Source organism: Mustela lutreola, chromosome 2, assembly GCF_030435805.1.
Source record: "Mustela lutreola isolate mMusLut2 chromosome 2, mMusLut2.pri, whole genome shotgun sequence".
NCBI classification, from domain to species: Eukaryota; Metazoa; Chordata; class Mammalia; order Carnivora; family Mustelidae; genus Mustela; species Mustela lutreola.
Genome location: NC_081291.1, coordinates 216,416,671 through 216,686,128, shown reverse-complemented (window position 1 = coordinate 216,686,128; position 269,458 = coordinate 216,416,671). Strand labels below are relative to the sequence as shown.

At 45.1% G+C, this 269,458-nt stretch overlaps 4 protein-coding genes and 1 non-coding gene across 14 annotated transcripts; 1 reads left to right on the top strand and 4 right to left on the bottom strand.

Annotated features, from left to right (window-relative positions):
* Positions 1-53,931: 53,931 nt before the first annotated feature.
* On the bottom strand, positions 53,932-71,288 carry CHAF1B (chromatin assembly factor 1 subunit B). Of its 2 annotated transcripts, none has more exons than XM_059164696.1 (14): positions 71,203-71,288; positions 70,290-70,483; positions 69,688-69,820; positions 68,071-68,188; positions 67,338-67,441; positions 65,221-65,317; positions 63,828-63,912; positions 62,105-62,198; positions 60,120-60,189; positions 59,931-60,022; positions 57,887-58,052; positions 56,351-56,725; positions 55,457-55,551; positions 53,932-54,715 (listed from the first exon to the last, which is right to left on the bottom strand). In XM_059164696.1, the coding sequence occupies exons 2-14, from the start codon at positions 70,413-70,415 to the stop codon at positions 54,624-54,626; spliced, it is 1,647 nt and encodes a 548-aa protein (XP_059020679.1). In that variant the 5' UTR covers positions 70,416-70,483; positions 71,203-71,288; the 3' UTR covers positions 53,932-54,623. The 2 variants fall into 2 exon arrangements, with proteins under 2 accessions (XP_059020679.1, XP_059020680.1); XM_059164697.1 differs by having other exon boundaries at positions 57,887-58,049.
* Positions 71,289-79,608: 8,320 nt separating this feature from the next.
* On the bottom strand, positions 79,609-124,969 carry MORC3 (MORC family CW-type zinc finger 3). 2 transcript variants are annotated; one of them, XM_059164695.1, is made up of 17 exons: positions 124,735-124,969; positions 114,357-114,429; positions 111,800-111,932; positions 110,221-110,434; positions 109,321-109,469; positions 107,689-107,836; positions 105,103-105,231; positions 104,498-104,617; positions 101,603-101,700; positions 96,943-97,047; positions 94,997-95,119; positions 94,816-94,890; positions 93,677-93,722; positions 92,346-92,512; positions 87,786-88,674; positions 86,045-86,202; positions 79,609-82,787 (listed from the first exon to the last, which is right to left on the bottom strand). In XM_059164695.1, exons 1-17 carry the CDS (start codon positions 124,771-124,773, stop codon positions 82,634-82,636), a joined length of 2,820 nt encoding a protein of 939 aa, XP_059020678.1. In that variant the 5' UTR covers positions 124,774-124,969; the 3' UTR covers positions 79,609-82,633. The 2 variants fall into 2 exon arrangements, with proteins under 2 accessions (XP_059020678.1, XP_059020677.1); XM_059164694.1 differs by lacking the exon at positions 124,735-124,969 and adding an exon at positions 123,951-124,640.
* LOC131826137 (U6 spliceosomal RNA) lies at positions 94,599-94,707 on the top strand. The gene has a single exon (XR_009351432.1). It is a non-coding gene; the product is annotated as a U6 spliceosomal RNA (small nuclear RNA).
* A 12,532-nt stretch (positions 124,970-137,501) lies between the features above and the next one.
* On the bottom strand, positions 137,502-246,011 carry DOP1B (DOP1 leucine zipper like protein B). Of its 8 annotated transcripts, none has more exons than XM_059164686.1 (37): positions 245,843-246,010; positions 239,134-239,298; positions 210,237-210,418; positions 209,695-209,865; positions 204,114-204,303; positions 200,613-200,711; positions 200,164-200,287; positions 198,393-198,502; positions 198,017-198,131; positions 194,112-194,232; positions 192,239-192,358; positions 190,604-190,706; positions 189,319-189,510; positions 186,338-187,022; positions 184,246-184,517; positions 176,042-176,194; positions 175,261-175,361; positions 174,375-174,565; positions 169,991-171,620; positions 169,395-169,506; positions 168,372-168,560; positions 168,110-168,232; positions 166,067-166,201; positions 161,691-161,746; positions 160,189-160,293; positions 160,026-160,092; positions 158,063-158,207; positions 152,991-153,076; positions 152,642-152,751; positions 152,373-152,519; positions 151,389-151,450; positions 150,758-150,886; positions 144,420-144,556; positions 141,330-141,385; positions 140,947-141,108; positions 138,510-138,639; positions 137,502-137,998 (listed from the first exon to the last, which is right to left on the bottom strand). In XM_059164686.1, exons 2-37 carry the CDS (start codon positions 239,269-239,271, stop codon positions 137,747-137,749), a joined length of 6,900 nt encoding a protein of 2,299 aa, XP_059020669.1. In that variant the 5' UTR covers positions 239,272-239,298; positions 245,843-246,010; the 3' UTR covers positions 137,502-137,746. The 8 variants fall into 8 exon arrangements, 7 of the variants coding, with proteins under 7 accessions (XP_059020669.1, XP_059020671.1, XP_059020672.1 ...); XM_059164688.1 differs by having other exon boundaries at positions 152,991-153,073; XM_059164689.1 differs by having other exon boundaries at positions 169,991-171,617.
* A 5,766-nt stretch (positions 246,012-251,777) lies between these two features.
* Positions 251,778-260,504, bottom strand: CBR3 (carbonyl reductase 3). The gene is made up of 3 exons (XM_059164685.1): positions 259,946-260,504; positions 258,451-258,558; positions 251,778-252,261 (listed from the first exon to the last, which is right to left on the bottom strand). Exons 1-3 carry the CDS (start codon positions 260,232-260,234, stop codon positions 251,825-251,827), a joined length of 834 nt encoding a protein of 277 aa, XP_059020668.1. The 5' UTR covers positions 260,235-260,504; the 3' UTR covers positions 251,778-251,824.
* Positions 260,505-269,458: the final 8,954 nt, after the last annotated feature.

Genomic DNA, 269,458 nt, shown 5'->3' with positions numbered 1-269,458 from the left:
AGCCCAATTAGGAGCAGTGCTTGTGCCCAAGGGCTGCACGGGACCCCACTGTCTTTTTTACTGGGGACAGAGGCAGGATGGCAGCTGCCATCAGAGGGGTAATGAATATGTTGGCCTCTCCTTTAGCTGGAACAAACTGCTGAGAGAACCAGATGAGCTCTGACTGCTTTAAGAACACTGATGATGCTTTCTGGCTATGATCTAAATCTCACGATCAGAGAGCTGTACATGGACACACACACACACACACACACACACACACACACACACTGCTCGCCTATTAGCCTGGGGACCGTAGTCCTCTGCTACATCCATCCATTTCATAGCCTTGCCCATCACGGGCCCTGTGGTGTGGTGTGCCCTGCTCTTGCCTCTGTCCAGAAGCTCAAGTTCTGAACGTGGTAAGAACATACCCTGTCCTGCGGAAGGGGGGACCTCACACCTAGACATGGGGCAGCAATTACAGAAACCCCTGCGTTCTCAAGGGCTGTTGGAGAAAGACCACCAGGGCTCCAGCAGCCACTGTCTGCAAAGTAGAGAGCAACCCCCAGTCAGGACAAACATGGAGCCCGCGGGCAACTGGTGCGGCAACAGGACCAGTGGGGGAGGAAGGGGAGCCTCCCAGACAAGAGTCAAAGGGCCAGGCCGGCCGCAGCCTGGATCCCCTGAACCCAACAAGGCCAGAGGCGGGTTTATACTCTGCTGACTTCCTGCTTCCTCCTGACGGCGTCCTCCAGGCGCTCAGACCAGGACAATGAGACGGTAACAAGAAACCCAGCCACCATGTACTTCTCCTGCAGGCAGAGGCTCTCGGGAGTCATGTGTGTCCAATGAGAGACCCTCTGGCTCCTTGAGGCCTTACCAGTTAAGGCCTTACCTTAAACTACCCGTTGCTGAGTTCTTACAAGAGGAGAAGCTTCCTGACATGAAGTGGGGGTTAAAGGAGCAGCCCTATACCCCTTTTTGTTGACCTTATGACCCCAGACAACGCCTGTTTGGCAGGTGGGGCTGCAGTACGCGTCAGCCTTCATCTGACCACAGAGAAGCTGGGATCTGCATCCCGTCAGGCCGGGGAGTTAGACCAGAAAGTTCATCGTTCATGTAGGATGAAACAAGCAATTTTAACCTACTATTTAAATTATAGAAATAAATCAATCTGAACCAATAAAGAAGGGAACGAAAATCTTCTAAAAACAGAACGACATTCTGCCAGTCCTGCCGTGATGGTCACGGTCTAGAAGGTATCTGGTGAAGTTACGCTAGGTAATAGACTTATTATAAATGAAAGGAAAAAATAAAATGGCGCTTTTTTTTTTTTTTTCAAATTCTTTCTTTAATTCTGTCACTGCTGAAATAAAATGTGTCCCTATCTCCTACTCATGGGAAAGACCAATAACAATAGTGCTTACATTTTATTGGTCACTTACTATGTGCCAGGCATACTTTCTGATTACTAATTTGGTCCAATGAGAACCATGAGAACCCGATGAGATAAACGCTATTCCCTTCCCCCCGTCTAACAAGGGGGGAAATTAAAGCACAAAGAGATTAGTTACTTGCCCAGGGTCACAGAGCCTCTGAATAAAAGGCCCAGGATTCAAAGCCAGACAGGTAAGCAGGGAACAAATATGTTCCCTCAAATAGTGTCATGACCCACAGTCTAATTACTTTTATATCCAAACTATTTCCAAATAATTAAGACATTAGTCCATGACCATGTATGGTTCCATCCACATCATCTCTCCGTAGAGCTTCTGTTAACTGGGCTCTAGCCGGACTGGTGAAACATGGTGATGTCAGACCCAGAGGTCCAAATCTGGGGCCCCATAGAAAGCAGGAAGCAACACACAATAAGGGACACGGGGACGGCTCTGTCCTATGGCTGGCCAGCCCCAACAGGAAGTAGGTCCGAACAGGACCTCGATTCTCTCTCTCAAGTAACAGGGTGAAGAATGCAGTTCCCAGTTTCCTGCTTCACTCCCAGGACAAGTACCTCAGGCAACGCAGGCCCCTCTTTTGCCAAATTACCACCAGGGCCAACAAATAGATGCCTTTTTCCGTTTTTGCCCAAACCTTCAGGACTGGGTGTTCTTTTTTTTTTTTTTTTTTTTTTTTAAAGATTTTATTTATTTCACAGAGAGAGAGATCACAAGTAGGCAGAGAGACAGGCAGAGAGAGAGAGGAGGAAGCAGTCTCCCTGCAGAAAGCCCGATGCGGGGCTTGATCCAGGACCCTGGGATCATGACCTGAGCCAAAGGCAGAGGCTTTAACCCACTGAGCCACCCAGGCGCCCCAGGACTGGGTGTTCTTAACCAAGCTTGCTTTGATGACAATATGATCTCTTTTTGGAGGTACAACTCACAGCCCCAAATTTCAGAATAAAAAGGAAACGTAAGTCACCGTTGTTATGGATAAAAATTACGATGACTCTCATGGGATAAGAAATGCTACATTTCTTTGTTTCTCTAAATCAAACCAAGTTTGGCTCTGCTCCAGAGAGGTCTAAAGCCTGCCATGTTTTCCGGTTCCCTCCCCTGCATTTAGGATGTCTCTGGGCCCCAGCACTAAGGGAGGCCCTAGATGTGCAGGGGTGAAGGCCATTCTTTAGTCCTGGGGGATGCCTTGTTACCTACTGACAGCTGGCGCCGATGCCTTCACAGCCCAGGGCCTCTCCACGCCCCTCGTTGGCCACCGCCCCTCCATCACCGTCCATCACCACAGTCTTGCACGTCATGTCCCAGGGCCTCCCTGGCCGCGCGTGAGCAGACGCTGGAAACCTGAACCCTGTGAACCTCTGTCCAGCCCAGTCTCTGGGAAGCCAGTTGACAAGCTGGAGCCACGCCCCTCCCATACTTGAAGCTCCTGGGTGTCCCCCTCTTGGATAACACACTCTAATTGCTTTCATGAATTTTGCCTCTTGAAATCAAAAGCCTCTGACATCTCGCAGAGAACCCTGCTTTCATGTCACCCACTGTCACTCTAAATGGAAACAATCTGAGAACTCCCGCTTACTTATGATCTATACAACAATCACGTACTACTTTGTAGCGATAAACTGAAGACGGCCAGGATTTCGCCCTCAGTGCCTGGCCCCAAAGGCCCATACTTGGCCACAATGCTACCCTGCTTCTCCCTGCCTTGGTCCCTCCTTGCTTTCTCCCTGCCAGCCAGAGGGACAGGCATGAATGGCAACAATCCGGGCAGGAGATGTGGGTGTGGACCAGGTGGCAGGATGGAAGAGACCAGGGTGTGCCTGGAGGCAGAGCCCGTAGGATGTACTGAGGTCCTGCTTCTGGGTGTGGGGGAAAAAAAGGGGCTTCAAGGTTGATGGCAAGATTTGGGGCTGGATCAACTGGAAGAATGGGGTTACTATTTTCTGAAGTGAAGAAGATTCTGGAAAGAAAATGTTCTGGTCTGCTAAGGTAGATTAAATCCATTTTCCAGGGCTTTGATCTGAGCTGCCTCCAGTGCAGATGTGGAGTGGACTGAAGTCCGGGGAGAGGTCACGCTGGGGGCCCTCAGCCCAGGAAGGCCACGTAAGTCAGCAGCTGGAAAGGATCCCATTGGAAGTGAACCCGGTTGAGGAGTCAAAGAGGCCAGAGATGTTCAGGTTTGGATAACTCGAGCCAGCAGCCAGAGGGGCAGTGCCCAGTGAGCAAGAACTAAGAAGAGGATGTTCTCGAAACCAAGGAGAAGGGAGTGATCAGAAGCTTTAAATGAACTTGATCTTCACAGTCAGGTGGGATGGGGGCTCTACGACGGGCCTCATTTGCAGGGGAGGCACTGGACTTAGAAAAGTAAAGGGAGAGCTGAGGGCTGCCAGGCAGAGACAGCAAGCTACCCAAGTGGAAAGTGGACACCCTGAGGTTAGAACACTCTTGTTGCCAGTTCATAAGGTTGCAACAGCCCTCAGGGAAAATCTGAAGCTCACACATAAGCTTTAAGGCAGACCTACCATGGATTTTCCCCCGAGATAACGCATCAGGAGTCTTCTCGCCAGGTTCTGTCCTAGCTCCCAGGGCCTCCACGCCGCCTTAATACTTTTGAATATAAAGAAAAAAGGTAGCTACGTAAGATTCAAAAAGGAAACCAATGAAATTGAAATGTGTTGTCAAAATATTTATAAAGTAGGACATTACTAGCGACAGTCGTGCTCCTTTGTGAATGCACTACATGACAATACTCAGTAATAAATACTGCAAGGCCAAAACAATAATCAGCATAAATAGTATTTTAAGAAATTTTCAAAGCAAATTGTTCAGATGACGTAAAGACCCATCACATCGTTTAAAACCCCATCACTTGAAAAGACTTCGTGGAACCAGAAATTCAAATTTCCTTCTGCACATAAGTAATAGTTTTACTAAAATAAACCCTAGAAGGGGTGCGCGGTGGCTCAGTCTGAAGAGAATGCCACTCTTGATCCCCAGGTTGTGAGTTTGAGCCCCACATTGGCTGTAGAGATTACTAAAAAATAAAAAGTTTCAGAAAAATTGTTAAAAATTAATATAAACCCGGGACACCTGGGTGGCTCAGTGGGTTAAAGCCTCTGCCTTCGGCTCAGGTCATGATCCCAGGGTCCTGGGATCGAGTCCCACCATCGGGATCTCTGCTCAGCAGGGAGCCTGCTTCCTCTCCTCTCTCTGCCTGCCTCTCTGCCTACTTGTGATCTCTGTCAGTCAAATAAGTAAATAAAAATCTTTTAAAAAAATTAATATAAACCCTAAAAGCTCCCCGGGGACCTCAGAGGCCTTATGTCTGGGGGGTAAAGGGACACCGGAACAGCAGCCGAGACCTGAGCATGATTCCTGAAGAGAGCAGAAACCGGGCTCCACGTTTAACCACCCAGTTAGAGCCAGCTTGGTGGCCCAGGGGAGTGAATCCCAGTGACCCGCAGGTGGTATCCCCGTGTTGTAGACAGAGCAGGAGCTCCTCACGGTGGCCAGAGCAGTACCAGGCATAAGCACACAGGCGTGGGAGTTCCTGTGTCACTGGTGGCTGTTTGTAAGGTCCAGAGACAGGACAGAGAGAGAGAGAGAGAGAGAGAGAGACAAGTCCCTGGGAATGGCCTTGCTGAACCTTTGCTCACGCCAAGAGCAAAGGCAAACCCAGCGCCCATTTCTTCTGCCAGAAGCGTCAGTTTTAGACAAATGAAACTAGAATTAATGATGCTCAGTCGCTTAACAGTCACTGCGCGCCGGAGAGGGAGGGTCAAGCAGGAGATGCCGGGGAATGAGAGGTGAGTAAAGCAGGTGTAACTAAGACTTGGAAGACTCAAGCCTTCACGCGTCTCCTATAGAATCCTCACACCTTTCCCACCCAGGATGAGCCATGGGTGTGTGTGAGTGAGAGACAGAGACAGAGACAGAGACGGAGGAGGAGAGATCAAAATCGGAGGACCTGGATATTTGAAGCTATTTCTTGAATCAAAAAGCACAAAGCCAATTCCTGGGCAACCATCCAAATGAAAACACAGAAATTTCATTCTAGTAAATTATTTTAAAATACTACCAACTGGCTTTTGCAGGTGTGCGTGGCAGGGGAAAGAGCCAACAGCCCATTTCCTGCCTGGGAGAGGCCAACAGAGGTCACCCCATAAATCTGGGAGAGCCCAGCCCCCGGGGGTGATTCACCTGCGTCCTCCTCAAAGCTCCTCTCCAGCAAGTTCACCTCAGGAAAGCTCAGCGCTATGCACAGCATGCACCTCAATTCCTTTCTGCTGAGGCGCTCTCTCTGTAGAAGCTTGTCACCCTGCCTCCCTGCTGGGTAAATGATTGACTGACCCAAGCTTTCCGTCCCACCAGGGTAGCCTACCAGCTCCGGTCAGGAGCACCAGCTGCCTCCAGCTCTGGGGAGGTCTGGGATTTTTTTTTTTTTTTTAGTCATCCCAGGCATTTTTCCAAAATAAAGCATTTGCATAGATTTCCCATCCAGCCTAATAAATAGCAAAATAGCAGGATTTAACAGCCGGGAAAACGCGGGAGAGTTTTGGTCTGGTGGCTTCAACCGGTGTCTGGGGGAGCTGGTGTTTGCTTTGGGTTGCTATTCACCACGACCTTGGTCAACAAGAGCTGGAGGCCATGAGGGTCCAGGACAGTGACGAGCTTGTGTAACAAGGAGATCCGGGGCTATGTTCCGGAGTCCCTGAGCCTAGACCAAACCCAGTCCCCAGCCTCTCCCCAGACAACCTTCTTGGCTGGAGAGGCAGACTGTTTTTCCATTCACAGCTCCGTAGATACTTCTGTTACGAAATTCACCACCCCTCTTTGTAATGACTATCAGTTGGTCGGTGATGCCCAGATAACCGACTATCACACGACTTTGATTCTCTGAAATCAAATCCGGTTCTGATTCAAACCACAATGAGATATCACTACATGTACAGTAGAATGGCTAAAATGTAAACGATTGAACATATCAAGTGTTGACAGGGAGGGGAAGCAATGGCAACCTCTGTTCCCAGAATGGAGGAGGCAAATCAGTACCATTACTTCAGTCACGGGCAGGGGGTCCTCAGGTGTCTTCTGGGTGCTGTTAATGTCCCCTTTCTAGATCTGGGTGGTAGTTACTCAGTTATAGTCACTCTACGATCATTTATCTGGGTGGACAGTCCTAATTGGGATATGTTTATTCTGTTTTGTTTTGTTTTCTTTAAAACTCTCCCTGTGTTTGCCTCTGTCTGCCATGAGACTGTGAATCTCCCTGATCTAGGGAGCTTTATTCCCATGGCATTGCACAAGGTAGTTCTTCAACAAGTGACTTGCGGTTGAATTCACGGCTTTGTGCTTCCCCCAAAGCTACTGAATCCCTTTAGATATGCAGTTCTTCTTACATATTTTACATGTGACTTCGTTTATTTTAAAAATCTCTTTGCACAGAACTTCCCAGGGCCACATTGTGTGGAAAACAGGGCCCCCTAGCATCATGGGCCACTGAGTTGTTGGAAACTCCACTTGCCCAAAGCTGAAAAGGAGAAGAAAAAGTAGGGATGTATTTTGTACAGTGCCCCAGAGCCCAGCCCTTTTTCCAAGTGGAGGTTGAATCTCGTTTCACAGGGAGAGTCAATAATACACAGCAGAGAGACGCAGTCCCCTACTGGGCCCAAATGTGGTCAGGGTGATGGCTAAATCAGGGTCCTTGGTGAGCAGCACAGAAGTCCCAGTCTGGTGCTCTGAGCATTCGCACATCTTGTCTTCCATGCATGGAATTCTTTTCATGAAAGTAAAATCTTTTCATTTGTGTTTAAAGAAAAGACTTTAAGCTTCCCCCGTCTTATATCCAAACCTTCCAGCTCACTTGTCTAATCCCTGGTTCTGCTTCCTCTCTGCCTCTCTCCCTCTCAAGAGCCTTCCTCACACAAATTGGGGGTCTCAGACCCGCCAGACTGCTCCAGACTGCAGACTGCCTCCTTGACTGTATCTCTCTGTCCTGTTGTTGTTCCGTTCTTTGATGTCTGCCCTGACTTTTCTGTTTGGTCTACCAATTGTCGGGGGAGGAGTGTTGCAATCTCTCATTATAAATTGAGGTCTGCCTATTTCTCCTTGCAATTCTGTTTGCTTTTACTTCATGTGCTTTGAAGCTCTGTTATCAGATACATAAATTAGAATTATGTTCTTTTGATATAAGCATAACCATATCAATAATCACATTAAATATACATGGACTAATTGCCTCAGTTTTAAAAATAGAGATTGTCGAATTGGATAAAAAAGCTAGACCCAACTCTATGATGCCTGCATAGAAATCTACTTGAAAAATAAGGGCAGAATAAGCTAAAAGTGAAAGGATGGAAAAATATACAATGTTAACATTGATTTAAAGAAAAAAAGGTGGAGTGGTTATAATAATATCAGACAAAGTAGATTCCAGGGCAAAGAGTATTAAAAGGGATATAGAAGTTCATTTTGTAAAGATGAAGGGGTCGTAAAAATCCTGGACAGTTCTGGGGTCCTATTCACTCTTAGGCTTTCTTCTCACAGCATTGTCAGTTATCCTTTTAAATTGGGAACCTCCAATTCAAGACTGCAGACTAAGTTTATGCATTTAAAGGCCTATCCTCTTTGGATCCTATTAAAAGTTGAAAATAGAGCTACCCTACGACCCAGCAATTGCACTCCTGGGTATTTACCCTAAAGATACAAATGTAGTGATCCGAAGGGGCACGTGCACCCGAATGTTTATAGCAGCAATGTCCACAATAGCCCAACTATGGAAAGAGCCCAGATGTCCATTGACAGATGAATGGATAAAGAACATGTGAGATATATATGTGTGTGTGTGTGTGTGTGAAATAGAATATATTATATATATAATGGAATATTATGTGATATACATGTGGTGTATATATATAATAATGGAATATATAAATACACACACGCGCGCGCACACACACACACACAATGGAATACTATGAAGCCATCAAAAATGAAATTTTGCCATTTGCAATGACTTGGGTGGAACTAGAGGGTATTACACTAAGCGAAATAAGCCAATCAGAGAAAGAAAAATATCATATGATCTCTCTGATATGAGGAATTTGAGAGGTAGGGCAGAGGGTCGAGACGGGTAGCAAGGGAAAAAAAGAAAAAAGATGGGACTGGAGAGGGAGACAAAACATCAGAGACTCTTAATCCCAGGAAACAAACTGAGGGTTGCTGGAGGCAAGTGGGGTGATATAGGGTAGGGGTGGCTGGGTGATGGACATTGGGGAGGTTGTGTGCTATGGTAGTGCTATGAATTGTGTAAGACTGATAAATCACAGACCTGTACCCCTGAAGCAAATGATGCATTATATGTTAATAAAAAACAGTAAATAAGAGAATGGAAGAAGGACCGTTGGGTTTTCTTTAATTTTTTTTTTTTAATTCTTGAAAACAAAAAGCTGATGTGAAAATACAAACTTCAAACAGAGCAGTGAGAGGCAGGACAAGGAGGGCACCTGGAGGGTCTGCAGCTGGGGCGACAGAGCTGAGCTAGGGGAGCTCCTGGGGGAATCCAACAAGAAAGCTGAGCGGGAAAGGATTGAAAATGCAAATGCCAGGGGATTACTCCATTCACTGCTTCTCCTCACCCCCACCACACACACAAAGGATCTGTCTAAGAGCTAACGTGGCTGAACACATGTTCTGGCCACCGAGTCATGGAGCAAGGAGCACAGGTGTCGGCACGTCACCATGAAGCCCTCTACTTCCGGCACTGCGGAAGTCCTCCCCAAGTCCGGCTTCCTGCTTCCTGCTCCCTCTGGCACAAGGGAAGCCTTCCTTTTGACAAGTCCTGCTTGCACAAACCACACTCCCTGTTAGCTTCTGCATTGCCTCGTGCTTCCAGGAAGCATCAGACATTTGAGGAAAGCCTGCGGCATGAAAAAGACAGACACCAGAAGAAACCCGTAGTTCAGGGAAGAAAAGAGAATGTTTTAAAATCTCTATTCTGTTCTCTTATTACAGAAATTCAAGATCTTATTTCTTCCATACAAAGAGAATGCAATGAAAAAAAAAATAGAAAATGGAAAAGGCTCTTAAGTTAAAAATTTTAATAGAATAGTTAAAAGCTTTATATAAGGGGTGCCTCGGTGGGTCAGTGGGTTAAGCCTCTACCTTCGGCTCAGGTCCTGATCTCAGGGTCCTGGGATCGAGTCCTGCATTGGGCTCTCTGCTCAGCAGGGAGCCTGCTTCCCCCCATCTCTCTGTCTGCTTCTCTGCCTACTTGTGATCTCTCTCTCTGTGTCAAATAAATAATTAATTTTTTAAAAAAAAGCTTTATATAAAAAAGTACATTTAAAAAATTAAATAGATGAGGGGCGCCTGGGTGGCTCAGTGGGTTAAAGCCTCTGCTTTCGGCTCGGGTTATGATCCCAGGGTCCTGGGATCGAGCCCCACATCGGGCTCTCTGCTCAGCAGGGAGCCTGCTTCCACTTCTCTCTCTGCCTGCCTCTCTGCCTACTTGTGATCTCTGTCTGTCAAATAAATAAATAAAATATTTTTAAAAAAAATTAAATAGATGAATTGAAACATAAAGTAGAGAAAATATTTCAGAGCATAACAAAGATTACAATACAAATAATAAGGTGCCTGGCTGGCTCAGTTGGTAGAGCATGTGACTCTTGATCTTGGGGTTGAGGGTTCGAGCCCCACATTGGGTGTAGAGATTACTTTAAAAAATTATAATAATAAGGGACCACAGACTAGACGATGAAAGACATAGAGCATCCCTGTAGGAGATCACACATCTGACAAATAGGAGCTCTTAAAAACTATAAAAGAGATGTAGCAGGGAGCCTGCTTCCTCCTCTCGCTCTGCCTGCCTCTCTGACTACTTGTAATCTCTATCAAATAAATAAATAAAATCTTTAAAAAAAAAAACTATAAAAGAGATGGACACGTAGAAATTATCTGAAAAACTGAAAAAAATTTTTTCCCAGACCTGAGGGAAGACATGAATTTCCAAATTGAAGGGGCTTAACAAGTATTAAGTAGACTGAATAGAGACTTACACAAATAAGAAAGATACAGCCTCATGAAATTTCCGAACATAAAAAAAAAGATGTTTAAAAAACTTCCATAGTGGGATGCCTGGATGGCTCAGTTGGTTAAGTAGCTGCCTTCGGCTCAGGTCATAAACCTGGCGTCCTGGGATCAAGTCCCACATCAGGCTCCTTGCTCGGCAGGGAGCCTGCTTCTCCCTCTGCCTCTGCCTGCCATTCTGTCTGTCTGTGCTCGCTCTCTCCCCCTCTCTCTCTCTGACAAATAAATAAATAAAATCTTAAAAAAAAAAAAAAAACTTCCATAGAGGAAAAAAAACCCCAGATCATATTGAAAGAATAAGTGGTTCCTTCTCATCCGCGGCAGTTCCCACATCCCTGATAAACCCCATCTCAGCACAATGTCCACTCCCTCAGCCCTTCTCAGAGTGAGTAATTATCCCTTGCTACATGTTTTTTTCTGACTCCTCCGTTAGACTCCAGGTCTAAAAATCGGAGCAGGGATTTTGTCCACGTCAATCAGTGTTGGTTGTGAAAGACCTCACATAGCTCTGGGTTAAAAATAGGTCTGTGATTTAATGGGAGTTCCCTTTGAAGCAGAGAAGGCAAGAAGTATGAATTCCTCCTTGCAACCGTAGCAAAGCAGCTTTGACTCACACAACGGTGCGACTGACGTCTCCCCAAGTCCAAGTGCCTGAGAATGAAGGGCAAAGGGCACATAAAGGGGAAACCAGAACACCAAGACTGGTAAAGAACATTCTTTGGAGAGGCCTCAGCCCAGAAGATGTCTTTGAACTTTGGGTTAAATGCACTCCAAAATGAGCCTGGTTTGCTGGGGCATCAAGTCTGGAGTAGCGGAGGTTGGAGCACAGATGGGGAGGGCAGCAGCACGAGGAGGAAACTCTGGGAACCCCAGGAGCAGCAGCTGGACCCTCAGCCCGTCCTGTGTGTCCAGACTCCATCGTGCTTCTCAGGCATGATGAGGCTCTGTGAGGAGCAGACACTCTGGTCAGACCCCCTGCGGGAGCCCCGGGACCACAGGTCTTACTGCTGATCCTCCCTTCCATGTGGTGTTGTTCTGGGTCACCGGTCTCCAGAAATGGCTCTCCCTCGGTGGCAGCTGAGGCTCGAGTGGGAGCCCAAGAAATCAGCTTCCTTCGGGAGCTCTGGCCCTTCCACGCTGGCCAGGCCACGCTGGCAGAGCAGCCCTCCTCGGTTATGCTCTTATTCCATTTTGGCACCTCCTTTTCCCACTCCTGAAGTACCAAACTGCAAATCCAGAGCAGTGTGTGAGGGCCCAGGTCTTAAAGAATTAAGAAACCCTAACAACACGCAGCTCGGAGTCCAGATGTAGAAGCATTTCCAGTAGGTGAGACTGAAGAATTGAAAGCGTGTGGTAGGATGGATGGGCGTCTTAAAGGAAGTCCCATAAAATGACTTCAGCACATCTTGAAGAGTAGAGAATCCTAATTACAATGTAATGGTGGCCCAGAAACTCCACTCCTAAACATATACCCAGAATGACTGAAGACAGATACTCAGACACATGCTTGTACACGAATGTTTATAGCAGCACCTTCACGATAGACAAAAGGTGGAAACAATTCCAAATGCCCATCAACAGACGACTGCATAAACAAAATGTAGTCTATCCATACAATGGACTATTACTCAGCCAGAAAGAGGAATAAGGTTCTGAATACATGCTTTAAGGTGAATGAACATCAAAGAAAGCATGCTAAATGAAGAAAACCGACACAAAAGGTTACATATTGTAGGACTGCATTTATATGAAATTTCATAACATCTTCAGGATCTATCCATGTGGCATATGTCAGAACGTCATCCCTCTTTACGACCGAATAATATTCCCTCATATGGTTAGACTGCAAGTGCTGTGTGTTCCCTGCTGGGCCAGCCCAGTCAGATTGCTGGTTCCCAGGGACAAGGGTGAGGGAGAAGAACAGGGAGTGATGGCTTAACAAGTATCAGGTTTTCTTTGGAGGTGATCACAATGTTTTGAGACTACATAGGGATAGTAGTTGCACAAAATTGTGAATGTACTAAATGACACTGAATTGTACATTTTTAAATGGTTGACTTTATTTTACTGTGATTTTTAAAATGGCTGACTTTATGTTACATAAATTTTACCTCAATTTTTTTTTTTAAATGTTATAATAGAGGACTACCTAGGTGGCTCAGTTGGTTAGCATCTGCCTTCAGCTTAGGTCATGATCTGAGTGCCAGGATCAAGCCCTGCATTGGGCTCCACGCTCAGCAGGGAGTCTGCTTCTCCCTCTCCCTCTTTCCCCTCCCCTCTGTTTATGCTCTGTCATGGGCTTTCTCTCCCTGAAATAAATAAATAAAATCTTTAAAAGAAATTTAAAACATTTAAAAGAAATGTTATAGTAGATGGTTCTCCACGGCTGTTACTAGGAAGGAAAGGGGGATCTCACAGACTGAGGCTGAGCCCAGCAAGGAAAAAGGGACAGCGACAGCCCTGCTGCTCTGCTCTGACCACCCACAGACAGAAACCTCCATGTGTTGGCCCTCACTCAAGAGAGACCTAAAGAACAAAACATCTAACGATGGTTTCTCAGGGTTTGCAATGAAATACAAGCTATAACTCCCTCCTCTGTCTCCCCTACTAAACGTTCAGTAAAATCTGCAAAATCACAAATGCTTTTGGGCAACTGGGAATGTTTGGAGGGCAACTGAAGAAGTTCCTTGCCTGGGATGGCACAGCAGGGAACACACATGGTACATGTGAATTCTGGAGCAAAAAGACACAGGACAATTGATATTTGGGTTCCATGAGAAAGAAAACTCCATTTGGACTGAAATTATGAAGGCCCCAACCACTTCTCAACTTCAAAGACCACTGAGACATGACTTATCAAGAACGTACACAGGAACACCCAGGTTGTGAACACAATGAGTGCTTTCAGAGGAAAGAAAGGCAATTCTGAAAGAATCTCTCCCTCCCCAAGACATCCCCTCATGTGAAAGAGCTGAAGACATGTGTGGTCTGGGGAAGGACAGAAAAGCCCTCACTTAGAACAGTCTCCCTGCAGATTGGCAGGCACATAAGACTTAAAAGGCTCTCAACTAAGAGAATCACGTTCTCTCGAGCTCTGAGATTTCTGGCTGAGATCCAGGCTGCCAGGCATCGCTCCTACTCATCTTCTCACACCAGTGCAGAGGAACAAACCAAAATCTAAGGGTGACCCCACATGCACAAAACAAAATAAGACATCAACCCAGTTTCCCATGGATTCAACATATTTAGGAAAAGAGCTTCCAGAATCCATCTGCTCACAACCTTGGTCATCCTCCTAAACTCTCAAGCAAGTGAAGATCTGAACAGAGAGCATAAATTATTAACCTCCAAACTTTCAGAATAAATGCTAAGAGGACTTAAATAGTGCTCAGAAACACATGAAAGGAAAAATCCCACCTATATTATTTTTGAGCGATCAAGACAACAAACATTTCCAGCATCTCCAAAAGTGTAGCTGTGACCCTTAGCATCTCCATCTGTACCCCCATACCCAGGTAATTACTGTGTGGTTCCATTTATATAAAACTCAAGAAAATTCAAACAGTGATAAATATACTGTATCATTTCTTATCTTCATGCCTTTTATTTCTTCATCTTACTTTTTTGCAATGTCTGTAATCTTCAAAACAATATTCAATAGAAGTGTTCAAAATGCATATCCTTGACTTATTCCCAAACTTGGGGAAAACAACTCAGTCTTTCACCATTTGGTGTGTTGTTAGCTTAGCCAAATATATTTCAGAGATGTCTGTGTGAATGATATATTTCACGAATTCCCAACCGATTGAGAGCATGTATCTGTTGCTTTATTAGACAAATGATACCTTGGCTGGGTATGGAAAATTGGGTCAAATAGTCCTTCAAACAAAACCTTCAATGGACACTGTTCCATTTTATCCTTTCATTTGAAATTGCTAAGGAGAAATCTGAGGTTAGACTAATTTTTCTTTAGTAAACAACTTTATTTTTGTCATATTTCCTTCAACCTTATCTTTCAATAATTTCATTCAGAGTTCATAGCTCTTTATTATTTTTGTCCCTCAAAATAAAGGACTCTTTTGATGTACAAATTCAGGTCTTCCTTCCTTTCAGAAAATTCTGGTTTTTATTATATCTTCTAATTGTTTTTCTGTTTAATTAGTCTAATTTTTTTAGGTATACAAAATTAACCAAATATTGGATATTTGGGTTGTCTCTCTTCCATATTGACCATTGCTTTTCCTCAGATAGAAATGTGTGTTATCTTTTTTTCCATATGTGTTTTTTACAAATGTTACTTTGATGGCAGTTATGGTTTCACAGATGTGTGTGTTCATAAACTGATAAAATTGTATACTTTTTTTTTACTTTTTTAGTTTATAATTTGTATATGTCAATTTACTCTAATAATACCTCAGTAAAACTTTTAAAAATACATAAAGATATAATCTATTTTAGAGAGAAAAATAAATAACACAGAAGTAGGGAAGTCATAGGATTAAAAAAAGCATTGATCATTGAATCTGTTAAATATAAATTATACCCAAATAATGCAGAAATTCTAATAACAAGAACATAATTATTTCAATTCCTGGGGAAAAGGGGTCTATTTAATTATTTTTAATTGATAATAATATAAAGTACAAAACCTCCAAAACAAGAAAATAAAACTGGGGAAGAGAATCCAAGAAGACACTGGATCCCCTATATTTAAGATTTCACTGCCCATGATTCCAATTATCTCCAGTCAACCAGGGTCTGGAAGCAGATGATCCTCCTTCTGATGTATTGTCAGATTAACAGCAGCCTAAGGCAAGGTCACTTGTCTATGTCACTTACCTCATTTCATTTCATCAGGAGGCATTTTATCATCTTGCATCATCACAAGAGTAAGGATGAGTCCACAACAATTGCACTACTAGGTATTTATCCAAAGGATACAAATGTAGTGATTTGATCAGGCACATGCACCCCAGTGTTTATAGTAATGTCCACAATTCGCCAAAATATGGAAAGACCCCAAATGTCCATTGACAGATGAATGGATAAAGAAGAGGTGGTGTACGTACACACGCACACACACACACACACAGGAATATTACTCAGCCATCAAAAAGAATGAAATCTTGACATTTACAATGATGTGATTGGAACTAGAAGGTATTATGTTAAGTCAAATAAGTCAGTAAGAGAAAGACAAATACCATATGATTTCACTCAACTTAAGAAACAAAACAGATGAACATAGAGGAATTGAAGGAAAAATAAAATAAGATGAAAACAGAGAGGGAGGCAAGCCATAAGACATTCTTCACTATACGGAACAAACAGGGTTGCTGGAGGGGAGGTAGGTGGGGGGATGGGATAAGTGAGTGATGGACATTAAGGAGGGCATATGATGGAATGAGCACTAGGAGTTACATGCAACTGATGATTCACTAAACTCTACCCCTGAAACTAATAATACACTATATGCTTAAGATTCTCTCTCTCCCTCCTCCTCTGCCCCTTCCCCACCCACACACTCTCTCCCCCATCTTAAAAAAATTTTTTCAGATAAATGTAATCAATTATAGTATAATCAAGTGGATTTAATAAAAGATACAAAAAAAATCTCATACCTGATTAAAAAAATAAAATCTAGGGACGCCTGGGTGGCTCAGGTGGTTAAGCAACTGCCTTCGGCTCAGGTCATGATCCCAGCATCTTGGGATCGAGTCCCCACATCGGGCTCCTTGCTCCACAGGGAGCCTGCTTCTCCCTCTGCCTCTGCCTGCCATTCTGTCTGCCTGTGCTTGCTCTCTCGCCCTCTCTCTGATAAATAAATAAAATCTTAAAAAAAATAAAAATAAAATCTAACTATATACTAATATAATAAAACAAAGTGACTCGGAAAAGCTGAAAGTAAAATTACAAGTGAAACGATAGGGAAACTGATGAATAAATAATAGGCAAAATGAAGGGAAATAAAAGGAAGCAGGGTAAGTTGTATAATATTAATATCAGAGATATTTGAATTGAAAGAAACCTCATTAAGTGTCCCATAGAAGTCACTTCATCATGATGGGTTTTATAATCCACAGTGAAAAGATATCTCTCATGAACTGGGAAAAAATGGCAGAAACACATAAATCGTTAGATATTTTAATTCACTTCCTTCAGTCCCTATTAAGTAAAACAAACAAACAAACAACTATAGATGGTCTGAATAATAGTAGGAGCAAGGTTGATCTTGTACATACATATCTACTCTGTGTCCTGAAAAGAAAAATAAAATACAGTATAGAGTGTCTTTAAAAAAAGAAGAAGAAAAACAAGAAGCAGAAGAAGAATCATCATCAGAAGACAGGGGCACCTGGTGCTCAGTTGAATGAGTGTTTGTCTTTTGATTCTGCTCAGGTCAAGATCTCAGGGTGCTGAGATCCAGTCCTGTGTCAGGCTTCACACTCAGTGAGGAGTCTACTTGTCCTTCTGTCTTTTCCCAGACTTGCACACACACACACACACACACACACACACACACACATACAAATGCACACACACACTCTCTCTGTCAAATAAATATATAAAATCTTAAAAAAAAAAGACTCACACAATTTTACAATATATTAGATTACAAAGAAACCTCAACAAATTCCAAGAAGTGAAACAGAAACCACATTCTCAAGCCAATAAAACTAAAAATAATAAAGTTGAATAAAAAATATTAATACCCAGCCTATCAGAAATGTTTTTATAAAAAGTCTGTTTTCTCTTGTTTCGAAGAGGAAATCGAACTAGAACTACAGCATAACTAGGAAATTACAATAATAAGGATATTATATATCAAGTCCCATAGGAAAAGGTCAAAGCTAAAGGCAAAGTAATAATCATATCCTTAAACATGTCACACGAAAATTAATCAAGCTTTCTGGGAGGAAAAAAAAGAAACTAGAAAAATTAATACGAAACTTAAAGAAAACATAGGGGTCAAAAAAGCCAAGAGAACTGATCATACTTCAAAAAACAAAGTAGAAAAACCACAGAGTCGTTTGATTACTTAAAAAAAAAAAAAAAAAAAAGACAGGAATGGGAGAGCACAAATACGTAAAATCAAAACTCAGTAGGGAAGTAATTATAAACAATATTTCAGGTAACTCTATGCCAGTTAATTCTCTTCTAGGGAACTATATCTCAATAATACTGGTCTGAGGAAAAGATGGAAAAGCTACCTCAATAATTTGGGTAAAAATTGTAAAAAGCTACCAGTGAATTATTCCCCCCCAACAAAGGGCTCATACTCAAATGATTGGATGGCAATATTTTTTTTTTTTTAACTTGGACAGAACACATGCTTCCGAGGCTACGGAAGCCATTCAGAGGCCGGAGGAAGAAGGAAAACCTCCCAATTCTTGCAGGTGTTCGTTATTCATCTACAGTCTCTGTGGTGGAAACGACTCTCTGTGGTCCTCCGGATACCAGGACTAGGGCCCCTTGGCCGTTCAGATCCAATATCCAAAGTAGATGACAAATGGATGGATAGATAATAGATAGATGAAAAGCTTTCATGTAATCAGCAATAGCCATTAAGTATCAAGTTCGGGCAGGATCCAGTTAGGAACACAGAAACTGCCCCATTATTATAGGAGAGAGTAGTTCATATCAGGAATTGGCTGAACGGGCATTGGGCAACAGGATGTGGTAGGAAAAGGAAAGCCACTGGGTCCCCCCCCTTCTACCCAGAGCTTGTACGCTGTTGGGTTCCCTGGCAAGCGCGGATGGAGGCTGTGGATGGAGTTTGGGCTGTTTCTCAGCCGAAGGTAAGATACGGAGACTAGCTTGGAGCACTCAGGTGGGCCCAATGTAATCACAAGCGTCGTTAGAAGTGGGGGAGGAAGCCGGGGGGGAGAACTAGAGAGACAGCAGCATGAGAAAGACTCCGTCCACTGGTGCTGCTGCTTTGAAAAGGAACGAAGGACCATGAACTCAAGAAGGTGGGCGGCCCCTTGATCTGGAAAAGGAAAGTAAATGGATTCTCCCCAGAGCCTCCAGGAGAAACCCCGTCTACCAACACCTTGATTTTAGCCCAGGGAGACAGGCATTGGGCTTCTAACCTCCAGAACTGTAAGGTAACATCTTTGTGTTGTTTTAAGCCAGATGTTTCTGATAATTTGTTACAGCAGCCGTGGGAAATCGATAGGGGGACACTGGGTTAACACAGAGAAAGTAATTGCAGGAAGCCACTGTCCCCTGTAGGTCTGAAAGCTCAGAGGACAGGTCTGCAGAGCTGGGCTCAGACCTCTGGGGCTGGAGCCAGTGTTCTCGCCCCTCGGAGGGGCCTGCCGGGGCTGGCTCAGACAGTACAGTCCAGCACCAAGCACTCTGAGAGGTTGAGGGCCCTGCAAGGCAATGCCACCAGGAGAGCAAGCCAAGGAAGGTACAAGTGTGCACTCCTCCAGGCTCACAGTCTCCCTCTGCACCACGGCCAGCAGAAACTAATACACAGTCAGTTTTCAAAGCAGAAATGGAAGAGTGAGCATCCGTGCCTTGTTTCTGATCTTGAGGAGAAGCTTTCCATCTTTCTCCACTCAGTATATTAGTTGTTGGTTTGCCATATGTGGACTTTAGTTATGCTCCTTTATCCAAACTGCTGCGAGTTTTTATAATGAACAGATGTTCTATTTTGTCAAATGCTTTTCCTGCCTCTATTCAGATGATTGTGTGATTTTTATCTTGCATTTTATTAAAGTGATGTATATACATTTATTGATTTGCATCTGTTGAACCATCCTTATGGACTCTTGGTCAATGGTGTATAACCTTTTTCATGTGTTCTTGAATTCAGTTTGCTAATGTTTTTTTGAGCATTTTTACACCTGTGTTCATCAGGAATATTAGTCTAAAACTTTCTCCTGGTCCCCTTATTTGGCTTTGATAATGCTGGCCTCATAGCACAAGCTTAGAAGTATTTCCCCCTTAATTTTTTTGGAAGAGTTTGAGAAGGATTGACATTAATTCTCCTTTGAATGTTTGGTAGAATTAGCCAGCGAGGCCCTCTAGTCCTGGGGTTCCTGGGGTTTTCTGTGTTGAGAGGTTTTTGGTTACTGATTCAGTCTCTTTGCTCACCACAGTTCTCTTATTACAGCTACTCAATATAGCCCTAGAAGTCCTAGCTAGAATGATTCGGCAAGGCAAACAAATAAAAGTCATCCAAACTGAGAAGGAAGAAGTAAAACTCACTATAGTGGCAGATCATATGACTCTGTATGTAGAAAATCTCAAAGACTCAATCAAAAACTGTTGAAACTGAGCAATGATTTCAGTAAAGTTGCAGGATACAAAATACATACAGAAATCGGTTACATTTCTATATGCTTAGGGTGAATAATCTGAAAAAGAAATAAAAACTATTCAAATCACAATAGCATCAAAAACAAAATAAACTTAAACAAGGAAGTGAAAAATCTATATAAGAAAACTACAAGACTTTGCCAAAATAAACATAAACAAAGGGAAGGACCTCTCATCACAGACCAGAAGAATTAATATTATTAAAATGTTCATATTACCCAAAGCCCTATATAGATTCAATGCAATCCCCATCAAAATACCAATGGCAATCTTCACAAATAGAAGAAAACAATCCTAAATTTGTATGGAACCACAAAATACCCCAGAGGGCCAAAAAGCCGTCTTCAGGATAAAGAACAAAGCCGGAGGTTTCACACTTCCTGATTTAAAATTATACTACAAAGCTACAGTGAAGAGAGTGTGGTACTGGCACAAAAATTGACTCATAGACCAATAGAATAGAACCCAGAGAGCCCATTAAACCTTTACTTATACAGTCAATTAGTATTTGACAAAGGAGCCAAGAGCACCCAATGGGGAGAGTATAGTCTCGTCAACAAATGGTGTTAGGGGACGCCTGGTGGCTCAGTTGGTTAAGTGGCTGCCTTTGTCTCAGGTCATGATCCCAGAGTCCCGGGATCAAGTACCACACTGGGTTCCTTGCTCAGTGGGGAGTCTGCTTCTCCCTCTGCCTGCTGCTTCCTCTGCTTGTGTGCTCCCTCTCTCACACAAATAAAATCTTTTTTTAAAAATGGTGTTAGGAAAACTGGATGAATACAGGAAGAACAATAAAATTGGACCCAGGTCTTATACTACTCACAAAAATTAATTTGAAATGGATCGAAGACTGAAACATAGGACCTGATATAATAAAACTCCTAAAAGAAAATGAAGGAAGGAGTTTCTTGGCATTGGTCTTGGCAATGATTTTTTCAGAACTGACATTAAGCATAAAGAAGAGAAAAAATCAACAAATGGGATACATCAAACTTAAAAACTTCTGCACAGCAAAAGAAAAAAAATGGAACCTATAGAATGGGAGAATTTTTACAAGCTATATATTAGATAAGGGATTGATATCCAAAATCTATGAAGAATTCCTACAACCCAATAACAATTCACTTTAAAATGGGGAAAAGAACTAAATAGGCATTAAAAAAAAAAAAAAAGACCCCCAAATGGCCAAAAGGTACATGGAAAGATGTTCTGCATCATTAATCAAGGAAATGCAAATCAAAATCACAGCAAGATATTACCTCCTATCTAAAAGACAAGAAATAACAAGTGCAAGTAAGAATGTGAAGAAAAGAGAACTCTTGTGTTCTATTAGTAGAAATGTAAATTGATGCAACCCCTGTGGAAAACAGTATAGAAATTCCTCAAAAGATTAAAACTAGAGCTATCCTAAGATCCAGCAGTTTTACTTCTGGGTATTCAAAGAAAATAAAAACACTCACTCAAATATCTATGCACCAGCATGTTCATTGTAGCATTGTTTACAGTAGCCAAGATACGAAAACAACCTAAGTGTTATCAATGGATGAATGGACTTTTACAATGTACATACATACCATGGAATATTATTCAGCCGTGAGAAAGGAGGACATCCTACCATTTGCAACAACACGGACCGATCTTGAACACATTATATAAATGACCTAAGCCAGATAGAAAAAGATGAGTACTTATGATATATAACTTATATGTGGAATTTCTAAAAACTACACTTATAAAAACAGAATCAAATGGCGGTTACCCAGAGGGAAGGATACGACAAATATTGTTTAAAGGTATAAAGTTACAAGTAGAGGTAGAATAAGCCCTAGAGATATAATGCACAGTACAGCGAACATAGGCAACAATATTGCATTACAATCAACTAGGTTGCGAAGGGGCTAGAACTTAACCTACTTACTTAAAAAAACCCCAATATTTATGTAATGTGATAGAGGCGCTAAGTACCACTACAATAAGCAATCCTATAATAACATATAAATATATCCAAGAAAGAGTTTCCAGACTCCCAGCCCCATCATCACAAAGCTCTAGAAGCAACTTTGGAGTTAGGACACAGCTGTGAATAACCGGCAGAGAAACTTTGAAGTTATTATTGAAAACTTTCACGTCTAATGCCATCATAAAAATAGATGAAAAAATCGCAAGGAATGGATAACCTGTAGTACATCTATACAATGGAATTATTATTCAATGATAAAAAAGAAATGAGCTCTCAAGCCACAAAACATACAAAGAAAGCTTAAATATTGCTAAGTCAAAGAAGCCAGTCTGAAAAGTCTGCATACGGTATGATTCCAAGTGTACGGCATTCTGAAAAAGACAAAACCACACAGGTAGGAAAACCATCAGTGGCTGCCAGGAGCTGGTGCGGAGGGGCAGAGGGTTGAGTTGATGGAACACAGGGGAATTTTAGGGCAGTGAAACCACTCTGTATGACAGAGAATGTGCCACAGAGAGTGAACCCTAATGTAAACTATAGACTTTAGTTAATAATAATGTATCAATATTGTTCATCAGTTGTCACAAATGTACCTCACTAATGGAAGATATTGACAATAGGGGGATCTAGCCAGGGAGCAGAGGGGAAAGGCTGAAGGGGGCATACCAGAACTTTCTGTACTTTCTGCACAATTTTTCTGCTAATCTAAAATTGCTGGGGGAAAAAGACTATTAATTTTTTTTTAATCTCAAGGCATAAACAAGAAATATACAGGACCCATATGAAAATTTTTCAGCTTTCCTGAGAGAAATTAATGAAAAATTGAGTAAACAGAGAATTGCCTCATGTTTTGGGGGAAGGATGACTCAATATGGTAAGGATGTCCTTTTCCCTAAGATGACCTATAAATTTAACTCAATCTAATAAAAGCTTTATAATTTTTTTAGAAATTGAAAAAACATGTTTTTAAATTCACCTGTAAGAATTAATACTTGGGAATAGACAGGGGACTTCTGAAGAGAAACAAGGGGTTCATGGTGTACAAGATATTAAAAGTATCTTAACATAGAGCAGATACCTCTTGTTCTTGTCATCCAACACCCACTCACTTCTACCGTCTCTTCCGGTGACACCGTCCACTTTACCTTTATGCAACCAGGGTTCCCATCTCCACCCAAGTCCTTTGAGTGAAGTTGATTCCACCCCTGCATGGACTCCTGCCTTGCCAGGGATAAGCCCATGACCCCGTCAATGCCACCGGGGGCAACATGGCTTATGTTGCAGCGAGAGAGGGACATGGTGGACTAGGACCTGAGAGTCACGAGCCTGGTGTCACTGACCAGACTGAGAACAAAGTCCAGGGATAGAAAAAGGAAACATCTTGGAAACTGTAGCACTCCCTTGTCTTTTACAGTTACCGAAATCAACATATATCTGTGTCATGTAAACCAGTTTAATGGAAAATCCATCACTGGCAACAGAAACACATCCTAATATATAATGCTCTAATAGTAAAAACAGTATGGTACTGGCCCAGCAGTAGACAAATTCACAGATGGCTTCATGGGACAAGAGAGAACAGAAAAAGACCAATATATGGAAATATGTAATAAAAATGATTTCACATTAATTGGGGAAAGACAAATTACTTACTTGAGCAATGATACTGAATGAGCTGGCAAACATTTTATTTGGAAAATAAAGCTTGGCTTTCACTCTCACTTCTTTTTTCTTCCATATATTATTTTTTTATTATGTTCAGTTAGCCACTGTATAGTACACTAGCTTTTGATGTAGTGCTCAATGATTCATTAGTTGAATATAACACCCCGTGCTCATCACCCTCATTTCTGATACCAAAACAAATCTCATATAGATCAAAGATTTACTCTTTAAGAAAACAACAACAACAACAACAAAACATTGTAAAACCTAGAGGGAAATGAGTGAATCTTTTTAATAATCTTAGGGTGACAAAAGGCTTTCTAAGCAGAAAGGAAAACAAACAAACTTAGCTAACTTTGAATTCCGCGTTTATTATATAGTTAAGGGGAAAAAAAGCTTAAAAAAGTCAAGGAAAACCACAAACTGGAAAAAAAATATATATGTAAAGGAGCTCTGATAAATCAACAAGAAAAAAGAGAAAAGAAAAATGGGAAGCTATGAATACAAATGACTAATAAAAAAGAAATTAATGAAATTCAAATGAAAACAAGGTATTTTTCAACTACCAGCTTACCAAAGATTTAATTTGTGTTAAATTGGCATGCACAGGGGTGCCTCAGTGGGTTAAAGCCTCTGACTTCAGCTCAGGTCATGATCTCAGGGTCCTGGGATCGAGCCCCAAATCAGGCTCTCTGCTCAGCGGGGAGCCTGCTTCCCCCTCTCTCTCTGCCTGCCTCTCTGCCTACTTGTGATTTCTGTCTGTCAAATAAATAAATAAAATCTTTAAAAAAAATTGGCATGTAGACAGTATGACCGTTTAGCAGACATTTGACAATATGGACTGATTAAACATATGCATGCCTTTTGGCTCAATGGTTTCTAGGCCTTATCCAAAAGAAGCTGTCACTTGTGAGTAAGAACATAGCACAAGACATTCGCTGCAGTATGTTTTCATTAGCAAAACAGAAAAGGAAAAAGAGAATGACTCAAGAGGGAAATGGTTAAGTAAAGCATGCTAAATCCACCAGGCAGCTATTAAGTTTTTCTTAGGGTCCCACACGGCTCTACTTAGCCAAAACCGTTGGTCAGTTTTCTGTCTTCCTCTTACTGTCTCAGCAGCCATGTCCCACGCTGGATCACTCCCTCCGCCCAGAGCCCTCTTTCTCGGGCCTGTGGACACTAGATCACCTTGTCTCCTCCCACGGCTGCTTCCTCTAGCGCAGTCTCTTTGCTCTTCTTCCCTCCCAGACCCGGATCTGTCCTTGACTTTCTTCCCTTCCTAGTCAGGTGATTTCATCCAGCCCATGATTTGAACATTTCATTCATATGCTGCTTTCTCTCAAAGCTGTAACTCCATGGAGCTCTAGCTATGCACATTCCACTGCCTCAATTTCTCTACTCCGAAGTTTCCTAGGTGTCTCAAGCGACACGGTGAAAAGAGAAGTGTTGATTTCTCCCAGTTCTATGTTTCCCTCTTTCCTATAAATGATGTCCTCAGCCTCTCAGTCCCTCAGTCCTAGAACCTAAGTGCCATTCTTATTTCCATCTTCTTAAACAATCAGTAAGACACAGGGAAGGTGCTACTAGTTGTGGACCTGATATCCTTTCTACCATTCGTTCTTACTAACAGAGAATTCCAGTTTTGTTTGGGACTAGCAAATGGTCCCAGCATCTGTCACATCTAGATGTAGACCAATCAAATGTAAGTGGAAGTTTCTACAGCCTCCAGGAAGTCATTTTAGCAGCCTTTTATCAATGCCTCAAACACAGATGACAGATGTGATGCTGAAGGTGGGCAGCCACCTTGTCACCATGAGGCATCATACAAGAAGTGGCTGAGTTTTTGGTTTAAATCTTCTGTCCAACTATCTGCTATTCACTTTGATATATATAATGAGGTGTCTTTTTTAAACCCACATTTTGAAAAGTTTCCTTGATCAGTTGTCATTTGTCTAGAAGACCAATATTAGCTGTCATCATATTACTGCATTCCAGGTCTGGCTTCTGGCTCCCCCTAAATTGGAAATTAGCTGCAAGCAGACTTATAGATGTCCCCAAAGCTCAGTAAACCATGGGATCTTCTCCTGTTTCCTTCATCTTCCTGGATGCTGGTCTGCCGCAGAGTGATTTTTAAAAGGAAAAAAGAAAATTCATAAATCTAAGAGCTGTCCCAACTGTCCAACAGTTGACATCACCTCTGATCTTCAGGCTGGAAAATGGGGAGCCAATAACAGACATAGGCAGGAGAAACCTAGTTCAGAAATTCATAAATATGCGCGCCCAGGTGACTGGTGAAATCGGCTGCAGTGTTTCATGTTTCAGATGTCATTGCAAATGGAGTCCACTTGTAAAAACACTCTTTCCACTGAGCATTAGCACTGCCGGGGGGGGGGGGGGTCTCAGTTAATCCCTTGGACTTGTTACAAGGGAGTATGAGAAAGAACCTTTCAAATGGCATTTTATTGACTTTTAACATGCCGATTCTACCTTTTGGTTTTTTGCATTTCCATGGTCATTTCCTCTCTTTAACCTACTTTTTATCTCCAAGGTACATTTTTTTTTTCTAAATGGGCTAAATAAGTCTGCAAAAGGCCAAATCCATAGCAGGATATGGGGGACATGCTGGCAGCAGAGCGGGGGAAATGTACTTGCCAGGGAATTGATAAAGCAATCTCTTCTGAGGTGTGATTTTGAGTTTGGGAAACAGCTCAAGTTTGTCTGGCAAGAGGAGTAACATTCTGCAGGATGCTTTGATGCAGACACAGTCTCAGCAGGACAGCCTAGAAGGTGTTAGTGATACGCTGAGAGCTGCAGGCGGGGAGAGCCCGTGGCTGTATTTCACTCTCTATTACTGGGACTTGTCAGGCCCTTAAACCACCTGGCTAATTCTTGGAAATCTCTCTCTCCTGAACCAGGACTTTGGCTCCCATTTGATGTGGACTTCCAAAAGGGGCTACCCAGGGATACCATAAGCCAGCACAAGTTAAAACCACAGATGGCATCAATGTGATTTGTTCAACAGATGTCACCATCCTTGTGTTTAAGACACAAAGACAATAGCCCTGTTTTCTCCCAACCACAGGGCACAAATGCACAGTACTCTTCTAGCTGGAGTGTGGTGGGAGGGAAGTGGAAGGCCCACTGGCAGCAGAGTCCTGTCTCGTCTGCTTGGCAGTGTTTCGAGCTAGATGCTGGGAATGGTAGCCCCCGGCTCAGATGAGCATTAAGATGCCGGGGGTGGGGAAGGTGTTCAGTTCCTCCTTGTAAATGAGACTCCACCAGCAGGTCTGAAGTCCACATTCCATGGCTGGGAGCAAGGAGGGAAAAAAAACAGAAGAGGATGGGATGCCTGGGGGGCTCAGTGGGTTAAGCAGCTGCCTTCAGCTCAGGTCATGATCCCAGCGTCCTGGGATCGAGTCCCACATCGGGCTCCTTGCTCCGCAGGGAGCCTGCTTCTCCCTCTGACTCTGCCTTCCACTCTGTCTGCCTGTGCTCGCTCTCACTCGCTCTCTCTCTGACAAATAAATAAATAAAAATCTTAAAAAACAAAACAAAACAAAAAAACAGAAGAGGATGCAGTTCAGGGAACAGTTCCAGGGGCCCTTTAAGATGCCCTGCATTTCTGTCCGTGGGTGAAAGATTTTCAGGTACAGAATTACTGGGTCCAGACAGACCCACAGGTTGATCAGTGGAAGAACCAAACCTACAGCTGGGTCTGGGCCTTCCTGCATCCCCAAATCAGTGAGGTTTGGAAGGAAACCTGAGAAACCTCACTGTTTGGAATGCATGTAACTTTCACCTTAGGATGCATCAAATGGGAACTGTTTTAAATAAACTGGACAGGTGGTAGGGGGAACCAGTAGAGGTTGTAAGACCGTGCCCAAGCAGCACGGATGGGTGTGTAAGGGGGATAGAGAGATGCATGGCAGGTGAAGGGTGGGCAGGTAGGTTGGTGGTAACTGAGTGGAATAGGAGAGGTAGATGAATGGGGGGGGGAGCGGTGCTTATAGGCAGGTAGATGGTACCTAGGTGGATGGATGTTGGACAGGAGGCAGGCAGGTGAACGGTGGCAGGTAGATGAGGGAGAGGCTACTACTATAAGAGGCCATTTTCACAATTGCTATTAGAGAGAAATGACCAATGCTTAGCGATGATTTATAGCGATTCCAACAAACTCTCTGGCTCCAGAGCAGTGCCAGAGACAAGTGTGCCTTGTGGGTTTAATGTTTTCCAGCTTGTGGAGCTCACTCTTTGCAGAATGTGGATCTTCAGCCAAGTTTTACCCTTTCCTGGCTGCCATTTGTACAGTCACACACAGTGCTTGTCTTACCTTAATGGATAATTCACTCATTCAACAGCTATGTTTGGTAGCTAGCTTTTGTCAGGCACCATGCAACATGTCAGTTCTATTTTTTTTTTTAATAAAAGGGAAATGCTTACAGTCTAGGGAAAACAGACAAAAGCATGCAAGCAAATGAATTTATAATCATAAACTGACAAATGCTATGAAGACAATGAACATGGAGCGGTGAAGGAGAAGGGCAGAAAGTTCCCCGCCAGAAAGAGAGGTCAGCAGAGCTGACCTGAGGAGAGAATGAAGCTATAGCCTGAAGGCCAGCAAAGAGCCAGTCGGGAGATTTAAAAATGAAGAAGGAATACAGATGGCCAATAAGCACATGAAATGATGCTCACCACCATGAGTCATTAGGGAAATGCAAGTTGAGACCCCAGTGAGATACCTCTTCCTACCTACTGGAATGGCTAACTTTTTTTTTTTTTTTTCGAAAAACAAAACAAGTGTTGGTGATGATATGGAGAAATTGGAACCTTCGTATGTTGTTGGTGAGAATATAAGATAGTACAGGCTCTGAGAAAAAACAGCTTTGTATTTTCTCAAAAACTAAACACAGAATCACTATATGTAATCATTTCTTAGGGCTGCCATAACCAAGTACCACAGACTGAGGGCTTAGACAACAGACATTTATTGTCTTGTGGTTCTGGAGGCCAAAAGTCTAAGATTGCAGTGTTGGCAGGGTTAGTTCCTCCTGAGAGCTGTGAGGAAGAATTTGTTCCATTCTTCTCCCCACCTCTGGAGACCTAGGGCACTCCTTGGCTTATGGATGGCATTGCCCATGTCTTCTTTCTTCCTTCTGTGTACACATAATCTTCCTTCTGTGTACATCCTGTGACCAAATTACCCTCCCTACTTTTTAAAAATAAGGACATAGTCATGTTAGATTAGAACCCATATTAATGACCTCATTTTTACTTATTTCTATTAAAAAACCTATTTCCAAGTAAAATTCCATGTTGAGATACTGGGGGTTAAGACTTGGACATTATCTTTTCCAGAGAATACAATCCAACCCATTTTACAATTAAGACCCAGGAGTTGTGCTTTCAGGGATATACCCTCAAAGAATTGAAAACAAGGACTCAAACAGATACTGTACACCAGCCTTCATAGTAGCATTAGTCACAATATGCAAAAAGTGGAAACAACCCAAATGTTATCAATAAATGAATGGATAAACAAAACGTGGTGTGTCCAAACATCGCTATTCATGGTATAAAGCTCTAATACATGCTGTGATGTAGAAGAACTTCAAAACCGTTACACTCAGTGAACTAAGCCAGCCACAAAAGGACAGAAATTGTATGATTCCAGTTTTACAAAGTATCTGGAATAGGCAAATTCAGAGTGACAGAAAATAGAAGCCACCAGGAACAAAGGGAGGAGAAATAAGAATTTAATGCTTAATGGGTACAGGGTTTCTGTCAGGCGTGTTAAAAATCTGGAGATGGATAGTGGCGATGATTGTACAATACAACAAATATAATTAATGTCACTGGATTGCACAATTAAGTTATTTTTTGTTGGAGTTCTTAGGATTACCTATGAATAGTTTCATGTCATCTGCAAATAATGACAGTTTAACTTCTTTACCAATATTGGATACTTCTCATTTCTTTTTCTTGTCTGATTGCTGTGGCTAGGACTTCCAGTGCCATGTTGAATAAAAGTGCTAACAGTGGACTTTCTTGTCTTGTTCCTGACCTTAGATGGAAAGCTCTCAGTTTTTCACCATTGAGTATGATGTTAGCTGTGGACATTTCATATATGGCCTTTATCATGTTGAAGTATGTTCACTCTAACCCCACTTTGTTGACAGCTTTTCTCATGAATAGATATTGAATCTTGCCAAATGTCTTTTCTGCATTTAGTGAGATGGCCGTGTGATTTTTATTCCTCATTTTGTTGATGTGGTATATGATATTGATTGGTGAATATTGAACCATCCTTGCATGCTGGAAATAAATCCCACTTAATTGTGATGAATGATCTTTTTATTGTTGTATGCAGTTTGCTAACATTTTGTGGAGGATTTTTGCATCTATATTCATCAGGGATATTGGCCTGTAGTTCTCTTTTTCTTTGGTGTCCTTATCTGGTTTTGGTATCAGGGTAATGCTGGCCTCGTTGAAGGTATTTGGAAGCTTTCCTTACTCTTTCATATTTTGGAATGATTTAAGGAGAATAGATATTAACTCTTCTTTAAATTCCTGGTAGACTTTCCCTGTGAATTGATCTGGTCCTGGAGTTTGTTTGTTTGGTTTGGTTTGGTTTGGTTTTTCACAGTTTTTTGATCACTGATTGAATTTTGTAACTCATAATCAGTCTGTTCAAATTTTCTATTCTTTCCTGGTTCAGTTTTGGAAGATTATATGTTTCTAGGAGTTCGCTATTTCTTCTAGGTTGTCCAGTTTGTTGGCATGTAATTTTTCATAATATTTTCTTCTACTCATTTGTATTTCTGTGGTGTCAGTCGTTTACTCTCATTCTGATTTTATTTATTTGGCTTCTCTCTCTGTCTCTCTCTCTCAATGACTATGGCTAAGTGCTTGTCAATTTTGTTTACTTTTTCAAAGAGCCAGCTCTTGGTTTCATTGATTTTCTCTATTGAGAAAGACAGACACTTAGTCATCTGAGCCACCCAGTTACCCCTGATTTCAATCTTCTTAAATTTATTGAAGCTTGTTTTATGGCCTAATATATGATCTATTCTGGAGAATGTTCCATCTGCACTTGAAAAGAATATTTAGTCTTTTGGTTTTTGGATGGAATATTTCATATATATCTGTTATTTCTATCTGGTGCAATGTATCATTTAGAGACATTGTTTCTTTTCTTTTTTTAAAATTAACATATAATGTATTATTTTTTTCAGGGATACAGGTCTGTGATTCACCAGTTTTACACAATTCACAGCACTCACCATAGCACATACCCTATCCAATGTCCATCACTCAGCCACTCCACCCTCTGACCCCCTTCCCCTTTAGCAACCCTCAGTTTGTTTCCTGAGATTGAGTCTCTTATGGTTTATCTCCAGTCTGGTTTCACTTTGTTTCATTTTTCCCTCCCTTACCCTATGATCCTCCATCTTGTTTCTCAAATTCCTCATATCATTGAGATCATATGATAATTGTCTTTCTCTGATTGATTTATTCCACTTAGCATAATACTCTCTAGTTCCATCCATGTCATTACAAATGGCAAGATTTCGGGGATTTTTTTTGATGGCTGCATAGTAGTCCATTGTATATATACCACATCTTCTTTATCCACTCATCTGTTCATGGACATCTAGGCTCGTTCCATAGTTTGGCTATTGTGGACATTGCTGCTATAAATATTAGGGTGCACGTGCCCTTTCAGATCACTATGTTTTTATTTTTAGGGTAAATACCCAGTAGTGAAATTGCTTGATCATAGGGTAGCTCTATTTTCAACATTTTGAGGAACATCCATACTGTTTTCCAGAATGCCTGCACGAGCTTGCATTCCCAACACTATAGGAGGGTTCCCCTTTCTCTGCATCTTCACCAAAACCTGTTGTTTCCTGAATTTCCAGCCATTCTGACTGGTGTGAAGTGGTATGTCACTGTGGTTTTGATTTGTATTTCTCTGATGCCAAGTGATGTTGAGTACTTTTTAATGTGTCTGATGACCATCTGGATGTCTTCTTTGCAGAAATGTCTGTTCATGTCTTCTGCCCATTTCTTGATTGAATTATTTGTTCTTTGGGTATGGAGTTTGGTAAGTTCTTTATATATTTTGATTACTAGCCCTTTATCTGATATGTCATTTACAAATATCTTCCCCCATTCTGTCAGTTGTCTTGGTTTTGTTGACTGTTTCCTTTGCTGTGCAAAATCTTTTTATCTTGATGAAGTCCCAATAGTTCGTCTTTGCCCTTGCCTCCCTTGCCTTTGGCAATGTTTCTAGAAAGAAGTTACTGTGGCTGAGGCTGAAGAGGTTGCTGCCTCTGTTCTCCTAAAGGATTTCTTCTGTCTCACATTGAGGTCTTTCATCTATTTTGAGTCTGTGTTTGTGTGTGGTATAAGGAAACGGTCCAGTTTTGTTCCTCTGCATGTGGCTGTCCAATTTTCCAAACACAATTTGTTGAAGAGACTGTCTTTTTCCCATTGGACCTTCTTTCCTGCTTTGTTGAAGATAGATTAACCATAGAGTTGAAGGTCTATTTCTGGGCTCTCTATTCTGTTCCATTGATCTGTTTTTCTGTTTTTGTGCCAGTACCATACTGTCTTGATGATGGCAGCTTTGTAATAGAGCTTGAAGTCTGAAATTGTGATGCTGCCAACTTGGTTTTCTTTTTCAACATTCCTCTGGCTATTTGGGATCTTTTCTGGTTCCATATAAATTTTAAGATTATTTGTTCCATTTCTTTGAAAAAAATTAGGTGGTATTTTGATAGGGATAGAATTAAATGTGTAGATTGCTCTAGGTATCATAGACATTTACACAATATTTGTTCTTCCAATCCATGAGCATGAACATTTTTCCACTACTTTGTGTCTTCCTCAATTTCTTTCATGAGTACCCTATAGTTTTCTGAGTACAGATTTTTTACCTCTTTGGTTAGATTTATTCCTAGGTATCTTATGGTTTTTAGCACAATTGTAAATGTGATAGACTCCTTAATTTCTCTTTCTTCTGTCTTGTTGTTGGTGTATAGAAATGCAGCTGATTTCTGTGCATTGATTTTATATCCTGACACTTTACTGAATTCCTGTAGAGTTCTAGCAGTTTTGGAGTGGGGTCTCTTAGATTTTCCACATAAAGTATCAATCATCTGCAAAGAGTGAGAGTTTGACTTCTTTGCTGATTCAGATGCCTTTAATCTCTTTTTGTTGTCTGATTGCTGAGGCTAGGACTTTTAGTACTATGTTGAATAGCAGTGGTGATAGTGGACATCCCTGCCATATTCCTGACCTTAGGGGAAAAGCTGTCTATTTTTCCCCATTGAGAATGGTATTCGCTGTGTGTTTTTCATAGATGGTGTTGATGATATTGAGGTATGTACCCTCTATCCCTACACTGTGAAGAGTTTTGATCAAGAAGGGATGCTGTAGGGGCACCTGGGTGGCTCAGTAGGTTAAAGCCTCTACCTTTGGCTCAGGTCATGATCCCAGTGTCCTGGGATTGAGTCCCACATCGGGAATCTCTGCTCAGCAGGGGGCCTGCTTCCCCCTCCCACCGCCTGTCTCTCTGCCTACTTATGATCTCTGTCAAATAAACAAATTAAATTAAAAAAAAAAAAAAGAAGGGATGCTGTGGTTTGTCAAATGTTTTTTCAGCCTCTATCCTCTATTGAGAGTATCATATAGTTCTTGTCATTTCTTGTATTAATGTATTCTATCACATTGATCAATTTGCAGATGTTGAACCAACCTTGCAGCCCAGGAGTAAATCCCACTTGGTCGTGGTGAATAATCCTTTTAATGTACTGTAGGAACCTATTGGCTAGTATTTTTGGTACCAGTTGAGACATGATTTGTGACCCAGAATGTGATCTATTCTGGAGAATGTTCCATGTGCACTAGAGAAGAATGTGCATTCTATGTTGCTTTGGGATGAAATGTTCTGAATATATTTGTGATGTCCATCTGGTCCGGTGTGTCATTTAAAGCCATTATTTCTTTGTTGATCTTTTGCTTAGATGATCTGTCCATTTCAGTGAGGGGGTGTTAAAGTCCCTTACTATTATTGTATTATTGTCAGTGTGTTTCTTTGATTTTGTTATTAATTGGTTTATATATTTGACTGCTCCCATGTTAGGGACATAGATATTTAAAAATTTTTAGATCTTCTTGTTGGACAAACACTTTAAGTGTCATATATATCCTTCCTCATCTCTTATTATAGTCCTTGAGTTAAAATCTAATTTATCTTATATAAGGATTGCCACCCCACCTTTCTTTTGATGTCCATTAGCATGGTAAATTGTTTTCCACCCCCTCACTTTAAATCTGGAGGTGTCTTTGGGTCTAAAATGAGTTTCTTGATGACAGAATATCAATGGGTCTTCTTTTTTTATCCATTCTGATACCCTGCACCTTTTGATTGGAGCATTTAGCCCATTTACATTCAGGGTAACTATTCAAATATATAAATTTAGTGCCAATGTATTGCCTGTAAGGTGACTGTTACTGTACATTGTCTCTGTTCCTCTCTGGTCTGTTACTTTTAGAGAGGAACCCTCTCAATATTTCCTGTAGGGCTGGTTTGGTATTTGCAAATTCTTTTAGTTTTTGTTTGTCCAGGAAGTTTTTTATTTCTCCTTCTATTTTTAATGACAGCCTAGCTAGATATAGTATTCTTTGCTGCATATTTTTCTCATCTGGTGCTCTGAATATATCATTCCAGTCCGTTCTGGTCTGCCAGGTCTCTGTGGATAGGTCTGCTGCCAATCTAATATTTCTACCATTGTAGGCTACAGACCTCTTGTCCCAAGCTGCTTTCAGGATTTCTCTTTGTCAGTGAGACTTTTAAGTTTTACTATTAGACGTTGGGTTATGGACCTATTTTTATTGATTTTTTTTTAAAGATTTTATTTATTTGACAGGAAGAGAGGCAGGCAGAGAGAGAGAGGAGGAAGCAGGCTCCGCATGGAGCAGAGAGCCCGATGTGGGGCTCGATCCCAGGACACTGGGATCATGACCTGAGCTGAAGGCAGAGGCTTTAACCCACTGAGCCACCCAGGTGCCCCTTTTATTGATTTTGAGGTGGATTCTCTGTGCCTCCTGGATTTTGATACCTGTTTCCTTCCTGAAATTAGGGAAGTTCTCTGCTTTAATTTGCTCCAATATACTTTCCGCCCTTCTCTCTCTTCCATCTTTTCCTGAGATCCCAATTATTCTAATATTGTTTCATTTTTTGGTATCACTTATCTCTTGAATTCTCCACTCATGATCTAGTAGTTATTTATCTCTCCTTTTCTTAGATTCTTTATTCTCCATCATTTGGTCTTCTATATCACTAATTCTCTCTTCTGCCTCACTTATCCTAGCAGTAAGAGCCTCCATTTTTTATTGCACCTCATTAATACCTTTTTTGATTTCAACTTGGTTATATTTTAGTTCTTTCATTTCTCCAGAAAGGCATTTCTCCAGAAAGGGATTCTCCACTATATTTTTTTCCAGCCCAGCATCTTTACAATTGTCATTCTGAACTCTAGTTCTGACATCTTACTAATGTCTGTGTTGATTAGGTCCCCAAAAGTCATTACTGCCTCTTGTTTCTTTTTTGTGGTGAGTTTTTCCACCTTGTTATTTTGTCCAGAGAAGAAGAGATGAATGAGAGAACAAAATGCTAAAATGGTAACAATGATCCCAGAAAAATATACACTAATCAAATCAGAAGAGACCCAAAACCGGGGGGAGAGAAAAAATTTTTGATTAATCTGGTGAATAGAACAGAGCCATTCACTTGATTTTGGATATATTTTGGTCTGTTAGAAAAAGCTGCCTCCCAAAATTTTAAAGAAAGAAAAACGTGCGTGCATGTGTGTGTGTGTGTGTGTGTACGCACGCACACATGGGTAAACACAATGAAAGGATGTAATACAACTGTAAAAATAAAAATTTTAAATATTTTTAAAAAGGAATTGATAAGATAAGAAGTTGGTTTAAAAAAGGAAAAAAAGGAAAGTATGTGATCATGCTAGAAACTAGAACAAAGCCATATACTAGATTTAGGGTATATTTTGGTCTGCTATAACAAACTATACCCAAAAATTTTAAAGAAAGAAAAACTTATATGTATACCAAAAATAAGGTTAAATACAGCAAAAGGATAGAATGTGAGTATAAAAATGAAAAATTTAAAAGACTTTTAAAAAGGTATTGATAAGATAAAATAGTTAAAATAGGTTAAAGTAGGAAAGAGGAAAAATTTTAAAAGAAAAATGGAAAAAGAAAAAGAATAACAAAAAATTTTAAAATCTGACTTTGAAAGATTGAAGAATCATAGAGGGAAAGCCATGAATTCTATGTGCTTTATTCCCCCAGCACTGGTGTTTTTCAGTTCTCTTTGATCAGTAAACTTGGTCTCGGCTGGATATTCTTGCTGATCTTCTGGGAGAGGGGCCTGTTGCAGTGATTCTCAAGTGTCTTTGCCCAAGGTAGAATTGCACCACCCTTGCCAGGGACTAGGGTAAGCAATCTTTTTTTTTTTTTTTTTAAGATTTTATTTATTTATTTGACAGAGAGAGATCACAAGTAGGCAGAGAGGCAGGCAGAGAGAGAGAGAGGAGGAAGCAGGCTCCCTGCTGAGCAGAGAGCCCAACGCGGGACTCGATCCCAGGACCCTGAGATCATGACCTGAGCCGAAGGCAGAGGCTCAACCCACTGAGCCACCCAGGCTCCCTAGGGTAAGCAATCTGCTCCAGTTTGCTTTCAGTAGCTTTTGTAGAGCTCCCTGAATGCTCTCCATACAGATTTGGAGGATGACAATGAAATGGCAGTCTCCCAATCTCTGGCCAGAGGAGCTGAGAGCTCAGGAGCCCACTCCTCAATGTGCCTTCAGAGAAAAGCATTCAGTTCCTCCCATCTCCCTGGTCTCCAGCCTCACTCTGTGCTCACCCAGCCTGTGACCAGCATTTCTATCTCTGGTGCATAGCCCATTTGAAGTCTCCAAACCCCAGATTCCTGCAGCATGCTCCCATGCCCCTCTGCCACTTATGGGGTCCCTGTTCAAAGAATAGTGCCTTGACTGTGCCACAGATCAGTTTAAGGTAACCCTGAGATGAGTGCCCACTTCTTGACTTCATCTCTGCAGCTGGTTTCCCCACTCTAGCATCTTTTGTTTGTCTGGAAAACTTTTTATCTTACTTTCATATCTGAATGATAATCTTTCTGGGGAGAGTATTCTTCACTATAAGTTTCTTTCTTTCAACGTTTTGAATATATCATGCCACTCTCTTCTGATCTGCAAAGTTTCTGCTGAAAAATCAGCTCATGGTCTTCTAGTTCTCCCTTGCAGATAACTTTTTGTTTCTTTCTTGTAGTTCCTAATAGTCTCTCTTTATCTTTAAATTTGACATCTTAATTATTATGTGCTGTGGTGTGAGCCCCTTAGGTTCATCATTTTTTTTTTAAGATTTTTTTTTTTTTTTGACAGAGAGCGAGTGAGCACAAGCAAGAGGAGCAGCAAGGAGAGGGAGAAGGAGAGACAGGCTCCCTGCCAAGTGAAGTGTTGGATGTGGGGTTCGATCCCAGAATCCCGGGATCATGACCTGAGCTGAAGGCAGATGCCCAACAACTGAGCCACCCAGGCACCCCTCTCCTTAGGTTCATCTAATAAAATGAAAGCAGGAGGAAATAGAAAATTTTAACATGCCAATTACCAGCAGTAAAATTGAATCAGTCATCAAAAAACTACCAACAAAGAGGGGCACCTGACTGGCTCAGGTGGTAGAGCATGTGACCCTTGATCTCAGGGCCATGAGTTTGAGTCCCACATTGGGTGTAGAGAGGACTTAAAAAAACTCCCAACAAACAAAAGTTTTATTAGATTATATGCTTCTTGGAATTTATCCATTTCTTCTAAGTTGTTGAATTTATTGGCATATAGGTTTTCATAATATTCTTTTATAATTGTTTGTATTTCTGTGGTGTTGGTGATTACTTCTCTTTCATTAGTGATTTCGTTCATTTGGATCCTCTGTCTCTCTTTTGACAAGTCTGGCTAGAGGTTTATCAATATTGTTAATCTTTTCAAAGAACTATCTCCTGGTTTCATCCATCTGTTTTATTGTTTTTCAGTTTCTATATCACTTATTTGTGCTCTAATCTGTATTATTTCTTTCCTTTTGTGGAGTTTGGGTTTTGTTCTTTTTCTACCTCCTTTAGGTGTAAGGTTAGTTTGTTTAAGATTTTTCTTGCTTCTTGGGGCACCTGGGTGGCTCAGTGGGTTAAAGCCTCTGCCTTCAGCTCAGGTCATGATCCCAGGGTCCTAGGATCGAGCCCTGAATCGGGCTCTGTGCTAGGCGGGGAGCCTGCTTTCCCCTCTCTCTCTGCCTGCCTCTCTGCCTACTTGTGATCTCTGTCTGTCAAATAAATAAATAAAATCTTTAAAGAAAAAAAGGTTTTTCTTGTTTCTTGAGGCAGACCTGTATTGTTATAAATTTCTCTTAGAACCACTTTTGCTATATCCCAAAGATTTTAGATCATTGTGTTTTCATTTTCATTTTTTTCCATGTAACTTTTTATTTCTTTGATTTCTTGGTTGATTGAAAAATTTTCTCTCTCCTTTCTGAATTATAACCATGCTAAGTAGTGTATTCTTGGCTGTTAGGTTTTTTTTTTCCTTTCAGTACTTTGCAGGCCAGAAGAAAGTGCGATGAAATATTCAAAGTTTCCGCTGATAAAATCAGCAGATAGCCTTATAGGTTTTCCTTTGTACATAACATTTTGCTTCTCTCTTGCTGCTTTTACAATTCTCTCTTTATCTTTAAACTTTGACATCTTAATTATTATGTGCTGTGATGCAAAACTCTCAAGTTTTAATGTTTTGGAGGTTTTTGTTTTTATTGTTCAGCTTGGGTGCTTCCCATTACCCTGTCTTCCAGATTGCTGATTCATTCTTCTGCGTCCTCTAATCTACTGTTAATACGTTACAAGGAATTTTTTATTTTAATTATTGTATTCTTCAACTCTGGTGGTTATTTTTCATATTTTCTCTCTTCATTGAAATTCTCACTGAGTTCTACTCTTCCCTCCAGTCTGATGAGCATCTTCATTATCATTAGTTTGAATTCTTTAGCAAGAATATTGTTTTTCTCCATTTAATTTCGTTCTTTTTCTGAGGTTTTGTCTTGTACTTTCATTTTTAGCATATTCCTCTCCTCATTTTGTTTGACGTTCTGTGTTCATTCCTGTGAATTTGGTAGAATAGCTAGTTTTCCTGTCTATCCTTAAGGAATGGTCTTCTGTGTGGTCTTTCCCTGTGTAGACTGCATGTGCCTGGTGACTGGCTGGCTGGTTAGAGCTATGGCTTGCATGGGGGTCTGGCGCAAGCCATGCATGCCCGACCAGGGATGGCCCAGCTGAAATGGGCTTGGCCCAGGGTGGACCTGGGGCTCTTGGTGCAGCAGGCACCCTGGCAGAGCAGCTGAAGTTGAAGCCAAAGGGTTACAAGGCTCTCTTCATAGAAGGTGCTCTGGTGGGGTGGCTAAAGCTATGCACATGCCAGGGGATCCCAGGCATTCAGTGCAGGGTGCATCCTGCTGTGATGACAGAAGCCAAAACAGACATGAGCTGGGAGGTACTATAACACTCTGTGCCAAGGGTGCCCTAGCATGCTTTCTGGAGCCAAAGCAATATGGGCCTAGAGTGTTCTGGGGCGCTTTACACCTATGTCACCTTGGCAAAATGGCTGGAGCAATAGTGAGTGCTGACCTTGGCTGTCCCCACTGGGACCTTGGTGCAATGGTTAGGACTGATATGGGGTGGGGGCCCAGGGCTCACTGAGGCCTGGCTAGGGAACCCAGACTCTGCTCCCATCCATGCTATTAAGTTGGAGGGAAAACAAGCCATGGTGGCCACCAGTCCCTCTGATCCAGAGAAAGTTCCAGCAGCTCCCCTGCCATCTGGCAGAGTTCTAGGGCTGGTTCCTCTTTATTCTAGTTGCAGTTTTAAGCCATGGTTTGTTTGTTTGTTTCTGTGCCTGAGGGCAGATGAAGCTCTTGGAGCTCACTCTGTACTATCCCTCCCCCACTGCGGTCCACAGGCAGGGATGGGGTTTCCCTTCTTACCATATCTCTGTTCTCTACGTGGTCTATCTTTTGTCGTGCAGAAAGTGTTCAGTCAGCCCTCAGTTCTTTCTAGAGGAATTGCTGTATAAATCAGTATAGATTTGGTGTGTCCATGGAAGAGGTGAGGTCAGTATCTTCCTACAAGTCCATCTTGGATCAGAACTCCCCAGATGGGTCTTGTTTTTTCATCCATTCTGTTGTTATGCCTGAGTTTTCCCATCTGAGAGACCACCAAGGAGCCAAGCACCAATGCAATCACACGAGGGTTTATTTGACAAGCTTAAGCTTGGGCCCAAGTATACCCGGCACAGTGGGGTAGGGACTTGGACCCTGAGCTTAGTTAAGGCAGGGTATTTATGGGTTCCTGTTACTAAAGCAGAGTGGGGGTCTCTGGAACTAAAGCAGGGTGGGGCTTACTAACACAGGGTGGGGCTTCCTGCAACTAAAATAAAGTAGGGGAAAGTTCAGCCCTTGGGCACAGGGGTCTGAGATGGTTGTACTTATGCTAAGGCTAAACCTGAGGTGGGATGGCCTTAATTTTTCTTGGCCTCCACACTGTAATGCTGTGTCTTTTAATTGGAGCATTTAGATCATTTACATTTAAAGTAATTATTGCTAAGTCTTTACTTATTGTCATTTTGTTAATTGTTTTCTGGTTGTCTTAGTATGTTTTCTCTCTTCTTCTCTTGCTCTCTTTCCTTGTGATCTTTAGCATTATGCTTAGATTCTTTTCTTTCTCTTTTTTGTGTATTTATTATAGATTTTGGTTTGTGATTACCGTGAAGCTCTTATATAAAGTTTTAAGTATACAGTAGTCTATATTAAGTCATTGGTCACTTAAATTCAAACACATTCTAAAAACACTACATTTTTCTTCTCCCCGCAATGTTTTATGTATACAATGTCATATTTTATATCTTCCTATTTGTGGATCCCTTAACTAACACATAATTGACTTTATTTCTTTTGTTTTTTAACCTTCATACTAGCTTTATTTTTTTTTAAGATTTTATTTATTTATTTGACAGAGGGAGAGCACAAGTAGGCACAGTCGAAAGCAGAGGGAGAGGGAGAAGCAGGCTCCCTGCTGAGCAGGGAGCCTGATGTGGGACTCCAGCCCAGGACCCTAAGATCATGGCCTGAGCCAAAGGTAGCCGCCTAACCGACTGAGCCACCCAGGCACCCTTCATACTAGTTTTATAAGTGATTGACTTACTACCTTTACTATGGGTTTGCTTTTTATCTGAAATTTCTTCCTTTCATAATTCTTCTAGTCATGGCCTTTTCTATTCCACTTAAAGAAGTCCCGGGTGCCTGGGTGGCTCAGTGGGTTAAGCCACTGCCTTCGGCTCAGGTCATGATCTCAGGGTCCTGGGATCAAGTCCCACATCGGGCTCTCTGCTCGGCAGGGAGCCTGCTTCCTCCTCTCTCTCTGCCTGCCTCTCTGCCTGCTTGTGATCTCTCTCTGTCAAATAAATAAATAAAATCTTTAAAAAAAAAAAAAAAAAAACGAAGTCCCTTTAGGGGTGCCTGGGTGGCTCAGTGGGTTAAGTGTCTGACTCTTTTTTTTTTTTTTTTAAAGATTTTATTTATTTATTTGAGAGAGAGACAGTGAGAGAGAACATGAGCGAGGAGAAGGTCAGAGGGAGAAGCAGACTCCCCCATGGAGCTGGGAGCCTGATGCGGGACTCAATCCTGGGCCTCTGGGACCATGACCTGAGCCAAAGGCAGTTGCTTAACCAACTGAGCCACCCAGACGCCCATGCGTCTGACTCTTGATCTCAGCTCAGGTCTTGATCTCTTGGTCATGAGTTCAAGCCCTGCATGGGGCTCTACACTGGGCATGGAGCTTACTTTTTAAAAATCCCTTTAGGGGGTCCAGAAGGGAAGGAGAAAAAAAAAATTAAAATTAAAAATTAAAAAATTTTAAATCCCCTTAATATTTCATGTATGGCCAATTTAATGGTGATGAACTCCTTCCAGTTTTTGTTTGTCTGGAAAACTCTTTATTTCTCCTTCAATTCTGAATGATAACCTTGCTGGGTAGAGTATTTTTGGTTATTGGGTTTTTTTCCTTTCAGCACAAACTTTAGTGGCCAGAAAGGAGTAGCATAATTATATTTAAAGTTTTTGCTAAAAAATTAGCTTATATCCTTATGGGGCTTCCCTGATGGTAACTAGTTGTGTTTTTTTCTTGCTGCTTTTAAGATTCTGTCTTTACGTTTGTTCTTTGACATTTTAATTCTTATGTGTCTTGATATGGAGCTTTTTGGGTTCTTATTTGAGGCTATCTGTGTTTCCTGGACCTGGAGGTCTGTTTTCTTCCCCCAAATTAGGGAATTTTTTTAGCTTTTATTCCTTCAAATAAGTTTTTGCCACCCCACCCCACCCGCACTCCAGGATCCCTATAGTGTGAACGTTGGTGTATTTGATGAAGCCCCTAGAAGTGCCCTACGTTCATTGTTTAAATTTAAATTTTGTTTTCTTTTTGCTGTTCAGCTTGGGTGTTTCCTATGACCCTGTCTTCCAGATTGCTGATTCACTCTTGGGCATCCTCTAATCCACTGCTGATTCCTTGTGTACTTTCTCATTTCAGTTATTGTTCTTCAACTCCGATGGCCCTTTTTCATATTTCCATCCCGTTTTTGAGGTTCTCATTCAGTTCTTCCACTTTTCTCTCTCTTTTCTCAGTCTGGTGAGCATCGATAACCATGACGTTGAACTCTTCACCAGGTACGTTGCTTACCTCTATTTTTCTAAAAAGATTTTTATGTATTTGAGAGAGGGGGCATAAGCAGGTGTGGGAGAGGCAGAGGGAGAGGGAGAAGCAGCCTCCCCACTCAGCAGGGAGACCAAGGCAGGACTCAATCCCAGGATGCTGGAATCATGACCTGAGCTGAAGGCAGACACTTAACCAACTGAGCCACCCAGGCAACCCTGCTTACCCCTGTTTCATTTAGTTCATTTTCCGGAGTTTGTCTCACTTTGTTTGGAGAATATTCCTCTGTCTCCTCATTGTTGGACTTCCTGTGTTTGTTTCTATGAATTAGGTAAAATAACTACCTCTCCCTGTCTTAAAGGAATTGGTCTTATGTAGGAACGTCACCTGCGTAGACTGCATGTACCAGCTGGCTTTGCCTGGCTGGCTGAAGCGAGAGCAGACATAGCTGGGGGTCCTGGAGCACTCCACACTGCGGCCACTGTGGTGATATGGCTGAAACTGAAGCAGGTGCAGGCCAGTCCCAAGGTGTTCTGTATAGGGGGCCCCCTGCTGGGGTGGCTGGAGCTGAAGCAGGCACTGGTGGAAGGTGTTCCAGAGTGTACCATGTTGGGTCTGCATTGGTGGGATGGCTCAAGCTTGGGCAGGTATGGGTGGCGGCGGGGGGGGGGGGGGGTTGGAGGAGGAGCTAAAGCTGGTGTGGGCTAGGGGCCCGAGCCTCACTGAAGCAACAGGCCAGCTGGAGGGTGCAGATCCTGCTCCTGTCTGTGCTATGAATGTAGAGGAGTGATGTAAACAATGGCACTTGCAAGCACCTCTGACCCAGAGAGAGTTCTAGCAGCTGCCCCACTCAGTGGACGCCCTAGAGTTAGTGAGTTTCCTTTACTTATCTAGTTTCATCTCCCTTTAAGCTGCCCCTTCCTTCCCCCGCATCCCAGGGCACACAGATCTGTAGGTAGGTCCCTCAGGGCTATCCCTGCCCCCTGTACTTCTCAGCATCAGGGCTGGCATTCCCACTGTTACTGTTCTCTGTCTCTCCTGCTGCCATTCTCTGAGGTCCCTCTGTCCTCCGCTGAGCAGGAGTTCTTCAATCAGGTCTCAGTTTTTCTTCAGGAGGATTTGCTCTGTATATAGGTGTAGATTCAGTGTGTCCATGGGGGGAGGTGAGTTCAGGGTCTTCCTATGTCACCATCTTGGACACATCCCAAATCTTCGATTTTCTATCAATGGTTTCCAAATTTAAAAGCAAAACTGACATTCACTGAGTGCCTAGTATACAGAAAGCTCTGTGGTGTCTCATTTCATCCTCACAGAACTGAGGAGATAAGAGTTACCAGTCCTCTCAGCTTTCCCAAGAGAAACTGAGGCACAGTAGGCCACATCATTTGTCCAATGCCACGTCATCCAGCGGTGCGGCTAGGACTCCGGTCTACCTCTCTGGGCCCACAGCTGCCTTCTTTCTGGCAGTGGAAACCCAGATGATCCATCACAGCAACTGGTGGTAGGGGCCTTTGGCCAAACCAGGCAGCGGGCTGGGTGGTAAGTTCAGTCTCCCACCTGACACCCACTATGTTCAAGACCCTCCACAGAACATTCTGGGCTCCACAGAGCTCACCCCAGGTCCTCCACGTGACATTCCACCAGCTCTAAGTTCTGATGCAGATGTGTGAAGAAGGGCCAATCCTAACTCCTCCAGCATCACCGGAGCTGAGCCCTGGAGACAGACCAAAAGGAAATGCCCAGGGACACCAAAGTGTTTGGGAGTGTCTCAACCCAGGCTCTGTTTTCAATGATCTCATTTAGTTAAGTACAATATGACAACCCCACATTGCATCAGAAAATAAAACTGGTTGCACGGTTTCCCACCATACTGATGAGATAAGCACAAGAAAGCCACCAGAAGACCAAGGCAAATGCCAAGTGTGGACCCGGACACATGAGAGGCATGGAGGTGACTCTCACTCAGCCTGGTCTTGCATTTTGCACAGACCTCTAGCTGGCCAGCTCGTGTTTCTTCCATCTGCTTCATCAGCCAGGAAACTGGAGCTCCCGATTAAGCCAAGGTGCTGGCCTTGAAATAAGGATCGTGGGTGACTCCCAGCTGGAGCCCATACCAGACAGACCCGGTTTTGTCACTGGAGCCAGGCTACTCTCTGAAGCTGTCTTTACCTCCGCTGCAGCAGCAGCTTCCAACGCCCGGGCAGCAGGGTGGTTTGGCAACTTACAGCTTGGGAGGTCCTGCTGTGCAGGAAGTATGTGTAGCCTGGAAAAGAAGGCTCCAAATGGGCAGGTGGAAATTCTGAAATTCTGGGAAGAGGGAATGGGCTATACTCTGTGGCTCACAGAACATAACCAGAGCTGGGGCTGAGGCCATAGATGGGAGAGTGATCCAGCTTGGCTAAGTGGAAATGGGGCAGACTTCCCACAGAGCGGTGAGCTCCCCAGTGCTGGAAGCATTCAAGCTGAGGGTGAGTGAGATGAAGCAGCAATGCACGGTGTCCCTGCATGAGGCAGAGGGTGAATTACATAAGCAGAACTGGGGTTGATGGTAAAAAGCCTGGACCTGGGGCTCTATTTTCCCGGAAGCAAAATTTGGCATCTACCCTTCGGATAGGCTCCTACCCTTCCCAGGCCTCAGTCCCTCCTTCTGCAGGAAAGGGAAAGGGAAATTGGGCAGCTAGGAGCAAGCCTACCAGACTGGCTGCTTCCAGCTCTGAAACTCAAATCCCTGAGGCTCCCCAGCAATGGACTTCTAGAATTTCTATCCTCACTATCTATAGTAATTAGAGACGGAGTCACTGTAATCGCCCCCGCCACCACCAAATACTGTATTACTTCCAGGTATAAAACATAAGGATCTAATATAGGCACCTAGCATGGAATGATTACCACAATAAGTTTCATTAACATCCATCATCACACATAGTCGCAAATGCTTTTTTCTTGTGATGAGAACTTTTAAGAAGTGCTCTCTTAGTAACTTTGAAATAGACAATACAGTGCTGTGAACTATAGTCACAATGCCATAGATTACGATCCCAGGACTTGCCTATCTAAAACTAGAAATACCTTCCTTTCGAGCCTCTTGATTTACCTCCAACCTGTTCAAGTGGGCTTGCCCCTTTGCTCCCCCCGTGTCAGCGTTCTGGTCTAGGCCCACTTCCGATGCCTGCAGTAGTCTCCTGACTGCAGCTTCCTCCCCAATCCGTTCTCCATGTGGCATGCAGAGGGCTGGTCCTGGAACACGGGGGACAAGTCCCTGTAAAGCAGCCCCTCTGCACTACGAATGCATCTCAACTCCTTTCCACGGTCCCCTTCACATACGATCTACCCACTGGCCCACGAAGTGCCAGCCGCATGAGCGTCTGTCTGTCTGTCTACTCCTCAAGTGGGTCGGGGCTTCCCGCCTCAGAGCCCCTCCAGGGTCCCCCCCCCCCCCACCGCTGCAATGCACATCCCAACCTCCCTCGTATTTCAACTCTTGCCTCAGTAGCATCCCTCGCGTCAGCCTGGGTGAACACACTTGGGAAACAACGTCTTCCTTCCCTTTACTCCGATCCTGTTTCTCTCCACTGCTGCCCCGAGACCTCCTCCATGGGGCAGGAACCAAGGTCAAGCCAAGAAATCTTTCGTGCACTTTATACCTCGGCCTTACCCTCCTTTCTACTTTAGGTACCTCTCCTGGGCTGTCTGCATCGTCCCCATGCGTTAGACATGACCCTGGTCCACTGTCCTTACACAGCTGAGGCTCAGAAAAGCTAAGCTGGGAGCCGAGCCCGCCATACGGACTGGCTTGCCAGGGGGAGAGACTTTCATTCTTTTACTAGTGAAAGGGAAGCCAGTGTTGATGGATGAACCGCCCTTGACCTCCTGGAGTTTCTTCTTTGCCCAAATAACCCAGGTTCTGGCGATAGTATGTGGCCACGTTCTTTATGTAAAGACGGAATCCTGACAGCGTAGTCAGTGGCTCCAGGCATAAACTTGAGAGCCAAATGGCTACTCACCAGTTACTAGCTGTGCTTTCAAGCCCTGAGCAAGGGTCTTGCCCTCTCTGCCTGTTTCTGCACACCGCCTAGACCTAGTAGGAGAGTTTGGTGTTTGGCAGTTTTATTTTTAATTGTTTAAATTCAATTCAGTTAACATAGACTGTATTATTAGTTTCGGGGGTAGAATTTAGTGGTTCATCAGTTGCATACAACACCCAGTGCTCATTGTAACCCGTGCCCTCCCTAATGCCTAATACCCCGTAACCCCACCCCGCACCCACCTTCCCTCCACCAACCCGTGATTTGTTTCCTAGAGTTCAGCATCATACATGGTTTGCCTCCCTACTTTCATCTTATTTTTTATTTCTCCTTCCCTTCCCCTATGTTCATCTGTTTTGTTTCTTAAATTCTACAAAGAGTAAAATTATACGGTATTTGTCTTTCTCGGACTGACTTATTTTTCTTAGCATAATACTCTCATGTTCCATCTACATCAATGCGAATGGCAACATTTCATTCTTTTTGATGGCTGAGTAATATTCCATCACATATATACTACACCTCCTTGATCCATTCGTCTGTCCGTGGGCATCTGGGCTCTTTCCACAGTTTGGATATTGTGGACGTTGCTGCTATAAACACTGGGCTGCATGTGCCTCCTTTGAATCACTATGTTTGTATCTTAGTAGTATAATTGCTAAGTCGTAGAGTAGCTCTATTTTTAACTTGAGGTACTTCCATACTGTTTTCCAGAGTGGCTGCACCAGTTTGCATTCCCACGAACCATTTAAGAGGGTCTCCCCTTCTCCACATCCTCACCACATCTGTTGTTTCCTGAGTTGTTAATTTTCGCTGTTCCGACTGATGTGAGATGATACCTCATGGTAGTTTTGATTTATATTTCCCTGATGCCAAGTGATGGTGAACACTTCTTTTTTTCATGTGTCTGTTTACCATTTATATGTCTTCTTTGGAGAAATATCTGTTCGTGTCTTCTGCTTATTTCTTGACTGGATTTTTTTATTTTTTTATTTATAGATTTTTGGAGACTAGCCCTTTATCTAATATGTCATTTGCTAATATCTTTTCCCATTCCATAGGCTGCCTTTTAGTTTTGTTGACTGTGTTCTTTGATGTGCAAAAGCTTTTTTATCTTGATGAAGTCCCTGTAATTCATTTTTGCTTTTGTTTCTCTTGCCTTTGGAGATGTGTCTAGCAAGAAACTTCTAGCTGTCTTAAGTGCTTGTTGGCAAAGGCGCGCATGCGCGTGTGTGAGAGAGAGAGAGCATGTGCATACCTCGCTCAGCATCTTGTCATAGCTCTAGAAACAGTGTCACAGGTAGGAGCCTTGTTAGCCTGCAAGAAGTGAATGATTTTGTCATTTGAAGCTCCTACAGCTGGCACAGGCTCATTCACAGCTCGTATGGCTGGTCCAAGGTTGACTCCTCTGGCCATCAGCCACTTCAGCTTGGCTTGGCCTTCCTTAGCAGGTATCCCTAAAGCCCATGTCCTGGGGAGCAATGACTATAGCTCAAGAATGAGTTCATCTCCTTCGCCCCACAGCACCCAGGACCCAGGCTGTCCTTCAGGGCAGGTGCTCCTTTCTTGGTGATCAGTTTGAAGCCCTCCATCCCAGAAGGCGAACTCCCTCCTCAGTTTAGTGTGAGTTCTGTTGACAAGTACTTCCCATGGCAAAGTATCCAGTTATCAAGAAAGCTATTTGAGCTGTTAATTTTATAGCTTCTGGCATCTCGAAGGTCAACTAGGAGGGGCCCCAAAGCTTTGGTTTTGGATCCATACCCCTATCGGGTCTTGTTCACTGGTGAGGGGAATGGAAGAGTAATGGCTGATGTGTTTTGAGGCTCACTGTGCGGGGGACCCTGCACCATGCATCCCACCCATGGTCTCTCATTTAACCCACACTGCAAGTCCTTCAGACAGGGGCTGTCCTCTCATATTACAAATGAGAAGACAAGGCTCAGAAACGTTAAGCAACCAACCCTTGGCCACACAGCAAGTGGCAGAGCCAGGATTCAAGCCCGAGCTGGCTGCCCCTAGAACCCGGGACCTTGAAACGCTATGATTGAGAACCTGCATCCTGCTGGGTTCAGCCACAACACATGAGCTCACAGGTGACCGTGGTCGTTCCTGCTCACAGGAAAGCCCTTTGGTGCTGCTTTGGCAGTTCCCGAATTGCTCTCTTAGAGGTCCTCAGAGTACTGTGTGTTCTCATTCTATAGATTAGGATGTTCTGGTAGAGGGTGGGCTTCCTACGAAATGTCTAGTAGATCAGATTAGCCATGGATTAGGGATCCAGACTCACTGCTGTTCAGAGTGCAGTTGTTGGTCAGTTTGCCAGGACACCTGTGTTCTCAATTCCCAAGTTTGGCTTCAGGTGCTTGGGATGGTTAATTTTATGTGTCAATTTGTAAGGTGCTTTTGGATGAAATTAACACTGAAATCAGTAAACTTTCAGTGAACAGATTGCCCTCCATAATGGGGGTGGGCCTTGTCCAATCAGTTGACGACTTGAAAAGCACAAAAAGACCAGTCTCCCCAAGCACACAGGAATTCTGCAGCAAAGTGCCTCCCGGTCTCATCTGCACCATCAGTTCCCCTAGGTCTCTACCTGAGGGCCTTTGAAATGGAGCTGTAGCATCACCTTCCCCAGCTCTCCAAGCTCTCAGCCCACCCTGTGGATTTTGGACCTGCCAGCCTCCATCAAGCAGTGAACCAATTCTTGATAATTAATTAATATTTATATCTAATAGACATATTATATTTATATATATTTATACATAAGTATACTTATGTATTATATATATATTTATAAATTTATATATTCTATATATAGTGCTCTTGGTTTGGTGTCACTGGAGAAAGCTAAACAGTGGTCAAATACCTCTCCAGGAATCACAGAATCACAGAATTTCTCCCATGAGAAGGTGGAGCGCTCAGCTGAAGAGGAAGGTCTGTACCTCACTCAGTCCTTTCAACCACCAAATGAAGCAGACCCGTATTTTACAAATGGGGAGACTGAGGCCTAGGAAGGGATGCAGGATGCTCAGTCACAGAGCAACCTAGCATCTGCGGCAGAATTAAAACCCCACCCTTTCCACCTCCAAAGCCCTTCCCACCTCCCTGGTGACTCTCCCACCGCTACACCCCACTTCACACCATCCCCCCACAATCATCAGCTTCTTGGCCTAAGTTCCCCGCCACCATCAAGGACAACATCCTCCCTGGTTTTCCATGCACACCAGCATGTGACCCGAGGCCTCATATTAATATTACATGCTGGCCGTGATCTAAAACTGGAAGGGCCTTGAATGGCCTGCTGGTCCCCCCAACCCCCTGTTCTGATGCTAAGGTCCAGGAGCCATACAACCCTCCTATCACAGCACGGTGCTGCACAACCCTGTTCTGTTCTGTTCCCTGGTGCCTCACAGGCAAGAGGAGGATATCTACACACTCCAGGCTTCCCCTGCTCCTTGCTCTTGCCCTTGAACCTTCCCCACAGTAGACCACACAGCTGCGGCTCGGAGCTCCATCATCTGCCACCATACGGTCGCCCTGCAATGAATGGATCTCCTGTTGATAGACACTTAGAGGGTCTCCAGTCTTGTTTTCCATCTCAAAATACTGCAACCACTCTGTGTGCCTATGTCCTTGTATATTTATAAGGCACAGTGGATAATATGTTTGTTGCTAATGTATAGAAATGTCACCAAGACAATTTTTTTTTTGGCTTAAAAAATTTTGAAAAGAACCTTTTAAGGTTAGCTTCTTCAAACTCATTGTACCTTTGACTACATTTAACCTAAACACCTTTTAAATATTTAGCTATTTTTTAATGTGAAGTTCTCACAGAGGGCTCCTATTCAGGAGACGACGTGGATTTATAGAACTCTTTGGAACAACAAAATAGCACATAATTATACAGAAAGTAACCAAGATGGAAAAAAATAAAATAGATAATATATATACTACTTCCATAACAATGGGACTAAAAATCCTTCCATTAAGAGTACATTCCTTGGTAAATGTGACAGTGGAGTGAAGGCTAGCAATATCACCCCCCAGTGGCCTATTCGGGTACTCATTCATTGGGAACCCAAATTCCTGAAGCCCAGCTCAAAACCAGGCTGGGAGCCACTGTGGGTGGCTAGCTTGGGGGCGGCTTCAGTAACACAGCATCTGCTCGTTTCTTCAAGCTTCAGCCTCCTCTTGAGTAGCTGAACATGTCATTTCTTTATATGATCAATAAGTTCGAAGAATTTAACTGCCCTTCCCCGTGTGTCTTGCAGATCTCACAGCCCTCTGAGGGGGACTTCTCAGGCAGACTGGCTGTTGAATCTCTCAGACAGCTTTTAGGGGCACCTGGGTGGCTCAGTGGGTTAAGCCTCTGCCTTCGGCTTGGGTTATGATCTCAGGGTCCTGAGATCGAGCCCACATCGGGCTCTCTGCTCAGCAGGGAGCCTGCTTCCCCCCGCCTCTCTCTCTGCCTAGCTCTCTGCCTACTTGTGATCTCTGTCTGTGTTAGGTAAATAAATAAAATCTTCAAAAAAAAAAAAAATGTAGGGGTGCCTTGCTGGGTGTCTTCCCACCCATGGAAGCCAATTCCAGACAGAGCCTAGATTTGAGTGGGTTTTGTTTTGTCTGTAAAGCCCCACAGGTGACCTGGCACAGGGACAGGAAAGAGTGGTGCTCCTTGTCCTTGGCGGGTAGGTGGGGACAGGGACAGAAGAGGCACCTGTGCGGGAAAGAATGTCTAGGGGGACTGGTGACAGCACCGCCTTCTCCCAGGCACGCGTTTCTCCAGGGACCTGCCAGGGGCACTGACCCAGAGCGGGGAGACCCCAAGATGTTCCAAATTCTTGTTGTTACCCTCGGAATGCCTTTCCCAGCTAACGCGCAGTGACAGAAGGAGACATCAAGTCACCTGGGGCATTAAGAAACGAGGCCAGGTCCTGAACCCCACACAAGCGCTAAGCACCTGTTACCACAGCTTTGGACAGGGCAGTCTCTGAGCTAAAATGCAAGGGAATAAACCAGGATTACTGTGGGGACCCAAGTTAGAGTACTTTGTTCTGCGAGCTGCTCGTTTGTGCTGAGGAAGGCAAGACTTCGGGTGCAGAGGCCGAGCTGAAGGAAATGCCTTCTGCGGCCACCGCCTCTGACAACTCAGAGGTCGAAACCTTCCAGGATTTGCTTAAAGGCAGGACGTGGAAGACAAGGCTGTGTGAGGTATGCCTCTGGCTTTGAGCTGAAGGAAGAGACCAAGTTACGACTGAGGAAGCTTTCGTGGCCACTGGAATGTGGCAGGCGCCTTCCCGACCCCAGTGACGACGGGGCAGTGGTCCTCATGGACCAGAGCTGGGCCACCCGAGCCATGTCCCCATCACTCAGGAGCCTGCGTGCAGGGGAGCCCGAAGCACCCAGCCTGTCCCTGAGATGCGGTGATCTTGCTCCTGGGGGAGCTGGGACGCCTGAGCCGCTTGCTGCTCCCCCCTCAGAGGGGCCGGTCCTGCCGCACGTGGCAAGCGCCCGCACCAGCCCTCCCAACGCCTGCCTCTCCCTCTTCCCATAGTCCTAACACGGCTGACCTGTTTCATTGCTGGTCTCCTCCAGCCAGAACGTAAGCTCCAGGAGGAGGGTTCTCTCTTGTTCTCTAATGTGTGCTCTGGTACCCGGGTGTTGGATAAACATTTCTAGAATGATCGGACGGACGGAGACATGGAGCCTCACGTTACGTTCTTCACCCGCTCCCGCCCCAATCTGCTGAGCCACGCTCCTCTAGGACAAGCCACCCGGGGCTGAAACCAACGTCCAGGGCCACTCTGGCCAAGCCTGCTCCGAGGACTGGGACCACCACCCTGGAGGGGTTGGGGCCGCATGGCTGGGAGAGCCTTCGAGGGGACAGTGGGGACAGTGACCCCGGCAGCCCCCAGAGCTCGTGTGGGAGTGCAGGGACCTGTTCCTTCCACATGTGGGACACCATGAGACCCTGTTTACCCTGTTTGATTTCTCATCTCTGTTGTCCTGCCTTCTCTTCACCCTGGTCCCTGCCACAGTGGGCAAAGTGAAAGCTTGTAAGCCGTCAAGAAACTGCTTTTGGTGAAGTCGTCATCCGAGGCCTGCCTCCCTGAGATGTGTGCGCACAGCAGGTGGCAGGCCACGCGCTGAACCACAGTAGGGTGACAAGGGGAACTTGCCGGCTCTCAAGCCCCAGGTGCGAAGGCTCGGCCGGTGTCCTCTCCCCGCCAGAGCCGAGGGCTCGGGACCTACTTGCTCAAGTGGACGCTGACAGCTGTTTTGCTCAGAAGGGTCCTGAGCACCGTGAACCCGCAGGTGGGAGTGCTCCCGGCGAGGGACGAAAACGAGTAAGGGGACTGGATGGGACAACCGCTCTGCCCCTGGTGACAGCGCTTGTTCTCTCTTTGTCTCTTTGCCCTGGTGGACAGCCCGCTTGAGGTGGCTTCGGACACGAGGGTGTGGGCTGGGTCGCTGCTGTGGGCCACAAGGAACAGGCACCCCATTGGGTGGCACACCCCCTGCTGGGGAGCCGTGCTCATGGTGACATTGTGTGAAGGGACCCCGCCGGACCCTCCCCCCAGGCTCCTGTTGCAGAAGGGTCCCCAGTAAGTGCTCGGCTGAAAGCAGACTGTTTTGGCTCGGGACACGGATCCAACAGCTTTTATGGACGATTCTGGAATTGATATTCAGTGACCGCTGACAGACTAGTTCTGCCCAGACACGCACTTTTCGGGCTGAAGGTGCCCTTGCTCCCCCCATGGTTGCTGCACAAGAGACAGACGTGCAGCCAAGTCTGGAGCGTGGCCAGGAAAGCAGGTTCAGGCATCGAGAACGCGGGACCCACGATCATGCCTCTGCCCACGGATCGGTGACCACAGAACCCCTCACTCCGGCCGCAGGAAAGGTAACATCTTTCTTCTCTGAAGAGCTGAGGGCACCTCCCACCCATGAACGTCTCCGGCTACCCATCAGCGATGACGCAGAGAATAAGCAAGAGAAAGCTGTCGGTGGAAACGGTTTCACCAGAAGAGACCAGACCCGGGGAGAGCTTTTCCCTTAGGATTTCCCAGTCTTGGCTGCGGCCCCGAATGACCTGGAGCTTTCAAGACCGCTGATGGTGCCCCCATCCTGTTAGGCCACCCCCGTGCAGGGAGTACCCGTGAAAGGGAGGCAAGCTCTTTCTCTGCTTAACTAGGTTATGGATTAAGCACCAGATTGATCCTTTTTCCAATTCTTTCCTTTGCTGCTACTGATCTGAGTTCAAAGGGGCCACATTGATCCGCTCCTCAGCCACTTCCCGTCAGACCTGATGTGGGTGCTCCCTGCAAGCTCTCCCGGACTGGAAAGGAATCTGGGGTCGGGGAGCCCCACCTACACGACTCACGGTGGCCATTCCGCCAAAATGATGGGCGTTTTGGCATGTCTGTCGTTTTGAGATTTTGACCATGAGATGCATCGGCAGCGCCTCCTGCACGCCCCCTAGCCCTGCGCCCCCCACCCCCAGCCCACAACCCTGGTTTACTCCCCGCAGAAAGGGAGAACGCACCCACGGCCCCCGGGTGGGGAAAGCAAAGGAGCAAAGGCAGAGGCATAAACTGCTAAGTTCTTTTACTCTGAAAAATCCATGTGAAAAGTCAATCTATTTGGATACCAAGCTGTAGCTAAAGTGAAATCTCAGTTCTCTCCCTAAGGGAAAAAAAGGCAAGGAAATAAATATGCTTGAACAGCAACCAGGTTCCTTCTGATGGTCACGGAATCCCAGCTCTGACCCAGTTTCCCTACTTGATTCTCACTTCCTAACTTTCCAGAACAAGTCCACCTCGAGAATCAGCAAGCAAACTAGCAAACTCCCTCCGAGAAATCGACTACACAGAAGATCAGCTCGACGGAATAAACCCTCTCAAACACCTTTCTCCTCTTTCTCATTCCGGCGTCAGGAGGAGTCCGCCCGCGTCGTGTCTCATCTTTCACATATTTTCAAGGGAGGATTCACGGTTTCACGCTAGATAACGTGAACTGTTCCAGCTTCAGAAACTTATCAAAAAGAGGATTTAGTCTATTAAAATGTTCCCAATGCCGAGGTAAAAATGTATCTTGAATACAAGAGCAAACAGTTCTGCAGGAAAACTGGTCTCTGTGTACCTTCTGTTACACAAGTCAGTTCCCGGGTGTCCGTCAGGCTCCGCCTAATGCCGCGGGTCTCCAGTGTCTCCAGTCCGGCCACCCGCACTGTGCACACGGGGGCCCCGGACCTGGCAGGCCTCAAGCACCAGGCAGGTCTCATCAAGGGTCCAGACCCTGGGGACTTCCTTCGCGCTCACCAAGTCGAGGTCGCTTGAGGTCCGGAGGGCTGCCCTGAGGGTCTCCGGGCATCTCTGGAATGTTAACAAACAACAAGTTGACAAGTAAGTGAACGCTTGTTTAAAATGACGAGCTGATGTGGACAGAGCCCCCGGGTGGCGCAGTCGGTCAAGTGTCTGACTCGTGGTTTCAGTTCAGGCTGCGAGCCCAGGGTCCTGAGATCGAGCCCCGCATTCAGGGCGGGGTCTGCTTTAGGGTCCCTCTCCCTCTGCCCCTCCCCACACACTTGCTCACGCTCTCTCTCAAATAACTAAATCTTAGGGGGAAAAAAAGTGATGTTTACAAAATAAATTTTGTGCCCGGACAAGAACTGAACTGCCTGGCAAGGGCCTATATAGATATAAGAGAAGGATCCAGTGGTTCTCAGTGGGAGGCAACTTCGCCTCTCAGGGAACAGCGAGCAGTGTCTGGTGACCTTTACGAACGTCCCAAGTTGGTGGGGGTTGGAGGGGGCTGGGTACAGGCATCCAGGGGTGCCGCCTGCCTACAGTCAGAGGACGACCCCACACCAAAGAATTCTCCAGCCCAGCAGGTTAGCGCCCCCCAAACCCTCCATCTACTCATTTCCCGGGAGTGGCTGCGTGGGAAGGGGGGCGCCCTGCTGAGTGTGACAAGGCGGCCAGGGCATCTGAGCGACGGGTCTGGTAAGAGGCATCTCCGCTTTCTCAGGACTTAAACTACGTGGTTCATTTCCAAGAGAACAAAAGAAGGTATTCGATCTTTAATTATATTAAACCAGTCACAGTAACACTCACCTGACTGAATGTCCTCTGTGGAAGGGCTGGAAATGACACTGGCTGGTGCAGAATGCGGTGGAGTATCTGTCTTTAAGGGTATTAAGTTTATCCTCCTTGATTAAAAACACAGTAAAGGGACACATGGCTCATTAGTGTCCTAGGAATCATTTGTGACAACAAACCTCAAAACTACCTGAAGGAAACATTTAAAACTTCCAGCTGACCAGATGACACAAGGCACTAAAAGCTGATGTGCCCATGTATTGAGTAACTAAGGACTGTGTTCCGTTCCTAAGTTCAATCATCACATTGACAACAGTCCAACCGTAACTGTCATCTAAAAGTCTCAGAACCTGAGGCGCCTGGGTGGCTCAGTGGGTTAAGCCGCTGCCTTTGGCTCAGGTCAAGGTCTCAGGGTCCTGGGATCAAGCCCCGCATCGGGCTCTCTGCTCACCAGGGAGCCTGCTTCTCCCTCTCTCTGCCTGCTTCTCTGCCTACTTGTGATCTCTGCCTGTCAAATAAATAAATAAAATCTTTTTAAAAAAATAAAATAAAAGTCTCAGAACCTGTGATTTTGTCCCACTCCAGTGGTATGATGAACACCCATGCACACAGCGTATGGAAGGCCAGCGGACATGGTTTCTACTAGGGAAAGTTCCAAAACTGGGCAGTGGGCTGCGGCCAAGTCGGCCCATGTGTCGCGCACCTGGCTCTGGGCAGCCCCTCACAGGTGGGAATGGGGACACGACAGAGGTCTGGAAGCAGGGGGGCGGCACTCAGGTCGCTTCTGAAGTCTCTCTGGCCGCATCGGAAGCCCTTACGGGATGTCCCCATTTCGAGGTTGGGGCCTTCTGGTTTCTATTTTGTTTTTCGGCCGCCATGACAAGTTGGTCCCCCGCCAGAAGCTCTTACCGCGGTGTCGTCTTACTCCAGGCCTGCAGCGTGTTCACAGTGACCCTCCGGGACGGGGGCACTCTCGGGTTTTGAGTGCTGGGCTGCAGGCTCTTCTTCTCCTCCGAAGGCACGGCCAGGGCTGGAGATGGTCTCACCTGAGGCGGGGGTGTGCCGGGACTGCTAGGGTCTTGGATTCTGCCCGTGAGGGTCCCCTCGGCCAGCCTGGGTCCTGGCGAAGACCCCTGGCTTTTTGATTTCTTTGCTGTGTCGGGAGTTCTCACGCTTAGAACCGGCTTCTCTTTCAACGGTATTCCCAGTTCATCCTTCTCAAACGTCACGAAGGAGCAGTAGCCGTCCGTGGAGGAGATGGCCAGGAAGGCCCCGTCACTGGACCTTGGTTGCCCAAACAGGAGAAAAGGTTAGAAACTGTACCAAAGTCCAGGCGCCCCTCTCAAGGCTCTCTTTAATCACTAGAAAATGCAAGTTCACGGACTCACAGGCTTCGTGTGAAAGGAGACGGTTTGTGCGCGCCTCACGCCCACCCTGCCCTCCCGCCCCGCTCAACGTTCTCAGGCACTGCGACACCTCAGGACTGTCACCAGAGTCACCCAAAGGAAGGTGCAGGGACCCTTCTCCACCCCCACCCAAGAAGGAAAAGAAGGAAAAAGGTTATAAAGAGCAAGAAGGAGATGGTGCAGGGCAGGCCCGGCGGAGCCGGCATGAGCAGGTGGGGGGGTAAACCAGGGAACCTGGGGGCGCAGAGGACCTCAGCAGAAGGCACACTGACAGCACGGATAACCACGGTTCTGGGGGACAGGAGCTCGCAGGTACGGGCTTCCTGCCAGGAGGGCCTGGCAAGTCCCAACAACCAGGGACCCCACGGGGCCTCCCCTCAGTCTGAGAATTAGAGGAATCCCCAACACATCGGAATGGCTTCATTCAGATGTTACTCTTACACTAGGAAATGGTATTATAGCAAAGTAGAAATGGCTTTCCTTTTAATGTTGATTCCTTTTAAAAGGTATTGGTAGGGGTGCCTGGGTGGCTTAGTCAGTTAACTAAGTTAACAAACTAAGAGTCAGTTAACTCTTGGTTCCAGCTCAGGGCATGATATCGGGATCCTGGGATCGTGCCCCTTATTGGGCTCTGTGTTCAGCTGGGAACCTGCTGGAGATTCTCTCTCTCTTTCCCGTCTGCTTGTGCATGCACACAATCTCTTCCTCAAATCTTAATTTTAAATTTTTATTTTTAAAGATGCTATTTGAGAGAGAGACAGAGCAAGCAGGGGGAGCAGCAGAGGGAGAGGGAGAAGCAGACTCCCCACTGAGCCAGGAATGGGGACTCAATCCCAGAACCCCGAGATCATGACCTGAGCCAAAGGCTGATGCTCAACTATCTGAGCCACCCCAGGTGGCCCTCAAATAAATAAAATCTTAAAAAGAAGAAATTGGTAAATATGGGCCCAAAAAGCCAGCTCTAGTGCTGAAATGCTCCCGACCCCAGGGTCCACTCCAGGGCACCACACCGCACACCCCCTCCCCGCCGGCCACTCACCAGGACACGTCGCTCAGGGTGTGATAATGTATGTTAGACACGTAGCCAAATGGGAAGGGCTGCTGGGTGTCGTACAGGAGCACTGAGTCCTCCGAAGCCACAGCGAACACCAAGCGGTAAGGCAGGCGCACCAGCTCCACGCCCGGCTCCTGCGAGGGTCCGTCTGCTGGGGGTGGGGGGGTTGGGGACAAAGGACAGGAAACAAAGAGCAAATGCAAACGCATTCCTCCAAAGCCCTCTCTCCAGGGACATTAACAGCGCCATTTCACTGAAGCCCGGGTCTGAAGAGAACCACACAGGAACCGGCGAGGACACCGTGTCCTGACCCGAGAGTCGGAGGCCCCAAAGGAGGTTCGAAAGGCCAGGACCAGATGTGGGAATGAAACAGGGCAGGCTGAGGGCCCGCTTTTGGAGAAGGAAAAATAAGGGTCACCGAGAAACATTCTGTGAATGGTCCTTCAGTTGGTTACACGCATTCACATCAAGAATCGAAGAGTTAAAAACAGCCGCTTCTGGCCGGGAACAGGGACCTGATTTACCCCCAACCTGGAGCAACCAACACCAGGCAGATTACACCACATGACCGCCTTCCAGACCTCAACCGCCAGGCACTGAAGGACACTGATCCCTGAGGGACGGGAAGTGAAGAGGAAGGCCTCCATCTGCCTCAGTTTACCACCTGGAGCTTCTGGTCCCAGAAAAGGTAGAGAGAAGCAGCCCACAGCAGCCAGCCTGAGCCGACAGGTGGGAGCTGGGAGCGGGAGACCGGGGCGGCCGGAGCTCGAAGGGGCCTTCTCTGTCTCCAGCCAAGCACGGATGGGCATGAGCATGTGAGGAAACCACCCCAGGACCGAGCAAGAACCACAAGAAAGCCATTCCCGGAGCCCCCTCCAGCCAGGGTGGAAAACCTAGCTCATGGGGCTCTGGTGAGCACACGTCAGGCCAGTCGTGGGGCAATTAGCTGTAGACCAAAGGCCACTGGGGTCTGGTCTAACGAAGAGAAGTAGCTCAATGTTTCCAAGTAACTTCACCGCATCCCAGAATAAAGCTCAAGAATATTTGTAAAAATACATCCGGCATCCACGAAGGTACAGTTCACAATGTCTGGCGTCTAATAGAGAATTACCAGGCCCGCAAAGAAGAAAATATGACCCATAACGAAGGGGGAAATCAAAGCCGATCCTCTGTACGCAAAGACACTGAGAGTCACTAGAGTCACTACGGACACCGTATTCTGCGTGTTCGAGAAGCAAGAGGAAAGATGGAGCACGCTAAGTGGAGACGTGGGGTTTGTGACACAGAAAACAGTGACGCCGAGAGGGAGAAAAACAGGCAGCCTGACCCCCAGGCAGTCTGACCTAACACACGTGTAGATGGACCCAGTGGAGAGGACAGGGCAGGACAGAAAAACGTGGTTGAAATTCCTCAAACTTGGTGAAAACTATAAACCCAAAGATCTAAGAGCTCAAGGAACCCCCAGCATGAGAAACCTGCGGATAACCCCACCAAGGCCCATTGTGATCTTACTGGTTAAAGCCACGAACAAGATTTCTATGTGTACATGGAGGGGAAAAAAACTTAAATCCAGTTCAAACATAATTTCACTGCATAGGAAATGGATGAACGACATTCGACTGCTTCAGCAGAAAAATACGAGTACTCTTCTTCCTTTAATGTTTAAGTGAAGAAAGTGTATTCGGGACAATGCAAAAAACAGACACACATTCTGAGAACACTGGGCTTTGCTCCAGTCCTCCCGAGTAACCAGACTGAATCAAACCCACGTACGTTTCCCCACAAGATAAAGCCAAATCACAGGGCACCTGCGTGGCTCAGTCGTTAAGCGTCTGCCTTCAGCTCAGGTCATGATCCCAGGGTCCTGGGATCAAGCCCCGCATTGGGCTCCCTGCTCAACGGGAAGCCTGCTTCTCCCTCTCCCACTCACGCCGCTTGTGTTCCCTCCTCACTGTCAAATAAATAAATAAAATCTTTAAGAAAAAAAAAAATCACGACCCATAACACTACCGCTGTGCCTCTAGCATACCTTGTTCCGCCACGGGCCTCAGCTCAAAGTAGACGGGACAGCAGCGGACAGCAAGCGTCGCTTTGCCAGGACACGGAAGATGCGCGATAGGCCTGGAAAGTGGGTCATGACCTTTTTAGAAAGGGCACCATTACTCACCAAGAGCAAAAAGAAAGGGTCAACATGTCAACAATATCTTCAACTACATACCTTTTAAGATTTTTCCTGGAGAAAACATAAGTCGTATTTGTTACGTTTTCGCCAGACTCCACACATCCAGCTGGGGAAGCAGGGAGGGAGAAGAGGCGAGGTTTTATAAGACCGAAGCACAGAAACTCGGGAGCATCCATCCCTGGCTTGTGAAATATTTGCCCCAGCTAAGCTGTCTGCCCCGGACAATGCTTCTGTGACTGAGGACAAATACGAACAGTCCCAGTCTGGGTTCGGCGCTTACTCCAGGCTCTACCCGCCTGTCCCCTTCCGTGAGCGGCCCACCCAGCCAGGGCGGCTTCAGGCCTGGGCAGGAAGAGCAGAGCAGGGGCCCCTGGCTATGAAGATGTCCGGCAGGGAGACCGGCCACTTCCTCCCGGAGAAGCGCTCTCTCGAGATCCCCCCAGCTCTGTCCCCGGGTTTGAGCCTGGCGGCCTGTGTCTGCTCTGCTCCTTCCCACCTGCCTGGGGGGCCCGGAGGCTGCCGGGGGACCCAGGCCTCTGCTACAGCCTCGGCCCCCTGCAGCAGCTGACCTTGCTCTGGGGACAGCCCACGCTGGAGCTCCTCCACACGCACCCCAGGATGTCCTTAAGACAAGGCCAGCCCCAGGCAGCGAGGACCGCTGACCACAGCTGCCCTTGGACACCTCTTTCTTGATACCCCACACAAGACATCTCGCCTGCGACCACTCCATCCCCACGGTGCGGGCAGAGGCCCTGCCAGCCCTGGTCCCGCCCTCCCCGCCCAGCCCATCTGAACCAGCCGTGGAGCTTTTCCGCCTTCCCTCCACGCTCGCACAACCACGACCACCAGTTACGACTCAACTGTCTTTCTCTTCCCCTGCTGGGGTTTTCAGTGCAGCTCACAGAATCGGGGTCTTGTCTCCTCCTAACCTGCCGCTGCTCTGCTCCGCCGACCACTCGCCAGCACTAACCCGGGGTCAGGCACCTTTTTACTAGCTGCCTGACATTCACGGTGGTGAGAACACCGTAGCTCATTCACCCGTCTCGTTAATCAGGACAGTTGGTCCAGAGATAGAAACAATAGACACAGTCGAAAATAGACTCTGTCATACTAGGTTTCAGTTCTTACAGACTGAGGCTAAGACGAGGGGCAGACGGGCTGACGAGGACACGCATGTGATGGTGACCAGACTGTTTCCTGAAAGGGCTGTGACCATTCACAGTCCCACCAGCAATACCCACGTTCTGCTTGCCCATTAGCAGCAGGTATTTTCACTTTTTTTCTAGTGTGAAAATAATAAAGAGATACCTAGCTGTGTGTCACTTTAATTTGTTTTTCTGTCACTGAGCGTCTGAACATTATCCCGTGTATGCTGAATGCATAAATCTGCCTTTTTGTATCTTTCACTCATTTTCTTTCTTTTGGGTTTTTCTTTTTTCTCAATTTGAAAGAGCCACTGTATGTGATGTACATAAGCTCTTTCCTGACTGTAAACAGAATTTTCCAGTTCTGTTATTTGTCGACTGATTTGCTTACAGGGTCTTTGCTGTACAAAGGTTGCCCAGTCCAAGTGCCATCAAAACCGTCCCGATTCCTAGGATGTTCTCCTACATGTTCACCTTTTATTTCTTTTAAGATTTTATTTAATTGACAGAGAGAGACACAGGGAGAGGGAACACAAGCAGGGGGAGTGGGAGAGGGAGAAGCAGGCTTCCCGCTGAGCAGGGAGCCCAATGCGGGACTTCACTCAGGCAAACACCTGCTCAAGTACTATTATTTTTCATACTTCTAAAACTGTTCTTGGGGCACCTGTGGCTCAGTCGGTTAAGTGTCCGACTCTTGACTTTGGTTCAGGTGATGATCTCAGGATCACGACATTGAGCCTGTGACAGGCTCCATACTCAAGGCAGAGTCTGCTTGGGATTCTCTCTCTCCCTCTGCCCTTTCCCCCACTCATGCTCTCTCTAAATAGCTAAATAAAATCTTTAAAAACAAACCAAAAAAAAGCTTGTGAAACCCACCTGGTGTGAGGAGCAAAGATCCATCAGGAGTAAAACTCAGTCGACGAAAGAATGACTTCATGCTGTCATCATGAAACATCCGGTAACTTCTCGCCTGTGGCACACAAGTTGAAACACTAATCCAAGTCTTACATTCACAAAAAAGGCTTATCAGGTGGTTTTTCTTTTTCTTAATTTTATATAGTATCATTTATTAGTCACATAATAAAAGATGAAATATATTACAAATCAAATAACCACTCAAGACTACAGGAGTAGGGGCCCCTGGGTGGCTCAGTCAGTTAAGTGTCCAACTTTTGATTTTGGCTCAAATCATGATCTCAGGGGTCGGGGATCGAGCCCCATCATCAGGCTTCGCAGTAAGCAGCAAGTCTGTTTGAGATTCTCTCCCTCTGCCCCCACCCCCACTCTCTCTCTCTCTAAAATAAATAAATCTTAAAAAAATAAAAAAACAAACTGCAAGGGTCTCGTGAACACTAACCACGCATTTGCATTAAGGAGAGCTGTGTGTGTCGGGGCGCCTGGATGGCTCAGCCGGTTAAGTATCTGCCTTCAGCTCAGGTCACGATCTCAGAGTCCTGGGATCGAATCCTGCGTGGGGCTCTCTGTTCAGCAGGGAGCCTGCTTCCCCCCTCTGTCTGCCCCTCCCCCCTCAAATAAATAAAATCTTAAAAAATAAAGGAAATCTGTGTGTGTACATGGGTCTACATGTGCATATATGAGCGTGCGTGCATGCACACGCGCATGCGTGCAGCTCTACAGTTGTTGTTTTAAAAGCCTCTCTGAGAACACAGCACACGGTCAGCAGTGGTTTGGAGAATGAGACAGGGGAGGGAGGAATGCAAGACGACAACCAGGGGCCCTCTGTTCTGTGTGCCCACTCAGAATTTCCAACTTAATGAACACTTCGTATGGAGAAAATCGCCAGCCGCTACACTGGTAACCTATCTTTCCGAATGTGTCTCGAACACCTGTGGGTCGGTTTTCGCTCGGACTCACTGACACTTGATAAACACTAAGCGTTTGGGTCTCCAGGACCCAAAGACCCAGCATGTCCCTCCTCACGGTAGGGGAGCTCTGCTGTGTCACCAGTCATGGCCCATCCGGCCTTGGTCGGCTGCCTGAGGACAGAATTCATACCACGTCCCTGTTTTGTTCCAGTGACCAACCTCCTTCCTTTTGCCTGAAGTGCCTGCGTCTGTAGCCTTATTCCTCCAGGACCACTGGCTCACAGGACCACTGTCCCCCAGCAACACTCTTTCCATACCGGCCAGGACGGCATATGGCCCCCCCTACCGGACAGACACTTGACACCCCTGCCTTCCTGTTGCATAGTGCATAGTGCAGGGTCCCCCTAGGTCAAGAGCTCTTGACCCTCACTACACCTCAGGATCCCATAGGGGCCCTGCCAACCTCAAGCCAAGCGAATCACATCTGGGGGAAGGGGACGGGCACCCATTATTTCTTAATGCTTCCAGGTGACTCCACACTGAGCCAGGGCTGAACACCTCTGTCGATCATCGGCAGCTCTCCCCCGGCCCCCGGATGTCCCCAGTTCCATGCAGTCCAGCCCAGTGGCCTGAGCCTTGACCAGAACCGAGAAAGTACAAGGCAGTTCAAGCGTCGGGGGCCCGAGACCAGTGGTTTAGCCATAAAACGCGGAGGAGCTCGGGACCCCCCACCTCAACTGAAGCCCCGCTCAGGTAGGACGAACAGATTGTACCTCGCCTTCCGCCCCTATTCCAGACAGCATTTTTGAGACATTAAAAGCCACACGTTTCTTCTGGGTGCTGTATACCCTCAGGATCCTGAAGAAAGAAGAAGATTCTGACTGATCTCTTCTAGCGAAGGACGTGTTTGGCATAGAAGCGATCCAGTGTCAAAACTGAAGGCCAGTTAAACAACGTCAGTCTGCAAGACCACCTACAGCACCAGTCGTCACACTGTCCCACATTAACTCACTGTGGCGGAAGCGAACCCCCTGAGGCCGGTCACGAATGCAGTAAGGAACTAGGTCATAACTTTTTTTATCGAATGTTTCAACGTGGTCAAGTAAGACGTACTTTAGGCCTGTCCCCTTCAGGCTCCGGACACTCGGCCCAGTAGCGATTTGTGGGACTACAGTGACATTTGTTTCAAATGGTCTTGCCCTCAGGGATTTGCACGAGTGAGGGAAACACCAACATATAAATTTGGTTGTTGCTAATCCATATTATTCCCATAATGAATAAAACACCAAGATCAGAAAATAAATGCGCATACAATATCAAAGTGCTTCCTTTTCCTGGCCTCTCCTAACTCTTCCACATTGCTGGGCCATCTGGAATCAAAGGTGTTATGATTAAAAGTAGTTGGGTACCTGTACCCCTGGGGCTAATAATAGACTATATGTTAATTAAAAAGTAGAAAATAAATAAAACAAATAAAAGTAGTTGGATAAAAACTCAAAAGGGCTATCTTGACCAAGGAGTAATATATCCAGCACCTCGGATGTTCTTTGTTCCAAGAACACAACTAAATGCAGGACACCAGTAAACATAGCAACAAAACCTCCTTTCAAAAAAGACAAAATATTCTATGTTTCCATTAATTTAAGTGGAGTCATTAAAATCACTGCAGTAAACTATAATCAGAAAATGAAACAGGGGTGTCTGGCTGGCTCAGTCGGTGGAGCACATGACTTGATCTTGGGGACTGTGAGTTTGAGACCTGTGGTGGGTGTAGAGATTACTTAAAGAGAAAATCTTAAAAAAAGAAAAGAAGAAACGTTGAACCCCATCATTAGGTACCCCTTCTTGCATATCATATTTACATAAAACACTTTTTCTTTAAAAGTTGCCCATGAAATTCATATGTAATTCAAAGCTCTCTATGCATTCATTCACCCATTCGATAAAGAGTTACTAAGCACTATGTATAAGGCACTGACCCTAATTAGTTTCCAATGTCTTGTTATGGTTTAAGAATAACATTAAAACCAAATACTTTATAAGAAATCAAGAACATGGATGGATGAAGCAAACCTTGACTCTGCCTTATTATTGAGTAAGTGGGGTTGAAAACACTGCGGAAAATTTAAGTCAACAAAGAAGACAACTTGCCAAACATGAACGTACCTGTCACAGCTCAGGGTAGCAACATACTGACCCAAGGGGTCCCAGGTTACCCCTTGGACGTAACTTTTATGTTCATTGAAGATGGAGATCTTTTGTCCTGCATAAAGGCACACAACAGCATTACGGAAACGTACTCGCGCACAAGCGGAGTCAACTACAGTTTAAGCACGACGCCCTTCATCCCACTCCATCATCCCACGGATGGTTCCGGACGACCTCCGCCCCCCGCGCTGTGTCGCCTCTGAGGAGACAAAGAAGACCTCACACGGCCCACACTCGCAAGGAGCCCGCAGCGTTGGGGGAGAGACACACCCACTGACGGGCCGCATGGGACACAGAGGGACAGCAGCCGGGGCAGCAGCAAGGGTCAAGAAGGGGACAAGCCAAGTTCAGCTGTCCAGGTCGGGCACGACAAGGGGGCGGCTCCTGAAGGAGCAGCTACTGTGAGCAGATCCACGGCGGGAGGGGAGGGCCGCTTAGGCACATGGAGCTATTAATAAGTAAGGGAGAATGCTAGAGGGTCATGTCCCTGGCCAAGATGGCAACACAGGGAGGACAGGAGGTATGTGACTGCAACCCTTGCGGGCAAGGAAAGAAAAGATTCTGCGAATTCAAGATGCGGCCGAGAGAACGCTCAGCTGGGAAGTAACGTGCACGATCAAGACGAAACCGAGGTTCACAGGGTTCACCGTACCCTGGTTAGGAGGTGACAGCAGGCCGGAGGCGAGGGCCCGAGCAAAAAGCAGGGATGGGAAGGGGACTCTGTGGAAAGATTAAACCAGCAGAGCGCAGGGGCTACCCGGATAAAAGGAGGAGGAAGGGGGCGCCTGGCTGGCTCAGTGGGTTAAGCTGCTGCCTTCGGCTCAGATCATGATCTCAGGGTCCTGGGATCGAGTCCCGCCTCGGGCTCTCTGCTCAGCAGGGAGCCTGCTTCTCCCTCTCTCTCTGCCTACTTGTGATCTCTCTCTCTGTCAAATAAATAAATAAATAGATAGATAAATAAATAAATAAGGAGAAGGAAGGCACAAACCCTGGCCATTCAAAGCAAAAACAAAAACACTTCCAAGGTCATTACAAGCGGCTTCAGGGGGTTGCTGGGTGGACTGTCCACACAGACGCTGAAATTAACCCCATCAATGGCCTGGTGAGAAGAGAAGACGACGGGGACACTGGCCGTCCATATTGCCGAGGTTGGAGACTGAGCAGGAACTAACAGAGGTGGGGCAAGACAGAGAGGTCTGGCTGGCCGGCAGGCCTCCAACAGACAGACTGTCACAGAGTGGATAATCCAGAGGCCCAGGGGGCGCCTTCTCCAGCCTGACTCCCTCCCAATGCTCGCGGCTGTGGGAGCACCAGCCGGGAGCACAGTACAAGGCAGCAAGGAAACATCAAGTTTGAGTAACCGTCTGCCGAAGGCAAAAACGGTCATGTGTTAGGCACTAACTGGCTTCTGGCAACTCACTTTTGGCCAATTTTGTAACTTCTCACACGTCTACCATCTCCCCAACTAGAGAACAGATTCCATAAATGAGCGAGGTGTCCTCGGCCGTCCTCGCTCTCAGACAGACACCTGGTCCTACCTTTCCCAACATGGCGCCTTCAGTGCCCATCGATGGCGACGACGGGCTACACTGCCCAAGACCCTGAGTTCCACGAAGGTGAGCCCTGCCCCCAACATGTCCATAACCCCACGCATGTGGGACAGACCTCACTCTGGCACCACGGCCAGGCCTCCTACACTTGGACGGGGACCCTGAAACTAAGTTGGGTCCATGACACAGGCGCCCATCCTGCTGAGCCAGCCACCCATTTTAGTTCACTCAGAAACTCTACTCTTGCCTTTAAGATCAAGCAGGTTATGGGCGCCAGGGTGGCTCAGTCAGTTAAGTGTTTGCCTTGGGCTCAGATCTCGATCCTGGGGTCCTGGGATCAAACCCTACACTGGACTCACAGCTCAGCAGGGAGTCTGCTTCTCTGTCTGCCTCTGCCTCCATGCCTTCTCTCTCTCAAATAAAATCTTTAAAAAATGATAATAATAAAAACAGATAAAGCAGATTAGACCTTTTAGCCACTTACAAGATTCCTTCCCCTGACAATAACAGAAACGCGTCCGCTACCTTTACCGACGTCCCATATGATGGCCGTGTTATCCACAGAGGCAGAAGCCATCAAATTCCCGTCGGCTGCCCAGCAGATATCGTACACATCTTCTAAGTGGCCCCTGGAGTCCAAAGAGGAAAAGGAAGGGAAAAGGCAAATCTCAATGAGAGACAGACCATCAAAAACTTACAGGCACACTCACAGACCATGCATTAGGATTTTAGAAATCTCCACTGGAACTAGATCAGCTGCAACTAGGGTCTGCTATCTTCAGGGGTAGTTACAGCTTTGTAACTGGTTCAGTCTGACTAATGAATATTTTAGAGCAGAAATAAAGCCCATGTGGGGGGGCCTGAGTGACCCAGTCAGTGAAGCGTCCAACTCTTGGTTTGGGCTTAGGTCACGATCTCAGGGTTGTGAGATGGGGCTCCGCGCTGGCTCCACGGCCGTTGTGGAGCCTGCTTGAAATTCTCTCTTCCTCTGCCCTCTCCCTGTCAACCCTCTTGTAAGAAAGAAAGAAAGAAAGATCCATTTTAATCATGTTTCTAAGTCAAAATGCTGGGCACCTGACGGCTCAGTCAAGCATGCAACTCTTGATCTCAGAGTTGTGAGTTCAAGCCTCACGATGGGCACAGAGCCCACTTAAGAAAAAAAAATTTTTTAATTAAAAAAAAAAAAATGCATGTGAGCTAAATGCATTCGGAGCAGTTGGGTAAACCACTCCGGTGGGCGCCCCCGCACCCCAGTTACCGGAGGGTTTTCACGACAGTCCAGTTCTCCTTATTCAGCTGAGCCTCGTCCTCGTCCTGAAAGGCGAGCTGCTCCGGCTCCTTGTTGTCGTTCACCTTCCACAGCAGAATGACAGCATCTGTGCAGCGAGCGATTCAGGTAAGACAAGCCACGCTTCAGGCATGCTCCTTCAGTGCGGGGCTTTCAGGACATTAAACCTTATTTATGTTGTTCAATAGCTACTACAGTCACCGCGAGCGCCTTCTAAGACTCTGGATAGGAAAAACAGGTTTGTCTTCTGATCTAAAACTCCAAAATCAAACTCCTACCAGGTCAGAGCTATCCAACGTCATGTGCAACAGAAGGGTCCCCAGGCCAGGAAAACACTGCAAAGCAGCCGACTAGGTTAACAAATCCTAAGGCACTGCCTAGGAATGGCCGAATAATGAAAAACAAAGAACCACCAAGCAAGGATCGGCAAATTGCTCCCAGCTGCGTAAGCTTCAGCAGACTTAGCGTCCTGACTCCTCAGTTACCTCACCTGCAAAATGGGGTAACAGCATACCTACCTCCTAGGGCTGTCTCCAGGATTAAATGAGTTAATACGCAGAAAACACTTAGAACACAATGCCTACCCCGCGGGGACAAGTGGACACATTAGCTACTCATACGAGCATCAGATACCTCAGCGCGAGGTCATCCATGGTCTGGGTGCTCTGACTCCCTGAGCTCTGCCCCCAACTCACCACACAAATCTGAGCACCACTCGCCTTCCCTCTGAGTGCCAGTCACTGAGCCGGCAGTATGGGCACAAGTGAGGAATTCTGGGAGCCGGAGGGCGAGATCGGCCTTGACATTGGCAGGTGGACACTCTCTACTGCCAACAGCAGGCTTCTGGGCCTCCAAGGCGAAAGGACTGGGCAAAACAAGGGCTGCCCTGTGCAACCTCTCAGCAGACGGCCTGCCGGCCTCCCCCGGGGGCGCTCCCTACTTTCCACCTTTCCCTCTGCGCACACACGCCCTGGACATCATGGCACTGAACTTCACCCGATCTCTTTGCTCCTTCGGCAAATAAAACCTGCAATGTGTTTTATATTTCCTAGTAACTCCTAGACTCTTCTGGTGTCAAAGCATGGTAAAGAGATTTACTTTTTTTGTAGCAGTTTTACGCTATTTAAGTACAAGCAGAAAATAGGAATCAATCTGCTTTCACCAAGCAAACATAATTTAGAGGGCCATTCAGACACTACTCCCCCAAGTGAATTAATTAATTATAAGCGACATGGGAGAGAATGTGATCACTCGGATACTAAACCAGCAATCAAACAAGGCCGGGACAGCTGCACTGGAACGTGGTAAATGGGTAAGCGCCTTCCTACTCGTCTCTACCAATGGAAAGGGGTGAGGGGGTATCGCTGGGGGGAGGGGTGCATTTACAACCAATTCTTCTCAGGTTAAGCTTGCTATCCCCCATCCTCTCATGCTCCTCAGAAGGTTTTTTATAAACTATCTAAATGACGGATTGAGAGGTCAAGTGACCTCTAAAATTGAAAAGCATCCCTAGCTCAGAGCTCACGAACATGAGACACAAAGGTATCTGGTTTCTAAGGAATTTTGAAGGATAATACTCATACTCACCGTCTCCTCCTGATGCTAAAATTTCCCCATTTGGAGAAAACCGCACGACATTGACCGCTTTGGTATGGCGAGTGAGGTTGGACAAAAATTCAACAATGGCCTTTCCATCGGGTCCTTTCGCCACCTTCCAGATCTGACGGTAACCAACACATTTGTTCAGGGAAACATACAAACGAGCACCTACCATACTGTGCTTCCTAAACACAAGACTAGGCTAATTATCAGGAAGAAAATGGTTTTTCTCTTGATACATCCAATGAACTTCTTTCTGAAACAAACTAACAGTCCCATTGCCTGCGGCCCTCCCTCCTACCTCTTTCTAGGGCAAACTGCTCCCCAACAGAAACTGGCTTATTTTAAAATAAGGAGCATGGAGCCGATCAAAGTAGGAAACACACCCCAGGAGCAAAGCTTTCTTTTACTTTTCTGGTTCAGTCAAGGCCCTGAGAAGCTCTGTCTCGGGGCTAGATGACCCAACAGTCTGAGTGTGCGGACACTGGTATTCCAGGAAAGACTGGAGAAGGCGGCCCCCGCAGCCCGTCTCTGCGCCCCCCCAGCCCATCTCTGCGCCCCTCCCCCCCCCCCCCCCCCCCCCGGTTTACCCTGACCGCGGTGTCCACGCCCGCCGACGCCAGTCTGTGGATCCTGCCCGCCGCGCCGGGCTGGAAGTCCAGGCTGTACACCGGCTCCTTGTTGTGCCAGGCTATTTCGCAAGTAATGACTTTCATCCTCCTGAGTCTTGAAGGAGCAAAACAAATTCCTCCGGCGCCGCTCTTTTCCCAAAGACAGAGGAAAGCTGAAAATCGTTGGTAATGAACTGAGTATCAGAGCAGGCAAGGTGTCCTGAACGCTCATCAGGAGCCAGGAGTCCTGCTCCTGAAAGATGCACGCTGTACCGGGAAAGGATGTCCATGCTGACCTCTCTCGAAACACCCTGCAAGTGCCCCTAAAATGCTTCCCTGAGCCGAGGCCGCTGGGCTTCTTTCACGGCTGTGTCCGGAAAAGCAAAATGGGCAGAGGAAATCAAGGGGCCGGGCCCCGCTGCGCGACCGCCCCCGCTTAGTGGGGGTTGGGGGGCGCTCCCGGAGAGCCGGGGGCCGGGGTAGCTCGGGCGAGCGGCTGTCCCGGGGCCAGGGGCCGCCCGGGGGAGGCCGCCTGGGGGAGGGGACCTACTGGGGAAAGGGGGCCGCGCGGGAGGGGGGATAACCACCTCCCAGAGGCGGGGCCACCAGGAGGACGGGGTCGCCCGAAGGAGTGAACCAAGGCCAGGGGGCCAGAGGGGACCCGCCCCCGTTCCCAGGCCGCAAGGGACGGGGCGCTCGGCCGGAAAGCCGAAACCAGGCCCGGCCGGGAGGAGGCCGCACGGGGTCGGCGCGGGGACCGGCCGCCCGAATGCACGCCATTCCGGGGCTATGCCGGGACCCCGCGGCCCGGCCTCAGCGAGATCCTTGCGCCTCCGTCCCGCCCTGCAGGGAGACAGTGGGGACGCGGGAGCCAGCGCCGGGGAAGCAGTACCTGCAGGAACACGGTCAGTCCACCGCTCCGCCGGCTCCCGCCACCGCTTGCGCTTCTTCCCGCGCGCCGCAGGCCCCGCCTCCCGAGGGGCGGGACTGCCCGCGACGCCCCGCCTCATTGCGGGTGGGACTCTGCTCGTCCCGCCTTCGTGTGGGCGGGATTTGCGTGGCGCTCCGCCCCTCCTCCGGGCGGAGGGGTCCAGAGGTGCTGAGTCCTCGAAATCCCTGGCTGTTCCCGCCAGTTCACTAATGACGTGCGCGACCCACGCCTCGGTGGAAGAATAGATGAGTTCATCGTCTCATTCAATTCTTTCTTCCCTTCTTAACTCTTGTAGCAAACATTGTCTGAGCATCTCCTAGGTGCTGGACCCTATGCTGGCGCTGGACGAGCAGTGGAGAGAGAAACTCCCACTGACTGGCCCTCAGGGAGTTGACAGTCCAGTAAGAGGAAAAGAGGGGTCTGGTTGACAGGTGGGGAGGCTGTAACTCCGAGGGCCACCCGAAAGCACCCCGTCTGTCACTGGTCTTTTTCACAGCGAGTGTTTGAGAGCTGTAACCTGCATCTGGCCTCCTCTCGGTCTCTGGAGCTTCAAGCATCAGTGAAACAAAAACTCTTCTCCAACCATCTGTAGTCATGTATGCAAATAATTATTTTAAAAAGGACTGTGAAAAAAATGTGTAAGGAACAATGTGCTCTTACAGTTCTGAGGCCGTGATTATTTTGGATTTGAAGGCTCAAAGGAAGATTGAAGAGAAGAGGGCATTTAACACGGGCTTCAGATGAAATGAAATCTTGCCATTTGCAACAATGTGGATGGAACTAGAGGGTATTATGCTGAGAGAAGTAAGTCAGAGAAAGACAATTATCGTATGATTTCTCTGATATGAGGAATTTGAGACAGGGTGGGAGGGTTGGGGGTAGAGAAGGATAAAAGGAAACAAGATGGGATCGGGAGGGAGACAAATGATAAGAGACTTAATCTCACAAAACAAACAGGGTTGGGTGTCCACGGGGGTAGGGAGAGGGTGGTTGGGTTATGGACATTGGGGAGGGTGTGTGATATGATGAGTGCTGTGAAGTGTGTAAACCTGACGATTCACAGACCTGTACTCCTGGGGGAAATAATACATTATATGTCAATAAAAATAATTTTAAAAATAAAATAATAAAATGGCCTTCAGGTGATAGAGTTTTGGATGAGTGTCTCTGGGAATTGGGAATTTAAGCCACTCACAGTGTACAACAGGGGCACAAAGAGGCAACAGTGGGACTGGTGATGGGAAAAGCTGGATGGGGCAAAAACCCAGAAGTATTTAGACGTGAATGAGGTCATATGGACATGTGTGTCTCAAAAGCAGTTTTCTCATTCTTTATTAACCGGAATCTTGCATATATTAGTCTGGGAGCTTGGCTGAGATGAGATGACAGATGGACATCTCCTTGTGCTGACTAACAGCAGGTTTTTGGGTCTTCAAGACCAAGGGACTTTGAAAAATGAGTGCTGCCCTATGCAACCTTGCAGAAGAGAGCCTGCCAGCCCCCTCCAGGTGGCTCTCCCACTCCCCAACTTTCTCCTCTTCTTTCTCCCTCTCCCTCTGCACCCCTCCCAGGATATCATTGCACTTGAACCTAACCAGGTTTCTTCCTTTTGCAAACAAAAATTTAGAATTTTGGGTTTTTTTTTTTTTTACATATATATTGGCTTTTAGAACATTTTGGAGAGTACAAAACTATGGGGTCATTCTATACCTGGATTGCTTACGTTATACATTATACTGCAATAAGCAGATGTGGTCATAAACACTTGTTAAAAACAGACGTAATAAGTCTGTGCCTCAGTTATGGTCTCTAAATAGCATTTCCCCTGAAAAGAACCACAGCTCCGTGAAGGAATGAATGGCTGTTTCCAGGTCTAGACAGGAAATGTATTAGACCAGCCTGAAATACTTTATTATACCAGAAAGCAAGAAAATTATCAAAGACTATGAGGATTATAGAATAAGGACATAGGAACCAATTTGAAGACCTGTAGCCAGTGAGACAATTTAACATTGAAAAATTGCCACAGTGGATTGAAACACATTAGATGTTAAAATTTATTCATACATAATGATATTAACAGCACCAAAAAGCCTCATTGGTTACCTTTGGGAAACAAGGCATGAGCCAAACATTTATCCTGCCGGTTCTATATGAACTATATGCCTTGGGATAACTAAATAGGTTTTCTTTTTAGACGTCCCACAATTCAGAAGGAATGATAAACTATAACTACTACCATTTCATAACTCCTAATAAAATAATAGATTCAGAAGCAATTATTAATGGATGCTAAACTAAAATCGTTCAGTGAAGACTGATAGGGAATTTCATAAAGGATCATTCAAGATGACAACACCTGAACTGAAATAATTAATCTTACTATAACAAAATGGGGTATCTATCTAAAATGTACCTCTTCGTGTGATGCAACACAAAGAATAGTACCACCTAAGAAGGATTCTCCTGAACAAAGCAAAGTAAAACAAAAGAACTTGAATCTGATTAACCCTGTACATCCACCAACTTATAGGAATACAAGAAAGATTTTCCTAAAAATTCAATGGTATCAAAAACAGGAAAATTCTCAAAACTGTTCTGATTTCTCCAACAACTAAAAAGTAGTAAAACAGAGGAAGAAGAACCTACAGATTTAAAGAAACCTCAGATTGGTGCCTGGGTGGCTCAGTGGGTTAAGCCTCTGTCTCCAGCTCAGGTCATATCTCAGGGTCCTGGGATCAAGCCCCACATCAGGTTCTCTGCTCAGTGGGGAGCCTGCTTCCCCCTCTCTCTCCCTCTGCCTACCTCTCTGCCTACTTGTGATCCTCTCTCTGTGTCAAATAAGTAAAATCTTAAAAAATAAAAAATAAAGAAAGAAATCTCAGAGACATACCAACCAAAAGCAACTTGTGGATTGTTTGGATTCCAACTTGAACAAACCACTTGGAAAAATAACTATGAAATGACCAAAGACCTTTGAATGCAGACTAGATTTGATATTAAAGTTACTAAGGGGTGCCTGGGTGGCTCAGTTGGCTTCTGCTCATGATCCCAGAGTCATAGGATCAGGCCCCACATCAGACTCCCTGCCCTCCCCTCCCTCTCCTGAGGCTCCCCCTGCTTGTACTCTCTCACCCTGTCAAATAAATAAAATTTAAAAATATATTAAAATTTAAGGCATAATAATAGTGTTACTTTGTGGTTTAAAATTCTCATATTTAAAATCTAAAATTGAAAATTTTAAATTTCATATTTTAAAAATAATACTGAATTATTTATAGATGATATGTTAAGAATTTGTTTTAAATTTGGGTCAATAAAGAAAAGAAAAACAATAGAGAAAATCAAAATTAAAAGTCAGTCCTTTACAAAGATCAACAAAACTGGGGCACCTGCGTGGCTCAGTGGTTTAAACATCCAACTAACTATTGATTTCGGCTCAGGTAATGATCTGAGAGTCATGAGATGGAGCCCCGTGTTGGGCTCCATGCTTGAGTCATGCTTGAGTCTGCTTGAGAATCTCCCTCTCCCTCTGCCCCCTCCCTGCTCACATATGTGCACACGCACATGCGTTCTCTCACGCTCTCTCTCAAACAAACAAGCCTTAAAACCAAATCAACAAAAGTAACAAACTTTTAGCTAGACTGACAAGAAAATAAAGAATATTGAAATTACTAAAATCAGAAAAGGGACATTATTACTGATGTTATGAAAATAAAAAAGGATTATTTTGTGGAACAAAAACAGAATACTATGAACAACTGTTTTCCAGCAAACTGGCTAACCTATATGAATGGTCAAATTCCTAGAAACACAGTTTACCAAAACTGAATCATGAAGAAGTAGAAAATCTGAATACTAAAAATTAGTAAGAAAACTGAATCAGAAATCAAAAACCTCCAACAAAGAAAAGCCATGGACAGATGGGTTCACTAGTGGATTCTACCAATTTACAGAAAAATTAACATTAATCCTTCTCAAACTTTCCCAAAAAATTAATGAGAAGGAAACACTTACTAACTCATCCTATAAGGCCATCAATACCCTGATACCAAAGCCAAACACTACAAGAAAAGAAAAAATAGACCAAGACGAATATTGATGCAAAACAATCTAAACAAAATGCTACCAACAACAAATTCAGCAACATACTGAAAGGATTATACATCATGACCAAATGAGATTTATTCCTGGAATGCTGGAATGGCTCCACATGCAAAAATCAATGTAATCCACATTAGAGAATGAAAAGGAACAAAACCACATGATCATTTCGCTTGCTGCAGAAAATGCATTTGGCAAAATTCAAATACTTTCATGACTAAAAATAATAAACAGCAATAAACTGTGGAATAGAAGGAAACTTCCTCAATGTGAGACATGTAATATATGAAAAGTCATAACTTCCTTTCTCTCTGCCTGCCTCCTCTCGGCCTACTTGTGATCTCTGTCAAATAAATAAATAAAATTTAAAAAAAAGGTTCTGGAAGTGGATAGTGGCGATGGTGCATAACAATGTGAATGTACTTAATGCAACTCATCCATAAGCATAACTGCTTATGCTCTGTCAAATAATAAAATCTTTTTAAAAAATTGCTGAAATTGGGGCGCCTGGGTGGCTCAGTGGGTTAAAGCCTCTGCCTTCGGCTCAGGTCGTGATCCCAGGGTCTGGGATCGAGCCCCACATCCGGCTCTCTGCTCCACAGGGAGCCTGCTTCCTCCTCTCTCTCTGCCTACCGATGATCTCTGTCTCTCAAATAAATAAATAAAATCTTTTTAAAAAATTGCTGAAATTAAAGAAGACATAAATAAATGGAAAGACATCCCATGTTCATGGATTGGAAGACTTAATATTGTTAAGATGTCAGTGGTACCCCAAATAATCTATAGATTCAGTATAACCCCTATCAGAATCCCAATGGCATGTTTTGTAGAAATACAAAAACTTGTCCTAAAATTCATATGAAATTTTAAGGGACCCTTAATGTCCAAAACAATCTTCAAGAAGGACAAAGTTGGAGGACTCACACTTCATGACAAAACTTAACCAGAAAGATACAGTAATCACAATGGTGTGGTACTAGTCTAAGAACATACAGACCAGTGGGATACAGAGCCCAGAAATAAACCCTCACTTATGTGGTCAATTTTTTAGAAGGATGAGATTATTTTTCAATGGGGGAAGAGTTTTTTTCAAAAGATGTTGCTGGGAAAACTGGATTCCATGTACACAAAAATGAAGTTGAAATCTTACACCATATGCCAAAACTAATTCAAAATGGGTTAGGACCTATATATAAAAGCTAAAACTATGAAATTTTCAGGTGAAAATGGAAAAAAATCTTTATGACATTGGATTGATCAAGGATTTCTCTTGGATCTGACGCCAAAAGCACAGGTAACAAAATAATTAAGTTCAAATTCACCAAAATTAAAACTCAAGCATGGAAAGACAAGCCACAGAATGGAAGAAAATATTTGCAAATCATCTATCTCATAAGGGACTAATATCCAGAATATATATTTTTACAAAATCATATCCTGCAAATCAACAGCAAAAAATAAACAAGCAAGCCAAAAATGGGCAAAGAACCTGCAGTCATTTCTACAAACATATACAAATGGCCAGCAGACACACAAAAAGAAGTGTAACATCACTAGCCATTAGAGAAATGCAAATCAAAGCCATAATGGTAACCCTTCACACTCATTACATGGCTAATGTTAAAAACAGAAACAAACAGAAAACCCAGAAAAATCAGAGTTGGAGAGGATGTGAAAAAACTGGAACACTTTCTGCATTGCTGGTGGGCATGTAAAATGGTGTATCTTTCTGGAAAATAGTGTGGTTATTCTTCAAACACATAAAGAGTTATCACATAATTCAGCGATTCCACTCCTAGGTATGTTACCCAAAGGATTAAAAACAAAGACTCAGATACTTAAGCAACAATGTTCATAGCAGCATTATCCTTAATAGTAAGTAGGTGAAAGCACCCCAAATATTCATGGACAAAAAAATGAGTATCAAAATGTGGTACACACATACAATGAAATATTCAGCCTTAAAAAGGAATGAAATTGATACATGCAAAATGGATGAACCTTAAAAATGTTATGGAAAGTGAAATAAGCTGGACACAAAAAGACAAATATCCTTGATTCCACTGATATGAAGTACCTAGAATAAGCAAATTCATGCACCAAAAAGAGAGGTTACCAGGGGCAGGGAGGAATGGAGAGTTATTGTTTCCTGGATACAGTTTGTTTAGGATGAGAAAGTTCTGGGGGCGCCTGGGTAGCTCAGTGGGTTAAGCCTCTGCCTTCGGCTCAGGTCATGATCCCGGGGTCCTGGGATCCAGCCCTGCATCGGGCTCTCTGCTCAGCAGGAAGCCTGCTTCCCTTCCTCTCTCTCTGCCTGCCTCTCTCTCTGCCTGCCTCTTGGCCTACTTGTGATCTCTGTCAAATAAATAAATAAAATTTAAAAAAAAAAGTTCTGGAAGTGGATAGCGGTGATGGTGCATAACAATGTGAATGTACTTAATGCAACTCATCCTTAACAGTTAATTAGGAAATTTTTTCTTTTTCTGCAATAAAAAAAATTAATGAGTTAATATTTGTAACACACACGAGAAATATCATGAAAGGGGTTTAAGTAAATGGGAGTATAGGTAATTACAAGACTGACCATGTATGGGTATATGGGAGTTCATTAAAAGTTTCTTTTCTTTTTCTTTTCTTTTCTCTTCTTTCTTTCTTTCTTTCTTTCTTTCTTTCTTTTTCTTTCGTTCAAGATTTGAGAGAGAGAGAGAGCATAAGCATGAGCAGGGTGAGCGTGACTGGGAGAAGCAGAGTCCCGCTGAGCATGGGGCTGACATGGGGCTTGTTCCCAGGCCGCTGAGATCATGACCTGAGCCAAAAAAAGAAAAGGCAGAGTCTTAACCGACTGAGCCACCCAGGCACCTGAGTTTCTCTATTGCTGTATACATTTGGAAATTCCCATAACAGAGTTTAAAATATGAGACTGAAAAAAATCAATTTAAGAACACAGTAAATTAGTGAGTAGTGAGAAACTACTGGTTAAGAGTGATTATACTGAACAGTATATATTACTAGGATTACATATTTTATATAATTATTTAACTACTATTACTACTACTAAATAATATATAAGAAGTTATTGTGCTAGACCCCTGTATTTCCCTACCAGGAAAAGAGATAACAGGTGTCTACGTGACTGTGTCACTTCTCTTGCTGTTGGCTGCTCAGTCAGTTCACAGCCCTGGAACTCCGGGTCCTACTGCAAGTCTACGAGCACCTCTCCCTGGGAATGAGCTGCCGTACAGCGAACTGACTGTACTGAGTGAACTGAGCTGCAGTAGCTCACTGCCTCCGTGAGCTCCACGTTATACACACAAACTGCTTTAAGTCCGCCTTGGTTTAGATCACAGTACTGACTTTCAAAACACTGGCCACAACTGTTAACAGCATTTACCAGGAAACCCATGGGAGATTAGGAAGGCTGTTGACTCACAGACTTTATGAATATAAAGCATTTTGTTAGGAGGGTTACAGCCAAATTCTGGATAGCTGCGTAGCAAAGATATTCATAACCTAAATATTAGGTTGGGATAAAAGTTACTTTGAGTCAAACCTGTTCTATGTATTATTACCAGGATACTGAGTCCTGATCACTTTGCACAAAATTAACAAGGAAACCTGGGGTTCAACTTGTACATGTGTGAACTAGGAAATTGCATTTACTCACAACTCATTATTAGAATGTGTACAAAACTTACTGGAGTTGCGACTCCTACTTCAGTTTTAGAAGAGCTAATTCATTCTCTGGGACTTCACTCATGTAATAACCACCTGTGTCCCAATGGCTTGATTTACCAAGACTCTCCTCTGGTCTTGAGGTCAGATGGAAATTAACTCTGTGATCACAAAACTTAATTCTAAGTATCATATATATAGATATACTAGTATTCCTTTTCTGAAGTGTGGTCAGTGTCCAATCTGAAAGACAAATGTATGGAAAAACATGAACCCAGTGGGTCTCACTCCTCTCCAGTATTTATGAAGACAGTGTACACAGTAAGATTTAACCTATTGTGAATTTTCTGAAAGCTAGTTGTGTGGATGGTGTTTGTAGCTATGTTGGCACAGGCTTTTAGTTCCTTTAAAGCAGTTAAAACAAAGAACCCAATAGAAAAGAACAGACAAACAGTATGATACAGTACACAGAAAAGAGAAATTACAATGGTCAATAAAACATGAAAGCAAGCATGTTCAGCTGAGACAAAGAATGCAGGCTGTCTTTTTTTTTTTTTTTTGTATGTCAGATTAGTAAATTTGATGGAGAGATAGAGGAAAAAAACACTCATACGTATTTTATTTTTCATAGGAGTTTAAATTCATTTTTGCATGGTAACATTTATTAGAAGTTACATAGCATACACTCTTTGAACTAGCAATATTCACTGCAAAGAATTTACACTCTGGGTATACTTGTAAAAGTGTGTGTGGTAGGTATTAATTTTCATGGTAGCGTATTTTGTAATATCAAAAACATGAGAAATCACTGAGTGTTAGGAGTATATGCAGATCATAGAATGTTGCCAAACCTGTTCAAAGAAGTAACATGGAAATGTCAAGATAACCAATTATATGGTGTACCATCTTTGTGAAAACTTGAGATACAAATATATAATCAAATATAAAGATATAAAATTGAATATAAACTGAATGCATATATATGAACGTGTGTATACGTATGCAGCTAATATTTTCTGGAAGGACATACGAAAAGCAATAGTGGTTAACCTTAGGGAAGCACTGGGTAACTCTTCACTTTATACCATTCTGCCCCATTTACACTTCTAACTTGGACACCAACTATGTTTCCTTTTTCCTCTCCTTGCTCACCTCAGTGAGAAATCGGCTGTGCAAATCCCGAGTTTGTTTTAGGAACCTAGTTCAACAGTTGTAAACACTCATTCCAGGAAGGTAAAGATCAGTGGTTCTCAGCTCTGATGGCTCACTGGGAGGCTTTTAAAAAAATACTTAGTATCTAGGCCCAACTCTTAACCTAATTAACTTAATTAGTATGGGATGCATCCTTGCATGGGAAGCCTAAAAACTCCCCCAGGTGATTCTAATAGGCAGCCAGGGGTGAAAACCACCAGATTATCACTTTAATTATCCTTCGATGACAAATAATGAACTAATGGGCTGTTGATCACAAGAATTAAGTGTCTGAGACCATGGGCAGAATCCCCAGCAGTACCTGCCCACATTAGGAATTTGAGGCCCCTCCAAAAAGACACAATAATATGCCACACACCACTCCTGCGTTCTGTTTGCAGGGATTGTGGATGATGCTGGTTTACTTCCTCATACTGACTTTAAACACCACTGTCCCCCCACTAGTGTTTTACAAATTAACTTAACAACAAAATATAGATATCGCTACCTAAATATGATATATACATGAAAGCTCATGTTGTTGTTCTGTTAAATTTTGTTAGTTACATTTTCAAAGAATTACATCTTGGCAATATTTTCTTAAAGGGTGAAAAATATGTAAGTACTTTCAAAGAATCAATTTAGCAAGCAAACTTACTAATTCTATGACTTTCCCATTAAAAGCAAGATAATAGCCATATAAAATATAGATTTTTGCAAGAATATAGCTGACCCAAAGAAGGAGAAAATAGAAAATTCCAGAAAGAACTGCTACATAAATATTCACAAACTTAGACATGCTCTACATTGCTGCTATCATTTAAGCAAGGTTTCTTTAGGCTAAACGATTTACAGAAAGAGCCTTTTCTTGAATGTAAAATACATGTACACACGCACGCACTCTCTCAAGATGAGCTCAGTTTTTAGAGTATTAATGGAAACACTCTTGGTCTCCTAATAGAACTTGTAATTAATATAGATTTTAAAATGAGCTCAACTTGAGGGTCTTCAAAGGACAGTTTATTTCCAAAATATAATCTGAATATAGAATTCTTTAAAAGTAGTATCTGAAGAATTAGCCATTATATATATTTTTATTTTATTACAAGATATTTTAAAATTTGAGCAGATACAATCAGGACAGAAAACCAGCTTCATACCAAAAATACACTTTCAATTATTTTATCAAGCAAATAAAAACAACCTTCATTTATTTGCCTTTTCTAGAAGTTAATATACAGTAAAAATTTAATATTGTATATGAAAGACATGTAATTAAGCATACATATAAAAGAAACATGTACTGAATGTTCAGAAACAAAAGTAAAAATAAATAAGCAATGATAAAACTTTGAAAAAAAAATAATGCACATTTCAGTTGTGGAAAATACGATTCTTAGTTATATATACATAGTTATACTTAATAGAAAGCCATCTCTTTAAAATTGCACAAACAAGGGACGAATAAAGCATAATTTTTATGGCATGTAATACTATAATCCTAGGGCAGTTTGCTGCTTACCTCCAGGACATAAAACACTTAGCTCTGTAATATAATGAAAGGTATGCTGTACTGTGTGAGAAAGACTGTCTTCCTCAACTCTCATTAACCTGTAGTAATCCTACAAAAGGCTGTACAGGAAATTTCACAAAAAGAAATATTAAACAATTACTGTGCCCACTCCATGCTGACTAAGCAGCCAAAAATGGGCTTCAAAGTAAATGTGGTGGGACATTTAATATTTTTGATGCTTTTTTATACTAAAGATTGTTTCTTTGTTCTATAAAAACACTGCATTTAACCATGATTGGCAATCTCAGCACAAGGAAAATCCTGACAAAATGGATGGACAGTTTCTGCTTACCTTATTTCCATGAATAAAATATTTCAGGAGATAAGAATTTATAGAAAAGAAACATTAATGTTCAATTCACTTACACTTTATCAGGAGCGTAATTCCATTTTTTAAAAATCCTGTCTAAACTTTTCTGTAGGAAAATCAAAGGTAACATTTCCATTTGTATTATGGCACGGCCCTCACTTCAGAGAAAAATACACTTTGGGAACCAGAAAAAATTGCACAAAGGTTAGGGGCAACCTGAAAAGCTCTCGGTGGAAAACACTTAAGTCCTCTAGGGTAATAAAAAAATATGTGCAGACTTAATTACAAGTATTTACACTTCAAAACAGAATCATGAGTGAGCTGTTCAGCCGTTCTGTAAGAATGATTCTCAGGCATTTCAAAAGGTGTGGTAAGTGTGCCCACAGTACTTGTGAGCACACCTGAATGCATAGGATACAGTAAAGATCATGGTTCTTCCGTCTGTCACCTGTCGTATCTATAAAACGAAAGTGTTTCCACTCTGAAAGCTATACAACCACAGGATTGAGCAAATATATTTATTGTCTCACATCAAGTAGACTTTAAGTACTACTGATTTCACTCATTTGTTCGACAACTTGTCCTAAAATTTCATCAACCACATCAACGTCATAATTCACTTGCTGAAGATCGAGATCAGGTACAATCATGGCCAACAGCTGTCCTACGTTAACTCGAAGAGATCGAAGTTTGAGGCTGCAAATACAAATATTACGTCTATTAGATGAACATTATAACACAGTTTAACAATTCAGGTGGGGCCTAAAATTTAAGTGAAACATGAATTCACTTACTTTAATAATCCATTAATACCTTGGTAAGTAGATAAAACTAGTGGCTCTGTTTGGTTCTAACTAATACAATTTTAACTTGCTATTAGAGAAACCATGGACTGGTAAAATACATATATTACAAGGTGTTATTTGTTTTTTTTTTGTTTTTTGTTTTAATTATTTATTTATCAGAGAGAGGGGGAGAGAGCGAGCACAGGCAGACAGAATGGCAGGCAGAGGCAGAGGGAGAAGCAGGCTCCCTGCCGAGCAAGGAGCCCGATGTGGGACTCGATCCCAGGACACTGGGATCATGACCTGAGCCGAAGGCAGCTGCTTAACCAACTGAGCCACCCAGGTGTCCCACAAGGTGTTATTTGTAATACAAAATATTGTTACCTGGAAAACAGCAGTGATATAGTAGTGAGATCACTGGTCTCAGAACAAGAACGCATCTCCCCATATTTCAGCTTTTTTAGGAAAATAAAAACTGAATCGTTCTCTAAAACATGTTCTATGAGATAGCCACCCTTGTGTGAAAGAGAAATGGTTCTGTGATCAACTAAACTTACAAAATTTTGGGCTAAATAACATTAAACAGTTTTTTAAAATCAAGACTTCTCTGATCCTTCTGGGACACCTGGGTTGCCCAGTCAGTTAAGTGAGTGCCTTCAGCTCAGGTCATGATCCCAGGGTCCCGGCATCAGGCCCCATATGGGGCTCCCTGCTCAGCAGAAAGCTTGCTTCTCCCTCTGCCTGTCGCTCTGCCTACTTGTGCTCTTTCGGTCAAATAAATAAAAACCTTAAAAAAAAAAGTCTTCTCTGAACCTTTCATATGCTAAAGTTCACTGATGATCCATTTTACTATGCATTTATAGGGAATGATGCTTTACTGAAAACACTGAGAATCCCTGGATTAGATGTGATCATTATCATTCCTTCCAAATTTATATACATGTACTGAATAGATCAACATCCTAGACTTTATTTATTTATTTTTTTTAAATGGGCTCCACGCTAAGCTAGTTGGGACCCAAACTCTCAACCCTGAGATCAAGACCAGAGCTGAGATCAAATGCTGGATGTTCAACCAACTGAACCACCCAGGCACCCCCAACACCCTAGACCTTTTGAAGGCCTACAATTATTCAGTAGCCTTTGCCTCAAAGATTGAGTGAAACATGGAAACTGCATGTTAGTTGCTCTTATTCTGCCCCTCTCCCAAATATAAGCAGCCCACGTTTAGCTTAGTAATGATTTAAGGCAAAAATGTCTGAAGAAGCAAGATGCTCATCCCTAAGTCGACAATGCACAGTAACGTGATATGTTCCGTGAGCCTGGATGGTTAAGACTGCACTGGCCCCTGGATAAAGTTTTACATCATTCCCACTCCAGCCATTTTTTGTCCAAGCTTCCTCATTCATCTTTGACCAGAGGCCCATGGTTCAAACATTTCTCTGCTTTGCTTTCCAGAAGTTGTTAGCCATCCTATATCCTTACCAAGAACACCCCTTTTGTTGTAACCACAACCTGCTATCTATATTAAAAGTACACAAAAGACTAGTATGACCCAATAATCCTCTTACATATCCTTTCCTTTAAGTCTTTTGATTGTCCCTGGCTAATTTCTCCTATCTACTGAACCTACCACAGATTCTTTTTAATGTACAGAACAGCACTGTCCAAGAGAAATACTGCGAGTGGGTGCCTGGGTGGCTCTGTGGGTTAAAGCCTCTGCCTTCAGCTCAGGTCAGATCTCAGGGTCCTGGGATCAAGCCCTGCATCAGGCTCTCTGCTCAGTGGGGAGCCTGCTTCCCCCTCTCTCTCTGCCTGCCTCTCTGCCTACTTGTGATCTTGCTCTGTGTGTCAAATAAATAAATAAAACCTTTAAAAAAAATACTGGGAGTTCCATACGCAATTTAAAATGTTCACAGAGCTAGAGTAAAAAGCAAAATACAGCTATAAATTTAATTGCAGTTATATATTTAACCCAATGTAACTAAAATATTTTATCGCAAAATCAAAATACATTATTAATGTGAGGTATTCTACACATTCTTTTTCTTCCTTAGGCTTCAACATTATTATTTTTTATATTTAAAGCACATCTCAATTCAGACTAGCTAGATTTCAAGGGTCACTAAGCCACATATTCCTGTACTATTTTGGAAAGCACAAGTTTGAAAGATTAGTTAAAGTAAATAAATAAATAATCATCGGTTACCCAAAGGTCGGTGTGGCAAGAGAATTATCTGAGACTGTTTAAATTTCCGATTTAATAAGCTGCAGTGTAGGCCAAGGATTTGCGTTTCTACAAGCACCACAGATGCTTGTGGTTCCCATTTTGAGAAAAACCATTTGGGATTTTCTTCTGACATTTGCCCTCTAGGCTTTTACATACTGATCTACCCCATTTCCATGAAGAAATTTATTGAGATCCTTCAAAAACTTCACTTAAAAAACAAGATAATAATATAATTGATGTCAAGTGAGGATGGTAGGAGATTATTTCCTCAACAACAGTGCCTTTTAGGTCGGAAGTCATACTGTATGAGCAGGAAGAGTTGTCCAGGTTTGGCCTTTAATGACTGCTTTCCGATGCTAAGTCATCAACACACCATGAGCACCATCATGGCCTCCCACCTGAACGTCTGCCTCTCTGACACTTCAAACTGAAGCAACACCCCAAGCCCATTTTCTATCTTCCTGAGATAGGGAAATAATTTTCTTACTTTCACAGAAGAACTTCTTCCTAGTAATCACCTGTACAATGGCAATTTCTAGTAATTTTCTGATTACCTAAAAGTTAACATTAGGGATGGCATGTAGTAAAATGAGAACAGAAAACCATGAAGAAATGGCAAGTACACAAGTAAAAGAAATCCAAGAGAAAATGTAAGTTTCATGAAATAGTCCCTTATCTTCTAGTCATGGCCAAATTCAACACCTTCTTTGATATCTAACTCAATTTCCACTTTTCCCAAACAGCATTCCAAACCGCTCTAACTGATCAAATGCTTCATTCTTTCCAAATTCCTACTTCACTTAAGTTGAACCTACGCTGTTCATTCCTTGAAGAGAAGGGTCGTGTTCTTTTGATAGAACGGTAACTGTCTGAGGTGTGCTAGTAAGCATCACGCTAACCAGAAGGTAGCCCCAGGGTCGTGCCTCGTGTAATATTACCTTTCCCCATCAGTGTAATTTACAGACTCCTCAATGTTACTTGAAGTTGAAACATCTGCTCCTAACTGTTGATTTGTAGATTTTAATTGTTCAATTTCAGTTTTCAGTTCTTCACATTGTGAACGGATTTGTGATTTTTCCATTTCCAATAATTCAACCTGACAAAAAAAAATTCATAACTGTAAAATTAAACTTGAAACTTAAAAATACTAATAAAAGTAAAACTTAAAAATACCAATGCTAAAATTAAACTTAAAAATACTAATGCCGAAGTACAAATTTAAGCTAGGAAATGTAGCTAGATGAAAATGACCATCAAAAAAGGGCAAAGAACCCACCCACAATAGCTTTCTATAAACAAAGCTTCATTTGAGTTTCATCTCCAACTCTTGTCACATTTAGAGAACACAAAATGTTAATTACCACTTGACTGAAAACAAATGGTACCTAAAAACTGGAAAACCAAGATAAAAATGCCTGAATTATGTCAACATCAAAGTGACTTTCATTTCTTGCATACTCACCAGCTCTAAGTTAAAACCGAAAGCGCCTATCGATTTTTGCATATTTGGTCATCTAACTCTAAGCCAATACACCAAGATGTTTGAATGAGCTTCCAGGAAGAAGGGGCAGTACAGCACCAGCCTATCATTTTCAAATTCTTTAGCAGAAAAACCTTCTTTCAAACACTACATTAATACGATACATAAAATATATGCTTCTTGGGACGCCTGGGTGGCTCAGTTGGTTAAGCAGCTGCCTTCGGCTCAGGTCATGATCCCAGCGTCCTGGGATCGAGTCCCATATCGGGCTCCTTGCTCCGCAGGGAGCCTGCTTCTCCGTCTGACTCTGCCTTCCACTCTGTCTGCCTGTGCTCGCTCTCGCTCGCTCTCTCTGACAAATAAATAAAATCTTTAAAAAAAAAAAAATTTAAAAAAAAAAAAAATATATATATATATGCTTCTTAAAGGAACTCTCCAAATTTGAATGGAGGGTACATGCAGAGGCTCCTGACATCTACCATTTTTCTCCTCCTTCCTCAGAAGAACCCCTGAATAAAGACCGTACTTCCAAAGCACCCATCAGCCAGGTGACTAAGTTCTGACAGGTAGAATGTCAGCAACTTCTAGGAAACGCACCCCTCCTCTTTCCTGCTGCTCAGAACACAGATATATGAGGACTGGACCCAGAGGCCACCTCTGATCTTAACAGCATGCTGAGAAGCGAAGCAACAAAGTAGAAGCTTGTTGTCTGAGTTACCTGTGGAACTGCCACAGTCCTATGATGTTTTCGGTCATCTGTCAACAGACCTAATCATAATTGAATTGTAACTGAACTGTAAACTAAACTATAAAATGAGGACATCATCCCCTATCTTGTATGATTATTGCAAGGCCTATTAATAATGGATGCGACATTCCCTATATTTAGCAACCGACTGGCTCAATGGGAATGAGAACAGTATTTTGAGCAGGACAATCCTTCATTACACAGCAATTTCCAGTACGCTACAGGAAATGACCATACCTGGTCATCACCCAGTAAGTTCTAGCAATGCCTCTCCTCAACACACATTTCCATGCGCCCCCAGGAGGACCACTCCCTAGCCAAGAAGCCACTGGGCAACAGTCAGTACATGGAAATATTAAGTAATTTATTCCAATCTAGCAACTGACTATTCTTTGTGGTTTAAAGACTCCCTGGGACTCCCAGGACTTCCATTATGTGGAATGATACACACCTCACTTTTGTACTGGTCCCTCTCCACAGTGCACTTGTCCAGCTGTCTAAACACGTCATCAAGCTGCACAACCATTTCATCCACTTCACTTCTGCTCTCACTACTGGCACACTGACTGCATTCGGCCTTCACGTGTTGCAAAGCACTACACTGTTTTTTCAGCCTTTCTATTTCCTCCAAAGCTTGCCGATACTGAGATACCACATGGTCCGGACTTTCAGATTTGCCATTAATACTTTCAAGCAAAAATACAGCATCGGTTTCGGTAGATTGATGACAAGTTTCCTTCTTCACGTATTTGTCATTCATTTCCAGTATCCTCTGTTGTAACACTTTGATTTGGTCAGTAAATACATTACACTGTCTTTTATAATTTTCTTTTTCTTGGGTAACTAGAAGCAGTTCATTTCTCAGTTCATTTAACTGGCAACTAGCATCACCTGCAGATTTATCAAAGGTTTCCTGGGTTTCTTGTGTCTTCCCTTCAGCCTCCACACAGGCTGGCGGCATAGCCGCGTCATTTCGTGCGTCTATCTCATCTTCGAGTGCTTCTTCCTTTTTAACAACTACACTCGGGGCTTCTGTCTGGGTGGCTGCAGTAGTTCCCTGATCACACCTGGATGATGAGATGCCCGATGAACCAGTCTGGGCACAAGGTTCCTTCTCAGCCACAGGCTCGACCTGATGACCACTTTGCTCGATGTGACCCTGCTCTGATTTCACTTCAATGTCATGATCTATGGCAGGTTTGGGAGTACTGTTCTCTTCTAAAATGATGACGTCTTCATCATCATCATCTTTGTAAGTTGAATTTTCAAATGCTTGATTACTCAGTCTCCGCGTCTTTGCATTCAAAATGGATGAACGAGTAGAAAGTCTCCGTTTCAGGCTGGAAAAAATTTGATACACAAAATATAAGACCATAAAATATAGAAATGAACAAAATAGATGACCCCAAAGTAATCAATCTTGAAATTTTAAGAAATGTCCACGCTCATTTTAAAAAATGATTACACAGTACTGCTCAATGATTTAATGAAGTAGAGAGGATTTTCTCCTGTACAGCTGAGGAAACAATTAGACTACTTAGCTTGCTGTAAAGCAGCAGCTCTGCATACTGCCGAACTCCCTTTCACTAGATGGCCTCTGGGCTCCTCAAGGTACACATGGCCAAATGAGAATGACCCCCAACCCCAGCCCAGGTCTGCTCCTTGTGTTCCAGCGCCCAGTGAAGGGCTCTGCCATTTCCATTTGCTCATCGTCATTTTTATCAATGCTCAATGATCAGAGTGAGCCACAGACTCAATCAGCATGCCCTATCCTTCCATTCTCCTGGCATTAAAAACCGTCTCATTTTCATCATCGACTGAGTTTTCTGTGAATTTACCACCAACTGGTACTTTCTGCCCCCCGGCAGCGGGTCATCTATACTGGTTTGTTGTTTGGGCCTAGGTGAGAGCTCTCCCCATTTCTTCCATCAGTTCTTCTGTTTCTCTTTACTCCCTCATTATCAAGGGGGCGCAATCTCCAATAGAATCTTGAGAAACAGTACACAGAATGTAAAAAATGTGCAAGGTTACATGATGAAAGATCTTTATTCACATCTCAGTTTTATTGTTGGCTTGGTTTTTATATAGACTTCAAGGTTGAAAATTACTTTCTCCAAACTTTAAAAGCATCATTCCACTGGTATGTACCATTCGGTGTTCCTGCCATTCTAATTCCTGACCTTTTTGAAGGCTAACTTGTGTTTTCCCTCCCTGAAAAATTTTCCCTGGTGTACGAAAATTTCGTGTTTCTTAGAATGGATCTTTTCCCACATATTTTTGCTGTGTATTTTAAGTCATACTATTCCCTCCCCTTTGTTTTCTCTGATCTCCCATTCTGAAACTCCCTTCTTCAGATGTCCACCCTCCTGTACCTTGTCTTTTCCTTTTTCTACCCTCTACCTGCTTATCTTTTCTAAGAAATGTGTTTGTTCCACACCACCCGCCTCCCAGTAAATTCCACAGGGTTTCCTCTACTGCCTTTGTTTCAGTTTGTACACCTAGTGATCTCTGTCTTTACGTTTCAGGGTGAGACCGACTAGAAGCAGTGAGGGCTGGCCATGTGGTGCTCAAACCATCAGCACCACCCAAGGCTTTTCCCCTGGGGGCCCAGTGAGGGAAAGTGGAGGGGGTTCGTCATCATTCAGTACTCGCTTTCCCTTACACCTCCTCTTTCAAACCAGTGGCTCACCCACATCTTCAGCATGTGAAATGTGAAACTGCTCCAGAAGGAAAACATCCTACATTCTTGACAGAGGAGAAGCCACGTCACCAGATTTGGCAGGTTATGAAGAGGTCTAGAGAACTACTCTTCCTTAAACTCTCAAACAAGCCTCCTGTTTTCCGCCTTAAGAAGTACCCAATGAGCACCTGGGTGGCTCAGTGGATTAAGCCACTGCCTTCAGCTCGGGTCATGATCTCAGTGTCCTGGGATCGAGCCCCGCATGGGGCTCTTTGCTCAGCGGGGAGCCTGCTTCTCTCTCTCTCTCTCTGCCTGACTCTCTGCCTGCTTGTGATCTCTCTGTCAAATAAATAAATAAAATCTTCCAAAAAAAAATAAGTACCCAATGATTGTGGGGTGCCTGGGTGGTTCCGTGAGTTAAGCCGCTGCCCTCGGCTCAGGTCATGATCTCAGGGTCCTAGGATCGAGTCCCGTATCGGGCTTTCAGCTCAGCAGGGAGCCTGCTTCCCTATCTCTCTCTCTCTGGCTGCCTCTCCATCTACTTGTGATTTCTCTCTGTCAAATTAATAAATAAAACCTTTAAAAAAAAAAAAAAAAGAAGTACCCAATGATTGTGAGTTTGGTGCATGCAAGGTTTCCATGGAGTTAATCACTTAAGTGGGAACCGCCCTGTTATTTTTCTTATGAGGCTAATTCCTATATGTCTTTCTCAAGACTTAGTTTAGGTACTACCTTTCCACAGTGTTTGGTTTTATTTTTATTTATTTATTTATTTATTTATTTATTTATTTATTTTTAAGACATATATATTATTAAAAAAAAAAAACAACTTGTATTTTTCCCAAATTCAAATTTCAAATTCTTTAGGCTTTAAAAATTAATGAAAAATTTTTCTATTTTCTTATTTCACTTGGATGGAATAAATGACTTTAAAGAATAAATTCCAGGGGCACCTTAGGTGGCTCAGGTGGTTAAATGCAGGACTCTGGATTTCGGATCAGGTCATAATCTCAGGGTTGTGAGACTGAGCCCCGCTGCTGGGCTCATGCTCGGTGTAGAGCCTATTTCACATTTTCTCTCTCTCCCCCTCTCACTCTGTACCCCCCTTTAAAAAAAAAAAGAAGAAATTCCATTATTTTCTATCTGTAAACTTTACAGGTTTTACTTTTTCTTACTTTGTTTGGATCCATCTTTAAGAAGAAAAGCCAAGAGAATTAAGGAGACTATTAAAAAAAAAAAAATTCACAGTTCTTAGTTAAGTAGCAATCCAGCCCCAAAACATGCCCCTAAAATGTAGGCTACAAACAGCAAACTATTTTAGAACATGTCCTCATATACATATATATATATATATATATATATGCATAAATGCAGTTATTTCTAATCCTTTTGGAAGTCAAAAATCCCTCTGAGAATTTAATGAAGCCTACAAAACCTCTCAGAAAATCTCATCTTACTATCTCAGCAAACAGTTTTCAATGTTTGTCTTTCAACAAAAAAGACCAAGTGTGGTCAATCTGATCCCCTAGTTACTGACATCATGCTTTCTTTCTTTTTTTTTTTTTGAAGATTTTACTTATTTATTTGTCAGAGAGAAAGAGAGAGGGAGAACACAAGCAGGCAGAGCAGCAGGCAGAGACAGAGAGAAGCAGGCTCCCTGCTGAGCAAGGAGCCCGATGTAGGACTCGATCCCAGAACCCTAGGATCACGACCTGAGCTGAAGGCAGCAGCTTAACCAACTGAGCCACCCAGGCGCCCCATCATGCTTTCTTCTTCACCTGTATTCATTCTATTCCCTCTGAATGAGCCACCTGCACAGAGCATTGCTTTCAGAGTTTTAGGAACCAAACCAAGAACTACCTCATCCCAAACCTTCCCTGACCATTCCAGTCAAAAGACCAAACTGTTCAATTACTCATACCTTTCTTGCTCCCTTCCTTCTCCATCCACTCATCCAAAACACAGCCTACAACAAGCTAAGAACTCAAGGGTCACACCTGACATTACAGTGTTGTATTATTAGTTGCTTTATGTTTTTCTTAAGATAGTGGTAATTTTAAAATTATAGAATTTAAATTTAGAATTATAGAATTTTCATACTATACAGAATTTCAAAGAGGTAAAAATTCCACAATGAATACAACTGATATTTTAAAAACTGACTTAAATGGGTGGCATGAGTGGGCTGGGTAAGTTTAGATAATAAAAGTAAATTAACTTTTCAGACTTTTTACATATAAACTTAGAAGTATAATACTGCCATAGAAGTGTCAAGTAAAGGCTGAGCTTAATATTCATTCCCCACTGGAAAAACACATTTTAGCCACTGACTTGTTGCTCTCAGGTTCAGACTGGGGTGAACCTCGATGATTATTTATGAGTCTTGTTGCGTAAGTATTTGCCACTTCTGAAAGATGTCCTCTTGGAACGCTTTCCTTCACAGGAGAAAAGCTTTGACCTGATCCGGGGGGTGTCCGAAACAAAAGTTCAGCATTAATCTGTTGCAAGAAAAGAAAATCAAGCTTAAAGGACTTTTTTTAATGTGCCATGCCCCAAAACACAAGGTATTATTTTCCCTTTGCCCCATATCCCAGAAAACAATGAGAGCGATTCTAACCATGTAAATTCTTTAGGCTATACCAGAGGAGAGCCACTAACAGGCCAGTAAGCCAACTCCAACCTGCAAGTAAGTGGAAGGATGTTTTTGCATTTTTAAAGATGTCAACAAAACAACAAAACCAAGAATACACAACAGAGACTGCATGTGGCCCACAAAGTCTAAAATACAAACTATCTGGTCTTTCATGGCAAAATTTACTGACCCTATACTGTACAGGACTTACTGAAATACAATTAAAAACTTGTTTTTCTAAAAGAAACAGAAAATAAAGTCAACAATACTGTTTTAGAGTAAGCCCACTTTTCTTTCTCACCCAGTTCTGTTCTCACCTCCAAACCCTCAGTCTTTGCCGTTAAGAAAACATTTCAGTGTTAACTAAAAGCAAACACACACATCTGCAGTGGACCACAACTTCCTTATACAAGAAGTACAACTGTCTACCCAGATATCCAGAAAAAGTGCCTTAACACCATTAAGCACTAAGAAAGTGCTCAACAAAGAGAAAGAAAAACACGGTAGCTTTGGTCCCATGTAACTCCCCATGGCTCTCCTCTGTGAATTTTTCCTTAACTGCCTATGTGACAATAAGATTCATTTTCTTTCTCTCTCTCTCTCTTTTTTTTTTTTTAATAAGGGAGGGTGGCGCAGAGGGAGAGAGAGATGGGGAAAGAGAATTCCAAGCAGGCTCCATGCCTAGCAGAGAGCCTGACATGGGGCTCCATCTCAGAACACTGCAATCATCACCTGAGCCAAAATCAAGAGTTAGACGCTTAACTGAATGGGCCACCCAGGTGCCTGGGTGTTAAGATTCTTAATGCCTGCCTTTTCTCAGATGATGCCCGACTAAATAGTAAACTGAACAGTGAGTGAAGTTGTCGGGCTAGGAAGGAAGGCAAGAAGGGGTATAAGAAAAGGAGTATGTGGACTGAATGAACAAAATCACTCAATTTGTTATGTAACTCCTAAGCTTTAAAGCTATTTGTTAAGCTAGCCACCACCCAATATAATACACAGCTATAAAACGCAAGGTTTCATCAGTTACCCGAGGGATCATTTCCGGTTGTCTGATCCTGAATTTCTCCTTATCTCTAAAAGAAAAGAGAAAAAGATGAAAAGTGAACATACTTAAATTTGATTATTATTTTTCAATGTTTTCCAATGATAAACTTGCCATTTCACTAATATGTACACTGAACTTTGCTTCAATTTCATGATCATCGGTGTTAAGCCCACAGGCAGGGAAATACTTTCTCTTACCTCAGTAATGCCCAACATTTGCCTTAAGCTTTCTACCCTGACCAGCATTATTCTCAGACCTTTGAGCAAGAACATCACACAGGCTTCTAACTGGTCTCTTTACTCACGGTCCTGTTGCTGGATTTATCTTCAAAACCAGGCACTCTAAATCAAAACCACCCAAAAGTTCCCCATGCACCCGGCTTCTGTGAGCAGACACTAACCTACAGTTCACCAGGGCTGACTATCCTTCATTAGCCAACTTCCCCCTCCCTCCTCTATTCTCCATTATGCCCATTCATGTATTTGCTCTAAAGCAGAATGAATCTGTTTCCTGTACATTTGCATCTAACCCATCCTCCAAAGCCTATTACACAAATATGCCTCATGAGTTTTCCTGATCCAGATTTCTCTTCCCATCCCCAGAGAGAAGTCATCTCTCCTTATGGGCTTCCCAACAAAATGGATCCTGCCTTCGATGGTATCTGTCAACTTAATGCACGTCTTACCTTCCCTGTTAAGACTATAAGCTCGTATGAGGCAGTACTCATTTATGATTCATCTGTGTGTGGCCCAAAAGACAAACTATTCTGTATGCAAACTATCCTGTGTAGACAGGACAGCGTAAATGGCAGGTGGAAAAAGAGCAGGTATCCACGGTATAAAGTAAAAAAACCAAAAAACAAAAAACTCCCAGTATTATGTATCCACATCAAAATCTTCTTTGGGTGCTCGCTTCGGCAGCACATATACTAAAATTGGAACGATACAGAGAAGATTAGCATGGCCCCTGCGCAAGGATGACACGCAAAATCTTCTTTGGGGTCATAATCTTTTCTGGGTTGTACTAGCTTGATCTTGGAGAAGCATGAACTAAAGCTGTACACCCACCAGCATTAACAATACAGGCATTATTTCCCCTCCAAACATTAATACAACACTCACTTCTTTTTGTAGGTTTTTTCGTAAGTTGGATGCACCAAATCCTCATCTTCAGGTTCTTCTGGAACATCACAATTTCTAGTCAGAAAAATCACATGGGAATAACACGTCACCAGCGCCTGTTCATACATCTTGAACAGTACTTTCTGCCTTTCCAAAAAGGGTACTACCAACTATATGGTACCTGAACTGTGGGTCAGGGTTATTGGAGCAATACCATTTTTCTGGAAGTTGATCTATTCCATCTGGTAATTTTCGCCACTTTAGACAGGAATCACATTGAACCCATGTCTGATCAGGACGTTTCCTGGAACAAAATGATGTAATATTAGTATGAAAACATGGATGCAAAGTACACGTCATTAGATCTTCTATATCATTTTTACCGCAAAATGCCTTTATTATTTAATTCTGTTCCTGAAATGCCTGCAACATAATTATTGTTGTGCAGCAAGTTAAATTTTTTAAAAACAACAGTTCTGGTTACCTTCAAAAGGTTAAAGCCAACAGGCCAATTTAAACAAAGAGACTTAAATGTTTTAACAGCATACTATTCAATTTTGTTTTCTGGTAATAAAAAAGCAACTTAAAGAAAAAAATAAATAAATAATAAAATAAAATTTAAAAAAAAAAAAAAAAAGCGACTTAAGATTCCAAAAGCTTTGCTTTGAAATTTATATTAAGTTAGCATTTGCAATGTCCAATCTAGTATATTTATTAGCACAATAAAACACTCACATACAGAAAACAGGCAAGCTGTTATTACTATAATTTAAGCATTTTTAATAATTCTATTACATTTTTAGCCTCTACTAGAGGAGAGCCTCTACTCTCTCCCTGAGGAGAGAGCCCGATGCAGGGCTCGATCCCAGGACCCTGAGATCATGACCTGAGCCGAAGGCAGAGGCTTAACCCACTAAGCCACCCAGGTGCCCTTAAAATTATTTATATATTCTTTTAGTGCTTTATAGTTTTACCATTTGAAAATCACAATGATCCTATGAAGAACTTGGGTATTCATTTAACATTTCATTGACTATAAGACTTCATCTTAATGAACAAATATAATTTTTTATTTTAAATATAAATGTTTTAAATATAAACTTTTAAAAACAAATTTTAAATATAAATTTTAATATAAATTTTTAAAATATAAATTTTTAAAAATGCATTTACATGGTTACATAAATTTTAAACAATCCAGAAATTTGTTTATTTATTCATTTTTAGAAAGGGGGTAGGGGCAGAAGGAGAGGAAAAGAAAGAACCCCAAGCAAGCTCCACACCCAGTGCAGAGTACGACACGGGGCTCAATCTCACAACCCTGAGATCATGACCTGGGCCGAAATCAAGAGTCAGATGGTCAGTCCACTGAGCCAGCCATGTGCTCCAGAAATGTATAAAGTAAATACAAATCCTTGTTTTAGGAGCTTACCACTGTTCATGTTTTAAAACCCTGGTAGAATTTCCTATGCTTGCAGAATTAATGCATGCGTATATGGACACTTAAAAAAATAGGAAATTAATACACTGAATTGCATCTTTTTTGTTCCTAATTATACATCTTGGTCATCTTTCCATCAGTACACAGTTATTATTCATTCATTCACAGAACTGGCACTGTGTGCTATCAAGTTATTGACTGCTCGTAAGGCATATTCTTTGTCTTCTAACTCGAGGAAGTGAGTGCTCCTAATGTTCCCATTTTACAAGTTAAAAAAAAAAAAGGGAAGTTTATAAAAGGCCAAGTAACATGTTCAGTGTCACATCATTATTAAAGCAAAATTAGAATCTAAATTCAGTTCTGGATTTAAAGTCATGACCCTAAGACCAGAGTTTTTCAAACTATGAGATGCAATCCATTAGTGGATCACGAAATCAATTTAATGGGTCAAGACTTGCATTTTTTAAATGAAATAAGTATCAGCATGCAACGTATGGATAAATACTGCTTCGTGAATCTTTTGTGTGTGTGTATTAATGTGTACATTCACTGGCTCATTTCATGGTGTGCTGAGTTATACAATTTAATTCTTATTCTGGCTTAGTTCAAAGTTTGTGTTCCATCACTATACCCTCCAATATCATGTCTTGATATTAGAGTGGGTTGATATTTTTTAATGTACTTACTGAATATCTTCAACTGGCAAATTTAGAGGATATTCTGCATTTTTTTTCACTTTCATTTCATTCCAGTAATCATTCAGCTTTTCTCCTAATGCTGCTATTGTCAGCCTAAAAAAGTAAATTAAAATCAATTTAAGAAAAAAAAAAAGATAAAAGTTCAAACCTTTGTCAAACACAGAGAAAGCACAAATGACTTATTAAGGATCATGTAGACACTACAGGGTAAAGGAAATTGATGACTCCCAAAGGTATAGTTAGTAAAGAATGCTCTAATGGCAATTTTCTACAAGGACACTTTTAAGTTCTCAGAGCAGAGCCAAGATTGTCTTTGAAGATATAAACAGTAATATTTTGTGTCCTCTGTTGAGAAAGTATGTTGCAGACCAATTAGTGGAAGAACCACAGGCATTCTAAATTCCAACTCCATTGACAAACCTATAAGCTTCAATTCAAATTAGAAATCAGACTTTTAGTTTATAAAAGAATGCAATCGGGGCGCCTGGGTGGCTCAGTGGGTTAAAGCCTCTGCCTTTGGCTCGGGTCATGATCCCAGGGTCCTGGGATCAAGCCCCGCATCGGGCTCTCTGCTCAGCCGGGAGCCTGCTTCCTCCTCTCTCTCTGCCTGCCTCTCTGCCTCCTTGTGATTTCTGTCTGTCAAATAAATAAATAAATCCTTAAAAATAAATAAATAAATAAATAAATAAAAGAATGCAATCAACACCAGCAAGTGTATTTTAAAATAGCTTCTGTCCCACAATTAAGACTATCACTCCTTCCTCAATAAGATATTAATAAAAAGCTGATCAGTGGGATCTAAGGCCACACTTAAGCAATCATTCGAGTTAAGCACCTACTGTGACAGAACTATGCACATACAAGGTATAGTCAGTGTAACAGTCTCAATTTAAAATAAAGCTTTCAATCATCAAGACTAGAAATCCTACACTGGCAGATTAATCAGACATTTCTATCCCCACCTGTTACTTCCAACTAATTTTTTCGTCACTGTCACGTAACATTTAAGTGTCCAAATCAGAACCAATCTTCCCTTCCAATCGCATCCTCCCTTTTCCAAGTTCTCTTCATCGCCTCTCATCACCACTATTCCTCAGTCCAAAAGACTGCACCCATTTATGCTGGGAATATACCGAAGAGTGAAACTGCAGGTTTACAGGGGTGGGCACGGATATTTGGTTTTACTCAATAAACTAACAGTTGATTTGTATTGATTTTATACCCACCAGCCATGTGCCAGGGCTCCAAATGCTCTATCTTGCCAACATTCTCTTACTCATTTTAAATAATTTTTCATTTTGCCCATTAATGATCAATATTTTTTGCATCTTGTTTTAAAATATGCTTAACTAAGGTTTTGAAAATATTCTTGTTCCCACTTTTTTATCTTACATAGGTCTAAAATCCATCCTGTATCAATTTTTTGCTTCATTTGAAGCAAGAGTCATATTATCTATACAAATGGCCAACTGACCCAACATTTTTGGAAAGATGATCATTTTCCCACTATTCTATGATGTAATCTTTGTCATAAATCAGGTCATCAAATATATAAAGTGGGGGGTTATTTCTGGCTTCTCTATTTCACTAGATAGCTTATCCTTTAATACCACACTTAGGGACTGTAGCTTCGTAAGTACTGGTATTAGTAGGTTAAGTTTTCTTGCTTTGTTGTTCTTAATTATCTTAATTACCTTGGGTCTTCTGACTTTCAACATAAAGTTTAGAGTAAGCCTATTAATAGTATCAATACCCACAAAAGCTGGGAGGGATTTTTTTCTTAAATTGGAATCGTATTTAATTATTTTAGAGAAAAACTGACATTTTGTAATATTCAGCCTCCCAATTCTTGAACCTGGTATGCCTACCACTTGGGGCTTAAATTTCACTCCACAGTATTTCATAGTTTTTAGTGTACATGCTGCATATTTTATTTACTCCAAAGTACCTGATTTTTTTTGACACTTCATGACTTTTTAAAAATTTCATGTTCTAGTTTCTTGTTGTTGGTAAACAGAAATACTATTGATTTCTGAATACTTCTCATCCAACAATCCTAGAATACATACCACTTAACTTGTTCCTTGTTAATTCTAAATTTGCATATTATTTTGGACTTACTCTATACTTAATACTATCTTATACAGAAATGTTTTATTTCTTCCTTTCTAACCCTTATAACTTTTACTTCTTTTTCTTTATTATATGGTTATTTCCTCAGGAACAACGGTGTATAGTGGAAATCCTTATCTCATTTTCATCCGTAAGGAATCCACTTCGTTGTTTTTGTAAATGCTCTGCATTGCTAATATGCCCTTCTATTCATGATTTTGTAAACGTTCCTTTTTTTTTCTTCTAAATTACAAATGGGTGAGGTGCCGAATTTGCTCAGACTTTGGCTCGGGTCACCATCTCAGGGTCCTGGGATCAAGCCTCTCGGAGCCTGCTTAATATTTTCTCCCTGTCCCTCTGACCCAACCTATCTAATCCCACCCCTGCCCCACTCACTTGTACATGTGCTTTCTCTCAAATAAAAACAATTACAAGTGGGTGTTGTGATTTATCAAGTGCTTTTTCTGTACCTATGTATGAAAATAACTGTAAGATTTTTCCTTTCTAACATCAATGTGATGAACTACATTGATTTTTGAATAATAAAACCATGTCACCTTGGAATATAATCTAATTGGTTTTAATGTATTAATTATCCTTTTTACATATTACTAGATGGCATTTGCTATATTTTAAAATTTTTTGGATCTTGATCATGAGAAACATAAATTCCCTCTTGTAAGAAGTATTCACAAGTTCACTACCAGAGTTACATGCCCTCATAAAACCTTTAATTAAAGATAGTGTAAGACTGGTGCTACTTCCTTCTTAAAATATTTGAATTTAATATGTGGGACGTTTTCTAAAAATTGATTCAATTTTAAAGGAACATGCACATATCATCTAAGATGGTAAAAATTGTTCATGCTATTCCTTTGATGTTCTTGGGTGTGTCTCCTTTTCGTTTTTGATATTGAGGATTTCTGCTTTCTACCCCCCCACATTGTCCTTTTACTAATCTTATCAAAGAACAAACTTCAGGCTTTTTTATTTTGTCAGTTATGAATTTATTGTCTCTCAGCTCCAAATTCAGTCTTCTTTGCTCAGTTTTGTGATTTTTTTTGACACTTGGTCATATAAACATTTATCATTTGGCAGTCCGAGGAATGCTGAACTGGATTAACAGATGAATGGGGACAGCAACGCAAGTGTCCTTCAGGTCCTGGTATGTATGTATGTATGTATTATTATCTGGCTGGAGCCAAATAATAGAGGAGCGCCAGCTGTGCTCTCTAGCAATGCTCTGTCCTCCGGCAGCCCACTACCTCCATCAAGAGACCAGTCCCCGTGTGTCCATATCCTTGGGCAAAGACCGATCTCCTCTATAGAATAGCTCCAGCTCACCCACAGCCTCTGGCAATAGCACGTCACATCTACAGTCCAGCACTGGCCAGGCCTTCTTTTTCTGGCAAGAAACTTGCAAGCAGTTTGTTCCTATGTTGTCATGACTGCTACAAGAAGATTTGAATCTCTTGACTTGAGGGGCAGGGGGCCCTCTCCTAGTTCCTAGTCTTTTTTCTCAACCTTGAGGGAATAGTCAGTCTTCTGTATCTGTTGGTTCTGGGAACCTACTGTCTTCTTTTACCCCTTCTAGTAATCACCCTCTACTATTCTAGGAAATAATTCCTTGTATTAAATTAACCCTGTTCGGGGCACCTGGGTGGCTCAGTGGGTTAAAGCCTCTGCCTTCAGCTCAGGTCATGATCTCAGGGTCCTGGGATTGAGCCCCGCATCGGGTTCTCTGCTCAGTGGGGAGCCTGCTTCCTCCTCTCTCTCCCTACTTGTGATCTGTCTGTCAAATAAATAAATAAAATATTAAAAAAAAAAAAAGAGAGAGAGAGAGAAATTATATCCCTGTTCAACTAACAGGAGTAGCCTCTGCCCCAGGAGTCAACTCTTGAGTGTATACTAATTTTCTGTATTATATGCGTTTCCTAATTCATCAGTTTTGCTCTTATCTTTATTATTTTCTTTTTATTTTTTCTTTATTTGAAAAAAGGGCCTGTGACATTATCTTTATCTTTATCACCAATGTTCACATGACATTTGCATTCTACTTCATCATATGTGCTCATTAGGGAAAGTCTGCTTCCTAAATCTACAAGTAAAACTAATGGTCATATTCATTCTGTGACTTCTAACCACTCTTATAAGATCATAGTATTTCTGTCTAAAGTACACAGGACTAAATCCCCTTCAAGTTCCCATCTATAAGCACAAAGTTTCATGATATTACACAATAAATGTTGACACCAATAGAGCAGGAACATCCTCTATTTCTACTATAAATCTCAGAAATACTTCATCAATAAAGATGGGGAGAACATATTTCTACTGGTGATGGGGTAGATTAACTCCTAGGTTGGGAGAAGAGGGCTAAAGGTGTTTTCTAAGCAAGCCTCTCACCTACCAATTTTCTTAAAGTTCTGTAAGATAAAAACATCCACAAGACAGAAAAAAAAAAAAAAATTCAGCTTAGATGAAAGTATTCCCAAAATAAACTGTAAAAAGCCAGTGACTTTAACAGGTAACATACCTGTACTCATTAGTATAGTCAAAATCTTGTTTATTATGAGTTGGCTTTAGGAAGTTACACTCTATAATTCCTACTACTCCAACACCCATATTGTTCGCCTGAAAAAGAAAATGAAATCAGTGTTTTAAGCATAAGACACAATGCTCAAAATAATTACCTTCCACAAAGACTTATAATTTGTATGAAACATTTCTTACATTTTATATCCCTATTCTTAAGAAATTTAAATTGAAAAATAGTGTCTGGTAGGTTTATTTTATTTTTCTATAAGTTAATTCCTAAATATATTAGAGCCTTCCTCCATAACTACTTCCACTGTTGTCAAATATCCATTTAGACAAGTATTAGCATCCCTAATTTAATACAAAAAAGACCACCTCTATTGGGATGCCTTTCTTAGACAGTGGAAACTACAACTAACTCCTTTCTATATCCACAGTATTTAACAAAGACCGTAGCAAAAAAGTGTACCAGATTAAAATTAAAATCATTTGTCCAAAGTTACACATCCAGTTGATATCAGAGATGAAGTAAAAACCTAGGACAGTTCAATTCAAGTTATTTTTTAAAAAATGCTCCTAGAGAGCACCTGGGTGGCTCAGGCGGTTAAGCATCTGCTTTCAGCTCAGGTCATGATCCTTTTCATTTTCCTTTTCTTTTTCCTTTCCTTTTTCCCAGGACCCTGGGGTCCTGGGATCGAGTCCCACATTGGGCTCCCTGCTCCACAGGGAGTCTGCCTCTGCCTTTCTCTCTCTCATAAATAAATAACATCTTAAAAACCAACAAACAAAAAAAAATACCGCTACTAGCTAAAATACTGAACTCAAAGTATATGAGTCATATATTCGATTATCTATAGATGATTAACAAGTATTAAGTTCAAAAATATTTTGTTCACAATTATAGCTGAGTCTACAAAAGGAAAAAGTAAAAGAATACTAAAGTGAAATTTTTCAGAAATACAGCTGAAACCATGCAGATCTAATCCCACTATTAAAAACCATCAGTGTTCCTCATCTCATACCATTAATAAACCACGATACCCTCCCAATTCGTAGTTCTGGCTCACCTTCTTTCAAATCTCATCTTATCTCTCTATGCATATGCCCCAGCAAAGTTAGCTACTGCCTTAATGACGTCACAATCTCTGAAGCCTCTTTCCCTTCCTTTGCAGAGATTTTTCTCTGCCTGGAAAACCCTTGCCAGACTTTTCAACACAGTAACATCAACTAAGACTCATCGCCATCACTGCTGCCTCCAAGAAGCTTTTTCTGATGCTTTCAACTTGTACCACATTTTCCCCTCACCAGAGCTCTGACGGCATGCTCTCTATCTTAATCATCTTCTTATTCTGAGTAAATCACACCAGATACCTGAGTCTTATTTAGTAACTGCTTATTGAATCTACAGAATGCAGGGCGCCTGGCTGGCTCAGTGGGTTAAGCCTCTGCCTTCGGCTCAGGTCATGATCTCAGGGTCCTGGGATCGAGTCCCGCATCGGGCTCTCTGCTGGGCAGGGAGCCTGCTTCCTCCCCTCTCTCTCTGCCTGCCTCTCTGCCTACTTGTGATCTCTGTCAAATAAATAAATAAAATCTTTAAGGAAAAAAAAAAAAAGATTTTGAATCTACAGAATGCAAATACTATGCCCAATCCGTCACCTGGTAAAGAAAAACAATGTAACAGTTGGCTGTAAAAGCCTATTTTTTACAAGGTCAACCTTAACCATAAAGTATATACAATGCAAATTTAACTGGGTTGGAAAAATGGCTGTGTATCTTAAGTCAGAATCATAAAGGATAAAAGAAAAAAAATATTTTCCATTCTGTTGCAGATACATTGTTTCTTTTGAATCCCAAATCACTTGAGAAGTAAGCCTTATTATCAAAAATGCATTTCCAATTACTGATGAAATTCCCCATAACTTTAATAAGAGTATTTCTGATGAAAATTATTAGTCCAATTATCAATGAAAATTAGCATTTTTAAATAAAAGTTATTGACACCTCATATCATGGTTGCCAAATTTCTGTATTTTAGCTGTTTACTGAAATTTGTGGTTACCAAAAAAAGCCCAACAAAGTTTGCTTACTTTTGCGAAAATGCTATATTCTGGGCTCATGTCATGTTAAATTCTAAGAGTTACAACCCCTATTGAGTAATGTTCAAGATAAACCCACACTAGCATACTGTGTAGAGCTCACATCATTCTAGAAAGAACTTAGAATGAAATAAGATTAATAGAAAATGAAAACCATAACTTTGGAAAACAAGATATGATTAGGCTTACTACGTTTAACAAACTTAATTTTCAGAATTTATCACTTAATTCTTAACACATATACTCCAAAAAAATTCTTTCTGTGAAAACACGTAAAGGATAAAGACTAGCATAGTGGGCAGTGTTCATCATCCTAAACTGAATTCTAGGACAATGGAAGCGGTTTACGAGGAAGGCTTTAATTTATTTAGGAATTAACTCCAAAGCAGTAAATCACCTATATGATCCTGTTTTTCTGGCTATTGAGCCAGGACTAAATAAAACTAAGCAGTTTCATCCCAGAAATAACAACGGATCCATATCCAAATGCAGTCAAATGGTCTTCATCTGGATCTAAGAACCATACTCATTTTAGGTCTAGAGTAAGTTACTTAACTTCTTATCCTCCATCTCCTTCCTCTGTATAACAGAGATAAAATATTCTGTCCCCCTCATAAGATCATCAGGACCAAATGGGAAATTAATATAAAAGTTCTTTAAGTTCAAGTACCATACCAACATTATTAAACACACTGGCATCTAAAAAAGTCATTAAGCAAAGCTTATTATTTCACGTTTGACCCAACAACATGATATTTTAACTTTTATAAAAGAGATATTTCAGATATAAAGCTTACCCTTAACTGACATCCAACTTTTTCATAAGCTTTGATGAGTCTATTTCTGTGATACATCATTATCCCATAATGATCTTTATTTCTGCAGTTGAATCCAAAAGTAATTCTCACTGTTTTAGTCTTAAATATTAAGGAAAATTCTGAACACACTACCTCACTCCCCTCAAATCATCCTTTTCAAGTCATTTTTTAATGAATCTAGAAGTGTACAAAAAGGACAATGCTGGAGAGGATTAGACTCCATATCAGGATAGAAGGAGAATGGGGGAAGAGAATATCTTCATACAGCATCATAAAAAGGAAAATAAAGGACACCTGGGTGGCTCAGTTGGTTAAGCACCGGCCTTCAGCTTAGGTCATGATCCCAGGGTCCTGGGATCAAGTCCAGCATTGGGCAGCTTGCTCAGCAGGGAGCCTATCCCTCTGCCTGCTTCTCCTCCTGTTCATGTTTACCCCCCCCACCCTGTACCAGACAAATAAATAAATAAATAATATGATATGATATAATAAATTAATAAATAAATAAATCTTTTAAAAAGGAAAAGAAAGGACACTAAATAAATAAATAAATAAATAAATATTTAAAAAAAGAAAAGAAAGGATACTAAAAATTTAGGTCGATAAACATCACGTTCAATGTAGGCAAGACTCTTTGAGACCAGCTGTGTCTTCACTTTCTGTCCACGTAAGATGATCTGCATTCTTGGTTTTAGGTATAATATACTGCAGTAAGCCTGTAAAGACACAAAATGATATCTGTCCTTTTCAAGTAATTACCTACGTATTTGTTCAATATTACTGATAACTGTATTTAAAAAGAAACCTGCCACTTTGCTTTGATAAAGGACCCATGAACTCTTCAAAAATATACACTATTAAAAAGCTGTAATTAGTTAACATTTGCTTTCTTTAAAAATAAACTCAATATACTACAGCTAGAAAAATGGTTTGCAGAAAACAATCTATTGACCTATATAAATATATTACAAATAAAACTTTTTAAAAAATTTACAGAACAGCATATGTGATATCTCATTTTACCTTTTTTTAGTATATATACTGCCAAAGCGAGCACTCTCATTTTAATTTTTTAAAAATGTACATATGTACAAAACACGACCATATTTTCTAACTCTTCTGTCAAGTAAATATATTACTATCACAGTTTAAAAGTAATGATAAATTTTATTTAGGTAAAAATAACAAGCAAAATAAAAAATAGACAAAAAGGTCTACTGTACACCTGAAAAGGAAAATATCATACATAATACTCCAACAGTTAAGCCAAGTATATCAACTTGGAATTTTTGAAAAATCAAACTGTAATAGTCAGCACTAATCTAAATGTGTTTTCAATTCTTTTTTTTCTTTTTAACATTTTATTTATTTATTTGACAGAGAGAGAGATCACAAATAGGCAGAGAGAGAGGGAGAAGCAGGCTCCCCGCTGAGCAGAGAGCCCAACGCAGGGCTCGATCCCAGGACCCTGAGATCATGACCTGAGTCAAAGGCAGAGGCTTAACCCACTGAGCCACCCAGACATCCCTGTGTTTTCAATTCTTAGTATGAACGTTTAAATACAGGAATGCCTGGTAGCTTAGTCAATTAAGCAGCTGTCTTGATTTCGGCTTATCATAATCTCACGTTCCTGGAACTGAGGCCTGTATCATCTCTATTCTCAAAGGGAGTCTGCTTGAGATTTCTACCCTCCTCTTTTCCTCTTCCCTCTCTCCCTCTGCCTTTCCCCCTGCTCACAGATGCGCCCCCTAAAATAAATAAATCTTTAAAAAAAGAAAAAAGAAAGTTTAGATACTTTACAATCTTGACCAAAGTCTGTATCTGAACATGTTAAAAAAATATGCCGTTTGGGGTGCCTGGGTGGCTCAGTGGGTTAAGCCTCTGTCTTCAGCTCAGGTCATGGTCTCAGTCCTGGGATGGAGTCTCCCATCAGGCTCTCTGCTTGGCAGGGAGCCTGCTTCCCTCTCTCTCTATGCCTGCCTCTCTGCCTACTTGTGATCTCTCGCTCTGTCAAAAAAATAAATAAATAAAATCTTAAAAAAAAAAATGCAGTTCTATGCCGGCCTCCAAGCCATCCTATAAAGAAATGAATTGAGTAACACAAGGACAGATGAAAGGTTCAACACAAAACTGAAACTGAACCATTTCTCTTTATTTCCTGATTCCTGATTTCAAAATTAGTGGTGTTTCATCACTTATAAAATTTGTTAACGATATTTTAAAACATTTTATTTCTTTGTTTTTTTTTAAGATTTTATTTATTTATTTGAAAGACAGAGATCACAAGTAGGCAAAGAGGCAGGTGGAGAGAGAGAGGAAGGGAGGCAGGCTCCCTGCTGAGCAGGGAGCCCAATGCTGGCTCGATCCCAGGACCCTGGGATCATGACCTGAGCCGAAAGCAGAGGCTTTAACCCACTGAGCCATCCAGGCGCCCCTAAAACATTTTATTTCACAGTATATGAAATCCACACCACCTGCTCTGACCACACCTGGACTGTTTCATAATTGAGCAAGATTTTTCTTAACAACTAGGAACATACTTCAATAATGTTTTGGGGTATATAACTGCTAGGGTCTTAGAAAGTTGTAAATGTGTAAATATCAAAAGTATCCTCAGCCTGGGGTTATGGAATCATCTCAGCACAAAAAATAAAGGGAAGTTAGTATTATATGTCTTATCATAGTGACTAAGAAACAATATTCTTATTATCCTATCAACATTTTAAACAGTATTCATTTCCTTGCTCTTGAATACATTTATTTCTAAGGTTAAATGTCAGAGATATTTATCACAAAACTATATTAATGTGATTTCTAGTCTATAATTTATTTGCTTTAGGATGTAAATTAAGATGTTGTGTTCTAAAATATTTAAATTAAAAAGAGAAGAGAAACACTGATTTTGGTGTTTCTTCCTGAATTAATCAATATGGCTACTGTAAGACATACTGATTCTAGTATTCCTAATGCAAATAATCTAACCACACAGTGAAAAACTACAAGTGCTGTTAGACCTGATGAATTTACAATTAAAAAAACTGTTTTCTGAGCAAATAAAACCATCAGTGTGCTCATGTAAAGTTAAATAAATTGGTTCCTGTCTGCGATACTTTTACTTAGAGATCCACTGTTTGATGATATTCTTGTGTCCAGAAAGAGAGCCGAACACATACCCTTAGGGAATAGTCACTCTCAGGAGCAATCTGGTCCATCCTCTCTTGCTTCTTGTACCCTTTCTTCCCTGTTGTCTCATCTAAATCTTCAGGAATTCTGATGTCATATTTATCCTTATCAAAATCAAATTCTGTTGCATTTTTGTAGCTATAAAAACAATTTTTTGAAAGAGCGAAATTATAACTTCACAGAAGATAAGCAAATCATTAACAAAACTAAACACTTAGCCATTCTGGTTGGGGGAGGGGAGAGACAAAAGCAAGGAAGGGAAAAACAAAAGAAAAACCCAGGAAGATGCAGAAAAACTGTATACATTCACACATTGCTGGCGGGAAGTCAAATGGTAGAGCCACTGTGAAAAACATTCTTAAAAAACCAAACAGGCAACTACCATATGACCCAGCAATTACACTCTTAGAAAAAGAGAAGATTTTATTTCCAGAAAAACCTGTACACAAATATTTACAGCTTCATTTGCAGTAACTCAAAATGATAAAAATCCAAAATGATAAAAAAAAAAAAAGCATAAAGATGCGCTTTAACTGGTGAATGGCTAAACACACGACGATGGTCCATCCATCCATACACTACTACTCAGCAAGGACAAGGAAGCAAACTGCTGACACACATAGGAACCCAGATGAATCTCCAGAGAAATACGATGAATGAAAAAAGCCAATCCCAAAAGCTTTCACACTGTAGGATTCTATTCATATAACATTCTTAAAATGCTGAGTTACAGAAATGGAGATGATGTTAGAGGTGGTCGGGATTAGGAAGGAGGAGGTATGGATATAAAAGGCCAACATGAGGGATCACGGGTGATGAAAATGTCCTGTCTCTTGACTCTGTCAATGTCGGTATCAACACCACTGTACTACAGTTTCGCAAGATGCTGCCACTGGGGGAAACTGGATAAACAATGCATGAGACTTGTGCCTATAAATCTACAGATATCTCAAAATAAAATATGTAAATTTAAAAAAGAGGGGAGTGAGGATGGGAGGGGCATGGCAGCAAAGCAAGGGAAAAAAGGGAACATAGATCAGAAAAGATTTTTAGTATTTAAGGCTTACCACTCAATTTGTGCTGTATTCCTATCATTCTTTGTGTCTAAATATCTCAGTATTATACATTTATCCTAAGTTTTTAAAAAACCTTATTTGCAAATGATTTTATCTTCACAAGGATAAAGGACTACAATTTTATGCAATACAGAGGTCTCACCTACTTTACTTTTCTCACTAGTTGTTAAATTATGCTTAGCTTTAAGTAACCGATAAAGATTTCTCTTCCTAACTTATACAAGTTAGGGCTTATTAGCTGGGATATTTTCTTCCCTTTTCTTTTTGAGGAGGGGTAGAATAGCAGAAAGTGAGAATTGAGCTCTACAGATACTGAATGGCAGGGCTAGGAAATTTAGTTTTAATAATATGAAATTATCTCGAACTGAAGCCAAAGTGGCATCGATAAAACACTCTTGGAAAAGACAAATTGTTACCTATGCCAAAAACTGAGTACCTTCCAGTGTATTTCTACTCCTTGTGACAATGGATAAATGTAATAAGACCATTCCTGCACAAGCAATTTCCTTCCCAAATGAGAAACCACTCGCTGAGTTCCACATTTACCTTCTAAGGTTCCAAATGATGATCCTCGTCCCCTTCTTACCCATAATAGCATCAAGTTCCGCCAGTAATTTCTGTTCCGTAGAAAACAGAGAATGTTCCAGAATTGCTGCAAGGCTTGCTTTTGATTCTGCTAAATTTATCATCTGTCGTATATCTTAAGTTAAAGACTTAGACCAACAACATACTTCTTATGATTGCAATACGGAAACTTAAACAGTAACAGATAACTTTTTCCTAAATTAATTTCTTAGTTTTAAAACTGCAGTTTGGGGTGCCTGGGTGGCTCAGTGGGTTAAAGCCTCTGCCTTCGGCTCAGGTCATGATCCCAGGGTCCTGGGATCGAGCCCCGCATCGGGCTCTCTGCTCAAGCAGGGAGCCTGCTTCCTTCTCTCTCTCTGCCTACTTGTGGTCTCTGTCTGTCAAATAAATAAATAAAAAATCTTAAAACTGCAGTTTGATTTCAGATAAACACCAAGGAAGATGAAGTATAAGTAAGTTTATTATGATTCCTAATTTAATGGTTCCTAATATCTGAATGTATTTATAAAAAAACACAGAAACTGTTTTCCTAAAGATATCTTGCTTTTCATGGGCTTAGGAAAAATTTCGAAGCAGACCACACATCTTTTTAGACATAGTAGGACTGAAATAAAGGGGAGAGCTACAGGGAGCTGAACACAAAAAGCAACTACCTTACCTTAAGGGTTTCCATGGCACAATTCCAAAAGAAGAAAGGGAAAAAGGCTTAGCCAGAGATGTAAGAGACAATGGGTAGGAACAAGAGCTATCACGGAAACTGATTAAAAAACGAGAATCTGAAGGAGCGCAAAAGGAAGGAATGGTTCAGAGTATTTCTTCAGAGTTTCTCCCCAGTTTCTATTTGCAAATCAAAAGGATATGGTGTTTGTTGAACGCCACTATTGGGACAACAACATGTTCTGCTTTTATGACTTCCAAGTAGGTCTGAGACAAGAAGCCCACACTCATGCTTTCTCCATTTTTGGTAAACACGATTGCATCTCTACCCAAACGCATAGAACCTGACTTGAAGCCATTCCCATACAATCCAACTGGGACATGACCATTCATGGTGACTTTGTCACTGAAGCCAAAGCTAAAAAGGAAAAAAAAGAGAGAGAGAGAGAGAGAGAGAGAGAGATTTTTAAAATATATATATTCTTCATTTTTTTTAAATTCCAAAATTATAATATCAAGTAAAAAGCCTGGGTATAAATGTTAGCTTCATCCTCTCTAGTTACATAATCTTAGGCATATTACTTTTAACCTATTTTGACGTGTTTCTCCATTTCTGAAATGAAAACTAAATCTGCATTGTAGGGTATGAGAATGACACACTAGAACAGGAGCTCATTGTCTGGCACGCACTGCCAAAACGACTAAGTTCTCATTTGGGATCCTGGGACTCTTGAGATTTCACCCATGAAATTTCTTCTACATGTGAACAACTCCCTCGATCTCAGCAAGCCTATTATAGTATGATTACTAACGGCATCAAGCTTCTGGCAGAATAACAAGTATTTAAGGGAAAGTACAAAGGACTCTGCTGCCACATTTTCTCTACCCTATATCTACACTAGGTACCTTGGTTTCCTTTTCAGGCACATTTGGCTTCATACTGACATCCTATTCTGTGACATTAGAGGCTTTATGACTGTTTTATCTTGCTTCCTTCCTTAACCTCTGAATCCCTTTAAAATGACTCCCTACCAAAAGTGGCATTTTACTGGAGATACTGGTTAGAACCAATTAACACTACGGTATAAATAACCACTACCAGTGCACTAAGACTCTAAAGGAATGGTGGAATTTTAGGTAAGTCACACAGGAGGGGGTGAGAATGGCAGGGACTGTCTAATAATCACATAGCAGTAGGAAATGGGGAAGACTTAAGGAAGGAAACAGAGTGGGTTGTGGGTATGGCATATCATGTTTAAAACACAGAAAGTATGGGCAATAAGTATGACACATGAAACCCCTGAACTGGGTAAAAGCAATGTTTTTAAGAAATGTGACACTTTTGGGCACCTGGGTGGCTCAGTCATTAAGCCTCTGCCTTTGGCTCAGGTCATGATCCCAGAGTCCTGGGATCCAGTCCTGCATCCGGCTCCCTGCTCAGTAGGAAGCCTGCTTCTCCCTCTCCCACTCCCCCTGCTTGTGTTTCCTCTCTCACTATTTCTCTCTGTCAAATAATAAACAAAACCTTAAAAAAAAACAAAAAAATTAAGAAAGAAAGAAAAGAAAAAAAAATGTGACACTTTTGGGGCACCTAGGTGGCTCAGTCAGTTAAGCAGCTGCCTTTGACTCAGGCCTGAGCCCCAGGTAGGGCTCCCTGCTCAGTGGGAAGCCTGCCTCTCCCTCTGTCCTTCACCCTGCTCAGGCTCTCTCTCTCTCAAATAAAATTAAAAAAAGAAAAGAAAAAAGAAAAAGAAAAAGAAAGAAATGTGACACTTCTACATACCTTAGCATTTTATGTAACTTATCTGAAGTCATACCATTCCCATTATCAGTGAATGTCAAGCATATATGGTCATTTATCACTGTTTTGTCAATCCATATCTGTTTAGCATTCACATCAGGATCATAAGCATTATCTGGGAAACAAAAGTTTTGAGAAATTTTGATTTGCATTTTAAAGATTTAATTAGTTCAGTACAATCCTTTAACAAGCAACATATTTTTTTAAAAATGACATGTATAGGAACCCCTAAGACTTGAAAACCTGAAACTAAACTGTATCTTGCTATATACATCATTCACTGATCGTTACAGAATTAGCCCTTTCCAAAGCCCTCCATTTGTTACACTGGTGCCCACTACACTGAAAAACTACAAACAAGAAGAGTGACTGTACCAAGGAGATGATCAAGACAGGGAGGTTTTCTTCTGCCCAAAGAACCGGCCTGGCTATGGAGAGAGAGAAACTGAGAACTGAGCGTCAACTAGCACTACGCACAAGCTGACACTGAGGGCATGCAATGCAGTCACTGAATAAATGAGAAAGCAGTCCTGTTCTCTGCTAAGCTGGATACACACATGAAGGTTTACCTTCTACACAGTTCTTCAAATTGTGGCCCTTTCCAATCTAACCAAAGTTTCTGGTGGCTTTTACATTTCTATGATCTCTGTACAGATCCCCATGTAACACTCTTGCTTAGCTTCCTTGTTTGTCTCAGAATAGATAAGTAGGAAGGAACACATTAAAAAAAACTACAAAAAATGAAAAAAATGTCAACAGAAGCAGCAAATAACATCAGCTTGTGAATTAAGTTCTACTTGAATATCCTTAATTGACTAAAAATACTTGCTGAGGTATATTTTGAAGTCTTTATGATTAAACATAAACAACGGTTCTCAAACTATCCTTCCATAAGGCAGTCTAGAATTAAAATAATCTTTTTAGAATCTTTTAGTTTAGAAACTAAATCTTTTTAGAATTAAAATCATCTTCCATAAAGCAGTCTAGAATTAAAATCATCTGGAAAAGTGATGTTTCACTTATATTTGATAAAGCACAAAGAGCACCATGACTTTCAGCTGCTCTACCCCAAAGCCAGACAATCACTAGACCTGAATGAACAGTCCCAGCTTGGGTGGGTCCTCTGGATTGTCATAAAAAAAGAAGGGCTCTGAAGAGCTGCAGTTTTTTTAAAAAACTTATGGGTTTTTAAAAAACCAGCTGAACAGCACATATTAGCTGGGAGACTTTGGAAAATCTAACTATGCCAAAGAAAAGAAGGGTGCTCAAAAGTTTTTTCTTTTTTTTCTCTTCTAAGGGTTCTAAGATAGAGAACCCTTTCTTTTTTTTTTTTTTTTTAAAGATTTTATTATTTATTTATTTGACAGATCACAAGTAGGCAGAGAGGCAGGCAGAGAGGGGGGTGGGGAAGCAGGCTCCCCGCCAAGCAGAGAGCCCGATATGGGGCTCGATCCCAGGACCCTGGGATCATGACCCGAGTTGAAGGCAGAGGCTTTAACCCACTGAGCCAACCAGGTGCCCCGAGAACCCTTTCTTGACAAAGAATCTAACGTATTTCCAAGAATTCCCAAGGATATACTTTCCTTTATTACGTGTTTCTCAAACACACGCTTAAAAAAAAAAAATCAGGGGTGCTTGGGCACCTCAGTCAGTTAAGAGACTGACTCTTGGCTCGGGTCAAGATCTTGAGTCCTGGCCTTCAAATCCACCTCTGGCTTGGCCCTCAGTGGGGAGTCCACTTCCTCTCACTCTGCCCCTCCCCCAGCTCTCTCTCAAATAAACTAAATCTTTATTAAAAAAAAAAAAATCACATGCCAGAGGGGAAAAAATCATGACCCATTATGCAAATCTGATCACAACTCTGCCTCTTCTCATGTTCACTGAAACACTATTAAAACACAATTCTATATCTAATCATTTTATCGGAGGAAACAAAAAATGTATTATCACAAATCTAATGTAACATTAACCTCCTTACTTGCTAACCTCAGGGGAAAAAAAGTCTGTTACATGTACTTTTCAACTATTAAAAAACACAATTCCTGGGCGCCTGAGTGGCTCAGTGGGGTTATAGCCTCTGCCTTCAGCTTGGGTCATGATCTCAGGGTCCTGGGACGGAGCCCCGCACTGGGCTCTCTGCTTGGCAGGGAGCCTGCTACCCCTCCCACCCCACCTGCCTCTCTGCCTATTTGTGATCTCTGTCTGTCAAATAAATAAATAAAATCTTTAAAAACAAAACAAAAAAAACAAACCACAATTCCTATTTTTACAATAGATCAGTTTCTTTTATAATCAGAATAAAACTATTTTCAACATAAATGTTTTATGAATTTGGCAAAATAATAGTAGAGAGAAGGTTGAGCATAATTAATTTGACATCTACTTGAATAGCTGTTATGCTAGATAAACCTTACCGATGGTATCATTCAAAATACATGTTTTATTAAACAGCTTATATGCATATTATTTTTCAATGAAAAGTTTTTTAAAACTTCAATTGCAAGCAACAGATTATACATGAAATTTCAATTTTACATACCTATTAATTCAGCAACTGCACTGAATGGCCAAGTGTGACTAGTAGAATTTGTATGTAAAAACTTCGGGCAAAGCTGAAACAAACCAATGATTCACATAAATTAATTCAAGTCTTACTTTTAAGAACTGAAACCAGTATAATTTTCTGTTCCTGTATTAAATAAACAACACCAGGGCACCTGGCTGGCTGGCTCAGTCAGTAGAGCCTGTGACTCTTGATCTCGGGGTTGTGGAGTTTAAGCCCCACGTTGGGTGTGGACATTATTTTAAAATCTTTAAAAGAAATAAAAATAGTAAAAAATAAAATAAACAACACTGAGACCAAGCAAAAATAATAGCTGCTTGCTTCAGGATATACCGGGAAGAAACAACCTCGAAGGTAAGGTTCTTAGAAGGCTAAGAACTAAATAGTTTACTCATCAACACCTGCTTCAAAACCTTGCCTCCTTGGGTCCACCAATCCAAAGCCATATTACAAACTACCCAGTCAGAAAGTTACCCAGCCTGCAAGGCCTACCTCAAAATTACTGTGAGACACAACTAAGATTTTTGCCAAGGGGGTGTTTTTTCCTGAATGCATTAGGCTTAATAAACATAGCTTCACTTATTAATCAAAAGGCTTTTCTAGTGGTCTCATGGAACGTCAGTATTTGATCTTTTTTATATTATTTACTCCCAGTGCATTATAATTAAACCTTCGCAATGGAGTAATAGACATCTATCAACCCATTACACAATGTCAAATAAAAGTTTAAACCCAAGGATTTTAGGTCTTATTTTATTCACAGTTATACAGTATGAATGACTATGCCAATCAACTTCATTCTATAGGGAACTCCCTAAATTTCTGAGTATAGATATCAAATGCATAAAAACGTCCAAGTGGCCTTCAAAGGCTGAGGCTTGAAATTTTCCATTAAAGAGAATTTCCATGCAATGGGGATTTTGTGTTCATTTTTAACAGATTATCTTATATTTAAGGAAAAAAAGAGAGGAGGCACTTTTAAGTATTTAATGTGACAAGCCCTGGGTATGTGATGAGATCACAAATGAAACCAACTGTGTTTGTAGTGCTCTATTGCTGCCACAAGGTGTCAGAAAGAGGTCTGTTTTTTCTCTGTCCACATTTGGTTTTAGACAATTCCCAAGCATTCATTCACCATTAGACTGAAAGGCACATGTGAGAAATGAAATTCGTAGAAAAGCAGTCTTCAAACTGGAGTATGGCACACATTTGTGTAATAAATAGGAAGTAATTCAGCCTTTCTACAGCATATGTTACAAAGTTTTTAAATAAAAACCAATTTCCAGATCTTCATCTTGCACCAGAGGCTTTTCTCAAAGTTAATCTACCTGTGACGGTGCCAGGGGTCAGCCATCGGGAGGCTCTTTATGTCCCAGCTGCCGGCCTCTGCATAATTATCACGCTACCATTTATAGAATGGCATACTCCTCACCTGTTACAAATTTTACAATGGAGGCATGGCTTTGGAGTGTGAAACTTCTGACTACCAAAGAAGACACTCTTAGAATATCTGTCTTTGCTCTATTTTATGCATTTCTGTTAGCTGTGAAATCTGGAACTGGAATGGGGTATTTTGAATTTTAGATGTATTGGCAGAATGTGGTAGTGGGAATGTCAATTTTCATTTAATGTCTTCATCCTGTATATCAATTCCAAATTGACATGGTACACACTGTTCTTGAGTAAGAACCCAGGGAGAGCAAAGCAAAGAAGGCATCAGTAAGAAATAAGTGAATGGTAAACAGTGGCTTTTTCGACTATTCTGAATTCTCATCTTTAGAACACACCACTAGCTGTGGAGGGAAACACCCTTGACTGGTCAAAGCAGTAATACATAGACACATAAACACATAACACATAGACAGATAGACACACAAACACATACATGCGAAGCACAGTATGTTTAACCAAGTGTGTGACCTTGAGCAAGAAGCTTAATCTCAGTGCCTCAAGTTCTGTCATCTATAAAAATGAGGATAATAAGCATATCAGCTTACCAGGGTATTAAGAATATTAAATGAGTTAATATTTGTAAATGCTTAGAAGACCAACCAGAACATAATAAGCACTGTGTGTGTGTGCTTTTTAGTATTCCTTAAAGGCACAACTGAGCTCACAAAAAAAATAAAAATTAAGGAAGGGGAGGCCTGGGTGGCTCAGTCAGTTGGGCATCTGCCTTCAGCTCAGATTATGAACCCAGAGTTCCAGAAAGGAGCAGCAACAGTCTCCCTGCTCAGCAGAGAGTCTGCTTCTCCCTCTCTGCCCCTCACCCCAGTCCTGTGTGCTTTCTTCCCCCCCCTCCCCAAATAAAAAAGTAATCTTAAAAAAAATTTTTTTTAAAAGGAAAATCTTTAAGGGCTTTGAGTAAAGAAAGAATTAACTACAAAAACTAGATTTGAAGATAAAGGACAATGGGTGAGGTGCTTAAATGGAGTACAAAGGTTTGTTTTGCTGCTGTTGTTTTGTTTTGTTTTTAAAAGGTTTTGGTTTTAATGGTGACTCAGGGATAGGAGATTTGGAAGTAACTACCCCGCCTCACCCTCAATAAGAAGCTGGGGGCAGCAGGAACCTGTCTAACGGGAAGTTAGTCTGTTTTGGTCTAGATGCTTTAAAAAAAAAAAAAAAAAAAAAGGCGTAACAAGCAGCTCTGTAAAAAAGGGCATGCCTTCACTTGGGTGAAGTTCTATCAATTTATATAACTTGCAGAAACACTATGAAGATCACAGCCTCAACCAGACCGCAGAGGATTCCCTTAAGTCATTATTTGGGCGACTATTTGAGCACAAAATCTAAACTAAGGGAAAAATCATTTAAGGGAACAATCCACCAGGAGAAAATGTTAGCAAACAAGATTCAGTAGTATTAGACGTCACTTCCCACCACCAAAATTTAGGAAACACACACAAAAATGAGATGCTCTGAAGACTACACACAGATTTTTTAAAGAATTAATACAACTTTTAGGGGCACCTGGGTGGCTCAGTGGGTTGAGCTTCTGCCTTAGGCTCAGGTCATGATCCCAGGGTCCTGCCTGCCTCTCTGCCTACTTGTAATCTCTGTCTGCCAAATAAATAAATAATATATTTTTTAAAAAGAATATAACTTTTAGAATCAATAGTCATACATTTAAAAAACCAGATAAATATAAAACTTTTTTGGAAGCTTGAACATATGGGAGTGTTTACCTGTGCTCCTGCCTGAAACTGCTTTTTAATGGGGGCGGGGGTGGGGGCAGGGCCTGGGGGAGAATAAACCAGAACAAAAGCAATCAGAGAAGTGATGGATAATAGTAGATAAGGTAGTCAGTAGTTTGGAAACTGGAAAGCACAGATATGACAACTTGAGAAGCTTAGGGAATAAAATTATGACCATTACCGCTATTTCTGCTTCTGTACCTTCGCTTGCTAACCCATGAGGAGATGGAAAAATACCAGCAGACTTTCTATGGACACTCTGTAACCACACATCCCCTGCCCAGAATTGAACCTGACAGAATGGCCGCTCCGGACCCCCCACCCAGCTCTGGGCCAAGAGATAACAGTCATTTGGTGGCAGAGAAACCCCCATCCAGAATTGGACGTGACAGAATGACTGCTCCCGGACCCCCTACCCAGCTCTGGTGCAAGAGATAATAACCATTTGGCACCCCGCAGCTTGACAGGGAGACCCCGGCCAATCCTGAGGTGACACATACCCTAGCAGCGCCAACTAAGCAATATGAAGAATGACAGCCTTTTGATCTAACCAATAATCTGGTCCCAGCCTTTTCCAGCTCTGTAGCGCGCCAGTCATATTATAGAGTTGCTTTATGATTTTCTGGCGGTATGTGGCGATCTGTTACAAGATACTATGATGTATGCTAAGTCCCTGCCTCCCCAAAAATAGTGTATAAAAGGTGTTGTGATCCCGAGCTCGGCACCTCTTAGCGTCACCGGTAACGAGTGCGCGGAAGTCCGGGTTCGAACCCGTTATAAACGAACCTTGCTGTTTGGCTTTGACTGTGGACTCTGGTGGTCGTCTTTGGGGGGGGGGGGGGGTTCGGAATTCGGGCATTTCAAACTCATTCAACAGCCTGTAAAGAGCTGAGTCTGAAAACTATGAAGAGATGAGAAACAACAAGCAGCAGACCAGGAACCTTGGCAGAACTCCACAAAGCCTTAGGAATTAGATTTTTGTGCCTCCAAAGTCAAAGGTTCTAGAGGTTGTATGAAAACAAGATAGCTTCAAAGTCCTTAAAGAAGCAAGAAAGATTCCCCCCTCCTCCCCAGTTTTTTCTTTCACCCTGCAACTACTCTAAGCAAGCAGGCAGAAAACTGGAGGGTCTGTTCTTGGGAGAAAGAGATGGTGGCAGGCTCAGGAACAACGAAAACAGATGGGTTAAAAGCAAGTCAGCAAATAGTCCGGAAATAAACCCTCACATATATGGCCAAATGATTTTCCACAAGGGTGTCAAGACCATTCAATAAGAAAAAGACAGTCTCTTCAATAAATAGTGCTGGGAAAGCTAGATATCCATGATATCCATATGTAAAAGACTCAAGTTATACTCTTGCCCACACCATATAGAGGGGGGGAAAAAAAAAGGACACCTTAAAATGGATCAAAGATCTAACATAAAAAATTAAAAACTTTTAAAACTCTTAGAAGAAAGCATAGGGGGAAAGTTTCATGACACTGGATTTGGCAATTATTTCTTGGATATGACACCAAAAGTACAGGAAACAAAACAAGATCAATTGTACTGCATCAAAATTTGAAACTTCTACACATTAAAGGATACAACTGGGATGCCTGGGTGGCTCAGTCAGTTGGTCATCTGCTTTTGGCTCAGGTCATGATCCCAGGATCCCTGGATCATGTCATGAGTCAGAACGAGATTCCCTGCTCAGTGCAGAGTCTGTTTCTCCTCCTCTCTGCCCACCCCCACCCTACTCCTCACTCTCTCTCGAATAAATAAATGAATAAACAAATACAATCTTTTTAAAAAATAAAGGATACAATCAACAGAATGAAAAAGCAATCTACAGAATGGAAAAAAAAAATCTGCAAATCAAGTATCAGATAAGAGGTTAATATCCAGAACACATGAAGAACTCCTACACACATCAACAAAAAGACTAAAAACCTAATTAAATAGTAGGCAAAGGACTTGGCTATTTCTCCAAGGACTCTATACAAATGGCCACTAACACAAGATGATCAACATCATTAATCACTAGGGATATACAAACAAAACCACAATGAGATACCACCTCATACTTACTAGCATGGTACTATAAAATTAAACATAGAACTGTCATATGATCCAGCAATTCCACTGCTGGGTACATACTTAGAAGAAATGGAAGCAGGATCTTGAAGAGATTATTTGTACACCCCTGTTCATAGGACCATTATGCACAATACCCAAAAGGTGGAAGCCACATAAATACCCATCAATGAATGGGAAAACAAAATGTGGTATATTCATACAAGGGAATAGTATTCCGCCTCGGAAGGAAAAGATCCCTTGACATATGCTACAACTGGATGAACCACCTGAGAACATTATGCTAAGTGAAATAAGCCAGTCACAAAATGACAAATAATTCATGATTACACTTACATGACATACCTACAGTGGTCAAATTCACAGAGAGTAGAATGGTGGCTGCTAGGGGCTATGTGAAGGGAGAATGGAGAATTATTTGTTAATAGATATAGAGTTTTAGTTTTGCAAGATGAAAAGAGTTCTGCAGACTGTACAACAAAGTGAATGTATCTAATAGTACTGAATTAAATACTTAAAAATGGTCAAGATGGTAAATTTTATGTTAAGTGTATTTTACTACAATAACAAAGAGATAAATACCAAGTCAGCAAACTGAACAATGTGATACTCCCATTTCCTTTTCCCAGCTGAGCTTTCAGGAGAGCTAGCAGCCAGAATTATATATGCCATGGCAAGAGACTAGATGTAGAATTCCTCTCTGGAAAACCGAATGATTTCCAAAAGTTCCATCTGCTCCTTTTACAGTTATGCCAGGCCTTTCTGGATAGCATCTTATTTTTGTTGATCCCACTTTTTAAGAATTACTTTAAAAATTTTTAAAGTTATTTTTTGAAGCTTTTATTTAAATTCCAATTAGTAAGCATACTGGGTAATATTATTTTCAGGTGCACAATACAGTGATTCAACACTTCCACACAACATCCAGTGCTCATCACAAATTTTTACCTAACTTTAAACAAGCCTATTTTATTTTCAAATACTTCCATGCTTCCATTCTTTAGGTTCTTACAAATACTGACATAGAGTGCCCCCAACAAAACATAACTGATTACTATCTTTCTCATCACCCAACACTGAAGCCCTCCAAAGGAGCTCTACTCATGTATGTCCAGTGAGCTGTGCATCTTACTTGGAAACGTAAGCAGGTTAACCATCTCCAGACATTTGAGACTACTACAAAATTTTAAGACAGAAGCACAAAGAAAAAGGAACAAAGAAAGCACCGGCATGCAGCAAGCAAAAGAAAACTTAAAAATGCTGTAATCAATATGCTCAGTGATAACAAATATTTTGTCTAGGGGAGATGACTGCTTGATCGAGAGAGAGAGAGAGAGAGAGAGAGAGAGTGTGTGTGTGTGTGTGTGTGTATATAATAAGTAGGCTCCATACCCAGTGTGGGGCTTTAACTCACGATCCTGAGATCAATAGTCACACACTCCATTGACTCAGTCAGCCAGGCACCCCTGTCCAAGGAAGATTGTAAAAAGACATTCAGGGGGCACCCGGCTGGCGCAGATGGTTAAGTGTCTGACTCTTGGTTTCCACTCAAGTCCTAATTTCTGAGTCTGTTTCAGACTCTCTCCCTCCCTCTCCCCCTTCTCCCTGCTGTGTGCACACGCTCGCTCTCTCTCAAATAAATAAATAGGTCTTTTTAAAAAGATATTATTATTATTTATTAGTATAATTATTAATAATATGACTAATTATTAATAATAATGGCTATTAATAATAATGGTTAAATAAATAACAAGAGAAAGGAGAACAAATGGAGGAAATCTCACAGAAAAGAAACAAGTAGGAAAACAGGAGACAAAAGAAAACTGAGAAACAGAGGGAAGAAATATGTCAAATAAATGAGAAAATTTTCCAGATTATTAAGAACTTGAATTTCCAGCCTAAGTGCCCAATACAATACATAGGACTCTACTACAATAAAGCATGCTTTTAAATTTCTAAGATAAATCATTCTTAATTTAGAATGACAAATCCAGCTAAATGATATATAAAGGACAAGAAACAATATATCTCCAAGAAATGATACAAAATTTTTTTCTTCCCATGTACTCTGCTCTCAGAAGCTATACCTGTTTTTGGAAGGATGGATGCGCTCCACCACTACCAGGAACAAAAACAGCAAATATTTCCTGGGCACTTACTGCATGCACAAACCTGTTATATGTATTTGCTCCTTTAATGTTTAAAACCACCCTTTGAGGTGCCCGCCCATCCTTCAGATTAGAAACTCAGGCACAGAGAGAGTAAATAATTTGCCAAGGTTACTTATCCATTCGTCAGTCAGGATTTGAACCCAGGCAGGTGGGTTCCAGAGCCCATGCTCTGTCACTCGTCTACTGCACCTGCCAAGGGAGTAAGCTCCAAAAGAGGAATATGTGGGATGGAGGCACAACGAAAGGGGAAGGAAATTTCCAGAAAGATGATAAAGGGAAGTCCCCAAAACACAAGTAAGCCAATAAAACTGACAAAATATTGGGTGTGCTTGAGCACATCTGGAAAAGATTTTCCAGTTCTGTGAAAGTTTGGATAAAAGAGCAAGTCTAAGCAAACAAAATACAATTATTAACCTCAGAAAGACAAAACGCTGTACAACAAAGAAAATGCAATCATAGTTCTGGTTGGCTCACTTGTGAATAATGATAAGAGTGATAAATCATACAGCAATTCCACTAAAAAGATAAATGCATTGGCAGGATGGAGGATGTGAAAAGAGTACGCACAGGTCAGTTCAATCCACAGCAGGACTACCGGAAAACAACAAAACGGTAGCAGCATTTTAACTTAGAGATAGGAAAGCAAAAAGCAAAAATTTAAATGTTTCTGTCATTCTGCATTCTGTCCTTGGATCTCCTGCCCTCCTAAATTAAAATATGCATACATGATTATGGTTCACCCCTTATGTCTTAGGATCTATGACTTTTGACAAATGCATAGACTCATTAATTCCTAGACTCCTAATGAAAGCATCTGACAGCTACACCCAAACAGTGAGCATAGCTGTAGTCAAATGAAATTTATGGAAAATGAAATGTGTATGTCACATAATTTTCATATGTTGCAAAATACTCTTTTGATTTTTTCCAACTGCTTAAGAATCATGTTTAAGAATCACTCTTGGGATGCTTGGGTGGTTCAGTGGGTGAAAGCCGCTGCCTTCAGCTCAGGTCATGATCCCAGGGTTCTGGGATCGAGGCCCCACATCAGGCTCTCTGCCCCATGGGGAGCCTCCTCTCTCTCTCTCTCTGCCTACCTCTCTGCCTACTTGTGATCTCTGTCAAATAAATAAAATCTTTAAAAAAAAAACAAAAAAACCTTCTTAGTTTATGGGCCATACAAAAACAGGTGGCAGGCTGGATTTGGCCCATAAGCCATAGTTTGCCAATTCCTGCCCTAAAGCAAAAAGATGGGTGGAGATACAGTCCAGAAGCTGCAGATGGGAGATTCGGTCAGTGAGGTTCCAAACAGCCCATATTACCCACAAAAGGAATATTTCGCACATGGACAGCTGCTTCACCCAGAAAGCCAGCTAACAATACCGGTCTCTTAACACTGTTTTGACTCTTACGTTTGCTCCCTTTATCACCTCAGTCTTGAGAACTTAAGACAGCAACACTGGAGAAGCCAGGGAAATGAGAAGAAAATCGTCTTGCAGAAAGAGGACAAAACCCCTTCACTCCTTTTCCCCACGACAGGATTCTGGTACAGAACGTGGCCCAATCTGAGAGGGGGAAGGTCTGGGCATTAAACTGAATAAGATATTTTAAATTACATGAGGACAGACTTTACAATACCTGAGGCTAACTGGAAAGCCTTACTTACATATGCCCAGATTCACCCAAGCGTCGAAGACAGGCAAACAATACTTAAACCCAGTGCTAAGAAAGAATAGAGTTGCTCTCTATATTCAAACTACTAAATATTATCTCATTCAACAGGCCAGTTATGTAACCAAAGGACCTTTATTCGGTATAGGTAAAGAACACTTAACGATCAATAAAAATCTCTTTAAGAGAAAATACAAAAATGGGCAAAGGATACAATAGGTGTTTTTTTTTAATAAGTTAAATGTGAATAACTTTTAAGGAAATGCAAAATAAACCCAAACACACTTTACATTCACCATACCGGAAAAACTGTTCAAGTCCAAGGACACCAGGTGTGGGTAAGAATGATTAAACGAAGAAGTCAGAGGGCAATGCACCAATTTTAAAGCAATAGTATTACCACTCGATCGTTACATTTAACGAGACTACGGAAGCCATTCTCTGGCAAGAGTCACCAACCTCAAAAGAGGAGGTACACTTCTGCACAACACCAACTTTCGGAGGATCATCAGGAAAGCCACGCCCACATTTTAGGAGGTGAAATTTCATTCTTGTGTGTGACCGCTCCCTACGACTCAGGACTCACAGATACAAGAAATGCTGGAGGGTTTCCAAGAACGCCCCGAAACAGACACGACGGAGAGGCCAGAGAAAACGGGAGAAGCCAGTGACTTGGTGACCTGGGCCCGAAGGCTCAACTGGAAGGAAGCGGCAGGAATGTGAACGAATCAGGAAGACCCGTCCCGGCTCGCTTCACCCCGTCCCATCGCCTAGAGGTCAAGGCCGCCTGGCATTTCTGGTCGCGGACTGCCGCTCCCGTTCCCTCCCCCTCCCGCCCCGGGGCGCCCCGCCGGCCCGCGGGCTGGGAAGGGTCAGGGGCCCCCGCGGTCCGAGAGACGGGTGGTGCGGCCACGGAGGCCTCGCCCTCGAACGACAGCTGCTAGGCAGCCAGGAGAGAGCCGGGAGGAGGGGCCGCGGGCCCGGCCCGCCCCAAAGCCGCGGGGGGCAAAACAGAAACCCAGCGCCGAGAAAACGGAACGCAGCCCGGCCCGCACCGCCCGGCCCTGTCCGCCGCCGAGTCGCTCCGCCGACGGGAGCGAGATGGCCGCCCCCTCCCCCGGCCCCGCCGCGGCCCCAGCCGCCGCGCCGACGAGTCGCCACCGCCCACTGCCGGCCCCCCCTCGCTTGCCCGCCTGCCCGCCCTCCTGGGACACGGCCCGCTCCACCCCTCGCGGCTGCTCACCGCGCTGAGGCGGATCCCGCTGGGTGGCTGCGCCGCCATCTTGAGCGAGCTACAAAGCCAGGACCGGCCTCGGCCGCAACCCGACTGGGAGGCGGCCGGGACGACTGTGGAGCCCGCTGAGGCCCGCCCACTTCCGGGGCGGGGCGCGCGGCTGCCCCGCCCGCCCACTTCCGCCTCAGGCGCCGTTGTAAGAGTGTGGGGCAAGTAAATGGCCAGGCTGGTTGAAGCCGGGGGGAACTGGGCTCGAAGCGCTGGGCCCCGCTAGGGGAAGGGCGCATGCGTGAGAGTGGCGGGCGCGAAAGGGACGCGGGCGGCCTAACGGGGCCTGGGAAGTTGAGGGTCCGGAGTTTGGGGTCTGTCACGCCGACCGCTGGGGCCCAGAGGGGTAGGTGACCTTGGGCGCTGGGGCCGGGCGACGCGGCTGCACGTGCATTGCGCTGAAAGAAGCCGTCGGGGCCCCGCCTGGGTCCCTGTGATTTGAAGCCGTGTTAACGAGACGGAGACGCGGTGCGTTTGGGGTTTGCCCTGGAGGTTCCCAGCCCTCGGCCTGGTGAAGAGAGCCTCTCGCTCGTGCACTCGGACGCGCTGTCGACTTTGCGCCGGGGCTTGGGCTACGGGAGTAGGATCTAGAAACGAGTAAGGCTAGGGCTGTAGGTAAAGAAAGGGTGCACAGGGTTCTGGAAACCATTTAGGTTTTTCGCTTTTAGTTTTTCCTTTTATCTCTTTGTCCTGATTTGGGGGAGGTATAAGCACATGTCGGGTCTCCAACACTTGTTTTTCATTCATTGAATGTTTTTAACTAAAGGAAAAAAAAAAAAAAACCAAAACCGAGTTAACCCATTTTTCCCACCCACTCCCCACCTGTTGCTTTTTTTTACTGTAATTCATTTTCTTTGTAAAAATTCCAATAATACGGAAATACAAAACACGAAGTTTACCCGGAATCTCTTCAGCAGAACATATGAACAATGTGATACGCATTATTAGTTCAGGCTTACTATATACGAAATATTATTTCCAGTACAGATTGTCTCGCCACTTGCTACAGTTCTACTTAGCATTTGTCAACCTTACCGTGGTGCGGAAATGCTCCGCATTCAGTAGAAACTGTAATTGGGGGGCACCTGGGTGGCTCAGTCAGTGAAGAGTCTGCTTTTCGCTCAGGTCATTATCTCGGGGTTCTGGGATGAAGCCCAGCGCTGGGCTCCGTGTTCCGTGGGGAGCCTGCTTCTCCTCCTCCCTCCGTTACCCAGCCCAAGCTCGTGTGCTCGCTCGCTCTCTCTCCATCTGCACTCTCTCTTTTAAATAAATAAATAAAATCTTTTTTAAAAAAATAACTGTACTTAGAATTTTGGATTTCGCTCTTTTGCTGGTGTGAAAATTAATAAACAGAAATCTCACTAAAGTGGAGTTGGGAGTTTCCACAGGGTGACCTCTCCTGCCCTACCAGTTTCACCAATTGCAGACCCAACAGGAAGAGACGGACTTGACATTACCTGGACTTGACCTTGGTACTACTTTAATATCTCTGGGGGAAAGAAAAAGCACTTACCTTGTCTCTTACAACCCTGAAACACCTCAGCCAAGAAGCCACTACACTTTGAATTCCCAATTTACTGCAGTGGACTTTTTAGTTTGTAACAGTCTTCTCAACCTACTCCTCTCCTTAAGAAAGGTTACCTCCCCTTTATTCCCTGGACTTGACTCTGGATTTTGCTGCAACTTGTTTGTCTCCGATTACAGTTCTCTTCTATTCTTGAGTAAGTCCATTTTTGCTAGTAAAATAACTGGCGGTTTTTATTTTATTTTTAAAATTAGTACTGGGCTAGCGATACCCGGTATGATCCTCTCCCGTGTTACTGGGTAGCAGTAAGCTGTAGTTCCCAATCAGCCATGCTATCAGAATGAACAACCTATATACACTTAGAACCGTCGCACCCAAACAATCTGGTTTTCACTTTCAGACAGTATTTAATAAATTACACAAAATAGGGCGCCTGCGTGGCTCAGTGGGTTAAGCCGCTGCCTTCGGCTCAGGTCATGATCTCAGGGTCCTGGGATCGAGTCCCACATCCGGCTCTCTGCTCAGCAGGGGGCCTTCCCTTCCTCTCTCTCTGTGATCTCTTCCCTTCCTCTCTCCTACTGTGATCTCTCTCTGTCAAATAAATAAATAAAATCTTTTTAAAAAAATTACACAAAATACAGGCTTTGCATTAGATAATTTTGTTGGACTGTGAGCTAACGTAAGTGTTCTGAGCACACGCTAAGCTGTGATGTTCAGTATGTTGTATTAAATGCATTTTTTTCTTTTTTTCTTTTTTTTTTAAGATTTTATCCATCCATTTGACACACAGAGAGAGATCACAAGTAAGCAGAGAGGCAGGCAGAGAGAGAGGGGGAAGCAGGCTCCTTGCTGAGCAGAGAGCCCAGTGCGGGACTGATCCCAGGACTCTGAGATCATGACCTAAGCCAAAGGTAGAGGCCCAACCCACTGAGTCACCCAGGCGCCCTAAATACATTTTCAACTTAAAATATTCTCAGCTTATGATGGGTCTATTGGAAGGTAACTCCATCGTAATTCGAGGAAGAACTACATGAATAAGAAAATGTTTAGGGGCACCTGGGTGGCTCAGTAGGTTATGCATCTGCCTTCAGCTCAGGTCATAACCTCATGGTCCTAGGATCAAGCCCCACATCAGGCTCTTTGCTCAGCAGGGAGTCTGCTTCTTTTCCTCTCTCACTATTGCTCTTGCTCTCTCTCTCAAGGAAATAAATAAAACTTAAAAAAAAAATGTTTTGTTGTCACTTTTGTGACTCACCATTGGGCCAATGACATAATGTGAAATCACCTAAGTCAAAGTGCTGGTTAATACCAATTGTAATGCCCTGGACTGGATAATTTCTTGGTTTCCTCCAGCGTTAAGATTGTTAGGTAAGAAGCTTTCCCATCCATTCTTTTTTGTTTTTTTTTTTTTAAAGATTTATTTATTTATTTATTTGACAGAGATCACAAGTAGGCAGAGAGAGAGAGAGAGGAGGAAGCAGGCTCCCCGCTGAGCAGAGAGCCCGATGCAGGACTCGATCCCAGGACCCCGAGATCATGACCTGAGCCCAAGGCAGCGGCTTAACCCACCGAGCCACCCAGACGCCCTCTCATCAATTCTTTATTGAGAGCTTTTTTCGTGTCTGTCAATATCAGGGCTCTAAGGGCGCAGTGGTGAACAAAATAGAAAACTTAACGATCTCAAGGCTGTGTTTGTTAAATTGTGGCCCATTTGTGAGTTGTGAAATCGATTTGATGAGTATTACGCTTTGTGAAAATCAAAATAGAATTTTAATAGTGTAGTGCAATGTCAGTCTAGGGCTACATCCGGCTTCTTATTAGCTATTCAGCAAATTACTTTCATTTTGAGATGGGATCAAGCCTGGATTTTGTGGATGGGCCCCAGATGCAATCCCAACTGTCTTTATGAAACAAAGGCAGAGGGAGAAGGGGTCACAGATTATTTGACCTCTGCAGCAGAGAGAGACTTGAAGATGTTATGCTGTTGGTTCTGGAAATATAGAAAGGGCCTTGAGCCAAAGAATGCAGTTCTAGAAGCCAGAAAAGATCAGGAAACTCCATTCTAGAGACCCCAGAGTCTACAGAGGAGATAACTTCAGCTCAGTGAAACTTACTTCAGACATCTGGCCTCCAGAACTGGAAGAGAAGCAATTTCCGTTGTTTTAAGCCACTAAGTTTGTGATAGTTTGTTAGAGCAACAAAAGGCATAAACAATATATTCATGTACAAGCAAGTACTACCTAAACATCAACTCTTTGCCCCCTCGCCCTTTTTTTCACACAACTGAACACACTGTGGAATTCTTTGTCCTCACGGCTTACTCATATGGAAAGAAATTTGAGGCAAACAGGTATAGGCTAAGCTTACACCAGTTTGGTATAAAAGGGGATTTTATAGAAAACTAAATGCCCCACTACACCCCTCTGGTGATTGTATCGGACAAACCAAAGCTTGCATGGAAATCTTTATTTTAAAAAAGTCAAAGCTGACTTGAGTTGATTTTTTCAAAAGGATTTATTCATTTATTTGAGAGAGAGAGAGCATGACCTCAGCCCAAACCAAGAGTTTGTTGTGTAAGCCACCCAGCCTATGGTATTTCTGTAATAGCAGCCCAAATGGACTAAGGCAGGGAAAGAAATTTTTTAAAGTCCATACCAGGGTTGGAATATTAGCCACATAAACAAAACCTCCACCTGATCTAAATCAACACAACGTGAAATGTTTGTTTTTACCAACTTCTGCCATTATGCATCTTGAGTTTTTCGTACAACAGTGTAAACAGTGTATCATGGAGATCTTTCCTTAACCACATAAAGAGCTTCCTCACGTTATTTTGCAACCTCATAACATTCTTTTTTTTTTTTCTTTTAAGTAATCTCTGTGCCCAGCATGGGTCTCAAACTCACAACGAGATCGAGTCATGTGCTCTACTGAGCCAGCCAGGCACCCCAATAACATTCCATTTTATTGATGCACTGAAACTTCTTCAGCCAATCCTTCTGCTGGTGGGCACAGATTGTGTTTACACTTTTGTTATTATCAATAAGACGACAATGAAAAACTTAAATCATTTTACACATATGTATGTATATCAAATAAATTCCTAAAAGTAGAACTGTTGAGTCAAAAGATACATCCATTCATAGTTTTGGTAGAAACTTTGATAGGAGCCAAATTTCCTCCACAGAGCTTGTAGCAATTTATATTTTTTACAGCAATGTAGAAAGGATCCTATTTCCCCTCTTACTAGTATCTGCTGAAATGGTCAGTGAAAAATGTTTCAGAGCAATTTTAATCTTTCCCTCATGGTGTAAGGCCTTTTGTAAATTGGGCACCTTTTTACATGTGTTAAAACCAGTTGTTTTTTTCATGTGTGTAGAACTCCCTGTTCATACTTTTTGCCCATTTTACTTTTCTTTTTCTCTTGATAGGAGTTCTTTGAGTATTGGAGAAATTAGCCCTTTGTAATAGGAGTCTCAAATATTTTTCTCAGTCTGCCATTTGTATTTTACTTTGCTCATGATTTTTGTTAAGCAGAATTTTAGAAGATAATGTATATAGTCAAAATTATTGAACTTTCTCTTAGGACTTCTGGAATTTATATTCATCTAAGAAAGATCATCTCCATTCTTGGCTTATATAGACATCTTCTCTTGATTTCTTCTAGTATTTTTATGGTTTTTCCATGTTTTCAATCATTGATCTGTTTGGAATTTATTTTGGTGAAAAATGGGAGGTATACATCCAATTTATTTTCTTTTTTTCTGTTGGTTACCCTGTTATCTCTATACCATTCATCAAATAAGCCACCTTTCTTTCCCCCTATTGATTTGAAGTGTCACTTTTATTATATACTAAATTCTTCCTCACATTTGTGTCCATTGAAGGGCTTTCTGTTTTGTTCTATTAATCTTCTGTTCACTTCTGCACTGGTACCAATTATTTGGTGTTACAATATGTTTCAAGATCTACTCAATTTAGTTCTTTTTTTTTCCCCCCCAGAAAATTTCTGGCTACTTTTGTCTATTTTTTCCATATAAATTTTAGAATGCGTTTTCCTGGTTCAAAAAAAAAAAAAAAATCTAAGTGTTGCTTCTGGGGGATTGCACTGCATTTACAGATTAATTTAGAATTCACAACTTGATGATGTTGGACCTTCCCCTTCAAGACCTAGTAAGCCTTTCCTTTCACTCCCAAGTCTTTACTCCTTTGGAAATTCCAAGAAGTTCTTATGAAGTTTTTTCCTCTGAATATTTTATTATCATTGTTTTTTTAAGTGGGATTTCATCTATCTCATAACTGGTAATTTAGATAGGTAGATAGATATAGAGATGTTGATCTCAAGAAACTGTCTTATGTGCACATATAGATAAAAATATATAAAATTCTATTTTTAAGTAATCTCTACATCCAATGTGGGGTTCGAACCCACAACCTCAAGATCAAGAGTCACATGCTCTACTAACTGAGCCAGCCAGGCACCCCTTGATTTGTATATATTAACTTTTCATTAAGTTTTATTAGCTTTAGGTTGGTTATGCGCTTCAATTAGCCACAAGCTCCACTTCTCAATCATAGCAGACAATTTGTCTGTTTCCTGAAGGATTTAGATTCTGTGACAATTAGATTGTTAACCTGGCTTAGAATCGGAAACAAACATAAAACAATTACAAGGGTACTGTGGAAGAATAGACAATTGCGTGCTTATTAGTTAAAATGGCCTCTTGACTCTAACACACAAGGAGCTCTCTCCAGACAGCTCGGTAGTGCCCAGGCTCAAGTGTTCACCCTCCAGAGAAGACAGTGGTGTTTTGTTGTCAAGGGTCCAGTAAGAATGGAGGACAAGCCCGGTGAAGACAGAAAACGCAGTCTTCACACGTTTTTTTGGGTGGGTTGGGCTGACTGTATAGAATCAGGCAGTTCAAGGACCTGCGGGGAAGAGTGGGGAAAGCAAGCCAACCCCAGCATCCTCACGCGCCAATGGCGGGTGGTCAGTGAGACAGCATGAGCCTCAGGGAGGTGGGTACTAGAGCGACAGAGGGTCTGGGTTTTGGGCCAAAAACCCAGTGTTTTCTGAGCCCCCAGCTGTCTAGTCCTAGAAATTATTTCACTCAAACTTGGGTTTACTGGCCTTTCTTCCTCCCCCAGCACCATATTTTTCAGAAAATCAAACTTTTATGTTTTTCATTTAGTTATCTCAGGCCGCTTATATATGCCAGACCCCAAAGGAACTGAAGATACGGGCCCCGTCTCTTCCTCACAAGGGGCGCTGGCTTTGCAGCCGGCGATGGGCTATGTCATCAGTACTCACTTTACTAGGGCCTCGCTGTGACGAAGTGCCTCACTGTGCATGAGGACCTGTGGAAAAGAGCAAGACTGAGGAGTCGGGGTGTCAAAGACTGGCCCCCGCATATTCGTTAAATAAGCGACTTAAGCAGGACTTGTTGGGTGAAAGAAGAGGAGATAGTATCAAGCAGTTGGAACATGATAGAAATGCAAGAGATGGGAAACACTGAGCGATGGGAGGAGACAGAAGAGAGGCGAGGCCGCCAGGTCCCGAGTCATTACTACAATCTCAATTTAGCGTAATATGCTAGTGACTTCTTTTAGAGCCAAAATGTTGAAGGGCAATCTTCTCCTTAATTTTCCACCTCCCATCTGCTTCTGGTTGACTTTGAGGGGGAAATCCTGAGACAGATGTTTGTTCATTACATAAGAGGGAACCCCAGCTGTCTCCCATGCCTTCACTTTAAACTAACAGTATTTTTGTTTTTAAGAATTGTACTATATACAGAACCTAAAATTTACCACTTTAACCCTTTTTTAAGTGTACAATCGGGTGACATTAATTTTACTCACATTGCTGTGTCCCCATTACTACCATCCATCCCTGGAAATTTTTCATCTTTCTTTTTTTTTTTTTTAAACATTTTATTTATTTATTTGACAGAGAGAGAGAGAGAGAGAGAGAGAGAGATCACAAGTAGGCAGAGAGGCAGGAAGGGAAGCAGGCTCCCTGCTGAGCAGAGAGCCCAATGCAGGGCTCGATCCCAGGACCCTGGGATCATGACCTGAGCTGAAGGCAGAGGCTTTAACCCACTGAGCCACCCAGGTGCCCCAGTTTTTCATCTTTCAAACTGAAATGCTATACCCATTAAACACTAACTCCCCATCCCCCACCCCCAGCCCCTGGTACACATCATTCTACTTTGTGTCTCTGAATTTGGCTATTTCAGGTCCATCCTGCAAGTGGAATTATACATTCATCCTTTTGGGACTGGTATACTTAACATAATGTCCTCTCAAGGTTTGTCCATGTTATAGTATGTGTGAGAAGTCCTTCCTCTTTAAGGCTGAATAATAATCCATTGTGTGTAGAGACCACATTTTGTTTATCCATTCATCTCTCAATGGACACTTGGGTCATTTCCACCTCTTGGCTGTTGTGGAAATGCTGTGAACATGGGGGTCCAAGTATCTGATGAGGAGGAGGCAGGAGGCTGGCTGAGGACAAAGCAAAAGCTGGCACCTTGCACCCCCTCTCCACCCGCTCCCCTCGGTAATACCTATGACATTCCTTAGGCACCCCTGGCTGCCCTAAAAGAAAAACAAATAGTTAACTTGCGGAGATCACAACCCTGCAAGATAGGAGTCTCCCTCCGTCTAAAAATGACCTAGTGATTCACAACAAAGAAGCTTTTTTTTTTTTTTTTAAGATTTTTATTTATTTATTTGACAGAGATCACAAGCAGGCAGAGAGAGAGGAAGGGAAGCAAGCTCCCTGCTGAGCAGAGAGCCCAATGCGGGGCTCTATCTCAGGACCCTGGGATCATGACCTGAGCTGAAGGCAGAGGCTTTAACCCACTGAGCCACCCAGGCACCCCCAAAGAAGCTATCTTATCAATAGCCCAATTTCCAGAGACAAATAACTCAGTTCCTCAAGCCCTAATGTCGCCCTCCCCTCCATAAAAACTGAAGGAGACTGAGGCAGAAGGAAATGTAAATAAAGTTAAATTTCTTCTAAACCTAAATCTCACTAACAAGGACTCTTGATAGGAGAAATCTGAAACTTTATCTCTAAATCTCCAAGGTAGTGTCAGCAATCATTCCCAAGCATATGACCCACTGATATACATCTATATTATTAGTAATAAATAACCTTTTTCCCAGACAACAGACAACAGCTAGCCCCTCAAGGTCGTGGAGACCTTGCTTCCAAAATTCCTGAGAGACTAACATCATCCCCTTTGTCCTCACCTACCCAACTCCTGTGTATATAATCAGCCACTCCTCAGGATAGCAGAGCAGCATCTCTGTCTGCCCACGGGTCCTGTCCCCGTGCTTTAATAAGCCACCTTTTTGCACCAGAGACGTCTTAAGAATTCTTAGTCGTCGGCTCTGGACCTCACCCCACTGAACCTCACCTAGGTTCTAGAACTTCATCATCTGAGACCCTGCTTTCAGTTCTTTTAGTGGCATTTCTGGATCATATAGTAATTCTATTTTTAGCTCTTTGAGGAAGTACCTTATTCTTGTCCCAGACTTACAGTATTTTAAAGTCTATTTCCTTTCCACCTTGGCTTAAAAGTGGACTTCCCTGATTTAGATGGAGAACCACTTGGAAGGAGCTCCCTATATGGGAGTAGAAGTAACCTAACAAGCTCAGCTTGCTAGTTTCCTCTTGGCTTCCTTGAAAGTAACTATATTTGTGAATAAACTGCTCTGAAAACTAGTGTTTCTCCGAGAATGGTTCAGGGACCTTCCTGAACATTCCTGCGACAAAAACAACTTGTGACACAAGCAAATTCCTGAGTGTCATCCCATCTACTGACTGATCCAGACGCTCTGGGGAGGAGGCTAGGCATTCTGCAAGTTAGCCAGCTCGCCAGGAGGGTCTCCTGCACATCCCAGTGGGAGGACCCCTGCTAAGCATAGTTGCTTTGCTGGATTCCAACTGTAAAGGACAGATTGCTGACCTTGGGATACTCATACCCATTCTCAAAAATGCTGGAAAGGGTCCCCTTCACTCTGAACTTCAGAGACAGCACCGAATCTGGCTGAAGAGGATTGGATAGTCTGGAATGGTTACTACAGGACTTAACAAAACATGGACACACGATCGCACGGGCACACACACATGACACTCCTGTAACAGTCACAGAAGCCCAGCTGTTCCTTCATGTAGAGTGGGGAAACTCCTTAATTGGTCCGCATCCTGGTCCCAATCACACTTTCTTCTTTGAAGATGTTGGTTTTGCGTGTTCATTGGTTTTGCCTCACTGACCTGCAGGTAATACCTTCTTGCAGGTCTCACACCGAAGTATTTTATTCCAGCGGCACAGAATTCTGTCCAGTCTCCTGGGTAATCGGTCAAAACTTTTAGGTACAAACTTCATCAACTATTTCCACAAATCTAGCTACTTGTACTCCTGATTTAAATGGGTATAATGTATACCGAGTGGGCAGTAAGGTTCGTTGTCCTCTAAAACACATCTCACCACACCTTCAAAGCTAGGAGTACTGTGGTCTTGTACCAGCTGGCTTTACAGGAAGTGATAAATAGGCGGGTCGTTTCAGAAACTGCCTTCCACACGTTCCCAGAAAGGAGCAGCCACCTCAGGGATTTCCTGTTTCACTTTCTCAGCGCTGAGGTTGAGAACATAGGGCTCTAGAGGGAGACAGACTTAGGTTTTGTTTCACTTAGGTTTTGTTTCCTGGCTCTGCTGAACTTGCAGAATGGGGTAGGCCCCTACTTCCTAAGGAGGTGGTAAGAAAGAAAGAAAAGGGTTTGGGTAACGCACTTGGCGCCGTGCCTGGCCCCTGGAAAGCGCCCTAGCAGCGGGGATCATGTCATCCCCACGCACACGTGCCACTCTCCCATCAACACCGCCTGCGCCTCTGGGTGTCCAACTGTTAGAGCGCCCTTGTGTTCCGCTTTGCTGTGGCCGCCCTTGGCAACCCCACCTCTCCCAGCACACTCCCTGCCCTCAGTGCAGTGACGAAGAGCTAAACACAGAGCACCAGCTTCCTCTGGGAGGAATGGAGTCAGTGCATTGGCTCCAAAGTGGGGTGCAGAAGGGCCTCTGTTGGGAAGTAAAAAGAAGATACCCAAACTGTTAATCTTGCTTTTCCTCATGTTTCCAGACATTGGGGTGGGCTGAGTCTACTTTTTTACTGATGCCTGCATGATCAAAACTGTTTATAGATCATAAAGGCAGCCTGGAGATGATAAGTTGCTACGACCCTAAGATACATTTACAGTCGGTATTCCCATTTTATAGCTGAGAAGGCTGAGGCACAAAGTTTTGCCCAAGCTAGTATGTGGGGAAGCTGAGTCACACCCAGGCAAGTTGGCTTTGGAGCTTCCACTGTCAGCTGCTTAGGTACCGCTAACGAAAGACTTAGAGGTACATCATGTTTACGAGACTTTGTCGGTGTTCTAGGAGAAACATAGGGATGTTGTTGAATCCCTGTCTTTTAAGATTTCCATTTAATAAATAAGGATTAAATGACATATATTTTCAGAAACCATTAAGCTCTTTTAGATATGGGGGAGAAAAAAAATGAAAAACAAAATTTGTAAATCTAGGTACAGATACAAGAACTGCTTTCCACAGCATAATAGCTGATGACATTGTTAGTTTTGTTGTAAATTTTGATATATGAACATATGCACTCACCTTGGTGTTAACTATTCATCAGCCGATGGCTATTTCCTCACAATCTGAATTACAGCTAACTCACAGTGTAAATTATGCAGGATTTGGAAGTCTACACTTCAATATTTAAAATTTCAGTGACCAAACTTGCAAGTTTTTAAAGATATCCCCTTAGGTGTAAAAAACCGTAATTTTCACACACATTTGGATGAATACCCATGTTTCCAGGGGTGCTTTTTTTTTTTTTCCTCTTCAGCCCTTATTTAGGTAATCAGGCGGATATGTGCTCCCCAAATCCTAGACCGGGGCTAATGTTGCGAGCTGCTTTGGCACCGCACACAGACCATTAAGTAGAAGAATGTTAGGAGGAACTTAATGTTGGTTGCATCCCAGAACACGCTGGTTTACAGAAAGGATGGACCTGAGAGCGCGCACTGGGCCTCGTATGCACCCTCTGGGCGGGAATGAGACTCCATGCAGTGCTCCGGAGGCTGAAAGGGGGACATGAGGTAGGCAAGTCTGGAAGGCAAAGCACGCTTGCTGGCAGAGTGGAGGCTCCCACAGCAGAGCCAGGGGCGCCAAGCCAGGACTCTGAATAGGGTAGCTGGCAGAAAGACAGAGGCTGGGAAAGAGTGGGGTGACCTGCTGCCAGGCGAGAGGAGTCTGTGCTGAGAAAGGGATTATTTTAATGAAAAGGGGTGTCTACAAAGTGGGAAAAAGATCCCAGAAAGGACAGCGTATGAGGGAAGAGTCCAAAGGGTCAGTTTCCCTGACAGTAGCTTCAGGCATTAAAGGCTCCATGATGGAAAAGTGCTGGCAAAGCAATTAACTGTACATAACTAAGGTTCCAGCCATTAGAGTTTTGAAGACTATGTATTTCTTTCGAAGCTGGATGCACTGTGATTTTCTCATGTGATTTTAGAAAAAAAGTTCATTTATCATCTCTGTATCCAATGTGGGGCTTGAACGCCTGTAACCCCAAGATCAAGAGTCACATGCTCCACCGACTGAGACAGCCAGGTGCCCCTTAACATGTGATTTTTTTTTTAAGATTTTATTTATTTATTTGAGAGAAAGAGAGAATGTATGCAAGAGCTGGGGGAGAGGAGGCAGAGGGGGAGGGAGACGGAAAGAATCCCAAGCAGACTCTGCTCTAAGTATGAAGCCCGACCTGGGGCTTGAACTCATAACCCTGAGGTCATGATCTGAGCTTAACCAACTTAGCCACCTACCATGTGCTTTTAATGGGAAAGAGTTAAATACACTGTGCTATCTTCAAGCCCTCAGCACTGCTGAAGCCAATGGTAATGGCAATTATTATTTTCAGAAAATAACATACTTTGGTTTTAAAATACGGTATGAAAATAAATGCTTTAAAGGATACGACTTCTGTAAAAAAAAAAAAAAGATATGACTGAAAGGTTGAAAGTAATATTCAACAAGTGTAAACTTTTAGGGAAATATACTGACAGCCCATATATCTACATCGACAAAGAATACAACTCATTACCTTCACACTTCATATTACAAATTTTGTGCTAGCATCAGATGATATATTATTTTATTTTCTTTACATAAATTGAGGAAGAAACATACAATCAGATCCAAATATATTACAAGGCATTTAGGGAGGTGTGTTTTGTTGCCCCACAGAAAAGTATCTGAAATCGACCTTCAAAATTGAAATAAACTTATTTAAAAGCACTATCCCGGCTCTTTTCTTGTTTAGGATATATCCTGTTTTTCACAGCAATATCAGTAAACGGATTTGAAATTCTGTCTTACGTGGTTAACATTCCAGATGTTCCAAAAAATCATACTCAACACATTCTTCTAGTTGTTTCAAGACCCTTGGGCTATCTGTGACAGGAAACTCCAAGACCGGAGGTCCTTGGGTATCAGCAGGCAGTTTACTCTGGGTTTTAAAAGCACAACTGAGAGTCTGGAAGAATGGCACCAGTTGCCTGATGCTGGAAACAGAATGCTGGCGCAGAAGGGGGAATTCATTCTTCATGGTGATCTCATCAGAACTGCCAATTTCCTGCAAAAAACAAACAACAACAAAAAAACACCACCCAACCCTGTAAAGATGATACAGCTTTGTTAAGTGTTAGAGATGCAAGTGAGGTACACGCGGGCTGCAAACCTAAGCAGTGGGTTCTTTAGGAACATTCACTACCAGTACTCATGGCAGTTTCCAAATGAACTCAAATGCTGGTCTTCAACTGACATTTTCCACCCCAGCCAGGCTCCAGACATTTTTCCTACAGGCCTGTCCTCAGCATAATAAAGGGACTCTGTGTATAAAACTTCCACGGATCCCGATCCTGTCATCCAGGATGATTACCTCGGCAACTGGGATGAGAAAGTGACATAAAAATGAGAAAGTAAAGATGGGATTTCTACCACCTCCAAGTTTTAACACTCGGATCAAAGAACTTTAGAAAATTATTCAAAGTCATTCAAGTCAAGCGGCGCGTGAAGGACTTCTCTCACTGCCTAGATTTGTCCCTTCTGCCACAAATATAAATTGCAAAAAGGAAGACATTTACCCCATATTTTAGTTTTAGAAGTTCCAGAATCCTAACAGTGTGGGGTTTGCATTCTTGGTGACTCTCCTCAAGATCCGACAGGAAGGCAGGGCCCTCTGTGTTCACTTCTGGAACAAATGCCCACCTGTAACTGGACACAAAAACAACAAAACCTTTTTTGGCTCAGAGCCAACTTCAAAAAGATTTTTAAACAGTTTTCTTGAGATACAACTCACACACCATACGATTCACCCTCCTGAAGTGTATAATTTAGGAGCCTTTCGTTTATTTGCAGAATTGTCTACCCATCACCATAATCAACTTTAGGATGTTTTCATCACTCATGAAGAAGCGCTGCTCCCTTTACCTATCAGCCCTCCATCCCTTACGTCCGCTTCGTCTAGGCCACCACCCATCTATTTTCTGTCTCTGCATATTTTCTTTTGTTTTGTTTTTTTTAAAGATTTTATTTATTTATTTGTCAGGGATAGAGGAAGAGAGAGAGCGAGCGAGCACAGGCAGAGAGGCCTGGAGAGGCAGAGGAAGAAGCAGGCTCCCTGCCGAGCAAGGAGCCCGATGTGGGACTCGATCCCAGGACGCTGGGATCATGACCTGAGCCGAAGGCAGCCGCTTAACCAACTGAGCCACCCAGTCCCTCTGCATATTTTCTTATTGGGGACAGTCATATAAGCAGAATCACAGAACACGTGGTTCTTTGTGACTCCCGTCTTTCGCTTCCCATGATGCTGCCAAGGTCCGTCCATGCTGCAAGGACACGTCCGTACTTCATCTCTTTTTATTGCTGAATATTTCATTGTATAAATACTTTTTTTTTTTTTAAAGATTTTATTTATTTATTTGACAGAGAGAGAGATCACAAATAGGCAGAGAGACAGGTAGAGAGAGAGATGAGGAGAAGCAGGCTCCCTGCTGAACAGAGAGCCCAATGCGGGACTCGATCCCAGGCCCCTGGGATCATGACCTGAGACGAAGGTAGAGGCTTAACCCACTGAGCCACCCAGGCGCCCCCACTGTATGAATACTTATACATCGATGGACTTTAGATTTTCTCCACTTTTTGCTTATTACTGCCATGCATACTCCTATATATCAGAACCCACTTAAAAAAAAATCTTTCTTCCTTACAGCAGGTTTAGGTTCACAACACAATTGCCTGGAAAGTCCAAAGACTTCCGAACTAGCAAAAGCCCCAACAGCCTCCACCAGAATGGTACGTCTGTAACCATCGGGAAACTGACATTGACTCACTGTTATCACCCAAAGTCCCGAGTTCAACTTAGGCCTCACTCTTGGTGCACATTCTCTGGATGTAGATAAATGTCATGACACGTAGCCACTGTTAAGAGTATCAAATAGGGTGCCTGGGTGGCTCAGTGGGTTAAAGCCTCTGTCTTCAGCTCAGGTCATGATCCCAGGGTCCTGGGTTCGAGCCCCACATCGGGCTCTCTGCTCATCAGGGAGCCTGCTTCCTCCTCTCTCTCTGCCTGCCTCTCTGCCTACTTGTGATCTCTGTCTGTCAAATAAATAAATAAAATCTTAAAAAAAAAAAAAAAAGAGTATCAAATAAAGTAGTTTCCCAGTCCTAAAAACCATCTGTGTTCTGATTCCCTCTCTTATAACCCCTGACCACCTTTTCACTGTCTTCACAGTTTTGCCTTTTCCAGAATGCCACAGAGTTGGAATCATACAGTCTACAGCTATTTCAGATTGGCTTCTTTCACTCTGTAGTCTGTAGTCTGCTGTAAAGAAGAATCCACATTGTAACCACAAACATTTCTATATGATTACTCTCTCTAGGGGGATAGGACAGAGAGAAGTGGCATCTGGGGCCGGGCATGAAATTAACCATATGAGCAGCTGTGTTAAGCCTACAGGAAATGTAAGCCAACAGACGCAAAGTGAGCTGGAGACAGTGTTCCATCTATTTAATTAGAAACAAACGGATAATGAAATCTACACAAATGCAGTGAGGACCACCATTCCCCAACTCTTATTTTTTTGTTTTTAAAGATTTTATTTATTTGACAGAGATCACAAGTAGAGAGAGGGGCAAGGGGAGGAAGAAGCAGGCTCCCTGCCTAGCAGAGAGCTCAATGCGGGACTTGATCCAAGGACCCTGAGATCATGACCTGAGCCGAAGGCAGAGGCTTCAACCCACTGAGCCACCCAGGCAGCCCCCACTTCTTGTTTTATAAACACTCAGTAGTGAAACCCCCTGAACAACCACCCCCCACACACTCCCCGAAACCCATCCATAAACACTACCATGAGCCAAATTCAGGAAACCGCAGGTGCTGTGAGCACTCTGAAACCTGGTCTTCTCCTCAGCCATTAGAAACCACTACCGGGGCTTCCCATACACGGGTCACAACAAAGTAAAAGTGCTGACAAGGAAAGTCACCATTTCAAAGAGGACACATGGTCTTATCTGACTTACATTTGAAATAACGGCATCTTGTCAGGTGGAAAAGAAAGTGCTGTGTCCAGGAATTTGCAAGCTGATAAATATAAGACCAGTTCACTCGGGGGTATCTCCCCCACGGAGGGCCCATTTCCATCGGCAACTGAAACTTTCATTCTGTTGATTTTATTGCTGTTTCTATAAATTTGCAAAGAAACTCTTGTTACAAATTTGTTCACATACGCTGTAGTCCATCTGCCTGTGCAAGGTCCTTAAGGAGCCCTTTTCCTTTAAGAAATGGTCAAATAGCGGGTCCCTTCCCAAGTACTTCGAGAAAATAACATGGAGTGTTAGATAACCGAGCATCACAAAGTGATGTGCACCACTCACGGATGCACACAGACCCTCGCACAACTCACCTCAACGATTCATCATCGTCTCTCAGATCTTCTTCAAGCTGTATGAATATCTGAATCTTCAAAAGAAAACATAAATACAATTTACTATTTGAGAGAGATTAAACCGAGCTTAATGTTTAGAATGTATATGGCTGGGGCGCCTGGGTGGCTCAGTCAGTTAGGCATCTGCCTTCGGCTCAGGTCATGATCCCAGGGTTCTGGGATCGAGCCCCGAGTTGGGCTCCTTGCTCAGCAGGGTGCCTGGTTCTGCCTCTGCTCACTGTTCTCCCTGCTTATGCTCTCTCTCTTCATTTCTTTCTGACAAATAAGTAAAATCTTAAAAAAAAATAACAAAGCAAAAATATCAGCAACATGAGAAGATAACCTACAGAATGGGGGAAAATATTTACAAACCAAATATCTGATAAGAGGTCAACATCCAAAATATATTTAAAAAGTCATACAACTCAATAACAAAAAAGCAAATAAATTAATGTAAAAATGGGCAAAGGACTTGAATAGACATTTTTCCAAAGAAGATATCATGGCCCACAGGTCCAGGAAAAGATGCTCTGCATTATTAACCATCAGGGAAATGCAAGACAAACAAACAAACAAAACCCCAGTAAGATATCACCTCACCCCTGTCAGAATGGCTAGCATCAGAAAGCCGAGAAATGACAAGTGTTGGTGAGGATGTGGAGAAAAAGGAACATTTGTGCACCGTGGGCGGGAATGCAAACTGGTGTAACCGCCTTGGGAAGGAGGTTCCTCAAAAAATTTAAAATGGAACTATGCTATGATCCTGCGATTACACTTCTGGGAATGTATCAGAAGGAAAGGCAAACACCGTGTTGACGAGATATCTGCCTCCTCATGTTCACTGCAGTGTTAGTTATAAGACATGGGAAAAACCCAAGTGTCTACTGATGGATGAATGGATAAAGAAAATGTTGTAGATTCTAGAGTATAATATTATTCAGCTATAAAAAAGGAGGAAACCTGCTGTTTGGAACCACATGGATGAGCCTTGACAACATTATAATAAGTGAAATATATTAGACAAAGACAAATACCACATAATCTAATTTATATGTAGAATCTTAAAAACAAACACACCAAATTCATAGGAAAAGAGATCAGATTTGTGGTTATCAAAGGCAGGTGTGGGGGAGGGGAAATGGGATGAAGGTGGTCGAAAAGCACGAGCTTTCATTTTAAGATGAGTTAAGTACCAGGGCATCATATCCAACATGACGCCAATAGTTAAACTGCCGTGGGGTATATATAAAATAATTAAAAGTAAATCTTAAGAGTTCTTATCATAAGGAAGAAACATGTTTTTCTTTTCCTCTTTTTATATCTATGAGATGATCGAGGTTAGCTAAACTTACAGTGGTCATCATTTCTCCATATATGGAGTTATATATTACTGTATGTCAATTATATCTTGGTAAAACTGGAAAAAAACAGTTTAAAAAACAGCAAATAATATCAAACAATTTAAAGCAGTGGGAATAAGCTGATGGTTAAAAGATCAAATATGATTACAGAAGATAAAATATTCTCTATTTAACTAAAACCTATGTGCTACCAACTTGAAAATTTTCATATGAATTTAGATATAGATGAAATAGTACATTATTCCTGAAAGAGAATTTTGAAAATATTCCTAAATATGTGTTCAGAATCTTAAAACATATCTTTATGACTAATTTATAATTAAATGTGAGTAAGGAAGAACTAAAATGTGTGGAGTATTTCAGAAATGCTGCTCTTAAAAGCCTACCCACAAACTTATAATGCTTTCTGAGATTAATGGTTGTTAATAGCCTTCTAAACAGCACTAAGCTTTTAATATTAAATATTTTTTTGAAGATTTTATTTATGTGATGGAGAGAGGAGAGCTCAAGCAGGGGGAGAGGCAGGCAAAGGGAGAGGGAGAAGCAGACTCCCCGCTGAGCTACGGGGCTCCATCCCAGGACCCCGGGGTTCATGACGTGAGCCAAAGGCAGATGCTCAATGGACTGAGCCACCCTCAACCTTAAATATATCCCTATAAGATTCGGCTTCAAAGAAACTCACAACATAGATACAGTGAGCCTGTTATGGAAATCTATTATCAGTGAATGTGAATATCTGGCTAGGAAGTTCTTCAACGGAAATATGAGGGATTTAGGAAGGATAATTTTTTTTTTTTTAAAGATTTTATTTATTTATTTATTTGACAGAGAGAGACCACAAGTAGGCAGAGAGGCAGGCAGAGAGAGAGAGGAGGAAGCAGGCTCCCTGCTGAGCAGAGAGCCCGATGTGGGACTTGATCCCAGGACCCTGAGATCATGACCTGAGCCGAAGGCAGTGGCTTAACCCACTGAGCCACCCAGGCGCCCAGGAAGGATAATTTTTGATTAGGAATCTTTAGTTATGTGAATTCGTGGTATGGTATGGTAGGTCAAGGTATGTGATGGTAATATTTCCAGTCATGGGTGTAAACTCTATAACTTAGAACTTAAAGGATTAATCTGCAGATTATGTAAATAACGTCACTATAAATTACAGTTCACACCAGTAGCTCAGAGACATGATGACCTGACGTCTTCCCTCTAATTTGCTTTTGACTTCACTTGAGATGGCCCCTCCAACCAGATACTGGGAGGGCAAGCATTACCAGAAGATGATCTGACTCTCTTTTCACCCTAGAGGCACTAGATCTGAAAGAGCTCGCCTAGGAACTTTCCTTACCATAGTAGCAGGAAGATAGTAACTTACAGAGATTTTTACGTTTCTTGAATTTTACCTTCTTGACCTGTCCAATGGAAGTCAGTTGGTAACGTGTACATAGTTACTCACTGTGCCTTAAAGTTTTATACTTTGTTTATACAAACTACAAAATTTCCCAGGGATGCATTAAATGGCTTTGTCTCAAAACAAATACCCTATTTAACCAAGAGCTGACGATGTGCTACCAGCTTGGCTGAAAATGTTGCAGATAAAATTAAGATATAAATGAAACAGTATATTAATCCTGAAAAAAAGCAAAAACAAAACAAAAACAAAAACAAAAAAAACCTGCTTCAGCCCTGCTTCCAAGAGTAAAATATTTGTACTTACTAATTCAGAGACCATTATGGGCCACAGTGAAGTCAGATGTTGGGGAGATATTCTTAGCAGCAAAACTCTGAAAAAAAGAAACATCTGAGCAGCAACTATGGATGTCTGTCCAACTCTGAGATTGTCTGTCAGGCGTTCTAAGGAAAGAAGATTTTCAAGATGTCACACAAATATGCAGTTTGAGGTTTCTCACTAGACAAAGAAAAAAAAAAAAACAAAACTGTATCTGTTTTGACCTTTAACAACAATGCAGCCTAAGAAATGGGTGCTGGGAGAATGTTTCTGCCGGCTCGTTGACCAGCAGCCCTCTGCTTTATGAAGTGAAGCGGTTCGTGGTAAGGGGAGTGAACCAACTGCGCTTCTGCCCCTGCCACAGCTGACCAGAAAGACATCAACCTCTGACTTAGCCTGGAAATCCACTGGATGACCAATGGCCACTAAATGCTCTTCTGAGAATATGAAATATAAGACCCAAGAACCACAGAAGGTCCTTGGTGAGTGATGGTGTTCTAGAATCACAGAGGCTGGCTGGCCACTGACATCGTATCTGGGAGTGAGGAGTGGGAAGTGGAGTGAGTGAATGAAAGGGAGAGGTATTCAGTGAAGTTGGTATTTCATGGCCAAGACTTCTTAAAAACTTGAATTCCTGTAGGAGAAGAAGGTGTGAGTTCCTCTAGCCCCTAATAGTCTTCCCCACTTCTCCATGGAAGTAATTGTTTGCAGAAAGTGATTTCCCCCCTGCCATGATAATTTAAGGTTTCTTAGGAACATGATAAAATTGCTACAGCAAACAGCTGAACTACTGTCATGTTAGTTACGATTAAACTATTTATGTAAGCTAGCTTAAATAGGTTTTTACGTCTTGCTTTTAAAAATACTCTTGACTTGGGTGCCTGGGTGGCTCAGTGGGTTAAAGCCTCTACCTTTGGCTCAGGTCATGATCTCAGGGTCCTGGGATCGAGCCCCGAATTGGGCTCTCTGCTCAGCAGGGAGCCTGCTTCCACCCCTCTCTGCCTGCCTCTCTGCCTACTTGTGATCTCTGCCTGTCAAATCAATAAATAAAATCTTAAAAAAAAAAAAAAACAACTCTTGGCCGGGGTGCCTGGCGGGCTCAATCAGTACAGTATGTGACTTTTGATCTCAGGGTTTAAGTTTAAGCTGCATATTGGGGGTAGGGATTACTTAAATAGAAAGAAAAAAACACTCTTGACCAAATGAAGGATCAAGCATAACTCAGACACTTGACAGATATATTGGCATTTTTTGCTTTTAAAATTCTTTTCAAATAATCTCTACGCCCAACATGGATCTTGAACTCGAGATCCCAAGATCAAGAGTCACACATTCTACTGGCTCAGTTAGTAGAATTTTTTAAAGAGTGGCATTTTTTTCAAAGATTTTATTTATTAATTTGACAGAGAGAAATCACAAGTAGATGGAGAGGCAGGCAGAGAGAGAGAGAGGGAAGCAGGCTCCCTGCTGAGCTGAGAGCCCGATGCAGGACTCGATCCCAGGACCCTGAGATCATGACCTGAGCCGAAGGCAGTGGCCTAACCCACTGAGCCACCCAGGCACCCAAGAGTGGCATTTTTAAAGAGTGCTTTGGGTTTCTGGTTCTGGATGAGATGGAATAAACAGATTACATCCTATTTCTCTAATAGCAATTAAAAAAAATAAACTGGAACAAAAATACATAAACTGCATCAGAAAACTGAAAAGCGAGGGGAAGGTGACCGGACCGGCTAGGATCCGTGGGACTTAAGCAATGACCTGAAGGTGAGTTCCCGAGGGTTTTTAATTTTTTTTTTTTTTTTTTTTTTAGATTTTATTTATTTATTTGACAGAGAGAAATCACAAGTAGATGGAGAGGCAGGCATAGAGAGAGAGGGAAGCAGGCTCTCTGCTCAGCAGAGAGCCCGATGCGGGACTCGATCCCAGGACTCTGAGATCATGACCTGAGCCGAAGGCAGCGGCTTAACCCACTGAGCCACCCAGGCGCCCAGGAGGGTTTTTAATTTTTTATTTTCTTCTGGGCTAGGCACTTGAGGAGATGGTAAGCTGAACACCAAAGTTTCAACCTGAATGAGAAAAGCCATCAAAAGACACAAATACAGAGATGGTAACAGAGGTTTATCAGGAAAGGATTTCAAAAAGATGTGGTCTAAAAATATTCCAATAATCAATTACGGACATTTGAAACAAATAGAAAATGTCAGCAAAGAAATAGGAGCTACAAAGAAGCGCCAGATGGAAATTTTAGAACTAAAAAGTAAAATAAAATCACTTTACTAGAAAAACCCTCAGTGGTGGGCTCAACAGCACACTGGAGATGACAGAGGAAAGAGGGAATTTGAAGACGGAATCTGTGGAAATTACTGAAACTGAACAAAAGAAAGAAAAAAAAAAGTGAGGGGAATTAAACGAGCAGGCTTAGGGACCAGTGGACAATGAAAGATCTAACGTTTCAGTCACTGGAGTCCCAGAAAGAGGAAAAAGGGTACAGGCTGGGAAAATATTTGAAGAAATAATGTCCGAAAACATTACAAATTTGGTAAAAGATGGACATCTACAGATACAAGAAGGTGAGTGAACTCTAGGAAGGATAAAACCAAAGAAATGATGTAACATTCAGTTACATAATAAAATCAGTTACATAATAAAACGTGAAAAAGTAAAGATAAAGTCTTGATAGTGGTCAGAGGAAAATGATACATTACAGTAGTCTCCTCCGTCCCCATCTTATCCATGGTCCTGCTTTCTGAGGTTGACCTTGGCTGACTGCCGAAGCAGATGACCCTCCCTCTGACCTATCGTCAGGGGGTCAGTACTGGGCTCACATTAAACATCACAGGCCTATGCCATTCACCTCACTTCATCTCACCACATGGCCACCCTTCTGATATTTTGAGGGAGAGATGACATTCATGCAACTTTCACTATAGTATACTGTAATAATTGCTGCATTATATGTGCCTGATTTATGAATTAAGTTAACCACAGGCATGTATGTACAGCAAAAAGCATAGTATATGTAGTAGTTGGTACTGTCCATGGTTTTAAGTACGCACTAGCGGTCTTAGAATGTACCCCCTGTAAAAAAGGGGGGCTACTGTAACTAAAAAGGAACAATAATTTGAATGAGAGACTTCCCTCAGAAACCATGGAGTCAGAAAAAAGTAGCGTATTTTTCAAGTGCTACTTGAAAAGAACTTCACCCCAGAATTCCATTTCTCATGAAAACATCCTTCTGGGTGTTTGGTCACCCACACCAAAAAGAAGGAAGATGAGATAAACCGTCTCCACGAAGGGAAACAGAGAGAACTTGTGGCCAGCAGACCGGTACTCAAAGAACATCCAGAAGATATTCTTCAACGAATCAGAAATGGTTGGAAATGTGGAATATCAAGACAATAAAGCAACTGAAAGAGCATTCCACGAGTAAAAAGGACATTCTCTATCTTTCTAAACCATGCCGGATGGTTGAAGCGGTTTTGCTAATGGACTGCGCTGTGTGAGGTGTTACCAGAGGGGAAGCAGGGCGCACAGTCACAGGAACACTTGGTACTGGCTGTGCAGCTGCTTGTCAGTCTTAATCCACTTTGAAATAGAAGGTATTTTTTTTTAAAAGATTTTATTTATTTATTTGACAGACCGAGATCACAAGTAGGTGGCGGGGGGGGGGGGGGGGGAGTTGGGCAGTGGGGGAGGGGGTGGAGCAGGCTCCCTGCTGAGCAGAAAGCTTGATTCCAGGACTCTGGGATCATGACCTGAGCTGAAGGCAGAGGCTTTAACCCACTGAGCCACCCAGGTGTCCCCAAATCAGAAAGTATTATGGAAAAAGTGATTTGTACAAATATTTCATATTGGTACTCCAAAGAAAAACTAAATTCATGAGATTATTCTTCAGCCAAGATCATCTATTTTAGAATCACGAATGTTCTTCAATCTCTAACCATCCTTCCTTAGCTGAGTGATAAACCTAACGAACCCAAGGAGTTTCTGTGAGCAGAGAATGGGGGCGAGCCCTGAGCTCCTACTCTCTCTCCCTCTCAGAGGCATGACTTCCTTAGAATTGTTGGATGCTTAGATCCTGCTGTGGTCAAACCACACCACGCTGTTTGAGAAAGGCTCTGGTCTGTTCTTTTCTTGTTCTATACACCCAATACCATCTCTTTGGCTCTCCGGGCCTCAGCAACTTATTTTAAAGGTGTGTGATGGGAGACGGGGGAGAGAATCCAATTTTGTTAACATATAGTGTATTATTAGTTTCAGGGGCAGAGCTCAGTGAGTCATCAGTTGCATAGAACACCCAGTGCTCATTCCATCACATGCCCATCCCCCACTTCTCTCATCCCCTCCCCCCCTCCCCTCCAGCAGCCCTCAGTTTGTTTCCTAGAGTTAAGAGTGTCTTATGGTCTCTGCACTCAGCCAAAGTCTTTGGAGGGCTGCCATCACCCTTACTGGCAATCCTGGCCACCATCTGCCTGAATCAGCAATACAAGAAAGGATCTGTTGATATCGGAACATTTGCTCTCACATATTTCAAGTACTCAGGACTTTATTTATTTTTATTTATTTATTTTTAAGATTTTATTTATCTGACAGGCAGAGATCACAAGTAGGCAGAGAGGCAGGCAGAGAGGAGGAAGCAGGCTCCCCACCGAGCAGTGAGCCCGATGTGGGGCCGATCCCAGGACCCTGAGATCATGACCTGAGCCAAAGGCAGAGGCTTTAACCCACTGAGCCACCCAGGCGTCCCGTACTCAGGACTTTATGATGTGAAAATCTCCTTCTGTGTTTCACGGGTTAAAATTATGTCAGTTTTAGTATAAAGATATTTTATTATTACAAATATAAAATATAGTCATAATTAATAATTGTGAGAGCTGTTAATGTTCTGAACTGTAACAATTAAGACCTTTCAAATAGTTAATCAAGTGGGCATGTAAGCTGACAATTACTACTAATATCAAGAGTCACCTGGATGACTTGGGGAAGAGAATTTGTGAGCTGACAGATACATTTATAAATTTCTTTATATTTATATATTTACTTATGTATACATTGATTAATTGTAGGCTCCATGCCCAGTGTGGAGCCCAGTGCAGGCCCTGAACCCCCGACCCTGATAACAAGACCTGAGCTGAGATCAAGGGTCAGGCACTTAACCAACTGAGCCACCCAGGTGCCCCAGCTGACAGATATTTATAAATACTTTTTTTTTTTAAAGGGCAGAGCAAGAGATGGATGTCATAATTCTACCTGGACATAACCCGAATGCCCTACACTGGTGAACTGGTGAGCTAGTCACAGAATGGATACCGTTCGGCAATAAAAACCAGTATATGCTGTTGATAAATATGGTATGGACGACTCTCAAAACACGTTAGGGAAGTCAAAGAAGCCAGACGCAAAGGCTTCACCCCACCTAATGACATTTAGGATATTCGGGGCAAGAGGAAACTATGAGAGGAAGGCAGATTAGCACTTGCTAACCCAAGGGAAGGGAAGGGGATGACTTCCAAGGGGCGCAGGGGAACTTTCCGGGGTGATGGAAATGTTCTGCATGTTGGCTATGGTGATGGTTCCACGACTATATGTGCTTATCAAAATTCACAGAACTGTATACCCAAAAAGGTGACTTTTATTGTATGTAAATTATACCTTAGTAAACCTGATCCTCAATAAAGAATTCACACTATAATTCTAATATTTGAAAAATTATTTGATATACTAGTTTTCATATTATTAAACAAAGAAATCCTTAAGAACTGTATTAATTTTATTTGATTCCATTCAGGCTATGAGTCTTAAAGAAAACACATTTCTATTTGAGAATTCTGTTGTATCTTGGAGAAGGGTGAATTGTGAACTTAGGCAGAATGCCCACTTCACCACCTGCACATTTTATGAGGGGGAAAAAAAAACCTTTAAGATCATGTACAATAGCTGCAGTAGTTCATTTTTGAGGCAAAAAATATAGCAAGTACAAAAAAGAGAAAAACTGTTAAGGAAAGGGACTTCTCCTTCACTAGCTTCGGTTGGTGCTGTGACCTCAAATATCCTGACCACAGGTGCATCTAGCAGGAGGCAATGCTAAGAAAGTACTCAGACTTTCAGAAACTACCTAGGAAAAACTAACAGCATTATAATCGTTGATTTTTAAAATAAAGTTTCAGATTCACTGATAAATTTCCAGAGGTCTTCCACAAGCACTCATTTTAACACTCTGCCATCCGGCCCGAGCATGCTGTGGGCCACCCCGGTAGTTGCCTGAGCTGGGTGTCCATCCACGAGGGGGGTGTGTGCTGGGGGTGAGGGTGGGGTGCCCTTCTTACCTTGTATCAGAGGAAGGTAAAGGTGGTATTGATCAAGTTCTCCACTGAAGACGGCAAAAGCCTGGCGCTTTAGCAGCATGGCTTTCTGCTCAAAACTCGAGAAGAGTTTTAAAGAACTGCTCTGCATGTCTAGAATAAATATAGCCAATACGTTCCATTTAGTGAGAAAACCGCAATCAGAGGTAAATGACAGGCCATTCATAATCGTGTCATTTCTATCCTTCCTGGTGAAAAATCATGGTCCTAAGGTAATCATCGTCTCGTGGTTATTACTGACATATTTATTAGGAAACGTAAATACTTCTTGAAGAACATTTAACAATAGAGCATTAGAAGAGGATACGAGGGACACACAATTACTCCTAATCAATTATGGTAAACCTATCACTACTTTCAAAGTATTCCCCCCGTGGTAAAGCTGTAGGGAAAGGCTGTCGGGGCCTTCTGTCAATGCACTAGAACCGGGAGGCTCATTCGTGAGTCGACACATTAGGCACATTACATTATAGTTTGCAGCTAGGACGGCATCGCTGAAGATCCGAGGGGAGTCCTGAGCTATGTGGTAAAGGAGGATTATGAGGGGATCAGGCCTTTAAAAGTGTGATTTATGTGCAAGTAACATGCAACTTACTCATTAGATCTTTAAACATTGTTTTCTCGTGAGTCAGAAGATGGTCAATAATGGACTTCCAACTGGATATTAAAAAAAGCAAAGTTAATTAAATATGTAAGGGATGACAGTCTGATTAGAGGCATCAAGAAAAGAACATGCCCCTTTGAGATCTATTAAAACCTGTTTCCTGAAAAGAAGTTAGTGAAAGAAACAGGTTTTAATACAAGGGAAAGCTGAGCAAAAGCTCTTCATTTATAACTTAATGACACAGGCGATGAGTAACAAAGGGAAGAAATAATAATTCCCAGCTTACGGTAAAAGAGAAACAGTTTTTCAAGAGTTGCCCTTGTGCTGATGGAAAGTAGGAGCAGTGATATCAAATACGACTAACTTTCCCAGTGGGCTCCCCAGAAGAGCAACAGCCTTTCAAGGTGAAAGGCGCAGGGCTGCGAGGAGTGGGGGTGGGAGGGCAGCAGGACAGACTTGGGCCAGTCGCTACCCGCCATCGAGGCCGTTGATATATTCTCGTAACCAAAATCCGATGGGGGAGAGCCACTGTGCGGTTCTGCGGACCTTCCGGAAAGGGCGCAGGGAGTTCACCTCACATCTCTATTTCAGCAGCTATGCCGGGCGGCTGCACAGTCTCAGTGAGAACGTGTGAAGCGTGTGCTGAGACGTGGGGTAAGGACAGCACGGCGTCACCAGCAGGCTGTCATCTTAGCACTGGAGTACTCCAGGGGACACTGGAACCCTGGATTGTGTGCTCCGGGGATAACGTGCTCTCGTCACCAAAATCCTTTTGATAAAAAATGCACCTCTATATTTTTAAAGCACCCAACCCCCTGCCATGAATGCGGTTAACACGCGAGCTTGTGACAGGGCCGTACTAGGATCTGGGCTGATGCTAACTGCTCCCATTTCAAGTAGGAGAATTATGTCAACCGAAACATTTTCTCCACTGGAGGATCTGCACCAGCCCTTTGTCAGAACAGCGTCTCTTACTGTGCACAGCAAGTGTCCATCTGAAAGAAAGCAGGGTCCAAGAATAACTCCAGGACTTCTTTCTTCCAGGCTCGCTTCGTATAGGCGTAGCCGCTCAGAGAGCTCAGCAGCTGAGCGCCGGCCCGGAAGCTGGGCGCGTTGTAGGCACTGAACACGGGTGGGGAGGAAAAGGCTCAAGGTCAAAGAGTGCGCAAAGAAAGCCGCTTGGTGCCTCTCCCATACCCGACTTTGCTCCCTACGGGCAGGGCACAAGGAGGAGATGACAGTACCTGTGATTGCGTAAGTAAGGAAACACGTAATAAAGCAGGCGGGAGATCAAGGGCACCGCTTTCTCCTTCTCGTCACTTCGGTAAACCATGTCCAGGAGAGATGCCAGGACCTACCGGAGCAGGATCACAAGGAAACAGAAACCTTCTGAGGCCAGCGACAGTAAGAATTAGTCCCCGAGGGGCACATAACCCAACAAGACAACTCCCCGGGGCAGCTGGAGGCTGGGAGAGCTCCGGAGGCCAGCAGGAGCGGCGGCCGGTACTCTCTGGCCCAAGACTGGAGAGCCTGCGCCAAGCTCCGAGCCGGCCATCACACCACTGAGGGAGGACAAGTCAGGTGTGCACTGACCTCTGCCAGGAGAGACAGGGCCTGCACGCTGTACACCGACGGCGCAGACGCGGACACCATTGCCGAAGCAGCTGCGGTGGTATCTGCTGACAGAAAGATGCATTTGTGCTTCAGTCATGGCGGATGGGCCACCATTTCTGCCCCTGAGACATCTCACAGATGTGAGCGATGCACCCCAGCCTTGCACACTGAGGCTGCACATAAGTATCCCTTAGGGGTTCCTTTCTGTTGACATGTTCAACTTCAGGAAGAACCTGGGGACTGAGATCACATAAATCAGCGCTGACTCGCCGTCGTCCTCCCCATCCCTCTTCTCAGCATTGTTCTCAGAATGCCCACATCCCCGCAGAGGATCCGTCTTACCCTCGGGGCCTCTGACCCCCGACCTCCTCTCTTTCAAGAATCTGTTACTCTGGGTCACCCACTGTCACCACCACACTCTTGGACTCAGCAATTTCCCAAATCTCCACTTCCAGCCTCCCCCTCTGACCGCATCTTGCCCTTCCCGAACCCTTGCGCAGACCTCCAACCCTTCGGCCTGGCCCCGACCGCCCACCAACACCTCCGGGTCTGTCCTTCTCGCCTCCCCACCTAAGCCATGGTCTCCCATTGACCTGGCAAACATCTTGGGCTCTTTTGCTGCTCTCTCCCTCTGAGGAACTCACCTGGAAAAATGCAAAGCTGGCTAAACCCGCAGATCAGCCTGTGGAGTTTCTGTGTAGTTGAACGTTCCGGAGAAAACCAAACAACGATGGAATAGATCTCACTTTCCTTCATGACCGTGAATCTCAAAAAGGACCTGACGCTACCACATCGTCCCACCAGCCGTGCCCCGGCGGTGTGCTGGCTTTCCTACTCTGCCGCGTCAATCTTTCCTCAATAACCATCAACACTCTTCCCTTCTCAGCTGATAACCGCACCTATTTCACCAAGGCAGTTAATGGAAACGGAAGGGAACTCCCTCAGTTTGGCCACATCTCTCTGTTCTCTGCGCTGTCTCCTGTTTTGATGCACATGCTCCTGGCTCCTATGGAAGAACAGTAGTTCCATTTCTGCCATCAAGCCTGGCCCCACGGCCATCGAGGGCTTTGCTTTCGAACTGCCCTTTCTCTCTTTGGTATTTATTTTTCCCTCTCTGCTGCACATATCCGTCACATACAAATACGCTCTGGTATACTCCAATTTAAAAACAAGAACATAAGGGCTATTCTTTGGCCATTAGTTCTACTCGGTTACTGTCCTATGACAAGTGAGCTTCAAGGAGTTCTCCGCATTCACGGCCTCCTCCTCCTCCTCCTCTCCTCGCCTCCTCTCCACCGGCTCCAGTGTTCTCTCCCTCCTTGTTCCCAACCTCCATGTTGTCAAGCCCGGTGGGTCTCTGCCGCACCTTCCCGTTTCTCAGCAGCCTCCCACTGTGTTACTCCTCCCCCCGTCTGAAAGCACCCTCCTCTCATGTTTCATGACTCTGTGCTCTCTTGGTTTCTCTCCTACCCTGGTGACCACTTAAGCATCGTTTCTGGCTCCTTCTCTTTTTTTCTGACATCTCAAATGTAATGCTTGCAAAACCAAGCTCAGTTTCCTGTTCCAGAATGTTCTTATTTTGGTCTTCTCCCCCTCGATAAATTGCGTAAGCTAAAACCCAAAGTCATTCTCGATTGCCTTTTTCATTAACCACCACATGGAGCCCATCAGCAAATCTGCTGGCTCTGCATCTAAGTCAGTCCACCTTTCCATCACCCCTGCCTCCGAGCCAGCACTGTCTCTCACCCACACCACTGTGAAGCGCTGCTAACTGGCCTTCCATTTTCCGCTCTCATTTGATACAGCCCTTACTGCTCTTAGCAGCCAAACTGTTTTCTAAAGATGGAGGAAGAGCCCGTCACTGCTTGAAACACTTTAATGGCTGCCACAGCGAGTGGGATGAAATCTAAGCTCCTGACCAGGCACCCCACTCGGGCCCCTCCCCCCTGTTCAGTGAGCTCCAGCCAGGCTGGTCTCCTACTTTCTGGCCCACACCCACCGCCAGGACTTGCCATCCCTCTGAGCAGTGCCCTCCGGGTCTTTGTGCAGCTGTCCCCTAACTTCTCGGAGCAACTGTCACCTCCCTGAGGACACACTCTGTAACATCTCCCTGCTCCCTGCTGCTCCTGCTAATCGGACTCCTACTGTCCTTACACGAAGAACCACCTGCAATTCTCAGGGTCATTTACTTCTTCTTTTCATCTTTAAAAAGCTTTCATTTTAAAGAACTTCAGATTTTCAAAAGAGTTGAAAGGTCCCTTTGTTAATGTGCTTTTTGCTTATTCTCTTCCCTGCTGCCCGTGCGCCGGGTGCTGAAGGGCCCGCACGCGGGACACCCCACCCGCGGACTCGGGGTGAGAAGCCGCACACCGGGGGCACGCACACAAACTTTAAATGGGGACAAACACATTATTTGAAGCCTCACTTTGTTTCATGCTTTCTGTGGCCCATATGTATACACGTAATTTGTTTAAGTAAAACAAGGTCATGGGGCGCCTGGGTGGCTCAGTGGGTTAAGCCTCTGCCTTCGGCTCAGGTCATGATCCCAGGGTCCTGGGATCGAGCCCCACATCGGGCTCTCTGCGCTGCAGGGAGCCTGCTTCCTCCTCTCTCTCTGCCTGCCTCTCTACCTACTTGTGATCTCTGTCAGATAAATAAAGAAAAAATCTTAAAAAAAAAACCAAACAAGGTCATGACCTAAACACTCAGGGTTTTTGGTCCTCTATCATGAGAGGACCAAATTATAATTAGGTTTTATAGAGAAGCTCCAAAATCACCTCCAGTTTTGGAATTCTCTGATTTCTTTAAACAAAAATAAGGTAATTTTACTCTAGCATTATCTCGAGGTCAAATGAAATCATTGTGCAAAAGCCAGGCCCAGTGACCGTGGTCCGTCCAAGCAGTCAGTCCAGCCACTCTGGTGGAGCAGTTCCAGCTGTACACCAGCACGTGGGGTAGAAATGACCCCGGGGATTGAGCCCAGCAGAGGCAAGAGCCCCCTCCACAGCTATAAACACAGCCACAGCCTGAAAAGCCTCACTGCTGCTTTATGTCAGCAAATGCCAGGGCACTGCTTGTGGCAGCTTCATTACACAATCAAGGGTAATTATTTTTCTTACGCAAACCACAAAACTAGTTACCAAGCCAATACGGCAGAAGTAGCGGCCGGTGGACCACAGTCCGCCGAGTATGCCATCCTTCCTCCTCTTGGGGAGAGAGAAGCCCCTTCCGGTGGGCACTCGTTTCTCGAGGCTCCCGTGCACCAGCCCTTCCCTCTCCTCCTCCGGGTCGGCAATGAACCACCCGGGACCTCCGCCATGAGACCTGGTTCACCTGAGCCAAATGCCCGATTCCTGGTATGCCTAGAACTAGACACCAACGAAGGGCTTTTCACTTACAGGAGCCAAAGTGGTTTTGTTCTTTTGTTTCTATTATTTCTGCTACCTGTGAGAGAAAAGAGCCCTGACTTCTTGACTCTCTTTTGGTAAAGATCATAGACGTAGCTTTGAGCTGTTGCTGTAACTGCTGCTAATGACAATGAAAGACCCAGTAAAATATCACAGGACAGCTTTTGAACATTGCCTTTGTGGTGGGTACTGTACTATGTAGTTCCTATTGAGAACTTAAATGTAATTTTTTGCTCTTGTGTTCGTAAAACGAAGAGCAAACTGGTTTACTCGTTTGGTGTAACCTATACTGGGACTGGGCACACGCTCCTGTCCCCTGGTTAAATAATACCGAGAACTAACAAAAACAGTTACTTTCTCCAAGATACACTTAATCCTGAAAGAACCACTGAAAACCGACTAAAACAGTTTACATATCACAACAGGCAGTGTGCTCGTCAAGAGGCACTTCAAGACTCTCACCATGTGCTGTGCCCACCCATCCAAAGCTCTGCCCAATCCTGACCAGTTCCCCACCCTAAAAGATCTGCCTCAAAGGACTCGGCCAAGGCCCTACACCCTACAAAGGTCCTCCCTAAACTCCCCCAATGAGACGCTGCTATGACCCTGCCAAGTCTGTCTCTCCCTGCAGTAGATCTGATCGCCTAAGGTCTGCTTCATTGGCAGATCTGTCCGGTGGTCTTCAGGGCACTGGCAATGAACCACCTCCATGGCTGCATTTAAGGCAGACTCCTCCAGAGCACCTGGTTGATCACGGCCCAAGTAGACAGAGGAGTCTCCCCTCAGTGTCTCCTGGCTGCTCTCCTCGGAAGCTATAACTGAGAGCAAGGCTGGGGTGTGCCGAGCCCATGTGACCTCCACTAGAAAAACCTTCACATCCCCGGCAGTGACGAGGCACTGAGAGGCATGGGTGTGTTAGTCATAAAGAAAAGACACAATCTAATGACTCTAACCACCTGACGACAGTTCGCTGGTTTACTGAATTTTCTTTCCACAGTTCCATGAAAAGAAAAACATATATCTCCATATTTTTTATACCCCACGGATTTCTTTCACCTAATCTATGTAGATTATCCTGGGAAGCTACTTTCTTGGATTCTGATCTAGGATCAGTGAGGGCTGCCATGGTAGCATACGTCACTCGGGGCTCTATCAGTGGAATCCTATTGTTTATTACACACAAATTATGTTGTAAATAGTAAAAACAAACTGTCTGCTTTTTTTTTTTTTTTAAAGTAGGTTCAGTGCCCAGCATGGATCCCAGTGCGGGGCTTGAATTCATAACCCTGAGATCAAGACCTGAACTGAGATCAAGAGTCAGATGCTTAACCATGCGTGCAACCCAGGTGTCCCCAGACTGTTTTACTTTTTTTTTAAGATTTTATTTGTTATTGGACAGAGAGAGATCACAAGGAGGCAGAGAGGCAGGCAGAGAGAGAGAGGTGGAAGCAGGCTCCCCACTGAGCAGAGAGCCTGATGCGGGGCTCGATCCCAGCACCCTGGGATCATGACCTGAGTCGAAGGCAGAGGCTTAACCCACTGAGCCACCCAGGCACCCCCAGACTGTTTTACTTTTAAGGAAAAACCAGACCCCCTCGCAGTAGCAGGCAGCAGGCATTGTTTTCTGATTGTCTCTGTACCTACCACACAAATCTTCCTCAGCATCAGATTCTTCTAGAGAGATCTGAGGCTGGGCCTTCACTTCCAGGTTTCTGCTTAGCCAACTGGTTTGTTCCAAGGAAGAGCCAGCAATGCTCCCTACAGCTTCTAGGATTTTTTGAGTGACTTCCTGAGAGTAATGGAGAGAAAGAGGAAAGGAGGTTAGCTCAGAATCTAAAAACGCCTTCAACAGCACCAACCAGCAGAAACACAATGCAGGTCACAACTAGAACCACAGAGATAAGATGCAGTTTCCAGGAACCACATTAAAAGATCAGAAGAAACAAGCTCCTAATGTTTAACTTCACATATCCAAAATATGATCAATGTGTAATCAATATAAAAATTAATGAGATTTCACACTTTTTTTGCACGAGGCCTTTGAGATCTGATGCCTGTTTTATACTATAGCACATTCAGTTCAGACAGGCCACATTCCCAGTGCTTAATAGCCACATAAGACTACCGGCTTCAATACTGGCCACTGCGGGCACACCGCAGAGAAACGGCACCTGGGACATTCGTTTTCCAGTTTCTCGAGGACCACGGGTTCTTGCTAGAATTGCATCTTTCAATAACATACAAGAAACACAAAGAAGTAAGTGAAATGGACTCGAGGGCGAAGTGACGAGGGATCCGTATCAGAAGCACAATCAGCAGAGAAGCGGGTCACGTGGCTGTGACAGGGAGAGAAATGCTGAGCCCCTTTCTCAAGCCAGCATCACCAAGTGCCACCCGCGGAGACTGGCCGAAAGTCCTGGACATCTGAGAATCGAACCACTGACTTCCGCTGTGCTGTGTTTAGGCAGGAGGCAAGAGCATGTCCGCCAGCCTGTGGCCGGCAGGGGCACACTTGAGGGAACTGCCTTGCCCTGAGCGTACGCATAGGCGTGGTGTGGCTGACGGTGGCGAAAAGAGCAGGAAATGGGACCGAGAGCTCAGAGGAGGTCCCACTTCCCATGCAGTGAGTGATGGGGAAGAAGGGCAGGCCCCGCCTCGAAGCAGGGGTGAGGAGCTGGCATCAGGAGGTTGAGCACTGTGGGACAGAAGCAGCTGCAAATGAGCAGGGGCAAGGTGCACCAGCCATACCAGCTGCGCGAACACTGCGGCCAAAGCTATGGCAAGAATGGACTGAAGGGAGGGATGTGCTGTGGGCAATGGGCCACAAAGTGGGGCCTTGAGTGGGGAGTTCGGGAAGTGCTGTCCAGGCACTGGTCACACAGCATCTGGGCTTTAATGATGCTTCTGTCGTGACAGCTGGAGGCCAAAGGAGACCCTGAGTTTCCTAATGACGCCCGACTGTGCTTCAGACAGAGCTCCAGTGGTTCAGCAGTGGGAACTGGACAAACCATTCACCAATGCCCGGGATCGTAAGGATTCGCAGAACTATCGCCAGAGCATAAAGCTGATACACGTCCCAGCTGAAATTGAAGCCTTGGCTCCCAAAATCCCTGAATCACTGATTCTCACGGTTGCACAATAGTGACTTCCTCACTCCATCGCTCTATTTATTTGTTGCCTTTCTACTCTAAGATTTCCCTTCTCCTAGGGTGAGTTTCACTCTGATTTTTCAGGATTTTTGAGATTTCCTACGAGTACATAGTACTTTAATAATGGGGAAAAGCAATGTTTGCAGGGAAGGCATCAGTATGGATGGAGTTATTAATGTAACGCTGCCGAGGCGGCTCCAGCCACATCCAGTACCCTGAGGAGTGGGGCACCCTGTCATCCCACAGTGGACTGCTCAGGTCTGACACGAGAACTCAGGCAGGCGACTCTGCCCGGGTCTGTGGAGCCCTCTGAAGACAGTAACAGCGGAAGCCAGCTATGAGGACAAATGCGAATCTAAGAACGATTCTGCCCAGTGTTGCCGATCCACAGGCACGTCCTCTTAAGGTGGATACCGCTCCCGGAACGGGCACGTCTCCTGAACTTCTCACACACAGACCTGCAGGTCCTTCTGGTCCTTCTTGCTTTCCAGGTTGGGAGTTCTCGTCACAAAGTCATTCAGCATGCTGTTGAGAGACAACCAGCTTCAGACTAAGAACACTGCAGAAGCGAGGGGTGTCCTGGCAGAAACACACAGTAACATGAACACTGGGTTCCAATACCTGAGAAGCAGAAAGTATCCAGGGGGAGCTAGGTTCAACTGGACGGATTCCTTCAACACGCCCAGCAATGATGGGAAGTTCTCTTGCAAGGCTGTTACTGGGAGCCTGTTTTTTTTTAAAAAAAAAAAAAAAAAAAAGGAGAAACAAAACAAAACAACAAAAAAAAGAAAGAGGAAAAAATACCCAACTGTGAACAAGTCAAAACACATATTACAAGCACATTTTAGGATTTTAGGTCCGGGCAGTTATAAAGCAGAGGTAAGACGGAGTATCTGACTGACCTGTTTCTTTTTTAGATTAAAATACGCACAAATGAGATTTGTGTACTCGGGCAAGAACCCAGAGTGTGGAGACCAGAAATCCTGCCGCTGACAGGTCAGATGCTCCTGGTTTCCTGTCTATCAAATAAAGGCCTTGAACCAGAGGGCTGTCTGATCCCTTCGGCCTGCCCAGCTCGAGTATCTGGCCTCCCCAGTGCTGCTGGTACTAGTCAGCCCCCAGGTCCCAAGGTCACCCGTCAGGAAGCTCATCTTCGGCAGCTGTCACAGCGAGCCCGAGCCGTACAACATGCAGCAGCTCAGCCGCAGCTCAAGGGCCCTGGGTTCAAGGCCTGGTGCCTGACGTACCACCTCGGGAGTGACCTCAGCAGTGCCTCCTCTGCAAGGGGACGGTAAAATCCGAACCTGCTGCTGCTCCAGCAGCTCACGTATCACTCAGACCGCTGTGGCGGACGCCGCACAGCAGCTACCACAAGGAAAGACGTGACTGGCTCCTCTCTAAATCCCAGAGGAAGGAACTCGAACGATGCTTGGGTGAAGCATCAACAGCTAGTCTGAACTGCACCCCAGGCCCGGGGACTCCTGCCATTCTGATCCCCCTTGATCGAGCCTCCTGCAAACTCAGGATGCGGTGAATTCGAACCACGGAACGGGAACTGGGTTAACCAAGGAGCTCGTATCTGGTCGTCGGGCCACCTGACTGCGGAACTCCTGCCAGACATGTGAGGACTGGGTGGCGTCCTTGAGAGGGGGGCTCTACCCCCCACATCCCCCTTGTTACTGCAACAGAGATGGCCCCACACAGTGGAGGGGCTGCGAGCTGTACCCAGATGTGCTGTGTAAGACCCGAGCAGCCTGGGAAGCTTGTTTTCCACCCGTGGGAAATCAAAAGCGCTAGTGAGCTCGGGACACCCAGGCAGAAGCCACGGGAAAACACTGAGGACAGCACCCAGAAGAACCATTTCTCCTTTTGCTAAAGGAAGTCTTTAACACATTTAACACTGAACATAAAAGCACTTGGATTTTATAAAGTCAGATTAGGTCTCTGCGGAAGGAAAAGTAAGATCATCAGGGTATTCTCACACCTCAGGAGGAAACTAAGACCCTGTCAAGACATTTTCTGAACTAAGGCTCTCCAGCTGTCAGCAAGTACCATCTACGTTCCATTTAGAATCACTGCGACGGCATGTATCATTGAGACGTGTTTGGGAAGGGCTGCATTACCTTTGGACGAAAGCGTAGCAAAACTGCAACACGGGGATATCCACAAGGGGTGCTTTCTGAAAATAAAAAGTGAAACCAATGACTCCAAGTTGGTAGGAAATGAGGTTAAAAAAAAAAAATTACAATACAAAACGAAACTGAGTCTACATCCTCACCAAGCAAAGGTTTTTAAGCCAAAGCCTTTCAAATACACTAACGCGCGGGAATGCATCCCGCAGGTGTAACAGAACAAAGCTATGAGGCCCCCAAGCATTACTGACTTTCCTAGCAGACTTCCAGGGCGAGCCCACAGCAGGCTTTTAACAAGTATTCAGGGAAAAGATGGTGTAATAACTGAACCTCCCTGAACAAAAAGGTGGTGGCCGATGCGGACCCTCACCAGTGCGTGCAACTAGCTACAGACAAGAGACGGTAACAAAATTCTAATTCTTAGCTCAAGGAATTTCCTCACACTCAGGCTAGACAGCTTCCCTGAATCCCAAGTGGCTGCAACTGCTTAGAAACTGGTTTTGAAAATACATTTTCCCCCTCCCTGCTTATAAGAAGTTATCTGTAGAGGTTATGGAACTTGAATTAATTTAACTAACTACAAAGTGTAATTCTGTTACTTGCAGAGCCAAAAACCGGCCAGTCACGCTAACTGAATTTAAATAAAATAAATAAATAAATAAATAAACCCAAGAGCCATGTGAGACCTAGTGTTTTGTTTGCAGAGGCTCCTCCTGGAGGCAGCCCGCTCTGGGGCGGCAGCCAGCACAACGCCCGCAGGAAGGCACCACTAGCACACAGGGTCACTGTCCTGACATTTGTCGCTTGCTCAGGGTTATAAACACAAAGTCACTGCAGATCCGACGGCCCCTTGTCCCCGCTCCTCTCTTCAGGGTTGATCAATATTTATGTACAAGAGTCAAAGGCAGCAAGACCACCCGGCAGTCACGGGAGGCCCAACAAAGGCCCCGGATGTCTGCCACAGGCACTGCACATCTGATTCCTTGCTCCATCCCCTGGCTGCACGGCTGGCCTATCCTCTTTCCTCAACAAGGACACAGCTAACTGGGGGCAGAAATAGTTTCACTACTTAGGATTCCTTATCACCGAAGCACACAGCTGATTTTCAATTTTGGAACAAAGGAAGGGGACCAGGGCCCTGAGCGCAACTGACTCTTTGGAAGCCATGACAGGCCTGCCACGCACGGACGTTTCTGCAGAGGCTCCCCGGTGCCATGTGCCAGGGGCCCTTTCGGAGGCGGCATCCAAGGGAAGAGCTCTACCCTAAGACAGGGGAAGCTACAAAAACGGCTCAAGAAATTCTCGGTCAGTTTTCTCACTTACAGGAGAGATGTGGATGAAAAGATGGCTGATTCCCAGGTTCAGCTTTTCTTTGCCATCCCCAGTGTGATGACCCTAACATCCAGAGCTGTATTCCTTTTATTCATTATAAAAACTTTATATCATGGTAAAATATATATATGTGGGGCTCAGACGGTTGAGCACCCAACCCTTGATTTCGGCTCAGGTCATGATCTCAGGGTCCTGGGATCGGGCCCTGTGTCAGGAGAGAGTCTGCTTGAGGTTTCTCCCTCTCCCTCTGCCCCAACCCCACTCGCACTCTCTCCAAAATAAATAAATCTTTAAAATATACCTAAAATTTGCCATTTTTACCATTTTTCAGTGTCCATTTTGGTGGCATTAACATTCATATCATCGCCATCCACTGCGGCAACCATCGCCACCACGCACCTCCAGAACTTCATGTTCCCCAAAGGAAACTGTCCCCATTAGACAGGAACTCCTGTTCCCTCTCCTCCTGCCTCTGGCAACCACCTCGCTCCCTTCTGTAGAAAGTATGTAAGCAACAGGCTACTCCCGAGACCGCAGGTATGTGGAATCACGTTTTTGTGACTGGCCTCACTTGGCATGTCCTCAAGGTTCACCCACTGTTACAGTAGGTGTCAGAATTAACTTCCTTTTTAAGGCTGAATGATATTCCACTGCACGGATAGATCTCGTTCATTTATCCAATCATCCATCAATGGATACTTGGGGTTGCTTCTACCTTTTCACTATTTTGAGTAATTCTACTATAAACACTGGTGTACAAATACCTGTTTGAGTAAAACTCTGTTTTTAAATAATCATCTTGTCCACTCCACCAGTTTTCATTTAGGGAATTATTCTTATTTTTTTCCTAACAATTTTATTTTTAATTTTTTTTTCATTTTTTATTCTATTTTATTTATTTTTAAAGATTATTTATTTATGTGACAGAGAAAGAGAGAGAGAGACAGTAAGAGAGAGAATACAAGCAGGGGGAGCAGCAGAGGCAGAGGGAGATGCAAGCACCCCAGAGAGCAGGGAGCCCAATGTGGGGCTTGATCCCAGGACCCTGGGATCATGACCTGAGTCAAAGGCAGACACTTAACAGCTGAGCCATCCAGGCACCCCTATTTACTTATTTTTTAAAAAATTCTATTTATTTAAGAGTGTGTGCACATAGTGGTGTACATGAGTAGGGAGGAGGGGCAGATGGAGAGGGAGAAGCAGGGTCCCTGCTGCATGGGGAGCTGGACGTGTGGCTTAATCCCAGAACCCTGAGATCATGACCTGAGCCAAAGGCAACTGCTTAACCCAGACGCCCCTTTCCTGACAATTTTAAATCATGTGATAGGAGGCAATTATTTCAAAGTCAAAATAAATCCCTGGCTTCTATCAAATTAAGTAAGAATAGCTTCTACACTTTCAATGAGGCACCCTGCTTTGGTAAACACAAAAAGCTCTGGGGTGCCAGGCTGTCTCAGTCAGTGGAGCGTGTGACTCTTGATCTCAGGGTCATGAGTTCGAGCCCCACATTGGGTGCAGAGATTATTGAAGAATAAAATCTATTTTTTAAAAAAACAAGCTCTAACGGCATAAAAAAATGCTAAACCACAAAGTCCTCTCTGTTTCAAAACCACCGCACATGACTGGCAAAGGCCTCGAGGCAGCAAGGACTCTCTTGGCTGCTGTGTAGAAGCGGAGCGGCACAACTCTGGGAGCTTCACGGTTCCATTCTGGTGCCCTTTACCCAGCACTGTTGCCACCGCAGCCACACGAAGCTCTTCCTTCTCAGAATGCCTCGGAGTCCTGTCCCCAGACCTGTACTTCTCACTTTTACATAAAAATTATGCAAACTTTTAACCTGCCCTTTGACAAAGATGTTCCTCTTCTCTCTGAGCTCTGGTCAGGGCTCTCTTCTCGACTAGGCCTGTGGGGACTAGGGCTTTCAGCAGGACTGACTCCATGCCCTAACCTGAACAAACAGTGCTGTGGTTCTAGCAGCTCAAGGTGGGGTCCCTCATAATAACCACTGCCCCTTAAAATGCCTGCCCAAGAGAGCTCAAGGCTGCAAAACAATTTGCCATTTGTTGAGTCAACACGGGATAGGATCTTGACCTCCCTTCTCAGAGCATTTATTAAGAAAAGCATTATTATAAATCCTTCCTTTGGGGCGCCTGGGTGGCTCAGTGGGTTAAGCTGCTGCCTTCAGCTCAGGTCATGCTCTCAGGGTCCTGGGATCGAGTCCCGCATCGGGCTCTTTGCTCAGCAGGGAGCCTGCTTCCCTCTCTCTCTCTCTGCCTGCCTCTCCGTCTACTTGTGATTTCTCTCTGTCAAATAAATTTTAAAAAAAATTTAAATCCTTCCTTTAAGAAGTACATGCATCTCCTACAATAGAAAATGTCTTTCTCAAGGACCTGGGAGACATCCTCGGACATACTGCCACTGAAAGAGACAGGGCCCCTGTGTCCCAGGCTCCTGGAGTGTAGGAGCCTGCCTGCCACCAGCCCCACTCAGCAAACCCAGATGATCCACTCACAATGACCAGGTCCTCTCCACCCCGCTTCGGAATTTTCCACTCCCTGACTTTGTTGGAGACCCTGCTCGTTCACCCTTCGTGCTCCCCCGTTTTCCAGCTCAAGTACCCTGCTGCCCCTGCACAAACCAGAACTGAGGTCAGCTCTCTCCCCCAATACAGTAGCTACTGAACAAAGTCAGTCTTTGCCACCTTTACACAGTATCTGGCTCTGCTTCCCCAGGATGCCCTTCAGGCTGCAGGTACTTGGTAAGAACCCATTCCTGGGCAGGGCGTGTCGCAGCCGGGGTGCACAGATGAAAGATGGGCCCGGCCTCCTGCGGCAACCACCTTCAAACAGGTGCACCGAAGCCCATTAGGCACACCTCATGGGGTCTCCCCCAAGCCCAGCAGAACACCTCCGTTCCCCTGCCCCAGGAAATCCAAGTTGCTCCTTCGACCTCTGCTTCCCTTCCAAACACAATTTATAACGCGTGGAGACAGGCGGGTGCTGCGCGTCCATCCGGAAGATCCCCAGGTTTCCCACCTCATCCCCTCGGATTTGCGGCGGCCTCTTCACCACCTCCTTGGCCAGGTGCAACACCGTGTCTGTCTGCAGGGTGCTGAGCGCACAGATCAGGTCGACAAGGGTCAGCTGGGATGCACTTGCCGCTGGGACAATCTGCCAAGGCAAAAAAATAGCTCCCTTAAAGGTCAGAGAGAGAAAACAAAAATAAGAATGGTGCACAGAAAATATTCTACAATAGCGGCCCCATGGAGAAAGAGCTTTAATCTTTTAAGTAAATATTTAAACAAAAATTGGGTAAAGGACTCTACTGGTAGGGATAAAGAGAAAGTTGAGCATTTAATCACAGGAACGTAGTCAGCATCTGACATACATTAGGAATAACAGGGGCAGGTGATGATGGGGCAGTGGCAGCGGTATGTTTGAGTGCAGAAAGCATGTCATTTCATTTTTTTAAAAAAGTAATCTCTATACCCATCGTGGGACTCAAATTCACATCCCTTGATTTTAAGAAGTGGATGGTCTACTGACTGAGCCAGCCCAGTGCCCCTCAGAAAGCATTTTAGAAACAGACCCACTTAATTGGAAGGAAGCAGAGTGGCCCTGAAAGATAGCCCCAAAAGCATGACGGCGGTAAAAGAAAAACCAGATAAACCAGGTTCTCAACAGTTGGTCTTGGCAGGAAAGCCCTGGTATGGGAGGTCCACTCTGGATGACGCAAGTCTGCATAATGTGGTCGCACGCACTTGGAAGGATCAAGTTTACCACCAGGGAAGACCCCATAGGTGCTAAGCAGGGTGGCCTGGACCACCGACCTCTCGTGCGTCCTCAGGGACCAGGAGCCTACACTGGGCACTGAGAAAGTGTCCAGGGGGTGGGACTGACCTTCTGACGGAGGTCTGAGATAGAGGGTCAAGAGAGAACAAAGGAAGAGACCTATTTTTTTTTTTTTTATTTTGCAGAAATAAACCATGTCCCTGGAGGATTCAGTGATGGACCATTCGGTGGTTAAAGAACGGATCAGTTGTGAACTGAAGTTATCTTTGGGAATAGGAATGGGAGTGTGTAAATCAGTAAAAAGCCTATGGAACCTGGTATGTCAATGTAGGTTCACGACTGGAACAAACATACCACTTGGGGGGGGCTGCTGATCATGGGGGAGACCATGCACATGTGGGGTGGGGGGCATTTGGGAAATCTCTGTGCTTTCCCCTAAATTTTGCTGTGAACTTTAAGGCTGCTCTTTTAAAAAAATAGTCTTGGGGCGTCTGGGTGGCTCAGTGGGTTAAGCCTCTGCCTTCAGCTGAGGTCATTATCTCAGGGTCCTGGGATGGAGCCCCACATGGGGCTCTCTGCTTAGCAGGGAGCCTGCTTCCCATCCCCTGCCTGCCTCTCTGCCTACTTGTGAAGTCAAATAAATAAATAAAATCTTTTAAAAATAAATAAAATTAAAAAAATCTTTTGAAAAATTTTAATAAAATCTTTTAAAAATTTAAAAATTTAAAAATAGTCTTTAAAATAATAGTTTAAAGAACAGCTGTAAGACGGACTATAAGCAGGGAAGGATCCACAGGTTCTCACAGGAAGGATAAAGTACCATTCCTCGAGCTGGGTGGTGGGTTCACGGTGGTTTCTCTGATCTGTGGCGCGCACACACACACACACACACACACACACACTTGTATGTGTGCTAATAATTACCACATTTACAAGGTTAACCAGAAGTACTAGGTATTCATTACACAGAAATCGGAGAGACAGCCAGGGCGAGCTCCACTCCCCAACCTGGCCCGCCCACGAGCCTCCCCGGAGGCACAGCTGTGTTATCTGTGCATCTGCTTGCAGCGCTGCATGTTACACTCAACAATAAAGCATGGACACTGCATCAAAAACTCACGATGTACTGTATGGAGACTAACGTAACACAATAAAAAAAAAAACTAAAAACAGTGAAACCACTCCAGCAGTTTCCCCTGCCTGCCTCTGATGTCACCTTTGATGACAAGCAACTGTGGTATTTCTGGCAGAGTGAGTTCAAGTACAACTCTAAGTCTTAGACTCTACCTTCATCTTACTGAGACGTTTCAGCTTCTTTCTGCTCCACACTGTTGCGACTGCAGCTGTCAACTGAACCCCAAGATGGGCCGTCAACGGGTTCAAGAAGTCTAAAATTTTTTGTCGTATGGTCTAGAATGGGGGAAAGAGAAGAGTTAGGGCAGAGTAGTACCAGGGCTATCATGTTATACATATATTCCCAAACATGTTTATTTTTGTGGGATAACACACGACGAAAGAAATAATAAAACCACAGAGGAAGTTCTCTCACTTTGGTGGTTTTAAAGTAAACGGAAGAGGATCCCTTCGTGGCTCCAAGGAGATCCACGGGTCTCTTGTGAGTCTCCTCCTTTCTGAGAACATTCCAGAGAAGGGCCATGGTGTTGACAATTCGAGGCAACTCTTCCAGAATGGCATTCTTGGCATTTTTCAAACTGGTAGGATCGCTTACAGCGGTGGTCTAAAATTGAAAATGAATATGAGACTCAGCTGCATGTGTGGCACTGGGTCCCTTCTCACGAGGCCAGGGCACGGGTGGGGTGGGGTGGGGGTCTGGGCCCTAGCACTCCCCTGAGCAAGCCCCATTGGCCATGGTCCAGAAGCAACACGCTTCCTGTGCACGTCAACCTGTAGCCTTCCTTTCTGGGCACCTGGGAGTCTGAGGTTCCACGTTAGACTCAAGTCATTCAGCCAAAGCATTAGTTGCATTCAAAAATTTAATCCCCGAAAGGACAGAGCAACTGACAGCTAAAATGTCTTCAGATTGCAGATTTCACAAACACCAGGAGGTCAAGTAAAAAATACACGTGAAAAAGATGACATTTTGGGGGCGCCTGGGTGGCTCAGTGGGTTGAGCTGCTGCCTTTGGCTCGGGTCATGATCTCAGAGTCCTGGGATCAAGCCCCACATCAGGCCCTCTGCTCAGCAGGGAGCCTGCTCCCTCCTCTCTCTCTGCCTCTCTGCCTGCTTGTGATCTCTGTCAAATAAATAAATAAAATCTTTAAAAAAAAAAAAAAAAGGTGACATTTTATCCCAAATGGGTTACTAATAAAACAACGGGCAATGGGAAGGCGCCTCAGGGAGTGCCTGAAGAACTAAACTATATCTGCATTACTTTTGCATATTTGTGCACACATATTTGCATACACGCTTGCATCATTTGCAAGCATATATTTCCATATATATTTATGTTCCTTACAAGTGCACGTTTCTTATTTGAACAGGTCATAATCCAATGAAGACAAAACAATATATGAAATTTGCCTGGAACTCACCTGGGGGGAAAAAATCTTACCTTTTTGTTTTGGTTGGGCTGTTCCAAAAGACAAAAATGACTAATGGTTGTCAGACCTTCCAAAAGAGTGAGTGGGTAATCCGGAGAAATGTTCTCCCTCTTGGAGGTTAAGCTTTGGTGAAGAAATGAGAAACTCGTTCTGAGAATTTTGAAGAATGAGGCTGTCAAGTTTTTAACCCCACTCCTACATGCAGAAACCAGAAAGCAAGCACTATCTTCAATAACCTGGGGCCCTCGTAATGAAATTGTGTTATAATAATGAGAGGCATCTTGTGTGCTATTTCACATTCATACAGTCCCTTTGGAAAAAATGTTTTCAGATGCTTTAGACTTTCTGTGAAGGTGATGCATGCTTTTATTTCTGTTTTGCAAAAGTCACGGAGAGTGGCTGCAACGCTCAGCTAGCCTGGGTATCTGTGTGGAATCAAAAACGAAGGACGGAAGCATTTAGTTCCGGGTTACCCCCTCCTGACAAGGCTAAATCAGCTTCTGATTAGGCTGAAAATTACCTTCCTCCAGGCTTCCCTTGCACACCAGCCACTCATCGCAAACACTGGCCTCAAGGTAGTCGGCACATATCACACGGTTTGCCATACCTGATAGACAGCTTCACGGATTCACTCTCATACTGCTTGACCAGCTCGTCCAAATTTTTGCAGATCTGGACAATGAAAGGAGTCACTGTCCAGCCCAGGGACTTTCCAAAGTACGGTAAGGAATGCGTGACCAGGCTCACCCAGGCCGGGTGCATGCCGTAGCCATAGGCCGGCTGCAGCCCCCGCACCACGGCGGCCACCAGCAGCCCCTGGGAGGTGAGCGGGTGGGGCTGCACATACTGCACGGCGCTGATGGCCTGCTGGAAGTTCAGGGCCCTCCGCCACTCCCGGGACAGTTCCGGCTGACTGTCGGCCTCCTCTTGGACCTGGCCCAGGTGGTGTTCCAAGACAAAGAGCACCTGCAGCAGCTTCAGCAGCTCGATCTGCAGGGGGTGCTCGCTCCAGATTTGGTCCCGGCCCAGGTTGATGAGACTCTCCTCAAAGAGGCTCTCCTCCTGTGCCACCCGGCCTCGCTCGGAGGTGGCCAGCCCGTAGCGCTTCTGGCTCGTGTACATGGAGGCGGACAGCGAGAGCAGGACAAACTCCTGAACTTTGCACCTCTGCAGCAAGCTGTGAATGAACTCCACGTTCTTCCCCTCGGCAGACTTGGCCATGGACACCAGCTGCGTCATTATTCTGATCAGCACCTCCACGCTTTTGACCTGCACGTCCCGGTTGCCGAGGACATCTCGGTGGGAGACCTTCAGGTAACAAGGGTAATAGCTGCGCAGGAAACTGAGGCACAGGTAGGTGAGGAGCTCAATCAGCAGAGAGTGGGGACACACACTGGGAGACTGGGTCTGGAGCTTTCCATAGAAACTCTGGCCAACGAGGGCCTCCTGGTGGCGAGCGAGGAGGTTGGAGATGAGGTTGAGGTGCGCGGTGGAGCTGGTGTCCATGCTGGTCCTGGACACCGCCTCGATGAACTCCTTGGGGTTGGTTTTGAGCACGGCCTCTAACACTGAGAAGGCATAAAGAACTCGCCGGGAGTCGTACGGCTGCAGGTAGAGCAGAATGTGCTTGAACAAGGCCTCGATGGTCTCCTGCCTCTCCCGCTGCTGCTTCAGCAGCCGGGATGTGCTGAGGGCCTGGAGCTCCAAGTCGGCCTCCTCGTCACTGGAGAACGACTCCGAAGCCTGGGTCTTGTCTGAGTCCACGCGTGTCAGGCTTAACTTGGCACCGGACTTGAAGCCTTCCGCCTGGAAGGCGGCCAGCAAGGCTGAGCGCCTGGGGTGAACCCTGCCGCCCATGGGGATGGGCGCACAGCAGCTCTCTTCGTTGCTCAGCTCCTGCGGGTCATGCGAAGGGGAGGAAAAGGAGGACGTGTTCTCGCTGTCCGTGTGGGCAGAGCTCGTGTCTGCAGACTCCGTGTGCTCGCTGCTGTCCGGGCCGCTGCAGGCCGTCCTGTCGGGAAGGTCCACGTAGTAGGGAAGGTCATCCTCGCTCAGCTCGCTCCCAGGCGGACACTTCTCTGGTTCCTTCTCCACCTCGGCCCAAATGGCCTCACGGTCGACGGTGGTGAACTGGCTCAGCGGCACGCCTTCTTCGGAGCTGCCTTCCTGAACCTCGGGCGCTCCACAGGGCTCTTTGAAGGGGGTTTTCTTCCTGTTAAACCAACGGTGCAAGTCTTCTGAAAATTACAAAATGACAAATGACTTCAGGACAGAAGAGGGAGCTCTGATAAGTTAATTCTAGAATGATCTTTATCTGAAACCCAGACAGAAAGATCGATGTTAATAAAATTCCCCCATAAAACTACAATGCCAGAGTCTACATCGTATTACGGACAGAGGCAGACCAAGTAAAAGTGAACGGGTCTTTTAAAATGTTCAGGGCATCAGAGAATATTGGTCACACTATCACAGAAAATATAAGTATTGCAACTTTTATGGGGAGGGTGATTTAAAAAAAAAAAAAAAAAGCATATTATGTTGTTCCTTTCAAGAAATGAGTTTCCGGGACACCTAGGTGGCTCACTCAGTTAAGCCACTGCCTTCAGCTCACGTCATGATCCCTAGCTCCTGGCATCGAGTCCCGCATCCGGCTCCTTGCTCAGCAGGGAGCCTGCTTCTCTCTTTGACTCTGCCTGCTTGGGTGTGCTCTCTCTATCTCTCTCTCTCTGACAAATAAATAAATAAATCTTAAAAAAAAGAAAAAAAGAAAAAGAAAAAGAAGTGAGTTTCCTTTTAAGAAACATATCCCACAGAAATGTCAGGTTTTCAAAGCGGGAAGGTGCTCGGTGAACCCTCACATGTGAAGACAAGCTGGAAGGTGAACAAAACGTGACAAGACTGAGACAACTTACAGCACAAGCTTGCCACGGAGGACTATTGGGGTTTTTCAAAGACACATCTGTGTGTACTGATATGGAGCAATGTGCAGGATGTATTTAGTAAAAGAAGAAAACCCAAGCCACAGAACCAAGCTGTACTGAACGAGGTCCCTTAGGGGACAACACCTATAAACGCAGCTCTGAAAAAATCTGGAAGACCGTCCACGAGCCACCAACAGGACCTAGTCCTCTCAGCGAGCACTGCAGGGGACTTCCGTGCGTGGTTTGATCTCCTTATTACTCCAATTGTTAAAATAAGCATGTAAGTACTTCTGTAATCGGAAAATATGCAACACTTTAAAATATTCGGGTCTCCTCAAAACGGAACACCACCCAGAAAGAAGTCTTTGGTAGGTACCACCAACCTGATCTTTACAGGCAGCTCTCTGCAAAACTATTCTGTGAGCGTCAAGCAAGATTAGGGAAGGAAGAAGAACAGACATTAGAAATACATGAGCTGGGGCGCCTGGGTGGCTCAGTGGGTTAAGCCTCTGCCTTCGGCTCGGGTCATGATCTCAGGGTCCTGGGATCGAGCCCTGCATCCGGCTCTCTGCTCAGTGGGGAGCCTGCTTCCTCCTCTCTCTGCCTGCCTCTATGCCTACTTGTGATCTCTGTCAAATAAATAAAAAATTAAAAAAAAAGAAAGAAAGAAAGAAATACATGAGCTGCCTAAGGCTCACGGTGATGTTTTCAAAATAGGTATCTACAGGGATAGGGTGGGGAGTAAAGCAGAACTCTTCTGGTAACTTCCAGGGGAAGGACAAGGCAGGGAAAAGACATTTTCTCCTATTAGGGCCACAGCAGGAAACATGGGTTAGAGGAAGCAGCAGGAAGTGCCCTGAGACTTTGAAAACTGGGACGCGCGGTGTTAGAACTTTCTTCTTAACGCAAAGGAACTCTAGAAGAATTTAGCTGCCACAAATGATAGCCAAACTTTGAAGAAGGTGCTCTACTTTCTCGTAACATGGAATAACAGAATGGCTTTTCTTTGAGAAGGCAGCCAACTCTCCTTCCTAAAGGAAAACTAGGGGTTCCGGTTTGGGTCAGGGAACCTTGTAAAGAGAGGAAGGGTCTCAGAAATGACTGCTTATGGGGGTGTTAGGCTACTTCTCCCTGTAAGATAAGACTGGTGCAAACAGAAAATTCACAGCCCGGTGGGCTCAACAAGCTAAGTCAAAACTTGTGAAGTCATCACTGAGAAAACGGCAGGAAGTCATGAACCACCGCTACTGCGTTAGACATGTTAGTTCATGAACTGCGCTAGGCGCTAATCACCCACATGTAATGTGCTCATCGGGTTTATTTTAGGCTCGTTTCTCTTCTTCCTGCCTATATTCTACTAATTTGCGCTCAAGATGCCTCTGGGAGTGCCCGGGTGGCTCAGCTGGGTAAGCCTCTGACTCTTGGCTTCAGCTCAGGTCACGACAGAAAAGAAACCACTCACCTTGGGTGTCGAACGTTCACTAATAAAAAAGTTATGTTTTAGATACGTACAACTGACCCCATGACATGGAAATTTCAACTTCTTGGTCGTTCATAGCTGGAGGCAACCTCAACTACCCCTCGATCTAAGCAGGGATCTGGAGAGAAGTGTCAGCCTAGCCAGAACTGCAACTCTCGTAAGCGGAGGCACACTGGGAGACACTGGGGGGGAGGGTCTGTTATTCTTTCCTTCTGCCTTAGGTGCACTTGAATTGTTTTCAGTAGCAGAAGAATAAAAAATAAGCTATTTTTATTGGAACATGGGTTACTGTATCTTTTTTTATTAAAAAAAAAATCTGATTTTTCAGTGAAAACAAACCCACTCCCTAGCATTTCTAAGTGCTGGTTTGTCTGCTCCTCACATTTTAAGAGTCCTTACAACTTTACAAAGTGCCCTCACACTGCCAGTATCCGGCCAAACCACTGAGCAGGGCTAAGTGCCTCGACTGTCCCCCTTGGCAGCTAGAGTCTAGAGCTGGGTCCAGGGGTCCTGGAGCCCCTTCCCTTGCTCCCGCCCAGGGACACTGGGGACACAGTGCTCCCCCCAGGTGTCCTGAGAGGTGTGCTCACCTGCTGTGTTCTCCTGCTTGAGGCAGTGAATGGAGGTCCTCTGGGTTTTGGGCTGGAGCAGGAGCAGGAGCATGGGTTCCAGGATGCGGGCCACATCCCCCAAGGAGAGTGCGCGCACCAGCCAGCCCTGGGCTGCCGCGCTGATGGCGCCGTCCGTGCAGGCCAGGCTGTCCAGCACGACGAACAGGGATCTGTGGGTGGGAGGGGTATCATGGGGCCAGCATCTGGCCATCCCATGCACCAGGATGCCCTGGGGAGCTTCATCCATGCTGGACCCAGGAGACCCAAGCAGATAAAGACAAGGGGATTTCCACCCTAGAATCACCGGAGGACCTTTTTAAAATCCTGATGCCCAGGCTTCACCCCAAATTGATTAATTGGCTATGGGGGTGTCCCCCCACCATCAGAATCAGCTGGCATTTCTCTAAGGGTGTGTGTCTGGCCCCACACCTAGTTTTGGAAACAAGGAAGGGGATTTTTTTTTAAGTGCAACAGACTGTACTGCAATAAAATTCACATCTCGAGCACACGGTTGATGACACTCAAGTGCCCACACTCGATGCAGCTACGGCCCCGATAAAGACCCAGACTACTCCACTTCCCTACGAAGGTCCCCTCACAAGGCACCATCTCAAAGCTGCTCAGGTGATTCTGCTGCATGGGCCTCCCGCCCCAAGTCCAAATTTAGAAAATCCCTACTACACATCCACACGAGTCTGGCCTGAAGTCACTCAGGGAATCATGGGAATTGTTTGCTGGGCATCCGGAAAATGGGGTCATGCTATCCATTTCACACGCTTTCCCCTCCCGGCCCAAGACCCCACCCAGGAACCTCGGCAAAGTCTCCTTTGCATTAAGAGTAACGTAACCCTGAGGACCACCTTACCTGTCAAAGGAGCGATTGTGAGATGTCACACGACTGCCCTGGGTCTCTCTCGTCAGGTGCCAGATGACGGAAAACCTAAACAGAGCTTCCAGTCTCGTTCCCTTGATGAGGAAATAAACAGCGTGAGGCACCTACTCCTCTCCCAGCGCACTACAGTCACAGCAAACCCGCCTTCAGTAACACACACGACTCAGCAGAACGACGGCCACGTCAGCAGCGGTGCTGGGCCCTCGGGGGTCTCACGTGGCCCCGGGGAAAGGAACCAGCACCCTCTCCTTCCGGACATGGTAGAGCACGTTCTCAAGACTCCACATTAGCTCATGTCCAGGGTCAGACCTGGGCCTGTGGTCGAAGATCACAAGACCACGAAGAGCACGGTGTTCTCACATACCTCAGACGTGCCAGGCCCAAATGGCTCAGAGCACAAGGACACAACCGCCAAGAATGGCCAGGGTGACATATTCTCTATGACTGCTTACTTTACCAGTAGCTCTAGGATCCCTGCAAGCACTCAGGATCCTGCAAACATCATGGGAGTTGGGGGAGATTTCCCTGATGGTCTTAATATGGACACATCCTTTAGGACTCTAAAGGGGATGGCCAGTCCTTCTGAAGGCCTCCCAATCCTGAGATACTGTAACACCTCTGCTTCGTGATTAGGATGACCACTGAGCCCCGGAAGGGTTGAATATATGTAAGTCTGCCCCAGGCACGTACAGGGATGGGTGGTCTGGCAGTTGGGATCTTTGCAGGACGGAGATGACAGGCTGCAAAGACCTACCTTGTCAGGGTCCAGGAGGGCATGGCAGATGATGTCTTCACAGATGTTGGCCGTCGGGGCCAGGCAGTGCAGCCGGTAGAACAACTCCACACAGGTGATGTGATGCTCCCGGGTCTCCTTGTTCAGCTGATTCCAAAGCACACGAGCCACCCTCTGGGGCAGAAGGCAGAATGTGTGAACAGAGGCAGCGCCCGTGCTTCCTCCTTGTGCCAGTCCAATCCTAGCCCCGAGGAACTGGGTCCTCAATATACAAAGGAGTACCACTAACAAACAAAAGGAAGCAAACCAAACCCCAAACCAAACCAAACCCTCACCAGGTGACATTCCAGGTTAAACTTGAAGGTGTCTCTATACCCAATATGGGGCTCAAACTCATGACTCTGGGATCGGGAGTCACACGTTCAACTGACTGAGTTAGCCAGGCATCTGAAAGCTAAGCAAGCTCTATGCCCAATGTGGGGCTTGAACTCATGACCCTGGGATCAGGAGTCATGTGCTCTATCAAATGAGCCAGCCAGGTGCTCCTTGAAACGTGGAAGTTTGACCTTGTAGCTAAGCACACTGCAGCTCTTGCCCAGGTATCAGCACTATTTCAGGGAAGAAATCAACTGGAAGCAAGAACCTACTGGCTGACATATCCTTTCGACAAGACAAGCACACTTGACCAAGGCTTACTACATGCTGTTACAGGGGTTTCCAGAGCTGTGGCCTCCAGGAAGTGTGGTGGATTTGCACTGGTCACCAGTCTCGAGGCAGACACACTCACAGCACCTTACCACCTAGGGCTGGCTTACACTGGTCACCATGCGGTACTGACGAAGAATCATGGCTTTCTGCTTTAACTCCACAAACCTGTCCGTTCCCATCACTGTGCACAGTGCCATGGCAGATGCCCAGTTCATTTTCAGGTCACAAATCACACCCAAATCAAGCCCTCCACGTCCTCAGCCCTGATCTTAGCTCTTTAAACCTATGGGGCCTGGAGTGGCTACAGCCCCTCCCAAAGTCCCAGGGAGCACCCAGGAGTGGGGGGCGGGGGGGCTGACCCAACCAGATGAGACTCAAAGGGAAGGGCCCACTTCCAGAAGGGAATTTCTGAAGGTATTCTTCCAGGTCATGGGAAAAGACCACGCATCATAAACTGTGGTATTTTATAAATACATCTCAGGTCAAATGACACTTTTTGACCCATTTATTTCTATTTGACAAAACTATCTTCTCTGTTAGATCAAATTAACCGTTGACTGGCTGGAGCTCCTAACCATTATTGTCATTACTTTTTTAGTCTAAGGGAATATGACCAATTACCAAATTGCAATGAAACTCGATACAAAACTTTTAATTAAGCAGAATAATCCCCTTACTTGTCATCCCTGGGGGCAAATTTATGCGGAGGAAACTGCTTTTGGGAGGTTTAAAACCATGTTTTTCCAAGGGTTAGGGAGCTGATGTTGATCACAACACACACCCCTGCTCCTTGGTTGGTGTTGGGCTTCTCAATCCCTACGTTCTGGACACTGTCTTAGTGAACTGAATTCTGCCATTACCCCCTGATTGGGAAGATCGGGGCACCCGTGGGATAGCGGGCCTTATTCCCTGCATGGTGGGCGAAGCAAACACCGGCATGTGGGCTGTTCTGTGGGAATGAGCAGAAGATCGGGGCCGGCCCCACACCTGGAGCCCGAGAACCGGGGCAGGGCCCGCTGCGGGTGTGGGCGGCTTCACTGCCTCCGACGTGGGAAGCAGCCAGCCAGTGCTGCCGTTCTGGATGGCTTTACACTCTACAAAGTGCACTCCATGCCCGGGGAGTGGTAAGCACTCAGATATGTGCCAAATATGACTTAAAATAAAAATCAAGGCTTCAGAAAGAACTCAGAAAAGCCTGCCTTCCAAAAACATGACCAAGGGTACATCGTCAAAACAAGAGTGTTTAATGCAATCATTGTTATTCTATTAACAGCTTTCCGAAGACTCACAGACTTAATTCTTCCTTCTGTTCCATTCCCTGTGCCTTATGACACAATGACCCACCGCTGCTCAGATACACGCGGGAGCAAGGAAGGACTAGCCCAGTCACTGCTACTGTATCATAGTGACACTGTTCTTGCTCCGAGATCCACACGGACTCAACTCTGGAAAGAAAGGGAGTGGCTGTGGGATGAGGTGCCCAAGCCGAACAGCAATCAGATGAGGCTCTACCAGGACCGAACCCCGCAGATGGGGTCTGAGTGCACAAGTTAGTCTGGCTGTGTGAGGAGCTCTGTGAACTCTTCCAGAAAAAAACTACCATAACTGATGAAAATTATTAAAAAAAAAAAAAAATCACCAAACCCACAAATCAAACATTTAGAGTTTCTGGAAATTATCCTAAGGGCACTCAGGAAATAAACATTTATTCAAGAAAATCTACTAAATTCCAGTAAAAGCAACAAGTCTGTGGCAGCGGAACTGTGACCCAATCCACCCCAACTCAGCCCAGCTTGGTGTGACAGGGAACGTGACGATCCCCTCCAGGTGGAGTTGCCTCCCCGCAGCTCCCAGTCCAGGGCTCTGCATCTCCGAGGAAGGGGCGGGCCACGGCATTTCATGCCTCTTCCTCACCTCCGGGAGGAGGCTGTATCCAGACATCGTTCTCACCCTAGCCTGCTTGTGTGGGGATGTGATGTGCTCCAAGAAGCAAGCTCAGACAACTAGGGCCACCGCTCCTGTTGGGAGACCTCCCTCCAAGAGAAAACAGGTAACGGTCTCAGTTCCCAGCTCTTCTTGAGCAATGGCCACGACCCAGAGAGCTCCCTCAAGGAAAGCGTGAGGAAATTCAAACCTAGGAGTGCTCTCAAGAACAGTGGAATTCTGTAGTAAGTAATTACCACAAGCCCAGTAGCCCCACAACAGCAACATGTTAAACCAGAGGCCAGCTTGTTTACCGGAAGTAACTGGGACGAGAGAGAGCCAGGAAGAACCCTCGTGGGTAAACAAAACAACTCACAGTCTGGCCTCCAAAAACGATCAGACTGTGTGGGCATTGCTGAAAACACGAGAGCAGGCAGCCAGCCAGCAGTTCGTGGGGCCTAACGGCTGTGTGTGATGGTGACAGAGACAGTCTCACAGAGAGAGCAGGGAAAGAGACAGTCAGTGACTGCTAAGACTGCCCTCAACGCAGGGGACTGCACATCCCTCCAGGGAGCAGCGCCAAAGGACTCACACGGCGGGGGAGACGGACTCACCAGTCTAGGCAAGTCACCAAACAGTGAACAACAGACGAGGGCAAAGTAAGATGGGGGGGGGGTCAGAATACAGTAAAGCTGCTATGATACACTATCTCAAATGTCCAGTCTTCCAGATGCCTGGGTGGCTCAGTGGGTTAAGCCGCTGCCTTTGGCTCAGGTCATGATCCCAGTGTCCTGGGATGGAGTCCCACATCGGGCTCCTTATTCAGCAGGGAGCTGCTTCTCCCTTTGCCTCTGCCTGCCACTCTGTCTGCCTGTGCTCACTCTCTCTGACAAATAAATAAATAAAATCTTAAAAAAAAAAATGTCCAGTCTTCAACAGAAACAGTAAGACATACAAAGGAACCGGAAAATCCGACACTCGCACAAGGGAAAAAAGTGAGCAGTAGAAGGTATCTGTGAGAGCAAACAGGGGTCAGATTTATTCAACAAAGACCTCAAAGTAGCCACTGTATGTGTGCTCAAATACTAAAGAAAACCATATTTTAAAAAGTAAAGGAAGGCATGATGACAATTTCTCATCAAGCAGACAATATCAACAATGGCTCAGTCAGGTTAAGCGTCTGCCTTCGGCTCAGGTCATGATCTCAGGGTCCTGGGACAGAGTCCTGCTCTGGGCTCCCTGCTCCGTGGGGAGCCTGATTCTCCCTCTGCCTCTGCTGCTCTCCCTACCTGTTCTCTCTCTTGCTTGCTCTAGTCAAAATCTTGAAAAAAAAAAAAAAAAAGAAAAAGAAAAAGAAAAAGAAAAAGAAAAGGCTGAGTAAAACGCGAGGCACACAGATATCACCGGAACATGCAGAACATGCAGAAACACACTGTGTGGAGCGGCACAGAGGAGGGAGGCAGGAGCTCAGGTCCACCGGGGGGAGGCTGTGGCCCAGGTACAGACCGAATCCACAAGTCAAGGGCCAGGAATGGAGATGGAAAATGGTAAAAACAAAAAAAGCCCCCCAAAACCAAAACAACAACAACAAAACCATATGGAAATTCTGGAACTAAAAGTATAATAACTGAAATGAAACTTTCACCCCTCGGGGGCTCCATGGCTCATCTGAATGGATGGAAAGAAGACTCGGTGAAGAAAATGGACAGAAATGATGCAATCTGAAAGACAGAGAGAAAAAAGAATGAAGAGAAACGCACAGGGCCTGAGAGGACTGTGGGCCACCGTGAAGTGCAGCAGCACACCCACGGACGGGAGTGCCGGGGGAGGAGAAACAGAAAGGAGCAGGGAAAATACGTGCAGAAATAACGGACAAAAACTCCCCAAATTTGATAAAACAACAACAAAAAAACATTAACCTACATATCCAAGAAGCTTGTGTGGAGGCCAAGAAAAACAAGGCTGTACCTACCTCGAGTCTAGCCCTGACATAAGTACAGCCATCTTGGCAAAGCGGAGGCTGGCACCTTGCACCCCCTCTCCACCCGCCCCCCTCCCCTCGGTGGTATGTGTGAGATTCCTCAACCAACCCTGGCTGTCCTAAAAGAAAAACAAATAGTTAACTTGCAGAGATCACAATCCTACAAGACAGGAGTCTCCCTTGGTTTACAAATGACCTAGAGATTTACGACAAAGAAGCTATCCATCAACAGCACAATTTCCAGAGGCAAATAACTCAGTTCCTCAAGTCCTAACATCACCCTCCCCTCCATAAAACTGAAGGAGGCTGAGGTAGAAGGAAATGTAAATAAAGTTAAATTTCTTCTAAACCCAAATCTCACTAACAAGGACACTTGATAGAAGTGTGAAACTTTATCTCTAAACCTCCAAGGTAGTGTCAGCAATCATTCCCAAGCATATGACCCACTGATATACATCTAAAGGGTATCACAAGAAGATTTTTATTATTGGTAATGAATAACCTTTTCCCAGACAACAGTCAGCCCCTCAAGGTCCTGGAGACCTCACTTCCAAAATTCCTTAGAGACTTACATCATCCATAACCCCCTTTGTCCTCACCCACTGCGAAGTCCACCCCTACTCTGCCTTTAAAAACTCTGACTGTAATCTGGCTCGGGGTCCAAGTCCCTACCCCACTGTGCCGGGTATACTTGGGCCCAAGCTTAAGCTTGTCAAATAAACCCTCGTGTGATTGCATTGGTGCTTGGCTCCTTGGTGGTCTCTCGGACACGAAAACTCAGGCATAACACTTGAAGCATTCGTAGTAGGATACACTCCACACGATCCAGAATGGGCATATCACAATGAGATGCTAACAGACAAAGATGAAGAGAAAATCTTGAGGGCAGCAAGAAGAAAACCACTCATCAGTATAAGGGAAACCTAAGAAGATCCAGAGCTGCCTTTTCATAGAAATGCCAGAGGCAAGACAGTGAGTCACGTATCCAAATGGTGAATCCCAATGTGAGTTCAAACATTCACATTGAGCATTTGTTACGGGATTATTGAAAAAGTGCTGTTGGGGCATCTGGGTGGCTTACTCAGTTAAGCATCTGACTCTGATTTCGGCTCAGGTCATGATCTCAGGGTTATGAGATGGAGCCCCGAGGTGGGCTCTGTGCTGGAGCCTGCTTAGGATTCTCTCTCTCCCTCTGCTTCCCGGCCACCCTCACCCCTGTGCACCAGGCACACATGCTCTCTCTCTCTCTCTCTCTCAAAAAACCTGCTGCTTTACTTAAATATTGTATATTCAAGCATATCTGGGACTGATTAAAGTATATTTATTCTTATATTCTAAGTTTCGAAAGAACAGAAAAAACCTAACCAAGAACATTGTATCTAGTAAAACTATCTTCCATAAAAGGAGAAATAAAGGCATTTCCAGATAACAAACACTGAGTGAATTTGTTGCTAGCAGACCTGTCTTACAAGAAACACTGAAGGAAGTTCTGGGGTGGGGGGCGTTGAGAGGGACGGGCAGAAGGACGCACTTGATGAAATGAGCCCTGGGTACTGTTTGCTGGGTTTGTGTATCACTAAATTCCACCTCTGAAATTCTTAACACATTATATGTTAATTAACTGAATTTAAATTTAAAAAAATCAGAACAAACACTTTAGGAAGTTCTTCCAAGTGTAAGCAACTGACCCTAGATAGTTAATCATATCCATACAAAAAGCACCAGTCAAGGTCATTGTGTAGCTCTAAAAAGACAGCTTAAATGCCTATCTCCTTTCTGTCAAATGATTTTTTTGAAAAGACTGAGCAGGGCACCTGGGTGGCTCAATCAGTTAAGTGTCTGCCTTCAGCTCAGGTCACGATCTTGGGGTCCTAGAATTGAGCCCCGTGTCAGGTTCCCTGCTCAGTGGGGAGCCTGCTTCTCCCTTTCCCTCTGCCTGCCATTTCCCCTGCTGTGGTCTCTCATTCACTCTCACTCTCAAATAAATAAGTAAAATCTTAAAAAAAATTTTGTGTAAAATGCAAGGCACACAGGCATCACTGCACTATTACTAGAACATGCAGAAACACACAACTCCAAAAATATACTGAGAAAAACTATTAGAGCAATTAAAACATTACACAGAAAAATATCCATTTGCTGGAAAAGAAAACTGTAAAGGAAGGATAACAAAAAATAGGGAAAACACCAAGTAAAATGGCACACTTCTGCGACTATAGTAAAAACCACTGAATTGTATACTTCAAGTGGGAGACTTGTATAGTAAGTAAATTTTATCTAACTACAGCTGTTATTAACAACAGCAACAACAACAATAAGAAACAAAGCCGAGAGGTGGCCCCAGTTATGTGACCTGCTTGGGAAGAGCTCATCCCAAACAAGAAAAAGGCAGCCTGTTTCTTTCTTTCTTTCTTTTTTAAGATTTTATGTATTTATTTGACAGACAGAGATCACAAGTAGGCAGAGAGGCAGGCAGAGAGAGAGGGGGAAGCAGGCTCCCTGCTGAGCAGAGAGCCCGATGTGGGGCTGGATCCCAGGACCCTGAGATCATGACCTGAGCTGAAGGCAGAGGTTTAACCCACTGAGCCACCCAGGTGCCCCAAGGCAGCCTATTTCAAAGGCTTTCAACACACAGGCTGTTAGAACCTGAAGGGACAGTAGAGTTTCTACATCTCATTCACCCATAAATTATATAAAATATCTCTTCCCAAGTGCCAAAACTTTCCAGGGTGTCTGCAGCCCCATCCCCGCAGGTCCCAGTGAGTGGGCACGTCCCCATCTGCCCCACATGACCTCCTACCCCTTGGCCCCTGTCACTGCTGCGTGGGCTGAAGAAGCAGAAGGCGCTGACCCAAGGGTGCCTCACTGACAGACTAACAGCCCCAACCTGTTAGCTCAGGCTTGTGGGAAAGGTATATGAGCATCATTAGCTATAGAAACGAAACTTGAGGGTCATGAGGCAGACTGAAGGTCACGTGGCAACCAAGTTGTTAGGTGACCCCTGGACACCCCCTCGGCCAAGCGAGGTGCAGAGGGAGCAGTCTTAGGATCTTAGAGCCCCCAGATGAGACCCCATGAGACCCAGCTGGATTGCGCTCTTGACCTTTGACATCTGTGGGCACTGTCTCTATAAGAAACTTGACTTTTTCTCACGAGCTCACCACAACTGCTTTTAGCTTTTTTTTGCAATTAAACGAGCCCTATCATATATAGCTTTAAGTGATTTTACTTTGTCCCCTCAAAGATGGACGCAAGACCCGCTCACCATCTTCAGGAATAATCTTCTCTAAATTTGACAAGTACTAAGCTTTCCTTGAGGTGAACTAGCTTCAAAGCCTTTACCCTTATAAATTAGAGCACAGTCTCTTCTTCCATATATTTATATATAACTTAACCATCCTTACACATGAAGTCTAGTCAGCCTAAAACTGAGCAGAGCCAGAAACTGTGCTGCAGCCTGAAAGAGAGGGACAGAAAAGGCGGGCGCAGGTCTCGAGCAGCTCTCTGGGGCTGTCATCAGAGCCGCCATATCCCTGAGACCACCACGTCGCAGACAGCTTTGAACAGATGGCTGGGAAGAGGGTCTTGCCCACCTCCGTCCAGTGGGGGATACCTGATAGAAGTCGGTCTTCTCTGCGATGACTTTCAGTATCCCTGGAGCAATGGGAGGGACTGTCACCATCTGCAGCTTGCCGAAGAACGGGTTGTGTCCAGAGCTTTTGTAACGTTTCATCTTGTCTTCGATGACAAGCGCTAGGGACTGGGAATGGTTGATCACCTCCAGCAGGGTGGAGATGGCCACGTTCTGGAGGAAGCAGTCGGTCACACAGCAGCTGACGGTCATGAGGGACCTCAGCCAGGACGGGAAGCTGCAATCGCCGGCCCCTGCAAGGAAGCCAGTCAGAAAGATAGAACCATGTGATGATGGCTCGCTGTGTGCAGATTCGGAGACCCTCTGAGAGCCACAAGTCAGGCGGCCAGCAGTGTGACAGTAACCTTCTGGTGGTGCCATGATTATCAGTAATCATTCGGGGCCAGAGGACAAAGGACCCTGAGTCTGCTTTCAAAAGCTTGTCAGGTTATTCGACTTCCGAAAATGTCAGTCTCAGGGCTTTGAGATGACTCAGAGCGCCTGCCTTTTATTTATTTATTTAGGAACTTACATATAGTGGAACTCATGTTAAAAGTTGCTTTTAAATTTACATGTAGTAAATCCACATTTGTGGGTATCGAGTTCAAAACATTTTTTAAGGCTCGCCTGATGGCAGGACACATGGCATCAAAGAGGCCCAGAACAGGGGTGTCTGGGGGGCTCAGATGGATAAGCCTCTGCCTTCAGCTCAGGTCATGATCTCGGGGTTCTGGGATTGAGCCCACATGGGACTCCCCGCTCAGCAGGGAGCCTGCTTCTCCCTCTGCCGCTCCCCCAGCTCATGCTCTGTCCCTGTCTCAAATGAATAAATAAGATGTTTTAAAAAAAAAAAAAAGAGGCCCCAAATAAACTGTGGACTTCAATTCTAAGTGCCGATCCTCAAGTATAGCGTCATGTGTGGCTAATGACTCCCGAGGAAACTGCAGAGGAAATTAACTGAGGACTTCAAGAGGGGACGGCTTGGTCCTGTGTTCCTACCAACTTCATCACTTCTTTCTTGTTTTCCACCTTCCTCTCTTTTTTCTTTTAAGAGTTCACTGCCTGCTAAAGACTGTAATTGTGTCTGCCCCAAATCCGTATGTTGAAGCCCCGATGCCTAACGTGCTGGTATTCAGAGGTGGGGCCCTTGTGACGGCATTAGCACCCCCATAAGAACAGACGCCAGTGAGATGCCCCCGTGACCCCAGGATGTGAGCGCCCTGTGAGAAGGTGGCCATCTACAACCAAGGGGAGAGCTCTTATCAGAAACAATGCTGGCACCCTGATCTCAAACTTCCAGCCTTCAGAACTGTGAGAAAGAAATTTCTGTTCCTTAAGCCATTCAGTCTATGGTTTTCTGTTACAGCAGCCTGAGCTTCTAAGACACCGCCTGTTATGGGGTGAATTGTGTCCCCCTGACTCCCCAAAATTCTTATGTTGCAGTTATAAGTCACTTCAGGACCTCAGAATGTGACCTTATTTGGAAACAGGGTTGATGAGGATGTAATGAGTTCAAACAAGGTCATATTAGAGTGGGTCTCAATCCAAAATAACTGGTGTCCTTATAAAAAGGCAACTGAACACAGGACGTATAGACATACACAAGGGGAAGCCATGAAAAGACTGGAGTTATGATGCCATGAGCAAAGGAACTACCAGAAGCTAGGGAGCGGCTAGAACACATCCTTCTGAACCTTCCAGAACAGCCCAGGCAGTAGGCTGATCTCAGACTTCTGCCTCCAGAACTGTGGGGCAATGCATTTTTGTTGTTTAAGACACTTAGTGGTACTTCATTAAAGTAACCTTAGCAGACAAACACAAATCTTTAACGACCGGTCTCATGAACTAGTCTATTTACTATTTATCATGAAGCACCTTTTACTTTCCAGGCCTCTTAACAGGCTTTGCGGGACTCCTCAAGTTTAAAAATACGGTCCCAGCCTCACCAATCTGCCATCTTTAAGAGGCAAGTCAAAAGCACACACCACGAACGACAAAAACACACATGGCAGAGAGGGTGTGGGCCACGTGACGGGACTCCTCAGGGCGGACTCCAGGGGGGCAGCCCTCTCACCGGGAAGCTGGAAGAGTGCTTCGCAAAGCCGCTCCGTCTCCTCCTCGGACAGGTAGACGGGGAAGGTGGCGCAGTCCAGCAGCAGGTGGCAGGCGGCCGCGAAGGCTTCCCTGCAGCCCTCCCGTGAGCTCCCCAGGTCAACCACCACCTGCTCCACAGCCCAGTCCCCCTCCTTTTGTTGGCCGGGGCTCCTGGGCGGAGGCGATGGCAGCTCTGCACTTTTTGTCTTAAACGGAGACCCTCGAACTGTGAACAAGTCTGAAAGCATCTGTTTAAACTGGGGCACGCTGATGGGCTTTGTGTCCCACGGGTTCTTCCTGTCGGAGTCGCTGCCCGCTGAGCACGGTGGCCCGTCCCTGTCCCTCCGGGCCGCGGACTCGTCACACTTGTTCTCTTCTCCGGACCCTGCCGGCTGTGCTCCGAAGATGTTCTTGTGCGCAAAGTTGGCGATCAGCTCCTGGATGCAAAGGAACGTCCTCTGCATGCTCCCACCCTTCTTCCAAACATCGTCTTTCTCCGGAGAAACCCTGGGGACCCTCAAGTGCTCCGAGAGCTCTGGTGACGAGGCACTGAGCCCGATCCCGCTGTCTTCAGATTTCAGGGGAGGAAACGAAGCATCTTCGTCAGCCGGAATCACTGCCTTTGTGTCTATAATCACTTCACAGTTTTCACCTTTTACTGGACTCTGTGGGAGAAAAAAAAAAAGGAAATTTGTATTGTACACATCTCGTAAGGCCAAGGGATTCAAATACCAGCTGAATCGGGCAAATCATGAATAGGTTACTTCCAGTTTTTTGAAATCCTAATTTTCTACACCAAGAGAACCCCTGTGTAAAAGTGTATAATACAATGAAGAAGGCACAACAGGGGAAAGAAGGGGGGGCAAGCCCAAAGAGGAGGCTGCTGGGCCCCACACTCTCCAGGAAAGTGGGCTTTGAGCCCACTTTGTATTATTTATTTAGGATCAAGGTTCAAAAATGTTATTTTAAGAAGGGTTTCTGGCATATTTAAATTAAAAAACTGAATGAGGATGTCAGGCTGAGGGCAAAATAAAGGCATGAAGAAATAAAATGAAAGCAGAAAGCCAGAATAAAGTGTTTACTCATGTACATATAAGTACCCCTCCACCGACCTACTGGGGAATGTGTGAGTGTGTGTGTGCGTGCATACGCGCGCTCCATCACTTTTTCCGAGGGATGACACTGTGATCTTTAATCAGTCAACCTCTCCTCTTACACTGCTAACGTCATTAATATCCCATTAAATTTAAAACATTCCAGCATTTAAACCACTGTGCTCTACAGGAAGAATGAAATAGTCCACGCTTTGTGAAACATCGATAATTATGTTTGAAGACACATGCTTAAACTTTGTATCTGAAATCATTTAAGGGACTTTTTTATTAGCTATTGCAGCTAGGAAAAAAAAAAACCAAAAAAGGACTAACTCTGGAAAGGGAGTTAAAACACCCCAGTGCAGGCCCCAGCCCCGAGTGCTGGGAGCAGCTCCCTTTCTGGGTGTCCGCCGCCCAGTCAGCCTGCACTCTAGCCCGCAGCTGCACTGGACGGGTGTCAAGGGCTGAGGTTTCAAATCTTTAAACAAAGTAGAAAATAAAAATAACCCAAAGACTGCAGGCCCCCAGCTCCTGACTGGTTACCGTCTTCTGGGAGCACCGTTTGGCAGGATCTGTGCCAATTTATTTTTTTTATTATTATTTTTTTAAAGATTTTATTTATTTATTTGACAGAGAGAAATCACAAGTAGACGGAGAGGCAGGCAGAGAGAGAGAGAGGGAAGCAGGCTCCCCGCTGAGCAGAGAGCCCAATGCGGGACTCAATCCCACGACCCTGAGATCATGACCCGAGCTGAAGGCAGCGGCTTAACCCACTGAGCCACCCAGGCGCCCCAGATCTGTGCCAATTTAGAAGGCGCACATATCTCTCCAGTTTGAAAGGAAATGGGTTTGACTGCAACCCACGGAGAAGGACTGACCCTTCAGAGAAACCTGCAACCACGAGCCAGCTGTGCAAGGAAGCTTAGCACAGCGCTGCCTGTAACAGTGAAAAGCCAGAAATCACCTAACTGCCCTTGAGAGGAGAAGCCCGGAAGCCATGGGAAAGCCACACCTAGACTATCGCACAGAAGTCACCCAAGAGTAAGAAGCTTATACATAAACCGGTATGGAATGAGGTCCCCAAAATACTGTTTGAGAACCAGAGCAAGTCAGAGAACACTGTATGTTATGGGTTGAACTGTGTCCCCCTCAAAAGATGAATCAGTCCTACCCCCGGTACTTGGAAATGTGACCTTATTGGAAACAGGCACTTTGCAGATGGTCAAGTCAAAATGAGCTCATTAGCGTGGGCCCCAATCCAACATGACCCATGTCCTTACAAAAAGGAAATCTGCACACAGGGAGGGAATGAAGACAGAGCAGGATGCCGAGTCCACAGCAGGGAGACCCCAGAACCTGCCAGCACCACCAGAAGCAGGGACAGAGGACGGAGCCGACCCCCCCATCCCGCCCCAGAGAAAACCATCCCCGCCCACACAGTGGCCTCAGACTTCTGACCTCCAGAACCAGGAGGCAGTAACTGCCTCCCATTTAAGTCCCTCGATCAGTGGTACTTTGTTACTGCAGCCCAAGTAAATGAGCATCTCACTTATGTGTCTAAAAGGACACCAACACCACACAAATACACACACACACACACACACACACACAGCAAGGTCTGGACAAACCAGTACTGGAATCAAACCAGTACCTGCAGCGGGGAGTGGCGGGGGTGATCAGCGGAAGGGGGGTGGTCAGCTTCCACGCTAAAAGCTTCTGGGAAGCGTCTGAGGATTCTAGAAGCAGATTTTAGGTAACACCTTTACATCCTCTGGTCTTTACTTCTACCCTAGCCCACCCTAATTACTTCCCACTCCCAGGAAGTAAGCCAAGCCCAGAGAACCATGTCCGCTCCCCAGGGCTGTACCGTGCTTCCACTCGTGGGCTCCATGTCCAGGTAGGAAGGTGGCATCTGGACCTTGCTGAGCACTTTGAAACACGTCTTCAAGGCTTGGGTGAGCTCGGGTAAGCTCAACGCCTCCATCTCCTCAGCCAGAGGCTGCACCAGGCAGCCCAGCATCTGAGGGAGGTACTGGGTTTGCACTTCAGAGTAAAGTTCCTGTGGAAAACAGACGTAAGTATAACTACTCATGTTTCCAATTTCTGGTCAGAAAAAAAAAATGGTGCCTTAGAAAGTCCATTTTTTTTTTTTTTAAAGATTTTATTTATTTATTTATTTGACAGACAGAGATCACAAGTAGGCAGAGAGGCAGGCAGAGAGAGAGAGAGAGGGAAGCAGGCTCCCTGCTGAGCAGAGAGCCTGATGAGGGACTCGATCCCAGGACCCCGAGATCATGACCTGAGCCGAAGGCAGCGGCTTAACCCACTGAGCCACCCAGGCACCCAGAAAGTCCATTTTTTAAAAAGATTATATTTATTTATGAGAGAGAGAGTGAGAGTGAGCGGGGGTGGGGGGTGAGCAGAGGAACAAGCAGACTCCCACTGAGCAGGAAGCCCGATGTGGGGCTCCATCCCAGGGCCCTGAGATTGTGACCTGAGCCAAAGTCAGACGCTCAACCAACTTAGTCACCCAGGTGCCCAAGTGTCTTTACCTTTCTTAACAGAAAATCATTGCCAGGTTTATTTCTATATTAAGGAAATTAGTTTCCTTTGAGAAAATTAGCCAACGGCACAGTTTTATGTAGAAATACCTTTAATCCCACTCCTGAAGAACCGAGGTTCAGGGTGAAGCCAAGTCATCTCTGCTGGACAAAACTTCGGCTTAGGCCACTTACAACTGGCTCAAAGTTATAACCTTTTTTATTTTTTTAAAAAGATTTTATTTATTTATTTGACAGAGAGAGATCACAAGTAGGCATAGAGGCAGGCAGAGAGAGAGGGGGAAGCAGGCTTCCTGCTGAGCAGAGCCCGATGCGGGACTCGATCCCAGGATTCTGGGATCATGACCTGAGCGGAAGGCAGAGGTTTTAACTCACTGAGCCACCCAGACGCCCCTATAATCTCTTTTAAATAAGACATAAAAGGCATAGGAGATTACATTCAGCTACATCTTCCACGCCAAAACAAACACTGCAAGTGTGCATTACGTGTACCCATTTTTCAGGAAGGTGAGGTTTATCAGGCCAAGGACACTAATGATAAGGTGAACAACAGCAAGCACAGAGCCGCCTCCTCTCAGCAATGGGCCTTACCAAGGGGATAACATCCAGGAGGAACACCAAGAGGGTGCAGAGTTCTGACACCGTCGGTGGAGGGCTGATGCTTTTCCCAACAGGAAAAGTCCGCTTCGCTGGTCTACACAAGTCACAGGAAAGAAAACCAAATCAATTTTTTTTCCTTTGAAAACTTCAAGCATTTCTTACGATGTGCAAGCAAGTTACCCTATTTCAAACATAATGAAAGGCAGCTCTGTCACTCTGGTAAGTAAGCTCTAGTGCCTAAAACTATCAGACATGGAGTGTCAGTCTGTGCCTTGAATTTGCGTGTCTCTGAAACACGTTCACTCAGACCTGATCGTCACCAGTTCAGATGAGGGTGGATCCAGGCCCAGGTGGGATGCCACACCCAGCGGATCTGGAGCTCCAGCAAGAGGAGGAATGCCAGGTGCCCCCCCAAACCATGTTCCAAGGGCAGTCTGGGTAGCAACATTCTATTCCTTGAAAAAAAAAAAAATCTGAAAAACAATGGCCAAGGGTATAATTTCAGTAATGGGTGTGTGTGTGTGTCTGGCATTATTTCTTATTCTTTCTTACATTTGAAATGTTTTGTAGTTGATTTTTCTTTTCTTTTCCTTCTTTTTTTTTTTTTCTTAAAGAAAGCATACCTTTGTAATTCTGAAACAGAAACAGGCTGACCAAAATATACTCCAGCTTTAGTTTAACATGGCCTTGCTGCTGCCCCTGGGTCCGGCTACAGGTAACTGATTCGCCACAGACCTGAACGCCCACCAGGCCCTGGCTCTAGAGGACACAGAGGGGCACAGTGGGGAGCAGCTGGGAGGTCAGGCATTCCTGGGTTCCCGCCTCGGCTGGCTGCTAATTCCTGGGCAATGCCACACGATGGGCCTCTTGTCCCTGGGCTCTGACTTTCTTATGTGATCCAAATGTCTGCTTCTCTTTGGGGTGTCCTGAGGAGCTAGTGAGTATACCTGGAAGGCTTTCAGGCCAGAGGAGAGCCCACAGCAAACAACAAGGAAAACTTCGATTGAGTTGCCAGGTAGGGAAAGAACAGTGGCAGCAAGGAAGTCTAACCGTGTGACTCAGGGCAAGACAGGGTCTGAGAGATGACACTATTCCTCACGCTGTGAGAAGAGGGACCTGGGATAGGCTGACAGGGAAGCATGCGGTTCCCCAGAGCGCACCACAGTCCACAACGGCAAGGTGGTGCAAGCCACTGACCAGATGAACGGTGACAAATAGCTGCTCATGGCAGCTTAATGCTTTTATCTGACCAGTGATACAAAAATTTCAGTAAGAATTTAAGACTAATGATTTTAAAACTATGCACTCTAGTCACAGAACCACAGATCTCCACCCCTTTAAACAAATGAGCTTCCGGGAACATGCGTGCAGATGTATCTGGTCAATGTAACGAGAAAATGCAGAAGGTTTTCTCGACTTAGAATTAATAAATAAGGAAGCTCCAGAATTATGGGGCACAGAGTACCTGAGGCTTCTTACCGGCAATGTTTTTTTATTCTACTACAATTTTAAGAGAATTCTTTCCCATCATGTGCTCAGCAGAGACCACCCAACCTGAGCCACGTTAACAGCTATGAAACCACAAAAGCCTCTTGAACATTCCATAATCCCAAACTGGATACTTACCTAAAGCAGTCCTCAAAACACCTGGTCATATAGTCCCAGAGAAAGTCTGTGCTGAGGGACGTGATCAGCAAATTCACTGTTTTAACAATCTCGGAGGCATTTCTGTTTTCTTTTATTGCACTGTAAAGGAAGGCAGATGCTCATGAATGCAGCTGTGAGAAGCCGTCTATCGTGAGAACACCATGTCTAAAAAACTGTATTTCGTTTACTTACTTCTAGAGAGACAGACAAATCAAATAAAGGTAAAAATGTTATTGGCCTGATATAGGAAAGAGTTTGCATAACGCCATCCTAAACAATATTTACACTGTATAAACAATACTTACACTGAGGCATTCTCTTAGGAGTAAGTATAAGAGCTACTGTGAAAAGACTCTGGTAAAGGAAAGCAGTTTTAGCCCATGTGTGAGGCCTTAGATACCTGCTGGTGAAATAACATGGTACACCCGTTTGGTCAGTCGGGATTTATTTTAAACCAGTATAAATCCTTACTGAGGAGCCCAAGGCAAAGTTACGCTCCACTGCAGAAGACAGGAGAGCTACCCACAACTTGCATTTAAAAAAAAGGCAGCGAAATAGCTAACGTAATTCCATCTTTGTATATTATTTAGAGAGAGAGCGAGCGAGCGTGCAGGAGCTGGGGGAGGGGCAGAGGGAGAAGATCTCAAGCAGACTCCCTGCTGACCATGCAGCCTGACATGGGGTTGACCCCATGACCTTGAGACCATGACCTGAGCCCAAATCAAGAGTTGGACGCTTAACGGACCCAGCCACCCAGGCAGCCCCGGAATTCCACCTTTAAAATAAAAGACATACAACTATCGATTAGTGTATGCATTCCAAGTCTGCAGAGAAATGAAAATGTTTCATGTGTTTCTCTCAAGGGCAGTGGGATTGTGGGTGATATCTTTTTTCTTGATACCTTCAAATATCAGTATGTTCCACAAATGGCATGTATTACTTTCACATTCAGAAAAATAATAATTCTAGGAGAAAAGAGCAAACATTCTAGGAGAAAAAAGCAAACACTCAGAACTCTTGGTACATTCACAATTGAGAAGCCAGAGAAATCTTCAAATAGATTTATATTTTCAATATACGCAATGCCAGTTCAGGCAGAAGGAAATTACATCAAGGATAAAGTAAAAAGGAAGAGACTGTACTGTCTTAAAAGGAACAAAAGCAAGGGGCACCCAGGTGGCTCAGTCAGTTGAGTGTCTGCCTTCGGCTCAGGTCATGATCCTGGGGTCCTGGGACTGAGTCCCGTGTAGGGCTCCCTCCTCCACGGGGAGCTTGCTTTTCCCTCAACCCTTTCTCCCCACCCCACCACCAGTCTAATAACTAAAATCTTTTAAAAAAAACCAAACAAAACAAAGCAAGAACAAAACCCGGGATTGAGAGAAAACCACATGTTCCAAGACAACACCCCTGCCAGGTCCTGAACCCCACATGCTCTGCCTTCGGTGTCCTGCAGCACATGTCCTCAAGGGAGCCCCTGGCTGGGTGTCCCCTCTGCCGCTGGACCCTGGTTCCACCTCCCAATCTTCTCTCAGCCCCTGCCGTCCTCCCTTTTAAATCCCCACATGGGGACACCAGATCCAGCTGCCCTTAAACGGCTTGTGCACCTGCCAGTAAATAGGGTCTGTACAGCCCAGGCTGGGCAGAGACTAGCTCATATGCCTCTGACGCCAGCCAATAGGAAACAGGCCATTCATGGTGACGGACTCAAGAGCATCAGTTATCTTCATGGCTGGTGTGATCCCTTGCGTGCCCATGTTCTCAGCCCCAATAATTTCTAATAAACAGCAAGGACAAGAGACTCGTACCATAAGGGAGTGGGGAAGAAGCATGAAGCTGGGGGGCAAACCCATACCTTACTAGCGAGTTTCCACTCTGGGTATAACTAAGTTTAAGATCGGAGCCAAGCGCATCTCCGCAGTAAGAATAAAAGGCCCGGATGACTTCGAGAAACAAATCCCCAACCACTCGAGGGCCTGCAGTTAAAACAAAAACGGTCAGAGAAAGACGAACAATTCATGTTTACAACAGTAAATGACACAGGTGTGAAAAGAGAGAGCATAACTGCACACACAATTTCATTGTCTAAAATGCTCAGAAACTCGTTTGACAACGACAACTTTAGCTGGGGAATACCATCCGTGAAAATGGCCAATATTTTTGTAGTGCTTACCACGTGCTGGACACTGTTCTAAGCATTTTCTATCGGTTAAACCTTATTTACTCCTTCCAATAGCCATAAGACCAGGGACTGCACTGCTGCACTGATGACAGATAAGGGACAGGCACCAAGAGGCGAAGGAACTTATCCAAGCCAGACTCTGTCTGGGGGAGCCAGGATATGTGCTCAGGGTATGTAAGTGTGCACAAACTGCTTGACCAGAGATGCTACTCAGCATAAATACCAATGAGTAGGACCACTTTTCTATTTTACATTCTTTTAACATTTTTTTACATTTTTATTTATTTTTTTTTTAAGATTTATTTATTTTGGAGAGAATGTGAGCGAACACAGGGGTGGGAAGAGCAGACAGAGAGAGAGAGAGAGAAACCCAAGCAGACTCCAGGTTGAGCACGAGTCCAATGCAGGGCTCAATCTCATGACCCTGGGATTGCAACCTGAGCCAAAACCAAGAGTCAGACACTTAGCCTGGTACCCCTATTTTATTTTATTTTTTTAAGTAATCTCTACACCTAGCCTGGGGCTCGAACTCATGACCCTGAGATCAGGAGTCACATGTTCCACTGACTAAGCCAGTCCGGTACCCCTCCAAAATCTTTTTTTTTTTTTTTTAATTTTATTTATTTGACAAAGATCACAAGCAGACAGAGGGAGGGGGGGAAGCAGGTTACCTTCTGAGCGGAGAGCCCCACTGTGGGGCTCGATCCCAGGACCCTGAGATCATGACCTGAGCTGAAAGCAGAGGCTTTAACCCACTAAGCCATCTAGGTGCTCCCCACAAAATCTTTTAATCATGACCTGGTATCCCACAAAAGAAATGCCACCACTCCTGGAGAGCTTACTAAATGGCACAAAAGAACAGAACCAGCTGCAGGTTAGGGAAACATTCCTACCGATCAGGCAGGTGGAAGGCAGCCAGACATTCTGCTGCGTCCATAGCAACCACCGGGCAGGGAAGGGAGCGACCTCTCACCCATGTGTTCAAGGGAGGACAACTGGATCGATTCAGAGGAAATGAAAGCTCTGTCAACGTATCTGTGTTAAAAAGCAGCCAGCAGATCGATCCACTCTTTTATGCTTCTTTTTCACAAAAACAGAGGATGTGCCTCTGAGAAAACTTTTTTCACCGAAAGCCCCGCATATATTTTATCTACAGTGTGAAGATGCTGAATGCTTTTTACAAATGAAGGCAAGTTTGTTTCCATGACTGAAGGAGAAAATGAGGCAGCGCCGGATGCCTGGTAGCAGAGCAAGGGCCGCCCTGCCCCTTCAGCTCTACTTCTGTATAATCCACTCCTCTGCCTCCCAAGTATGTCTTCCCTGGGACAACGAAAGTAACAGACAGGAAAATCAGACGGCTGGATCGGGCAGAAGGCTGCCATTCATCCCCGTCTGGAAACGCCGACCTGGAGCCCAAGATGGCAGCAACACTTCACTTGGCTGAGGGTCAAGGTCATAAAACCCTCAGCCTCCAAAATACGGTTACATTTTTAATTTGGTCATTTCCCCAAGTTATGCAGGAAGCTCCCAATACACTTACAAAGCTCACTTCATTTTTTAGTGGAAATCGTGATTTTTCTGAGCTGCAGTCACTCCACACAAAGAGGTAGAGCCATCGCCAGCAGACTGAGGTAGCAGAGGAGGGGAGGGACAAGGGGAAAGGCACAGGGCAAGCTCAGGGGCACTTAAGGCCAGAGTTGGGAGGGACAAACACTTCATGCTTTGAGTCTGGCCAAGAGCAGCTAGAGCTGTACATGTCACGGGATATCACGGGATACAAGGTCATCCGTGTTCCATGACCGAGCGTCTCGGGTGTGGTGGGTCTGCGTGCAGTCAGGTAAGCAGCTATGCCCTGTCAGAGAGCTTAGGCTCTAGAGTCAAACAGACTGCATTTTAATCTCAGCTCCCAGGCAGCCTCTGGCAAATCACTGACTTTGCTCAACCTTTGTCTTTCCATCTGTAAGATGGGAATAGTGAGAAAACCCACTTCAGGGTTGTTGGAGGCAAGAAGGTACATAGGGAGATGTAAATGATGTATACAAATCACTTCACACACAAAAAAATGCTCAAAAAATGTCAGCTGTTATGATTAACAACAGTAAAAACACATGAGGACCTCAGAGTCTCCCTTCCATATAACTGGACTGGATGCCTTTCCCCCCCCCTTGCATCCCTAGAACCTAGCATCATCCCTGCCACACAGCAAATGCTCCATGCCTGTCCCTGAATGAATAAACGGTCTCCAACCTCCACCCCAAGAGCAGAGGGAGAAGGGACCTCAATAAAGCCCTCGATTCTTGTTCTCTGCAAACAGCGACCAGGCAGTGTCCAAATCCTGAGCGCTCAGACGACAGCATCAAACTTGAAATCTCAGGGCTCCTGGGTGGCTCAGTCAGTCAAGCATCTGCCTTCAGCTCATCCCAGGTTCCTAGGATGGAGCCCCACGTGTGCTTCTCCTTCTCCCTCTGCCCCTCCCCACACCTGTGCTCTCTTGCTCTCTCAAATAAAATCTTTAAAAACAAACAATAACAGGGTGCCTGGGTGGCTCAGTGGATTAAGTCACTGCCTTCAGCTCAGGTCATGATCTCAGGGTCCTGGGATCGAGTCCCGCATCAGGCTCTCTGCTCAGCGGGGAGCCTGCTTCTCTCTCTCTCTCTCTCTGCCTGCCTCTCTGCCTACTTGTGATCTCTCTCCCTCTGTCAAATAAATAAATAAAATCTTTTAAAAAAAACAAAAAACAATAACAAAAAACCCCTTAAAATCCTATGGAGAAGCTGGAGACCCATTATGGTGTTCAAGTGACTGGATATTAAGATCTTTAATTTTTTTTTTTAAAGATTTTATTTATTTGGCAGAGAGAGAGCACACGAGCATGAGCAGGGGAGGGAAGCAAGGGGAGGAGGGAGAAGCACGCTCTCCGCTGAGCAGGGAGTCCGCTGTGGGGCTCGATCCTAGGCCCCTGGATCATGGCTTGAGTGGAAGGCAGACACCTACCTGACTGAGCCACCTAGGCACTTTGGATATTAAGATCTTACTGTGAATGGATATCGGAGCAATTTCTACTCTTTAAGCAAGGGAGAGAAGGTCATTTTTTCAGCTGAGGCTCACAGGACCACAGTGTGTATCAGGAGACCCTTTAGGAAACGGAGTCTAGTTCAGCTCTGTTCATTTGGCAGAGGAACAGCCTGAGGCCCACATGGCAGAAGTGCCTGCCCCGGGTCACAAGGCAAAACGAGGGAGGAGGGTCTCCTACTCCCTTGAAAATAAAATCAAAGCTCACTTGAAGCCGGATATTTGACAGAAGGAACATTCTCGCGAAGTCAGTACAGTATATGCTCTGTTCGCACACGCCAAAATGTGCATAGCAGGAGCTCAAAGGACTTCTCTAACAAAAGTGCTCACGTTATTGTGCAAAACTCGTAAGTGGTGCCTACATATGGCCACTGAGCACATAACCGGGCTGAAGTACTTCAAGATTTGGAAGTTCTGATGGACTCACACCCAAAATAACATGCTGATGTGTCTCGCACAGGCAATCCACATCGGGCTCATGACGGTGACCGCGCTTCGCACGTTACCTATTTCTGGCTTGTCGAGCAGACTGACGAGGACTCGGAACGGCTTCAGGTACGCGTGGTGACGTTCCTCTACGTTGGCGTCTGAGAACTTCTGGTGCAGTATTTCAGCTAGACCCTGTTTTGTTTTGTTTTTAAAGCCACAGATCAGGATATTGTACACAGCACAGTTTGACATTACTGGTTGTTCTACTTGTAAAAACTCTGGGATAGAGAGAAAACCAGTCACGCAGCGCGAAATGAGCACAGAAAAGGTTTCCCCACCGTGGATCCAGGACATGCCCCATGTCTGCTCTGAGGTCCCGCCCATCAATTCACAGAGGAATCATGACCAGGAATGTTCTAGACTGGGATCTACTTTGCAGAAAGGCTCCTTTACCTCAACTAAAAGATCCTTGGAATATCTTTCAAAAAAATATGAGGACTGGTCTTCGTAAGAATTTGAGAGCTCGGATTCTGGCACAATGGTATTTCCTTTAATATCTGAACCTATAAAAGAACAAGGATCATGAGCTGTTAACAAGATCTAAAATTTTAAAGTACATAATCCTGCACAAAGGTCTCATGCTCCAGCATTTTTAAAAATAGAATTCCTCCAACAGAAAACTAAATTCCAATCTGGCAAGACTAAGTCACATTTTCTTCTTTTGAGAAAAATGTGGGGGTGCTAAGGACTCCACTTCAACAGGCATCAATTTAGTTTGTCCCGAGAATTCACCCTCGGTGTCTTTGATTGTCTGATTACAAAGATCTAAAGGCATGAGGATCAGTTTTTAAAACCAGCGTCTGTATGACAGTATGTGAAACCAAGCTGTTCTCACATATATGCCCTTATTTTGAGCTTTGGGTAAAGACCAAGGGAGGGCAACTCATGGTATAAGGAGAGAGCGTGGGCTCAGAGGCTGAGGCTAACAGGCTAGACTCAGCACTGGACTTGGATCCTGGGTCCTCTCCATACACAGCAAGTCAAGGTCAACCAGAACAGAGCTGATCATTTAGTAAAATCATCCTTTTGATAAAAATGCTTAAAAAGCCTGTAAATATTCTTCTTGAAATCCTTCATAAACTTCTATGCAATGGGTTCTGAAAGTTCTGTATCTAGGGAGAAAAGAGGAAAGAAAGGGGAGAGGGAACTTTCTGACTCTGGTGTGAGAAGACCACCATGTTGAGGGTTATAAACTTGGTGAAGCAGAAGATTTTCTAGGGCAGTAAGACTACTTTGTGTGGATGCTGTCCTAGTGGACACACGCCCTCGCACATCTGTCTACACCCACAGAAAGCACACCAGCAAGAGCGAGCCCTGATGGAAACCAGAGTCTGGGTGATGACGTGCCAGCGCTGCTTCATCGACTATGACAAATGTGCCACCCTGGTGGGGGGGGAGGGAGAACCTGGGGGAAGCTGGGAACTCTCTGTACCTTCCTCTTAGGTTAGATGTGAACCCAAAACTCCTCTTTAAAAAGAAAAAAAGCTATGGAGTCCTTTCATGGTCACTTTGTATACCACTTCTGCTCAAGAACATGAACGTGGGAATTTATAAAATTCAGAAAGTGCTCGCCTCCTAGCCCTGTGGTTTCCTGGACTCTTGTCCCTATGAAGACTTCCAACCAACAGTCAGGGGCTCTTATTCTACAAGTTTACAGGCTGTCTGCAGAAATAGAAGCCTGGGTTCTCAAGCTCTCCCCTTAAGTCATCCAAATGTTTTCCAAAACTTGACGTCAATGCCACAGACATTCCTATCCAGGCCAAACCTCCTTTTACACAAAATCTGTAACATTTGTGGGTCTTCTCTCACACCCCCAAACCCATGAGACTTTTTTACAGCAACAGGTTTCTACTTGAATAAGGTTTAGCTACAATTTTTTTTTTTTTGGTGGTATTTCAAGCTTCTTAAAATGGGATTCAATGTTCAATCTTCAATAGATACCCCACTTACTTACGTCCCTGTTTTTAAGTGTAATACCTGTAACATAAGCCAAGCTACAGTGCAGGCAGAACTCAGCCGACCAGGCCCTATTTAATCAGCGTGTTATCTTTCCATAGCTTATGATTCAGAAACGTTATCACCAAGATTGAAACTTGTTCCAAAAATCAGCACTAAAAGGTTTCATGTTAACTTTGACTTTCACTTATTGGAAACTGCTCAGGACCTAGTAACCACGCATAAAGTCTTCTGTTCAGAGACATGTCTCTCCTCAGTAGGGTCTGGGTGGCCGCTGACAGGATCTGCACGAGGTCCGATCTGAGCAGGGGAATGGCTCTCTCACTGGAATCCTGTTGGAGGACAGAGAACACTTTACTGCAAAGGGATGATGGAACAGAGTACTGGCTTTTGGACACGCGATCCTCCTTACCAGTCTACAAAGCTTTATCTTAAAAAGAAAGTTCTCAGAAGGAGTTGGACCTTTGCAATGCCCACGGCCAGAAGCCATGCAGTTTTTGCTATGGAAACATCCTCCTTACAGAAAGGAACAAGGACTGAAAAATTGTTTTGGCTGAAAGCAAATGGTGATCACAAAGTGGCTCTGAGGTCCAACCCACCTGCCCCATGTCCTCAGGAAACACCAGGGACTCCCGTGGAAGCACACAGGTGACTTACCAGACAGGTATAAAATGGAAAGAAGAACAGAACAATTTCCAGGTTATTTCTTTGCACCAGGACATTTGAGTCCAACAGTGAGGCACACAGAGACTTTACCTGTAAACGATAAGACAGCATGAACATTTCACTCCCCAGACATTTAGCAGTACTTGGCAGGCTACTGCTTACAGTCACAGAAATGAGAGTAACTTCTACCGGGAACCTTGAAACCACTGTGGGAAGCCAGGAACTGAACAGTCAGGCGTCAGTGTGGGAAATGAGGGTTCCAGCCCTAGACCCTGGGGGGCAATTCGTGCTGGAGAGGTCATGGACAAGACTACTTGTCCTGTGGAGCTGGTGGCGCCTCACCCCCTCCCAGATCCTGGAATGTGCACTCTGTTTGCCCTGCCCGCTCAAGTTCCCAAGGGACATAGCCTTGCGACAGAGATGTGGTGTTGAGAACACCTGCGCGATATACGTTACTGAGCCTAGTTAAGGCCGCTACGTAGACTTTTAAGATTTGGCAGGTGGGTGTGGAATTGTATGGACGGAGGTTTCTGGTGATGAGGGAGCAGGAGGCTGGCACTTTGCACCCCCTTCTCCACCCGCTCCCCTCGGTAATGTGTGTGACATTCCTCTGGCACCCCGACTGCCATAAGCAAGAAACAAATAGCTAACTTGCAGAAATCACAATCCTACAAGATCGGAGTCTCCCTTGGTTTACAAATCAATAGCCAGAGGCAAATAGCTGAGTTCCTCAAACCCTAAGGTCACCTTCCCCACCATAAACAAAACTGAAGGATGAAGGTGAGGTATAAGGGAATGTAAATATAGTTAAATCTCTTCTAAACCTAAATCTCACTAACAAAGACGACTGAAGTGGATTGATTACTAGGACATCCCACCAAGAATCTCCCAACTATCTTGATGTTAATGGCTGGCCTAAAGACAACACTGATCAAGCCTCAAGGCCTCAGGTATCAGGGCACCTGTAGGCCCCCTTTAGCACATGAAACTCGTTGACACCTCCCTTCCCCTCCCCTTCCCCCAACCGCAGGGTACGTATCCTGCCACCCCTCACAGCCCTGGACAGCAGCTCTTCCTGCCCACGGGGCCTGTCCCCGTGCTTTAATAAACCACCATTGTGCACCAAAGATGTCTCAAGAATTCTTTCTTGGTCATCGGCTCCGGACCTCAGCCCACCGAACCTCACCTAGGTTCTAGAACTTCATCACTGGGATTTGTCCTGCATAACCAGCCACCCTGACCTGCACATACACAGGTAGGTCAAAAAATGTGTTTGAGACTCATACCACATAGGTGACCCGGGGATCCTGGTTAGTGGACATCCGCGGGCCTCCCAGTCAGAACGGGCCCTTCTGGTCTGGACGGCAAGAGCTGTGAAATTTGGTTTCCCTCCCCTCCTGCTCCAGGCCGGGGCGCTCCCCCAGAATGGAATCCCGAAGGGGAGGCAAACACACCCAGCCCAGGCTCCTTGAAGATGTAAAGGCATGACAACAGGAATACAGCTCGCTCCAAACTGTACGGAGGTGAGTAACTGTTTAACTTCAGACCCCTGTCATCTGCCCTATGGGGATGGTCAGTTGGAAGTCCCAGCTGAGGGGAGGACGCTCTGCCCGGGCCTCTCCACCGGGACTCCGGCCTGGCTGTCTCCACAGGCCTTCCCCAGCTAGAGAGGCCGGCTGCGGGAAGGACCCAATGTGATGGAACTCTGTCTTACTCTCCTTCACTGCTTACTACTGCCCTCACCTGTGCACAGATGTCCCTTTTCTTCTGTTTCAATTAGCTTTTTATAGTATCAGTAAAATTTTTTTTCCCCTTCAAAACTGAGAGTACGGCTGCTGTGAATCTTTTCTTCAGAACAGACATGGAGCTCTAGTGGACCTGTGGCCACCCAAGACAAGCCTCTTAGTTCTCTTGCTTATTCGACTGGCCGCCTATGGATCTGGAGCGGCCGGCCTCTCTCCTTGGTCTCTCCCGGCCTGCCTCCTACGCGGGCCAGTTTTAGGTGATACCCAGAAGCCCCCAAGGAGGCTGGAAATGGCCAGTGCGACACCGGAGAGTTGGTTAGCTGTGGGCCTCGCATGTTCCAGCTGAGACCTGGAGGGGCTTGGACCAGAGGGTGAGATTCTAAGACCTCAACTTCCATGATCCTAGAAAGGAATGTCTTTTAGTTCCAAAAAGAACTTCTGGCTAACCTGAAACTCCAAAGACATTCTGTTAAATGGATTCCAAACCAATTCAATACACATTTTGTGTCTTTTCCAAGTGTAGAGACACAGGATACAGAAGAGCCGTAAGAAAAACGCTAATAAAAAGCTATGAGAATTCTGAAGAGGGGAGGGAAAGATCTTTCAACTGGGGGAAACAACAAAACTCTGAGAAGGCTGAGCTCGAAGGACAGGGAAGATGTGTGTGGAGATGGTGGAGAGGAGATGGGGGGTGAGTGCAAGGAGCAAGGTGGCCCCACAGACCTACAGGCGTGCCTGGGCAGTCCATTCAGGGGGGCAGAAGGCCTGAAGGGAGGTCAAGGCATGGGTAGGTTGGGAGTGGACTTAAAATAGAGGGTGGTTGGGTTAGAGACATTGGGGAGGGTATGTGCTATGGTGAGTGCTGTGCAAATGCATAAGCCTGATGATTCACAGACCTGTACCCCTGGGGCAAACAATACATTATATGTGAATAGAAATAATTTGAAAAAAATACTCTCAAGTTTGGACTTTATCTGTAGGCAAGAGGAATCCAGATATCTTTCAAGCACAGTGTAGACAGGAGCGAAGCTTTGCTTTAGCAGAGGACGGGTTGGGGAGGAGCCTGTCGGAAAATTATGGCAAAGTCCAAGCAAGCCTCTGAAACTGAAGGAAGAAAGGCCGTGAAAATGGAGAGACACAAGCTGTTAGGGTTTACCACTAGGTGGCGAAAGACTGCAGGCCATTAGACACACAGGACGGAAGTTTGGGGAGAAGAGAAAGATCCAGCAGGGTCATGAGAAAGGTCGGCCTTGCCAGGGAAGCAAGCAGCCCTCCAAAGGGCCTGAGGATGGACACCGGAAGCGCCCTGACAATCTAGATTTGAGAGAGGAGAGGACGACAGCTGGAGCAGGACTGAAGAGACGGTGACCAGGGGAGCAGGGAACGAGATGAGCAGACGGTGGGCTGGGTGACAAAGGCCACGGAGAAAGCAAGGTTCTAGCTAAAGCAGCAGACTCTGCGAGGCCCCTGGGGCACTGCTTATAGCTAACGGTACTGGCGGGGCCTCCAGAAGGGGCCTCTTTAGGGGCAAACATGTATCTGTATACGTAAATTGTTAATGCATATGTGAAAAACAAATACCCCAGTCCTGCGTACGGACGCCTCGTCTTGCTTGGCAGCTAAGCGCACATACTCTGATGCCTGGAACACCTCTATTTCCCTGCTGCTCTCCACTGATGCCCCTTTGCAGCCCCAGCTGACAGCCTGTGCACGAGGAAGCCGTCCCCGTGAGGAGCAAAGCACCCACCGTGAGCTGGTAATCCGTCCCCAGCATGTACTTCTGCTCCTTGCCCGGCGAGTCCCTGCTGATGTGGCCCACCACAAAGAGCGAGGCGGGAAGGCGGATGGCCGGGCTCACCAGGACGCTCCCCCAAAGGGCAGCGTAAAACACCTCTTTGCCGACCACCAGGGACAGCCTCAGGAGCAGAGCGTCTGTTCTGTGGACGAGAGATACCGACTGTAAGGGCTTGGTCCCAGCAGCCACCGCTTGCCCGGCTCTCCCGCCGCTGTGAAAGCCCATTTCCTCCTCATTCTGAGTGGCTGCCATCTCTCGCCTTTCTGTTCTGTCCACCTGCTGGCAGTCACTGAAATGGAGTTTGCTAAAACAAACGTGGCCCCGAGAGGTTCAGCTTCGCAGCCCACGGGAAGCATCCGGCTGGTCGTGTCCCCGCGGCACAGAGAGATCCATCGTTCTCCACGGACTCGCTGTGGATCTGCGGGGCTCAGAGGAGGGGATGCCCCAAGGGGTTGGTGCGACTGACTGGAGACACATGATAATAAAGTTCCCCCCACCTGAGCACAGCTGGGGACATGTGACTTCACAAGCACGGGGGACAACATTCGCCTGGGCCCCCCATCCGACACAAGTTCCGTAAAGCCTGCCACTCTGCCCACAGCACACCCCTATGTTGACTTCCACTCTGGGAAGTTCTGCTGGTGCCTGACGTTTCTTTGTCCCTTATCTCTATCCGGGTCTCTATGTGGGTCTCTCTCCCTTGACCTGCCATCGGCAACTTCACGTCCATCCCTTAGGAGAAGCAGCATCATCAGCAGATCCGGGCTTGTTCTTTCCACAGATACTGACCAAGGCCAGGCGCCCCCTCCCTGCAACCCCACCCCCGCCCCGTGGCCTGTGTGCAGCTGACGAGGGCACCTTCCCTGTCAATAAGGAAAATGGCTTTACCAGGCCAATGATAGCTCCTGTCAGTAAAACAGCAGAAGCAAACCCCCAGAAAGGGCTTTCACTGAATGAGGACGAACTCCATTCCAAAAGAGTTTTGTCCCTCACATCTCCTCTCTGCAAAGACACACAAACATCACAGAAGGAACAGGCCAGTGTGACGCACTGGGCTCCCCGGGTTCCTGGAGTAAGGCCTCTGTCGTCCAAACCCTGTGTCTGCTTCCTGGCATTGGTCCCTAGGACGAGTGTACTGTGTGCATGTTAGCTGTCGGCTGTGAGATACAGAAGTGAGGGGAAGACGTTCTGAGCAGGACCAGAGGGGCTTGTGTAAAACTCCGCACAGGCAAACAGTCAGTGTTCGGGCCCCACCGCCTGCCATGACCAGCGGGTCTGCGCTGTCTGCTGATGAGCCTTACTCCAGGTGATTGGCGGACACGCAGCTGGTGTGCAAAAACATTGTGAAGTGAATGCCACCCTTTCCTCTTTATTAGGACTCAAATCGTGTCCGGCTTACTTTTCAATTATCGGTCCAGGGTATACAAAGATTTTTCATACAAAAACATTATCTACTATCATTTTTTTAAAAGATTGATTTATTTTTATTTATTTAAAATTTTTGCCAGAGAGAGCACAATCAGGGAGAAGCAGGCTCCCTGCTGAGCAAGGAGCCCAATGGGGAACTTGATCCTAGGACCCTAGGCTGACCCTAGGACCTGAGCTGAAGGCAGCCACTTAACCAATGGAGCCACCCAGGGATAGAGAGAGAACCTCAAGCAGACTCCCCATTGAGCATGGAGCCCAATGCAGGGCTCGATCTCATGACCCTGAGATCATGACCTAAGTTGAAATCAAGAGTAAGGCACTTAACTGACTAAACCACCCAAGCGCCCCTACCTTTTTACATTAACAGCGAATTTTGTTCTCTTTAGAACTAGTCTAAACTTCTTTGTCTCATAAAATACTTGAATTTTACTGTGCAAATGATGCACAGTATCATCTTTACAGAAAAAACGAAACAAAACAAAACAAAACTGAAGAGGCATGAGTTAACAGCCAAATGTTTAGGAAACACACACAGAAGGGTTTAGTGGCTAAAGATACCCACTGCTCTCCTACTGAGGCTGAGCAAACAGATACAGCTTGTCGCACCCAGCTCTGGAAATAGCGGAGGTGTAGAAGGTGGGGCCCGTGGGTCACTGTCCCCTGGGCAGACAGGATGTCCCCAGGCTAGGCAGATTCCTACAGAAGGAGATTAACTGAGAAGGCCCCCAGGAGTGCTTCCCTCTCTCCAGGATCCCTCTCAAGGGAAGACTGATGCTTAGATAAAACCCACTGCAAACACGACAATGAACGCACTAATATCACGTCTCCCTTTGCTCAGAACAGTGTATTCCCAAAGTCAGTTCCATGGAGCACCGGGGCCACGAGCTGTCCCACAGACAAGAAATCTGGGAACAGCCACCTCAGCTATCCCTTCTTCAATATTCAGAGCGCACCGGCTAGTTTTCTTTATTTAAAAAATGCAGCTTGAGCCTCATTTTATCCTAAAACAAACTGATATTAAAGCCTGAATGATGCTGTGGTTCACAAAAGGGCAACTGTGACAAGACTCGGCTATGGAGAGCATAGTGGAGAGAAGATAACCCGGATGAGTCAAGTAACGATTAACTAAGAATTACTCTTACCATCTCAGATGTGAAGCTCCGAGATTCCAAAACTAGCAGAGCCCAGGGCTTGAATCTTTCCTATTCAGAATCAACCAGCAACCTCCAAACCCCTCCAGTTTCCATCCATCCTGCCCCACCCTGGCTGGCGGGCTCCAGCCTCCCGCGAACACCAGCTTCCTCAGACACCGACACGCTCTCCTCTAGTCAACAGACAGCAAGGGACACGGACTGCTTGCCATGAACCCAACTCCGGCCCTGTAGCCACTTGCCTGGTGGACAGTCCTGGAAAGCCAAACGGTCACTGGACAAAGAGCTAAAACAGAGCTTTGGGCATGAGTGTCCAAATGAGCTCAACATTGACAACAGCATCCTGTCCCAACACAGGTCAGGTCCGTGCCCAGAGGGGCAAAAAAATTCTAGAGCCAGCAGAGCTCATCATGCTGTCTGGATCGACCAAAAGAAAGGTCACTAAATATGTTTCTAGGTGCCTGCATGGCTCAGTCAGTTAAACATCTGACTCTTGATTTCGCCTCAGGTCACGATCTCAGGGTCCTGAGATCCAGGCCTACGCTGGGCTCCGTGCTCAGCGGGTGTCTGCTTGAGATTCTCTCTCTCTCCCTCTGCCCCTCCCCCTGCTCCTTTGAACGTCCGTGTGCTCTCTCTCTCTCTAAAATAAATCATCTTAAAGATACATATGTATGTTTCAACTATTTCAACTATTTAATTCAGGTTTTCTCAACCCGGACAGGATGGACTTGGAAGCCAGATAAGCCTTCATCATAGGGACAATCACGTCACTGCAGGGAATCTTAGTGCTAAATGCCAGCAGCACCTTTTCTACCCCCTGGTAACAGCCCAAAGAAAGATGCCAAATGTCCCTGGAGGACACAAATTATGCCAGCTGAGAATCGCTGACTCACACTTTTGCCTCCGTACAGACCTCTGAGAATAGTCACCTTTCCCCCAAATCCTCAGGAGAGGATTTGGTACTTTATGGTACTTTCTCCCCACTACTCCTGCTTCATCAGTGCAGCAAAACACAGCTGTGAAGCTACTTCATGGGCACTTTAAAGACGACAGTCTGGCCAGGATCCCTGCAGGCACACAAGGGTTAGAAAGCCAGGGTGAAGCATTAGTCCTAACACTGGCCAGAGTTTCCGTTCTTAGGGTTCATGGACACACACAAGCCAGGAACAACTCCAGGAACCTGTGAGTCACTGGGCCTAACTCGGTCCTCTGCGTTTGCTGCCAGTGGGGACATCAGGTCCCTCCCTTTGCCCCTCTCTTTCCCATCCCGCACACAGTTTGCTGGGGGTGTCTGCCTTTGCTCCTGAGCACTTAGGGGAAGAAAGAGTTCTGACTTCTCTCAAAGTAACGCGGACACAGAGACCAAAGACTCTGGAGCAGTCATCCCAGTCACTGTGCCCATACACACCCACTCAGAGATCTAGAACCCTCTACCAGCATCCACCTTGGAGAGCTGATAACGAACGGCTTTGGAGCGCTGCAGACACGGGGCCCGCTTTTCTCTCATGGCTCCATCTACTCGGTGATTCATGCAGCTCTACTCAGCTCTTGGTTCAATGTCAAGAAATCTCATCAAAAAAAAAAAAATCTAAGTGAAGCAACTTTAGCAACTGTTCCATCGAACCCTCATCGGTCAACTAAGAGAATGCATAAAAACACCCCAACTATTTACACTCTTCTGGCGTGATTCAAGAAACTGCAATACAGTTTGGGAACTGATGTGTTCATCTGTCAGATGATGGAAAAAACATTCATATACACACATACACAGATCTTTCTGGGAACGAGGAATGGGCCAGAACTTCTAGGAAGAGCCTGGGACTAGAAGTCAAGAGACAGAGCTGGTAAGGGTCCTCTCACCGACTCCTACGTGACCTTCCCTTCATTCCCTCCGCGCACCTACCAATCCTGCGTGCAGCCGTAGGGCTCACAACAGAAGGGACACCGACTCTGCCTCCTGAGAAAGTGCCTCCTACCAACCCCACCCACTTCAAAGGTGGGACTCTTCACTGGGAAGCAGGAAGCCACAACACGCTTTATGTGAAAGCCTGAAACGTTCGAAGTACAAATTTTTGGTTAGGTTTATCAAATTCTACCACAAGTGCTCATGACCTAAACGTACCTGTGGTCACTAGCCACGATCCCTCAAACCACTCTCATTCTCTGACTTCTCTGAATTAGGGGAGATGTCCAAACAGAACTCAGATGGATTCCTCCATTCCACCCCGGCCCCCCACACCCCCCGGGTCACAGACGAAATGGCAGACAAAGGCAGTGTGGCTGGGGCCTCTGGAATGGTGTCATCAGACGGAAACTTCTGCAAGCACAGAGGTTTCTGCCTCCCAGTCAGGCTGCACATGGGTTCTTAAAGCAGGTCCTAGTAACAGAGGTGAATCACAGCACTCAGAATGGTTAATATGATGGGAGGGAGCTCTTATGTGATAATTCCCCAGAGAAACAGGATACTGTGTATACCCAGTAGTCTGAATGGAATTATGCTTTCTTCTGCTCCTAAGCATGACCAAAAATTACCCCTGCATGAACTTTTATGAGTACGAGCTTTACAAATTAACGCAAAGTACTGCTGAAACTTGTCAAGCTATTCTGCTCAGCATCGCCTTTGCAAGCCCCAGCCATCAGTGAAGCGTGGCTCTGCCTTGACTGAGAGGCAGCCTAGTGTGATGGGAACAAGGAAGACTTCGGAACCTGACCCATGTGGCTCAGGATCCCTGCTCTGCCACTCACTGACCACGTGACTCTGGGAAACCTTCTCACTTTCTCTCACCCGTGACCAGAGGCAATTCCCAGGACGACACAGTATTTGGTCAATCGGGGACCAGCACAGCAATGACAAGCGTCAAGCTGACTTCCGTGCCTTTCCCTCTGTAGCTCCTTCCCTGCTTCTCCCAAAGCGGCGGCATCACACGGAAGCCGCAGAGCCAGATGAGACCCACCTGTCGTAGATCTCGGAGCCCTCCTCCAGGCCGGGCAGCAGGCCCACAATGAAGGCCTGGAGACTGGGCAGGAGCAGCTTCTGCAGCGGGAGAAAGTATTTCTCATACAGGCCGAGCAGCACGGGCCTCACCGACATGGCCGCGTTCGCCAGAAGAGGGAACAACCCACAGCTTTGGGAAAGAAGAGAGAGGAGGGGTAAATGAGACACGGAATCGGAAGTTTGGGACAATCACCCAGCCAGAGGGAGCTTTCAACAACAGCCAGCCAGCCGTTGGGGCTGCAGACGCTTGCCTGTCACAGGATGGTCACAGCGGACTGTCCAGTAAGGAGGCAGCAGGTTCAGAACACACTTAAAGAAAGGCCTGGGAGGAAGCGCTCCAGAGGTGATCGCAGCTTATCTCCTGCTGGCGTCCTGACCATGAGTTGTTGCTCACCACTCCCTATTTTGTTTGTCATTTTCTTATCTTACGAACTGAAATACGGTTATTCAGGTAATAATGTAATATGGTAATAACGTAATATGGTAGGGAAGCTACTATACCTGTAGAGGAACAAATCCTTGGCCAGCCATTTGGTCCCCACAATTTTGAAGATAATCTCATAGGTTTCTAGGGCTTTTAGGTGCACACCGCTGGGCAAGGCAGGATGCAAGCACTGAGCTAACCTCTTGCTGATAATGAGGCGTCTTGGCAATAAGGAGTATCTCAAGTTACTCTGAAGGGCCTGGAAAACAGAAGCCAGAACATGAGGAAGAAGGCAGCAACATTTACCACGTAAAATAAACCTGCAGAGGCTGGAAAGACACGAGCAGACGCAAAAGGAAGACAGAGGGCCTGCGCAGGGAACACCAGGAGGGCCGTGAGCCAGGCTCCGGGGACATGGGTATTAGCAAAGCCCCTAGCAACACTGGAGATGAGGCAGGCGCCAGGATCAAGAGCAAGGGAGACCCTGTGACCATCGGACCCGCTCCTCAGTCACACATGGAAACCTGGGTACCAGAGAGGGCTCCTGTCCACACATGAGGCCAAGCAGAACACAGACTATATCAGGGGACGTGACCCACCCACCCCCATCCCTAAGACGACCCCTGACTGCGTGCTGGGGAAGCCCTTGGAATCTGCCTGGGGAGAAGAAGAGGTCTGAAGAATCCCCAGCGCTCCCCCAGCTCAGCTTCACAGCCCGGGGGCTCTGAGTGAGGGGTCAGCCCCAGAAGAAACAGGCGGGCTCCCCTCTTGGTCATGACTCTAGGCATCTCCGGCAGCTGGTGGTCCTGCTGGGTGGGAAGGACCCCGGCCTGCAGGAGAAATGCCGCTCTCTGCCAAGATGCAGCCACAGGGCTCCTGAGCCAGGCCTCAGCAGCCAGAGACCAGCCTTGTCAGCGCCGAAGCGGCCTGGGTACCTATGGTACCTGAGGAACCCGGTCTGGAGAGTGAACGGGTCACCGCCGTTCTGCACAGCCTCAAGCGACTGCGGGCAGAGTGCTGTGGCGGGGTGGCTCCTCATGACTCAATCTTGAAACACAAAGTGTCTGTCATTATGGAACAGCTGGCAAATATTTGCTCAAAGCCTACAGGGTGAAGTCCACGCGTCTTAAAAAGCCACTCAGAGGCCTCCACGGCATGACTCCTGCCCGCTTTGCCTCCCCTGCCCCCATCTCTTACTACCTCGGCTTCGAACTCTGCAGAGACACAGATCCGTGTGTGAGTCCTGCCTGTGCTCTCTGCCCCCTGCCCAACCTCCTTCCTGTCCACTTGGCTAATCCTCCCCAAGGAGACTGAGCGTCCCCTTCCCTGGAGGCAGAATGGTCGCCGCCATCCTGCATGTTTAGTTCCTTCTGCCCTGGGCTCCATGTGCACATCTGTCACCGATTTACAACCCTGTCCTAATGATTATCAGCTCGGGGCTGACTCAGGCAGGGAGCAACTTGAGGGCCAGGTCTGTTGCCTTCCCCTCTGTGGTTTTCAGCATTCTGCACAGAGCCTAAAACAAAGCAGGCCTTCTGGAAGAACAGAAGATGTGCCAACTGCATTCTGTCTGTGTCTACCAACCGCTGGCCCTGGGCCATATGGTCTTAGGGCCATGATATCTTTTTCTTCATAATCAAGGAAAATGATCCTGTCCCTAACACATGCACTGAGTTTATGCAGGAAGTAAAAGGAAAGGAAAGAAAATAATATATTTTTTCATCAGAAGCCTGTAGTCTAACTGAATTATCAAATTCAATAAACCCATATCTTGGAAAAAAAACTCATATAAGTAAAGGTCATCCAGAAATACCTTAAAACATTATATATAAAAGTCTCATATTTTAAAACAAAGGGAAAGCCAACAAAATAATTTCTTTTAAGATTTTATTTATTTAGGGCGCCTGGGTGGCTCAGTGGGTTGGGCTGCTGCCTTCGGCTCAGGTCATGATCTCAGGGTCCTGGGATCGAGTCCCGCATTGGGCTCTCTGCTCAGCAGGGAGCCTGCTTCCCTCTCTCTCTCTCTGCCTGCTTCTCCATCTACTTGTGATTTCTCTCTGTCAAATAAATAAATAAAATCTTTTTTTTTTTTTTAAGATTTTATTTATTTATTTGAGAGCAAGAGAGGGGGAGAGAGGGAATCTCAAGCAGACTCCATGCTGAGCACAGAGACCAACATGGGGCTCAATCTGGCAAACCCTGAGATCGTGACCTAAGCTGAAATCCAAAGTCAGGCACTTAACCAACTGAGCCACCCAGGTGCCCCCAAATAATTTTTTTTTAAATGTGCTCCTGTCAAAACAAATCCTGAGGTAAGCCAAAACACACGCTGTAACAGGGGATAAGAACAAAGTGAGATAGCTTTGGCGGAGGGGACGTGAATGTGCCAAATGTTCAGGAAACTGTGTATCGTTATGCACGTTTTTTTTTTTTTTAAAGATTTTATTTATTTATTTGACAGAGACCATAAGTAGGCAGAGAGGCAGGCAGAGAGAGAGAGGAGGAAGCAGGCTCCCTGTTGAGCAGAGAGCCCGATGCGGGACTCGATCCCAGGATCCTGAGATCACAACCTGAGCCGAAGGCAGCGGCTTAACCCACTGAGCCACCCAGGCGCCCCTCGTTATGCACGTTTTTGAACACGTAGAAAAGCAGGTGGAACAGCAACATCAGCCTCACTGGGCTTCAACGAGCATCAGCTGCCAGCCAGCCCTGAAGAAACTATGTCTGTGCCTCAACTGGCTTATCTATGCGGCTGTGGACTTTCTCTGGGGATTCAAGAGCAGGAGAGAGGGCCTCTGTCTTCACCTGCAGTAACTGTTTTTGTCAAAATCAAGCACTTGCATTTTTTCCCCCTAAGATTTTATTTATTTGAGAGAGAGAGAGTATGAGCGAGGGGAGAGGGAGAAGCAGACTCCAGCTGCGTATGGAGCCAGACACTGGGCTCGATCCTAGGACCCTGAGATGATGATCTGAGCTAAAGTTAGATGCCTAACCAACTGAGCCACCCAGGCGCCCCCACGCACTTGCTTATTAAGTCACACCCACTCTGGTATTGTTCAGCGTATTCCAAGGACTCCTGCTGTTTGATGTGGAAAAGTCAGGGCACACTCACCGTGGTGGTCATCTGGGACTCACCAGCGTTTGCCTTCCTTGGGCTGTGCATGTCCATATCCCATTTCTCTGCCCTTTTGACCCTCTGCAACATGACCAAGTCTGGCCAACGGGATGAGTAGAGCAATAAAAGTTGGTTAAAATCCAACTCAAAGCTTGTTGGGTTCCCTTTTCTTGACTCTAAGATCATGGACATATGGGTTGAGCCAAAGCCCCCCCGCCAGCCTGGCTCCCTGAGAACCTACAGAGCAGAAACCACGTGCTGACCCACTGAGGCAGAACTCAACCACGTAAAACTCACTGAGATTAGGCCTTGTTTGTTACCATGGCATAACCCTCTCTATCCTAAGTAATAAACCTCTTCCCACATAAATGCAATTACAATGAACCCAAACCATCCATTCCAAATGAATGAGGCTGCTTGCTATTTTTCTCATTTGAGTGTGTCACTTAATTTGAGAAAAGACATAGGAAAAGAAACATAACAAGTACTGAGGCTGTGACCAGTGAACATGGAACAGGTTATTCACTGTTTGCGTCTGTGTTAATCCACGAAAACACAGCACGTCTGAGAAAGGGACTTAGTGCTGTTGAGGGAAAGACAGAAAGAAAGAAGGAAGCTGTTGGATCTGAAAATTCAGCAAAAACAAAGGATATAAACAGACTATACTTAAAAGAACGAGAAGCTGCTTGTTGTTCCTGGTAAGAAAAATGCAACTAAAACTACAAGAAAATACCATTCTCTTCACCCATCAGACTGTCAAGCTAGATCAAAGCACACAAGTTCAGGAGCAGAGCAGAGCTACCGAGAGATCATGAGCTGAGTTTTGTTCCTCAAGCTGAGTCAGGATGTGGCCAGACAGACTTTGGGAGCCTGCTCCTTGGGGCAGTGGGAGAGTCAACCCTTCTGCATCGTTTTCACCACTAATCACAGGGCTAAAATCATGGCTAGGTCATGGTGGTTGTGCTAACCCACTTCCCACAGAGCCAGACTTAACAGGTGCTTCCACACTGAGGCTAGGCAAACGAATGAGAGATATTATAACACTGGTTTAATAAGAGAGCTTGGGGGTCAGAGCCGGACATTCCAGTCCTACCATTTGCTTGTTCGGCAAGTTCTTTAAACTTTCCAGCTATCTTCTCCTCGCGAAGTTGCAAGCATCAGATGAGACACTCCATACAAGCAGTACAGCAACGTCTGGCACCCAGGAAGCAGCCATCAAACACAACCTCTTACCATGACAAACTGAAAATGAAGGACAAGACTCCCAGAGATGGAGAGAAGATGCATTTTAAAACAATCCACTGAAACCCAATCATTTCCAGATAATGTCTTTATTGGCCCAAAAGCAAACAAGGACACTAGTTGGGTGTGTTGAGGAAGAAGGGTGAGAAATACATTGAATCAGAAAAGCAAAGCTCCGACTGCTCTATGTTTGGAGTTAAGATGCCTGCAGACCCAAAATATGAAAATCCCAAGAGACACTGTAGCCGAGGAGGAAATCGGCACCCACGAGATGGAGTTGGGGAACGTGAAATTTCCTTTTAAGAAGAAGGAAAAAATAAATAGTAATTAATATTTATCATTAAAAGGGAAAATAAGATATATCCTACATGATATTTAAGGAAAACTTCTAAACAATATTTTGCAAGTCTTTTTTTTTTTTTTTTAAGATTTTATTCATTTATTTGACAGAGAAGACAGGGAGAGAGAGAGTATAAGCAGGGGGAGTGGCAGGCAGAGGGAGAGGGAGACACAGGCTCCCTGCTGAGCAAGGAGCCCAGGACCCTGGGATCATGACCTGAGCTGAAGGCAAACACTTAACTGACTGAGCCACCCAGGTGCCCCAACATTTTGCAAGACTTAAAACTGAAGATTAGAATCACTAGTTGAAAATGCTTTGCCTGGGGCATCTGGGTGGCTCAGTCGCTTAAGTGTCTGCCTTGGACTCAGGTCATGATGGTGGAGTCCTGGGACTGAGCCCCCAAGGTGGGCTCCTTGCTCCATGGGGAGCCTGCTTCTCCCTCTCTTCCCTACTTGCTCATGATCTCTGTGGCAATCTCTGTCCGTCTCACTCTCTCAAATAAAATCTTAAAAAAACACTGCTTTGCATGCAGTGCATCTGGAGCAGTCTGGAAACAAAGGATTCCCCCCGAACAGAGCTCCTCCTCCCCCAGAGCGACAGACTTTATGCAGGAAATGAGGCTGTGAGTCCTATTTAAAAACACCTTATGTGAGCAGGGAATGTTTTTCCATCTCTTTGTGTCTTCCTCAATTTCTTTCACAAGTGTTTTGTAGTTTTTAGAGTACAGATCCTTTCCCTTTTTGGTTAGGTTTATTCCTAGGTATCCCATGTTTTTTTGTGTAATTATAAATGCGACTGACTCCTCAATTCCTATTTCTTCTTACTGTTTGTGTATAGAAATGCAACTGATTTCTATGCATTGATTTTATATCCTGCCATGTTGCTACATTCCTGTATGAGTTCTAGCAACTTGGGGGTGGAGTATTTTGGGTTTTCTACATAAAGTATCATGTTGTGTGCGAAAAACGAGAGTGTGACTTCTCTGCCAATTTGAATACTTTTTATTTCTTCTTGTTTTCTGATTGGGGAGATGAGGAGTTTAAGTATTATACTGAACAACTGTGGTGAGAATGGACATCCCTGTTGTGTTCCTAATCTTAGGGGGAAAGCTCTCAATTCTTCCCCACTGAGAATGATAACTGATGTGGGTTTTTCATAGATGGCTTTTTTGATATTGAGATATGTTAAAATATCTATGGACATTTTTTAAAGAGCTGGAAATCCCAAATCCTAAAATTTGTATGGAACCAGTTAAGACCCCAAATACCCAGAGGAATGTTGAAAAAGAAAACCAAAGCTGGGGGCATCACAATGCCAGACTTCAAGATTACAAAGCTGTAATCATTAAGACAGTATGGTACTGGCACAAAAACAGACACATGGATCAATGGAACAGAATAGAGAGCCCAGAAATGGACCCTCAACTCTATGATCAAATAAGCCTCGACAAAGCCAGAAAGAATATCCAGTGGAAAAAAGACAGTCTCTCCAATAAATGGTGCCGGAAAAATTGGGACAGCCACATGCAGAAGAATGAAACCTGACCATTCTCCTACGCCATACACAAAGACAAACTCAAAGATGGATGAAAGACCTAACTGTGAGCCAGGAATCCATCAAAATCCTAGAGGAGAATCCAGGCATCAACTTCTTCAACCTCAGCCGCAGCAACTTCTTGCTAGATAGAGGCAAGAGAAACCAAAGCAAAAAATGAACTACTGTGACTTAAGATAAAAAGCTTCTGCACAGCAAAGGAAATAGTCAACAAAACTAAAAGGCAACCTACAGAATGGAAGAAGATATTTGTAAATGACATTATCAGATAAAGGGCTCATCTCCAAGATCTATAAAGAACTTATCAAACTCAACACCCTCCAAAAAAAACCAAATAATCCAGTCAAGAAATGGGCATAAGACATGAACCGACCTTTCTCCAAAGACATCAAATGGCCAAAGACACATGAAAAATGGCTCCACATCACCTGGCATCAGAGAAATACAAATCAAAACCACAATGAGATACCACCTCATACCAGTCAGAATGGCTAAAATTAACAAGTGAGGAGACAACAGGTGTTACCGAGGTTGTGGAGAAAGGCGAACCTTCTTACACTGCTGGTGGGAATGTAAGCTGGTGCAGCCACTCTGGAAAACAGTACGGAGGTTCCTCAAGAAGTTAAAAATAGGGCTACCCTACAACCCAGCAAGTGGTCTAATAGGTATTTACCCCCAAAATACAGATGTAGTGAAAAGAGAGGGCACATGCACCCCAATGCTCATAGCAGCAATGTCCACAATAGCCAAAATGTGAAAGGAGCAGAGATGCCCTTCAGCAGACGAATGAATAAAGATATGGTCCATATACACCATGGAATATTACTCAGTCATCAGAAAGGATGAACACCCACCATTTGCATCAACATGGATGGAACTGGAAGGGATTATACTAAGTGAAATAAGTCAATCAGAGAAAGACAATTACCTGGTTTCACTTATACACGGAATATAAGAAACTGTGCAGAGATCATAGGGGAAGGGAGGGAAAACTGAATGGGAAGTCATCAGAGAAAGAAAAACCACGAGAGACTCTTAAGTGCAGGAAACAAACTGAGGGTTGATGGAGGTGGGAGAGGGGACTGGGGTCACGGGGGATGGGCCTCAAGGATGGCACATGATGTGACGAGCACTGGGTGTCATACACAACTGATGAATTACTGAACACTACATCTGAAACTTAATGATGTACCCTATGTTGGCTAAATGAATTACATTAAATAAATAAATAAATAAATAAAGCAAAACAAACACCTTCTGGGTGAGCAGGAGTAAGTAGCATCTCACCGAAGTTCCTGAAGGAGAACCTAAGTCAACTCCTGGTGGCTTTAAGGAAACAGTGGCCACCGTGAAGGTTCCCACTCTGGCTCCCCCAAATTCTCTCTCTGTAAGACTTTCCCTTTAGGTTCACTGAGGGCTAATGCATGGCCTTGAGGGGACGATCTCTGTGTTTTCAGGGCAAACTTAAAGGGGAAGGAGTCATCCGATGATTCATTCCTCCACTTTGGCTGCTGAAGATGCAGAGCTCAGGGTGGTGGTTCGGCCATGGTGGCTTTCTTCTGCCAGCCACCACTGACTCAGATCTCCTCCGCTTAGGACCTATCGACTCAGGCATCCCTGGACATGAGAAGTGCTTGGCCCATGTGGCCAGCCCACTTTCAGGATGTGAAAAACACTTCTCAGTAGGAAGTTGGAGGCTTTCTGCTGCATCCTTTCTGAGAGTGAGATCAAGCCAGATGCCCAGGGCTGTCGCTGCTTTTGAAAAAGAAAATGTTCTATTTAGAAGAGCCCTGGCCTAGGAGGTTTCAAAACGGAGTGCTGTGCACTGCTGGTGGGAATGTAAAATGGTGCAATCGTTGTGCAAACAGGATGGTGGCTCCTCTAAGGATTAGGGGTGCCTGGCTGGCTTAGTCGGCAGAGCACGTGACTGCTGATCAGGGGGTCATAAGTCAGAACCCCACACTGGGTGCAGAGTTTACTTAAAAAATAAATAAAGGGGCGCCTGGGTGGCTCAGTGGGTTAAAACCTCTGCTTTCGGCTCAGGTCATGATCCTGGGGTCCTGGGATCGAACCCCACGTCCGGCTCTCTGCTCAGCAGGGAGCCTGCTTCCTCCTCTCTCTCTGCCTGTCTCTCGGCCTGCTTGTGATCTCTGTCAAATGAGTAAGTAAAATCTTTAAATAAATAAATAGGGGCACCTCAGTAGCTCAGTCAGTTAGGCCACTGCCTTTAGCTCGGGTCATGATCTCAGGGTCCTGGGATCGAGCCCCACATCGGGCTCTCTGCTCAGCAGGGAGCCTTCTCCCTCTCCTTCTGCCTGCCGCTTTGCCTACTTGGGCTGTCTGCCAAATGAATCAATAAAATCTTAAAATATAAATAAATAAATAAATATTTTATTTATTTATTTGAGAGAGAGACAGTGAGAGAGAACATGAGCGAGGAGAAGGTCAGAGAGAGAAGCAGACTCCCCGTGGAGCTGGGAGACCAATGCGGGACTCGATCCCGGGACTCCGGGATCATGACCTGAGCCGATGGCAGTCGTCCAACCAACTGAGCCACCCAGGCGTCCCATAAATAAATAAATAAATAAATAAATAAATAAAATTGTTTTAAAAAAAGATGAACCATTTGACTTGTTTACCAAATGACTATATGATCCAACAATTCCACTTCCGAGCCCATGTACAAAAGCACTGAGACTCAAACAGGTATTTGCACACCTGTGTTCACAAAATCACTATTCACAATAGCCAAAAGGTGAAAACAACCCAAACGTCAATGAATGGAGCAATAAAACGTGGTCTCCACAAACAGCCGAGTGTTCCTCAGCAGGAAGGAGGAAGGAAATCCTGAGGCACACGACCATATGGATGAATCTCGAAGACACCGCAGGCAGCGCAGTAAGCCAGATGCAAAAGGACACACACTGTATGATTCCACTTACACGAAGTCCCTGGAGTCATCAAAGGGACAGACCCAGAAAGCGGAACAGGGGGAGGGGACCAGGGGCTGGGGAGCCTGTGTTTAATGGGAACGGTCTCAGTTTTGGATGGTGGTGCTGGTTGAAAGACAAGGAAAACACACTGAACGCCATGGAACAGTACACTCGTAAACAGTTAAAATGGTAAATTTTATGTGTATTTTATCACCCAGAAAGAAAAAAGAAATGAATGCTGTGTTTTACCCAACTGGTCCTGCAGCTGAGCTGCAAGAACCATGAATCCTTCCTTGAGTGACGCTTGTTGGAAACAAACTGAAAACTCTTTCCTCACCAGAGAACAAAGGGACTCCTTTTGATAAATCCTGAAGGGACCCAGGGACTGGGTCCAGCCTCTCCTGAGTGTGAGGTTTTGGTGTTTTTGTTTTGTTTTCGTTTTTAAGAGAGAGAATATTTGTGGGGAGCCTGGGTGGCTCAGTGGGTTAAGCCTCCGCCTTCAGCTCAGGTCATGATCTCAGGTCCTCGGATCGAGCCCTGCAACGGGCTCTCCGCTCAGCGGGGAGCCTGCTTCCCTCTCTCTCTCTCTGCCTGCCTCTCTGCCTGCTTTTTAATTTCTTTCTCTCTGTCAAATAAATAAATAAAATATTTAAAAAAAAAAAAGAGCAAGAGAATACTTCTAAGTGAGCAAGGGTGGGAGAGGGAGGGGAAGGGATAGAGGGAAAGGGAGAGAGAAAGAGAATCCCAAGCGGACTCTACGCTCAACGCAGGGCTCCATCTTACCACCCTAAGATCACAACCTGAGCTGAAACCAAGAGTCCAATGCTTAACTGACTCAGCCACCTGGGTACCCCTGAGTGTGTCTTTAACCCCTAATTAGCAAAATAGCCACATTAATGGAGTCCACCTTCTAGCACTTAAAAACTCCTGATTTCCTCTTTACCCGCTTCTGGCAGTTTGAAAGCTGCCGAGACTGGGACCCCGGTGTGGGTCAGGGAGGGCCACCCTGACGCTGCCTTGCTCTTGCCAGCCTCTATCCAGGCAGTGTGCTCCTCTAGCAGGAAAAGCCCAGTATTTCCAGGGAAGTTTCATTGTTTGGGTTGTGTTTTTCTTGGAAACCAGAAACCCGAGTAGGCTTAACGGACACATTGAGAGATACAGATATAAAAATATAGTGTATTTTTACATTACATATACAACACATGTGATAAATATGGCATAAAAAATGATGTATACTTAAAAAAAAAAAGATGAGAAATGTTCTTCAGCTACAGAATAAATACTTCAAGGAAACTCATAAATCTGGAAGGAAAAAATGGCCATGTTTTCGAAATCACTTTGAAAAATGCTAAACAGGAAGGAAAAGCAGAAATAAACCTTCCTTCTTTTCCTCAAGAATGAAACTCTTTCAAAAGCATTCCTTCAGGGACGCCTGGGTGGCTCAGTTGGTTGGACGACTGCCTTCGGCTCAGGTCGTGATCCTGGGGTCCCGGGATCGAGTCCCGCATCGGGCTCCCAGCTCCACGGGGAGTCTGCTTCTCCCTCTCACCTTCTCCTCGTTCATGCTCTCTCTCACTGTCTCTCTCTCAAGTAAATAAATAAAATCTTAAAAAAAAAAAAAAAAAAAAGCATTCCTTCAGCTAATACAAGATATAATAGTTGGGACCTTGTTGTATGCATCGGCTCAGCAAGCTGACCTGAAAATAAAAAAAAAATCTATAAAACCCAAGTTTGAAAAAGAAAGGTCTGAACCACATCCGAGCTTGGTTAATAGAGACCAGAAGTGTCTCGCTTTGCCCCATCTACGATAATGTCTGCGCTGCACTTTGTTTTCCTCTGACATCACGCTATCTGACAGGACTGAGCATGACGCAGACTGGTTCTGTATGAAAAACAGCGTTAAAAATTCCAAAAGAGTAGGCCACAGACGCAGAAAGTACTTTAATACACTTAAAAAATGTTTAAAGAGACATTTAACAATACGGGAAGGGGGTGAGTTATATTTGATCTTAAAAAGTTCCCAGAAGAGATCGCCCAAACCTGCTCTGACGTCCAGATGCTCGTCTATAAGGAGACACAAGCGAGCCCGTTCAAAAGCCGGCCCTGCATCAAGCAACTGGTAAAATACCAGCAGGCTTTCCTTCTGGAAGGTGCTCATCTTTAAAAGGCCGTTCATGTCATGCCACAAAACCGAGCCGTACTGTGAGTAAGGCTGGCCAGGTGACACAAGCTTGAACGCTCATTAAATACTTGCCAAGGGACACCAACGGTGCCCTTCAGACAGAAGGAACACAGGACAGACGCTGAGGAATAACCAACTGCCGGGACTTCCCACACGAAAGCAGGCCGAGTCCTGAAGGCGGAGATGGTGAAGGCGTCATGTCCTACCTGCGACGGCAGTGACTCAGCCACCGTGCCAGCCGGAGAGGAGGACGGGGACGGCGAGAGACAGAAGCAACAGGCGAACAGGCACGACAGGGAGTTGGGATTTCACAGAGAACCCACGAAGTTCGCTTCTTTTTAACTGGGGGAGTGACACCTGTACAACCCTTCTGGAAAAGAGAGCTTCCTTCCTAACACGGTCCCCGACGGAAACACGGCTGTGTGGCACTGACAAGTCAGCGGACCGCCGAGGGCACACCTGCCGAGCAGTGACCCCGGGGGGTTGTCACCGCGTCTTACAACAAGCACATCCCACGACCTCAGCTTGCAGCAGAGCTGCTGGCAGGGCGCCGTGTTCTCGGCTTCACCCGACCTTCCACACAAGGTAGATGCATCAGAATACATGTTCTGGTCTTAAAGATGTCTCACAATTAATTTTATTCCTTTTGGATCCGTTCTATCTCGCTGCCGGAGCCAATACTAACTCACAGTTTCTGAGCAAACACCACGCTGCCTGCCAGGAGCCCCACTGAAGGCTGAGCACACACACTGCAGGAGGATGGCAGCCCCAGGCCAGGACAGGGCGGCGACAGCAGGCCAACCCGGGGCTGCCACTGACCAGGAATCCACAAGCCTGGGGCTGACACCTCAGTGGGACAGTCTGGGAAGCTCATTTTTCTCAGCTGAACCGGAGCTGGTTTTGCTATGGAGGAACGTGTTGCTGGTCAAACTTATGACAAAGCAAAGTGGGGGCAGGGGACATGTGACAGCCCAGTCTGGGAATGAGCTGACCTGTGGCCCGGTCGGGGCACCACCGTTCCTCAGCTGTCTAGCCTGTCACAGGTTTCCTGAGCAAGGGGACTTGGTCATTCAGGCGAGACTCGAAAGGAGCTGAAACACCGGGGTATTCACGCCATTCCCACTTGCCCAGGGCATCCGGATGCACAAGGAATGCATGTGTCTGTATGCGTGTGACACGAACACTGGGTCCAGGTTCTCGGTTAAGAGGACTTGGGAATCTCCACGCCGGGTCAGAAAACTTCTTAAAACACGACGGGGGTGCCTCAGTGACTCAACTGGTTAAGCACCCAACTCTCCATTTCAGCTCAAGAACTCAGGGCTGTGGGATGGAGCCCTGCTCTGGGTGTGGAGCCTGCTTGAGATTCTTTCTCCCTCCCTCCAGAAACAAAAAGCCCGAAACAAACCACCACAGAGCATTGCTGCCTCATAGAAGGCAGCGGCAACACACATGTCCAAAGACTGTTCTTTATTTTTCCTTGTGGATTTATTACAACATCTATTGTAGAAACCACTCCCTCTCACCACCAACAGCAATTTTCCCTATCTTCCCACACAGAAACTTTAGACGGCCGCCTGTAGGACCTTCCAGGCTTCCAGACTTCTGTCGCGTTCTTTTCCCGCCGCAGTGCAGGTCCTGGGCCCCCCTCCCAGCCACGCACCTGCACGTGAGCCTGCAGCGCGGCCGTCTGAGCTGAACACCTTACGCTCAACCAGAAAGCCTCAATGAGGCTTCCCTCAGCGTCCTCCCCAGTAAAAAGGTTGAGCAGCACCAACTTCGGAGGATTATAGGTTTGAGAGACAATGAGTAACAAGCTCGTAACTGGGGCTCACGAAAGGGCATCGTTCCTTGGGGACTATGAGCCAAGAGGCTGGGACGACGGACGGCGGGGAGGAGGTCACGGCAGCGGAGCTCGACAGCGAACCACATAAAAGGAAATGAACATGTGGGGCAGACAGGCCCTGCGGGACTAAACACGGACACGTGCGTGATGCAGAGAATACTAAGATACTTAAGAATTTGTAACCGCAAACCAGAAGATCTCATAAAAGTAAGCATATCATTAAGATACTAAATGACTTGCTGTCTGGACACACCTTCTTTTCTGCCCCCCCCCTTTTTTTTAAGATTTTTATTTATTTATTTGACAGAGAGAGAGATCCCAAGTAGGCAGAGAGGCAGGCAGAGAGAGAGGAAGAAGAAGCAGGTTCTAGACGGAGCAGAGAGCCCAATGCGGGGCTCGATCCCAGGACCCTGAGATCATGACCTGAGCCGAAGGCAGCGGCTTAACCCACTGAGCCACCCAGGCGCCCCTTCTTTTCTGCTTCTTAAATGTATTTTAACCCACATACAAACGATATATTTAACAAACAAACCAAAAGCCTATTATATGGAAACCAACTTGTTAAAGTTGGAGCCAGAAAAGCCACAAGAACATCTTGGGGAAAGAGTCTCATTACAAATCCCAAACAGGCTTCAGTCCCGAAAGTTCTACGGGTAGAACTCAATATTCTTTAGAATTCACACCCAGAAGAACAGAACTGGCACACTCAAATGAGACGAAATGTTATCTCCTCCTGCCAGAGGAGGTTTCCCGAGCTCTCCGGAACGGCACTTCCCAATCCTTGGTGTTGAAGCAAAGTGGGTCCAGAAGGGCTGTGTGCAGCTTGGGGACACCCTCCCCGAGCGCTCTGGTTCTGCCAGCCCACAGAGCCTCAGGCATGCACTGGGAGCTGGGATCACGGGACCTGCACAGGCAGCAAGGGTAATTCAGAGTCAGGGTTGGGAAGAGCGAACACACCTCTCCAACCCGCTCTGCCTGTTCGCTCTCATCTGGAATCTTCTGATCCGTAGTCAGACGCGTTATCCATTGCGCCACTGGCCCTGTTGTTCGCTCTCATCTGAATCCGACCTGTGGTTCTCCTCCTCCACGGTTCCCTTTGCTTCCCTGGCCCTGAGATAAGCTACCTGGACAGAAGCAGGCAGCAGTTAAAGAACCAAGATGGGAGGAAGAAGGCTGCTGACAAGGTATCCAGGAACTGAGGCAGGAAAGCCTGGCTCGCTCAGATCTGTTCAGGCCCCAGCGGGTTCCGCTCTCCAGAACCCAACAGCTCTAAAACGGCCCGGAGCACCCAAAACCAAGAGGCTGAACACACAGCTGGCATAGAGCAGGCGTTGAAGGAACACTACCTCCTCAGAAACACAACGGGGCTTGTGCAGTGAGGACGAAACCAGGGCGCGGAGACAAAATCCTTGCCGTTTCTCTGTCCGCGCCTTATCTCCAGCCAGAACCACGCCAAAGCAGGTGGTGAGGTTACCGATCAGCATGGCACATGCCGCATCTTTTAAGGACAAACACCTTTACTGTTGAGAAACAAGTGTGTCTGCTTCTGCCCACAGAGGAAACGGGTTCCCGTGGGTTAAGGATGGTCCGACGTTGTGGACTCAGTTACCAGGCATCGGGCAATAAAGCACAGCACATCCAGCTACACAAATCGAAATGAGGAAATGTATCACCTCACAACCAAAAGTCTAGAGCAGTGGTTCTCAGACTGTGGCAGTTCTGCCTCTGGGGGACACTGGACAATGTCTGGAGGCACTACAGTGGGGGTTGGGGGTGGGACATGCTATTGGCATAAAGCAGACAAAGGCCAAGAGGCTGGTGAACATCCTAGAAGGCACAGGACAGGACTCCCTGCCCCATCACTGAAGGTCAACAGTGCCGAGGTCAAGCGACTGGTGTGGGGAAGCACAGTCCTGTATTTTGCTGATTCAAGGGCTCAGTGACATCCTAAAAGGACAAGCCTTTGTGTGCTTACATGCTCCTCGTGGTGAGCTGACTTCTCCTCGGCCTTTTCCTGCTGTGGCCTCAGACGTCTGCTGTACATCAGGCATTACACGCTCCCACGATTAAAGAGAGGAACAAAAAAGTCAAGTGTTTGTTCGTTTCCTGTCTCTCTGTATTAGAGGAAACCCTTTCCAGAAGTTAGCTGGCCACATCTCATAGGTCAGGGAAGGTCACATGCCCATGTCTGAGTCAAACCCTGCCAAGGAAAACAGAATTCCTGGGAAGAAGTCCGAGAACAGTAACTTACTGCTGAGGCTGGGAGATGGGCACTCCCCCGTGCGGTGCTTTACCACCTGATCCCTAAGACGGAACTGAGAAGGCAGAGGGTGAACAGTGGGGTAGACAACCAGCACGTGCGGCTCAAGCTCAGAAGTGGTGAGCCTGAACGTGACCCTCTCACCTTCTCTTATCCTACAACATCTGCATTATCGTACCTTCCAGCAGATTTATTTCCAAGGCCCATCTCAGGCACTGGGACAATCAGTTTGAGTAACATCATCACCAAAAAGCACGTGAATAAAATGTTAAGGCAGAAACATGTGGCTTTGAGAAAAACAATTCAAGGGGCGCCTGGTGGCTCAGTCATTAAGCGTCTGCCTTTGGCTCAGGTCATGATCCCAGGGTCCTGGGATGGAGCCCCACATCGGGCTCTCTGCTCCGCGGGAAGCCTGCTTCTCCCTCTCCCACTCACCCTGCTTGTGTTTCCTCTCTCATTGTGTCTCTCTCTGTCAAATAAATAATATTTTAAAAAGAACAAAACAACAACAACAACAAAAAAAAAAAAATTCAACAACCTACGGACCGATAAGGTAATGAAATGGCATACTTTCTGGCCATATAATGGTAAGAAGTTGTTTAAGGTAGTAAATAAAGACTAAACCGATGTCTCAGGGGACAGCAATCCGATGGGCCTGCAGGGCTGAGATAATCAAGAGACAGGAGGGGCCCCCATAAAATCCACGCACACCACGTGGGGGTAGGGACTGCAACGTCCACCCGAATCACGATCCCCGCCTCTGTGGCAGAGGTGGGGGCCGGGCCCTGGCTCCTCCGCCACAGAATATTCTTCTCCCTTGAAGACATGCCTGGAGGAAATGTGTGCCATTAAGATCTATGCACGCTCCTATATGCTCTCCCCGCTTCTTGTGGAACAGAACGGCAGCGAACAGAGCAACTCTGGAAGCCATGTGTTAAAAATGGCAGAGTCCCAGGCTTGAGTCTCCAGAATAACCATGGGGAAGAGAGCTGCCCAATCTGGAACACCAGGCTGAACAGAGAGAGGAGCAAGCAACTTCTACCTTATTGGTGGCCCTGAGTTTGTGGACGGCTTTGTTATAGCAGCTGACTTTACTGTAACTAATACACTGCAAGTATCATCATTATTTAATGCCATTCCAGAAAATGCTAGCAAAATACCAGGGGGAAAAAACCACACAAATTCAGTATATTGATTGATGATACCTATGCTTGTCTAGCCACAGAACTCAAAACCATCAGCTGAAAAAAAACTTAGAAATAAATTCACGAAGATGGCTAGTTTCCAGACTCTGTAAATTAATCATTTTGTCCACATCAACAACAAGTTCAAACACAGAGTGGGAAATTAACCCATTCACAGCAGCAAAATACATATACAGAATGTACAGAGAGTCGAAGAGGGAGAGGGAAAAGCAGGATCCGTATTGAGCCCAATGTGGGGCTCAATCCCAGGACCCTAAGATCATGACCTCAGCCAAAGGCTGATGCTTACCCCATTGAGCCGCCCAAGCACCCCTCTAATCTGCAGTCATTTAAATGGGAAATGCAAAAGCCACAAGAAGCTACTACTACACTCACACTAAAATGGTTAAAATAGAGACTGCCCATGCCGAGTGTAGGCATGAATATGGGATAACTAGAATTCCCGTACACTGCTGGAGGGTTATAAAATGACACAACCACTTTGGAAAACGATCTGCCAGTTTTTTAAGAAGTATGTATCTATCTACTGGAAGCAACCCAAAATGTCCATTAATAGGAAAATGGACAAATAAGTAGAATATACCCATGGCTTCCTACTCAGCAGTAAAAAGGAATGAACGATCCATCTACACATCAGCCTGGCTGACTCTCCGACTGGTGTTGCCGAGGGACTGATGCCAGACCAGGAAGTAAAGGGTAGATACTGTATGATTCTGTTTATATAAAATTTTAGAAAATGCAAACTAGCAGATTAGCAGCTGCCTGGAGATGGGGCAGAGAGGGAGGGGACGGGATTTCTGGGGGTGACAGATACATGCCCATAATCTTCGACGGGTGTTGGTTTCACAAGTATATACAAACATCAAAACTCATCAAATTATACACTTTAAGTATATGTAGTTTACTGCATGTCTGCAAAGCTGTTTAAAAAAAAAATTTAAAGACCATTTAAAAAAGATAAATGAGGTAGATGGGTGATGGATATTGGGGAGGGTATGTACTATGGTGAGTGCTATGAATTGTGTTAAGACTAATGATTCAGATCTGTACCCCTGAAACAAATAACATATTATACATTTAAATAAATAAATAAAAATTTAAAAAGATAAATAAATCGGAATGCCTATCTTTGGCTCGCATACAAGCTTGAATACAGGCGTTCATATTCAATCAGCTGTCCTTTTTTGAAAAATAGCAAAGTTTAACTTAATTCCTTCTGTATTAGTTTGCTGGAGCTGTTGTAACAAAATGTCACAGACTAGGTGGCTCCGACATCAGAATTTATTTCTTACAGCTCAGGAGGCTAGAAATCCAAGATCAAGGTGCTAACTAACTCGGTTCTCTGCCTGGTTTGTGGACGGCCACCTTCTTGCTGTGTAAAAACATGGAGGAGAAACATCTCTCCAACTTTCCCTCTTTTTTATAAGGCCACCAATCTACTGCATTAGGGCCCCACCCTAATGAATGACTTCCTTCAATCTTAATTACCTCCTGAAGATGTATCTCCAGATATAGGCACACTGAGGCTTAGACCTCTAACATACAAGTTTGGTAGGGTTGGGGGAGACATAATTCAGTCCGTAGTACCTTCCTTAGCACGGCCTGATGTGAAATTTCTAATTTCATAACTTCTGGACAGAATATATAAAACGTAAGCAGACAACAAGCTCTTTCGTTATCCATAAACTCGATTCTGCTAGACGAGCTTTTTCTTCCCCAACATGAGCTTTTGCCATTAGATTCCCAGTAGAACAATTCACCTGCCCAAATCTGGACTATTTCTACCCCTCCAGCAGATCTTTTTTTTTTTTTTTTTTTTTTTTAAATATATATTTTATTAATTTATTTGACTGAGAGAGAAATCACAAGCAGGCAGAGAGGCAGGCAGAGAGAGAGGAGGAAGCAGGCTCCCCACTGAGCACAGAGCCTGATGTGGGGCTCGATCCCAGGACCCTGAGATCATGACCTGAGCCCAAGGCAGAGGCTTAACCCACTGAGCCACCCAGGCGCCCCCCCTCCAGCAGATCTTAAAGTTCAGCAAAAATGTCCTCTGTTCACATGTAAAACATATACATTACCCTCGCTATAAACTACTGAAAGCATACCAGTCTCCTGATTTCAGCAGAGAAATGTTCTTTCAAAGGACCATGTCAGCCTTACGCAGACATGTCTGAGCGGCTCAGAGCGAGGCAGCGCCCACAAGCCCGAATCAGCAACACCCTCGCTGATCCTAAGCTCCCTCCGGAGAACGTGGGACAGGGCAAGAAGCAATAATGCCACCTGAGCCCTAACGCATCACCTACCAAGAGGAGGAGGATAAACAGCAGCAAAGGACTTAACAGCCCCTGCCACAGTAGGACGGGGAGTTCCCTCTGACTTTCTATTAGCTACGTCTGCTAACTCCCAGTGCCAAGAATATCAGCGCACTGCCAGAAGCAAATGGGCCTGGTGCTTACCACTATCCTGCAAAGAACCAGTTCTACTTTGCTGACACATGAAGAATCAGTAATTGCCACAGACAACCTTCCAATCTGGTCCCTCCCAGAAGGCATTCAGGACACATCTAACATCACACTAACCTGACCGCTTCTACCCTCGGGGTCACTGCCACAGGCAGCAGCAGATGGCTAGAAAACGACTAAAACAATTGCCCCAAACTGAGGTACCACGCTCTCACAGGCGGCTGCTCACAGTGAGGTGACAAGAAGGAACCAGGCGTCACATAGGCTCAGAACCACAATGTGAAAACAGTGAAGGCTGAGAGGGGCTCAGGTCCTGCCCCACATCACCGGCTAGAGGGAGTCTGGTCCAGGGGATCAGGAGCAGTGATTTAAACTGTATCTCGGGGCGCCTGGGTGGCTCAGTGGGTTAAAGCCTCTGCCATCGGCTCAGGTCACAATCTCAGGGTCCTGGGATCGAGCCCTGCATCCGGCTCTCTGCTCGGCGGGGACCCTGCTTCCTCCTCTCTCTCTCTCCGCCTACTTGTGATCTCTATTAAATAAAATAAATAAAATCTTAAAAAAAACCAAAACTACATCTCAATGAGTAAGTAAAATGAACCGCATCTCAATAGAAGGAGGAAGAGGTTGGGGAGGAGAACACAGAGAGACGCATGGGAAAGGCCAACTGGAAGGACAATACCCTCCCCCCAAAAAGATGCCCCATAACAAAGCCCCTACAAGAAAGCTGGTGCAGACCTTGTGAGGTGAAGTCAGATGGGACACGAATCATCGGTGTTACGGGCTGAATGTTTGTGTCCTACAGTACATTGGAACTGGGAAGTGGGATCGGGAGGTAACTGGGTCATGAGGGTGGAGCCCTCAGGATGGGATTAGTGCCCTCATAAAAGGGACCTCACCGTGCTCCCTGGCCCCTTCCGCCACATGAGGACATAATGAAAGGACGGCCATCTGTGATCCAGGAAGCAGCCCACAAAGACCCTGAATCTGCCGGTGCCCTGATCTTGACCCCAAGGCTCCAGAACTGTGAGCGAGGAAGGCCTGCTGTTCTGCATCTGGTCCGGGGTACTCTGTTACAGCAGTTCGCACAGACCGAGACAGTCAGAAAGTTCTTGGCACACATCAAATCACCACACAAGCCAGAACTGAGTTCTTCACAATGCTGCAGGGCAGTAAGTACAAGATCAAAGAAGTAATGCTCTACCATTCCATAAGGGGTGTGATGGAAAACCATCTGGGATTCCATCAGAAATGAGCTTTTTGAAAAAACTGGTACATGGAGAGACAATCTGCACTTCATTGTCAGACCCTGCTACAGGCTAAATCGTGTCCCTCAAATTCCTGTGTTGAAGCCCTCACCCCTAGCACCTTACAATGTGACCGTATTTGGAGACCAGGCCCTTGGAAAGGCAATGAAGATAAAATGTCACAGTCTAGGTGATAGGACAAAGGGAGAAGGCGGCCACCTATAAGGCAAGGTGAGAGGCCTCAAAAGAGTCTGCCGGGACCTTAATCTGGGACTTCCAACCTCCGGAACTGTGTGGAAGTTAATTTCTGTTAAGTCACGTGTGTGGGATTTTGCTGACAGCTTAGCCAAATAATACAGACCTCAGATTAAAGAGGCTTTATCTGAATACTATCTAATACAGAAAAGTAGCTGATTAGGGACAGGGTAAACATCAGGATCCAGCTCAGACTCATTAGCTTTTCAGGTAGAAGAGTCCTGACGTGGAAGCTGTAGACCAGAACAGTTCACCTGGTCTCCTATCTCCAGCCCATTCTTCCAGAAATAACACAGCGCTAACTCTGAAATGCCACGAGAAGGCTCTGCGTTAACAAGGAGGTGGTGTCCTTAAGTGCTAAGACTTGAGAAGCTAAAACTAACAATACCCAGCACCTCCTATTTCTCTTGCTATTCATGTCACCTGCTTTCGTCACTTCATGAAACAGCACGGTGCTAAAAAGCAGCAGCCAAAAAAGGTGATTCGTTTAAGACCATTATGACATTTTTTAAAAAGGAGTTTCAGGGGTGCCTGAGTAGCTCAGTGGGTTAAGCTTCTGCCTTTGGCTTGGGTCATGATCTCAGGGTCCTGGGATTGAGCCCCCCGCATTGGGCTCCGCCCCCCCACCCCCACCTGCCTCTCTGGCTGCTTGTGATCTGTCAAATAATAATAAAATCTTTAAAAAAAATAAAAATAAAAAGGAGTTTTAAAGATAAGGTTTTGTTTTTTTGTTTTTAAGAATTTTATTTATTTATTTGAGAAAAAGCACGGGCAGAGGGGAGGAGCAGAGGGAGAAGCAGGCTCCCCACTGAGTGGGGGTTGGGGGAGGTTGATCTCAGGATGCTCGGATCATGACCTGAGCCGGAGGCAGATGCTTAACTGACAGAGCCACCCAGGCGCCCCAAAGATAAGGTTTTTAAATGCACAGAGCTCATTCATTTCTACTATCCTCTGTTTCCATAATCAAAGTTGTAACCCAGGCTTGGCAAGTGGTTGGGTTCATCAGGACTCCACATATATTTGTTAATCAAAATTTATCTAAAAATAATCAGCAGAAGATGATGGCTTGAAGTCTCAGATAAACAATTAAGCAAAAATTACCCCATTCAGGGGCGCCTGGGTGGCTCGGTGGGTTAAGCTTCTGCCTTCGGCTTGGGTCATGATCCCAGGGTCCTGGGATCAAGCCCCACATTGGGCTCTCTGCTAGGCAGGGAGCCTACATTCCACCCCCAACCCCCACCCCTGCCCTGCCTGCCTCTCTGCCTACTTGTGATCTCTGTCAAAATAAAAAATAAAATTAAAGGGCGCCTGGGTGGCTCAGTGGGTTAAGCCGCTGCCTTCAGCTCAGGTCATGATCTCAGAGTCCTGGGATCGAGTCCCGCATCGGGCTGTCTGCTCAGCAGAGAGCCTGCTTCCCTCTCTCTCTCTCTGCCTGCCTCTCCATCTACTTGTGATTTCTCTCTGTCAAATAAATAAATAAAATCTTAAAAAAAAAAAAATAAAATAAAATAAAATAAAATTTAAAAAAAAAAATTACCCTGTTCATGTTGCTATACCTGAAATCCATAAAAAGTAAACTTTTCTCCAATATATAAAATTCTGAAGATACCTAAAGTTTAAAAACTGATACAATTAGAACTCATAGATAGTCTGACAAACCAAGACCTCTTGGAGCTCAGTTTTCTCATTTGCCAAGAGTTGAGCTAGATGAGCCTTCTGTTCTGTCTACAGTTAATGTTTTATAGCCAACAACCACCTACCTTAATTAAAAAGCATCTTGACCTAACCTTATTATTAACCTACAGCATTGTTTCTATTTGCAGTATAAAGATCTTTTACTAATTCATCACTAATCTACTCACTTGAATTTCCATGTACACGTAGGAGTCTAAGAAATCTGACCACTGCCGAGGCCTTAACCTCCTTATTCACATCAACTCTCACTGTGTTCATGAACACAGAAGCTGTGAGTCTCTCAGGAGTGAAGTAACTGCTGACACTGACACGGGGCTCGCTCCACCCAGCACCTTCCCAAATCCTCTGCCCCAGTACCTCCGATCTGGCTGCACAAGCTGTCCACTGCCACCGCAGCAGGCTCACTGCCCCCGCATCAGCCAGAGGGAAGCTTCCGGCAGGGAGGCCGCCGGCACCTTGCTCAACGGCTCCTCCTCTCTTGCGGAACAGGAGCGTGTGACCTGCCCTGGCTCCCTCTCCTCCCTGCTCTCCTATCACCCCTCCAGCCCAGCCACACCCGCCCCCTACTGTACCTTGGACACAGGCCCATGCCCCAGATGGTCTCCCCACCAGCTCGCTCACTGCATCCAGGCCTCTGCTCAAATCTCAAATGACACATTATCAGAGCCATCTCCGTCTGAACTAAACACCACCTTCTTCCTCCCTACCCTATTTCCCTGGCCCGCTTTATTCTTCCTCAGCGTTCTGCACTTGATGTCACATATTTATTGTCTGTCTTCTGCCAACAAAGCCTTATGAAAGTTGTGTTCAGGGTCACATCCCCAGCCCCTCGGTGTTCAATATGTCTTGGTCTCACCACTGGATCAGTCTGCCAGGCTGTGGTAGCGTGTGCCAGCGGCACCACACGCTGGGCGGTGTAAACAACAGAAACGGGTTGTCTCTCAGTTCTGGAGGCCGGAAGTCCGAGATCAAGGAGTCAGCTGGATGGCTCCTTCTGAGGACTTAAGGGGGAATTCGCTCCAGACTGCTCTTCTTACTTCCGGCAGTGTGCTGGCAATCTCTCGTGTTCCTAGCCTTATAATCACATTGGCTAGGTCTCTGCCTTCATCTTCACATGGTGTTGTCCCTCTATGCATGTCTGTGTCTGTGTCCAGACTGCCCCCTTTCGGAAGGACTCCAGTCAGAGTGCAGCACGGCCCACCCTGACGACTTCACTTTAATTCGATGAGCTCTGTAAAAACCCAATCTCTAAATAAGGTGACACTCTGAGACACTGGGGGTTAGGACATCAACATATTTGGGGGCGGGGGGCACCTGGGTGGCTTAGTGCGTTAAGCGTCTGTCTGCCTTTGGCTTGGGTCATGACCTCAGGGTCCTGGGATCGAGCCCTGGATCTGGCTCTCTGCTCAAAAGGAGCCTGCCTGCCCCCCTCTCTGCCTGCTGCTGTGCCTACTTGTGATCTGTCAAATAAATAAATAAAATCTTTAAAAAACACCATATTTTTTTTGAAAGATACAATTCAACCTGTAACAACCACCTAGTAGCCATGAGACATCGGGCAAGTTAATAAACCTTCATTGGTAAAATGAGTTTTAGTAGTTCACTGCAACTGCTTCATGTGGATAATGAAGACAGTGCCCCTGACATCAGAAAGGTGTATCCCTGCCCCCATATGTGAGCCACGCAGATAGTGACCTGAATAAAGCCCCAGAGCATGGGCTTGGAGCTCTCTCTGCACTTGCTGGCTCTCACCTTGCAGAAGTCGCTTAGTCTAAGACCAATCTCCAGATATGTTATATTATAAAATAATGCACATCAAGTTCTTAGCACATGGTATGCTCTCTAGGAATGTCAGCTGTCATAGGCAGGGCTGAGGCAAAGATGGACAGTATCACCTCATCCCACTAAATGTCTTGCAAATTTTTTTATTCATCACTTAATCATACATAGAAACAGAAAACAGGAAGCTCCAGCACAGAAAACATAGTAGTAGCATTACACAGAATTGAGTACCCACCATAATAAAAAGTTGTCTTTTTAAACTTTTATTCAATATCACTCATAACCAACTGCCTACAGACATCAGATGGGGACATCGACCAGACACCTCACACTAGCCTGTCCCAAAGTGAACCTCTGGTCTCCCTGCCCGCCCCATGGAGCGGGCTCCTCCCTGGGCTTCCCCCCATTGCATCTTGTGGCTTCTGGGCGAAGACCTGTGAGTCCCACTTGCCTCCTCTTTTTCTCTTGTATCCCAAGTCCAATCCATGAACAAACTGTTATATCTTCAAAGTATATTCAAAATCGAAGCCCTTCTCCACTGGCCCACCTATGTTACCGCAACAGCTCCTAAATGGTCGCCCTGTTTCTGCCTTGCCTGACCCCACCCATTCTCTACCCGCTACAGAGAAGCTGGCACCTGCTCTAGCATACTAAGACAGGCCATGCTGCCGGCTCAGCTGCTCTCCAGGGTACCTCCCAGCCCTTGACTCAGGGGCCACTGTGAGACTCCAGTTTTGTAGGACCTATGAGATTGGATGCCCTCTCCTCTATGGCCTTGTGTCCTATACTCGCCCCATCCCTTGCTTGCTTTGTGACCTCACCAGCCTCAGACACACCAGATCCCCTCCACTCGGTCAAAAGGTGCCTTCTCAGCAAGGTCTCCCATAAAGACCCTTTTTATATGCATCCTCAACACTCACCATCCCCTTCCTTCAATGCTATCTACCCTCCTGTATATTTTGTTTATCTTCCAGCTTTCCCCTGGTCCCCATGTGGGCAGGGTCTTGTTGCTTTTGCTCTCTTCTGTGCCCTGATGCCTAGGACAGATACTAACACATTGTAGGGACTCACATAGCTACTGAATGCACGAATAGCTAATGCTTTTAAAGCTCCTCCAAGAAGAGTTCATCTGTACTTGATAACCAGCATTTTTTTAAAAGATTTTATTTACTATCTGACAGAGACGCAGCGAGAGAGGGAACATAAAAAGGGCAAGTGGGAGACGGAGAAGCAGGCTTTCCTCTGAGCAGGGAGCCCAATGCAGGGCTTGGCTCGATCCCAGGACCCTAGGATCATGACCTGAGCTGAAGGCAGAAGCTTAATGACTGAGCCACCCAGGCGCCCGATAACCTGCATTTTAAAAGGTGGGTTAAGATGATTAAACATTTTAGGAAGTTTTTCAGGCATATCGAAAGTAGGCTTGTTTAACAGAATACCTCATGGATTGCACTGACCAAGTTTATTATTTTAGCTAGCTCAAAATGTGTATGTTCCTAAATAAATCGAAGACGTCCAGTGTTCATGGACTTGGAAGACAATACTGTTCACATAGCAATACTCTCCCAAGTGATCCACAGAGTCGCTGCAATCCCTATGAAAATCCCACCTGGCTTGTTGGGAGAAACTGACAAGCGGATCCTAAAATGCATATGGAATTTCAAGGCACCCAGAATAGCCACAACAATCCAGCACAATAAAGTTGGAACAAAGTGATTTCCCTATTTCAAAACTTATTACAAAGCTACATAATCAAAATGTGTGGGGCTGGCCTAAGGAAAGATAGATCAATGGAAAAGAAACGGAAGTCCAGAAATAAGCCATCTACTTATGGCCAACTGATTTTCAACAAGGGTTCCCAGGCCCTTGGGAAGAGCAGGCTCTCCAACAGGTGGTGCTGGGACAACTGGATTTCCTGCAAAAGGTTATACTCGGAGCCTCACTTCACACCATGCATACATATTAGCTCAAAATGGTTCAAACGCCTGAATGTAGGAGCTAAGACTATAAAACTCTCCGAAGAAAATATAGGGGCAAGTCTTCATGATCTTGCATTTGGCAATGGTTTCTTGGATATGACACCAAAAGCACAAGCAACAGAAGAAAAAGTAGGTAGCTTGGGACTCCATCAAAATTAAAAACTTCTTTGGAGCCTGGGTGGCTCAGACAGTTAAACATCTTTTATCTCAGCTCAGATCTTAATCTCAGGATCATGAGTTCAAGTCCCGTATTGGGCTCCACGCTGGGTGTGGAGCCTACTTAAAGAAAAAAAAAGAAACAGAAACAGAAATTTAAAACTTTTGCATAAAGGGCGCCATCAAAAAGGTAAAAAGACAACCTAAGAATGGGAAACAAAAATTTGCAAACCATATATCCAGTAAAGGGCTAGTAACCAGAATACGTAGAGAACTCTTACAAATCAACAACAAAAAGACAAACAACCCAGTTTAAAAAATGGGCAAAGTATTTTTTTTTAAAGATTTTATTTATTTATATGACAGAGAGAGAGATCATAAGTAGGCAAAGAGGCAGGCAGAGCGAGAGGGGAGGGGAAGCAGGCTCCCCACTGAGCAGAGAACCTGATGCGGGGCTCGATCCCTGGAATCTGGGATCATGACCTGAGCCGAAGGCAGGGGCTTAACCCACTAAGCCACCCAGATGCTCCAAAAATGGGCAAAGTATTTGAATAGAAATTCTCCAAAGAAGATATCCAGATGGCCAATAAGCCCATGAAAAGATATCCAAATTATAAGTCACTAGGGAAATGTAAATCAGAACCACAATGAGACAGCATCACGACAGCTATCATCAAGATAAAAAAAAAAAATTGTGAAGGGTTAGTGAGACTATGAAGAAATGGAAATTCTCGTTCATTGCTGGTGGCACGAGAAGCAGCAGAGCCTCTGAGGAAGCAGGCTGGCAGTTCCTCAAGAAGCTAAACACAGAATTAACATGTGACTCTGTAATTCCACTTCTAGGTCTATACCCCCAAAGCAGTGTAGACAGGTGTACGCAAACTTATACACCAATGTTCACAACAGCACTAGTCACAACCAGCCAGAAGGCAGAAACCCAGATGTCCGTCAACAGATGACTGGATAAATAAAATGTGGCGTATCCACATAACGGAGTATTATTCAGCTGTAAAAACTGATAGAGCACTGATACACGCTACAACATGGAGGAACCACGAAACACTCTAAGTGAAAGAAGCCAGACACAGAAGGATACTGTGCGTGTGCATGTATATGAAATGTCCAGACACAGAAAGTCGATGCGTGGTTGCCAGGGCCTGGGCAGGGGGAGATCAGAGGGTTTCCGATTGGGTTGGTGAAAATGCTCTGGACTACATGGTGGTGATGGTTGCTCCACATTGCGAATGCAGGAAAAGCCAGGTGACCATACACTCGGAAATGGTTAAATGACAAGTTCTAGGTTTTGTGGGATTTTACCTCAACAACAAAAATAACAAGCACACCCCCTCCCAAAGTAAGCATGCTATTTTTAGATGCCAGGAGAGTCAAGTACTAAATGAAACACTGAAACACCCAGAAGAACCTGAAGATGCCCATTCCAGCACTGCTCCCTTTCCCCTAAAAAAGAGATCCACCTTCATGCAAGACATGACGGCGCTCTTCAGCTTGCAAATTCCTGAGCTCTACAGCCAAAGGGTCTCAAGCTCTTAGGTGCTGTTTCCCCACCTCCGTCTATCCCAGGCAGGCCAGCCGTGACACTCGCATGTGGTAAATAAACTTGTGGGAGACCGCGCAGCTTCCCGGCCACTACCCATCGTAGCTGCCAGCCTTCCTCATGCCCTCCCCGCGTTCCCCGAGGAAATAAATGGAGAACTTTTTTCTCTTCGTTAGAAGACCCCAATGTGTGTGACCTCGTGAATGGAGATCTGAAGAGGAGGCATGTGCATCTCCCAAGTCCCCCATGGCACTGGGGTTCCAAAGTCAGATATTCTAGGCAGGAGCCCTGGCCAGGCAGCGACAGAGCCCGCGAACAGTGTCTTCAAGCCCAATCCTCTTCTACCCACAGTAGAAGGTCGTCCTCCTGGGCAGGATGGAAACATTCAGTGGTCCCATCTAAAGAACACCAGGTCAAGCATGCACGGGACCAGTTTTGGTCTTCCTAGACCAGACTCTTCTCTCCTCATCCAAACATGTTCACAATTTCTGGACAGATTTCAATATTTAGGTCATCCCTTGGTCTTCCATGAGTTACCCCTCAGCATTCAAATGGCCAAAAAAGTAGACCAAAGAAGAAAAAGTCATAAAAGTCCTAAGTACTAAGAAGTACATGAAAGATAATTCATCCTTGGGGCACCTGGGTGGTTCAGCCTCTCTTGACTTCGGCTCAGGTCATGATCTCAGGGTCCTGGGATCGAGCCCTGCATTGGGCTCCAAGCTCCGTGGGGGATTCTGCTTGGGATTCTCTCTCTCCCTCTACCTCTGCACCTCCCTCCACTTCCTCTCTCTCAAATAAAGAAAATCTTTAAAAATAAATAAATAAATAAATAAATAAGATAATTCATCTTTGAATAACTGCTTGGTCAATTTTAAAGTTTATCTTATTTAGATGTAAATATAGTGGAGAAAAACACCGTTCAGCTATTCCATTGACTATATCTACAATATAATTCTACGCCCAGAAAAAAATGCAAAGCTGGAAAGAGGTAAATATACTGACTAGGTTAACAGCAGGCAACTGGAATTACAGAATTACAGGTAGATATTCTTATCAGCATTTTCTAATTGTTATAATCAGCATGTCATGTAATAATAAAAAGAATTCCTTGAGATAATAAAAAGACAGCTGTGTCCCCACCTCCAGGCAATCTAAATATTCTACACCCCACATACCTTGTTGAGCTTGCCCAGCGAAGATATAAGATCCGCCCATTCACTTGAGGACTCGAAATTTCTTAAAGCCTTTTCAATCACCGAGGCGTAATTTCTGTATCTGTAATCATTCAGGAGTTCCTGCTCTTCTGGATCCATCTTACATTCTCACAGTGGAGAAAGTATCTAAAAGCGAATCAAGAAAGAAATGAGGGAGCTACTCAAGGACCCCGAGCCTTCCTTCCAGCCCAGAGCTACAGAGGACACGTGTCCACAAACACTCCCATGCACAAACACACTCAGCGATGCAACTCAAATATTTAGCAAGGCTCCTGGGCCAGGCACTGTGGTAGATAAAAGATAAACAGTTCCGGTCCTCTTGGATTCTTATGGAGACAAATGGACAGAGCAGAAAAGCAGCAAAAATGCCAGGATTCCTCTTAACTGACCAAATTAATTCTAGGAGTGAAAAGTACAAAGCCGCTCACTAAATATTGTTGCCTGCTGGTAATTCCGAATGCAAGTGGCCCTTCCTGCAGTAGGGCATTTATAAAAGCTAAGGAAAAGGGGCGCCTGGGTGGCTCAGTGGGTTCAAGCCTCTGCCTTCCGCTCAGGTCATGATCTCAGGGTCCTGGGATCGAGCCCGGTATCGGGCTCTGTGCTCAGCGGGGAGCCTGCTTCCTCCTCTCTCTCTGCCTGCCTCACTGCCTACTTCTGATCTCTGTCTGTCAAATAAATAAAATTAAAAAAAAAAAAAAAAAAAAAAAGCTAAGGAAAAGCAGGTCAGTGCTAGTAATCAGAGCAACCTCTAGTGATCTAATCCTTTACAACTAGACTATGTCAGAGGATTGGGAATATTCTAGAAGAAAATCTGATAGGGAAGAAAGAAGTTTCAAAAAAATAAGGATGTAAGAATGCACTGTCTGACATCAGTGTTGCCAGAAATCCACCAGGTGCCTGTTCAGTAACTAAGCTCCAATCCCCCATAAATCCCCGCCAGCCAGCCACTGGGCTGGCAGTTTCATGCCTCCTCCGAGCGTAGAGCCTGGACGTGGGGTGGCGACGTCAAGGCCAAAGCAATCACCACTTTATTCTTCTTGCCCTTGTATATTCTTTGACGGATTCTTTTGGTTTTTTCCTGTGGCTAGATGCATTCATTATGTATGAACCACTGCAGCTATTATAAAGCCTAAGACCGATACGGTCTCATCCCAGCGCCAACAGCAACCATTTCCTCTTTTTATCTCCAATGTGACAAAAGGAAACAAAGAACAGCACGGAATGCTGCACTCATTTGACTTCATGAAACTATCTGTCATTTAATATGTGACGATGGACGCAATACGAGTGCATGCTTATGTCGAGTTTTGTTTTTATTCCCTTAAAAACAAAACAAAAAAATCTGTAGGTCAACCTACTAGTTTATTCAAACAATAACGACTGTGAAATAGTCCACAAGATATGGAAATGTTCAACGGTTCCCTTGGTCTGGCACCAAGTTCCATACTTTGGCATTTTCTCAAAAGGGAGGCCTTGGGGCTCTGACTTGCCCTCCTTTAGTCGTCATCTGATTAAGATCTACTCGAAGCGTGGCAGGCATCTACCCTGAAATTCCGTGTCCCCTTCTCCATACTAAGGGAACCCAAATTTTGCTCAAGGTAGTGCTAACAGCCCTCCACCTCCCTTGCAGCTGGGTGGCCACACACAGCTCTAGGCAACAAGAGGTCAGTAGAAGCTGGTGGTGGGGCCTCCAGGAAAGTGGTTTGAAAGGAGGTAGACTCCTCTGACCTGGCCCATTACTCCTGCCCATCTTTCTGCCTGGAACAAAGGTTTGATGTTGGAGGTGAAGCCACGTGTGGCAAGCAAGAGGAAACAGCCAAACTCGGTGCGTGACTTTTGTGGATAAGTGGGAAGACAGAGCGGCTGAGGCCACAGATGACTTTAAGAAGGCACCATGTCAACCCTGAACTTGATGTTTTCTGCACAGAAGAGCTGATCTAAGTCACTGTGCAATCAGGTTTCCTGCTACTCACAACCAAACACAATCCTGATTGACATACGAAGCTAATATTTCACTAGTACATAGTCTGAAAAGACAATAAAATACAGAGCAACATGGTATCATTAAACACACTGAGAATGCAGTAGTTAGCTAACCAAGTTGCATGTCATCAGGCAGAATGGCAAACACATCATAGATGAAAGAAATTGAACTGTAGGTACAATGAATCTCTCATTTATCGAATCTTTCATTTATTGGCCATGGTGAATTTCTAAGAATCCCACGGTATCTGCTACTTCACTTTCTGGTCATTCTGGGCCCAGTCCGATCTGCCCGAGGCCACCACAAATTTCAAGTTTCCAGTGTCAATGGACTTTTTACCTAGGACTATGCAGCAGACCGTTCCCTCCTTCCCGAAACTGCCTCCTCTCAGCCCGTACCCTCCCCTGGCCCTGCCAGCCCTGTGCCGGCGTCCACCTCTCCTCTGCTCCTCCTCCTCCGCAGGCTAGTCCTCCTCCACCCTGTTTCCAGACACTGCGACTCCCCGGCACCACGCTGTGTCCTCCTTCTATCCTTGGTCATCTCCCCATTCCTACAACTCGCAGATACCATCTTTCTGCTAATGACCCACCGATTTATAATGCCTGCCCAAATCTCCCCCTCTGAGGTCCGGATTCACGCAAATACCTACTTGCCTCATTTGCCCAGATGTGGCATAGGTGTCTCAAACTTTCGTCCCAAACAAACAAACAAACAAACAAACATCCCAAACTTTCGTCAACAAAATAAGGTCTAGCCATATAAGGACCCAAGTACTGATGTATGCGACAGTAAGGGTGAACCTGGGTAATACATAACATAGCGGAAGAAGCCACACAAGAGGCCACACACTGTATGATTCCATGCACATGACATGTCCAGGACAGGTGAATCTGTAGAGACGGCAAGAGGATTCGCCGCCGCCTAGGGAAGGGAGGAGTAACAAGGAAGAACTGCGAATGGGCACAGGAACCTTCCTGCGGTAATGGAAATGTGCTAAAGCTGAATCATGGCAATGGTCGCACAACTCCGGAAATATACTAAAAATCACTGAGTTGTACGTTGAAATCAATGTACAGACTTATGGTCTATAAATTACACCTCAGGAGGCACCTGGGGGGCTCAGTCAGTTAAGCGTCTACCTTCTGTAGAGTCATGATTCCAGGGTCCTGGGATGGAGCCCAATGTTAGACTCCCTGCTCAGCAGAGAGCCGGCTTCTCCCTCTCCCTCTGCCCCTCCCGCACTCTGGCTCATGCTCCCTCTCTCTCCCTATTGAATAAAGATCTTTTTTAAAAATTACACCTCAGTAAAGTTGTTTCTTAAAAAACCCTATAGTCTTGATTCTACCTGCTCAGTGCTCCTTCTCCAGTCTTCCTTCATTCAGAAAGTAGCCCCACCATTCTTGGGACCTTTGACATCACCCTGGACTCTTCCTTCTCTTCCCTTGCCTCACTCAACCCAAGTCCTGCTTTTCTTCTTCTAAAACACGTGTGGACTCAGTTGCTCTCCATCTCCGCCACACCACTGTGCGAGCGTCCCCCGCCAGCTTCTGTTGCTTCTCCTTCGCTCTCGCCCCTCTCCAGTGCATTTTCACAGAGCAGTCCAAGAAGACTCTTAAAACATAAATCACAGCACATCCCCACCATGTTGGACTCTTCCCATTACGCTTACAATAATCCAAACTTCCCCACCCCATGGCCTACAAGGCTCCAGCTACTTTTCCCTCCGAGGCACTCCCTTGTCCTAAAACTGATTCAGTCTATCACAGAGCCTTTGCACATGCTGCAGCTCTCTGGGAAAATATACTGTACTATGTGTATGATCGTATACAATAAGATACCCACTGGTTCCTGGGAAGGCCTCTTTTTCTGAAATAATAGCCTTTATACTTTTTTAAAAAAGATTTATTTATTTTTAGAGACAGAGCATGTGTGCAAGCAAGAGGAGGGGCAGAGGGACAAGGAGAGAATTCTCCAGCAGACTCTGCACTGAGCGCAGAGCCCGACTCAGGGCTCCATCCCACGACCCTGAGATCATGACCTGAGCCAAAATCAAGAGTTGGTCGCTTAACCAGCTGAGCTACCCAGGCACTCTTAGCCTTCCCACCTTCTAAAAATATTAAAGGATGGCAATGAAAGATGTCAATTTATTTTCCCTGTAAGATGTTACTACATCCAAATAGTCCATAATTTACAACATCTCTGAACCACTGCAAAACTCCATGCACAGTCTTCGTCATATCTAAGCACTGGGCAAAGAAACAGGAAAAAAAAAAAAAAACAGGGTTCCACTTTCATTGTTCATAACATAATACAAGAGGAAATACCTAAACACATGACTTCAATTTCAGGTGACACACACAATGACAGAAAGTGTCCTGAGTTCACACTGGCAAATGGAAAAAAGACAGAGGAAGCCCAACTACCAGCAGACGAGAGTGCTCAGACTCAAAGTCTGGGCAGCTAGTTAGTACGAAGAGAGCCTTGGGGCACCTGGGTGGCTCAGTTGGTGGGGCGTCTGCCTTTGCCTCAGGTCATGATCCCGGCGTCTGGGCTTGAGCCCCATAAGGGACTCCCAGCTCAGCGGATCTCCCTCTACCTCTGCAGCTCTCTTGCTGGCATGTGCTCTCTTTCTCTCTCTCTCAAATAAATAAATAAATCTTAAAAAAAAAAAAAAAAACCAAGAGAGAGAGCCTTCATCTGCCGTAGTTTGTAATTAGGAGCTGGGGTGGCAAAAAGGCACCACTGCATGGCAAGGAAGGTGTTGGCCAGGTCAGAGCAGGTAACTGGAGCAGTTCAATGTTATGGTTGGCTACACGAAGAAAATACTATTTGTTTAACTAAAAGCACAGATGAGAAGTTTATAAGTAATAATTCAAGCAAGCTCCTTTATTTCAAAATATGAGGCATTCAATACTATACTACTAGGCAAGTCTTCCGGGTGGGCTTGGTAAATACAACATTATGCCTGCATTTATCTTTCGCAACACACAAGAATCTTATGGCATGGGTATTATCTTGAGGCTGATCAAGAAGGGTATATTGGGGGGCGCCTGGGTGGCTCAGTGGGTTAAGCCGCTGCCTTCAGCTCAGGTCATGATCCCAGGGTCCTGGGATGGAGTCCCACATCGGGCTCTCTGCTCGGCGGGGAGCCTGCTTCTTCCTCTCTCTCTTTCAGCCTGCCTCTCTGCCTACTTGTGATCTCTGTCTGTCAAATAAATAAATAAAATCTTTAAAAAAAAAAAAAAAAAAAAAAAGAAGGCTATATTGGGAATCAGGCCTCCCCTCCCAAAATTGCCCAGGGCCCTCCAAAACCAACCAGCAGAGTTAGGAATCCAGCTCAGGTTAGCACAATGGCACAGAGCCTTTTACTATATTATGCTACAGGTAAAATGAACAGTTCAGCCACTAAATAGCTCTTCCGAAAACGCTCTTGCAACCTATCCTGAATACCCTTCCTGTGAGAGGCTCAGCTCAGCAGAACCGATAGAGTTCCACAGCCTACTAACAATTCCATACACAAAGGAGTAATCATATCTGCTCCAGTATATTTGAGCAGATATACCCGCCTTAAAATGGAAAATGCCAGCAAGACATCTTCCATCTCAACCGTTCTCAATTTCTTAGAAAAACAAGCTTGGGCGAAAAATCAACTGCCAGATCAGAAGGAAGTCGATCGTAAAGATGTTTATACGAAGGAACACGTGAATTAGATGAAAACAGAGTGAAAAATCACAAACAGCCGCCCTCTCACCAGCAAGAACATTAGATAATGACATAGCCAAAAGCACGGAAACTCTTCTGCCATTGGTTTAATCAACTCTGGGGCACATTATTTTGAATCTGGTCTTTCAGAGTGGTAATTAAATTGCAGTGGAAACATTTTAAGACACTAACGAGAACAGGCGTGGGGGGTGGGGGGGACGGGAAGGCCTCCATCACCTTACCAAAAAACCCTTACAGAGGTTTCTCCAAATACAGAGCGACTGTCGCAAGGTTCGGGAAACACCTGCGGGTAACAGTCTCCATCAGCAGCCGCCCTACGAGTTGCTAAAGACCCATCCACCCGGCAGCAGGCGGCGATCCTGCAGACGCCCGGACCGGGCGGGGAGGGCGCGCGCACTGCGGCTCCCATCCCTTCTCCTGGGGACAGTCTGGGAGACTCTAGGGTCTTCCCTTAACGGGAAAGCCGTCGGTTTACAAACGTTTCTGTCCCTAGCCCCCCGCCGGGACCAGGACAGCGCAGGCAAACAAAGGCGCGGCTTGCCGTCGTCCGCCGGCGGAGGGGAGGGGAGGGGAGGGCGGGCGGTGACCCACCTGACCTCCACCTGCCCGAACGCAGGCCGCGCGGGGCTGGCGAGGGCTCGGCCGCACTTCCTCTGCCGCTGGGGTCCGAGGGGACCCCGCCCTGCCCCCCCGGGCTGCCCCTCGGGGGTCCCGGGCCGGAGCCCACGCCCACGCGCGGCCTCGCCGGGGCCGTCCCCGCACTGCACCAGTGCCCGCCGCGGGCCCGGGTCGCGGTCGGGGCGCCCCCCCCCCCCGCCCCGGGACCGCCCCCACGGCGCCGCCCGAACCCTGCGCACCCTGGGGAGGACGCCCGCGCCGCCTCGTCGCTCCCGGGCCCGCGGGAGGAGACGCCCCGGCTGCCCCTGGCTTCGCCCGGCGGCCGAGGGCGCGGGTGCGGCTTACCCGCGACAGCAGCGTCCCTTGTCGGCGGGCGCGCCCACGTGCGGCGCGGAGGAAGCGGCCGGGCCGTGGCAGGTAGAGCGAGCGGCCGCAGCGGCTCAGCCGGGAACCGGCACCGCGTAGGAAGCGCCGCGCCCGAGCCCGAGCGGCCGCGGCCCCAGGCTGAGGGGCGGGATCGTGAGGAGGGCCCTCGGCGTGGGGGGCGGGGCGGGGCCGGACGGGGCGGGGTCAGGGCGGGCCCTCAGCGCGCGGGGGCGGGATCAAGGGAGAACCCTCGGCGCGGGGGCAGGGCCAGGAGGCGGGCCTTTGACCCAGGGGGCGGGATCAGGAGGCGGTACTTCAGAGCGCGTGGGGCGGGCCCTGGACGACGGCTTTGGGGCTTGGGGCTCTAATCCCGAGTCCTCCACAGCTTCCGGGCGGTGGGCGTCGCTCTCAGCTGCTGGAGCAAACTACCGCCCTCGCAGCGGGGCTGCTCCCGGGAAGGCCTGCGCTGGTGGGTGGGCTGGCTCCGACTCTCACCTGGGGCTCCCCCGACACACCCAAACGGAAGGGGACAGCAGTCCGTTTATCCCTGTGTTCCAGGAGGGGCTTTGGAGTTACAGCCGAGAACCGTGGGGCCCGAGAAAAGTGGGGCCGATGGCATCCGACTCACCCCATTCTTTTCACTGGGACCACACCCAAACCCTCGATGAGGAGGTGAAATGAATCCTTCTATACACGCTGGGGCCCTAGGAGGTCCCGGGGACCTGGTTAAGTTCGCCCCCGCCCCCAGAGGCCGCACCCTTCTGGCCCTTGGCATCAGAGGCAAGGGAGTTAATTCGTGGAATGAGTTTCATTATTGGCTCAGAAAGGAGACTTCAGTCAACTCTATAAAGAGCACTGATATTTCCAGATAAACCCTAACCCCATCCTGCCGTCGTCAGGAGCCTCGGGACCTGGACGGTTCAGACCCACCCAACCTGGCCTGACAGCTGCCGGGCAAGAGGCACCTTGAAGGGCTGGAGTCAGGCAGAGTTCACTTGTGCATCCTGATTGCACCAGCTGGGGCTCCCAGCCAATCAAAGCAGCCGCACCTGTTGGTGGAGGTAGTAATTTCTGCACAGGCCTCTGACCATTTAACCCTTGACCGTTTAAGGAATTTTCAGATCTAGTCCGGTTTTCCTAAAAGCTAGGCCGTCGTGAAAGACTTAGGAGGTGGGAATGGGAGGTCCACAGACACTTCGACGCTGTACACAACATTTTGTGTATATGTTTCTGGAAAAGGGTTTAAAGTTTGTAGCAGATTCCTAAGGGGATCTATCACTGCCCACAAATCACCAAGAATTTTTTCATGGTTTGGGATGCTGGGCCAGTCCCTGGCCTGCCCAGGCTTCTGATTCTGATTCTGATTCCATCTGCATGTGACATATGCCAAGTGCACCAGATGTGACTCTTCTGATGGCCAAGTTTAGCAGTGGTCTTAAAGTAGAAGCACAGGAAAGCTAAAGGATGGAGCATTTACTAGGAAAAAATTAATTTCATGAAGCTGATTTCCTGATGAAGATATGACAAACTCTATTTTTACAAAAACAGCTGCCAAAGAGGTGAGGTGGGTTTTTTTGTTTTAAGTTCCTCAAACCCTAGCCACACTCCACACTGTATCTAATAATGAAAGAACTGCTTATACTTCCCACTGAAAGAGAGAACCAGTCTATTCATGTCAAAACCACTATGTGTAACTTTTTCCTGATACATTAAATAAAATAAAATGCATGCCTTGTATTTGTCACCTTTTGCTAAAGAATTCCAGGTGTGTGGAAAACTCATTTAAATTAATTTTGACAGATTCAAGTATCATAAACCCTTAAAAAAAAAAGCCACTACATGTGTAATCAGGATTGACAGTAAATGTACAGCATTAAGATTCGAAAGTTTATTACCACATGAAATCTGTTTCCATGGGTCAAGTTGTCACTCTTAAAAGTCTCCTAGGCTGTGCTTATCTGTTCAAGACATATAAATAGAGCCCGTTCCTCACATAATAACACACTAATCAGAGCATCTCAGATTTAATTTGAACCAGAATCCTTACTCCTTCTGATAATAAAGAAGGGTTATAAATCAGACGTGACATTCTCTGGCTCAGGCTGGCCCATCAGTTGGAGAGATTGGCTGGGTAAACACATTTTGAGTTTCTATATGCAAATCCTGGTGATCCTCTAACTCCGTCTTTTCTATAAACTAGACTCTCCACCACCCCATCTGGACAGAGTCCTGTGTGGTTCTGTGTTTGATGCTGTGCCCACTTTGTGGCTGACTTGCAGTAACAAGGAAACCTTTGTCAGGATCGTCATTATCACCGGTTTCATCTCCACACTACATCACTGTTCAGGATCTTGGTCTGACACACTCTTTGCTGAAGTTCAGTAGGTGAGGGAGAAGCCCAAAGGCCAGACCTAAAGCTGATACTATGTGTGGGTTTAACATGCCTGTGTCAACCTAGAAAAATGTGTCACAGAGAAGTTGGTTTGGACAGAATCACTGGCTCCCTTTGGTGTCTCAAAAACACACAGAATGGGATAATCCACTTAAAATACGCTACACTGAGGGGCGCCTGGGTGGCTCAGTGGGTTAAAACCTCTGCCTTTGGCTCAGGTCACGATCCCAGGGCCCTGGTATCGAGCCCTGCACCTGGCTCTCTGCTCAGTAGGGAGCCTGCTTCCTCCTCTCTCTCTTTCTGCCTGCCTCTGTCTCTTTGCCTACTTTTGATCTCTGCCTGTCAAATAAATAAATAAAATCTTTAAAAGAAAATGGGGAAAAAAATACACCACATTGAAAAACCGTATTTCATTTACCTATTTTATGGAAAAGTTCACACAGAGGCTAAGTGGGGAATCTAATAACCATTTGGCTTACAAAACACTTGAATTTGGGGCACCTGGGTGGCTCAGTGGGTTAAGCCTCTGCCTTCGGCTCAGGTCATGATCTCAGGGTCCTGGGATCAAGCTTCGCATTGGGCTCTCTGCTCAGCAGGGAGCTTGCTACCCCCCACCCCCTCCTGCCTCTCTGCCTACTTGTGATTTCTCTCTCTGTCAAAAACAACAACAACAACAACAACAACAACTTGGATTTGATGTATCATTTCCCCTAATTTTTACACCCAGGGAGTTGCCCTGGTCTCTAGACTCGTAATATTGAAGCACTAGTAACATTACTAGAAATAATATGACAAGCACTGGTCACCAAGAAAAACCAAGGAACTTGCTGTTAGATAATCCTGGATATGATCCTGGCTCTAGTCTCTTAGCTCTGTGATCTTGGACAAGTTAATCGACTCTCCAAGCCTTTTTTCCTTATTTGAAAAATGATATTAATGCCTATCTCAAAGGACGCTGTAAGAAATACCTAAAACAACACAGGGAAAATATTAAGCATAACATATGGCCTAGTATGCCATGGTTCTCAACTCTTTTAATTCTTTTTCTTTTTTTCCTTTTCATTCTAAACGTAGTTCTTTTTTCACTACAACACACCATGAACCATTGTCATGCACATGTATTAGATACTTTTCAGTTGCAAGCAGTAACATAATTCAAAGTAGCTTAAGGAATAGGAATATTTCTTTTAAGGATTCAGGGAGCATCTCCTCGAATCTGATCTCAGAAACAATCTGAGGTAAGGGGCCACTGTGTGGGGGTGGGACAGTTCCTCTTGGGGCCGCTCTGTAAGTGCGTCTCTTGAAAATTGGTTTCCTCTTTTTCCAGCCACATACTTGGTTCCCTCTGCACCTTAGACAATGTGGGGTGGGGCAGGGCCACTCACAGTAACAGCTCTGAGTGTTCCCTGATCCAGTCCAGCTGGTCCTTCTCTTTAGAAGACAGACCTACAGCTGGAACCGTCATCAGAGGCTAGCAGGGCAAAGTCACCTTGTGGCTGTTGTAGCTCCAAACATGGGAGGAAGCAGTGGGAGGAGGGTGCTGGGCAGTCGGCCCATGAGGGTCAATCTTTCCATAAACATGAGACCTGCTGTTCTGATCAGCAGCTTACAGTTAAGGGTCTTCTAAGCGGGTACACACTGATCCAAAAATGTCAAGGTGATGCTTGGCTAGAGACCAAAAAGGGAGAAGAAATAAAAAGAAATGGCCTGTTTACTTGTGCATTTCCTGTCTGTGACTCCATTAGGCAGAACCTGAAAGTACTCCGTGGCCCTGGTGCTACTGCTTATCATTGGCAGGGTTCTGGAAGCTGCCTATGGAAGGAGACCAGAGTATGACAGACATCGAGGAAACATACCAAAAGCCATTAAAATGTTTTTAGAGCCAGACAAGAAGTCATTAAAATGTCTTGAGAGCTATGGTCCTGGACAAATATAAGAGCAAGCTGGATTTAATCAGGCAAGATAGAGATGGCTAAAGGAAGTGAGATGCATTTTGAGTGGGATTCAGATGTCCCTCCACCCAAAGTGGATAAAGCAGTGAGGTGTGGGTTGTCAGAGCTAAATGACACTTTGCCCTACTGACATCGGTAGGTTGGAGAGTCCAGAAACACTTTGCAAGCTGGGATAGATCAGAAATAATGAGGCTACCTGCAGAGTCCTGGTTCCCCCAAATAAACCTTGAGCATTTCCATACTGTGCGGCTTCTCAGAAGGAAGATAGTCTTACCCTTTATTTCTGCAATGCTGTCTCAGGTGATATGACATGATCTTTGTGGCTCTAATCAAGTGACAACACTGCTGTATCTCATGGTGAACTTACCATCATATACTTGGTACATTTGTGGTTTCTTTCCTTTGTAGTTTGTCCGTTGTGCACCTGTTATGTTTCTGTTGTTTGGCTAGCCATTCCTTTTAAGGTCTTCACTTCCTAGCTAACGTTCTTCACAACTATACTTTTCTTTCATAAGATTCTTTAAGTTCCAAGTCCTTTTCCTACAGTGTATAACCAGAAGCCAGGGGGCAGATTACAAAACCAATCCCATTTGAAAGCAGTGGATGTGGAGTTGCTTATCGTCAGAACTACAAAAGGGGCTCAGGGAGGCATCTGAAGAGTCACCCTGGGCTGTAGCCCAGAAAGAAGCGGGAATAGGTCAGAGAGAAGGTGTCTGTACGTGTCAGAGCAAAGAGATGGTCTGGGCAAAGTTGCCCAGGCAGGAACAATTTGAAAGAAGGTGCAGAGCAACTTTGCAAACCTTCTGGCAACACAGAATGCAAAACCCAAGTGAAAACTTCCCAGTCCGGAAGAAATCATACCCCAACGGAAAAAAGGACATTCTGAGTCTTTCAAGCCATACCGCTTCATAAGAACCAATGAAAATATGCTCAAATATAATGAAACAGAATGTGATACAACGTAGGATTGCAGAACTATAGACACGGGATAAATCACATCCTTAGGGAGTGAACACCGCTGCATCATGGAGGGATGGCTGGAACATGGCTGGAACCTGCTCCACAGCCCGAGAGCTCTTGCTAGACAAGTGGTTCTCAAACTGGGTCCCAGCACCAGCCCCACTGGGAGCTTGTCAGAAATGCACATGCTGGGCCCCAACCCTGGGCAATCTCTGACACTGCAGAACCACTGCAGAACCTAGACCAGGTTCTTCGCCCTTTCAGGCCAGAGTTCGGACATAGCAAAATTGCTCAGTAGGATTCTAGAACAAGACACTTTCTCCCAGGGAGATTTGTTTGTTTGTTTCTTTTTTTTTTTTTTTTTTTAAGATTTTATATATTTGACAGAGAGAGATCACAAGTAGGCAGAGAGGCAGGCAGAGAGAGGAGGAAGCAGGCTCCCTGCTGAGCAGAGAGCCCGATGTGGGGCTCCATCCCAGGACCCTGGGACCATGACCCAAGCCGAAGGCAGAGGCTTTAACCCACTGAGCCACCAGGCGCACCCCCACCCCGCACGGAGATTTTAATCGACATTCCCCAAGGACAGAAACAGAAGCAGACTACAACAGAATTCATTCATTCATTCCGCAAACATTTATTAAGCACCAAAGCAGACCTTCACCAGTTTTGGACGACTCTGTCATGGACTAGCTGGCCATGAGGCTCAGTCGCATCTGGGGGCAACAGGGCCAAGTAGACAGGGGTGTCGGCTCCCTCCTCCACCGTCCTGGGGCCATGAGCCCCTCCCATGTCCGTCTTCACCCACCCCGGGCAGCATGCATTCAGCAGAATCCTGTCACCTCTTCTCTCCTCATCCAGACGCCGGGCCAAGATTCTCGATAGGACCGTGACCCCCAGCTTGGACACCCCATAAGCCGAGTTGGGCCAGCCTTCCCTGTCATGCACTTCATTGTTTGCGTCCTCCACAAACTTCTTCATGAGGTCCACCAGGTCCTCCTCCGTGAGCGTCTCACACCGGAACTTCTTCTGTAGATCTGTGCTGCAATTCTCAAGCGCTTCTGAGCCCTCTAAACTACTAACATTCACCACCCTGCCTGAAACAGAACAGTAGAAACACGGAAGCATGTCACACATAAACAATACCCTACATGTAACTGATTCATACGGCAGATTTAACTGCCGATTAAAAAAAAAAAGAAGAAAGAAAGAAAGACTCTAGAAGGCACCAGTGGGTTTTGACCTTATTTCGTGCTTTCTTCCCCCAAAGGGAAGGATGCATTCCCATCAGCAACAGGGGCTAGAGAGCAGTATTATTCATCAGGTGAGGAGGAGGTAAGTCTTTAGTGAAATCACCAGGTGCTTTTATAAAGACATCCTTCGGCACCCACAAACACTCCAGGTGCCTGTGAGCTTGCTTTCCTAGAGACGGCACCCTCACCCTGAGGATTAAAGCTATTTCTTGGTTTGCACAGTTTCCTAGGGCCAAGGGCAGCCACCTCTTTATTTCCAAGTACCAGAAATCAGGGTGAGGTAATGCCTTGTCTATCCTTAACGATGGCTACTTTCACATGTGGAGTGGGTTGATTCTCCAACCCAGTTTTGATTTTCATCACTTTTTTTAGCCCATAGCCAAAAAGTAAATATAATGTAATTAATGAGTTAATATTCATAGTAACAACAACTCACAGCTACTAAAGACACTGTTAGGTCTATTAAAAAAATATGCAGGCCTCAAACTATAAGATAATTTGAAGTATTGGTGGAAATTCCCCAAACCAGTAAATGTGTTAATTTATACAGTTCATCCAACATCAACCACCACCACATTTAGGGAGTTCTTTTCTTACATATTATCTTGAATCCACTTACTGTGCATCCAACAGGATAATCAGATATATATATTTTTAATTTATTTGACTGAGAGAGAGAGAGATCACAAGTACACAGAGAGGCAGGCAGAGAGGGGGGGAAGCAGGCTCCCTGCTGAGCAGAGAACCCAACGTGGGGCTTGATCCCAGGATCCTGAGATCATGACCTGAGCCGAAGGCAGAGGCTTAACCCACTGAGCCACCCAGGTGCCCCCAGATTTTTTTTTAAAGTAGGCTCCAGGCCTACTTATGGAGCATGGAGCCCAACATGGGTCTTGACGGAACTTACAACCCTGAGATCAAGACCTGAGCTGAGATCAAGAGTTGGACACTTAACCGACTGAGCTACCCAGGTGTACCAGGTTTATTGGATTTTACTGCATTTTCTGAGTGGCATGCATTCACCATGGAGATGAGGCAGGAGTGGGGCTTTGTGGGGGGGGGGGGTGTAGTACATTCTACTGGATACCTTGTGGACCAACCCCACAGAGATGACCTCACTCTATCTTGGACAGGAGCACCTCACTTATCTCCAGGTACCTAACACTGTTCAGTAATTTTCTCCTTCTCTTGTAATACGTATTTCTTTACCAACTTAAAAAAAAAAAAAGATTTTATTCATTTATTTGAGAGAGAGAAAGTGAGCGGGGGTGGGGAGGAGAGAGAGAGAGAGAGGAGAAGAGGGGAAAAGGGCAGAGCGAGAAGGAGAAGCAGCCACTGCAGAGCAGGGAGCCAGACGTGGGGTTCAATCCCAGGACCCCGGGGTCATGACCTGAGCCCAAGGCAGACACCTAACTGAGTGAGCCACCCTGGCACTCCTTCCAACTTTTAACTGAGAAATTTGAAACCTATAGAGAAATTGCAAGAATAGTTCAATCAACACCCAAATAACCTTCACCTAAGTTCCTCAATTATTAACATTTTGCCACATTTGCTTTCTCTTAACTGCAGACAAATATAAAACTTTGCCCTAAACATGTTAGCACAGATATGGTAACAAGAGTATTACTTATATAACCACAAGAGTAATCGTACTCAAGCCCTTTATCATGGTACAAAACTATTATCTAAAGCACAGTTCATATTCAAAGGACTCCAGTTACCTCCATAATCTTCCTTTTACAGGTTTCTTTGCATCCAGACTCCCATGTGGGATCATGGATTATTCAGTAGTCTATGTCTTTAGTCTACTTTTTAAAAAGATTTATTTATTTTTAAAGAAAGTGGGGGTTTGGGGGGCAGGGCAGAGGGAAAGGGAGAGAGAATCCCAAGCAGACTCCACACTGAGCGAGGAGCCCAATGTGCGGCTTGATCCCCGACGCTGAGATCAGGACCTGAGCTGAAATCAAGTGTCGGATGCTTAACTGAGCAGCCCAGGCACCCCTCTCTTTAGTCCATTTTAATCTAAGTAGTTAACAATGGTCTTTTTGAAGACTCTACGCCATTATTTGTAAACTTGGGTTAGCATTTTTTTTTTTTTTTAAGATTTTATTTATTTCTCAGGGAGAGAGACAGCACAAGCAGGAGGAGGAGCGGCCGGCAGAGGGAGCAGCAGACTTCCTGCTGAGCAGAGAGCCCGATATGGGGCTTGATCCCAGGATCCTGGGATCATAAACCTGAGCCGAAGGCAGAGACTTAACCGACCGAGCCACCCGGACATCCCAGGTATGATTGTCTTATAATCAGATTCACTTCAAGAGGTTGGCCGGGAATACTACTACTACTACTACTTTGATGACGTGTTCTTCATTACTTTCTAAACGACTTTGTTCTTAATCACCTGGCTGCCACAAGGAATTGAATTCAAAAGGAAAAGGAGAAAAGCAACACCAATTACAGGAGCCACTCCGTGCCTTTGGTGGAAATGAAAAGCTTGTAAGAGGTGTCCTCTCTGATCTCAGGGGACACCTCTGGGAAAGGCCAAGGGGTGACTGTCTTTACAGCCAGATGGTTCCAATCAGCCCTAAGAAAGGCTGCACCCACACCCCCCTATGCTGAGGGCCGAGGGGGCCCACTGGTACAGAAACCACCCCTACCCTCATTCTTAGAAAGTGTGCAAGTAGCTCCCCCTAGTGGGCAAACACTTGATTAACTTAGTTCCTCAGAATCTTAAATGAGAAAGAGGGATGACTTTCTTTTTTCTTTTTTTTTTTTTTTTGACAGAGAGAGATCACAAGTAGACAGAGAGGCAGGCAGAGAGAGAGAGAGAGGGAAGCAGGCTCCCCGCTGAGCAGAGAGCCCGATGTGGGCCTCGATCCCAGGACCCTGAGATCATGACCTGAGCCGAAGGCAGCGGCTTAACCCACTGAGCCACCCAGGCGCCCGAGGGATGACTTTCTTTAAAGATAATGTAACATTAAATAAAATGTGGCTTTTAAGTCAGTTTTGTTTGGGGGAGAAAGTGATTCTCTACCAACCAGGAGGCAATAATCCTCAGCTTTTTGCCCTCCAGGTGAACGCTGAGTTTTACTGAAAAATCACGAATATTCTCAGTGTGTTGTAAACCAGTCCACTCTGGGAATTGCTATTAGAGGGCTGTTTAAAGCCAGTCATCACTTGCTCTGGGTTGTTGCCTGAACCTCACCCTCCCCACAGCCACCTTTTATCTTTCAAAAAGGCTTTGTGTGCAATCATTTGGCGTTATGATCCTTCCCTTCCATGGAACTAATTATCCTGATTTGATTGAGGGGCGAAGTCAGGAAACCTGAATACTGTTTCCAGTTCTGTGACTACCTGTCTGTGTTCACATTTTTTTTTTTAAGATTTATTTATTTATTTGACAGAGAGAGAGAGAGAGAGAGACCGACCACAAGCAGGCAGAGAGGCAGGCAGAGAGAGAAGGGAAGCAGGTACCCCACTGTGCAGAGAGCCCGATGCGGGGCTCGATCCCAGGACCCTGAGCTGAAGGCAGAGCCTTAACCCACTGAGCCACCCAGGCACCCCTTGTGTTCACATCTTTGTATCTCAGTTTCCTTCTCTGTAAAATGAAGACCCAGGAATGTAAGGTTTCTTTAATACCGTGCAGCTTTCAAATTCTAGGATTCTAAAGCCCCTTGAGAGAAGACTTCAGACACTTGGTAAAAGGCACACTTACAATGGAATACTATGCAGCTATAAAAAATAAAGCTTTCTGTCCTGATCTAGAAAGAGCCCCAGATATACGAAGAAAGCAAAGCAGCAAACTTTATACTCAATGTTCTCTTTGTGTAAAAAAGAGAGCAAAAAAATATGCATTTAGATTTGCATTAAAAAAATTCCACCGTGTGGGCATGCTTGGGTGGCTCCGTCAGTTAAGTGTCCAAGTCTTAATGTCAGCTCAGGTCTTTATCTCAGGATGATGAGTTCAAGCCCCAAGATGGGCTCCAGAGAGTCTACTTAAAAAAAAAATAAAGAAAAAAACAAACCTCCATCCTCTTGGCCCTGGGCACTCACCATCTTCATGCACCCGGACCCAAGGCTTTCTTCAGCCAGTACCTGCCACTCTACCTGTTGAGTGGGAACTCAACCCACTAGGAAAGGATAAAGGGAATTGCCTGTAGAGGTCGGGAAAGGGAACTGGGCAAGTAGGGCAGGAGTTCCGATGCAACTCTCACCATGCATCTTGTTAGATTTTTTTTTTAAGATTTTATTTATTTATTGACCAGAGAGAGAGAGAGAGAGAGATCACAAGTAGGCAGAGAGGCAGGCAGAGAGAGAGGGGGAAGCAGGCTCCTTGCTGAGCAGAGAGCCTGATGTGGAGCTCGATCCCAGGACCCTGGGATCATGACCTGAGCCGAAGGCAGAGGCTTAACCCACTGCGCCACCCAGGCACCCCTCTTTTTAGATTTTTTAAGATATTTGCATGAGAGATCATCTTTCTTCAAAATGTTAAAACTGAGAAAAGCACATTTTTATTATGCAGTTATTTTAATTAAAAATGCATGCATAACAGGAGAAGCAAAGCAATTCTAGACACTGCTCCTTCTAGTCTGACTGGTTGTCTGAGATTTGGAAGCTTTTTTTAATGTATTATTTGTTTCAGGCATACAGATCTGTGATTCATCAGTCTTATATAATACCCAGCGCTCATTAGAACACATACCCTCCCCAATGTCCATCACCCAGTTACCTCACTCCTCTACCCCCGCTCCCCTCCAGCAACCCTCAGTTCGTTTCCTATGATTAAGAGTCGCTTCTGGCTTGTCTCCCTCTCTGGTTTCATCCTGTTTCGTTTTTTCCTCTCTTCCCCTAGGATCCTCTGCCTTGATTCTTAAATTCCACCTGTTAGTGAGATATATGATAATTGTCCAACAAAAGGACATTTCTTTTTTTTTAAATTTTTTAAAAAATATTTTTATTTATTTATTTGACAGAGAGAGAAATCACAAGTAGGCAGAGAGGCAGGGAGAGAGAGGGGGAAGCAGGCTCCCCACTGAGCAGAGAGCCGAAAGCAGAGGCAGACCCTGGGATCATGACCTGAGCCAAAGGCAGAGGCTTTAACCCACTGAGCCACCCAGGCGCCCCCAAAAGGACATTTCTAATAAGAACCACAGAGTTCTTCTTCTTAAGAGTCCCAGTTGCCTTTCTGGAGGAAGGGAGTCCTCAGGGAAGCCTTCTCTGCCCCCGTCACCCCTCCTCAACTATAGTCTGCTCTACTGAACTCAGTGCTCTGTGGTCAAGATTCTCCCTGTCCACGGTGCTTCCCACTGTGTCCCCAGCACCCTGGGTTAGGGTAGGCCCTCCAGTATTTGTGGAAAAAGTAATGAAAAAGTCATAAAGGTTATTGATTGAATAATGTGGGTAAGATATTCTGTAATAAACTTCTCTGGGAGGTTCTGCATCAGCTTGAGGAAGTGAAGAAAGGAACATGGGGAAAGTCATAAAAATGCTTAAAAAGAAAAGAAAGAGCCTTCCCTCAGACCCCCAAAGAAGCTAGGGTGGCCCCACAACCCGCGGGAGCTAAGAAGGACCCTCTGAGGCTGCTCAGAGGCCAAGAGGCCCTTGGGGACTTCCCGATTACTCTAGGGTTGAGTTTGTGACTTGGCCCTGAAAAGCTTTGCCATGTACATATGCCGTTTATTTTTTATTTTTATTTTTTAAAAAAGATTTATTTATTTATTTGACAGAGATCACAAATAGGCAGAGAGGCAGGCAGAGAGAGAGAGGGAAGCTGGCTCCCTAATGAGCAGAGAGCCCTCCCAAGACCCTGGGATCACAACCCCAGTAGATGGCAGAGGCTACACTGAGCCACCCAGGCGCCCTTACCATATGCCTTTTAAAGCTGAAATGTGCAGGTGAACGCTTAGGAGAAAACAGTGCAGTTTTCTGTGTCCCCCACACAGAGAAATGGCATCCCTAGGTCACTCCTGAAGGACAGCCCCACTGCCCACTTCTTGTCAAGGGATACAACTTGACAATCCACGTGGCTGGACTTACCATGAGGTTTTATTATCGGCAGTAATTCGATGCAGACATTTCTTGTGGCAAAAAAGTTTGTCTTCAGCGTTATGTCAGCTTGAATGTAGAAGGGTGTTGGATCGTCGGCTTCCAAAAAGAGAAGGAAACAAAGTCACGGATTACCCCCCTGAAATGTACACGACAAGCGCATCTTATCTCTAACTACAAGAAAAACAAGCTAACTTTAAAAGGATTTTTAAACCCCTAGGTCGGTAGTTCCCAAAACTTCAGGCAGGTCTCTGAAGCACCTGCAGGGCGGGTTAAAACACAGCGCTCTGGGCTCCACCCCCCAGAGTTGGGGATGGAGAAGGTCTGGGGTGGGGCTCCAGAATGTGCATTTCGAACGCGTTCCCAGGTGACGTGGCAGCTACTGGTCTAGCCCCACTTTGGGAATTCCCGGCTTTCCCGGGCCGCTGCTCAATCCTGACCGGGTATGGGACGCACCTCGGGATTCTGTTCAAACGCAAATTGTGATTCAGCAGGTGTGGCAGGAGGCCTTAGCGCAGGTGCCGCTCGTGCACGGCCCATCCTGGGGAGGGGGCGGGGGCTTCCAGCCGACGTGCGTTCCAGGAAGCGGAGCACCCAGCTACCAACCCCTCCACCGGCCGCCGGGGTCTGCTGCAGCAGGGGTCTGCCCCTTCCGGCCGGCGCTCGCAGACAGCCCGCAGGCTGAGCTGGAGGTGCGGATGCACAGCCTCGATGAGGGGTCAAGGCCGGGGCGGGAATCAATCGAGGCCTCGCACTAGTTGTGTTTTGTCTCTTGGGTGTCTCTTCCCCACTAGGTTGGTAAATGAGGTTGGCCTATTTCTACCCCAGCACAAGGCAGCTCAACTAATTTTCTCCTTGGAGCAACAGAGAAAGTAACCTCCTTGACCTCCCCCCCCCCCAAAGATGCTACTTAAAACCCCACTTAGAATGTATGTTTGATGACAACCCTAAGTGCCCGGGGGAGGGAACAAGGCTCGCTTCCTTTCTGCCTGAGCCTATCAAAGCTCTCCATTAAACAAAATCTCAAGTCCACTAACGTGCACAGTGCGCGCCCATCGTGTCTCCGCGATCATTTCCTGTCCCGAGCAGATGCCTCCGGGCATCTATGAATTCACCCTTTCAAGGAAAGCGAAAGCCTGAAGTGAGCTCGGAGACCCCTCGCAAAGAAATTTTTTTCTTTTTTTGCATTAGACAGAAAGCTGATGAGTTTAGCAGGGCGTGGCCCCCTCCCAGGAGGCCGGTTTTCTGGCACACTTCCACAGCAGACCGCTCGGGGAGGGCCCTGGGCTGCGCCCCGCCCGCCCTGCACGAAAGCGAACGGCTCCGGCGACTCCGTGGAAAGCGAACCAACCGCGCGAGGCCACTGCCGAGAGCGGACGGAGGAGCCGGCGCTGCGCTCCGCGGTCACTCGAGCAGGCGAGTGGGGGTTGCCTGCGGCTCTCTGCCCGGAACCCGTGGCGCGCCCGGGGACCCGCCCCCGACTTACGCTTGAATGCGATGCCCGCGTTGTTGACCAACACGTTGAGGCCCCCGTACTCCCTGCGCAGGAAGTCGCGCAGGGCGCGGATGCTCTGCAGGTCGTCGATGTCCAGCAGGTGGAAGCGGGGACTCAGGCCCTCGGCCTGGAGCTGCTGCACGGCCGCGCGGCCCCGCGCCTCGTCCCGCGCCGTGAGCACCACGTCCCCTGAGAACTGCCGGCACAGGTCACGCGCGATCGCGAAGCCGATGCCCTTGTTGGCCCCGGTCACCAGCGCCACGCGGCTGCAGGACGACATGGCCGGGGGAGGCACTTGGAGAGCGGACCGGGCTGTGGGCCACCGGGGAGCGCGCTGCAGAGACGCGGACACAGAGACGCCACAGAGCCCTGAGTTCTGGGATCCAGTGCTGCGACTTCTAGAGAACGAGGCCCCAGCCCTTGGTCCCTCCCCTGCGAGGAGTGGCGGTCTGTTCCCGAAGGTTTCGTAACGGCCCCCTCCCGGGCCCGCCCCTTCCCTGGAGCTGCGCGCTCTGGATCCCGCCCCTGAGTCGAGCGGTGGTCTGCGGGCGGGAGCGGTGGTAGTTTTTCCCAAAACCAAAGCCGATGGTGATGAGTCGATGGATGCTAGAGATGCATTGCATTTGGATTGAAAAAACTATTTTAGGAAAACCCCTAAAGGGGAAAAACAAGGGCTGAGTAATTTTCTTGGGCGTGCGCCTACCATCCACTGCAAAATGAAAATGTTTGCCGTTTCCTCAAATGCGGTGAAATTATTTAGACACGGCAACTGCTTCTATGGTCATAGTGACCTCTTTTTGCTTAAACTCAAGAAAGAATGAGAGAAAAAAGGTCCAATGAGTGGATTCACGGGTGGGGGTAGGGTTCATCTCTGGGTGTGATTCCCAGCGCGCCCCCAAGTGGGAGGGAGTGTTAATGAAGCTCTTGCTGTGTGCCAAGCCTCTTATTGGAATGTTTTTACTTAAACCTTACATAACTCCTGTGGGTGCCAAGTGTCTGAGTTTTAAGTTGTCCAAGGAGGAGGGATATCGATATATTTTTTCCTCCCAGTGAAACCTGTGCATTCACAAAGATCAAATGAAAATGATTCTCCAGGTGTGTCGAGATCTGCATAGGCAATTAGGACCCCCCCCCCACCTTCTTTAGCCTAATCTGAAGGTGTTTGATTAGTGACTCTTAAATTTATGGAGAGCTGGGACCTCATTATGACTCAGCTTTTCTCAAGCAGAGCTGGCTAAGCTGCTTGCCTCTGTCACTGTGACTCCAACCTTCCCCAAACCAACAAGGGCGGTCAAGAAGTGGGCTTCTCCTGGGTGGTGCCCTACTGTGACTCAACCTGCTGGTTTTTCCCCCCTCTAAAAATTATGTGGAACTTTATTTTAAGGAGGTAGGGCTATTCTGGGTTTCTACTTCTTTTTGAGTGAGCTTAATTCGTGGTTTTCAAAAAATTTGTTTATTTCATTGAAGTTGATTGTTTTGACATGAAGTTGTTCATGATGTGCTCTGACTAGTCCTTTTAATATTGGTAGTGATGCCATCTCCCTTATTCCTGATATTGGTCATTTGTGTCTTTCATGTTTTTTCTCCTGCTCTGCCTGGGGAAAGGTTTATTGATTTTATGGTTTTTTTCCCCTTCTCAGGGAAACATCTTTTAATTTTACTGATATTTTTTCTCTATTTTTTTTCCAATTATAATTTTATTCTAACCTTTATTTCCTTTCTCTTGCTCACCTTGGGTTTTGTTTACTTTTTTAGTTTTTCACCATGGATTCTAAGGTCATTAATTTGAGATCTTTCTTCTTTTCTGTAGGTGTTAAGGGCTATTAATTTCCCTTTATTTATATTTATCTTTTTTTGAAAGGGTGGGGGAAAGAGAGAATCTCAAGCAAACTCCATGTTGAGGGGGGAGCCCAATGTGGGGCTCGAGCTCATAATCCTGAGATCATGACCTGAGCCAAAATAAAAAAATCAGATGCTTAACCAGCTGAACCACCCAGGGTCCTATTAATTTCCCTTTAAGTACTGCTGTTGGTAGCATCACATAAATATTCATATGTTGACTTTTCAATTTTAATCAGTTTAAAATACTTCCTAATTTGCTTATTGATATCTTGTCTGGCTTGTATTTAAAAGTTATTTTTAAAATCATTTAAAAAAATATTTTATTTTTGGGCGCCTGGGTGGCTCAGGGGGTTGAGCCGCTGCCTTCGGCTCGGGTTGTGATCTCGGGGTCCTGGGACCGAGTCCCGCATCGGGCTCTCTGCTCAGTGGGGATCCTGCTTCCTCCTCTCTCTGCCTGCCTCTCTGCCTACTTGTGATCTCTCTCTGTCAAATAGATAAATAAAATCTTTAAAAAAAAATTTATTTTTAAGTAATTTCCACACCCAACATGGGGCTCAAACTCGCAATCCCTGAGATCAAAAGTTGTATGCTTGGGGCACCTGGGTGGCTCAGTGGGTTAAGCATCTGTCTTCAGCTCAGGTCTTGATCTCGGGGTCCTGGGATGGAGAGCCACAGGCCCGGCTCCCTGCTCAGTGGGGAGTCTGCTGCTCCCTCTGCCCCCTGCCCCTTAGCCCTTCTTCTGCTCATGTGCACACACTACCTCTCTCTCCCAAATAAATAAGTCTTTAAAAAAAAAAAAAAAGTAGCATGCTCTACTGGCTGAGCCAGACAGGAGCACAGGAAGTGTATTTTTAAAAGTTTTCAACTATTTGGAGATTTTCCAGATATCTTGCTGTTATTGATTTCTTTTTCTTTTTTTTTTTTAATTTTTTATTTTTTATAAACATATATTTTTATCCCCAGGGGTACAGGTCTGTGAATCACCAGGTTTACACACTTCACAGCACTCACCAAATCACATACCCTCCCCAATGTCCATAATCCCACCCCCTTCTCCCAAACCCCCTCCCCCCGGCAACCCTCAGTTTGTTTTGTGAGATTAAGAGTCACTTATGGTTTGTCTCCCTCCCAATCCCATCTTGTTTCATTTATTCTTCTTCTACCCACTTAAGCCTCGATGTTGCATCACCACTTCCTCATATCAGGGAGATCATATGATAGTTGTCTTTCTCTGCTTGACTTATTTCGCTAAGCATGATACGCTCTAGTTCCATCCATGTTGTTGCAAATGGCAAGATTTCATTTCTTTTGATGGCTGCATAGTATTCCATTGTGTATATATACCACATCTTCTTGATCCATTCATCTGTTGATGGACATCTAGGTTCTTTCCATAGTTTGGCTATTGTGGACATTGCTGCTATAAACATTCGGGTCTGTTATTGATTTCTAACTTAATTCCATTGTAATCAGAGAACATACTGTTGTAAGACCTGAATCCTTAAAGAGTTTTAAAAGCTGGGAGAGAGATATTAAAGCATGTTTTTGTGCAAAGGTAATAATCTCAGGGGAGGTAAAAATTGGTGTTGGAGGGGTGCCTGGGTAGCTCAATGGGTTAAAGCCTCTGCCTTCAGCTCAGGTCATGATCCCAGGGTCCTGGGATCAAGCCCTGCATCGGTCTCTCTGCTCAGCAGGGAGCCTGCTTCCCCCACTCTGTCTCTCTCTGCCTGCCTCTCTGCCTTCTTCTGATCTGTCAAATAAATAAATAAATAAAATCTTTAAAAAAAATTGGTGTTGGAGAGAAAGGGAGTAATTCAAGAACAAAATATATGGGAGGCAGGTGCATTTGGGATCTAGGGCTTAGATGGGGGCTTGTCACTGGAAGCAGGCACTTCTTGTAACAGGAGGAAAGCAGTGTGTGGTCATTTTTTTTTTTTTTAGATTTTTATTTATTTATTTGATAGACAGAGATCACAAGTGGGCAGAGAGGCAGGCAGAGAGAGAGAGAGAAGAGGAAGCAGGCTCCCCGCTGAGTGGAGAACCCCATGCGGGGCTCGATCCCAGGACCCTGGGATCATGACCTGAGCGACCCAGGCGCCCCATGTATGGTCATTCTTTTTTTTTTTTTTTTTTTTTTTAAAGATTTTATTTATTTATTTGACAGAGAGAAATCACAAGTAGATGGAGAGGCAGGCAGAGAGAGAGAGAGAGGGAAACAGGCTCCCTGCTGAGCAGAGAGCCCGATGTGGGACTCGATCCCAGGACCCTGAGATCATGACCTGAGCCGAAGGCAGCGGCTTAACCCACTGAGCCACCCAGGCGCCCTGTATGGTCATTCTTGAAGGCATTATTTTTTCTTTGAATCGGCCATTCGAAGTCATCAGCAAGAGGTTTCAGTCTGGGAGATTTGAGAATATAATAGCCATCTTGTGGAGTGTGAAGGTGAATGTGTTAGGGAACTAGACAGCATTAACTAGTGGCGCTGGGCCCCATTTGTGATCCGTGGTCATTAACACCAAGACAGCATGATCAGCTTCCCGCAATTCTCCCATGTCCCACCTCCACCCCGCAGCCCCCGCCCCCCCCCCCCCCCCCCCGCCCCAGCGTGTCTAGCTGCTAGTATAGGCTGGGAATGATGGTGAAGTTGAGAGCTGGTGCTTTGGCAGGCACACAGGGTGTTTGCAAGGAAAGGGTGATAGTGTAGGACTATGGTCTCAAAGGATGGAGGAAGGCAATTGAGGAAGTTGGAGATTTATAATGAAGGAAAAATATTAGGGTTGATGGAAGGGGAGAACTCTGAAGGCAGGACACCTTTGGAGGAAGCCAGGTCCTGGGGCATCAGTGAGGGGTTCTTGGAGATGGAAGTCGCAGAGGCTATGTGGATGTGAACTTTGTGAAGGGGGAGGGAAATCTCGGTGTGATGGAGGTCAAGGGACTGGGAAGTCAAGATTCTGGATGGTTTCTGACCTCATCAGAGATGAGAACAGGCATAGAGAAGAAGATACCGAGCCATGTGCTGGCCTCAACGCATGTACCCTTCTGCTGTTGCTGTCCTGAAATTCTTGATTTTTTTAAATAAGAGTCCCTCATCTTCATCTTGTGCTGGGCCCTGCAAATTATGTAGCAGGTCCTTGTCACCCCCATGAATGAAGGGATGTGATGAGATTGGCTTGAAGGAAGTGTGTCCTTCATAGCAACAGAGCCCAAGTTCTCCGTGTTAGAATCTCCTGGGGATCTTAAAATAAAAACCAAAAACCCCAGAAAAACAAATACAGAATCCTAGCTCCATCCCCAGACATTGTGATTTAATAGGTCTGGGGTGTGACCTAAGCCCTGGGACTCTTAAAAGCTCTCCTGGTGAGTCCACTGTGCAACAAAGGTTGGCAGCCATTGGGTTCGAGTAGCAGAGTGGGTTGATTGGTTAAAAGTGACATGATCTTCAAAAAAGTTGGTGTTTTCAAAAGAGAGAAGCTGGGAAAAGCTTTGGCACAGGTTATCATGGTAGATAGACTAAGCAATGCTCTCAGGGGTTCATGTCCTAATCCCTAGAACCTTGAATGTTACTTTACTTCACTGAGACCAATCACATCACATGCAGATGTGATTCAGTCAAGGCCCTTGTGATGGGGTGATTATCTTGGATTATCTTGGTGGGCCCAGTGTAGTCCCAAGGGTCCTTAATTACATTTTATTTTATTCTTATGATTTCGTAACCTCTACATCCAATGTGGGGCTTGAACTCACGACCCTGAGATCAGAGTCACATGCAAACACTAAAAAGAAATAAAATAAAATGAAAAACAAACAAACAAACAACAACAACAACAACCAGTCACATGCAGTACTGACTGAGCTAGCCAGGTGTCCCTGCCAACCGGTCCTGCCAGGGTCCTTATTAAAGGGAAGCAGGGAGCTCAGAGCCAGAAGAGATAAAAGATAAAACAGAGGGCAGAGAGGGAAATTGGGAGATGCTGTACTGCTGAATCTGAAGACCAAGGAAGGGGCCAGAAGCCAGGCAGCCTCCAAAAGCCGGAAAAACCAAGCAAATCTCCACCCGGCCCCCATCCCCAGCCTCCTGAAAAAATGCTGCTCTGTTGACATCTTGACTTTAGGGCATACTGCCTCTATGACTATAAGATGATAAACTTGTGTTGTTGTAAGCCACCGCATTTGTGCTGGTTTGTGCTGGCAGCCATTGGAAACGGATAGAGTTTTCTTGGAGGATTCCTGCCTCACCACCTCCAGAATGTCAGGAAAACACCCTTCCCTGGGTGTTCACATTTAAGAACACATTTAAGAACACATTCTTAAAGAAAAGGACTGGTCTGGGGTAAAAAAAGCTTTGATGCGGTTCCTGAAGATTGAGGAAGAATGAATAAAAGGGAACAAGACGCTTGACATCATCTGTTTCGTGGAAAACTTGAGTCGGTCGGTGGTTTGTGTCAACCAAAAGCAGAAGTGAAGGGCAAACCCCTGGGCCTGATCCAAGTGGCCATCATTTCAGTAGCTGTGGGTAAACCTATTCCGAAGAGTTACGGGTTCTGGTGTGTGTGTGTGTGTGTGTGTGTGTGTGTGTTTACAGCTGTGATTCTTCTTCAGCTGCCTTTGCACTCGGGCTACTATCTCTTCGTGTTTCTTAAATCATTAGGGTCAGAATCAAAGTATTCCCCAGCAGCATGGTGTGTCCGTGGTTCTGCTCCAAAAAGCACGTTTTCACCCGGGGGACTGGATGTCCATGGCATTCATTCATCTGTGTCCCTCTGGGGACTATTTGAGTATCAGTTAGGTTCCAGGCACATTTAGGAATGAAACAGTTGGGGGAAAGCGTCCTGCCCCCATGGAGCGGCTCTTAGCTTTGCTGCTTCCTGGCTGTGTGATCTTGGTCAAGCCTCAGTTTGGCCATTTGTAGAATAGGAGCAATTACAGTGCTCAGTTCTTAGGACGGGTATATGGATTGAATGACTTAATATTATAAAGGTGCAAATGGGAACCCTTTAGACTTGTTTGTTGTTATTTCCTCCAGCAAGGGGAAGCAGACAGTCCTCTAAAACCCACACATCCAGGCACTTACAGGTCCGTATTGAGGTCTGGCTAGAAACAGGAGCGGTGCTAGGCATGGTCACAACTGCTGACACTGCTGTGCTGGAGGCAGGTAGCAACGTAGGCAGAGGTAGGAGATGAGGAGAACCTGCCTCCAGCCTTGGCTGCAAGGAAGTCCTAGTGACTCCCTCGGCTTCTCAGAACACTTGGGGTGCTGAAGGCAAGCCTGGGCAGCAATGGGGCCCATTGTCTTTCTGGAAGCAAGATTAAGGTCAGATTCCTGAGACCAAGGAAGAAGTCAACGCAGTTTGGTAACCGCTGCCCCCTCCTCCTCTTCATCCCTAGGTCTTCAGCCCTGCCCTTCCCAGGAGTGCACGGCGAAGTGGTTTGGGGCAGGACCGTGGTGCTGTTGAGTGCCAGGTGGGCGGGGGGGGGGCAAATCCTGGCAGCGCTGCAGTGCCCCCCCCCAATATCGCCTTCCTGTCCTCTGTCCTCTGTGCTGTGCACCTGCCTGCGGACCATGGGTTCATCTCAGGTCCCGGCAAGGTGTGACCAGGCAGGCAGGAGGCAGGTTAAGCAGGTGTGGGATGGCTCTATTTCTTCTTCTTCTTCTAAAAAAATCATATATGTATATATATTTACTGTTGTAAGGAATACGTAACATAAGCTGTAGCCTCTTAACCATTTGTAAGTGTGCAGTGTAGCAGCACTGACCATGTGCATATTGGGGAACAGGTTTTCGTCTTTTGTAACTGAAACTTTGTACCCCTTGAACAACTCCCTGTTCCCTCCTGTCCCCCAGCCCCTCGTAACTGCATTCTACTTCCTGTTTGTACACATTTTTTTAAAATTTTTATTTTATTTTATTTTTTTAAAGATTTTATTTATTTATCAGAGAGAGAGAGAGGGGGAGAGAGCGAGCACAGGCAGACAGAATGGCAGGCAGGAGACAGAGGGAGAAGCAGGCTCCCTGCTGAGCAAGGAGCCCGATGTGGGACTCGATCCCAGGACGCTGGGATCATGACCTGAGCCGAAGGCAGCTGCTTAACCAACTGAGCCACCCAGGCGTCCCTTGTACACATTTTTTTTTAAAGGTATTTTTTTTTTTTTAAGATTTTATTTATTTTATTTGACAGAGAGATCACAAGTAGGCAGAGAGTCAGGCAGAGACAGAGGGGGAAGCAGGCTCCCTGCTGAGCAGAGAGCCTGATGTGGGGCTCGATCCCAGGACACTGAGATCATGACCCGAGCCAAAGGCAGCGGCTTAATCCACTGAGCCACCCAGGCGCCCCCCTTGTACACATTTTTTAAGAAAGATTTTACTTATTTATTTGACAGACAGAGATCACAAGTAGGCAGAGAGGCAGGCAGAGAGAGGAGGAAGCAGGCTCCCTGCTGAGCAGACAGCCTGATGCAGGGCTGGATCCCAGGACGCTGAGATCATGACCTGAGCCAAAGGCAGAGGCTTTAACCCACTGAGCCACCCAGGCGCCCTGCTGTTTGTACGCATTTGACCACTTTAGGGCCCTCCTGTACGTGGATCAGACAGTTTTTGTCTTACAATTGGCTTATTTCCCTTGGCATAATATCCTTAAGGTTCATCCCCATTGTGGTACCTGGCAGGGTTCCCTTCTTTTTTCAGATTGTATAATACTCGGGCGCCTGGGTGGCTCAGTGGGTTAAGCCGCTGCCTTCGGCTCAGGTCATGATCTCAGGGTCCTGGGATCGAGTCCCGCATCGGGCTCTCTGCTCAGCAGGGAGCCTGCTTCCTCCTCTCTCTCTGCCTGCCTCTCTGCCTACTTGTGATCTCTCTCTGTCGAATAAATAAATAAAATCTTTAAAAAAAAAAAGATTGTATAATACTCTGTTGTACGTATACATCACGTTTTCTTTTCTTTTCTTTTTTTTTAAGATTTTATTTTTTATTGCACATGCACACAGAAGTGTGCACAGGAGTGGGAGGGAGGAGTAGAGGGAGCAGCAAGCTTCCTGCTGAGCAAGGAGTCTGATACGGGCTCAATCCCAGGACCCCTGGATCATGACCTGAGCCGAAGGTAGACGCTTGACCGAATGAGCCACCCAGGCATCCTGCACCACATTTCCTTTATCTACCAGTAGACACTTAGGTTGCTGCCACCTCTCAGCTGTTGAGAATAACGCTGCGGTGATCTCGGGGGTGTACATTCTGCTTGCTTGAAGGCCTCCAGGATGAAAAGCAGGTCTTCAGACTTCCGGTTGAATTTTCTCTTGACTACATTATTATCTGGACCAGGACCAGGGCTGGTGCCACTAGCAGGTCCATTCAGGTCTTGTTTCTATTAAACTACCCAAGACTCAAGGGATCCTATCCTTTGTCCAGCTTTACTGAGCTCCGACATAGAATATTTTTTTATGATTAAAAATAGTTCTTCTTTATTTTTCTTTACAGAAAACATCACGTTTTTGTCCCCCCCCCAACAGCGTTGTGGAGGTATGATAGGCAAGCAAAAATTGTACATATTTAGGTGTACAGTGAGATATTTTAAAAGGTATACAACATGATTTAATATTCATACACATTTTTAAGGTATACAGTGTGATTTAATATACATACACATTGTGAAATGATCATCCCGATCAGGT

Coding starts and splice junctions, on each gene's coding strand:
- CHAF1B (XM_059164696.1), bottom strand. CDS start 70,415: ATGAAAGTCATTACTTGCGAAATAGCCTGGCACAACAAGGAGCCGGTG. Junction 63,913..65,220: donor GCTACCCTGAGCTGTGACAG/GTACGTTCATGT, acceptor TTCTTTCTTCAG/GATCCTGAGGGTATACAGCA. Junction 56,726..57,886: donor ACCCTGAGCGACGTGTCCTG/GTGAGTGGCCGG, acceptor TGGGCAACCAAG/GTCCAGTGACGGGGCCTTCC.
- MORC3 (XM_059164694.1), bottom strand. CDS start 124,040: ATGAAATTTCACCTCCTAAAATGTGGGCGTGGCTTTCCTGATGATCCT. Junction 94,891..94,996: donor AACCCTGACCCACAGTTCAG/GTACCATATAGT, acceptor TTTTCTGACTAG/AAATTGTGATGTTCCAGAAG. Junction 92,513..93,676: donor AACCGGAAATGATCCCTCGG/GTAACTGATGAA, acceptor TTCTTGCAACAG/ATTAATGCTGAACTTTTGTT.
- DOP1B (XM_059164686.1), bottom strand. CDS start 239,271: ATGGATCCAGAAGAGCAGGAACTCCTGAATGATTACAGATACAGAAAT. Junction 198,132..198,392: donor CCAAGGATCTTTTAGTTGAG/GTAAAGGAGCCT, acceptor AAAACAAAACAG/GGTCTAGCTGAAATACTGCA. Junction 141,109..141,329: donor GACGATGATGAATCGTTGAG/GTGAGTTGTGCG, acceptor GCAAATTTATAG/AAACAGCAATAAAATCAACA.
- CBR3 (XM_059164685.1), bottom strand. CDS start 260,234: ATGTCGTCCTGCAGCCGCGTGGCGCTGGTGACCGGGGCCAACAAGGGC. Junction 258,559..259,945: donor CGCGGGCATCGCATTCAAGC/GTAAGTCGGGGG, acceptor TCTTTTTGGAAG/CCGACGATCCAACACCCTTC. Junction 252,262..258,450: donor GCCGATAATAAAACCTCATG/GTAAGTCCAGCC, acceptor GTTCTGTTTCAG/GCAGGGTGGTGAATGTTAGT.